General features: G+C 40.8%; 3 protein-coding genes and 1 long non-coding RNA gene across 8 annotated transcripts; 1 reads left to right on the forward strand and 3 right to left on the reverse strand.

Annotated features, from left to right (window-relative positions):
- Positions 1-73,580: 73,580 nt before the first annotated feature.
- On the reverse strand, positions 73,581-73,918 carry LOC117062852 (translation machinery-associated protein 7-like). The gene has a single exon (XM_033176738.1). The coding sequence runs from the start codon at positions 73,916-73,918 to the stop codon at positions 73,721-73,723; it is 198 nt and encodes a 65-aa protein (XP_033032629.1). The 3' UTR covers positions 73,581-73,720.
- A 24,188-nt stretch (positions 73,919-98,106) lies between these two features.
- Positions 98,107-226,192, reverse strand: LOC117062373 (calmodulin-lysine N-methyltransferase). 5 transcript variants are annotated; one of them, XM_033175831.1, is made up of 10 exons: positions 225,749-226,192; positions 217,570-217,573; positions 164,053-164,113; positions 162,059-162,113; positions 160,943-161,006; positions 152,764-152,830; positions 127,043-127,117; positions 116,556-116,619; positions 104,079-104,210; positions 98,107-98,675 (listed from the first exon to the last, which is right to left on the reverse strand). In XM_033175831.1, the coding sequence occupies exons 1-10, from the start codon at positions 226,136-226,138 to the stop codon at positions 98,598-98,600; spliced, it is 990 nt and encodes a 329-aa protein (XP_033031722.1). In that variant the 5' UTR covers positions 226,139-226,192; the 3' UTR covers positions 98,107-98,597. The 5 variants fall into 5 exon arrangements, with proteins under 5 accessions (XP_033031722.1, XP_033031724.1, XP_033031723.1 ...); XM_033175833.1 differs by lacking the exon at positions 104,079-104,210; XM_033175832.1 differs by lacking the exon at positions 217,570-217,573 and having other exon boundaries at positions 225,745-226,192.
- On the reverse strand, positions 108,142-109,504 carry LOC117062378. Its single transcript, XR_004428338.1, has 2 exons — positions 108,875-109,504; positions 108,142-108,552 (listed from the first exon to the last, which is right to left on the reverse strand). It is a non-coding gene; the product is annotated as an uncharacterized LOC117062378 (long non-coding RNA).
- A 54,790-nt stretch (positions 226,193-280,982) lies between the features above and the next one.
- LOC117062377 (histone H3.3A-like) lies at positions 280,983-282,052 on the forward strand. Its single transcript, XM_033175839.1, has one exon. The coding sequence runs from the start codon at positions 281,116-281,118 to the stop codon at positions 281,524-281,526; it is 411 nt and encodes a 136-aa protein (XP_033031730.1). The 5' UTR covers positions 280,983-281,115; the 3' UTR covers positions 281,527-282,052.
- Positions 282,053-288,358: the final 6,306 nt, after the last annotated feature.

Consider the following 288,358-nt stretch of genomic DNA (forward strand, 5'->3'; position numbering starts at 1 on the left):
GATATCTTTCATTAGAGTTTTGTAGTTTTCATGATGGTATTTTTAAAACTCTCAAAAAACTAAGAATAGAGGAGAACTTTCTCAAGTTTATGAAGAACATGACCAAAAACCCTACAGTTAAAATCATACTTAATAGTGAGAAACTTGAAGCTTTCCTGCTAAGATCAGGAACAAGACAAGGATGTTCCCCTAATTAAGTGGACCAATTCCTTAAAACACATAGTCTGCCAAAAATGCACACAAGAGCATAGACAATCTGAATAGGCCTATTTCTATTAAATAAATTGAATCAATAACTAATAACCTTGTAAAGCAGAAAGCATCATACCCACATGTGTTCACTGGTGAATTCTACCAAAAATATAAAGGATAAATTATACTTTGTTCATATTTTAATAAGTATGTCATTTTGAGGGATACTAATATAAATCATAATGCATTTTTAATTTTAAATTTCTCTTGTTTATTGCTGGTATATAAGAAAGTGATTGACTTTCATATATTAATTTTGCATCCTGAAACCTTGCTATCATCTCTTATTAGTTGTAGAAGTTTTTATTTTATTTTATTTTATTTTTTGAGACGGAGTCTTGCTCTGTCGCCCGGGCTGGAGTGCAGTGGCCGGATCTCAGCTCACTGCAAGCTCCGCCTCCTGGGTTTACGCCATTCTCCTGCCTCAGCCTCCCCAATAGCTGGGACTACAGGCACCCGCCATCTCGCCCGGCTAGCTTTTTGTATTTTTTTAGTAGAGACGGGGTTTCACCGGGTTAGCCAGGATGGTCTCAATCTCCTGACCTTGTGATCCGCCCGTCTCGGCCTCCCAAATTCCTCCCTGCTGGAATTACAGGCTTGAGCCACCGCGCCCAGCCTAGAGGAATGTTTTAAGTCTCCAGTTATAATAGTGAATTCATCTACTTCTTGCAATTTTATCAAGTTTTTGTCTCATGTATTTTGATGCTCTGCTGTTAGGTGTATACACATTAAGGATTATTATGTCTTCATGGAGTACTGACTCCTTTATTATTACATACTGTTCCTCTTTATCCCTGATAAATTTCCTTGCTCTGAAATCCTCTCTGTCTGAAATTAACATACCCACACCTACTTTTTTTCATTGATGTTAGCCTGGTATATCTTTCTCCATTCATTTATTTTAAATCTATATGTGTCTTTATATTTAAAGTGGATTTCTTATAGACAACATACAGTTGGGTCTTGTTTTTTGATCCACTGACAATCTCTACCTTTTAATTGGTATATTTAGACCCTTGATATTTAAGGGGATTATTAATATAGTTGAATTAATATCTACCAGATTTGTTGCTGTTTTGTATTTGTTTTCCTTGTTCTTATTTTTGTCTTTTACACTTTTTCTGCCTTTTGTGGTTTTAACTGAGCATTTTATATAATTTCTTTTTATCTTCTTTCTTAGCACATCAATTGTATTTCCTTTTTCACTTTCTAATTCATTGTCCTAGAGTTTGCAACATACATTTACAACTAAGTTCACTTTCAAATAACAGTACACTGTTTTCAGGTAGTGCAAGTACCTTATAAAAACAAAATAATTCTAATTCTTTCTTCCCCTCTTTTGTTATCATTGCTGTCATTCATTTCACTTATACATAAGCATACATAAGTATGTATGTATACATGAGTATAATCAAAGACACTGTTGTTATCATTATTTTGAACAAACTGTTATCTGTTAGATTAATTAAGAATGACAAAATATTTTTATTATACCTTCACTTATTCTTTCTCTGATGCTCTTCCTTTCTTTATGTAGATCTGAGTTTCTGACCTATATCATTTTCCTTCTCTCTGAAGAAGTTACTTTAACATTTCTTGCAAGGCAGGTCTACTGGCAACAAATTTCCTCAACTTTTGCTTGTATGAGAAAGTCTTTTATTTTTCTTTAACTTTTAAAGGATGATTTTTATGGGTACAGAATTCTAGGTTGGTGATTTTTTAATCTCAATACTTTAACTATTTCACCCTGCTCTATTCTTGTTTACCTGGTTTCTAAGGAGAAGTTGGATTTAATTCTTTTCTCTTCTTTTTTTTTTTTTTTTTTTTTTTTGAGACGGAGTCTCACTCTGTCACCCAGGGTGGAGTGCAGTGGCGCTATCTCGACTCACTGCAAGCTCCGCCTCCCGGGTTCACGTCATTCTCCCCCCTCAGCCTCCCGAGTAGCTGGGACTAGAGGCGCCCGCCACCGCGCCTGGCTAACTTTTTGTATTTTTAGTAGAGATGGGGTTTCACCGTGTTAGCCAGGATGGTCTCGATCTCCTGACCTCATGATCCGCCCATCTCGGCCTCCCAAAGTGCTGGGATTACAGGCTTGAGCCACCACGCCCGGCCAATTATTTTCTCTTCTATAAGTAAGTGGCTTTTTTACTTCTTTCAAGATTGTTTATCTTTGATTTTCTTAAGTTTGAATATTGTCTTGCATTGCTATAAAGAAATACCTGAGACTGGGTAATTTATAAAGAAAAGAGGTTTAATTGGCTCATGGTTCTGCAGGCTTTACAGGAAGTATGGTACTGGCATCTGCTTGGCTTCTGGGGAGGCTTCAGGAAGTTTATAATCATGGTGGAAGGCAAAGGGAGAGCAGGCATCTCACATGGTAAGAATGGGAGCAAGAAAGAGATTGGGAAAGGAGGTGCCACACTTTACAACAACCAGATCTCGCAAGAACTCACTCACTATCATGAGGACAGCACCAAGAGGATCATGGTAAATCATTCATGAGAAATCCCCCCTCTCCTTGAGCCAATTACCTCCCACCAGGCCCTGCCTCGAACATTGGGGATTACCATTCAACCTGAGATTTAGAGGGGACACATATCCAAACTATATGAAATGTGATATGCCTATGTGTAGTTTTTGGTTTTGTTTGTTGATTTGTTTGCATTTACTCTACTTGGTGTTCTCTGAGCTTCCTGAATCTGTGGTTTGATGTCTGACAGTAGTTGGAGAAACTCTCAATCATTATTGCTTGGAATATTGCTTCTGTTCCTTTCTCTCTTTCTCCTTCTTCTGAGATTCTCATCATGCATACATTACACCTTTTGTAGTTTTCCCACAGTTCTTGGATAGACTTTTCTGTTTTTATTCAGTCATTGTTCTCTTAACTTTTCAGTTTTGGGAATTTCTATTGTCATATCATCAACTCTATCCAATCTACTAATAAGTCCATCAAAGGCTTTCTTCATTTCTGTTACAGTGTTTGGGATTGCTAGCATTTCTCTTTAATCTTTCTTAGAATTTCCATTTCTCTGCTTACATTATCCATCTGTCTTTGCATGTTGACTATTTTTTCCAGTAGAGCCCTTAACATAGTAATCATAAATTGTTATAATTCCTGGTCTGAAAAATACAGCATTGCTGCCATATCTGACTCTGATGCTTGTTAAGTCTCTTCAAGCGTGTTTTTGCCTTTTAATATGCCTGTAATTTTTTTTTTGAAAGGCAGACAGGATATACTGGGTAGAAAGAACATTAGTAAGCAGACTTTTAGTAATGAAATGGTAAGGTATTAGGGAAGAAAAAGTGTTTTATATGTGTATAATTAGGTCCCAGTCTTTTGGTGAGCCTATGCCCCTGGACTGCCAACTTCACTAGTGTTCCTCAGTACTCCCTACTTAGATGGGACAGATAGCAGAAGGGGACTAGAGTTGTGTACTCTCCTCCCCTACGTGGAAGTCTAGAGGGAGCTAGAGTTGGGGATTTCTCTTGCACCATGTGAAAGGCTAGAGTCACCTGGATTTGTGTATCTTCCTTTCCCAGCAGGTTAGGTTCTTTTAAAATAATTTCTCTTGAGGGCAGGTCTTGTTACAAAGAACAGAATATGCTGGCATGTTTCAAAATGATTCCTTTTCCTCTCCCCACTGCCAGAAGCACAAAGGGTTTTTCTCTGGTATTTACTTATGAGGACCTGGGAGAGCTCTTGCAAGCAAAACTCAATAGTGCGAGGCCTCCCCTGTGACTGGGTCCACCTGGAATTTTTCTCTCTTAAGCTTGTCCACACTGAGCCTCCAGCAATTTGTCAATTACAATTAATGTGTTTCTATCCCTGTACTGGTTCCCTCAGAAGTTCCCACTCATAAATTTTGGCTCAAGTAAGTTGTGATTTTCTGTATTCACCTGTCTGTCTTTCCAATTTTGGGAGCAGTGGTTTCCCTGTGATGTCACTTCTCTGACAGATCTAAAAAGATTTGTTGATATTTCATTAAGTTTTTACTTTATGTTAGGATAAAGTAAAGACTACTAGGCTCTTTATAGACTAGGCTATAAACTGGAAGTCTAGTTTTATTTTTAACAGTTAGCTTTTTAATAAATCTAGAGCTTAATTTTATGTCTAATGTAATAAAGATATAAAATTTTATTTTATTTTTTATATGGTTAGCCAAGTGGTACAACACCAATTATTGAATAGTCTATTCTTTCCCCACTTACTGTTTAATGCTATCTTGTTAATAGATCAAGATCCTACACATACTTGAGTCTGTTTCTGAGCTTTCTTTTCTACCCTATTGTTCTTTTCATCTACTCCTGTACAAACATCACACTGTCTTAATTACTATATTTTTGTAATAATAGTCCTAGGTTAATATGCTAGCAATGAATTTACTAAAAGCCAATTCTTCCCTTCTTAACAGCTTTATTGAGTTATACTTTACACACCATAAAATTCATCCATTGCATGTGTGCAATTCAATGATTTTAGTAAATTTATAGAGTTTTGCTATTGCTACAATTCAGTTTTAGAACATTTCCATCACCCCATAAAGTTCCTCCATGCCCTTTTGCAGTTAATCTCCACTCCTCTCACCCCTCCCCCAGCCCTAAGCAACAATTCATCTCTATAAATTGGCCTTTTTTAGACAAATCGTATAAATGGAATCGCACACTATGTGGTCTTCTGCATCTGTGAAAAGTCAGTTTTAAGTCACTCTGTATAATGTTCAATTTGCTAAAGTTATTAAATTTACTAACATATCAAAAATTTTAAAACACAGCCTTCTCAAATATATTAGAAGTATGATAATATTCTTAAGACCATATTCACAAATAGGTTATATATATTCTAACTTGCATTTTTCTTAGCAGCACTGAACAAATAATTTATCAAAGGTTGAGTTATGAAGAATATGTTTCAGAATATATCTAATGTAGTCTTGAATATATTCATGTATATATTTGATCATGCATATTGCTTATAAAAATATGTTAATAAAGACTATCTTATAGCCAGGCGCGGTGGCTCAAGCTTGTAATCCCAGCACTTTGGGAGGCCAAGGCGGGTGGATCATGAGGTCAGGAGATCGAGACTATCCTGGCTAACACGGTGAAACCCTATCTGTACTAAAAAATACAAAAAAACTAGCCGGGCGAGGTGGCGGGTGCCTGTAGTCCCAGCTATTGGGGAGGCTGAGGCAGGAGAATGGTGTAAACCTGGGAGGTGGAGCTTGCAGTGAGCCGGGATCCGGCCACTGCATTCCAGCCTGGGTGATAGAGCGAGACTCTGTCTCAAAAAAAAAAAAAAAAAAGTCTATCTTATTATGAAGTCATTGGTTATACAGCCATGTGTTGCTTAATGATGAGGATAAGTTCTGAGAAATGAATCAGTAAATTTCATCCTTGTGCAAACCCATAGAGTATACTTACCCAAACCTAGGTGGTATAGCCTACTACATACCTGGGCTATGGGGAATAGCAAACTGTTCCTAGGCTACAAACCAGTACAGCATGCTACTGCTCTGCATACTGTAAGCAATTGTAACCCAGTGCTAAGTATTTCTGTATCTAACATATCTAAACAATAAAAGGTACAATAAAAATATGGTATTGTGATTTTATGTGGTCCATCATTGACTGAAATGTCATTATATGACACATTACTGTATTCACGAAGAATATATTTTGAAGTATACAGTCTTGAATAGATCCTTGACTGTCTACTATGTTGAATATATTCTTTCTTAGAATTTTAACCAAAGAATAACTAGAAGTCAATAATATTTCTTAAAACACATTTGTAGCTATACAGTACATCTTATAAATTCTGTGAATCAGTCATTTGTGAAGTCAATTCATTAGCAAATTGACTTTTGGGAAATTGGCCTTTGTCAAACTGGCCATTCATTGAGCTGGCCATTTGATAAATTGGTGTTTGGCGAATTGGTCAACTTCATGATATGTCTTGATAGTTTATAGAGTGAATCCTTTATCTTTCCTCTTTTTCAGATTTATCTTGGTTACTTATGCCCTTATACTTTTATGTTTTGATCAGATTAAGTTCTGTAAAACATCCTTTTGAACTTTGAAATTACATTGAATATCAAGTATTGGCTAATAGGTTATTATTTGTGTCTAGAATTTTTGTATATTGGTGCTGTATCCAGCAGCCTTGCCAAATGCTCTGATTAGTTTTAAGAGTTCGGTTTTTGGATTTTCTTTTTGTTCTCTTTTTGTGGGGAAAGGGGTCTTTTTTTTTTTATTATTATTATTTTTTATTTTTATTTTTTTTTTGAGACGGAGTCTTGCTCTGCCACCCAGGCTGGAGTGCAGTGGCCGGATCTCAGCTCACTGCAAGCTCCGCCTCCCGGGTTCACGCCATTCTCCTGCCTCAGCCTCCCGAGTAGCTGGGACTACAGGCGCCCGCCTCGTCGCCCGGCTAGTTTTTTGTATTTTTAAGTAGAGACAGGGTTTCACCGTGTTAGCCAGGATGGTCTCGATCTCCTGACCTCGTGATCCGCCCGTCTCGGCCTCCCAAAGTGCTGGGATTACAGGCTTGAGCCACCGCGCCCGGCCATGGGAAAGGGGTCTTTATTCACATGGAAGGCTATATGTGATGCCTGGGAAAAGCTCTCAGTGTGGTCTGTGCTTCTGGGTGGCTTGAGCTCCAAACTCTGCTTTCCAGTTTGTCATGGGCTGTTAGCTGTACACACCCTGTGCTCTGCTGGATGTCACCTTCTTTTTTTTTTTTTTTTTTTTTTGAACATGGAGTCTCACTCTATCTCCCAAGCTGGAGTGCAGTGGCACGATCTTGACTCACTGCAACCTCGGCCACTCAGGTTCAAGCGATTTTCCTGCCTCAGCCTCCTGAGTAGCTGGTATTACAGGCACATGCCACCATACTCGGATATGTTTTTGGATTTTCTATGTAGATAATTATGTTTTCTGCAAATAATAATTTTTTTCTTTCCTTCCATCTACTTTTTCCTTGTGTTATTGCGTACTCTAGGACCTGTAGTATAATCTTGTGTAAGAGGAGTAATAATGGGCATTCATGTCTTGCTCTTGACTTTAAAGGAAATCTTGCTAAAATTTAAACATTAACGGTCAGGCATGGTGGCTCATGCTTGTAATCTCAGCACTTTGGAAGGCCGAGGTGGGCAGATCACTTGAGGCCAGGAGTTCCAGACGATGCTGGCCAACATGATGAAACCCCGTCTCTACTAAAAATACGAAAAATTAGCTGGGCATGTGTGGTGGTGGGTGCCTGTAATCCAAGCTGCTCGGGAGGCTGAGGCATGAGAATCTCTTGGGAGGTGGAGGGTGCAATGAGCCAAGATTGCACCACTATACTCCAGCCTGGGCAACAGAGTAAGACTTTGTGTCAAAAAAAAAAAAAAATTAAGAAAGACATTATTGTAGATTTTTAGATCCTACTTTTTATCAAATTAAAAGAAGTCCCTTCTACTTCCAGTTGAATAAGCATTTCTCTTTCTTTTCTTTTAGTTATGGAAGAGTAATGCATTTTATCAAATATTTTCTGCATCTACTGAGATGATCATATGTCTTTTCTCCTTTAATCTGATAAATGGTCAATTACATTGATTTATTTTCTGCTAATGAGTGATACTTCGATTCCTGGGAAGAATCCTACTTGGTCAGGACATGTTATTAGCTTTAAACAATTCTGAGTTTAATTTAATTCAGTGTTTTACATCTATGTTCATAAGTAACATTAGCATATGATTTTTCTATTAACCTACTATCCTTGTCCAGGTTTAGCACCAAGGTGAAACTAACTTTATTCAATGAGTTAGCTTTTCCTAATTTTCTGTTTTCTTGTATAGTTTGTTTTGATAATGGACCTAGGTACTGCTTTAATTTATTTAACAATGATTATGATTACAGGGCCTCAAAATGATCAATTTTTCCTAAGTCAGTTTTGATAATTTTTTTTTTTTTAAGATGGAGTTTTGGTCTGTCACCCAGGCCGAAGTGCAAGTGGCACCATCTGGGCTCACTGCAACCTCCACCTCCTGGGTTCAAGCAATTCTCCTACCTCAGCTCCTGAATAGCTGGGACTACAGGCAAGCGCCACCATGCCCAGCTAATTTTTTTATGTTTTTAATCAGACGGGGTTTTACCATGTTAGCCAGGCTGGTTGCGAACTCCTGACCTCAGATGACCCACCCACCTCAGCCTCCCAAAGTGCTGGGATTACAGGTGTGAGCCACCATGCTTAGCCCAGTTCCAATAATTTTTTATTTATCTGAGTTTTCAAATTTAATGGCATAATTTGCCAATAGATTATGATTTTAACATTTCCACTGCATCTGTAGTTATGTCCTCTTTTACCACCAAATATTATTATTTAAATACTCTATTTTCTGCTTAATCTATTCATCTGACAGAGGTATACTAAAATTTCCCACTGCAATTTTGGATTTATTTTTCATTGTAATTACGTCTGTTTTTTTTTTACTTTATATATTTTGAGGTTTTTTCTCTTTTATTGATATATAATAATTTACATATTTATGTGAGGCTATCTTATGCACATACATTCTATGATAATCGTATCCTTTTAAAATTTATTTTTTATTATACTTTAAGTTCTAGGGTACATGTGCACAACATGCAGGTTTGTTACATATGTATACATGTGCCATGTTGGTGGGCTGCACCCATTAACTCGTCATTTACATTAGGTATATCTCCTAATGCTACCCCTCTCCCCCACCCTACCCCATGACAGGCCCTGGTGTGTGATGTTCCCCTTTCTGTGTCCAAGTGTTCTCATTGTTCAATTCCCACCTATGAGTGAGAACATGCGGTGTTTGGTTTTCTGTTCTTGCGATAGTTTGCTGAGAATGATGGTTTCCAGCTGCATCCATGTCCCTACAAAGGACATGGACTCATCTTTTTATGGCTGCGTAGTATTCCATGGTATATATATGCCACATTTTCTTAATCCAGTCTGTCATTGATGGACATTTGGGTTGGTTCCAAGTCTTTGCTATTGTGAATAGTGCTGCAATAAACATACGTGTGCATGTGTCTTTATAGAAGCATCATTTATACTCCTTTGGGTATATACCCAGTAATGGGATGGCTGGGTCAAGTGGTATTTGTAGTTCTAGATCCTTGAGGAAGCCACACTGTCTTCCATAATGGTTGACCTTGTTTACAGTCCCACCAACAGTGTAAAAGTGTTCCTCTTTCTCCACATCCTCTCCAGCACCTGTTGTTTCCTGACTTTTTAATTATTGCCATTCTAACTAGTGTGAGATGGTATCTCATTGTGGTTTTGATTTGCATTCCTCTGATGGCCAGTGATGATGAGCATTTTTTCATGTGTCTGTTGGCTGCATAAATGTCTTCTTTTGAGAAGTGTCTGTTCATATCCTTTGCCCACTTTTTGATGGGATTTTTTTTTTCTTGTAAATTTGTTTGAGTTCTTTGTAGGTTCTGGACATTAGCCCTTTGTCAGATGAATAGATTGCAAAATTTTCTCCCATTCTGTAGGCTGCCTGTTCACTCTGATGGTAGTTTCTTTTGCTGTGCAGAAGCTCTTTAGTTTAATTAGATCCCATTTGTCAATTTTGGCTTTTGTTGCCATTGCTTTTGGTGTCTTAGACATGAAGTCCTTGCCCATGCCTATGTCCTGAATGGTATTGCCTAGGTTTTCTTCTAGGGTTTTTATGGTTTTAGGTCTAACATTTAAGTCTCTAATCCATCTTGAATTAATTTTCATATAAGGTGTACAGAAAGGATCCAGTTTCAGCTTTCTACATATGGCTAGCCAGTTTTCTCAGCACTATTTATTTAATAGGGAATCCTTTCCCCATTTCTTGTTTTTGTCAGGTTTGTAAAAGATTAGATGGTTGTAAATGTGTGGTATTGTTTCTGAGGGCTCTGTTCTGTGTCATTGGTCTACATCTCTGTTTTGGTACCAGTACCATGCTGTTTTGGTTACTGTAGCCTTGTAGTATAGTTTAAAGTCAGGTAGTGTGATGCCTCCAGCTTTGTTCTTTTGACTTAGGATTGTCTTGGCAAAGTGGGCTCTTTTTTGGTTCCATATGAACTTTAAAGTAGTTTTTTCCAATTCTGTGAAGAAAGTCATTGGTAGCTTAATGGGGATGGCACTGAATCTATAAATTACCTTGGGCAGTATGGCCATTTTCACGATATTGATTCTTCCTATCCATGAGCATGGAACGTTCTTCCATTTGTTTGTGTCCTCTTTTATTTCATTGAGCAGTGGTTTGTAGTTCTCCTTGAAGAGGTCCTTCACATCCCTTGTAAGTTGGATTCCTAGGTATTTTATTCTGTTTAAAGCAGTTGTGAATGGGAATTCACTCAGGATTTGGCTCTCTGTCTATTATTGGTGTATAAGAATGCTTGCGATTTTTGCACATTGATTTTGTATCCTGAGACTTTGCTAAAGTTGCTTATCAGCTTAAGGAGATTTTGGGCTGAGACGATGGGGTTTTCTAAATATACAATCATGTCATCTGCAAACAGGGACAGTTTGACTTCCTGTTTTCCTATTGAATACCCTTTATTTCTTTCTCCTGCCTGATTGCCCTGGCCAGAACTTGCAACACTATGTTGAATAGGAGTGGTGAGAGAGGGCAGCCCTGTCTTGTGCCAGTTTTCAAGGGGAATGCTTCCAGTTTTTACCCATTCGTATGATATTGGCTGTGGGTTTGTCATAAATAGCTCTTATTATTTTGAGATACGTTCCATCAATACCGAATTTATTGAGAGTTTTTAGCATGAAGGGCTGTTGAATTTTGTCAAAGGCCTTTTCTGCATCTGTTGAGATAATCATGTGGTTTTTGTCTTTGGTTCTGTTTATATGCTGGATTACGTTTATTGATTTGTGTATGTTGAACTAGCCTTGCATCCCAGGGATGAAGCCCACTTGATCATGGTGGATAAGCTTTTTGATGTGCTGCTGGATTCGGTTTGCCAGTGTTTTATTGAGAATTTTTGCATCGATGTTCATCAGGGATATTGGTCTAAAATTCTCTTTTTTTATTGTGTCTCTGCCAGGCTTTGGTATCAGGATGATGTTTGCCTCATCAAATGAGTTAGGGAGGATTCCCTTTTTTTCTATTGATTGGAATAGTTTCAGAAGGAATGGTACCAACTCCTCCTTGTACCTCTGGTAGAATTCAGCTGTGAATCCGTCTGGTCCTGGACTTTTTTTGGTTGGTAGGCTATTAATTATTGCCTCAATTTCAGAGCCTGCTATTGGTCTATTCAGGGATTCAACTTCTTCCTGGTTTAGTGTTGGGAGAGTGTATGTGTCCAGGAATTGATCCATTTCTTCTAGGTTTTCTAATTTATTTGCATAGAGGTGTTTATAGTATTCTCTGATGGTAGTTTGTATTTCTGTGGGGTCGGTGGTGATATCCCCATTATCATTTTGTATTGCATCTATTTGATTCTTCTCTCTTTTCTTCTTTATTAGTCTTGCTAGTGGTCTATCAATTTTGTTGATCTTTTAAAAAACCAGCTCCTGGATTCACTGATTTTTTGAAGGTTTTTTTGTGTCTCTATCTCCTTCAGTTCTGCTCTTAGTTATTTCTTGCCTTCTGCTAGCTTTTGAATGTGTTTGCTCTTGCTTCTCTAGTTCTTTTAATTGTGATGTTAGGGTGTCAATTTTAGATCTTTCCTGCTTTCTCTTGTGGCCATTTAGTGCTATAAATTTCCCTCTACACACTGCTTTAAATGTGTCCCAGAGATTCTGGTATGTTGTATCTTTGTTCTCATTGATTTCAAAGAACATGTTTATTTCTGCCTTCATTTCATTATGTACCCAGTAGTCATTCAGGAGCAGGTTGTTCAGTTTCCATGTAGTTGAGCGGTTTTGAGTGAGTTTCTTAGTCCTGAGTTCTAGTTTGATTGCACTATGGTCTGAGAGACAGTTTGTTATAATTTCTGTTCTTGTACATTTGCTGAGGAGTGCTTTACTTCCAACTATATGGTCAATTTTGGAATAAATGCGATGTGGTGCTGAGAAGAATGTATATTCTGTTGATTTGGGGTGGAGAGTTCTGTAGATGTCTATTAGGTCTGCTTGGTGCAGAGCTGAGTTCAATTCCTGGATATCCTTGTTAACTTTCTGTCTCGTTGATCTGTCTAATGTTGACAGTGGGGTGTTAAAGACTCCCATTATTATTGTGTGGGAGTCTAAGTCTCTTTGTAAGTCTCTAAGGACTTGCTTTATGAATCTGGGTGCTCCTGTATTGGGTGCATATATAGTTAGGATAGTTAGCTCTTCTTGTTGAATTGATCCCTTTGCCATTATGTAATGGCCTTCTTTGTCTCTTTTGATCTTTGTTGGTTTAAAGTCTGTTTTATCAGAGACTAGGATTGCAACCCCTGCCTTTTTTTGTTTTCCATTTGCTTGGTAGATCTTCCTCCATCCCTTTATTTTGAGCCTATGTGTGTCTCTGCATGTGAGATGGGTCTCCTGAATACAGCACACTGATGGGTCTTGACTCTATCCAATTTGCCAGTCTGTGTCTTTTAATTGGAGTATTTAGCCCATGTACATTTAAGGTTAATATTGTTATGTGTGAATTTGATCCTGTCATTATGATGTTAACTCGTTATTTTGCTTGTTAGTTGATGCAGTTTCTTCCTAGCATTGATGGTCTTTACATTTTGGCATATTTTTGCAGTGGCTGGTACCGGTTATTCCTTTCCATGTTTAGTGCTTCCTTCAGGAGCTCTTGTAGGGCAGGCCTGGTGTTGACAAAATCTCTCAGCATTTGCTTGTCTGTAAAGGATTTTATTTCTCCTTCACTTATGAAACTTAGTTTGGCTGGATATGAAATTCTGGGTTGAAAATTCTTTTCTTTAAGAATGTTGAATGTTGGCCCCCACTCCCTTCTGGCTTGTAGAGTTTCTGCCAAGAGATCTGCTGTTAGTCTGATGGGCTTCCTTTTGTGTGTAACCTGACCTTTCTCTCTGGCTGCCCTTAACATTTTTTCCTTCATTTCAACTTCGGTGAATCTGACAATTATGTGTCTTGGAGTTGCTCTTCTCGAGGAGTATCTTTGTGGCATTCTCTGTAGTTCCTAAATTTGAATGTTGGTCTGCCTTGCTAGGTTGGGGAAGTTCTCCTGGATAATATCCTGCAGAGTGTTTTCCAACTTGGTTCCATTTTCCCCATCACTTTCAGGTATACCAATCAGACGTAGATTTGGTCTTTTCACATAGTCCCATATTTCTTGGAGGTTTTTTTCATTTCTTTTTACTCTTTTTTCTCTAAACTTCTCTTCTCACTACATTTCATGCATTTGATCTTCAATCACTGATACTCTTTCTTCCAGTTGATGGAATCAGTTACTGAAACTTGTGCATTTGTCATGTAGTTCTCGTGCCATGGTTTTCAGCTCTATCAGGTCATTTAAGGACTTCTCTACATTGGTTATTCTAGTTAGCCATTCATTTAATCTTTTTTCAAGGTTTTTAGCTTCTTTGCGATGGGTTTGAACTTCCTCCTTTAGCTCGGAGAAGTTTGATCCTCTGAAGCCTTCTTCTCTCAACTTGTCAAAGTCATTCTCCATCCAGCTTTGTTCTGTTGCTGGCAAGGAGCTGCATTCCTTTGGAGGGGGAGAGGTGCCCTGATTTTTAGAATTTTCAGCTTTTCTGCTGTTTTTTCCCCATCTTTGTGGTTTTATTTACCTTTGGTCTTTGATGATGGTGATGTACAGATGGGGTTTTGGTGTGGATGTCCTTTTTGTTTGTTATTTTTCCTTCTAACAGTCAGGACCCTCTGCTGCAGGTCTGTTGGAGTTTGCTGGAGGTCCACTCCAGTCCCTGTTTGCTTGGGTATCAGCTGCAGAAGAGTGAATGTTGCTGAACAGCAAATGTTGCTGCCTGATTGTTCCTCTGGAAGCTTCGTCTCAGAGGGGTACCAGGCTGTGTCAGGTGTCAGTCTGCCCCTACTGGGGTGTGCCTCCTGGTTAGGCCACTCGGGGTTCAGGGACCCACTTGAGGAGGCAGTCTGTCTGTTCTCAGATCTCAGACTCTGTGCTGTGAGAACCACTAGTCTGTTCAAAGCTGTCAGACAGGGACATTTAAATCTGCAGAGGTTTCTGCGGCCTTTTGTTTGGCTATGCCCTGTCCCCGGACGTGGAGTCTACAGAGGCAGGCAGGCCTCCTTGAGCTGTGGTGGGCTCCACCCAGTTCGAGCTTCTCAACCGCTTCGGTTACCTACTCAAGCCTCAGCAATGGCGGGCGCCCGTCCCCTAGCCTGACTGCTGCCTTGCAGTTAGATCTCAGACTGCTGTGCTAGCAAGGAGGCAGGCCCTGTGGGCATGGGACCCTCCGAGCCAGGTGGGAGATATAATCTCCTGGTGTGCCATTTGCTAAGACCCTTGGAAAAGCTTAGTATTAGGGTGGGAGTGACCTGATTTTCCAGGTGCTGTGTGTCACAGTTTCCCTTGGCTAGGAAAGGGAATTCCCTTACCCCTTGCACTTCCCGGGTGAGGTGATGCCTCACCCTGCTTCAGCTCTAGCTTGGTGGTGGGCTGCACCCACTGTCCTGCACCCACTGTCCAACACGTTCCAGTGAGATGAACCCGATACCTCAGTTGGAAATGCAGAAATCCCCCATCTTCTGTGTCACTCACGCTGGGAGCTGTAGCCTGGGGCTGTTCCTGTTTGGACATCTTGGAACCACCCCGATAACTGTATCTTATTTGTGAATTGTTCTTTCCATTATGCAATGTCCCACTTCATCATATTTATGCTTCTCACCTTAAATTATATTTTGTCTGATATGGTTATTTTGATTAGTATTTGTCTTGTATACCTTTTGCTGTCCATTTGGTTTCAATATTTCTATCATTTTGGTTTGGGTTGCACCTGCTAGCTAACACAGTTTTGGAGGCATTTGTCTTCTGCAGCAGCATTATTGGGGTCCCAGGGTCTGGTCATTTGTCTTCAGGGCACAGGGAATCCATTTGGCTGATGTAAACCAAAGGGGCAGCTTCCTGATCATGATGGCTTCAGATCATGTAAGAGGCAGCAGCTATCTTGGTGGCCCAATTTAGGGTGACTTTGGGGACTGTTTCTGAAAGCTCAACCTCGAGTCTGTTTCTTTAGTGCAATGATTCTGTGAGCTATTTAATACCCTCCAAGAAACTCCTTTCTATTGAACTTGCTACAGTGAATTCCGTTCCCTACAATGCCCTAACCAATAGACGAAGTTGTTTTTATGGCTATTTCCCTAGAATCAGGGTACATTATATTTTTAGTTCCCTTTCTGTAAAAGTCCACTTAAAAATGTTTACCTATCTTTAGTATGGATCATCTTAAAGTTTATTCAGTGCTTTTAAAATTGTTTTTGAAAAGGTAATAGATGCACCTGTTAAGCATTCAAAAGGCACTAACAGGTACACAATGGAAAGTAGGTTTCCCTGCTTTCTATAGAAAGATCTCTGTCCTCAAGTAGCTCAGTTCCCCAGAAGCAAATTCTGCTATCAGTTGTGTGTCTGTCTTTCAGAGTTATTTTAAAGCATAGGTAAGCAAATATGTTTATCTTATTTTAGAAAATGAATGATATAATACAATATACATAGTTCTGCACCTTCTTTTTGTGACAAAAGTTATTGGGGAAAATAATGCACACATAAAATGCAAAAAATATATATGTAGAGTTTAGTTAATAACTAAAAAGTGTACACCTATGTAGCTAGCACCCAGATTAAGAAGCAGAACATTGTCAGCACTCCACAAGCTTCCTGTTTGCCCTTCCTTCTCATCGGTTCCTTCCTTGCAGATAAAGCTTTATCTTGACTTTCGTGATATTAATTTCCTTGCTTTTCTCTACAGTTTTGCCTCCTCTGAATGTATCTCTAAACAATAAAGTTTAGCCATACCTGTTTTAGAAGTTTATATTAATGGAATCATATTTATGTACTCTTTTTGGTCTTATTTTTAAAATTTTTGCAGAATATTATATTCTTAGGATTCATTTATGTTGAATAGAATGCACTTCACTCTTTTTCACTTACAAATACAGTCTGGAGATTGTTTCACAGCCCTGCATGAAAGAACAATAATTTATTCAACCAATGTCAGGGATGAGCATTTAGGTTATTTCCCATTTTTGCTGTTACAAATATACTTCAATAAATATTCTTAAATGTACTTGTGCAAAGAATCAATAGAATAAATTCCTAGATACTAAATTCCTGAGTCAAATAGAATGTCCAATTTGTACTTTTTATAGACATTTCCAACTTGCTCTTCATAAGGATTATATTAATTTTTACTCCCATCAGCAGAGTTTCTATTTCCCTAAACTTTTTCCAATACATTTTCAATTTTTTTCCTGTTTGATAAGTGAAAAATCATAATTTGTGGTTGTTTTATTTCGTATCTCTTCTATTATGAGAGCCATTAGGCCTCTTTTCACTTTTAAAAATTATTTATATTTTATTTTTTGTTAGTTGGTGTTCTGCTCTCTGACTTATGGAAACTTTTCATATTAAGGTAATTAGTTGGTGGAACCTGGTGGCACATGCCTGTTATCCCAGCACTTTGAAAGGCCAAGGTGGGAGGATCACTTGAAGCCAGGAGTTCAAGACCAGCCTGGGCAACATAGCAAGGCCCCCATCTCTAAAAACAAATAACAATAAGAACAAAAAAGGTAATTTGTCCTTTGTTTAGAAGATATGAGTTGCAAATCTTTTTTTTCCAGCTTTCTGTTTGTTTTTGACATTGTTTGTGGTGTTTCTTCCCATGCATAAACTTCAATTTTTATACAATTGCATTTATCAATTTTTTTCTTTTTATAGTGTCTGGGTCTTATGGCATACCTGAAGATGCTTTCCTCACTCCAGGGTCATTAAAAAACTTGCTCTTGTTTCCTTCTTGCTCCTTTAAATTTTATTTGTAAGATCTTTGACCTATCTGGATATCTGGATCTTTAAGTCTAAGATCTAAGACAGGAGTACAAATTAATTTTTATACATAGTTTCATTGATCTGTCTATGTGCCAGTACCTGACTGCTTTAATTTTGCAGTTTTATAATATATTTTAATATCTGGCTGGGCCATTTCCCCTCATCACTTTTATAATTTTTTTCTGGCTATTTTTACTTGATTATTTTTCCATGTGAAATTTAGTGTCTGCTTGTCTGATAACTTTCCTTGCCCTAGCCAAAAACAAACAAACAAACAAACAAAACTCATTGGGATTTAGAGATTAATTTAGGGACTATTAACATCTTTATGATGTTGAATCTTTCCTTACAAGAATATGGGGTTTGTCTCTTCACATCTTTTTTGATTTATGTTGCCATTCTTTAGCGTTTTAAATGATCCAGCTCTTGAACCTTCCTTGGTTTATTCATAGTATCATTTCTTGCATTATCTCTAACTTTTATTTAGAAATGCCATAAATTTCTTTACAATTAACTTTATAACCAGCCATATTACTGAATTGTAGCAGTTTTTTAGTTGATTGTCTTATTGGTTTAGTCCCTCTTGTAAAAAAAAATAACATCATAAGTAAAACAAATGATAATTTCATTTATTTCTTGTCTCATTGTGCTGGACAGTTCTTCCGGGACAGGATTAACTAATAGCAATCAAAAAGACCATCCCTGACTTGTGTGTGTGTGTTTGTTTGTTTGTTACAGAGGTCTCACACTGTTGCCCAGGCTAGAGTGCAGTGGCACCATCTTGGCTCACCGCAATCTCCACCTCCCAGGTTCAAGCGATTCTCCTGCCTCAGCCTTGCAAGTAGCTGAGACTACAGGTGTGCACCAGCATTACCAGGTAATTTTTGTATTTTTAGTAGAGACGGGATTTCACCATGTTGACCAGGCTAGTCTTGAATTCCTGACCTCAAGTGATCTGCCCGCCTTGGCCTCCCAAAGTGCTGGGATTACAGGCATGAGCTGTCACACCCGGCCTCTGATTTGTTTTTGACTTTAAAGGAGGTTGCTCCTACTGCTTCATCCAACCACTTGAGGTTTTGCTCCAATAAGTTGGAGGAAACTGAGGCTAAGAGGAAAAGATGGTGGCAAAGTCCATGACCCTCATCAACACTCCATAACTTTGTCCCATTGGCCAGGCTGGGTTGCAGGCATGCCTCTGCTTTGCTCTGTTGCCCATCTTAGCCCTTCCTCCAGACAGGGGCAGAGAGAATCCTGGGAGTGATGGAGACCAGGTGAGAGGAGCAGTGGATGGAGGACTTCAGAGAATCCGAAGACTTCCTCTTAATGGCCAAAGCTGCCCATGGACAGTTCCAGCTGCAGAGGCACTGGCTATTACTCTTTCTTTAGTATCTCATCGGCTGTGTGTCTCCTTTCCACTCTAAGGGTTGGCTGGGAAGCTGCTTAGCTAATGGAGACAGGCAAGAATAAGAGGGGAAGGAACATTCACTTGCCTTTCCTTATAGTGCACTGTAAGTTGAATATTTTTGTTTCTTTGCTGTTAATAACATAACAACCTATTTATATTTATCATCACTTCTCCCACATTACAGAATCTCCAGCCCCTCCCCCAGGTCATCACGAGAACATTAGAGTAATACTCTTTCCTCTGTTAACCTTTCCTTCCAGGATAGTTTATTTTCGAGAGGAAACATTTGATAAAGCTTAGAGTAATTTTAAATACATGATTTGCCATGTTAACACTTGTCACTTATCATATGCACTTCAGTCTGACCTCCCTGCCATTCTGTTAACCTTCCGAGGCACCGTTAAAGCAAGCCATTTGCAGCTGCCCTGTGAAAACTCAACATTTAAATTGCTTTTCCTCCCTTCCCCAAAGTTTTCATAACTATAAATAAATTTAATTACCATTCCAAGAAGTGTAAGCAAATCTTCTATTACATTTTTAATCTTTTATCTCCTTCTTGTCCCTCCACCAAATATACACTTTATCAGGCGGCCACCCTGCATCTAGTGGCACTTGCCCCTCTTGGCTTCCCTCCTACTCATAAAATCTGAGTTTGCTTTCCCTTCTGTACAACTGAGTTTCCCAAGAGTTACAGCCCAACGCGGCACTCCAGAGCCTACTCTGCAGACAAGAGTGTTTCTGTGGAGGAGATAGGGAAAATTCAGCATGTAGGTCTCCTAAGATGCCTTTTTATGCCTCCCTCCACTGGCAGCTAAATGTGGCACAAACAAGGTGGTGTCCTCACCACATCAAAATGCAGATTTCCTTCCATCACCATGGGGTTAGGTCCAGATGACGTCTTTTAAAGCCCTTGTTCTTTGCAAAGCACCTTTTTCTTTCTGATACAGGGCCTTGCTCTGTCACCCAGGCTGGAGTGCAATGGTACAATCTCAGCTCACTGCAGCCTCGACCTTCTGGGCTCAAGCAATCCTCTTGCCTCAGCCTCCCAAGTAGCTGGGACCACAGGCATGCATCACTACACTGGGGTAATTTTTTAAATTTTTAGTAGAGATGAGATCTCGTTATATTGCCCAGGCTGGTCTCAAATTTCTAGATTCAAGTGATCCTCCCACGTCGGCCTCCCAAAGTGCTGGAATTACAGGTATGAGCCACTGCACCTGGTCTGCAAAGCACTTTCTAATGCATGAATTTGTTCTTGGCAAAATCCTCCTAATATAAGAAAGGCAGCCATTTTTTTTATCCCCTTGATGCAGATGGATAAATTGAGACACATTTCTCTCTCTTTCTCTCTCTCTCTCCCCCCCAACCCAACACACACACACCCCTCTCTCTACCTCTAGAGTTGCTTCTTTAACTCCTACCCTCTAGTCTTTAAGGCAATTTTCTTATCCTCTCCTCCTACCTTAGTCACATCTGTAGCGCCACTGTGACAACAGTGGGCTCTTTAGACCAGAGCTGCTGGAGGCAAAGCAAGTGTGTCTGGGCCTACACCCCAGTCTCTGGAGCTTTCTGTGCCTGCTGATCCTCCCTTAGTTCACCCACCAGATTCTTGCTGCATCTCATCTCCTCAGATTCCCAGACACGCGGGCAAGGGGCCACGCTCACTCTGCTCTTTCCCATCCATGCACCCGCGTCCAACACCATGACTCCAGTACCTCCCTCCTTGATCCCACCCAGCCTTCTGTCCCCAGCACCAGCCACCTCTAGGCTTCTGGGACCTGAGACCTCTGGGCTGGTCCTTCCAGAACTGAATGGGGAACAGGAGGAAGCTGGACATGTTGCTCAGATGGGAGCAGAAAGACTCAAGTAAGAGAAAGACTGAGAAGGCCCAGAATCTTCACTCCAGGCAGAGCAACAATGGATGACAGCAGAGGTGAGCCATTCCAGACCCTCCATATGCTAAAGGTAGGCTGGGTGTAGGACAAACTCATGCAGGCCATTCAGGGAAAGCTGCTAAAATGGCTTGCCTGCTCATAGCAAAGGAAAAGAAAGGAGACAAAGGAGAAGAAGGGGGAAAAGGAGAAGGGGAAGAAGGACGAGAACAGGAAGGAGAAGGAAGAAGAAGGAGAACAGGAAGAAGGAAGAAGGAGAATAGGAAGGAGAAGGAAGAAGAAGGAGGAGGAGGGGAAGAAGAAGCCAAAGAAGAAGGGGAAGGGGAAGAAGAAGGAACAGGAGGAAGAAGGAAGAGGATGAGGAAAAAGGAGGAGGAGAAAAAAAAGAGAGGAGGAACTATGTGCCAGCCACCACCCACTTGGTTGTTTGTATGTAATAACTCAGTTCTCCAGTAACCCTATGTCACAATAAATATTATTGTTCACATTTTACAGTTAGGAAAGCTGGCGCACAGAGAGGTAAACACATTATCTGAGTTCACACAGCTAGTAAGTGGTAGAGTGAGGATGTAAGCCTAGGGGTTTGGGCTCCAGAGTCCATGCTCTTAGCCATTACACTTGAGAGTCAGTGATGGTGAAACCAAATTTAAACCTTGATTTGATGGGTTTATGACTTGTGATGCCTTCAGCTGCAAGTAACAGAAAACCCATCTCAAAGTGACTTACACGTCCTACAATATGGATGAAGCTGGAAGACGTGACGCTAAATGAAAGAAGCCAGTCAAAGGAACAAATACTGTAAGATTCCTTTTATCTGGGGGACCTAGAGTAGTCAAATTCACAGTGTGAGAAAGTAGAATGGTGGTTTCCAGGAGCTGGTGCAAGGTGGAATAGGAAGTTAGTGTTTAATGGGTACAGAATTACAGTTTTCGAAGGTGGAGGTTCTGAAGATGGATGGTGGTAATGGTTGTACAGCAATGTGAATGTACTTACTAAAGCACTGAACTATACACTTAAAAATGGTTTAAATAGTAAAATTTATGTTATGTGTATATTTTACTATAATTTTTAAAAAACATGACTTACCAGGGAAATTTAAAATAATCACACCTCACACAAGGTCCACAGGTAGGCCAACTGCATAGTTTATGCTTGGTGGCTACCTCATCGACAACTCGGGCCATTTCATCTTTCTGCTCTGCCTTTGCTGAGTGTGTATCTTGCTCCACTTGTGATCATAGGATGGACACTGCATTTGTAGATATCACACCCAAACATGACACTATTATAGAAGTAAAAGAGACCCTTTCCTCCTGGGGAAAGAGGATGCTATGATCTGAATTTTATTCCCCCCCTCCCCACATTCTTATGATGAAACCTAACCCCCTATGCCATGGCTTACACCTGTCAATCCCAACACTTTGGAGGATCACTTAAGACCATGAGTTCGAGACCAGCCTAGGCAACAGAGTGAGACCCTATCTCTAAAAAAATTTTAATTTTTTGAGAAGGAGTCTCACTCTATTGCCCATGTTGGAGTGCAGTTGGCGTGACCTCGACTCATTACAACCTCTGCCTCCCGGGTTTAAGCGACTCTCCTGCCTCAGCCTCCCGAGTAGCTGGGACTATAGGTGCACACCACCATGCCCGGCTAATTTTTTAGTATTTTTAGTAGAGACAGGGTTTCGGCATGTTGGCCAGGCTGCTCTCAAAACTCCTGACCTCAGGTGATCTGCCAGCCTTGGTCTCCAAAAGTGCTGAGATTACAGGTGTGAGCCACTGCGCCCAGCCAATTTTTTTGTTTTAATTTAGCCAGGCATGGTGGCATGCATCTGTATTTCCAGCTACTCAGAAGGCTGAATGAAGCAGGAGGACTGCTTGAGCCTAGGAGTTTGAGGCTTCAGTGAGCTGTGACTGTACCACTGCATTCCAGACTCCATCTCCAAAAAAAGAAGGAAAGAAAGAAACCTAACCCCCAACGTGATGGTATTAGGGGAGGCCTTGGGGAGGTGATCAGGTCATGGGGCATCCTCATGAATAGAATGAGTGCTCTTTTGCCCTTCCACCATGTGAGGACACATAGAAGGCACCATCTATGAGGAATGGGCCGAATCTGCTGGTACCTTGGTCTTCGACTTCCCAGCCTCCAGAACTATCAGCCATACATTTCTATTGTTAATAAGTTACCCAGTCTAAGGTATTTTTAAATAGTAGCTCAAATGGACTGAGACAGAGGTATTTCCTCAGGAGACAGGGAACATTTCCCAGAAGGCTTCCAGCATATCTATCCATGTTTTATTGACCATTTCATTACATCACCCACCCAGGCCCAGGGGACCATATGACTAACTTGAACCAGTCAAGATTTGCCCTTTGAGGCTAAGACCAGAGCCAGCTTCCCCAGAAGCAGAAGGCCACACTGAGTCAGGCAGACACCTCAACCAAATCATCTCTGTTAGGGAGATGGAAGGTAGTAGAGAGGATGCTGAAAAGACCCCCAAGCATGTCTGCTATGACTTTGTAAGAGTAAATTCAATAGGGTCATTTACAAGTCAAGCTCACCATGGCAGGAGTACATTCAGCTATTTTAAGTTTCTTTTCTAATATGTTACAACACAGTCTCTTCTGTGGTCCATTTGGCAATATCACCTTCTCATAACAGCTTTTAACTATAAAAGTAGCTGGGGTTGCCACTGCAGTTTTGATAATATGCCACCCAACTTCTTTTTCAGTGTTGAAAGTTTAGGGAAAGGGAAGAAAGAAGGAGGCACATGAAAGGGCAGGAGGACATGGATTAAAGGAGTTATTTGCCGCCCCCCAAACACACACACACACACACACCACACACACAGACACACACACACACACACACACAGACACACACAACACACCACACACACAGACACACACACACCAGACACACACACACAGACACACACACACAGACACACACACACACAGACACACACACACAAGACACACACACACACAACACACACACACACACCACACACAGACACACAACACACACACACAGACACACACACACCACACACAGACACACAACACACACACACAGACACCACACACACACACACACACACACACAAGACACACACACACACACACACACACACACACACAGACACACACACACACAGACACACACACACACACACACAACACACACAGACACACCACACACACACAGACCACACACACACACCACAGACACACACACACACACACAGACACACACACAACACACCACACACACACACACACACAGACACACACACACACACACACACACACACACACACAGACACACACACACACACACACACACACAACACACACACAGACACACACACACACACACACAGACACACACACACACACACACACACACACACAGAAGAGCATAGTGGGCAAGAACCAGCCTTGGCTACAAAGCTAGAGGCTTGGTTAAAAACCTGACTTGGAGAAAAGACAAGTTACTTGACTTTGAGCAATTGACTCAACATTTTTGAACCTCAATTTCTTTAGCATAAAAAAAGAGGTGAAAGTAGCTTCCACTGAATGACACATAAGGGGCTGAGTCATCCTGGACTCCTCCCTTTCCCTCCCCACTGCATCCGGTCAGCTGCCAAGCTCTCCTGGCCCCTCTCTAACACACTGAGCCTCCGTCGCTGCCTTCCATCATCGTCCTGCTCACCACCTGCAGTGGTACTGGCTGCAACTGCCCCCCAACTGGCTTCTGGTCTCCAGTCCTCAGTCCCTCCAATTTATTTGCCCTGCAACCCTCAAAGAACCCTTTTAGAAACATGCTTCTGACCATGCTGTCCTTCTGTTGCTGACAGAATTAAGCCAATGGTCCCACGACTGGGTCTGACTACCTCCCTGGCTTGCTGATCACACACCTGCCTATTTGAACCCCCAACGGTTCCTGTACTTCCTGGGACATGCCTCCAACTCTTACCTGCACTCCTCCCTTCACCTCAAATGCTGTCCCTCTTGCACAACAGGCAAACACATTGTCCTTTTTAGTGGAGTTTAGATCCAACGGGATCCAATTGTAATCTTAGCTCCACTGCTTACCAGCTATGACATCTGGAGCAAGTAGCTTTACCTCCCTGGAGCCTCAGCTTCCTGATTGGTCCAATGCTGCTTGCGGGATTGTTGTGAGAATCAGACAAGACACAAGGAACGTGCCTAGGACAGTCCCCTGCTCCTAGCAAGTTCTCCAAAAAGATGGTTATTATTATCAGTTCAGGCATGCCAGCTCAAGTATCATCTCCTCTAGGGAAATTTTCCAAGCCCTGTGGTTAGAACAATCCTTTCTTCTTTTCTACATGGACCCTTTGGATAGGCCTCTTCCACCATCTGACCATCTGACACATGTTTTTTACACTCATTTATGTTCAAGGCTTTCCTGCATCCTCACCCCTGTACATTGTAATTTCCTGGGGCACTGGAAGCAGGTTTATTTAATTTTGAGTCCTCAGTACCTGCTCCAGGGCGTTTCAGAGGGCAAGTATTTACCTAAATGTGTGCATCCGGGGCCAGTCACCAAACCAGCAACGGCTTTCATGGAACATCTCCTTGTGCCCAGTCCCGTGCCAGGCTCTAGCATGAACTTTGTGGAAAGACCACAAAATCAGGGCTAGATATGGGGTAAAAGCCCATTAGGCACAACAACCCTGACTTCCAAGAGTCCGTGTCCCCTGGGCAGCCTCACTGGGTCCCCCCAACATGCCTGGGTGACCCCAATGTCCTCCCTCACCACCCACATCCACAACTGGAGGGGGACTTATTTAAATACACACACACACACCCAAATTGCTTTCCCCTCTCTCCTTGTCTCTGGTGAACAGAAAGTAGCATTCCAGGGCCATTGTGTGTACGAGATATCTCCCAAGTCAATTTGTCAGTCTCATTTTCAGATGAGGCAAGTACTTAAACACATGACTAGGCCTACAGAAAGGTCTCTGGCAAGGTGGGGTGAGAGGATCCGGCCGCAGTGAGCCGGGGTCAGTTTGTTGCATGGATTTCTGAAAATAGACTTCGTGTCCAGAACTTTTTTTTCTGAGCCTGTGAACAAGGCTAGCCTGAAAGTCTGGCCTACCTCCACACCTCCCCCCAAGCCCACTCCATTTTTATATTGCTCCAAGGTTAATAGCCATGTCGTGTGGGGTCATAGAAGACATCTGTGTCTCAGATAATATGCTTACGGTGATTACCACACATAATTGACTGACCTCTCCTCATTCTTTCCCTGCTGCAGGCCGCGGCTGATAGGATGAAGCAAGCCACAAGAGTTTATTTTCCATCAGACACCATTGTGCTGCTGAGCAAATATTTTAGCAAGCTTTGAATGAACCACCTTTTCAAGCTCTAGGTTTTCGGAGTTAAAATAGGAAGCCATGACCAACCTAAGAATATTAGATTTTAAATCAGCTTTGGGCCACCCTACTTAGAGCACTATTGTGGGCATCCCAGGGAACCAGGCTTGGGGCATGAACATCACGGGATGTTCCCTTCAACTTCATCTTTCACTTTGCTTTGCAGGGGGTGGTGGAGGGTAGAGGGGATTTTTGATACTACTCATTGCAGCATCTGGGTGTTTACAGGGAGGGAATAATTAGCCCTTGGTGGCCAGGCAATACCCTCAAAGGGTAACTAGAGTCCAGGCTTTTACAGCCAGCTCATCCCGTCACGTCACTGGCCGCACGACATCCAGCTCCCAGCTCCTACATCCACCTGCCCTCACAGGGCCACCTGGCCTTCATAAAGGACATACTAAGCTCCCAACAAATGGACCCCTCCTCCTGCAAAGACAACTAAGACTCCTGATCCCAGAGAGAATGGAAAAGTAGGAGACTGAGTTGAAAAATAATCCCCAAAGCAAACTTCAAAATGTTACATTAAGATTTTAAAACTTTTTAATAATGTTTTACCTTAGCTCTATTCCATCTATCTAGCAATTAATCCATCAGTCTTCACATAATACACACCTACAGAAAACGCAATTACACATCTCTGGGCTGGATTCCATTGTGAATTACTAATGTGTTAACACTAGGGAATTCCAAGCTCCCTTGACTTTCAGCATCCCCTCTCCCCATCCCATTCCTCCCAAATAAGCTCTTGTGTGTCACAGAGGACAAGCTGGGGTTTGGTGACTCTACCGGGGTTTTGGCCCAGCTGCAGAGGACCAACCAGGTTCCAACTCAGTGAGATCACCTCACCCAGGTCTAAAACCTCAATGCTGGCACTCTAAAACTCACATCAACATCCCAAACCTCTATAGTGCTACATCTCAGGAAGATTAGCTGCAAGGCAAGTGTCAAGGAGAAAGTTTTCTGCTATAGTTTTCACATGAGTGCTGCTTCAGACTCATTTTAGTTTGTGCAATAAACTAAATTGGGTTCTATTTGCCACTTAGAGAGATCCACCTAGAATTGTCAATTCACCAGTGTTGCATGTAAGTCATCCATGTCGTCCGTTGCTGGGGGAGGGACCAAGGAAAAAGGGGTGGAGGGGAGGTTGCCACTGCTTAACAGAAAAATTATACATATTCTAAACATATGGGTGATCTTTAGAAAATCTCAGCATCACTTCATAATTATATACTACAAGTTTTAATTAACTAAAGCTCTGCAAATCATAATGCCTTATTAAAATGCAATTAATCCTTTGATTAAAAAACAAAAAGCACAAGTATTTACAACAAAAACACAAGTAGAATAATTACAAATATCATGTACCCATTTCTTTTATTTGGGTGTCACTTATGATGTTGCCTGCTCCCTTCATTAATTCAAACACACACATTATCTCACATCCACAGCAGCGTGAGTGACAGTGGCCACCAAACACACAGCACTATATCCTATTGATTTCGGCAAATCCTGAACAATGCCATTTGCATGCTTGTTTCTGTAATAATAAAGATATGCCATTCAGAATTAAAGCCCGGCCAGGCTAGTGGCAACTAATTGTGTTGTATGTAATGAGTGCAATTTCAATTTGATATCACCCTCAGCTTTTCTTGCCGCACTCGCTAAGTACTTTCAAGTCTTTGTGGGGAAATAATTGATTTTTTTGTGCTGTGGGCACAAGAAAATTATTATGATCTTTTGAATAACGCCAAAGAAAAGACCATGAATGATTTAAATTGGTATATGAAGAAGGCTTTGCTGTGGACTACGGCTTGACTGACATCCTGCTAATGCAGTATCTAGATTAGCAGTTCTTAAGGAGGTAGCTAATATGAAACTGGTAAAACAGAAAAGGTCGCTACCAGCATTGGGTGGTGGTGGGATACTGGTGGTGGGGATTGCTGCTCCATTTTATTTGTTATCCAGGGAGGACCAACAATCTGGGGATTTAAGGCATGACACGATTATATAATTGCCTGGCCCTCACCACCGAGGGTATGTTTCAACTGATAAATTACACATTTGAAATGGGCAGATAGGAGAGGGTTGAACCAGGATTGTTAGCACGACTGCAGGCTGCAGCTCAACCGGGTAGACCCACCTGCGGTGGGCATATCCCTATGTCTGGAACATGAAAGTTAGTTAGCGTCTCTTTTCCTGGACATTCAACTCCAGGAAGAAATTGGGAGTAAGGGAGCTACTTTATTTATTCCTTAATCTTCCCATTAGGAACAACGGCTCAGTCCCACTGTAGGCACGGTTTGGGTCTTGCAGAAGAGCTGACGTCCCCTTTTCACCTGGGATGATAACAAGGAAGGAAATCTGAACCCAAGACAGGTTTCTTTTGTGCCCATAAAATCTTGTGTCTACAAATCCAGCCAGGACAACTGGTCTCCCTCCTGTTCTACTTACCTTCCCACTCCCCGGCTGAGCCTTCCATGCCCAGTGTGGCAGCCTGAACTTTAAGGATGAGGACATAAACACCTTAGAAGGATGGATCACCAATTCAAAACACAATTCCACCTTAAAATGCATCCACCTTCCAAATCTCATTTTTCAGAGGAGGGAGTGTTGTTAATTTAGTTGGTCATAACTAAATAGTTTCTAATCTGGAGCAGGAGGCTGCTGGGAATATTGGACAGTTTAAAGGTTAATCACCATCGCCTGGTTACACAAGTGAGGCAGAACTAATTCCTCCAAAGGCAAATGGCTTGCAGTTTTATCAGCAGTGCAGATTAGAAGTGTTAATATACAGAACAGAATGGACGCTTAAGGGCCGGTTTTCCCCTTATCGGCAAACTTTGCAACAGAACTCAGCTCCTGCACAACCTCTGCACTTCTATCATAAGGCCCCTTATTTTGCCTCTCGAGCAGAACTATCAAACAATCCTGTCCAAACCACTGCCACCAAAATCAGGGTATTACAGACCACGGCTAATTGGAAGATCACTATAATGAAGGAAAAGATAAAATACTCTGGCTGTTGGCCTAAAATGTGGATCAACACAACATAGGAAGCTATCTTGCTATGTCACATTCTGAGAGATTTACATAAACAATAAACTCAATCCAACTGCCCCCCCCCCCACCAAAATACATCTTTGTTTACAGTAAATGCAACCTAAAGCCAGACTTGTGGAGGCAGGAGAGGTTCTTTACATAAGCAATATGATTAGGCCAGCAGTTTTGCAACTGTGCGGGAGAGCAGGACTGTGTGTATTTCTTCTCTTGCAATCAGCAGGGAGAAAATGGTTTTTAATGTTCTCCACGCTTCCTATATCATAGATATTTAAATATTTGGACCACTCAATATGCTAAAACGCTTGCACCAGCCGCACAAATTGACTTCCATGTTTTTGCTAGGGCTGCAGGTGCCTTTCCAGGGGAGGAGAAAATGGAGGGCGTGGAAGAGAAGAGCTAAAAGGCTACCAGAGGCTGGCACCCAAGCGCCTCAGTGGGTATTCCTTTGGAGACTGGGGGGAGGAGGGCAGTCGCAGGTGGAGAGGGTAGTGTTTGAAGAGAGGAAATTAGAGACAACCAACCTCATCCAGCAGGGACTGAAATGTTTCTTTGGTGGGAAATCTGCTGTTATAACCACAACTAAACATTCCAAACACAAGAGGAAAACGCATTTTAGGGGAATGCGCCCAAAGCAGGCCCATCCAGGTGATATATTCTGGGGTCAGATTTATTGTATTTCCAAGATATACCAGGCAGCCTGATGACCCATCTCCCAAGCACTGTTCAGTGATTTTTCACTGAAGGCTGCTGATTCTCCCCAGAGCCCCAAATATCTGTTTTTCCTGAGCCCTGGGGTAGGTCAAAAGGTGGGCTCCTCATCATCCTCAGCAAACTATTACGGGAACGGAAAACCAAATACCGCATGTTCTCGCTCATAAGTGGGAGCTGAACAATGAGAACACATGGACACAGGGAGGGGAACGTCACACACCGAGGCCTGTCAGGTAAGGGGAAGGAGAGGGAGAGCATCAGGACAAATAGCTAATGCATGTGAGGCTTAAAACCTAGATGATGAGTTGAGAGGTGCAGCAAACCACCATTGCATGCATATACCTATGTAACAAACCTGCACGTTCTACACACGTATCTTGGAACTTCAAGTAAAATAAAAATTATATAAAAAAAAAAAGGTGGGCTCATATGAGGCAACAATAGGCCTCTGTCCTCTGTCATTCTTTATCCAACCCCTCATTCTTTTATTGTGCAAACTCCTACAAGAAATAGCCATGTCTTTTGTTGGATTGGGCCACTGTACCTGGAAACGTGTACCAATTAGAATACTTCACAATTTATACCAGTGGACGGATGCATTCCGCCATTCCACATATATTTATTGACTGCTGTCGTTGCCGTGGAAGGCACAGGCTGCCTACAAGGCACTAGCGAGCTTTATGCAGGAAGGCTAAACCTGGCGCCTGCGAGTTAGTATACTGTTGGAGATAAACAGCCACATAGGAATAGGGAAAATGTGAAACGGAAGTGTGGCTAAGTGTCACCTACTGAGCCAGGGCAAGAAGTGCTCCAGAAGTTCAGAGGAGGGCAAGGCCTATGTGGCCAAAGTGGTCACTTTGAACTGGGCCTGAAATTTATCCGTGTGTTTGGTCATGTACTCGGCAGATACCGATTGTGCTCCTACTATGTCTCTGGCAATATCCTAGACAAAGGGCATGCAGAGATGAGCAGAGCAAGGCCCTGCAGCAAGGAGTTCATAGTCGGAGGTGAAAAGGACTGAGCCCAAGTCATCAGGCCCCTGGCACCTCCAGCTGTAATATGGGAAGCACTAGTTCACATTAGGAGTCAGCGTTAAGGCCCATGACATCCAGCTCGCAGTGCTGACGCTGGAGGCCAGGAAGCCAGTATGTAGAGAAAGTAGGACCTGGCCAACTGCTAGTTTAGCTCTAAAGACAAGCAGAGAGATGGAGCAGGAGCTGAAGGGAAAGTGGGGCCTAGGAAGGATTTTCATTTTTGTTTTTGAGACTGGCACCTCACTCTGTTGCCCAGGCTGGAGTCCAGTGGCCTGATCATGGCTCACTGCACCCTCGACCTCCCAGGCTCAGGCAATCCTCCCACCTCATCCTCCCGAGTAGCTGGGACTACAGGTGCACACCACCATGCCTGACTAACTTCTGTATTTTTTGTAGAGTTGGGGGTCTCCCTATGTTGCCCCGGCTGGTCTCAAACTCCTGGACTCAAGTGATTCTCCCGAGATTTCCAAAAATGGGTAAATCCATGGCATGTCTATGTGCTAATGAGACTCATTCAGACAAGAAAGAAAAAATGGTGGTGTGGGAAAGAGAAGACACAATTACAGGAGCCGAGCACCCGATTACATGATGAGGTGGAATCGAGCGCACGGGGGAAGGTAGGGTGACCAACTCATCCCCATTTGTCCAGGACTTGCCCATTCTTTGTACTGAAAATCTCACCTCCCAGACAGTCCCTCAGACCCAAGCAAACTGAAAGATTGGTCGCCGTAGTGGAGGCTCAGCCTTAGAGACCCGGGATGCAGGGACAGGGGAGGCCGAGCAGATGATGCAGATGTGGGTGGGTTGGCTGATTGGTGACAGGATGAAAGGTGGTTCCCTTCTGATGCTTCTACTTTTTTCAGTGAAATAAACAATATCATACTAGCTGAGACTAATGAGCAAGGGGAAAGGATCTAAGGTTTGAGGAGAGCAGAGAAGGTAGGGGGCACTCGTTTGGAAGAAGGGAGAGGAACTCCCGTGGAGAAATGTGTGAGGACTTCTAGACAGTGCTGAGTGCCTACCTGAGACTAATGGTGAGGAGTTGAAAGTGAGGCCAGTCAGTGTGGCTGTGTGCTTTGCTCCAGCCAGATTCACAGGACCATGGAAGAGAGGATTGCATTTCTCCAGAGCAGACAACCCTTGGTGGAGAAACTGAGGCCCCACAGATAAGTAAATTTCAGAGCTGAAGCAAAACCTAGGGCCTTGCCTCCCAATTCAGTGCTTTCTGTCTGTCTAGAATCAGTATCCAGGCCTCAGTGGCACCTCGGCCAAAGGTATTTCCATGATCTTCAGAGGCCCAGCCTGGGTGAGCTGACAGGCTACTCTGAGCAGCAGAGAGGAGGTGACCAGGAGGTGATAGAGAAGGAATTCAAGGAACAGGAATGTCCAACTGGCAAGTGTCAACCACAAAGCAGAAGGACCTCAGGAACTTCTCCCTGTGGATAGGAACAGTGGTCTGCCAAGGAATTTCATCTCATGCACCTATGAAAGCTTTCAAACATATAATTATGTAATTTACTTCCTCAAACTGGTGCAGGGACGATGAGATGGCAGCCTGCTCCATCTCCGCTGTGCCCCACAGCTTTCCTGGAATTCTTTTTCTGAACTCTCTAGCACAGGGTTGGCCATTTCTTGTACATCTTCTCAGCAAAAAGGGCCCAGAGACCCTAGGAACATCAAAAGAGGGACCTTAGACAAGATAATTTTATGCTTTATCACAGGGAGCTGTGCAGCCACCACTGAAAATGTGATCATTCAATCAACATTGATTGGCACTGTGCTGGGGGCTGTGGAAAATACAGGAAAAACCAAAGATCACAGCCCACCATGCCAAGGGTAGGGACAGCTGAGGAGGATCGTGTGGATCTATTGAGAACAAAGCACTGGAGAGAGGCTGAAAGTCACCTTACCCAGGCTGGGTGAGTCATGGGCAAAAACCTAAGTAGCATCTTCACTTATCTACACTATTGTCATGAGCCACAGCTGAATTCAGACGTCGATTTCAGTTTTTCTCAAACTAGGCTGGGTGAGTCATGGGCAAAAACCCAAGTAGCATCTTTACATATCTACGCCACTGTCATGAACCACTGGTGAATTCAGATGTCGATTTCAGTTTTTCTCAACCCAAGGTTTCTGAAGAGGCCCATGACACTCTTAGTAATGAGTAATAGGGAAGTTATTTCAATTTTTTTTTTTTTTTTGAGACAGGGTCTCACTCTGTTGCCCAGGCTGGAGTGCAGTGGTGCCATCTCAGCTCACTGCAGCCTCTATTTCCTGCACTCAAGCAATCCTCCCACCTCAGCCTCCCGAGAAGCTGAAACTACAGTTTCATGCCGCCACTCCAGACTAATTTTAGCTTTTTTTTTTTTTTTTTTTGTAGAGATGGGGTTTCACCACATTGCTAAGGCTGGTCTCAAACTCCTGGGCTCAAGCGATCTGCCTGCCTCGACCTCCCAAAGTGTATTTCAATTTTTTTTGAGACGGAGTCTCGCTGTGTTGCCCAGGCTGGAGTGCAGTGGTGTGATCTCGGCTCACTGCAAGCTCCGCCTCCCGGGTTCACGCCATTCTCCTGCCTCAGCCTCCCGAGTAGCTGGGACTACAGGTGCCCACCACCACGCCCAGCTAATTTTTTTTTATTTTTAGTAGAGATGGGGTTTCACCATGTTAGCCAGGATGGTCTCGATCTCCTGACCTCGTGATCCACCCGCCTCGGCCTCCCAAAGTGCTGGGATTACAGGCGTGAGCCACCACGCCCCACCGTATTTCAATATTTTAAAAGCCAGGTAGAAATAATATATTTAAGCACCTTAAGAAGAGCAAATAGCAAGCTTCTTTGCTTTTGGCTGGAATAGAGCAACTCCAAGTGGCATTTCTTGGTGGTCAGAAGCTTGATTGGCAGTTCTGTATCTCTAATAATAATGGAAAAGGAGTTACTAAAAATGCCACTTCTCTGGCGGACGATAGTATCTTTTAAAATATAGAGGTCAGGGGGTAAATTAATAAAAGGAGGGAGACACAAAGTTAGGAAAGCAATGATCTGTACATATGGCTTTTTGTATAACTTATTTATTTGACCCAGCGTGACAACTAGCAGTGTTAGTAGCACAGTAATGAAGCAAATGATTTCTCAGTACTTTCATGTAAGTAAGTGCAATTGCATAATACATATATCTCTTTTTATTTCCAGCTGCGACATCTCCTTGATCCCTCCACTAATTCAGCCTGATCCTCCAAGGCCTAGAACTGTGAGTGCACACGAGCGCTCCTCCAACTGAAAGCTAATGGTGGCCTGTACTCACCTGTCTGCAATGATGAATGCTCCCAGGTCCTACCTGGTGTCGACTCCTCTCTTCTCAGCTGGATCCCTTCCTGCAAGCTCAGCGTCTGATAGGACCAAGTCTCATCAGCAGGTAAGCTCACTGAGAATCAGATACAGTTCCCATTACTATTAGCCCAGCACAGACTCTCGAAACTGGGCTTCCTCCCTGCCTGGATGATTCTTTCGTCAGATATTTATTGCGTGACTCTTAGGAGCCAGGTGCTGTGCTAGGCACTATGGCTACAAGAACTAATAATTAATAATGCTCTCTTCCCCGAAAGGACTCTGATTCTTTTGGGGATGAACACGTTTGTAAGGAATTATACCACTAGCATGGTAAGTGTTCTAATGCTAATACAGAAACAGATAGTGAGGGAGAACCACTGACTCTCTGGATTTTCAGCAAAAGCTTCACTGAGGAGGTAGTGTTGGAGGCAAGGCTGGAAAATGAGTAGATGTTCACCAGCTCTCAGGGTATTAGGGGGCAGGGCAAGTTGTAGAAAGAGTGTGGGGAGGGAGGATTGGAAAAGATACTCAGAGAAGCAGCAATAACATGTAGCAAGGCTCAGAAGCATAGGAGAGTACAAGAAATTGGCAGGAGTCCTCAATGTTCAGTTGGGCTGTTTAGTGGGGTCTTCTAGAGAAAATACATTTATTGGATGAACTGTTCAGGTGAGTTATTGCATTGTTGGCTGTGAATTCACTGTTAATGAGGCAACAATATATACTAAATAAGACATCTTGAAGCAAAACACACACAAAATAAGGTTATGTATAGACCTGTTGGTGAAAATGTGACCAGAGGCCTGCAGGAACCTAACCCTATATTTCTCCTGGAAGCAATGGTTTAGTGTTTGCTAATTCAGCATTGGAGGCAACTTTATAGAATATAGCTACTGCAAATAATGACAATAAACTAAAAGAGTATAAAGTATTTGTGGAGTGAGATAGAGGCCCCAGGCACTTTGCAGTTAGAGTTCAAGTCCTCCAAAGCTTGCAGGAAATGACTTGGCATTAGCTACCACTTTAAATAAAGACACCAACTGTGTGGTGCCTTTAGAGACACTTACAAAGATGTTATTTATTTTTTTTAAGAGATTTTTTTCCCCCTATAAGAGTCTTTAAAAGATAAGGCCCAAGCTCATCATGCCCCCGGTTCTGGTTATGGGATCCATTTGGGTGAATCCCTACCCAGCATGTCCAGAACTAGAACCCAGCTTTGACTTGACCAGTTCTCTTCTCCCTTCCTGCCCTTTCTTGTCTCTCAGCCCGGGACCCAGTTCTCTGACAATCTCTTTTCAGATGCCGATTGCTCATCTGTCCAGATTTCCATATGAAAACTGCCCCTGATTTTGTTTAGTCCCTGCAACTGGCTGTGTCCCTCCAGTGCCTGTTCCACTTGACAGAGCATGTCCAGTGGCAGATTCCAACTCTCTCAAGTTGCCCCATCCTGCTACAATGGCTAAGATCATAGTTTGAGTCAGAGCTCAATGGTTGTGAGAAACAGAAACTTAAAGAAACAGATGATTACTAAAAGGATATGGAATCATGTTACAGAAATAGAAATAAAGACACACCTTTCAGAAACTGAAGCTGGTAATGGAGATGCCAGAAGAAGCCAGAAAGATTTATTTCCCTCCGCCACCACCTCCCATGTCTCTCTCTGTCTCTTTGCATTTCTCTTTCCTTCTTTCCATCCTCTTTCCCCCTTCTCCCCGCTTCCCATTTTTCCTCATCCTTGGATTTTCTTGCCTGGTCTGCTTTATTCTCTTTGCAAACCATCTTGTTCCACTTCCTCTGGCCACCTTCTTCCCTCCAATTTTGTCTTGCATGTGGCTTGGATTTTCCCTGGCATTAACTCCAACTTCCATTCTGTGAGGACTTTCTCAAATGCCCACCACCAAATACTCTTAGTTTGTATATGCAAGCGAGAATTTGATTGACTGAACTCACCAACTTACATAAGCTTCTCTGAAATCAGGTGACCACCCCTGGTTCAATCAACTACAGCTGGAGGGGAGGGGAAAATAACCTAAGACGAGTCATGGCCATCTAAACCTGCCCCTGCTAAGGGGCTATGAGCAGAACTTAGTTCCCAGAAAAGGAGGCCGGCCCTCCAAATATGTTATCTATGGTTATTTCATAACTAAGGCCATTTTCTGAAATAGGAGGCAGTCCTCTGGTTAGTTATTAGGGATCTGTATTTAATCATCTATGTTGCTTATTGTCTAAAGGAGAGAGTGGGCAGGTCATTTATGAAACTTGACTTTGGAATTAGTTCTGTGTCCTGGGGACAAAATTTTTTTTTTTTTGGAGATGGAGTCTCGCTCTGTCACCCAGGCTGGAGTGCAGTGGCACAATCTTGGCTCACTGCAAGCTCCGCCTCCTGGGTTCACGCCATTCTCTTGCCTCAGCCTCCTGAGTAGCTGGGACTACAGGCGCCTGCCCCCACACCCAGCTATTTTTTTTGTATTTTTAGTAGAGACGAGGTTTCACCGTGTTAGTCAAGATGGTCTTGATCTCCTGACCTCATAATCCGCCTCTCTAGGCCTCCCAAACTGCTGGGATTACAGACTTGAGTCACTGTGCCTGGCCTTTTTCTTTCTTTTTTTTTTTTTTTTTTGAGATGGAGTCTGGCTCTGTTGCCCAGGCTAGAGTGCAGTGACATGATCTTGGCTCACTGCAAACTCTGCCTCCTGGGTTCAAGTGATACTTGTGCCTCAGCCTCCTGAGTAGCTGGGATTACAGGCACGTGCCAGCAAGCCTGATTTCTTTTTTTTTTTTTTTTAAGTGTAGACGGGGTTTTGCCATGTTGGCCAGGCTGGTCTTGAGCTCTTGGTCTCAAGTTGCCCGCCTACCTTGGCCTCCCGAAGTGCTGGGATTACAGGTGTGAGCCACCACGCCTGGGCCCTCACTGTCTTTCATCAGCACTTCAGGATGTGTGACAAGATTGGCAACCAAGGACCACTGTCTCCTGAGCAGGTTGAGGGCTTCCCAGGGAGTGGCTGCAGAGTCCCTGCTGCACAGACAGGTCAACCTAGGGAGATGGAGAGACAAGGCCAAGCAGGTCTACAGGCAGGAAGAAGATATTGGGAAGATCTCTCCAAGTCAAGGCAGGTCAATTAGAACAGCAGAGATTAGGGATGGTCTGGACACAAGGTGGGATGAATGAGGGTGTCTCAAGGCTGACCTTCAGTCCTTTTCTTTCCATCAAGTGTGGTATTGCTATTGAGAGAGGAAGCTTCTCCCTCTCCTCCCCATGTTTCTGCCTTTGTCTGTATGGAAGACAGAACTCTCGGCCCTCTTCCCCCATGGGGTGAGTATTGGGAAACCATTCATGTTCCCTTGTCTGGGGTCTCTCCCTACAGGGGGAGGAAAGGCTGCCAGAGATGAACTGTCACTGTACATGAAAGGTTCTTGACCACTTTGCTCCTTCCTGTTTCACTCCCTGCCTTGCATCTGCCTGGCCATGGGGTTTGGGTAGCCCAGCTGGCTTATCTGCTCCACTTTGGAGGCATAGACGTGTTTACTGTCTTGCCTTGCTCTTTTTTCTCTAGCAAGTGTGCTTCAAATTGGCCTTTCCTAGCACCACATCCTTGGGTTCTACGGATAGAATAGGCAGAGGTTTGGGGAAAAGGAATAGCAGCTGCCACTTTGACGGGAAGTCTAAGGCCATGTTCTCCAGCCTTGCTTTTGTTAGAGCCCTGTTTTGGGGGAAGCCAGTACTGGCCCAGAGACTCTTTTTCTTTTCTTTCTTTCCTTTTTTTTTTTTTTTTTTTTTTGAGATGGAGTCTTGCTCTGTCACCCAGGTTGACAATCTTGGCTCACTGCAACCTCCACCTCCTGGGTTCAAGTGATCCTTCTGCACAGGCCACCATGCCTCGCTAACTTTTGTATTTTTGGTAGAGACAGGGTTTCACCACATTGGCCAGGCTCGTCTCGAACTCCCGACGTCAAGTGATCTGCCCGCCTCAGCCTCCTACAGGCATGAGCCACCGCGCCTGGCCCCGCCTAGTGACTCTTAAAGCCACACTTAGTTTCACAATTGGTCACTAGTCCTTGGGCTACTTTTCAGTCTATCAGAACCTCAGAAAGGAGGCATTTACTCTAATATGCTTGGGAGGCCCAGCATCTAAAGATTCAATACATGTGGAAAGGAACTATACATTTGTTCACCAATGATTTTATCCTGCATGATCCCTAAATTATCACAAGTGAAAAGGTGAGATGCCTTAGAGACTTCTGTCTTGGTTATTCCTTGGTGGATGAAAGAAAAGGTTAACAGAGGCACTGGGATCAAAATATTTTGTTGTTGTATGCAAAAACTTTTTTTTAATGCTTGTCAGTTTCATCACACGATTTTCTCTGCTGGAACATCAGACAAATTTAGTTTATGCCATTTATTCTCTATTTCCCTCCTGCTGTTCCCACATTCCCTACCCATGACCTGGGCAGCATGGTGAGAGCCTCGGAGGGCTTCCTGGCTTCCCCTGAAGGCAGGGGGACAAGTGATTCAGGACCTCTGCCCTGGTGGACTTTTTCCATCTCTAGAGGAAAGGGGAGGATGGCTCAGAGCCCCCGAGGATTTTCTGGAATTGGGTTGGTCCCCCTACCAGAGCTGCCTGCACTATGTAATGAGACTGTGTCTCCTGATGGTCTTTCGGGAAGGTGGATTGAGCCCTGCCTTGCTGTGCTCAACAATGAGGAACAGCAGAGCTAGGACCTGACCAGCAGTAGACCTAGGTTTTCCCCACCTTACCCTTTAAACACTGCACAAGTAAATATATACTCATTGTATAGAATGGGCTTGCAAAAAGAAAAACAACCATCTGAAACCCTAGCATGTTGAATGACCACTGTCAGCAGGTCATATGTATCCTTCAGACTGTTTTCGTGTATATCTGTGATATTTATTTGTTTAAAACAAGAGGAATTACATCATGCAATGCTGTTTTGTAACTGGCTGTTTAAAATCCAATATGTTGTAAATATGTGTCCGTGTTGACACATGTGGAACCACAGCATCATCCTGAATGGTGATCTACTACTCCAAGGCATGGTTACACCCTCAGTTACTAACCAACGCTTTGGTGGATGTCCAGAGCTTTCCCAGTGTTCTGATGCTGTTATAATGAACAATACAAAACACCCTCGTACATTCACTTTCAAATGCTGTTTGATTATTTCCTGTGAATATATTTTTGGGAATGCAGTTGTTGGGGCAAAGCGTTGCCTGTTTAAGGCTTTTGTCATATATTGCCATATTAACCCCCACCGGAGTTTACCAATTCAAACTTTTGCAGCAGTGTAAGAAGGCCTGTATTCTCATACCAGAGGCAATGTTTCATCTCTGCTCCCATGTAACAGTGGTTGAAGAATCACACACATCTAAGAGGAGGTGAGTGTGGACAGGGAATCGACTCCAGTCCTAGCAAGTCATGGCTCTCCTCTGGGCCCGACTCTATCTTGCCGAAGAATCAGATGTGTCCAATAACAAGTGAGTCCTCCTGCAACCTAGGCCCATGACCGTGGGCCTCCCCCCAGAGGCCTGGCCCCACTCTGAGGGTTTGGGATCCTACAATGATCAAGGTTGGTCTCACCCCAGTTGCACCCCTGTCTCCCTCCCTGACTCTCCTGGTCAAAGTCCCTGTCACCCTCTGGGGTAAGCCAAGGCTGGCCAGCCTGCAGCAAGAAGCAGTCAGAGAGAGAATTACTAACACCTGCATCTCAGCAGCTTCCCCAGAGAGCCAGGCGTTTTTAAACACCCTTGTGGCTCTCTCCTTGGGTCCCAGCTGGCTTCCATGGCAGGTTTATTGGAAGTTTGGAGCTTCCTTGTCAGTAAGTCAGAAAAAAAATCTGTTAAATCACCCAGCAAGCCACAGAGCTAATCAGAAACCCCAGAACCTAGAGCAGATGGAACGAAGTGGAAAAGCAAATGGCCCCCACTGTTCCGTTGATCTGTTTCTCTCTTTATGCCGCTCTTTCTTATCTAGTGCCACAAAAAACACTGTCTCTCTCCAGCTTGCAAGGAGGATAGCTTTCCCGCCAATCTACATATTATTGTCCACACAGCCTTGAGCCTCCGCAGAGAAGGCAGTTGATTTATGGGAAATGGATTTTCAATCAGCCTCATTCCAGCCTTCTGAGGCTCTCCATCCACTCTCATTTGCTGCCTAATTCATTAATCTCCCCCCTCCACTTGCTTGATCCGATTATTCTTGGATATAATGTATTATTTTGCTCCTTTATGTACCACTGACTACTCATTTGATCATAGGTGCTCCTGTACCTTGTACCAGGAGATGTGAAGGTGCCGCTATGGAGCCTTCTCCACTCCTGGGGTCTTGCCTGACTCTCGGGGATGCAGGGATGAAGCAGCAGAAAGAGAAACAACAGTGGTGGGGAGGCATATGGTCTCACCGGGGTAAGGAAGCATCTTGTTTTCTGGTTCTTTTTTCATTACAGAGAAGTTTTCAAGCTTCCCCCAGTCATATCTTCAGAAAGCGCTGTAACTGTTAGCAGTATCTGTGGGGTCTCTGTTCTTTTGTTAGGATCATGCAGTGGAAAATCCGCAGAGGGAAGCTGCTTTGTCTACAGAACATACATCAAGCACTTCTCTTAGGACACGATGACCAAGAACTTTTCCAGAAAACTGGGCCAGCATTCAGCACAAGTGAAATGAGATTTGCTAAACTCCAGAGCTGGCAAGGACTTGAAGATTATTCTTGTCCAACTGTCTCATTTTATATTCCCTCCCTCCCTTCCTCCCTCCTTCCTTTTCTTTTTTCCCTTTTTTTTTTTGTGTTTTTTTGAGACAGGGTCTCACTTGGTCACCCAGTCTGAAGTGCAGTAATGTGATCTCCGCTCACTGCAACCTCTGCCTCCCAGACTAAAGTGATCCTCCCACCTCAGCCTCCTGACCATAGACATGTGCCACCATGCCCAGCTAATTTTTGTATTTTTTGTAGAGATGGGTTTTCACTATGTTGCCAGACTTGTCTCCAGCTCCTGAGCTCAAACGAGCTGCCCACCTTGGCCACCCAAAGTAGTGGGATTACAGGCGTGAGCCATGCAGTGAAAAGAATAATGGCCTTAAGGCCAGGCACAGTGGCTCATGCCTGTAATCCTAGCACTTTGGGAGGCTGAGGTCGACGGATCCTTTGAGGTCAGGAGTTCAAGAGCAGCCTGGCCAACATGGTGAAACCCCGTGTCTACCAAAAATACAAAAAACTAGCTGGGTGTGGTGGCACACATCTGTAATCCCAGCTACTCAGGAGGCTGAGGCAGGAGAATCGCTTAAACCCGGGAGGCGGAGGCTGCAGTGAGCCAAGCGTGTGCCACTACTGCACTCCAGCCTGGGTGAAAAACCAGGACTCCATCTCAAAAAAAAAATATTGGCCTTAGATTCAGAAACCGGGAGCTTGAGTACTGGCCATGTGAGTTTAGATGGGTCACTTGATCTCTAGTCTCAATTTCAGTATCTATAAAATAATGGTATTAAAACAGATGATCAATGACCCAAGCAAAAAGGGCAAAATCAAATTCTAGGAATGGACAGCATGATCATTTCCATTTTATACGTGGGAAACTGAGTAATGTAGGTTGGCGGATGAGGTGCTGGGACCAGTCAACGTCGGTTCTCAATTGGTCCTGCTACCGATTGGTCCAAGAACTCAGGCAAAACACACATCTTCCAGTCTGGTGCTGTCCTGAGTCTTCTCCCTTCATAGCATATGGAGAGGGTCCCAACAGGGCCATCTCTGTGCTTCACTGGAGGTGCTACAGAATCCTAGCCACCACTGTTACTTCTCAGGCTACATAAAGCTGGCACCTGGACAATGGTTCAAATCTCCCGTTTCTCAGCCTTCAGCCTCCCCGTCTGAGATTCTCCAACGGCCCAGCAGTCTAGGATGCCAACCAGGGTTAGAGAAAGAATAAAATGGAAGGAAGCTACAAAGTTAGAAGAAACTTTTGGAATCTTAGAAGGGTGGAAGAGTTATTTCCAGAATTCACTAGAACGGCAGTTCTCAAAGTGTGGTTTGGAGACTCCTGGGTCGGGGTGGGGGCCTGAGATCAAAATTATTTTCATAATAATACTAAGATATTATTTGTTTTTTTCACTTTCATTATCTCAGGAGTATACACTGGTGTTTTCCAGAAGCTACCCAATGTGCAGTATGACAAAAGACCGACTGCAGAAGCAGGTAGAAGAATCCAGCTGTCTTCTATTAAGCCAGACACTGAAGAGATTTGCAAAAGTGCAAAACAATGCCACTCTTCTCACTGATTTTTTTTTTTTTTGCTGCGGAAAATGTAGTCATTTTTCATAAATATATGCTATTTGTGCTAACATGTAACGGGCTTATTTAGCTATTCTTAGTGTAGATAAATACATATTTTAAATATTCTCAGTTTTACTTTCTAATGCAGTAAATATCAACAGATATAGCCCATAAAAACAAAGTTCTTTATTTTATTGGGTTCTCAATAATTTTTGAGAGTGAAAAGGTGTTCTCAAACCTAAAAGTTTGAGAATCTTTTCATGGGAATATAATATTTGCTCGCCAGGAGTCAGTACCCCTTCACCCTACCCGCCCATTTTTCATCTGTCTGTTATTCCTGGGTCCTGTATTCGTGAATTTTGGGATTACTCTCAGCTCCAGATAATCCATAAAGTGGCTCCCAGCGGCCCTCAGCACCGGCATGCTAATGCGGGCAAACCAGCTGTGTGCGGAAAGGAGCTTAGCGAGGGTCCCTGGGCATCCTCCCCGCAATGTCCAGCAGCCCTTTCATTTTTTTAACTTTGAGGAGGCCCATAAGTCTCTCTTATCACCTCAGAAATTACTTGTCTCATTCCACACAACTTGGCCAATCCAGCAACCAGACCTTCTCAGCTCACAGACCCTTTTCCCAAAGAAAGAGCTGAGGGAAGTTTTCTTCAGGATTAGCTGAATCCCGATTTTCACTCTCCCTTGGAGATGGTGGGGAGAGTGGGAGAGAAGGAGGGAGGGAAAAGGGGATGCCCTTGTCAGAAAGCCGCCATGGGGCTAAGGGGCCTGGCGCTGCCAACCCCCACTCCACCTCCGCTAAGTGACACAAACCCCAGAACCCCAGAGACCATCTGACCCAGGAAACTGTCTTCAGGCCCAGACTGAAGCATGGTTTGTCTGAGCTGTTGTTGCCGTGAAGAGGTGGAATGACATGCTGCCAGTATCAAATCAAGGAAAGCATTTCAAGGCCTGGAGGGTCGAGTCACAAAGGAATTGAGATTTGTCTGGAGGGCGGAGGGCAGAAGGAAGAACTCGATGGTAGAAATGCTACCACCCACATAAATAATAATAACAGTAAATGTTTATGATTAGCACAAGCCCACTCACGCACTTTCCACAACAACCTAGGGAAGCAAGTACATGATTATCTCCCCTTTACAGATAAGGATGCTGAAGCTCAGCAAGTTGAAGTAATTTGCCACCTAGGAAGTGGCGGGGCTGGATTCCGGCTCCAGAACCCTGGCTCTGCAGAGCAGCTATTTAGAGAATAAGTGTTCCGGGCGAGGCCTCAATAGGCAGTTGTTTCTCTTTGTTAATTATTGCCACAGGGAAAGGAAATAGAGCAACTCTTCTGAAAGCCACATAAACCGATTCTCAAACGTCAGCTTCACACCTCATGCTGTCACAGTGGAGTTCATTTCCCAAGCAGTGCACCCAGCGGACACACCAGGAAGAGTGGGGCATCTGGGCAAACATTCTCAAATTCTTTTTTGGCAGAATTGGTGGGGGTGGGGGTGGATATCTGGTTACGCCTGCCTGAAACATTTTTCAGGCTAGACTGTCCTGGAGTAGACCCCAGGTGCCTCCATCACCGTGTGTTTGTGGGATAGAGCCAACTCCACATGCTTCCCAAAGACAAACCTGGTAGAGTTGTGAGTACCCCTGGGCTCCTCTTGAGAGGCAGTGGGATGGCAGTCTAGAAAGGCAGGTCCCCAATCTCCTGAGCTTTCACAAGGGTGCAGCCAAGCCTGCTCCCAACTTGGCTGTCTTATCTTAGAAGGGGAAGAAGATATTGGTTACCTCCCAGGTGCCTGCCAGGCAGCAACCCCCTCCCCCCCAGCTTACCACTCCCCTGCCTCTGTGGCAGGCTCAGCCAAAAGGAGGGATATCTTGTTTGTATTTGCTTTAAGGATGCATGTCCTCTTTACTCTTTCAGGGGCTCAAAAGGCCTCCCTTGGGCCAAGCTAGCTCAGCAGAGAGCTGGGGGGTCTGCCCTACAGCAGTCAGGCTTTAGGGATTGAGCCTTGCTGGATACCGTTTAAATAAACTGGTCGGTGGCAAGGCTATCAAGGGGAGGCTGTTCATGACGTCACACAGCAGCAGAACCAAGGGTGGCCCTCACCTGAGCCTTTCTTACAAAGAAGTTTAGGTGAAGAGATACACAAATGCAGATTCCTAACACACAGCCCCGTCCTCCATGCACACATACTCCTGAATGCCCAGCAGTTGGCTTCACACCTTCCTGTGTGGACATTCTAGAGCTGCCACTGCTTCTGGGGTTCTTAGTACCAGGATAGCTAGGCTCCCAAAGCCTGGATCTGTTTCCACACTGAAGGCACGCATGACCTGACCCTGGGAATTATATAACCGACCCGGTTCCTTCCTTTATATTGACTGTTAGATAGCTTAGAGACAGGGCCAGGCACAGTGGCTCATGCCTGTAATCCTAGCACTTTGGGAGACTGAAGCAGGCAGATCACTTGAGCCCAGGAGTTCAAGACTAGCCTGGGCAGCATGGCAAAACCCCGTCTCTACCAAAAATACAAAAAATTAGCCAGGCTTGGTGGCGTGTGACTGTAGTTCCAGCTACTCAGGAGGCCGAGGCAGGAGGATAGCTTGAGCCCAGGAGGTGGAGGTTGAAGTGAGCCGACACTGTGCCATGGCACTCAGCCTGGGCGACAGAGTGAGACTCTGTCTCAAAAAAGCAAAACAAACAAACAGAAAAACAGCTTAGAGACAAATGAGTGACTCCCTAGGGCAGATAAATACAGCTTTGAGATATTTGTTCAAATCTTTTTCTACTTCTTTCCCTTTTTTTTCAAACTGGAGAAACTTTTCAAATTCCAATATACAAAATAATACTATACTTGATTGCTGCCATACAAAATGGACAACTGTTACTATTTGATTTGCTTCAAACCCATAAAACATTACATGAACACCATCTGTCTCCCTCTAAAACTATTCCACCACACCCCTACCACCCCAGCAGCAACCACTATAAAGTTTGGTTCTAATGTTTCCTTTTAAAGTCACAAACATTTCTATGTGCTTATAGAGATCTGTGTTTACATTTTTTTCTATGAGTTGTATACGTGATCACACAGTGTACATTATTTTGCAATGTGCTTTTTATTAATGTAACAATATGTTTTGTTTTGTTTCTTTCCCACTCTTTATACTTATTCTCTGTTGTATTTTGTGGTTTCTTTTTTTTTTTTTTTTTTTTGAGACAGAGTGCCGCTCTTGTTGCCCAGGCTGGAGTGCAATGGCACGATCTCGGTTCACTGCAACCTCCACCTCTCCACCTCCCAAGTTCAAGCAATTCTCCTGCCTCAGCCTTCCAAGTAGCTGAGATTACAGACATATGCCACCATGCCCGGCTAATTTTTACATTTTTAGTAGAGCTGGGGGTTTTACCATGTTGGCCAGGCTGGTCTCAAACTCCTGACCTCAGGTGATCCACCCGCCTCAGCCTCCCAAAGTGCTGGGATTACAGGTGTAAGCCACCATGCTCGGCCTATGGTTTCTTATTAGCCATGCTGTACCCTTTTTGGAACAAGGCAGAGTTCAAAAGGAATTAATAAAATAATAGTTTTTGGATGTGATAGCTGTCATAAGAAAGATCTATTCATCTGCTATCCATCTTCATGAAAGCCTAAAATAAACAAAAACAAGTCAATGTTGCAGCAGGAGAGACTTGAGCTAGATTTCAGGAAGCCTCCCCTATAATGGATGGCTTTGCTTCTATTTTACCTGGAGTCAAGGGAATGCGTGAAGTCAACTGATTCATTAGATTTTAAATCAAAGAACAAATACTGGCCTGGAGCTGACAGACCAGCTATGAGGCTAAATACCAGGGAAGATAAAAGTGGTAGAGCCTTCTGGGGACTCTACCATCTTGTTAGGGAGATACGGCTGATTATGGGTAAGAGTGCAGAAGCAGGTGGGCAATGTGCTTGAGAGGTTAAGGGCACAGAGCCCCGTTGCCCAGGTTTGAATCTTTACTCTCCACTTCCCAGCTTTATGAGTTTACTTATGCTTTTTGGGCCTCTATTTCTTTATCCATAAAATGGGAATACAAGGTTATATGAAAATTAAATGTACAAATATATGTACTAAATGAATTGTACTAATAAATGTACTAATACTAAAGCTCTGAATAGTGTCTTGCACTTGGTAAGCACTATGTGATATGTCTTTTAAGTAAAAATAAGTATTATTTGAATGGCAGATATCATAAGCTGGAATGATCTAGAAAGAGCTTTGAGCTGGAGATGATTAGAAATGGCTTCACAGAGCAGGTGTCAGATACAGCATGATCAAAGGCCTGCACAATGTGGATCTCTTGGCCCAGGAGAACTTCACCAACACTTGCCCAAAAAGTTATGTGTGGGGCACAGTGAGGAAACAAGTCAATCAAGACAAAGAGAACTGCAGGATCCAAGATGAACGGGTGCAGGGAGTAGGGCTTGATACCAAGGCCAAGAGTTCAGGATTTATCCTGTAAGAAACAGGGAGCCGATGAAGGTTCTATGCCGCAGTGTCATGTCACAAGGAAATGTATCAATCAGGATAGGTTGGGGAGCAAACACTCCTCCCCCATTTCTCAGTACTAAACCAGCAAAATTTATTTCTTGCTCAAGTTACAGGTCCTCTGTCTGTTGGCTGAGCCTTTGCCCCATTTAGTTTCAGTCTGGGAAATCTATCTAGAACAGGGTTGTCCAATCTTTTGGCTTCCCTGGGTCACATTGGAAGAAGAAGAATTGTCTTGGGCCACACAAATACACTAACACTAATGATAGCTGATGAGCAGAAAGAAAAAAAATCGTAAAAAAAAAAAAAATCTCATAATGTGTTAAGAAAGTTTATGAATTTGTGTTGGGCTACGTTCAAAGCTGGTCACAGGCAGCCAGCCAGTCGCGGGTTGGACAAGTTGGATCTAGAATATTGCTGTGCTGTTGTTGCAAAGGGACAACAAAAAGCATATGGCAAATCATGCAGGGAGCCCCTGGCTCTTAACACTTCCGCCTGGAAGGGACATGCACTGCATTGGCCAAAGCACGTCAGAGAGCCAAGCGGGCTGTCAGTGGGGCTGGGATGTATGTCTTCCCCAGGCAGGGGCAGCAAATATTTGTGAACAATAATGTAACCTACCCTAGGGCGTTTTAGGACCCTGCCTAAGATTATCACACAGCTTTCTGCTATGATATCCCCTCAGCCCAGTAACGAACGTTGTTTATCACTCATTATTACAAATTTTTCTTTAGACCTTGAGGCTTTAGAATTTGCCTTGAAATCAACATGGATCTCACCCCCACCTCAGGAAGTCTCCATTAGCTGATTAAAAGGAAAGGGTTCTTCTAAGACCTGTTTTTCTCCCCAAGCTTGAGAAATGAATATAATGTTTCTGTTTTTGAGTTACTCAGGCATCTTGGTTGAGGTGAGCCTCTGTGGTTCTCCAGTTTGCCTAGTTTTATAATTTTGTAGCCTGCTGCGATTTCTGGCCTATTGATTAATGGGTCTCTCTCTCTCTCCACCACCAGCGACCTTAATCTTTTCTTAATTGCTTTAATGGCTGTTCGGCTTCCCTCTCGTGCCTTCCCCCACAATGTTGTTGTTGCTAAGCTTTTGTGTCTTAACTTCATTCTCCAACGGAGGACTTTGCAGGCGAGTGAAAGGTGAATTCTCTCTTTGTTTACCCTCTTTTCCTTGTTTTTCTCTTTTGCTTTATTTCTTCTTCAGCTGTTTTCACATATCTTAGCCTGTGTGGGGGCATTGTCTGAGGTAATTGGGCAAAAACAGAAAAATAAACAAAAATATAATGAGGGGAGGTCAATGCCAAGGTCTCCCCTCAACCCCCCAAAGTGACCCCTGCACCTACTCCATCTGCATCCAGTCTGGTCACTGCGCCTCCCTCTCTCTCTCTCTCTCTCTCCTGCCCCTCCAAAGGCCAGCAGCTCCTCCCCCAGACAGAGGGTGTCCAAGGTCTTCCTGGAAGCCAGACTGGGGTGGGCTGACTTTCACCTGACCTAGTTTGGGGCTGTCTCCTTCATTAGGAATAAATTCCCAGAGTTTCTTCAAATATGCTTTATTCTTTTCTTCCTTCATCGGTTTATTTGCAAAGACTTACTGAATGCTACGGTGTGCTCAGCACTGTGCCAAGTACCATGGGAAAGAACAAATGAAGCCCAGGCCTTGAGCTGCAGTCACGCACAGGTCAAACTAGCAGAGGGGAAAGAGTACAGAACCCAGCAATGCATCAGGAGCTTTGAGAGCTCTGAATAACAAATATTGTGGGAGTTCTGAGGTGAGAGGCCACTGTGGGCTGAAGATCTGGGCAGACTTCCTAGAGGAGGTGGGCTTTTAAATAGGCCTTAAAAGATGGATAGAACAGACAAAGGAGACAAAAGAGAAGGCATTTCTGGAAGTGAGAGGCATGTGAGTGCTGGAGAGAGTAAGGGCTTAGGGGCAGGAACACTGACTCCCATCTGCCCTGGGCCTCACTGTCATGGCCCTTGAGGTGAGGTGTGGTAGGAGGAGGGCTTTGTATGCACACCATGCCCAGGGTCTGTGTGCACTAGCAGGAGCCCTGTTTCCCATTTGGTTCCCCACTCTTCTAAGGGGAGACAAGGAGGGGAAAATACTCTCTTTCAACGAGGACTCAGAAAACAAAATTTCTGGAAGCTTCTTGGGTGGCTCCACAAAGTCTAAAAGGACCCATATGGAGCCCATGCCTCCACATGACCCAAGGCCATTGTCTTCACACCAGGCCTGCTGAGATGTCAAGGTCACGTTTAGGCATCTTATCATATTCTGTTTGCCAGGCATCTTACGTTGCCTTTTTTTTTTTCCCTCAAGACAAGAGTTTCACTCTTGTTACCCAGACTGAAGTGCAGTGGCACAATCTCGGCTCACTGCAACCTCCACCTCCTGGATTCAAGCAATCCTCCTGCTTCAGCCTCCTAAGTAGCTGGGATTACTGGTGCCCACCATCACGCCCAGCTAATTTTTGTATTTTTAGTAGAGATGGGGTTTCACCATGTTGGCCAGGCTGGTCTCGACCTCCTGACCTCAGGTGATCCACTTGCCTCGGCCTTCCAAAGTGCTGGAATTACAGGCATGAGCCACCGCACCTGGCTGTTGCAGTGTCATCTGATGGACTCTATGGTGTCAGTGAACCCTGGGGGCAGTCCTTAGTCCTCTTCTGTACATGAATGGACAGAACCCAGGAAACTGCTGAGGACTGGCTGAGCGAAACTGCCTGACACCAGCAGGGCCTGTGGGGAACACTGGGTCCCAGGGACTCCCTTCTACTCTTGCTTATAAACTCTCAGATGAGACACAAAGAGAAAGACCATTAATTGAATACTTATGTCAATAAATTAAGGGAGACATAAGGTGTGTGGTTTTGAGTTTATCTCTGGGGTTTGATGGACTTGAGTTCAAATCCAACCTTTTGAAATCTGCCTCTTCCCAGCTGGGTGACTTTAAGAGGTTATTTAATCTCTTTTTTCTTAAAATGTCTCAGTGTATTGACAAAATATTTCAGAGAACTATATACCAAGTATTTATATATAATCTTTACATTTATATATGAGGTACTCATGTATTTTCCACCAGCATTAAAGACATAAACATTTCGGGCCGGGCGCGGTGGCTCAAGCCTGTAATCCCAGCACTTTGGGAGGCCGAGACAGGCGGATCACGAGGTCAGGAGATCGAGACCATCCTGGCTAACACGGTGAAACCCTGTCTCTACTAAAAACTACAAAAAACTAGCCCGGCGAGGTGGCGGTGCCTGTAGTCCCAGCTACCCGGGAGGCTGAGGCAGGAGAATGGCGTGAACCCGGGAGGCGGAGCTTGCAGTGAGCTGAGATCCGGCCACAGCACTCCAGCCTGGGTGACAGAGCGAGACTCCGTCTCAAAAAAAAAAAAGACATACACATTTCATTATAGTTACTTCCTATCACCCTTTTTTGAAAGAAGAAATGAAAGGTTAACAATTAGCTAAAATAATCCTCTTCTCTTCCCCTTCCTTCCTCTCCAAAGGTAACCAGTTTCTTGAAGTTGGTGTTTATTATTCCAGTGCATTTTGAAAAACATTTACTGCATATGTGAGTATCTATAAAACCAGGGGTCCCCAACCCCCAGACCACAGACCAGTATCAGTCCATGGCCTGTTAGGAACTGGAGTGCACAGTTCATACATGAGTATCATACATGCAAGAGGTAAGTGGCTGGTGAGTAAGCAAAGCTTCATCTGTATTTACAGCCACTCCCCATTGCTCACATTACCACCTGAGCTCTGCCTCCTGTCAAATCAGTGTCAGCATTAAATTCTCATAGAAGTGTGAACCCTGTTGTGAACTGTGCATGCAAGGGATCTAGGTTGTGCACTCCTTATGAGAATCTAATGCCTGATGATCTGTCACTGTCTCCCACCACCCCCAGATGGGACCATTTAGTTGCAGGAAAACAAGTTCAGGGCTCCCACCGATTCTACATCATGGCAAGTTGTATAATTATTTCATTATATATTACAGTGTAATAATAATAGAAATAAAGTGTGAAATAAATGTAATGTGCTTGTATCATCCCCCCACCCCCTGGTCCATGGAAAAACTGTCTTCCACGAAACCAATTCCTGGTGCCAAAAAGGTTGGGGGAAACTCTGCATAAAAATACATGCTGCTTTCACAGGCTTAAAGTTTTATATGATGGGTACCATATTTTATAGATCCTTTTGAAAATTCCTTTTCTATTGGATTGTAGATCATTTCCTTGTTGATTTGTAGGGGTTCTTTTAAGCCTCAGTTTCCTCATCTATGAATGGAAGTACTAACAATCCATGCATCTCAGAGTTGCTCTAAGGGTTAACGTAAATGAGTATCCTACATGCAAGTGTTTTGGGCCCTATCACACAGAGTAAGGAAAAGCCGAAAATCAAGTTCCACAGAATTCCTCTCAGTGAGAGTCTTGTGCCTGCTTGGAGGAAATCTGCTAGATGACATCAAAAGGCTACATGACATCAAGAGGAGGGTGAGGCAGGAAAGGAAAACTCAAGAGCAAAAGCTGCCTGCGAACTGGCTGCAGAGCGTGAAGCGCTAGATTTGCATCACCACCGCGAGAGAGCGGGAGAGAGAGGCTGCCCACCGCATGCGGAAAGGGGAAGAGTTAACAAAGAGAGAAAAAGCAATAAAGAAACCTCAAAGAGTGACATTAGAGGGGACATAAGTCTCCTCGAGTTTTGAGGTTGGTTGCAAAGTAAGTGGTATCACTGTTTCTCATCATGCAGTCTCCACTACTCACAAACGGTGCTAGGAAAAGCCTCTTTGGGGACTATGAGAGGTGCCAGGGTATGCACTTGGGTTGGGATAAAAACAGACAGTGCCTGTGCACATAAATTCCTGAGTTTGAGAAGAGAGCTGTCAGCTCAAAAGCTGTTTGCTGGTTTAATGACATCAACCCCCATAACTGGCCTTTTTCTTTTTATATTACCTCACTTAATCCTAGCAGTGGCCTCACGAGGCCTTACTATCATTTCCATATTACTTAAGGGACATGAAGCTCAAGTAAGTAAAGTTACTTTTCTAGGATCATGCAGGCGGTAAATAGGGAGGCAAAGATTGCGTCTGGGTGTGTCAGACTCTAAAACTTCCGTTCTTGGAGAGAGAGATTGGGGAAAGGGAAAGAAAGGAAGAAAAAGACAGGAGGCAGGGAAAGGAGCAGGAAATGGAGGGGTGACGGGCAGGGATAGAAACCATTGCTTATCTTTATGGAAGCGCCATCTTGAAGGAAAGGAAGGCCGAGCAGGGCCCTGGAATTCCAAGCTGCTCACAGCTAGAGTTGCCAAATTCAGCAAATGCCAATACAGGATACCCACTTAAATGCAAATTTTTGATAAACAATAATAATGATGTTCCATGCAATATGTGGGACATACTTATACTAGAAACTCACTTGCTGTTGATCTGAGATTCAAGTGTCATGGCGCATCTTGTATTTAATCTGGCAAACCTACTCACAGGGCATCCTGGGCCAAGCTCGGGAAGAGACGAGCAGCAGCATCTGGAATGAGGCACCAGAGCAGATCCTTCCTAATGCTTGGGATGTTGCAGCTCACACATCCTGGGTAGCAACAGCCTCCTTTCAGAGCAGCCTCCTCTCCACCTCCTGAGCGAACAAGCCAAACATGGCAGAAAAGAGAAGTGTCCGGGAATTGTAGGCAATGCCATGCACACAGCATCTGTACTGCCCACCAATGCCTTGAGGGACAGATGGACAAATTAGGAGAATGGAAAAGTTTGCCTTTGTAAAGTTTCACTTCCTATTTCTTCATCCTTCTCCCTTCTTCCAGCACATGCTCTCCAAGCCAGGGTCCCTGAGAGTCCAGGCTGCTCTGGTCCTGCCAAAGTATTTGATAAACTAGTCCACAAGAGGTTGCAGTGATTCAATGTGGGGCTCCTCCTGGAGAGCCTGCAATGGAAAGGAAGAGCCTCAGGAAGGGTATGTTTCAGCCAAAGGCATACAACTCAGATGGTAACATTGATGAGTGTTGGAGGGAAATTTGGGAACAGAAGGGCTCTTTTGGTACCCCCCTCCCCTCAAATATCAACTATGAACCACCTAGAGTCCATCTGCCCTATAAAGCCAGCCCTGCCTGAATGAATCAATAAATCAACACAATGATGTAGCATCAACTCAACATGCTATTCCAGCCTGATTCAAACCTGCTGGGGTTGTCCTGCTTCGGGCTGCTTCCTTCTGTCCTGGGGAGCTCTTGAGGGGCTGAAAAGCTTTCTTTGTACAGACATTGCCAGCCCTGAACACCTGAGAGGGTCTCGAGTCCCTCTTGTTCTTACTTCTGCTCTTCTCCTGTCCTTGAGTGGTTTCCCACGCTGAGAGCAGACTCAGAGGCCAGCTCCCAGAGAAGGGGGCACCAGACCAGTGTCTCCACATGCACCCCTGTCCTTGGCTTGCTGTGGATACCCCAGAAAGAGTGTCAGGCTGGCCACCCGACCCTCCCACATCTCAACAACCTCCATGTGCTGTTTCCATGACAACTGAAGGCATCGCTGTCCTTCCACACCTATAACACAAATCCCCACACACAATGTTTTACCCCCACGCCCAGGATTCTTACTAAGACCCTCTTATGGTCCCATGGAGCATATGCACGCTCTACCTAACAGACCCCCTTTCTGTCAGCTTCTAAGAATTTTATTGCCAGGAATGGTGGCTCACACCTGTGATCCCAGCACTTAGGGAGGCCGAGGTGGGTAGTTCCCCTGAGGTTAGGAGTTTGAGACCAGCCTGGCCAACATGGTGAAACCCCATCTCTACTAATAAAAAATTAGCCAGGCAGGGTGGCGCACACCTGCAATCCCAGCTACTCAGGAGGCTGAAGCAGGAGAATCACTGGAACCCAGGAGGCAGAGGTTGCAGTGAGCCAAGATCATGCCACTGCACTCCAGCCTGGGTGACAGAATGAGACTCCATCTCAAAAAAAAAAAAAAGAATTTTATTAATACTCCCATGTTTACTCAAAGACATCCATGGAGGGGATGGATGTCTTTGAGTAATTCTCTTTGAAGATTATTTCTTTAAAAATGTGTGGTAAAAGTTAAAAATGTAACAGGGTGTGGGCAATTACAAAAATCCTGGGTAGTGTTGAAGCTGTGATAGGAACTTCAGAGACGTGAGGGAGAACTTGGCCCAAAGGCCTGTATGTGGAGATGTGATCATTCTTCTAGTAAGAGTTAATGGGGAGGCAGATCTCCAAATATTTCATACACAGATTATGGCCAATTATCAGGTTATACAAGAGGCCAGCACACTGGCTCCCCTCTGGCCATCTCCACATCATCAATGCACAAGTGGCAAGGAATAAGGGGACCCGGGAGAGAGGCCTGGGCTGAGGGGAATGAGGAGTGGAGACCTCAGGGAGGGATCTGCTCCCTTCCTCAGCCCCCTGCCTCCTCTCCAGTTCCACTCACAGTGGCATCCTGAGGGGCCACACCCCACCTCACACAGGTGGCCCCCCAGCCACAAATGTGGCTTGCTCACAGCCCCCCTCCATACCAGCCAGACCTTCTGTCCCATAGGCCACCAGCAAACCCACTCCTGATACTAATTTGGAATGACCACCAAGGGAAGAGAATGGAACAGTTGGGATTATAAAACCTCATCTTCTGATTTCTTAGACCTGTGTAAAACAATCACATTTTGTTGATCTGGTCAGAGAGGGTCCCGGCTGGGAAGGGACCCTGAAGTCCAGGAAGACGACAGTGTTTGTCTTTTGGATTCAGGCTTCTGGAGGACTGAGACCTGGTCCATTCTTTGGCCCTTCCTGAGGGTTCCGAAGTCTCTCGATGGTTCCTGTGTGTCCACCAGGAGGCCCCTCCTGATGGGGCAAGGGCTGTGGGGCTTAACAGTCCCCAGAGACCCTACCCTGCCATCTCTCCTCTTACTGATCTTCCCTCTTCCTCTCTGCCCCTGCCTTGTTGACTGGGTAACCAGGGGGCAGCTCACATGTCAGGTCTTCTATGTAATCCCATAAGTGGTTGTCATCAGGGGGTGAAATCTCCATGGACCTCCTTTTTTGGTCTCTCGTGATAGCAAAATTAGTTTTTTCAGTCATAGATTCTAAAACCAGCCCAGGGCTATTTTACCCCAGATGACTCTCCCCTCCAGAGATGGGATGGAATGGGGCATCGGGTGATGAGTTCCCCATGGGGTGCTCTGTTTCAGCCTCAGCCCTGCTGTTTGGGACATTTAGGGATTTTGTGACAAGTCCCATAGAGCAAGCTAATTTCTCTGGACTGCCTTGCCCCACATCAGCCAGGTCCCACCAGGTCCCCTCAAATGAGTGACAGCCCAAGTATAGCTGGGATTTTAAGTTATGAGGCAAATTCCATTTCCTGGTTCCAGAGGGGAGCAGAGCCCTCACAGAATAACTCAACCTTCACAGCACCACTGTACATTCTGGCCTTCCCCACCCCATGCATGGCTCTGGAAGGGCATTCTCCACCTTGTTCACTTTGGACCTGCTCCAACTCTACTTTGGATGATACCTGTCTTGCTAAATATGCAAAATGCCAGAGCCTCTTGCAGTCCCTGCCATGCCCCTCACCCTGGCCAGATGACAATGGAAGACTGTCCTCTACACTCGGGGCACAAAGGAAACTGAGGCCCTGGAAGCTCAATCCCTTAGCTCAATCCCTTAGCCCAGGAACTTCCTAAGATCAAGACATCAAGCTTGGATATTCAATAACAGGGACATCCCCAGGTTGTGTGACCTCTCTGCCCTGTCCCCACCCCACCACTCTCAGGGTGGAACCCCAGACTTCTGAAAGTGCCTTTGAGTTGCAGAGCAGCTGCAGTGTCTGCTGGATCCATGCTCTTGGCCACTCCCTTCACCTGGCTGCTGTTCACAAGGCCCTGGGTGAGCCACCGCGACCTTCTTTCCACCACTCCCCCACCCCAAATGTGTGACTTGTCACTAGCCCAGCTGCTTCTAAGTCTGACAAGCTAATGTTTAAAACATAAAGTCCCCAAATCAACAGATGCATAGTAATTGCCTCCTGGCAATATTAAATTGGACGAGTTAGAAAAGCAGCAGGGAAGAATGATCATTCACTACTTAGGAGGATACTCCCTGAGTAAACACCAATCCAAGAGTCTCATTTCCTCCCTTGGGTCATCCTGACAACCCTTTCTGCCATCACCCTGAGTCTCAGCCCCTTAGATCCCCAGCCCCCAAAGACACCAACCTGGTCAAAGCAACAGTGACTGTGCACCTCACCTGGATCCCTTCACTTCCTTCCTTCCCAGATGTCTGAGACACATCCGGTGAGAAGAACTGATCCCAAGGGTCTCAGGTGAACTTGAGAGGACCCTCAGGGACATTAGGCGGCGTCTCCAGCCAGTGCCACAATTTGAAACAGGCTTATGGGGAAACCGAGTCAGGTTTCTAATTAAGTCTTGGTCAGGAAGTTCTGGATTATAGAACAGACAAGCCCAAAAGATCTGGCAGAAATTGGAGTGTAATAAATTCTACACATCAGAATAGTAGTGAGTGGAGCGGGATCCCTGTGTGCCAGCCTTCAGGGAATGTCCCAAATAGCCATAGGCAGGTACCTCCCCAGAGTGAATGGCTTGGGTGCCAGAATTAGCCAAAGCATGGCAGACACTATTTTGCCACCAGAGCAGAGCTATCTGGGAGGCAGCAGAAACTGCCATTTCAAATGGGAATTAAATCACTGCAGGTGTAGAATTACTTTCCATTTAGGAGAAAATACCCGCCCCCCCCACCATTTGCATTTTGTAAATTAAAAAGTAGTTAGCAACTCAGTTTTAGAAAGCCAGTTTCCTATTCCTCCTCAGCAGTTCTAAGGATTTTGGTGATGTGACAGTAAGTAATCAGTACCTAGTGATTAGGGCTGCCAGTATAGCAAATAAAAATACAGGATGCCCAGTTAAAGTTGAATTTCAGGTAAACAATGAATACATTTTTTATATAAGCATATATTATACTAAAGAAAATTATTCATCGGTTATCTGAAATTCAAGTTTAACGGGGAGCCCTGTATTCTCTCTGACAACCTTCCCACTGGTGGTGGAGGTCACTGCGGGTGCAGAGAGCAGTTCCACCTCTGTGTCTGGGGTGGAACAGAAAGGTGCCATGAAGCCTTCTGGGGGCATTCCTCCCTCTTTTCGCCTCCCTCTCCATCAAGAACCCACTCATTCACTTATTCATTCAACTGACATTTATTGGGAGCCCATTATGTATCAGCCCTTGCACAGTATGGGAGAGACAAATAATCATGACACACAGCCCCTGTCCTTGAGGTTGACAGCCTGGCAAGGGAGTCAAGACACGTTCATAATCATGGTGACTAACGGGTCACTCTAGCATTGGGATAAAGCAATGAGGGAACACTATACGGTAGCATGCAGCCTTGGAAAGCTTATGGCAGCACAGTCACATGATTTTACTTTGAGGAAAAGTCCCCATCAATGTGTTTTGTGACTCTGATCAAGTCACTGAACCTCTCTGAGCCTCACTTTCTTCACCTGAGTAAAGGTGATGTTAATGACAGTACTTGTCAAACAGGCTTGTTCTGAGAAGCCAATGGACCAGCCAGCACTTGGTAAACCATAAGGTGCCATGTGAATGTGAACTATCGTTCACTCTCAAAATGATTATTGTTTGGAAGCTCCTCAAAAAGTTAAATATCGAATTACCATATGATGGAGCAATTCCACTCCTAGGTATATACCCAAAAGAAGAGAAAACAGGGATTCAAATTTGTGTACCAATGTTAATAGTAGCATTACTCACAACAGCCAAAAGGTGGGAACAACCCAAATGTCCAGCACATATGAATGAATATACAATAGGTAGTACATATATACAAAGGAATACTATTCAGCCTTAAAAAAGAATGAAACTCTGACATACGCTACATGATAAACCTTGAAGACATTATACTAAGTGAAATACATGGCCAGATGTGGTGGCTTACACCTGTAATTCCAGCACTCAGGTAGGCCAAGGTGGAAGGAATGCTTGAGCCCAGGAGTTCGAGACGAGCCCAGGCAACATAGTGAGGCCCCATCGCTACAAAATATTTAAAAATTAGCTGGGCAGGATGGTGTGAGCCTGCAGTCTCAGCCACTCAGGAGGCTGAGATGGGAGGATCACTTGAGCCTGGAAGGTCGAGGCTGCAGTGAGCCATTAGCACACCACTATACTCCAGTCTGTGCAATAGAGTGAGACCCTGTCTCAATTTGTTTTAAAAAAAGAATATGCTAGACACAAAAGGACAAATATTTTGATTCCACTTATATAAGATCCCTAGAATAGGCAAATTTATAGAGACAGAGAGCAGATTAGAGGGGACTAGGGGCTTGGGGGAGGGGATGTAAGTGTTTAATGGGTACAGGGTTTCTGAATGGTAAATTTTGTGTTATGTATTTTTACCGCAATTTCGGAAAAATGATTGTTATCCAGAGAAGGCTGGAAAGGTCAAATAAGGCATCACGGAGGAGGTGTGACTTGAGTAGGATTTGGCTGGGAGAGATGGAGGAAGAACTTTAAGCAGAATAGGCTAAGAGCAGGAAGGGCAGGGCTCCAGGAGCCTCACAGGCACAGTAGCTCCGCAGGAGACGCAAGGGAGCAAGGGACGTGTGGGCCTGAGGCTGAGTGGCTGCATGGCCACCTGCTGTGGAGCTGTCCTGCAGGCCAGGAAGAAAGTGCGGACGCTGCACAGAGTAACATGGGGCTTGAGTGGGAAGTGGGTGGAGAGTGTCCCATCATGGAGCCACCACCCCAAGAAGCAATGGGCTGGGAGGGGAAGTGCAAATCACAGGAGGAAGTGAATCCAGTAGAGTCAGAAGAGCAGCCCACCTGGGGGCGGGAGGGGGCGCTGCTTCAACCAAGGTGGTAGGGAGTGTGGCCAACAGGAGAGGGAGGGAAGGTGCAGTGTAGTGGAGACATCCTCCAAGTTCTGGAAGAGTCACAAGGGAAGGGTCCTTGGACAGAGTAACCGAGGCAGAATGGACTGCATCCAATCTAAGATGACGGTCACACCAAGCAGGGACCCTTGTAATTATTCCAAATCTCTTCCCACATCTCTTTCTGGATCACTTCAAGGGAGACTGCTCCTGTGCCCAGCCATCCCCTGGGCCAGAAAGCAGAGATAGTATCACTTCCTCAAGGGCAAAGTTTCAGCTGGGTGCGGTTGCTCACACCTGTAATCCCAGCACTTTGGGAGGCCAAGGCGGGTGGATCACCTGAGGTTGGGAGTTCAAGACCAGCCTGACCAACATGGAGAAACAACATCTCTACAAAAAAAAAATACAAAATTAGCTGGGCATGGTGGTGCATGCCTGTTATCCCAGCTACTCACGTGGCTGAGGCAGGAGAATCGCTTGAACCTGGGAGGCGAAGGTTGCGGTGAGGCAGTGTCACAGCACTGCACTCGAGCCTGAGCAACAAGAGCGAAACTCCGTCTCAAAAAAAAAAAAAAAACCAAAGGCAAAGTTTCAGTGCCCTTTGCTCCTCACTCACACACCTACCCACCAACACACACAGAGGAAATCTAGTTTTCCTCTGATTCAGGTCCATTTCAGCCAATTATAAATTCTGCAGATAGACTTCTTCCAATTTTGTAACCCTCAAACCTCTCAACCTCATTCCCAGAATAGGGGTTGGTATTGGGCACCTTACATCCTTTTGCAAATTCAAACTTTGGTGTCCCTTTTTCCAAAAATATTTGCATTTCAGTCAACTCTATTGTTAAAAGATTTTGAACATAAGGGAGCAGGCTGGGGAGGATTTGAGAGCCAGGGTGGTCTTTCCGGCTCCCACGCAGCAGTCACTCCTCCTCCAACCTATAAGAGACACTCTCCTGATGAAAGGGTCACCTCTGCCTTAAGTTAGTGTCAGGCATTGGCTAAACAGCAAGGTTTCCGTTTAATAATAAAACATCTTAACATCAAACAGAAAATTCTCTGTAAATAGAGATCATTTAAGATGACAGTGGATTAACATTTTAATTAAACATGGCAATTCCAATCATTTTTATCATTATAGAAATACCCAACATTTTGACACATTTCAGGTATAAATTGATGGTTCCAGTCTGATGGCAAATTGATGTAATTTTTCAGGTGGTATTTGTAAGCTTTCAGTGGCAGCAAGAGATGGTATTCAACAGAGGTACAGATTCTAACATTCCCATTCAAAATACTAATTCTGAAGGCTCCGTGCCTCCATTCATAGTCATATACACTATGAGAAATTAATTTGATGTTTTATGATTTGCAAAACTCACACCAAAGGGTACTTTGTCTTGGTGGAATGTCCTACTTTGTTCTGTGGTTGAAAGGCATGGCAAGCAAAACCTGCTGTGTGTATTTGTTTCAGCAATTACTGATTTATTGAGAACGGAGGATGTACTTAGCATCATACTACCGCTGATCCTCATAGGGGACCATGCAAAGCAGCCATTACTGTCCCTCCAGATGAAGAAATCGAGGCTGAGAGCAGATAAGTAATTTGCCAAAAAGTACCCAACTAGAAAGTGGCAGAACTAGGATTGGAGTCCCCAAAACCAAGCTCTTTTCACTACTGTGCTTATTCCCCCAAATGAAGCTACGCACGGTTTTTCCTGAAAGACGACTCAATTAATATTTGTCCATTTGTTATTTTCTTCCTATATTAGAGGCCAAAGAAGATCCTTCACTAACCGATCACACAGAGTTGTATCAACTAGCCTGAATGAGATGAGGTCTTTGTCACGTTTCCTTTGTGCCAGCCAACTCCCTTACCTCAGGACCAGCACCCCTACCACTATCATCATCATCATCATCAAAATTCAGATTCGACTTGAAGGACAGATACTTTCAAGGAAAACATAAATGCTTGAACAGATACAGTATTTTTTTTTAACATTAAACAATTTCAGTCTTTAAAAACTAGTTGTGACTAAACACATTCTTGGGTTCATTACCTATATTACTATCCTTCTAGTGTGCTGAACCATTTGCCTTAGAGTCCCTGGAGAAACATGCATGGCTTTTCCAGCAAAGTTAAGTGACTTATATCCTTTTGGAGCCTCCCGCTACCCTCTTCCAGCCATATAAGCTGGAATTTGACAAAAAAACTACACAGAAAATTTCACTTTGAATAATAGACCTACCCAAACAAAGTCAATGCCCATCAAAGCAAACATACTGAACCAAGTCCAACTTACATATTATAAGTTTTGAAAACTCTGGAATGTATCAGACAAAATAAAATCACTCTGAGAAATATAGTACAGTAAATATTCTCAACCCTTTGTAGGTAGTTTAATTATATTGGCTACTGTTGCTGAGAAATATTTAGCAATATTGTGATGTTTTAGAATGATAAGACTCTGTGGGGCTGAATAATATTTATTAACAAATTCAATAAATATTCCCAGACTAAAGTTGTTGATGCCTTTAGTACAACCTCTCATAGATTTAAAAAAAAATTATTAAGGATATGATAGTCCTTTTTCATTTTTATAACCCCCACAGGGCTTAGCCTAGTGGCACTCTTGTAACAATTTGCTCAATAAATGTTTGTTGAATGAATATTAATATTTAATAACAATTCTACAAATACTTGTTGGTGATTCTGTAACTAAAATTATAACTAAACTACAGATACAACATTGTGAATGTACTAAATAACACTGAATTGTACACTTTGAAATGTTTAATTTGATGTTCTGTAAATTTCACCTCCATTTTTAAAAGAACTGCACAGACTAGCAAATAGCAACCTTTCATTAAATTCAACAAGGTATATTTTCATTTTTTCATATCCACTGTAAAGTACAAAAGAGCCCATAAACATTTTTATGTTTTTTATTTAAAAATTTAAAAAAACATAAAGTAGGAAGTTTTTAATTTAAAAACGAAAACCAGTATTTAATAGATACAATTTAAAAGTTACAACAGAATTTCCAGAAATTGTGATGCAAATAATAGCCTGAAATATGTAAAGCACTCATGGCTTAGTGAGAGGTGTTTACAGGGCTTTGCAGACCCCTCCCTGGCTGTTCCAGTTTGTGCCCCTGCCACGTCTCCATCATATTGTAAAGGGAAGGAAGAGAAAGAAGTCTCCGGGTTTCTTCCCCATCCGAGAAATGTTCCAAGTGCCAGGAGACAGGCGTGCGGTTCCTCCACTCCCATCCTTTCACTAACTTTAATCACAGTTCCAGATTCAAGGTGGTATTTCTGAGGACGTCCAACTTGTAAATAATTTCCAAAACGAGACTTCCCTCCTTTTATGACAATGTGATGACAGATTTTTTTTTAATGCAGTAAAGAAAAAGCCTCTTAACAATCTCAATTCAGTAGAGTTGAAAATATAAATGTTGTTTCTTCCAGTTTAGAGAGCAATCTTTTCATTTCCGATTATTGGCAAAACAGGTTTTCTTTTCTGTTAAAGGGCTGTTTATGGAGATAAATGTTTCCTTGCACACAAACATTCTGAGGACATTGTACAAGGTTTTCAAGCTTTATTTTTAGTCATTAAAGGCCAGTGATTACACACTTGTTCTCAAAAAGTTAATACATTCCGAGTAACCTGCAGCCTGGAATCTGGTCTGTATGAAATTTTCCTTTCTGCTTTCTGATAAATCACAATGTGACAGCCGAGGAGCCTGCCTCCCTCCTTAGGTCTTTAAAAGAAAATGCAAATCCTCATCTCTTCATTAACCCATCTTAGAAAATAACTCAGATGTTCCTAATTTCTCGTCTGATTTATCAGACTGGTCTCTGATAACTTTTGTAAGAAGTCTATTCAACATTCTCAAGGACAAAGGACGCTTTATAGAAATAAATAAAAAGAACTCCTGATATCAACACAAGAGGAGAAAAACATTGGTAAATGTTGCTTGCTTGCTTGAGAATTACTTCAAGTTCTACTCAAAGCCACAGATACATACTACTGCAAATGTTTCATTCAAAAACTTCTCTGATATAATCTATGAAAATAACCAAAGGATTCTCCGCATCACTCTACAATATGGATGCCTGGTGGGCTCAAGGAAATCAACAATCTTTCCGTTCAGAGAAAATAACAGCAGCAACAAGTAGAGAGAGATCATAGAATCTGAATGAATGAAAATATGTTTATTCTTAACTCCTGAAAGTCTTCTCACTATGTGATTGTATCTACATATATTTTTTTAAAACCTCTCTGAAATTAAGTCTTTTTTTTTTTTTTTTTTAACACAGCACTAACTAAATCCTAGGGTCTTCTCAGAATGTCTCCCCATGATCAGATGGCTTTAAAAAGAATTCTATTTACCAAAATCATTATGCCACTGTTTATTTTCCTCACAGGGGGCCTGGAGGAGGGGAAGGAGGGGAAAGAGAGGACAGCAGGTGAGTTTTTGTGTAATAGGTGACCGTATCACGCAAATAAACATGTGTATTTCTTTCGGGATATCTGTTATCAAAGACATCTCCAACCCTTGACTGTGTTTCTCAGTTCCTCACCAGAAACAGAAAAAATAAGTGGAGGCACCAGAGATGATGAACTAGTGACCCCACCAAAAGTAAATGCGGATCTTTCTCCTCTTGCCCAAGACACAGCAAAAGTAAGAGTGCTTGTGAAGAAATAATTTTCTTGAACACTGCACCGGGCACATTCTCAGCCACTTGGGCACAATCTGGGCACCTCTCTCTCCACCTTCTCCCTCCCTTGGGACAGATCGCAAGGACGGACCCCCATGCTCCCCAAAATTCCACCGTCCAGCCCATAATTTTTTTTGTGAGTTTGTTTTACTAAAGTTCTCAGTATTTATAGGTCTCCAAGTTGGGAAGGGGGCACGGTGGAGCTTTTCCCAACAAAGCCAAACTCCAGTTTTCAATAACAAAGCAGGATGGATCTGTGCACGTGGGACAGATAGGGCAGGGAGGGGGAATGATGTTTGGTTTATTTTTCCTAGAAGAATGAAATGGAAGATAGGCAGCCCAGATTCCCGAAGTCAGATTCTGAGGTCAGTAACACTGGGGAAGAAAGCGTTTGACAAGCTCCCTGATGGAAAATCAGGGTATCTCCCTCCTATCAGAGGGAGAAAAGAGAGCGTGAGGTCTTCTTTAAGGGCATCCAGTGGGCGCTTCTGCACAACTGTTTCCTGTCAGAAAGATTTAAAGACACCCCTCAGGTGGGAGAGCACTGTCTCCTCTCCTTAGCTAGAGGGGCGTTGGTCCTCTCCGGTGGCAGGGGAACAGGGTGTTGGAGGGAGAAGAAAGGCCAGTCTTCCCCAAGGGCCCACAGGACTGTATCTTTGCTCGCTGGACTGTTTTGCCTTCTCTTCCACCTGGTTCCCGGCAGGGAGTCCTGGCCCTCCTTTGGGGGGGGCCCGTTGACTAATGCAACAGTGAAAGCATAGGTCAGCCATCAGGCAAATAATAAACATATTTGCCTCGCACGTCTGTTAAGCCTGTTTAATGGGTTGTCCCTACATGTAAATGGGCTTCCTACCCCAGCCCCCATCACTCCACCTGTATCAACAACAATGCCTCCGCACAATTATCTTACCTTAATGAACTTAATCTTTAATTTCCCAGCTTGGCCCTGGTACTCAGCCTCCTAACAAAGGAAGTGGAACTGTTTGAGTCCCAGTGAGCCGCCTTCCTCCAACAGCTAGGGAAACTTTAGCCACGACAAGGATTTTTGCCCCTTGTGGAACTGTCAAAAGCAATAAATATTTTTCTTTTTATTCCATCATTAGACCCTCCTAAGAATGCCTCCCCATTGTCCACTGTAATTCCCAGAGCTCTCTGGGCAGGGGCGTTATTGTGGAAAATGAATCCTGAAGTGTTAACAATCCTGCCAAAGCAGCTACACTTTTTTTTTTTTTTTTTCCCTGAGGGCGTAACCGTTAGGAATGTGTCGCCTCACCATAGCCTGCTCGGCGAAAAGAGCACTTGTGTTTTTTAACACTGGTCTTTGAGAAGGATGCTCAAGTTAAAGCATTGTGGCCACTGTAAATAGATGCACTCAGCAGAATAGAGCTTCTTCATTCCTAATTAGGGAAGTAACTCTAGAAAGACAGAATGTCACTTGCTAGGCTGTGCATATTGTTGAGTTTGTGCTCGCCTCCACAATGTGAGGTAATTGGAGTTGTACCTTTTAGAAAGCTGCTAATTTCACATAGGAAGTGCTAACAAGACCTTTCTGGGCCATGTTTTCCTTCTTCCTTTTTAAGGAAGTTACAGACCTTCAGTAGTGGGAATGGCTGAGCCCTGGCCTGGCGGAGGAAACAGCAGTAATGAACCACTTCAGCCCGCAGTTAGAAAAAGAAGGCCTCATTTTGGAGTCCTGAGAATACTAGGCACAACAAAAGGTTCTGTTTAAGCTTGTTATCCAGGACATTCTTACAGGCTACACAGCTCTCCCTGCAATGACCCTCTTCAAACAAGTGCATCAAGTTTGAGCAAATAGAAACACGCAACTTTCAAGGTTTGGAGTTATAGTTTTCTTTACAAAGCCATTTATATAATGTAAGCTGCAATTAGCATGGGACAGAGCGAGGAGATTTAGGCTGGAAAGTTCTTTTAACAAAAGATAGAAATTAGTGGAATAAGTAACAGTTAAATATCAGCTTCAGATAACTAGCTGAAAAGACCTTTTAAGTCATTTACTAATAAAAAAATGATTTTGCCTCAGACCTTGTTCCAACCAAAGTGTGGTCTTTTAAATCACTGAACTGATTAATCTTACTAATTTTAAATTATCCAGCAAGAATGGATCGGAGCAAAAAAAAAAAAAAAAAAGTCCACATATCCCCAAATGAAAAGCACTACAGCTTTTAAGCCTGACAATTTCATCAGAATGTCCATAGGAATTACATAAAAAATTCAGACCGTAATGAAATAAATTGCTACTTACATTATGAAAAGTCTGCAAAAGCTTTTTATAGACTTGAAATGCAGAAGTTATATAAACTGCACAGTAAAAAGAATTAGAAATTGACCTTTACAGATCAAGGGCTAAAATTAACAGTCTTCAGGGGAAAAAAAATTCCCAGTTCACAATGGCTTTTAATGCCATTTTTTCCCCTACACTCATTTATCTAATAACCATGGCAAGGTTAGGATAAACAATGAACAGTATGTTTTCACATTTTCCACCTTTTGTGTCCTCCCTATGAATTTCTAAAACACTTAAGAGAATAGATACATAAACCTGTGACCTTCAAATGAGCTTTTTGATACTCTCAACATTTTGAATAAAAAGATCAGAAAATGGAGCCACTTTTACACAGTAATGAATTCCATTCTGTTGGGTAAACAAAGCTAAATTTTAAAACAGAGACCTGACATTTGTATAGCTCAAGAAGCTATTCTGTTCTTTTGGGGGTGGGCAGACGGAGGGAGGGGACATTGTCAGTACTTTATGTGGGCTAGATAATGACCAAATCTACAATCCACGTCAGAACAGACAATCCCTTTGGCTGCGTTCAACAGAGAGCCACCGTTTCCAAAACAAGGACAACAAAAATGCCCAATTTTTATGACACTTCCCCCCACCCCATGAACAATTGATCCATCACACACACACACACACACACACACACACACACAAAAGTGTGTGTTGGGGGGGCGGAATTGGTGGCAGAGGCCCAGCCGCCATTATGGGGCTGACGCTTATTGACGGCAGCTACAAGGGCCTCCAAAAGTTACTCCAATTTCCGTCGAGCTTTTGTGCATCCGTTGTCCTGTCTGAAAGGCTCAGTTAGGTATTGTTGCAAAAAAAGTCTGCATCCACATTTGTTCCCCTCTAATTCATACTCGGCATTGTGAAGTTTTGCTATTCAGGGGCTGATTGGACAACAGCCCTGACAATGGCCCAGCGATTAGTCTCTCAGCATGGGCTGAGGTTGCGGGTATAAACCTAGGGATGGGGCTGGAATGCACTGGGGCATTCAGCTTCCTCTCGGGGCCTTCCTGAGAGGCCGCGCCTCCTTTGCTGCAGGTAATGCATTCCTTCAGAGCGGGGAAACCGAATCCCTGTAATTAGCGGGTCCCGGACGGGGCAACCGCCCCCTCCCCGCAAGGCGGCCCTCGGGGGCCCCCGAAGCTTTCTAAGGAGCTCAGCCCCTGAGACGCTGCAGCCTCGTCGAATTGAAAACTTTCTCGGGCGGCTCGGTGGGCCTGAAAATCAGCACGCAGGGGAGGGGAGCCAGGAGGGCTGCGAGCCGCGCCGCTTAACCCTTGGTACGCCGCGGCGCCGCAGCAGGGCCTCCCCCGGCCCCGGCCCGCGAGTCTGCGGAGGGACCGCGCGGGCCCCGCCACCGCGGCTGAGCGAGTCGCTAAGTGTACAGATGTCAGTCTGGCGTTTTACATGTCAGTAACTTGAATTCATTTACATTTATTTTCCTATTGTTTTATATCACTTTATGACAATGTGCTGCATAATATAATTTAAATCTTTAATGTACAACTAATTCTCTACCATTAATTTGTCAACATGATTACTGGATACGCCACCCAGAAAAGCAGGCTGACTTGAAGTCTGTGTAAGACGTTCCTGTGTTGTTTCCTGAAGGTTTACAGAGGAAATGACAAAGACGTACCGAGCTGTTTTTCTTGGACTGTCTGTAATCTTAGGAAAACTACAATTTCAGTGGGAGTCCCCCTTACACTGAAATTCCAGACATCAGTTGGGAAGGAGACGCACACACAGCCCCCTTAGAGGAGAAATTAAGCAGCGCCCGTCCTCGCAGCAGTAGCCGGAGACGGGCGGTGGCCCAGCCCTTGGGCCCCGAGGGATGTCCCAGGACTGGGCCCGGGCGGCGCGGGCGCTCGCAGGGGAAGAGGAGGAGAGTCGGCGCCGGGTCGCACCGACGGCTTTGGGGAAACTTACAAAGGAAAGGGCGGTGGCTGTGGGCAAAGCGTTTCTGGGCCGCCCCGACTACAGGGTCCCCCTAACTGCCCCCAGACGTTGGCCTCGCTCTCGCTCCGGCGGCCAGAGCCGGTCTTGGAAACGCTGGTCCTTCCCTCCGCGCCCCAGGAGGACGGGCCCCCTGCAGCTCCAGCCAAGGGATCACGCCCAAGCGGCCGCACCGTCACAATTAAAGGGAAGCTGCAGTACCCCAAACCTTATTAAACATTCAAATAGAAAAATTAAGATATTCTGGGCAAAAGAAGTGTTTAGACAAAGGCTGTCTGCTTCAATTTCCCCGTTAAGCGGGGAGCTGGCTGCTCGGAGAGAGAGTGACGGTGGATTCCATAAATTAACTGAAAATCCCTCTTCTCCGGAGCCTAAGTTATCTCTCCTTTGCCTGCAGCTCTGATTTAGAATGGGAGCCGGCTTGTTTACCGGTTTAATTAATGCTCCTTTTCAAGCAGGGAGGAGGGGAAGGGAAATGAAGCGACTTGGTGATAAACAGGTGTAGCCGGGCCTAGAGCGGGGCTCACGAGGGCCGCGGCCGCCTCCTCAGGCTTGACTGGGCCTGACCCGGCGGAAAAGGTAGATGGCCCAGTTGGAAGCGCAGTAGGTGAGCATTATTTTAACTGCGAGCCTGTGATTGAAATGGCTTAAAGGGACAATCAGCGCTTGTGGGTTTTTTTTTTTTTTCCTTCTTCGTCCAGAATGCATTCTGATTCTTTCACGTTGCTGAGCGGAGAAGAAACAGATCTTGGCGATATAGGGCACAGGACTTTTTCCTTTTCTGTCGCCTCCTCTTCCTCAGCCTTCACCTCCAAATGTAAGGGAAGAGCCACTTGAGATGGGAACCTGGCTTCCGCGTCACGCTGGGGACCGGCTTTCTGCTCTGAAAAATCCCTGGGCGTTCTCTCTTTATTTACTTATTTCAGCTTTTAATTCCGGGAGCCTAATATCTGGGATTGGACTGTCCGCGGCCTACGTGTTTCTGTGACCTTACAGATAACAGGGAAACTTGGATGGAAAATGAAATTCAAGCGCCAGCTAATTTTAAAAACATAACGAAAAACTCATTCCCGAGGGGGGAAATGGCAGTTTCTGTAAGCACAAGCTGAAGATGTTTTTAAATTAATAACTAGCCCTGGTATTTGCCAAATGATGGCTGTATCAGGGGAAAAAAATTAGTCATTAAAAACAGCAGGTACCCAAGGTGAGAATATATGTTTCAGGACTGAAAGTCACCTGTCTGCGTTGCCTGCTGCCTTTCTGTGCGCCAGCATCTCCAAGGGCAGAAGTGAGGACACATGCTGGTCTGTCAGCCATACCGGCCTTTTGGAGAAAGGAGTTTTGTTGTTGTTTTTAAACTACCATTTATTGAACGCCTCCTTGATGCCTACTGTGTGTCATTGCTAATTCTTTCAGCTTCCCGACAAAGTGGTTGTGCCCGTCCACATTTCTCAGAGAGTTTAGACAGCTCTCATGATTTGCCCAAGGCCACAAAGCTTATCAAGTGCCAGCGCAGGGATGAGAACAGGGGTGTCTCTGAGCCCAGGGCCTTTTCCACTTTTTTTCCACCCTTTGTGATGTAACAGTGACCCTAGGTACCTACAATCTGTAGAAAAGGGGATTCCATGCTAGATAAAGACTGGTTAAATCCGTGGTTACAGGAGAGGAGCTCTTTTTGCCACGGATGAATTCCTACCCACGTTCTGGTTCAGGTCTATGGGGACCCAACAGACAAGCGCAAAGTACCTTGCAGAACACCCGGATATTTCTTTCTGGAGGGATCTCTAGACTGGAAATTAGGATTTTTCAGCATCAAGGCTGGTTCAGCTGCCCATTAATGTGGGACCTCGAGCAAGTCACCTACTACATCTGACTGAAGGCTTCCTCGTTCCTGAGTGGGCACATTGCCTATCCTGCCTGCCTCATAGTGTGGGGTGGGGCCAAAGTGAATGGAAGTGGTTCACATGCATCAGTCACTGTGAAGAGCTGCACAAATGTACAGCTTTATTGCTGACTTACCAGAATTATGAGGTCCTAATGTAAGATTATATGTGCATGTGTTTTGAAGGGAGTGACTTACTGTGTAAGTGGGAGGATTTTTCTTATTATTAAAGACAAAAGCCTTTAACTCCTGATTTCTAAACCTGAAAACTCTGGCTACATTAACAATGTGCTAAAAGTTCGAATGCAGGCCGGGTGCAGTGGCTTATGCTTGTCATCCCAGCACTTCGGGAGGTCGAGGTGGGTGGATCACCTGAGGTCAGGAGTTTGAGACCAGCCTGGCCAACACAGTGAAACCCCATCCCTACTAAAAATACAAAAATTAGCTGGGCGTGGTGGCAGGCATCCATAATCCCAGCTACTCGGGAGACTGAAGCAGGAGAATTGCTAGAACCCGGGAGGAGGTGGTTGCAGTGAGCTGAGATCACACCACTGCACTCCAGCCTGGGTGACACAGCAGGACTCCATCTCAAAAAAAAAAAAAAAGAAAACTTCGAATGCATCCTAAAATCATAGAATTTTAATGGAAGAGACCATTCGTTATAATAATAATGATGTTAATGGTGGCTGTATGCTGGGCACTGCTCTACTGGATATGCACCAATTAGTTCTCACCATGCTATGCCATAGGTACTGTTACCATACCCATTTCACAGATGAGGAAACTGAGACACAAGGCAATTTGGTCACATAATTCATGAACAGGAGAACTACCATTTGAACCCAGACAACCTAGCACTGGAATCCACATGCTTAATCATTGTGTTACACTGCATCCCACGAGGGAATATCTGTTATCCCTGCTTCTCCAATGCACATTTTGAAGATGAAAAAAAGTGACGCTCAGAATGATTAAATGATTTGCCCACATCTGTTTCATGGTAGAGGTGAGAGTAGAGTTTGGATCTCCTTATGTCCATGGGTGGTTCTATTTATGATGTAATTGCTACTCACTTTACTCAGCCTTCAGGCCCTCTCTGGAGATCAACTGCCTGGGTTTAAACCTTGGTTCTGCAAGCTCCTTACCCTCTCTAAGCCTAAGATAATAGTATCTTCGGATGTCTTGGAGGAAATTTAATTTAAAAACCTCATTGTTTGGCAGATTACACGAAATAATGTACAAAAGTATTTAGCACATTTCCTAGTATATAGCAAATGCCCAACAAATCCACCTCAAATTTAAAACCCTGGTTCCAGGAAAAGAAACATGAACAGTGGAAAGGCCTTGAATTGGATGTGACTGTCCCTACTTAGTGAGCTGGCTCAAGCTAAGTTGAAGGAAGAGACAAAGGACAAGCTAACAAGCTGGTACATGGCAGGAAGAGGGCCAGAGCCTGCCACTTGTGGAGGACTCGGAGGCCAGCCCCCTCAGCTATGAGAGGGTCTTCCAGAGTGAGCCCTGAGGCGACAGGGCAGTGAAGTCATTGGCCAGTCTGAGGGACAGAAGGGAGGTACTGACCGAGGAAGACAGAGGGAAGGGAAGGGAACAGTATGCGGTGCTGGAGGAAAGCAGGCTGAGGAAGCCAGAGTAGGAACAATGGCTATCTAAGCACCACCCATCATGGGGTCTCTTCATGACATGCTCCCTGGAGACGTCAGCCATGGCTGTTTCAGTCCCATGGGGAGGAGAAGGAGGGTGGCACAGTGTTGAGTGCTGAGGAGGAACCACAAAATGCCTGGCTGACAGGAGGCTGTCCAAGGAAGAGAGACAGCTGGAGAGGCCTGTGTTTACGGGATGGAGGAGGAGCAACCTAGCTGAGGTAAGAAATCCTCCAGCAACCCAGGGTTGCAGTGGCGGGGTGGCCGCCTGTCAGGTGCCTAGGGGCCAGGTCCTAGAGTGCTTGTTGCCCTCGGGCGGTGGGGTACTGCCACATGGAAGACAGCAGCAGACCTAGGGGGTGCTCACGTTCTGCTTTGGGGCCTCCAGTGAAGGTCATGGGGAAGATGTTCTTGTCCCAAGCATAGGTTCCTCCCTGCCCTGCTGGGTCTCTCCCCAGAGGGAAGGACAGGAATTCCAGGAGTCAGAATCAAGGGGGCCTGCCCTGTGATTTGATATCTAGGAATGAGCTAAGGCTCTTGGGTATGGGTTGGGGCTAGGGCTGTGGTTTCTATCTCTCTAGGGAGTTTCTAGTTAAAGGGTCTTCAGATTTGGGGCAAAATATCCCATCTGATTTTAGAAAAATATCTGAAGAACTGGAAGTAGGAAAAATGTCTGGTATCGTATCTCTGCCACCCTGGAAAGTGTGACCAACAGCAGATGCTCAACAGCTATATGTTGAATAAAGAAACAGGCCGGGCGCGGTGGCTCAAGCCTGTAATCCCAGCACTTTGGGAGGCCGAGACGGGTGGATCACGAGGTCAGGAGATCGAGACCATCCTGGCTAACACGGTGAAACCCCGTCTCTACTAAAAATACAAAAAAAAAAAAAAAAACAACTAGCCGGGCGAGGTGGCGGGCGCCTGTAGTCCCAGCTACTCCGGAGGCTGAGGCAGGAGAATGGCGTGAACCCGGGACGCGGAGCTTGCAGTGAGCTGAGATCCGGCCACTGCACTCCAGCCCGGGCGACAGAGCCAGACTCCGTCTCAAAAAAAAAAAAAAAGAAAGAAACAAAGCGGTGCCAGAAGTACTTATTATTGAGCACTCAGAAAGGTAAAATATTTTGTAAGCCATGGAGGTATTTCCTGCCACCTCAACTCCTGAGAGAGGAGGGAGAACCTCTCTCCAAGCTCTCCAAGTCAGGCCCTTTGTGTGCCTTTGTCTTTTTTTTTTTTTTTTTTTTTGAGACGGAGTCTCGCTGTGTCGCCCAGGCTGGAGTGCAGTGGCACAATCTCGGCTCACTGCAAGCTCCGCCTCCCGGGTTCCCGCCATTCTCCCGCCTCAGCCTCCCAAGTAGCTGGGACTACAGGCGCCCGCCACCGCGCCCAGCTAGTTTTTTGTATTTTTAGTAGAGACGGGGTTTCACCGTGTTAGCCAGGAGGGTCTCGATCTCCTGACCTCGTGATCCGCCCGTCTCAGCCTCCCAAAGTGCTGGGATTACAGGCTTGAGCCACCGCGCCCGGCTGCCTTTGTCTTTCTGTTTCCTCATCAGTAAAAACTTCCTAACTGCCCAACTGGAGTATTCCAGGGATCACGAGGGTAATTTGATGTCAATGTAAACCGTACATGATAAGCAAGTCTAAGATACTGTTACCTATAGAGAGAGCAAGGACTATTAAGTGAGGAATTTTATTACTGACAATTTTAAACACATACTAAAAGTATAAGAATTTATAGCCAATAATTTTAACACACAACCCCCTGCAACAAGACAGCATTGGATTATACTAAATTAATTCTCAAATATTTAGGTATAAGTATTTCAGAATATTTAAAGTCTCCTTTAAAAACACAACCATAGTTCATTACTTTAAAAAATTGACAGTAGTTTCTCAATCCCACCAATATTGAGGCAATGTTCAAATTTCCTCAGTTGGCTTAGAAATGAACTTTGGCAGATAGTGTTTCAATTCAGGATTCAAACAAGGTCAACATCTCGCACTGAGTTGATCAGGGAAGGGACTTTTCCCTAGGGGTTAGGCTCGTCCTCTCAGCCCACCAGGCCTGGGAGACCTCTAGCCAGGGTTTGCTCAGACCCAGCCAAAGCAGTGGTTTCCCATCACCTTTTGACCATTGATTCATCACTTTGGAAGGGCTCTTAGACATCCACTGGCTGAGTAGCCTTTTGAAGGTTTAGAGACCCACAAAAAGTGGGTGCTTGTTGGGGTGTATTTGGGAGAGGTTGGGGGCAGGCAGACAGCTAATCCTTTGCTAAGGTGTTTTTTTTTTGTTTTATTTATTTATTTTTTTAACAAAAGTTATTCTTAAGTGTACAACAGCTCCAAGACAACACTTAATTCCAGCTTTAGGTGACAAAAGATGTTATGGCAGGGAATATAGATGTTTAAATAAGGATGAAATAAAGGGTCACCATCTCCTCAGGTACAAGGAACAGCTTACTTTTTGTCAGATTTCTTAATTCCACCTGTGGCCAAGGGCCCCTTCCCTGCGGCCTTCGCTTTTAGCTCCTTGAGTTTCTTCTGCTCCTCTTTTTGTTTCTGCTTGAAAGCCTTATCTTCCTCGTCCATCTCCTTGGGCTGCTTCTTAGGCTGTTTCAGTGGCTTCTTCTTGCCACCTTCGTGGAGGCTGGACATGGCACCTGCCGCCCCTTCCCCAGACCCTGCCACCGGAAACGGCGCCTGTTTTTTTTTTTTTTGAGATGGCTCACTCTGTCACCCAGGCTGCAATGCAGTGGCATGATCTTGACTCACTGCAACCTCTGCATCCTGGCCTCAAGGGATTCTCCTGCCTTAGCCTCCCAAGTAGCTGGGATTACAGGTGAGTGTCACCATGTCCGGCTAATTTTTTGTATTTTAGTAGAGACAGGGTTTCACCATGTTGTCCAGGGTGGTCTCGAACTCCTGAACTCAGGCAATCCACCTGCCTCGACCTCCCAGAGTGCTGGGATTACAGGCATGAGCCACCACGCCCAGCCCTAAGGTGTGGTTTAAATCAGAGTCTTTAAAAGCAGGCACTGGAGTTCCTCCCTCTTTTCCAAACCCTCCTCCTCTTCCTCTTAAGTCTCATCTTCATCACCAACCCTTTCTGCTTTTCTCCTGTTCCCTCAGCTCAGCCCCTGTAGCACTTAGCAGTCACCACCTTTACCACCATTTTCCCCCAATCATCTGACTTCAAGTAATAGAAGCCAACCTCCCTTAAAGAGTTAGCTGTTCTGTACACAATATATATCTTGCCTCTTCATCTACATTTCAAGTTCCTAGACTCAGCCACCTCTCACAGCATCTGGCACATACTTGACCAAAGTACCTAAGTCTTGTGGGTGCCTGACAGGCTTACAAATGGAATCCCTGCAAACTAATATTATTTAAATATTTGCTTAAAATGTATTAAGTGGGGCAGGGCAAGGCTGATTTAATAAATATGACTCTTCCTATATATTTAAAATAAGGGATTGATTTCCTACATGCACTGAACACATCTGAAATTTTTTATTCTTATCAAAATAACGCAAACCTACAGTTACAGATCAAGTAGTATATACATACTTTTTTTTTTTTTTTTTTTTTGAGACGGAGTTTCGCTCTTGTTGCCCAAGCTGGAGTGCAATGGCGCGATCTCGCCTCACCGCAACCTCCGCATCCCAAGTTCAAGTGATTCTCCTGCCTCAGCCTCCCTAGTAGCTGGGATTACAGGCATGTGCCACCCTGCCCGGCTAATTTTGTATTTTTAGTAGAGACGGGGTTTCTCCATGTTGGTCAGGCTGGTCTCAAACTCCCGACCTCAGGTGATCCACCCTCCTTGGCCTTCCAAAGTGCTGGGATTATAGGCGTGAGCCACCACGCCCAGCCTGCATACTTTTGATTTTTAGTTCCTCTAGTGGATCTAGGGTTGCCAGACTTAGGAGGAAAAAAAAAAAAATACAGGATGCCCTGTCAAATTCAAATTTCAGATAAACAATGAATAGATATGTCCCAAATACTGCATAATATTGTATTTTATCTTGCCCTAGGTGGATTTCCCCATATAACATATAGAGTTACGCACATTATATTTGTGATATACTTTTATCTCTACTTCTTCATTTACCAATTTTTCAGGTATCTGTGGAATTCTGAGTGTGAATTTCAATGTTCAATATTTAGATATTCCCTTCTTCTATGGTTTGCCTTTGTAACTTTAATAAAATATTTAAACCTATATTTATGGATCCATCAACTTTCCCCAGTGCCTCTTGACTATCTGCTTTGCAAGTTGAGGATATTATTACAAATATCCTCTCTAACCTTTCTTTTCCTTTTTACATCCCACCTTCTGCCACTATAGTTGTACTTTCACATTATTAAGGTTGTTAAAAGTTTCTATTCTCTCCTGCCACACATCCTAGTTTTCTTTTTTAATTTTTTTTATTATACTTTAAGTTCTAGGGTATATGTGCACAATGTGCAGGTTTGTAACATATGTATACATGTGCTATGTTGGTGTGCTGCACCCATTAACTCGTCATTTACATTAGGTATGTCTCCTAATACTATCCCTCCCCCATCCCCCCACCCCACGACAGGCCCCAGTATGTGATGTTCCCCACCCTGTGTCCAAGTGTTCTCGTTCAATTCCCACCTGTGAGTGAGAACACATGGTGTTTGGTTTCCTGTCCTTGTGATAGTTTGCTCAGAATGATGGATTCTAGCTTCATCCATGTCCCTACAAAGGACTTGAACTCATCCTTTTTTATGGCTGCATAGTATTCCATGGTATATATGCACCACAATTTCTTAATCCAGTCTATCATTGATGGACATTTGGGTTGGTTCCAAATCTCTGCTATTGTGAATAGTGCCGCAATAAACATATGTGTGCATGTGTCTTTATAGCAACATGATTTATAATCCTTTGGGTAGATGCCCAGTAATGGGATGGCTGAGTCAAATGGTATTTCTAGTTCTAGATCCTTGAGGAATCGCCACACTGTCTTCCACAATGGTTGAACTAGTTTACAATCCCACCAACAGTGTAAAAGTGTTCCTATTTCTCCACATCCTCTCCAGCACCTGTTGTTTCCTGACTTTTTAATGATCGTTATTCTAACTTGTGTGAGATAGTATGTCATTGTGGTTTTGATTTGCATTTCTCTGATGGCCAGTGATGATGAGTATTTTTTTATGTGTCTGTTGACTGCAATAAATGTCTTCTTTTGAGAAGTGTTGGTTCATATCCTTTGCCTACTTTTTGATGGGGTTGATTTTTTCTTGTAAATTTGTTTAAGTTCTTTGTAGATTCTGGATATTAGCCCTTTGTCAGATGCACACACCCTAGTTTTCTAAGCTTTGTCTAAAGGCTGAGTCTTAAAATGGGAAACTGATCACATTGGCTTCATTGTATTATTATGTAATTCTTACTTATTAATAGTAATGTTAGGATTATACTTCCTGCTCTTCAAATTCAGTGTCATGATCCCTGGACCTCTAAAAAGGGTGTATTTCCAGCACCAAGTCAAATGGATTCTTATTCCTTATACTTTATCAATTGCTTCATATCATGTCTCCTAGTTTGCTTCATATTCAGAGCTTGTTTTTAACCCAATTTTTCTCCATAGGGTTTCCAGATGCCTTTATTCTTGCTTGCATTATTTGCTATTATGTTTGTTTTGTTTTCTTTTCTTTTCCTTTTTTAGAGGCAGGGTCTTGCTATGTTGCCTAGGCTGAGCTTGAACTCCTGAGCTCAAACTATCATCCCACCTTAGCCTCCTGAGTAGCTGAGACTACAAGCACATGCCACCATGCTCGGCTCTGTGTTATTTTAAATCTGAATTTTAAGTGAATTGTGTTCTCTGATCTACTGAGAATTGCCTTTCCCCTCTTCCTCTAAGTCTTCTGTGATCCCACTGCAGTATGGCTGGCTGCCCTCCAGGGTGCTGCACAGCTGTCCCCTTGAGATTCTTTATGGCTTTCCTAGGTTCAATCTCAGATTTTCAGTGTTTTAGACATGAAGTCCTTGCCCATGCCTATGTCCTGAATGGTATTGCCTAGGTTTTCTTCTAGGGTTTTTATGGTTTTAGGTCTAACATTTAAGTCTTTAATCCATCTTGAATTAATTTTTGTATAAGGTGTAAGGAAGGGATCCAGTTTCAGCTTTCTACATATGGCTAGCCAGTTTTCCCAGCACCATTTATTAAATAGGGAATTCTTTCCCCATTTCTTGTTTTTGTCAGGTTTGTCAAAGATCAGGTGGTTGTAGATGTGTGGCATTATTTCTGAGGGCTCTGTTCTGTTTCATTGGTCTATATCTCTGTTTTGGTACCAGTACTATGCTGTTTTAGTTACTGTGGCCTTGTAGTATAGTTTGAAGTCAGGTAGCATGATGCCTCCAGCTTTGTTCTTTTGACTTAGGATTGTCTTGGCAATGCGGGCTCTTTTTTGGTTCCATATGAACTTTAAAGTAGTTTTTTCCAATTCTGTGAAGAAAGTCATTGGTAGCTTGATGGAGATGGCATTAAATCTATAAATTATCTTGGCTAGTATGGCCATTTTCACGATATTGATCTCAGATTTTCTTCTCTCTCCCATCTATGTCCTGCTTTTGCTGGAGTAACTTGCTCCTGTTTGTCTGAAAACTCTTCTGTTGTCCTCTACTTGGTGGATAGTTTGTGTATAGGATTCTAGACTGAAAACCATTTTCCCTCGGCACCCATTATCTTCCAGCATCTAGTGTTGCCGAGGAGAAGTCTGATGCCATTCTGACTGCTGCTCATTTGTAGGTGTCCTGCTCTTTTGCTTTGGAGACTTTTACAATCTATTATTTTTACTTTATGTTTTGAAATTTTACGAGGATTATGTCTAGTTGTGGATCTTTTTCATAGGACTATTCTTTTTCAGCCCTAGGAAATGTTCTTCTGTGCTTTCTTTGAGAATTCTCTCCCCTTTAATTACTTCTTTTCTTTCTAGAATGCTCTTTAGATTTTGGACTATTCCATATGTCTTTTATTATTTTCCCCCTCGTATTTTCCAATTTTGTTTTTCTGCTCTATGCTTTGTGATATTTCAACTTTTTAGTCCTTCTACTATTTTATTCCACCAGTTGCATTTTAAATTTCCAAGAGCTCATTTTGTTCTCAAGATCCCATTTTTAGAATGTATTATCTTCCCAATTCTGTTTGAGAATTCTAAAAAAAATTTTGAGTAATCTATTCTTTAAGTTCTGTTTCCCCAGGAGTGATATTTTTCTGCCTTTTTTTTTTTTTTTTTTAAGAGATAGGGTCTTGCTACATTGCTCAAGCTGTCCTCAAACTTCCAGGCTCAATTGATTCTCCTGCCTCAGCCTCCAGAATAGCTAAGACTACAGGTACATGCCACTGCACTGGGTAACTGCTTGTTTATTTTCATATATTTCATCATGCAAATGGTTCTCCTCATTTCTCCATATATGCCTCCTCAATCATCACAGTAAATCCAAATTTTAGAATATAAAAGCACTATAGATGGTGTGGATTTACTGTGCAATTGTGTACATACCTTCCCTGAATCTTTCTGAGGTTTCCTGGGTGAACTGGCTCCCATCTTCTCTGTTGCCCCACCATAGGGCATTTTATGTGGCTGTCATCAGCTGTTTCCTCTAATAACATCTCTCATACACTTCACATATTCCAGAATCTGCTTACATCTCTTATCTGTGGGTGACCTCCTCCTCCTCTCCTTAGTATTATGGGTTTATGTCTTTTTGTAATTCTAAAACTATTTCAGCAAGATTTCTGGAAAGATGGGAGGCAAATGTGTGTACTGGGTTTCCATCTTGAACAATAAGGAGATTCAGAAAACTATTTTTTTGAACTTTTTTTTTTTTCATTTTTAATTGCTTCATCTTTCAGCAGCTTGGTGCCCAGGTCCAGGAGGTTCACCTGAGATTTAGGGTTTCCGCAGGAATTGTTTACAGATTCTCAGCATCCCGTGGCCCTCTTACAAATGATACACATAAACTAGGAATACCTCCTGGGTTCAAGCGATTCTCCTTCCTCAGTTTCCCGAATAGATGAGATTACAGGCACACACCACCATGCCCACCTAATTTTTGTATTTTTAATTTTTCCCAGATTCCCTGCTTTTCCCACATTTCTTATTGTGCAGGCTTGTGATCCACAGGAGTCAGAATGAAGGAGGTCAGCTTCCTTGTATACAACTTATATACATCTTGTTGAGACACTCTACCATACTAGTGGGCTTCCCTTCACCCTGCATTCCCTTCTGCTCCCATCATCAGCCCTTCAGTACCCTTCAGATCTCTGCTGCTGTTCATTTCCTTAGAAAAGTCCTCCCTGTTCCCCTTGACTCAGTGAAGTCTCTCTATTGTACGGGCTCATGGGATAATTATTCTCTCCTTTGCAGCACTTAGCTCAGTTTGTGGTCCTTGTGAAGTAAGATCATGTCTATTTTCTGTTTCACCTTAATGTCCTGAGTCTTTGAACACAGTGCCTGGCACATAGCAGGTACTTGATAAATAGCTGCTCAGTGAAGAATGATCATTGATATGGTTTGGCTGTGTCCCCACCCAAATCTCATTTTGAATTGTAGCTCCCATAATTCCCATGTGTTATGGGAGGGACCCAGTGGGAGATAATTGAATCATGGGGGCGGTTTCCCCCATACTGTTCTCATGGTAGTTAATAAGTCTCATGAGATCTGATGGATTTATAAGGGGTTTCACTTTTGCTTGGCTCCCATTCTCTCTTGCCACCGCCATGTAAGAAGTGCCTTTTGCCTTCCATCATGATTGTGAGGCCTCCTCAGCCACATGGGACTGTGAGTCCATTACACCTCTTTTTCTTTATAAATTACCCAGTCTTGGGTATGTTTTCATTGGCAGTGTGAAGATGGACTAATACAATCACGAAGATGGCCACAAGAAACATTCCTTCAGCTCATTATAATTTCAGAAATAACTCACACCTACCCCACCTACCCCACACCTTACAGGCCTGAAATTCAACAGGGCACAAACATCTGGGCTCTCAGCAGCTTTGACCAAGGGCTGGATCACAGACTTCCCAGGACTCTTTCCTGAAGCCTCAGCTACATCCATGATGAGCCCACAGGTCAGGGAGGCAGATTCTGGTGCAGCCCACAGGGCTGGCAGCTCATATGGCCTTCTGACCACCCAAGCCTTCTGCAGGGACTTTATTCAGGCAAAGTTGTGACTTGTCTCTGGACAAGGCCAGTGAAGCCTGGCAGGAAGGAAAACAACAGACTCCCCCAAGGGGCCAGGAGGTATTTTCTTAGCTGAGGCCACAGACCCCCCAGGGGGGTGGGCCCAGAGGCTGCTCAGACAACCAATGGCGACATCCCTGGCTGAGAACAATAGAGCCCCACACCTCAGCTACCTTTTGGGCTCTGGCTTCCCAGTGGTGAAGCCTTATTAAATTTGGGATTACCATGTGTAAAGCACAGTCTGAATTTTGTTTGCTCTGCCATGTAACTTGCCTTTCTAAACACTCAGTCAGAGCTGCAGTTAATCTACTGACCATGGGCTTAACTGGCAGGTGGCCAGGAGGCCCCCACCAAATTCCTCCTGACCCTTTGTTACCTGGCCTGGAAGGGGGAGACTTCTTGTTTGGGAAGTGTTTCTCCTCCCCCCGAACATTTTCAGTATTAAGAGTCTTTTGTCACCATAAATCTGGAGCGGGGATTATGACGGGCAGGCTGTCACCCAGATTGTTTCCTCCAGAGGATAATGGGAAAAGTTTGCGGGCTGGCCTAATGAAACCTTTCTTCCAGGGACAATGCCATTTCCATTAAATTAAAGCTCAAGCCTTAACAATGCCCCAGAACAAACCCAATTTGAATATTTAATTTGGGATGGAAGGAGCTGGGTAAACACCTCACTCCCATCAGCCCCTTTCTGGGGACCTCTTGCAGCAAACTCAAGGAAGAGTCCTGGGTCACTGATGTCAGGTTAGCCCCCGTCGCTGCCAGTATTAAAGGTGGAAAATTCCAAATCGTTAATATTCAATTGACAATAAAGAATGTTATTCCTAACTGAAAAAAAAAAAAAAAATCTAGGAAGTGAATACTGATCAGATAAGCAATGAACTAAAATCTGTTTGTTCTGAGCCTTGCAAGCTACAAAGTCTTTAGGATGGGAGGGAGCTCTCTCCCCAGCCCACTGCTCACGATGCACGGGCAGCCCAGAGGTCCTCTGAGAATTGTATGCTGCCTCACACCGCACCCAAATTCCTCCCTCTTTGCTTCTTCAAAGAGAATGTCTAAAAGGAAGAAATGTCTAAATGTGCTTGATTTAAAAAAAAAAAATTACTGTAGTGACGTCAAGTGCACTGTAAGGGAACAGAATTTTTTGTATCTTCCTTCTCTACTTGGCAACCAGGCAGCCAGGCAACCAGCACCTGTGAGACAGAGTTCTGTGTGGGCTCCTCTGCATCAAGAGTCAGAATTACCCAGGAATAATTTATCTGCAGATTTTCTGTGCAGTTTTCTTGTCCCTACTCACAGCACATCAGTTAATTGTTGGGCTTCTTTTTGTCCCTTGCTTCCTGGTGAAGACCTATCTTTTGTTCTGTCCTCCCGAAGATGGAAATCAGTCCTAACATGTTGATGTGCTGGCCTATTTCCTTAACACTTCTGTTTTCCTGAGTTTTCATAGTCTTTACATCTAGTGCAGATGATCAAAAGCAGCTTAATCACACTGTAAGGGGGTGAATCACTGACACATCTAATTTCTCTGTCAAAAATTTGGTTTCTCCCTTGCCAATGAGGCATGGAAGGAAATATGGGAAAGGAATATCTTTTGGCATTGCTGTCCTGGAGATTCTAGAGCCTCACCTTGGTCCTACTGTGCAGGCCGCAAGTGACCCCACGTGGGTGGGTACAGCTGCTGGGGCAATGCTGATGTCACAGGAAAAATTCTGACTTGCTCCCAACACCTATTTCAGGGGCTGGCAATCAAGTTCCAAGACAAAGGGGACATTTAAGGTGATTTTAGAGATGGCCACCAGGATCACCTAGCCATTGGCTACTGCCTGCGGTCTTGGGAGGCCAGAGCCTAAAGTCCAGGGAAAGCTCCTTTTCAGGCAGGGTGTGGGTGTGGGGGTGTGTGTGTGCATGAGCACCATGTGTAAGGCAGGGAATGAAGGCTTGGCACGCCACTTTAGATGGTGGCTGAGACCCAGATGTACCTGCATCTGGTGGGATAGACTGTCTCACATCTGCCCAACTCATACACATCACAGCCCCAGCTCTAAGGGTTCATTGCTCAGACACAGTTTTCAACTCTTCGTTTGCTTTAACAGCGCTACCAGGCTGAGAAACAAGCATGGGTGATGCTGCCCTTCTTTTCCTTTGTATTTGAATTCACCTGGAAGCCTTCTTTTTAGGTGGGCATTTCCTCTGGGCAAGAAGGTCACAGGCAGAGTGGCCAGGGTTCATCTGGGCAGAGGTGGTCAGGCAGCCAACCGGCCTCTCCTTGGGAAGGTCGCCTCGCCTCTCTGAGCTTCATTTTCCTGATTTAATACAGTTAGGTGCCAATGAATCTGAGCTCCTATTTCCCTTGGGGTCCTTCCAATCCTCAGCCAGCGTTTTCTGTCCTTTAAATAGTCCCATGATTATAAAAAATGTGACTTCCGAAGACAACTTTTAGAGTTGCTCTTAGCAGGCTTGTGACATTTCACCAACTCCAGAATGCAGCTCAGAAGAGTGTAGAGATGGAGCCGGAGATATGTCTTGAGTGGGCACTTGTCCAGCCTCCTCCCTCTGGCCTTCCCGTCAGTCAGCCATGCTGTACGGACTGCTCACCAGGTGCCAGGTGCTGCCACACCTCAGCGAGTGAGGCACTGCCCCCGCCCTCAGGGGCAGCACATCGGCCCTGGGCTCTCTAGATCCAACAGAGAGCCCTAGGAAAGTCCCTCACTCGTGCATTCAGCGCGCACACCAAAGACAGACCTAGAACTCTGCTTCCACATCTGCACCCACCAGTGCAGGAGCATCGTCACTCCAGGTCCCTGGATGGGTCACATCAGGTTAGCAGCCCCCAGGGCCCCCACCGTTCCCAAATGAAGTCCAGCCCTCTCACTCTCCTTTCTCACTCCCCAGCCCTCAGCTGGCTCTGTGGGTCCTCCTGTCCCCACCGCTACCTGCTAGAATGGCTGGAACAGCTTCTCACTGGGCCTTCTTCCTCAGCCATTCTCCTCACAGCAGCCAGAGTGAGCTTCTAAATGTAAGAATCAGGCCGGGCCATGTAAAAATGCACAATCAGCTGGGCGTGGTGGCATGTGCCTATAATCTCAGCTACTCAGGAGGCTGAGGCAGGAGAATCACTTGAACCAAGAGGTGGAGGTTGTAATGAGCCAAGATCTCACCACTGCACTCCAGCCTGGGCAATAGAGTGAGACTCTGTCTCAAAAAAATAAAAAACAGGCCAGGTGCGGTGGCTCACGCCTGTAATCCCAGCACTTTGGGAGGTCGAGGTGGGTGGATCACGAGGTCAGGAGTTCAAGACCAGCCTGGCCAAATGGTGAAACCCTGTCTCTACTAAAAATACAAAAATTAGCTGGGCGCAGTGGCGGGTGCCTGTAATCCCAGCTACTCGGAAGGCTGAGGCAGGAGAATCGCTTGAACCCAGGAGGCGGAGGTTGCCGTATGCGGAGATCTTGCCACTGCACTCTATCCTGGGTGACAGAGCAAGACTCCATCTCAAAAAATAAAATAAAAAGTAAACGTAAGAATCAGACCATGCCACTCCCCTTCTTAGGATCTTCCAGTGGCTTCCCATTGAAATGAAGTCCAGCTTCCCCTCCATGGCCTACAAGGTCCTACACCACTGGGCCTCCACACTCCCTGGCAGCTGCCTTGCTCTGCTGCCTGCGTTTCTGCAGGTTTGCTCCTGCCTCAGGGCCTTTGCACTTGCCACTGCCTCTGCCTGGAATGCCCTTCCCCTCAATCTTGAAAGGTTGACTTCATTGTCATTTAGGTGTCAACTCAAATGCTGCTGCCTTAGAGAGAGCTTCCTTGACCTCGGATCCAAAGGAAGCCCAATCACTTTCTAAAATATCACCTCGTTTTATTGTCCTCGCTGCCTCTATCCCAATTTGAACCAGTCTTATTTGTTTACATTTCTATTGCCTTTCTCCCCCTACTGGAATGTTGGCTTCTTGAGATCAGGAACTTTGTCCATCTTGTTCGCTGCTCTCCCCTGACTGTCTGATACCTCAGGCATTCAGGGAGTATCTGTGAGATGAGTGAATGGATTCATCTTTACCCCATTGAACTTCACCTTCCTGCCAAGTTGAACATTTCCTAAAATCTTCCCGTGAGCCTCAGCTCATGAGCTCCGTGCCCCTTTCTTTCCACTTCCACAACTTTCGAAGGCTAATACCAATTCTGCCTCTTCTCCCATAAGGTAGTTGCTCCTTCTTCTGATCTCTAACAACCCTCGGCCAGTCCCCTCCTTTTCCATTGATCTGGCATATTTGAGGACATGCTCTGTCTCCCCTAATAGATTATAAGCACCACATGGGCAGGGCCTTCCACCTGCTTTGTTCTCACATTCCTGTGTGCAAGAAGGACTTGCAGAAGGTATGTGCAGGGTTGAACCCTCCTGGGTTCAAGCAGTTCCCCTGCCTCAGCCCTCCCGAATAGCTGAGATTACAGGCATGCACCACCACACCCAGCTAATTTTGTATTTTTAGTAGAGACAGGGTTTCTCCATGTTGGTCAGGCTGGTCTGAACTCCCAACCTCAGGTGATCCACCTGCCTCGGCCTCCCAAAGTGCTGAGATTACAGGTATGAGCCACACGCTTGGCCAGTAGTGGTTTTTTGACACTAGAATTCTCCCATTTCTGTTCCTCTGCCAGTTCTTGGGGTCCCTTTACTTCATCTGGGTTCCCAGTGTCCTCTGCTCCCCTCCCCCGCAGTGAGGCCTATTCTCAGCTCGTGTGCACCAAGGACCACGACAGTATTACCTCTCCTGAGGAGAGCCTAGTTCACAGCAACCCCTCGCTAGAGCTAAGGGGCAGATGTTCTCTTGGTGGAATTTTCACATCAATGACACATTCTTCCCACAAGAGCTTTCCTGTGCTCCTGAAATCTTGACACATCAGCAAATACTTGCTCTGCATCTCTCCAGCTCTGTGGGGTACCACGACCTGGACAGAGGCCGGCTCTGACCTCCGTGGGTCTTTCCTTGAGAAACCCCAAGAGCAGACATTTCCACTGCAGTGCTGGATGCCCAGAAAAACAATGTGAATCAAAGCCTAGGGTTTCTATCTATGGGAAGAGCAGAAATGGACTTCTTATCCTATGGCCCCAACCTGTTTAGCCACTGCCACCTTCCTCTCTGAGAGTATAAGAGGATGTTAGACAGGGCCTGTCTGGGGGGTCAAGAAGGCAATAGGATACGAAGACCCCCCACACTCCATGTTCCCAAGTGCTATGAACTTGCAGCTTGCGCAGCAGGAAGTGGAAGCATGTGGAGGGTCCATCCCCTCTCCAGGGCCCATCCTCTCACATCTCTGCCTATCCCAGGCCTTAAGGTGGGGCGGGGTGGGGTGGGGTGAGGCAGATCACAGGCAAAGGGACTTAAATTCCTACAGCATTAGGTGCAGACAAGGCTGACCAACCTTATCTTCACCTGAAACTTTATGAGGAACCGCCAGCAACTCCTGTTACTTTGGGGTCAAACACACACTTGGAAATGGTTTGCACCCCTTCTCCCATTGTCACTCACGTCGCCAGTCCAAGCTGCAATTTTCTCTCACCAAGACTACATTATAGGAGCCTCCTAACTGGACTCTCCACTTCTAGCCCACTCTCCATCCAGCAGAGTGACCTCTAAAAAAATGTGCACCTCATTATGTCATTCTCATGACTATGAACCCTTCCATGGCTGCTTGGCCTTCAAATAAAATCCAAACTCACTAAATCCTGCACATTCTGGCCCTTGCCCATCTCAAGTCCCTCCGCATGGGGCCCCTACCACCCTGGCCGGCTTCCCATGCCTCAGAGGCAGCAGACTCAGTTCCCCCAGGGTCTCTACCACCCACTCCGTCTGTCTGGGCTCTTCCCCCTGCCACCATCTCTTCACAGGACTGGCTCCTTCTCACCAGTTGAGACCTTCCTCAGGGAGGCTTTCTCTGACCATCCTGTCTGAAGTAGGCTCCACTATTATTCTCTACCAATAGGACCTTACCTGTTTTTCATAGAATTTATCATGTAATTTACTAATGTAATAATTATTATGTTTTGAGATAGAGTCTCACTCTGTCACTCAGGCTGGAGTACAGTGGCTTAATCTTGGCTCACTGCAATCTCTGCCTCCTGGGTTCAAGCGATTCTCCCAGTTCAGCCTTTGGAGTAGCTAGGACATAGGCGTGCGCCACCACAGCCAGAACATTTTTTTACTTTTCATAAATACAGGATTTTGCCATGTTGCCCAGGCTGGTCTCAAATGCCTGGGCTCAAGTGATCCACCTGTCTTGGCCTCCCAAAGTGCTGGGATTACAGGCGTGAGCCACCACACCTGGCTGATACTTTATAATTATTTTATAAATGCACTGGCACATTCATTTATTGCTTCAAATGTAAGCTATGTATGGGCGGTCATTCTACCTTTCTCACTTGGCTGTAACATGTAATAGGGTTTTTTGTGTTCAGTATTAGGTTCCCCCCAGGGTGCCTAGCACACAACAGATAGAGGCATACCTCAGAGATATTGTGAGCTTGATTCCAGGTCACCACAGTAAAGTCAATGTCACAATAAAGTGAGTCACATGAATGTTTTGGTTTCCCAGCACACATAAAACTTATGTTTACACTATACTGTAGTCTTTTAAGTTTACAATAGTATTGTCTTCAAAATGTACATACTATAATTAAAAATGGTTTATTGCTAAAAAATGCTAACATTCATCTGAGCCTTCAGTGAGTCACAGTCTTTTTGCTGGAGGGTCTTGCCTCGATGTTGATGGCTGCCGATCAGGTGGTTGCTGAAGGTTGGGGACGCTGTGGCAACTTCTTAAAATAAGACAGTAAAGTTTGCTGTATCAGTTGACTGTTACTTTCAGGAAAGATTTCTCTGTAGCATGCAATGCTGTCTGATAGCATTTTACCCACGGTAAAATTTCTTTCAAAATTGGAGACAATCCTTTGAAACCCTGCCCCTGTTTTATCAACTCAGTTTATGTAATATTCTTCATTCTTTGTCATTATTCAACAGCATCTTCACCAGAAGTAGATTCCCTCTCAAGAAATGACTTTTGTTCATCTCTAAGAAGCGACTCCTCATCCACTCAAGTTTCATCATGTGATTGTAGCAATTCAGTCACATCTTCATTCTAGTTTTCTTGCTATTTCCACTACATCTGCAGTGACTTCCTCCACTGAAGTCTTGCACTCCTCAAAGTCATCCATAAATGCTAAAACCAATCTCTTCCAAATTCCTATTAATGTTTATATTTTTATCTCCTCTCATGACTCAAAAATGTTCTTAATGGCATCTAGAATGATGAATCCTTTCCAAAAAGTTATCAATTGACTTTGCCCATATCCATGAGGAATCACTATCTATGGCAGCTATAGCCTTACTTAAGGTATTTCTGAAATAAGACTTGAAAGTCAAATTACTCCTTGATCCATGGGCTACCAAATGGATGTTGTGTTAGCAGGCATGAAAACATTAATCTCCATCAGAGCCCTGCGGTGACCAGGTGCATTGTCAATGAACAGTAGTATTTTGAAAGGGATCTTCATTTTGAGCAGTAGGTCTCAACAGTGGGCTTAAAATAGTTAGTAAACCATGCTGTAAACAGATGTTCTGTCATCCAGGCTCTATTGTTCCATTGACAGAACACAGGTGGAGTAGACATAATTCCTAAGGGCCATAGGGTTTACAGAATGGTAAATGAGCACTGGCTTCAGCTTAAAGTCACCAAAAGCTGCATTCACCCCTAAAAAAAAAGAGTCAGCTTGTCCTGTGAAGCCAGGCATTGGCTTCTTCTCTCTAGCTATGAAATTTCTAGATGGTATCTTCTTTCAATAGAAGGCTGTTTCATCTACATGGAAAATCTGTCCTTTAGTGTAGGCACCTTCATCAGTGATCTTAGCTAGATCTTCTGGAAAACTTGCTGCAGCTTCTACATCAGAACTTGCTGCTTTACTTGCACTCTTATGTTCTGGAAATGACTTCTTTCCTTAAACCTCATGAACCAACCTCCACTAGCTTCAAACTTTTCTTCTGAAGATTCCACACCTCTCAGCCTTCATAGAACTGAAGAGAGTTGGGGCATTGCTCTGGATTAGCCTTTAGCTTAAGGGAATACTGTGGTTGGTTTGATCTTCTATCCAGACCACTCAAACTTTCTCCCTATCAGCAATAAGGCTATTTTGCTTTCTTATCATTCCTGTGTTCACTGGAGTATCACTTTTAATTTCCTTCAAGAACTTTTCCTTTGCATTCACACCTTGGCTACCTGGTACAAGAGGCCTAGCTTTCAGCCTATCTCAGCATTTGGCACGTCTTCCTCATGAAGCTTAACCATTTCCAGCTTTGATTTAAAGTGAGAGACATGCAACTCTTCCTTTCACTTGAACAGCTAAATGCCATTGCAGGGTTATTAACTGGCCTAATTTCAATATTGTTGTGTCTCAGAGAACAGGGAGGCCCCAGGAGAGGGAGGGAGACAGGGAACAGCCTTCCACTGGAGCAGTTAGAGTACCCAGAACATTTATTAAGTTTGCCATCTTATCTGGCTATAGTTTGTGGTGCCCCAAAACAATTACAATAATATCATCAAAGATTACTGATCACAGATCACTGTAACAGATTTAACAGTGAAAAAGTAAATATTGTGAGAATTACAAAAATGTGAGAAACATTTAGTGAGCACATGCTGTTGGAAAAATGGAGCCGATAGACTTGCTTAAATTGTCACAGACCTTCAATTTGTAAAAAAAAAAAAAAAAGAAAGAAAAAAATGCAATTATCTCCTAAGTGTGATAAAATGAGGTATGTCTGTATTGATTAGGTCAGTGAATAAAAATGGAGGAGTTTGGGCCCCCACTGCTCCTCCCTTCCCCCACAGTGGTACCTGAGGTAGCCCTGCAATGTTTAGTCTGGAACAGAGGAAGGTGAAACATTGGGATCCACCCCAGAACCTCATGGGAGAAAGACCCCTGTGACGTGTTACATATTCTCTAGGGCCAAGCTAATGTCTGACAACTCTCTGACAGTACCAGAGAATTCTAACTCCCTGAGGTGGCCAATATCTCTGGTCCTCATAATAGATTGTTTTTTAATCTCAAATACTTTAGAAGTTAGCATGAACTGGGAAATCAAATTATGTCGTTCAGCTCTCCTATGTTACAGAAGAGGAAACTGATGCCCAGAGAGATTAAGCAGCTTGCCTACAATCACCAGCTTGGTACTGGTAGAGTCCAGGCTGGACTAGGTATTCTGATTCAAGGTTCATTGTTCTTTCCCCTGTAGCCCACTTTCTCTGGTGTCCTCTCCCAATAGCCTGAGAGTGATGTGCCTCTGTAATAGGCTGAATTTCTGAAGGGTAAATGAGGCCTGTGGTACCTGCATCCTATTTTTGTGTTTTTGAAATGTTAGTCACTATGTAACTCACCACATTTTAGGCAAAACATTATATCAGAAGTTACACTTAAGGCCACAGAAAAGTACCTCCAGAGAACAGATCTAGGACTGCATGAGTTATCGATTTCTCATCACTTAGTTAACAGACTGCCCCAAATGTCATTGCTTAAAAACACCACCATTTTTAGCTCATATTCTGTGAGTAGGCAATTTGGGCTGAGCTCAGCTGGGCAGTTCTTCTGCTGGCTCACCTGGCCCACTCACACAGGTGCAGCCAGAGCTGCATCTCCCAGGGGCTGTTTGGTCCTAGATACCTGTTTTTGGCATCTCCCAGGGCCTGTTTGGTCCTGGTTTTCTGTTCACTCCCAGGAAAAGAGTTTAGCCTGCAATACTTTATCTGTTAGGACAAGTCTGTGACTGAGACTACCAAGTGGGCCAACCCTCGCCATTCCTGGGAGAGCCACTGCCATTCAGTGGCTCATGGCTGAATATTGGGGGTGACTGGGCCACATGTCTCCACTGTCTAGCAGCACAGCCTGGGCTTTTTCACATGGTAGTTAGGTTCCAAAAGCATCAAGACAGGGCAAACCTCAATGCACAAGTGATTTCCAAACCTCCACTTGTACTCATGTTTACTAATGTCTCCTTGGCCAAAGCAAGCCAAGCCAAGTTCAGAATCAAGGAGTGAAGAAAGATTCCATTTCTTGATGGGAGGAGCTGGAAAGCACTGTTACTATTCCCCCACCCCCACCCCGCAAATCTACCATAAGGGTAAAGCTGGATAAACACCTACAGTATCATATTCATATTGAGATTACTGTAACCACTGATGGTTTATCTAGTCTCTAGTCTGTGTGTGAGAGGACCCAGAAACAGCACCTGGCTGTGAGATGAGGGAAAGTCACTAACAGCTGGCAGAAAGGCAAGCTGGAGACTCGAAACCTCTGTCACCCAGCCCAGAGCCGAGGTTCTCATCTTATGGGGCAGGAGGTGGGCCAATCAGGAGTACCCCTGGAGAGAGGAAAGATCTCTGGACACTCAGGGGCTGTAAGCGGCTTCATTCTCCTCCGAGCTGCTTCATACTTGGCATCATGAGATGCAGTTTGAGAGAGAGACAGGGAAAGCGAGAGATCCACTCAAAATGTAGGCTGGATCAGGGATGTGGCCTCTGCTCCTAAAAATAAAGCCTGTGGAGGAAAATGAAGGCTAATGTACCTGGAGGTGGAACCATAGGTCAGGTGGGCAAAGCTTTTAAATGTACTGCCTTCTGGGTTGGGAACAGCATGGTGACATTCCCTCAAGCTCAAGGAGAGCTGGGCCATCAGAAGGCAGACTGCAGATCAAGACAGTGATGGCCTGAGCTCACTTTCCGACCTAGTCTGACAGTCACATCGTGTTCAACTTCCACCTTTCTCACATTGGTAGGCTGCAAACCATCAAAAAATAGAATTTCATATACAAAGCCGAGTCCTTATTCTAGATTGCACAGGTGATGCCCAGACAACAAGCCAACATTTTCAGATCCCACCGCCCAGCTTTCACCGTGGACCTGCCCTGGGATGGTGCGGCGTCGGTGCCCACTGGGAAGGCAGAGTGGCCCAGCGTGGGCGGCAGAGGTGAGGGAGGGAATGCTGCTCTGAGGCCTTTTTCTTGTAGCTCCAGACAAATTAAAAACCTCCTTACCGGCCATTCATTCTGAGGAGGCCTCTTCCTTCCTCCACAGGGGGGCTGCTGTGTTGGAAGCCGATCGGATTCAGGGAGGCTGGGCCTCCCGGAGCTCTCAAGGAGGGGGAGAGGCAAGAATGGAAAGAGAGAGGCCCTAACCCTGAAGAGATTGGCAGGCAGGGAGTGGGGGCAAAGTGTAGCCCAGGTCACTGGGAAAAAAGAAATCTCAAAGTAAGGGAGTGGGGGAAAGTTCCACTTTCAGCCTAATTATGAAAGAGGCCTGGGTAGAGAGGGGCGGGAGAGCCCAAAGAAGAGAGAAAAGGGAAGTGAGATGTTGCAGAGAGCAGAAAGATATTTTCAGGGCGCACAGGCTATTTAAGGAGCGCGGGCAGGGAAAGGTGCTGCCTCTTCAAACGTAGGTCTGTTATAACTGATTTTGAGACCTGGAAGCACGTTTTCCTGGGACTCCCCAAAGAGGGAGGGCAAAATGCCCTATTAAGGGTGGGACGAATTGATTTCCCAAAGAAGCACAGCACCATTTCCTCCAAATGCCCTCTGCAGTCCTCCTTAATCTGCCCTGGAGGCAGCAGGTGACCTCTGCACAGGCCCCTGGAGGCGCCTTTGTTCCGGGGCATTCTGCGGCCCGCCCCGCCCCCTCCCCTTGCACCTGGGCAGCAGCCTCAAAATGCACTTGTCCACCCTTGGCCGGCTCCCGTGGTGGGATGGCGGATGCCTTTGTATGTGAAAAGCCATGAGCCCTCCAACTCCTGTTTTCCTTTCGGCTTGACACATTCACTAATGTATTTCCTGTTCACTCCCAGGAAAAAAAGAGTTTAGCCTGCACTACTTTATCTGGTAAGACAAGTCTGTGACTGAGACTACCAAGCGGGCCGACCCTCGCTGTTCCTGGGCGAGCCGCTGCCATTCAGAAAGCTTGGCTCTGCCCTCGAATCCCCAAGTGTTCCCTGCCGGGTTCTAATCCAAGCCCTCTGAGGTTTGCTAATTTAATTGTGTAATGGTCCACACCTGAGACATTCCCTGAACTATCTTTAGGATACTACTTAGCCTAAAAGAAAGACAAATAAGAGTATTAAGACAGGGACTTAGACATTGAAAGCTTTTACCATCTCCAAAACATCTGAGTCAAGCAGAAGAAAACGAGGTGGGAGGATGGGGGGTGGCCTCCAAGTCAGAATAAGCAACAAGAAGTAATTAAAGTTCCTGCTAAGTGAGTCTGAAATATGTATTTAGCCCTTAATAACCCTGGGTTTTTAAAGAGCGATTCTCCAAACATCTATTATTCACATCAGTAGGACAGACGGTAAGCCACTGTAAGATTTATAGAAACTAAAAGACTTCCCATGCTAAAGGTTAATGAAAGTGTAATTTGAATCATGAAATCTTTATGTGTCGGCTCAATTTACACGGAGGGCTCATTAAGGATGCGTTTGGTACAGCAGGCGGCAGGTGACGTCACATGAGTATTTAAATGGGCGGGGCCAGGCTGCTCTGCATGTAATCCTTTAAAAATATAACAGCCTCTCTCTTTCCTTCTCTGTCTCTCCAGCTGTAACAACTTCACCAACTGTCTGGGTTCCACCCCGAGGATTTCACTGAGAGAACACGTTAGAGGGAATCAGGGAGCAGAAAAAAGGTCACAAATAAGCACCTCAGGAACAATGAAAGCTTTTCTCTATGCAGCAGTGGGAGAGTTGCTAGAAAAACTGGAAAGGTATTAATCAGAAGTGGCTATAAATCCTCTGGAGTTTTGCTCTTATAAAACTCCTCAGAGAAAGTCTTGAAGGAAATGCAGGTCAAAGCCCAAAAAAGCTCTTGATCAGAGATTGCTGGAGGAAAATCTTCCCAGACGCCGTTTAATAGGCAGCAATCACCCCAGGAGTGGGGAAGCCAAGTACGCTTGAAACATGGTTGCAATTCCTAATAGGTCTTGTCACACTTAAGGCACTGCAAGCTCCATCCAACGAACAGCTGAAGCTAGCTGGCGATTCATAAAGCCAACAGTTTAAAGTTTATTATGATGAAAGCACTTAATGACAGCCATCGCTAGGGGCCCATCATTTATAAAGCTGTGCTGAGTATTAGACATGTAGCATGACCACCAATTTTATGTCACAATTGCTACCATAAAATGACCTTTGGTGATTTTTGCTGCATGTGGTGGACAGCTCTTCCTTCACATTAGTGCTCTGTGGCTTTCTTTGCAGACTATTATGCTGTCTAAAGCTTATTTGGCACTGTCGTGAGCCTCAACCCTTGTTATTACCCCGAAGGCCTGTCTAAAAAAAAAAAAAAAACTCATGTTCTATTACGCCACTCCAATAATTTACAGTTCTTACCAGCCTTGGTTAGCGTAATATTTTAATGCAAATATGCTTTACCATTGGATTTTAAGCACACACACACAAAATTTCCCATGCTTCTGGCTAGCAAAATATCCATTTTATGGGAGTTCACTGAAATCAGCCTCTTATTCCCTGGTCAGGTCTCATTGAATGAGCAGTTTCCTCTGGGTCAGTTAAAACATCACCAGAAAAAAAAAAGTTACTTAAACTTCTCTTGAGAGAGATTTTTTTTTTTTTTAAGATACTATACATGTTAAACCTACCTAAGGCAGAAACACCAGTTCTTATTTCCCTGTATCCAGTCGCAATGCAAATTTACATTTGAGTAACATTATTTAATTAGGCTTTCATTTTTCCACCTTCTCTGTGTAGTTAGCAAATGTTTGAATACATGGCCACTTTACTGTTCCAATGTAAACTGCTGCTAAGAAAGTGGTCTGTCCACGCTACACCACCTTTAAATTGTGTATATAATTTTATAAATGATATAAAATCTGCTTCTAGCCCTGAGGAAAAAAAAACCATAAGCATGGCACACTGCAATTTTGGAAGGATTTAAAATATGTGATTTCTGCTGGTACCTACTGTATTGGGTTTTATATAAAGCTTTTTCAATAAGGTAAATTGTTACATGACAAACTCATCTTCCACCATTATCATCTGCTGTTTGTGTTTAACAACAGGAGTCCCGCTCTAACAAAACTGTTGTAATGGCTGTACAAATTACTCAGCTGAAAGCTTTTCACCAAACAAAACAGTATTAATCAGCAGTTCTTATGAAGGTGCTAATTAAAAACAATTTTCTTCCTCAGTTTGCAATACTAAAGCCATCTTCACTTGCACAGTTTCCAATATACAGCTACTGTATTTGCTCACACTTCAGGCCCTCTATTAACTATTGAATTTCCTATTAGCCATTTTATTACATTTCTGTTTACGAGCTTGTTGACATTTTTTAAAAGTCACAGTATGATGTTTTATCTATTAAAAAATGTATTAATTGAAAAGTCAGGGGGACAAAAAAGGCAAAATACAGACTCCAAATGCACAGACTTTCAGGGCAGAGAACACTGTGAGCATTTAGCCACAGCCTGGAAGGTAAGCTCTCTGGGTAAAATGAAATCTGAGAATTAAAAGTGGCATTTCAGGCTTAATGGTGTGATAAACACTAACAGGCTCCTTCCTAATTTGGAAATAGTCCACTCAGGAAAACATATTTACCCTGCCTAAAATCAGCCTGACTTTCAAATCCATTTCTTCTCTATGGCATACACTCAACATAATTATGTTTCATACAGCCTGAACTCAGGGGATTTTGATCTGGGATGGGGATGTACCTGGAATCTGGGGGCTGGAGCCCACATCTCGGATCTAAATAGCTTAATGTTTCCTGTGAGTGTGTGTGTGTGTATGTTTGTACATATACTTTGACTCTCTCCCCTATGTGGGCATTCTGCCCCACCCCCAGAGTCCAATGAAAGGTTCTTGCCACACAATGCGAATGAACTGTCTGGCATAGATTGGAAACAAGTCAAATGCTGATTAAGCACAAAGACAAAAATCCATGGAAGCTGGGTTCCTATTAAAAAACAAAAACCACCTAACCCTCATGAGAAAGTATGTCCCACTTTGGTAGTGGAGAGATGGAAAAAAACACCACCACCTCCTGCCTCTGGTATTAAAACCAGGTTCTTCAGCTGTCAAAAGCAGTTAACTAGTTTAGGACAGACACCTGGCTGTTGAAATAGGGCTCCGGAGGGCAACTAATCCTTCCATTCACTCAGTTAACTGCTGGATCCCCCAATTTGATTCAACAGGTATGCAGTGGTAAATTCAGCCCATACTGAAGCCAAAGGGAAAATCAGCAAGGGGCGGGCAGCTCTTCTCTGAAAACACCCGAGGAACTAGCCAGAAAAACTTTTATGGCCCTGACAAGTTTTCTGCTGAATACTGAGCACCTAAATTACCCTTCCCTAATGGAACTTACATTTTCATGCTCAGTCAAAAAGCCAACAAAATACACAATTTATACAAAACAGCATCAACCTCTTAGGTAGTCTTTTCTAGCACTTTTATCCGAATTCACAGCAGATGTCTTGCTATAAAGTAAAATATATTTCTTATAACCAACTTGTATGTAGCTATTCATCTCACAGCATTAGAACTGACCATCGCCAATATTAGAAACATTCATTCATCCAACCAAATCTACTTAGTATGACAAAGGAAAATCATGAGTTTTATCAGAAGATAAAGGTACACAAAGAAGAGAAATATCATTATTCTTAGGATTTCCTAAGCAGACAGGCTTCCTTTCTGAAACAAACACATGCATAATTACATAGGCAATTATGGAATGGGCCATTTCAATTGCAATTGACACAGAGAAATATAAAGTTCAAAAGAAATGTAAATGGATAAACTTTTAAAGCTGGTCTATTTCACTTTTCAATATCGGCATTCCATTAAACTTTGGGAAAATAAAAACTGTAAAATTATTCAATAATATAGAACATTTCTTACAAACTTTCAAAGAACCTGGTCTAGAGATATTTCCAGGTAAGGATCCCATGAAGAGCAGATCTATGAAACCCTTTACATCGTATGAGATTCTCTAGGTTTCAATTACATAATAAGTGAATTTCCTTACTAGGTATCTCTTGGTAGCAACAGTTCAATTCTGAAACACTGTTCTCAGATATCTTAAAAAACGCATTCCTAGTTTACTTTTTAAAATATAGTATCTCCCAGAGACATAAACACTGGATTTCTCCACCCACAACACACAAATGCAAATTGAATTCTTGCCAATTCATGTATTTTCTTGAGAGAAAAAGAAAATATTCTCATAATCCTGCTGTTCCATATTTAAAAAGAAAAAAGAATAGACCATCTTAGGTGCTACTACAGGGATGCGTTTTCTTTGTCTGGCAGATTTAGTTGCAGGTTTTACAGAGGAAATGTTTTTGCTGTATTTTCACCAGTATAAATGGAATGGCTTGTGTTGCCTTTTAAAACACGCCAAATTCTAATTTTTAAACAAGAAAATATGAAGCCAGTGTGCAACCTATGCAGTCGCCAAAGGAGAGCTGCCACTAGCTGAACTACTCAGCTAAATGGCTGGTTTGCATTGCCCTGGTCTTTATCTAGCACTGAGAATAGACTGCTGTTTTATCCAAAGAGGAATAAATTGCTGTTATTGTGATGTTAGCCCATCACTTGGCATTGCAATTCAAGTTTTTGTGAGAAAGAAATGTATGATCTAACTGCGACTTGACCTATGCCTTCTGAGATCCATCTAGGTGCTCTAATGGAGCAGAAAAAGTGGTGAATACAAGGACATGCAAACTGATGGTGAAAAATTTGTTTGATGATAGAAGTGAGCAGAGAATACATTTGAGAGTTGCTGCTTTTATGACAGCTAAGTTTGTTTAACATGCAAAAGGATGGACCCCCAGTCTCTCACCTATCACTTTAACTGTATCACACTGAATACATGTTTTTGCCTCTTCTAAAGATATGAGGATATATAGCTAACCTACTAATGACATTACTGCTAAAGTGGGCACAGATGATTCCTTACAGATAAACATCTGAATTTCCACAAAAGGCATTACAGCATCTCATGGATGCACTAGGCAAGGATAAGCTTGGGTTCCCTGCAGAAAAGTCATTCTCTCTTAATCCTAGGTAGCACCTATTAAATGTTTACCATACACTTGAATCACAGCATATAACAATATATACTTACTTTAAATAAGATAATTGTGTGATTGAGTTTTTAAAAAACTCCCCCTGGTTGCAATCTAGTTTATCAACCATTTATTCAAAATTTCTCGGGGAAGGACCTATTTTGAAAGAGGCCTGGAGAACAGCAGCAGTTAGATTTAAGCCCTGATAAAGGCTCACTTTTCATTCATAGTCAGAGCCTAAATGTGCTCTTCTTGTACCTAAACAGATAATAAGCACTCAGCACACTCCCCCTCCTTGACACAGCACACTGAGACTAATCACACATAATTGGGGAGGAGGAGCAGAGGGCTGGCCACGCTATTGTGTCCAGAGGACAAACGGTCAGTTTATGAGGCTTTGGGCTGATGTAGTCATTTCTTATACATCTATAGGGAAAAAAAATACTGTTTAAAAGGAAAAAAAGAAGGAGAGAGAGGGATAGAGAACGGGATGGCAGATTTAATACAATTAATTGGAGGGAGATAAAACGATATGCTTTATTTTTTTAACCAGGAAAGAATCATGATATTTGCTGGGTTTACTGATTAAAAACTACCACCACCAAAACAGAACAAAGACCAAAAAAAAAAAAAAAAAAAAAAAAAAAGATATTTAAGGAGGGATGGGTATCATCAAAAGAAATTCTCTCTCAATTAGAGGGAAAAATATTTAGGTCGTTCACCAGTCAAATTCAAGTCACAGATAGGCAGCTTATACATATTTAAAGACAAACGAAGGTTTAGGGCAGGAAGAGCAACAAGCAGAGTGTAAAAAGAGGCAGGGAGGGAGCTGGAGAGGGCAGCTGGGGAATAACGTGGGTGAGGACAGGTGGAGTCCATAGCCCACACGTGAAACGCTGCAAAGGGGACAGGCAGGCGATTATACCCATTACGGATTTCTGTTTTTGTAAAAATATTCCCTGTGCACTTGACATTTTTCTTCGTCTTTGAGAAGCTTAATCTTCTATCCGTGTTTGGTTAAAATAAGCAGAAGCGGGTAATGAAGGTTTTCTTCATATATGTCCGGGTTTTCCCTTTTCAACTGAAAACAATAATAGAAAAAAAAAGGTAAGGGGACTCCAATTAGGGATCTTTACCAGTCATTATTAATGTTGAGTATCATGACTTTTACACCAAAATATATAGTTCTGGAAAAATAAATCACAGAAAAGCAACTCAAAGTAGTTCTCAGTGGCACTAGTGTCACAATTCTATACATTAATATGGGGATTGTTTTTGGTGGGGGTGGGTAGGGCGTTTTTTCATAAATACCCCAGCTGCATTTTGACCTCTATAAACTGTGAGGCACTTGACTGAAGGCAGAGCTGGGGCTCATTCATCGTCACCTGACTGGTCATTTGACATAGAAGTTTCTGCTCTCTGTACCCTCTGCCTCTGACCAATGCCACACTATTCAGGCAGGTGGGCACTTCAGATCACTGCCTGGAGTCCGTGGCAACATCTGGGCACAGGCAAAGGCTTGTGGGGCCCAAGACACTGCAAAGGCTCTCCAGGTGCTTCTTAGGGGTTTTAACATTAATAATAAGTCACTCAAAAATTCTTTTCTCTGAGGAGAACATATTCCAACAATTAGACTAGTGATATTCCTGTCGATACTGCGCAGGGAAGTTCTGAGGATCTTGCTGTGATAAGATTTTAAAATCCAGTCAGGTTTCTCACGTCTAAAGTACACTTTTTCTTCATTCAGCTGAAATAGTTTTAAAGTTATATTTACATTTATCCTAGCAACTAATAATTTGCGATTTATAAAGACAAAATTAATATTTTTGAAGTTGGAATTCATGAGCCAATTGTTAACTCCTTTTTAGATTATAATAATACAAAAAATTTCTTTTAATTATACATGGAGCCAAGTCCTTTATTGTTTAAATTAGTCAAACACCACCCGCCCCACCCACCCTAAAGCAAAATGAATGGCCTCAACATCACACTCTCCCAGGGTGGTCCCTCTGGGGCATGTTAACTTGAATCTTTTCGAAGTGCATGTTCCTTCTGAATCATATTCCCAAACCGTGACATGGACAGACTGTCACTATTAAGGACAGGAGTCATGAGCCCACTTCCCCTTTTCCGCTGGGGAACGTAAAGCTAATTCAGCCTTTACTTTCTAATCCACTTTTCCAAGAACTGACGGTGGTACACAGTCACTGAGGTGACTTCCTTCTGTTTTCTTAGATGGAGTTTGTTCTGTGTACAGATGATTTGTTGTCTATTTAGAAAGATCCTTGTGGATTTTTGCTGCTACCAAAGTAGTGAGAGTGTTAAACACAGGTCCTCCAACCTTACTATTTAGTCTAATTTTAGAAAATGCCGAGAAAATGGCTTCACCAACTTCCCCGTCTATACCCACTGACCGGGACTTACCAACTGTAAATACCTTTGTTGCCAGTTGCCCTAGTGATAGAGGGAGCTCACTGAAGTATTTTATAGAGGGAAGAGAGGGCCAAGCTAGCTCAATTCTTTCCTCAGGGATTGGGGATAAGGGAAAGTTGATTACTCAGTGGCAGTCAGCTGACCTACTCACTCACAATGCACTAATATACAGAGACTCAAATGAGCTCTTTATAAAGTCCCTGAGGTAATATGTGGGATAAATAATTCTTCTGTAAATATGGGTTAGAAATCACTTTTAACTTGGATTCTATGCTGACCTCTGGAGGCCAAAGCAGAGGCTTCGTTGCTGAAAGGGGCCAGGGGCCAGCCCCGTCTTGCCTGTGAGACCTCTCCACAATGGGGAAGAGCTGACAACCCTCAAAGGCAACACTATAACCCAGCCCCGGATCATTTCTGAATCAAGCAGGTCTGTTATGTGAGGGTACTTGAACACACACAAAGCGCTTAGCCGATACTTGCTTCGATGGGGGAATGTTATGAGCTTTAAGAATAATTCCATTTACCCAGGCTGTACTTCCTTGCCCAATTAATAATTACAATTTTAACAAATATCAAAAGGCACCTTGAAAGAAAATGAACAAAAAGCAAATCATGAATAAAACAATTTTTCAATTTCATAGGTTAAAACAGGGTCTTTGAGGACTAAACTAAATTATATAGCTACTATTAGTAGCATTATGCTTTACTTCATAATTGGATGTAACACGCTCAGCCTTACTACAGCGTGAACAGCAGCAGCAGGAGTGGAGTTCAGACTGTTTACCCTTTACAGTATCCACAATTATCAACAGCACACCACACAGATTATAAGCACCAGCCACTTGTAATGTGGCATTTTGAATAGATAAGGAGAAGTGCAATATGGCCGTGTTTTTAACACAATGTACTGACTTCACAGCCCAGCCCAAGCCTATTTTCAGAGCAATGTACAAAAATACAGAAAAATAAACACTTCAGGGTGGTTTTGTGAAAGTTTAAAAAAAAACCCATGGCATGTAAAATTATATTTCAAAGAACATTTGCATGAATGAGAGTATTTTTACCAACTAGTGTCAAGCCAGTTGTAATCTCGAAGTCATATCTCTGCCTTACAAAACGATTTGCTATCTAACTATCCGAAAGGTTTTGAACCACACTATGAGGGCAATGAATTTCATTCTCAGCCTTGAGGAGATCCAAAGGCTGGGGAGGAGAGGGAAGTGTTTTATTTTTCTCCCCTTGCAAGGATGGACTGAAAAGCAATATTTTTAAAACATACTACACCTTTGGCTGCCTGGTTCCCGAGCACACTGGCTGCATGGTGTGGGCACAGTTTAACAAAAGCACTGGCAGAAAAGTGCAGAATGGCACCGTTTTGATTACAGGCTTGCTTTTTAACGGAAATAAAATTTCACAGTTAACAATGAGAGGTGAAAAGTTTAAGAGGCAAAGCTGTTCCTCCTGATCACTGACTGTTAATCAGCTTCATGGGTGGTTGCCTAAATCTGTAGTTTTTTTTTTTTTTTTTTACCTTGCACTACTGCCAAGTAACTAATTTTTTCCCCTGTTGTAAGAGGAGGAGTGAAAAACTCGGCTTCGAAGGCAGCTGTGTATGAGTGACGCGAGGCACTAATGCAGAGGGCAAAATTAAAATTCATGAATCTCTTCACGACCATTTGTGTAACAAGATTAAGACGGGACAGCGGAAAAGAGCGGCATTATCAGGCGTCTTACAGTCCTCCAGCTGGTTACGCTCTATTCCAACACAGTAGGGCTAAGAGGATAACACGCAGCCTGAAGGAAAACGCCGCTCCTCCATTGGGGAGCAGCGCGTCCCAGGGACGAGGGGGCTTTGGCCAGAGATGGAAAGGAAGAAAGCTGATTGCCGCTCAAGATGGAAAACTTTTAAGCCCTGGCTATTAGCACGCGGCCAACAAAAGCCGCCAGGGTGGAGGCTCCTGGCGGCCGCGTCCCGGAGCCCCGGGCGGGCGGGCAGGGCTGGAGGGGGCAGGGGTGCTGCCTTGGGCCTCCGCCTTCGCGCCCTGCTGCAGGGCATGGGGCTGGGCGAGGAGCAGCGACGCTGACCGCTCCCTCCAGCGTGGCCCGCGGCTCACTGCTCCGGCCTCTGGGCGAGCTCCTTCTCCTGCAAAGGAGCACAACTGCACGTGCCAGCCCGGTCAGCACACAGTATCCCTGCTGTTGAAGCAGGCACAGGAGGGACCAGAGGCATTCTTTTGCTAGAAGCAGAATACCACACCAGCTGAAACAGCTCTCATTATTAAAAATATATATATCATGGGCGCCCGTTTATACCTTTTATCCAAGATGTGCCAACTCTGCAGAGTTTTCTCCTAGGGTTCTACACTCTCCCCACCCCCAACAATGAAGAGAACTATTTCTTAGTCCGATATACCAATGTCAGCAAATTGTGAATTTGACTTTTAGCAATTATGACCAGATTTATGTGCTTCGCTTAGCAGGGTAGTGTACAACGTTGGAAATAAAAAGAGGAGGTGTGCTGGCCACCAGGTGCTAACACTCTAAAGTTCTAGACAAAGGAGAGGTGGGCTTGCCTGGCATGTCCCAACACTTCTCAGATCTTTCAGGGAGGAGACAGAGGGTATCAGGCACAATGCTGAACATCTTTGCTGGTGGAGAAACCCACGCCTTTGCTCTCCTGAGCTGTCACTGGGAAACTAAAAGCATTTGTTGTTCTAGGGGGAAAGTGAATGGCACGACATTGAAGCAGCTGTCAGCTGATCCTTGTAGTTCCAGCCCGACCCTGGAGAGAAAGCCACATTATTCCTTTGGGTGGAGGAGTCCAGGGAGGCAGGAGGGACCCTTTTCCTACCAGGTAAAGCCCCGCTTTTTTTAGGGGGAGGGGTTGAAAAGGGTTAAACATCATTCTAGGCCGGTAAGATCTGAATCACATACCATTCTGTTTTCATTTTCTGATTGTGAGCAACGGGGCCTGACTCCACCAGCGAGAGGACGTGATTTAACTCTTTCAGTTCACAAAGCACCATTTTTCCCCAGAGACTAAATGGAACCTTAAAGATTCAAATAAATAAGTTCATTTCCAGAAAGTGAGAATTTCTTTCTCTTGCTTGGAAGATCAGATTAATTTTGCATATATTTTTCCAAAAGCCAACACACTTCTACATTATATTATAGTCCTGGGCAATAAAGGATGCTGTTCACATTGTCCCAGGAGAAAATTAAGGTCAGGCCTTTATTTTTCTGCAGTTACAACTTATGAAATCATGACAAGTTAAAGTCTCTTGCCAAGGTCAGACTAGCTCAGTGAAGGGAGATATCCGTAAGGCACAAAATTACTGAAATAATACATGTTATACTAGTCACTGTGACATGTATTAGCAAACATGAGAATCCTGAAAAGTTTTCAGTGAAATACTTGCCTCTCAGTGTCCCATATTGCTCTATACCTATAAATAATAAAAAGGCTGATAACATTGCTTTATGTAAGCAGGCTTAGAAATCACTCTCAGATAAGTGCTTTTGACCTAAATCTTGTAGCGCCTCGATCTGACATATAACCCCACAACTGTGAAATTCTGTATGAGATTTAACAGTCTCAAACTGCCAACTGACCCAGCTATAAAGCAAACAGAGATAAAGATTTACAGTCCAACATGATACCATTAGACATTCACCTTCTATTTATTTCAGTGCAGCTAAGCATGTAACCTACTTAAAAGCTGAAGGTTTTTCATTAAAATATAAATGCATGTTTATCATTCATTCTATGCCACCTCCCCTGGCATCCTACAAATTAGTCTATTATGAATGAAAAGATTAGTTTGTTTCAGAGAAAGGAGTAAACAGGAACGGTTTCTGTAAAATCCTTCTAGACATGCAAAGATAAAAGATGGCTTTACCACACAAAATAATCAGATACAAATAGCTGTTCAGAAGCAACACACCTAAGGAGTACTTTAATCAAATATTTAGGTTACCTGCCAAAAAGACCATGATCTCTTCAAAATGCAATGTGGATTAAAGTGTTATCTAACACAAGCAGAAAACTAACCTTGGAGTGGAAGTTTGAAATGTGTTCATCATAATTTTCATGTCTTTGGATAGAGAAACCAGCTTTTTCAGCTAGATTGCAAAACTGGTTTAAAGTATTCCCTCGGCGTGGGGCAAATACCATTGCTTTCCCCTAGAACAGTAAAAAGGAAATTCACACATTTTAAAACTGGAAGGTAACCAAACATAACAGACATTGGTCAAAGCATTTAATGTACTGCCCTCAAGTAGAAAAACTCGATTGTTCTTGAGATGTCTACGCAGGATGGGCATTCACAATGAGAAAAATTTCCAGGAGAGATATATATCAAATAAGAAAAAAAAAATAGATTTCACATCCAAATGGCCAGTTGCTGTGTTTTATCTTTCTCAAATAATGCTTATAAAAAACAAAATGTGGTTGAAAGCTGGTGTTCCGAACAATATGCATTGTCTCAGGTCCAATGGGTTAAGCCATTGACTAGATTTGAGAATAACTGGTCCAGGGCAATGCCACTCACCTTGTGACTCCTTAGCACATGCCAACACTTCCCCAACACAGTCCCGGGGCATGTGACAACAGATGCTTACATCTGCTAGTTTATTGTGCCCTGAAAATTCAGTACCAAGAAATCCTTCATAGAGACAAGTAACCACAATTTCTCTTGGAGAGTTTTCACATTTCAATCCTGCCCCTAGCCTTTTCTGTGACCACGCTGTCAGAGAGAGGCTCCAGGATCTTGGTTTCCAACTTTATTGAATCCTTCATAATGGTCATCACTATAGCAAAGCAGTTCCTCACAGTATTCACATGATTGCTTTTCAAAGAAAGTGGTATAATGAGGGTAAACAGGCTTTTCTAAATAATCCACACAATCTTATGTGATTGTTGCAGTGGGGAGAATGGGAGGACCTGAATAAAGTATGTACTGGATTTCAGAAGACCATCTGATATGAAACTTCACAATGACCATTTGCTAACTATTGGACGCACGTGGATTTTTCCTCCCTCTCAGATGTGTACAGAATGGCCAAACTTCAGAATCTTCTTTCTTTTTCTTTTTTTGTAAATAAAGATGGCTATATGCTTCTGTTACTCTCAAGGTTACACTTCACCTCTGTGAAATGCCTTTTTAGGTTTTGAGGGAATCATGAAACTATATCTGAGTTTCTTATGAAGGGTGGTTTATCATTCACACCAGCCAGCCATTTCTTGAGCACCTGGTAGTCAGACACTGGGCATTCACATAAATATCCTCTCCTTTAGTCTTTAAGCTACCCTATGTTGTAGGTATAGTGTAGTCAGACACTGGGCTAGGCATTCATATAAACATCATGTCCTTTAGAGTTTTTTTTTTTTTTTTTGGAGACAGAGTCCCACTCTGCCACCCAGGCTGGAGTGCAGTGACGCAATCTTGGCTCACTGGAACCTCTGCCTCCCGGGTTCAAGTGATTCTCTTGACTCATCCTCCTGAGTAGCTGGAATTACAGGCACAGTCCACCATGCCTGGCTAATTTTTTTTTTTGTATTTTTAGTAGAGATGGGGTTTCGCCATGTTGGTCAGGCTGGTGTCGAACTCCTGACCTCAGGTGGTCTGCCCACCTCGGCCTCCCAAAGTGCTGGGATTACAGGTGTGGGCCACCACGCCCAACCCTCCTTTAGTCTTTAAACCACCTTGTGTTGTAGGTATTATCAACTCTGTCAGTGAATGATCAGAAGCCCCAGCACCAATGCTCTCTCCACTACACTACATGTCTCCTTATTAGTAACAGTGACGACAATGATACTGATAGCTACCACTGTGTTAGGTGCTTCACAAGTCCTCCCTTTAATCCCCTCAACGATCTTCTCAACAACCCTGTACAGTAGACATTGCATTTTACAGATGACTTAACATGCAGTGAAGGGTTTGAAGAATATAAGGAGGAACTGTGGCAGAAAGGACTTTGGACTTAAGGGGAGTCTCCACCATTAAACATCTGTGTCACCTCAGGACAATCCGAAAATCATCACAGAACTTTTGAGTTAGAGGGAACCTTGGAGATAATGTAGTCCAATCTCTCCATTTTGTAGATAAGAACCTTAACCCATCCTTGCCGATCCACTGAGTTTTCTCATCCATCAAATGGGAAGAACAAAGCCTGCTCTGCCATTTTCCCCCCAACAAATTGTGAGGATCAAATGCAGAATGTGAAAATAATCAGAAAGATTATACTGATGTAAGATTAGAAAGCTCTACACCACCTAACAGTGCTCTAAAAATTCTATCAATCCTCTCTCCCTCTCTCCTTCGCCCTCACTTACCTGTAAGAAAATATGCGGCTACACTGTCCTGGGCATCAAGTGTGTTTTTATACTGTGTTTACATCGGCCTGTACACACGCAGGCACATAATTATAGCAGCACTAATCATGCCACTACACTTAAGGTTCTGTCAGCTTTTTCAATATTAATTGCTATTTTCAGGCAGTTTTCAAACTTAGCAGCAAAAATTGATTTTTATGTGAAACTAGATATAATACACGGTCTCAGCAGGACAGCAGAAGTCTCCATTAGAAAAAAAAACAACAACAACAGGGAATGCTGGTAGGTCATTTTAGTCATTTCTAAGAGCTGGTTGCCATTCTGGATTTTTGAATAATGGAACTGTTTTATTTAAAAGTCACCTGCAAAAAATTGTCTCACAGTAACACCCGAAGAGTCGGTTTTTAACAGCTATTGTCTAAGCTGCATATCATCATGTTCCAAAGGCTATAGGGTTCTAGGTTGGGCTGATCCTTGCATTGACAAAGCAATTCATCTCCACATGCCTTGGTTGGGGTGAGCTGTAAGGGACAGCAGCTAAGCATGTGACAGCACTCTCTGCCTAAATATCCCTTTCCTCCTTCAGCTCTCAGTTTACCTGTCCTTCCCTAGCCACCCTGTCCAGAACGCAGCCCCTGTCCCATCACTCTCCATTCCCTCGCTGGACTTTATTTTTGTTCTTAGCACTTATCACCAGGGACACACATTGTATCCTTGTTTGCTATTGCCCTGTCTTCTCTGGCTGGAATGCGTACTCCATGACCACAGGATCTTCTAATGTTTTATTCACTACATTTTTCTCAGTGCCTAGCACATAGTAAGCACTCAGTCAATATTTGATGAGACAATAAACTAAATCCAGAAGTTGAGTAATCTAAAAAATTTGAGATTTTGGGAATTCAAAAGCCATGTTCTGTTGCTTATTCATTTGAAAAGATTTTCTCAAGAAGCTTTTACAGAGTCAGCTGCTAAGATGGGGTTTTAGAGAGCAGCATTCTGTGCACAACACTGTACCCATGAGAAAGAGAAAGACTGGGCAGTAGTTTTAATCTCTTAACTACTCAGGAGTTTGTTTTCTTTTTCAGTTCATTGAATACAGACACCTTTAAGATGTGGATTAATAGTTAGGATGGAAAATAGCCCATCATCCATTCATTCACTGAGCCGTACCGAGTGCCAGCATCTCCCCTCCCCATAATGAATGGTTTTAGAAGATCCCAGTATCCCCAGGGGAGAGAACACGTCACAGGTGGAACAGTACAATCAGAGGAATATGCTTTACAATTTCAGCCACACAAATCAAAACAAGAAAAGGAATATGGATTTCAAATTAGCCCATCACTTTAGAAAAATTATTTTCAATTTGCCAAAGCACAACTTTCTAAGCATTCCATTGCAGAATTATTTTAAACTCAGAATGAATACTCAATTGAATGTAACACTTTGACTGATGAGCAGAAATTTCAGAGAATTCATTTATTCCTGGAGAGAAGAGGGAGAAGTTCCACTAAACAACAGTGATACTGTTTAACTTGTGAGCTCAGTTGTTGTTATTTTGCTAGACTAATCTATACTTATATATTAAAGGGATTGTACTTCTGGACAAAAATCGGTATGCTGCAGATTTTTTATAAAAGGAATATGCTATGCCAACAAAATGCATTAGGGGAGGGAGACCAAGGCAGAGGAAGCACTATTCTCACATTTAGTTTATTCCTTTTTCATTTCCAGGCAACCAATAATAATACCAATTCCATGTTTAAGCGTATGCTTAGTTTCTATTTCTTTGCTGTTGTTTATAAAGACGAGGTCTTGTTATGCTGCCCAAGGCTGCTCTTGAACTCTTGGTCTCAAGCGATCCTCCCACCTTGGTCCCCCAAAGTGTTGGGTTTACAGTTGTGAGCCACTGTGTCCAGCCTATTTTCTATTTCTTTACCTGGTTTCTGAAATTCTGCCTTCACTTGCTTCCTCTCCTGGCATCTCTCTCAGTCTCTCTCAGTCTCCTTTTGTAGCTTCTCTTCTCTGACCTGTCTTTTAATTGTCAGTGGTCCTCAGGGCTCTGCCTACTTTTTCATCATGTTCCATCTAATTCTAGGCAATTGTACTGATGTCCATGGCTTCAGCTATCACCTATACACCAATAACTTCTAAGTCTGTAACTATAGCTTTCACCACTGCCCAGGGCTCACACCTACATTTTCTTTTTTCTTTTTTTTTTTTTTGAGATGGACTCTCGCTGTGTCGCCCAGGCTGGAGTGCAGTGGCCGGATCTCAGCTCACTGCAAGCTCCGCCTCCCGGGTTTACGCCATTCTCCTGCCTCAGCCTCCCGAGTAGCTGGGACTACAGGCGCCCGCCACCTCGCCCGGCTAGTTTTTTGTATTTTTTTTAGTAGAGACGGGGTTTCACCGTGTTAGCCAGGATGGTCTCGATCTCCTGACCTCGTGATCCGCCCGTCTCGGCCTCCCAAAGTGCTGGGATTACAGGCTTGAGCCACCGCGCCCGGCCAACACACCTACATTTTCAAGTGCCTACTACATCTCTGCATGTGGGTATTCTGAAAATACCTTTAATCAATTTTGTCCAAAATAAAACTCAATATTCTTGACTGCTAACCCCTGCCCTTCCCAGGGCAGTACCCATCAAATGCAGCACACACATACACATACACTCAGATATGCAAGCTGAGTACCTCTTAGGTACCAAGCACTTCCGTATCTGTCACTTTCGAAATAAAGCTGGAAGCTTGGGAACCACGGCATTGCCCTTCGAGACCTCTCAGTGCCACATCCCCCTACCTGCATCACTGTCATTTGCTTCACTTGCTGCAGGTAGTTCTCAAACTGTGTTCTGCATTGCTTCAGGGGTGGCCTAGAGGGATGAGGAAGACCAAGACAGAGGAAGTACCAGTCTCACATTTAGTTTAAAGCTGTATCATTTTTATCTGTTTTGTAATTGGGGTGCTGGCTAAAAAGTGTTGACCAAAGCATTCTGCCATTTAAACAGGGTTTGAAAATCTTGACTTGGCCGAGCGCGATGGCTCAAGCCTGTAATCCCAGCACTTTGGGAGGCCGAGACGGGCGGATCACGAGGTCAGGAGATAGAGACCATCCTGGCTAACACGGTGAAACCCCGTCTCTACTAAAAAAAAAAAAAAAATGCAAAAAACTAGCCGGGCGAGGTGGCGGGCGCCTGTGGTCCCAGCTGCTCGGGAGGCTGAGGCAGGAGAATGGCGTGAACCTGGGAGGCGGAGCTTGCAGTGAGCTGAGATCCGGCCACTGCACTCCAGGCTGGGCGACAGAGCGAGACTCCGTCTCAAAAAAAAGAAAAAAGAAAACTTAACTTAGGTCCCACCTTCTTGGGATGGCAGGCAAAGCCCCGCGTGACCTACCCCATGCCTTTATCGCAGCCTCATGTCCTGCCACTCCCTCATACACATCTTGGGCTCTAGTCTGGCCGCCAACCTCATCACAGCCCCCACCTGTTCTTTTATGTATCCTGTGTGTTCAAACATGCACATGCTCCCCTGGTGGAATGCCTCTCTCACCTCCACTTCTCTGTCTGCCTGGTTAGTCTTCCTCATCCCTCAGCACCCAGGTTAGACTCCCTGCCCTTGTGATGCCTTTGCTGACTTCTCTGGCCTCCATACTGTGCCTCCTCCCCAGTTAGCCGCCTGGACTCCCTGTCCCCAAGGGTTGCCCACACCTCTGCTGTGCCAATCACACACCACCAGGTGATCGTCCCTTGCTTGTCTCTAGACTGTGAGCCCCTCCAGGGCAGGGTTAGGTCATATCTCAGTCTATGCCTGGCACAGTGACTGGCATCTGAGAGGCACTCAATAAATGTTTGCTGAATGGAACTCTCAAGGAATATCCATTCAATGTCCTCTTCTCCATTTTCAGGTCTTCACTAACTCCTAAATGGATGATTCCAAGTGGATATTGATCCACACTGGACCTCTGAGGAGCTTCATTGCTTTCAAGCTCTCCTTTACTCCAATCTACCCTTTATGCTACGGGCAGAGTGATCTTTCTAGAAGGTACACCTGACCACATCACTGCTCAAAAACTTTCAATGGCTCTCCATTGCCATACAGTAGAGCCTGGTCTCTTCATCACAGTATTCTTGGCCATTCATAACTCTTTTTTTTTTTTTTTGAGATGGAGTCTCGTTCTGTCACCCAGGCTGGAGTGCAGTGGTGAGATCTCCGCTCACTGCAAGCTCTGCCTTCTGGGTTCACGCCGTTCTCCTGTCTCAGCCTCCCGAGTAGCTGGGACTACAGGCGTCTGCCACCACATCTGACTAATTTTCTGTATTTTTTAGTAGAGATGGTGTTTCACCATGTTAACTAGGATGGTCTCGATGGCCATTCATAACTCTTTAACTTCATCTTCCTGCCCTTCCCCAACCCTAACCGCAAAACCACAGACACTCTTACACTCCAGCCAGAGCAAACTTCTTGTTGATCCCAAAATACATCATGATTTTTCTTACTCCACAGACTCAAAGTGCCCTTATTACTATTTAAGACCAAAGTCAGACACCACTGCCTCTAGGGAAACCTTCCTCAGGCAGTCACTCTTGGTGCTTTCTCCTGGTGCCTCTTTCCTGGCACCCACCATATTGTATAATAATTCCTGGGAGTTCAGTGCTTCAATAGAATGAGTATCTCTCATTCTATTGAAGGCGTAAATTTGAAAGATTCACAAAACAAATAAAAATAGCACCGGGCTGTATTATACATTGTCTGCTATAGTTCTACCTGTGTTTTTGTTACATCTCCACAACCAGACTGCAATGTCTTTGGGGGCAGAGATTCTACCTCATGTCTTGGTATTCTCTGCTAAGCACACAGTACTGTATATGCTGAACAGCATCTGGGTAGATATTAGAAAAGGACTTATCAGGGCTGGGCCCCTGCACTGAGGGTCTTAAAACCATCTGAGGACTCTCTATAAACTACAATCCTTGTGTCAAGGGCAATTCTACAACTGTAGGAGCTAACTTCTCACCAAGAACTGATGAGGAGTTGCTGGGTCTCTGACTCAGTAAGCAGATAAGAACCCAAGTGTCTCAGCACCATTTCAGTTCACAGTACTGATCCCATATATACAAGGCAACTTCCTTGAAATAAGCAAACAAAGAGGTTTGTACAGAGATGGGCAGAGATGTTAGTTTTTTTTAAAAAAAAGATGAGAAAGTCTCTCAGCAAAAAGAACTTGGCTGGGCATAGTGGCTTATGCCTGTCATCCCAGCACTTTGGGAGGCCAAGGAGGATTGCTTGAGCCCAGGAGTTCAAGACCAGCCTGGGCAACATAACAAAAGTCCATCTCTAAAACAGTACAAAAATTAGCCAGACATGGTGGTGCATGCCTGTAGTCCTAGCTATTTGAGAGGCTGAGGCAGGAGGATCACCTGAGTCTGGGAGTTCGTGGCTGCAGTAAGTGGTGATGGTGCCACTGCACTCCAGCCTGGGTGACCGAGTAAGACCCTGTCCCCCCACAAAAAATTGCTTTTCTAATATGAGAGTTTATGATTTACATTTATAGCACACCTTGGATATAGGCAGGACTCTGGGAATCTGGTGGTCGGTTAGGGCCAATTTCTGAAGAAGGTTAAGTGAATTCTACAGTGATATTTCTGAATTCTTGACAGTTGGTTAGCAGTGGTAACAAGCTGGATTACTGTCAATATTCTGTCCTCTGGTTCTGAGTAAACTCACCCTGTCTGGTTGGCTTGGCTCCCCTCCCTGTACCCAAAGCCATTTCAGAGGAATATTAGTAGATACCATTTGTTGGTTGTCATTTCTGGATGAAAGTTCAACTTGCAGGCTGCTGTGCCTGTATTTTAAATTACATTTGGGTCCTCTGATACTGGACACTGCTGTTGTCATGGACTTTTAAGGAATACAATGACAGTGAGTCACCCTATCAATCATCAGTAACAAGAAGCCACTCACCAGAGGGAAAAGTGGGTTGGGGGGGTGTTGGGGATTGCTTCTTGGAATGGATAAAATGTGCTGATTTCATTCCTTTTTCACACCTATTCTATTGTTTTCATCTATTAAGTTTGCTGGAGAGTCCCTTGTAGTGTTATGACAGGAGTTAACTATCTTTACAGTTTATGTAGACCAGCAGCTTGAGGAAAGCCTGCATTTCAGGTGGTAACAAACATTCCCTGCTAAAATTTGGGGCCTCCTGTAAAGACTTTTCAGGCACAGGTGGCTGTTTGGTTGAGGATCTAAGCTCAGCCTGGGATGTGACATCACCCCTGGGCCAAGCGAGGAGCCCACCCAGGTGGCTAAGCTCTCTCTGGGGACCTCTTTTCATTCAGAGCTCCAGTATAGAAAATGAAAGGCAGGGAAACTCTCCCTCTCCATCTGCTTTCTTTGCTTCTGGACCCTCTGACCCCAGACAACTGATTTGCTCAAGGTAGAAATCAACCATACTCCCCTAAATGGCAGAATTCATTTGTTCCCACAGCTTGACACTTGAACCTTCATTTTGCCGTTACTTCTGTCTTGCCAATGTAGAGTACTCTCCCCCACTTGGTGGGGACTCTCTGTAGTAAAGTGTCATCTTCGTCCAGGTAGACAATCCTCCCAGAACCAGTACAGGGCCTGCTACAGGTGTTCAGGATATATGTGCAGGGGAGACGCTGTGTGCCAATTATGTGCAGAAAGTCTCAAAGTCCAAGTCAAGAGAATCATGTCTTCCCCTCCCACCAGCATTTCTCCAGGAAAATGCTTGGAAAAAGGCCTCCATAAGGCCGGGCGTGGTGGCTTATGCCTGTAATCCCAGCACTTTGGGAGGCCAAGGCGGGGCAGATCATGAGGTCAGGAGTTTGAGACCAGCCTGATCAACATGGTGAAACCGTTTCTACCAAAAATATAAAAATTAGCTAGGCGTGGTGGCACATGTTTGTAATCCCAGCCACTCAGAAGGCTGAGGCAGGAGAATCGCTTGAACCCGCGAGGCGGAGGTTGCAATGAGCCGAGACTGCACCACTGCACTCCAACCTGGGCAACAGAGCGAGACTCCATCTAAACAAACAATAAAAGGCCCCCATAGTCTGTATTTACCAAAGTAACCAGAGCTAACCTTGGATAGATACTCGGAGCCAATCATGTGCATTACAATGCATCGGCTTTTTCACTCCCCATTTTACAGATGGGAAACTGAGACTTCCAGACATTAATTCAGTCAATGGCAGAGACCAGATTTGGGCCTAAGCTTTCTGCCTCCAGATTTGGGCCTAAGCTTTCTGCCTCCACAGCCCATGTATACCTTCTCTCTGCGAGGAGAATGTAGGATTTCAGAGCTGATAGAACTCTATGAGAGCACGGGTGAACTCCCTCATTTTCCCTCTTTGGGGAGAAAGGAGCAAGAGGTGATTCCAGGGCCTGTTAGGGCCACACTGGGCCTGGAACTCACGTGTCCCATCAGCCAAGCCAGCGTCCCCCTGGATAAACATCTCATGTGGATTAACCTTGATAAGTTCTACAGCAATAAAAGAGAAGCAGCTCCCCTTAAGGAGCACCTCCTGTAAGCCAGGCACAGACCAAGGATTTACATATGTAAATATTTCACACCAGCCCACAAAGTGGGCATTAGTCTTGCCTCTTGACAGGTGAGGAAACTCAGGCTCAGAGAGGCAAGGTAGTTAATGTAGACTTGGGGTTTGTATGCAGATTTTTCTGACTCTTTCCACCCGCTACACTAGACCTTCAGAAACCGGGGCCACGCTATGAACTTGAAGCATTTGCTGGAAGTGCAGTGTTTGCATTTGCTGGAAGTGCACAGAGAACTTGCTGTATCTTGCATTGAATCATCAAGAATTCAGGGTCCACTATGTAGCCCCCCATGTTGTTTCTCTGTGGGCTTCTTGTGACACCTTCAGCCTCTGGGCCACAAAACCATGGTAGAGTTGTCTGGGCTCAAGAGAACACTAAAACCAGCTCTAATTGTAATGGAATAAAACCTTGACCATTTTCTTAGTCTTGGACTATATACTCAGCAGCGGGAGGTCCTCCAGAAGCCAAACAGCCAGCCCTGAAAGCTAAAAAGAAAAGTCCAGTTGTCCTCTGGTTACTCCCATGCTCCTATCCTCCTAGCCCATCAGCACAGGATGTGGGACTGGGCTCTTCACTGGCAAGCCCACATGATCCTTCTGTGGTCCACCTGGGTGGAGGCTCAGGAAGGACAAGTGCTCACCTCCCCAGACCTCTTGATGGGGATGAGGTTCCTGGGTGGTAATTTTGGTAAGTCCATGTGCCATCCACAACTGGGATTTCCCCTCTGATGGTGGGCTCCTTACATTTTAGGCTAGAATACCTGGCAGTCTTGGGTATCAGCCATTCCAAGAGGGGCCTAAGAGACCCCCCACTGCCATTCTAATGCTACAGGTTAGTGTGAGCCCCTCTGACTTGGCCTCATTATTCCTCACATAGCAGGAATAAGTGCCACCTCCCCTAGGGCCCTGCCCCAACCTTCTCGAGGCTAAGGGTATCAGCTGTCAGTAGGAGGGCTGCTGTCCTTGCTCAGAGGGGGCTGCCGCCTGTGGCCACACTTCAGACAGAGGGAGTGTGTTCAGGGTTTATTAGAGGGTACAGAAGAGCTGCTGGATTCCAGTCCAATCTGCGTTTAGATCTATTCATAGCTTAGGCACTTTTCTATTGTAAATCATGCGAATGATTTACAGTGGATCCTAGGTAAATCATGCAAATCTGCTGCAAAATGGAGTATTTGCCACAAATGGGCTTTGAAGGGGTATTGGTGATGAGCGAAGTACTGTTTGTGCAGTGTGAGATCCGGAGTCCTTGAAAGCATTATATTTATGTATGATACATTTTCATAGAGGCCTTCATATTCAAGAACCTTGAGCCGTCCCTGAAAATCCTGGTCTTGCAAATGCCCACAAGAATCACCCAAGGCCAACAGGGGTGGGGGGATGCAGACACCCAAAATTCCTTCTTTGGTCCTCAACTTGGGTGGCCATGCAGTGGCCATCAATAGCTTGGAACACGCCCCTTCCTTGCCTCAAGATCTGCTGCCCATTTCACAGGGGGAACTGAGGAAGCCAATTGAATTGGACTGACTACCACTTAGGAAGCTATGGCTACTCCTCCAAGAGACCTATTTTAAGTTTCTGAGGTACATAGAGATAGCAAAATAAAAAGCAACAGTGTACGGCAAAGGATGATTATCAGATTGCTCTGGGAACCACTGAAGGTTACGATAAAAATATAAAAGAAAGGTTGATAGGTATTGGTCTGTAAGTCTCACTGAGTCAGAAGACTAGAGCGGACCTTTAAAAAAAAAATACTTTAGAAACACACACACACTTCAGTGTTCTCAGATAAATATGCATTCCTATCTTCGACTATATTAATACTGTTAACTTATTTTAAATTCCTATAGCACAGCAAGAGTCTTACATAGTTATAAGGTTTTGTTTTTTTTTTTTAATGCATGAGCTTTAAACTCGTTTTCTTACTTTATATAGATGTATATTAACTCTCCGTTTAGGCTGCAGGACCTCCCAGCTTAGTTTAACAGTCCAACAAAATAAGAGTGGATACAAACTCTGTAATTTACTCACAGGCATAAATGGATATATAAATGTAAAAATGTGCACAATCTTTTATGCCATGCTTGGTTTCATTGTGACCTAATGTTTATAATATGTAAATAATGGCTTCCTTTTAAAGCAAAGAACTATTAATATACAGACTCATCTGAAGTCCTTTTCTTTAATATAAACAGAAATAAAAAGAAAAAAGTATTCTTTTGCAATAAATAAATAACCAATGAGAAAGGTTTCCATTGAAGGAATTAAAAATGACAGAAGTCAACAGAAAACTTTCAATATCATACTTCAACTTTAATATGAAGATATTGTTATCAAAGGAAAAGACTCAAGAAATTCTTTGATAAAAATAATCTCACGCTATCTTTGAAGCAGTTGCATTTATTTTACTACCCACTGTGTTTCTTATCAGAAGGCCAAGGGTACGAAGTTTCCTAGTTATGATTAGGAAAGAATCTAATAGATCAGAAGACCCAATTGAAGTTGGACATAATAAGTATTAAAGTATTACATGACATTAATCCTGCCATTCCATTACTCTCTCCATCTTTGTGCACAGACTAATTATTCTGTAGCCAGTGTTCAGGAGAAAATAGAAACATACTTACCCTGGGCTGGAGTAATCTCTTTATTGCATCAACAAGGCTGGCTCTGTACTGGTCCAGAAACAGGCTGACATTGAGAAGAGAGCAGAATCCAGATTAAACTGGGTTTTCAAGTCTAATGATACTAATGGAGATAAGTACAAGGCTAATTACACATGTTTACCCAACGCTAAAAAAGAGAAATTGTTTCCTACCATTCAAGGGTCTCACTGGAGGGGGTGGGAGGGGAGAAGATATTGTGGTCAGTGTTATCCAACTAAAGCCAAGTTGTCAACAGCAATGGGCCAGGATTCACACATGATTGGGCCATGTGTTAATGTTACAGGTACAATTTCCAAACTGCTGTTTGGGATAGCCATCTGGTTGAGATGAAGCACTCTGGCCACTTACTGTCATTAGAGCCTAGTCTCCCTTAGACCTGGGCCCTCTGCCCACCAAGGGTGCTGTGTGGCTGCCCTCAGACAACAAACCACCAGCCCTATGACACCCAAACCATGAAATATATCTCAGGAGGTAACAGAGTTTAGTGACTAGAAACAGCACTGAGGTTAGACTCAACCTCTGACTTAGGAGTGAACAGCTACAAAAACAAAGAATAAACTCAGACAGTATATCACAGAGACCATGGCAAGTCTGGATTTTCCTCTCTGGGCCTCCACATTGATTTTTTGTTTTTTTTCTTTTCTTTCTTTCTTTTTTCTTTTTCTTTGAGACAGGATTTTGCACTGTCATCCAGTTACTGCAGCCTTGAACACCAGGGCTCAAGCAATCCTCCCATCCCAGCCTCCCAAGTAGCTGGGACTACAGGTGTGCACCACCGTGCCCGGCTAGGTCTTTTTTTTTTTTTTTTGTAGAGACAGGGTCTCACTCTGTTGCCAGGGCTGGTCTTGAACTACTGGGCTCAAGCAATCTTCCTGCCTCAACCTCCCAAAGTGCGGGGATTACAGGCACGTGCCACTGTACCCAACCCAGGTTAATGTTTTTATAGTTCACTTTGATTTTTCATTTTCCATCTCTGATCTTTAGAGAATTTCTGTTCACGCAGATCTGCCTGTCACCCCTTTGCTTGGGTCAGTCTGACTTTGTCTTCACCAGTTATCTTGGAAGCTTGGGACACAGTTTCCTTATCTGAAATTGCATGTCCCAGACCTTTGAGTTTGGGTTGCTTGGTTAAGTAACTTGGTATGGCCAAGTTACTTAACTTGGCCATACCTGATGCTATGGTCTGAATGTTTCCCCCAGATTCATGTGCTGGAAACTTAATCCCTAATGCAACAGTATTGAGAGGTGGGGAGTTTGGCTCCTTTTCCCCCTCCTGCCTTCTGCCATGTGAGGACACTTGTTCCTCTTCTCCAGAGGATGCAGCATTCTAGGTGCCATCTTGGCAGAAGAGACCAGATGCTCACCAGACACCAAACCTGCCAGTGCCTTGATCTTGGATTTACCAGCCTTCAGAACTGTGAGAAGTACATTTCTGTTCTTTATCAATTACCCCATCTGTGGTATTCTGTTATAGCAGCAGACAATGGATGAAGACAGCTGGATGTTTATTAAAATCAAGGAAAGGATTCTGTGGGTGGGGTTGGGGTGGGCACAGGTGAAAGCATTTAGTGCCGAAGGCACGCAGAACAGAGCTGGCTGCCAAACACCAGGGGAGTTGTCCAGCCTCTGCAGAAGGGCTCCTGGGTATTGCTAGAGCACTCTGTCAAGAGAAAGCAAAGCTGCTAGAGGCTGCCAATGATAGCTATTGATAGGGACTTTTTTTCTGAACCCCATATTGGGATATATGATCTGATATTATGTGGGTGCAAAAGTAATTGCGGTTTTTGCCATACCTTTAATGGCAAAAACCGTAATTACTTTTACACCAACATAGTAACTATGAACTGAGGTCATAATAACCAAGATTAGAAAGTACAGCTGAATCTTTGAAATCTGAACAGTACTGGAATATCCAGGATGCCGAAACCATGGGGCCCGAATTGTATATACAACACCGAAAAGCAGTGATACTGTTTGGATGTTTGTCCCCTCCAAATCTCGAGTTGAAATGTGATCCCCAATGTTGGAGGTGGGGCCTAGTGGGAGGTATTGGGTCATGGGGGTGGATCCTTCATCCATGTCTTAGTGAACTCCCCGTGGTAATGAGCTCACGTGAGATCTGGTTGGTTGAAAGAGCCTCTCCTGTTTCTCTCTAGTGCTCCTTCTCTCTCACCATGTGACTGCTTGCTTCCCCTGTGCCTTCTGCCATAAGGAAACTTCCTGAAGCAGAAGCAGATGCCAGCAATATGCTTCCTGTACAGACTGCAGAACCATGAGCCAATTAAATCTCATTTCTTTATAAATTACCTAGCCTCAGGTGTACCTTTGTAGCAGTGCAAAATGGACTAATACAAGCCGTAAAGAGGTAAGGAAGAAGGGGGCACTATGCCTGTCCTTGTGGAGGTTACAGTATAAAAGGGAGTTGAGCCAGGCACAAGGACATGCGTTAAATACAAATGGCAGAAACACACACGTTTTAATAACAAAACAGTTAATACTCACTGAGCTGAGTACTAGGTAACAGATATCTTCTAAGAGCTTTTCATAGTTCATTTAATCCTCACATCAATCCTATGAGGTAGTTTTTACTGTTAGCATTATTATTATTGTCCACATTTTACAGCTAAGGAAACAGCGGCATAGACAGGTTTGGAGTCACACAGCTACTAATCGGCAGGGCTGGGATTCACCTCTATACCATATTGACTTCAGAGTCTATGCTCTGAGCCACTGCTCAGTACCACCTCTCACATCTAATTGTAATTACTCTTGAGCATGAAATAATGCACAGAAGAGAGCACTGACCAGTTTAGGCAAAAGGGGGAGGTCATCAGATGACTAGAGTTAGGCAGGATTGGTCAAGAAAGCCATCCCTGTTTATTTGCATCCATAGTGATCTCTACTTTTTCCAAGCTCAGTATAAGGAGAGCATTTGGAAGTTCTCCCAGGTTCCTGCATTTCATTGTTGTCCTCTCATCCAGCTGCTGTGCTTCTTGAATGCAGACAGCATCTGTGTTTCTTTCTTGTTTTTTCTTTTTTTTGGAGACCGAGTCTCACTCTGTTGCCCAGGCTGGAGTGTGCAGTGCCGTGATCTCAACTCACTGCAACCTCTACCTCCTGGGTTCAAGTGATTCTCCTGCCTTAGCCTCCCACGTAGCTGGGATTACAGACATGTGCCACCACCCCCAGCTAATTTTTGTTTTTTAGTAGAGACAGGATTTCACCATGTCGGCCAGGTTGGTCTCAAACTCCTGACCTCAGGTGATTCGCCGACCTTGGTCTCCCAAATTGTTGGGAGTACAGGCGTGAGCCACTGCACCCGGCCTCATCTCTGCATTTCTTTGCCTCTATCACAACATTTGGAAAAGAGCTGAGGACATAGTAGATGACAAGGTTGATTCCTGGGGAAGAATAGCCGTGCTGTAGAGGTAGTCACTATGGTGACAGTGTATGGCTTGAGAAGTGTATGAGATATACATCTCCAGCTTTAGAGCCATCAGTTCTAGGCTGTGTCTTTTGCAATACAATAAATAAATAAAAGGACTGTTTTCTACTTAATAAAAATGGACAATTATGTCTTTTTAAAAAGCAGGGACAGCAGGCCGGCCATGGTGGCTCACACCTGTAATCCCAGCACTTTGAGAGACTGAGGTGGGCGGATCATCTGAGGTCAGGAGGTCAAGACCAGCCTGACCAACATAGTGAAATCCCGTCTCTACTAAAAATACAAAAATTAGCTGGGCATGGTGGCATGTGCCTGTAATCCCAGCTACTTGGGTGGCTGAGGCAGGAGAGTCACTTGAACCTGGGAGGCAGAGGAGGAGGCTTCTGTGAGCCGAGATCGCACCATTGCACTCTAGCCTGGGCGACAGAGTGAGACTTTGTCTCAAGAGAGACCAAAAAAAAAAAAAAAAAAAAAAAAGGCAGGGAAAGCAAAACTACGTTTGAAACCTCTGAACTCAGAACACCATTTCAAATGCATTTGTTTGGAAAGTAATACGGACAACTGTTCCATTCACAACTTGAATTTCTTCTCTAACAGTGGGTCCCTTACCTTAAGCTAGAACACTCAGCAACCTTGTGCATCAGCCATCTCCATGAGGGGCCTAAGCAAGGCCCCCTACTCCCATTTCTAATGCTGCAGGGCAGTCCCCTGATTTGGCCTCCTGTCTCTTCACACAGCAGCAGTAAGTACCATCTACTCTAGGGCCCTGCATCATTCTTTTTAACTAAGGGTGAGTATCAGCTGTCAGTGGGAGGCCTGCTGTCCTCAATCAGAGGGGGCTGCTGTGTGGAGCTATACTTCAGACAAGGGAGGAGCTTGGTTCAGGGTTTTAAAGAGCTCTGGCTTTGATATTACTGCCATGTGACTTTGGGCAGGTCACTTCATGTGAAGCCTGTTTCCTTGTCAGTAAGCACCCACCTATATGACTATGTGGACATGAAATTAATAAGATATGTTAGTTGATAAATATTTGTTGAGCATCTACTATATACTAAGGGCAAATTTAGGCACTGGGGATTAGCTACGAATAAGACAAAGTTCCCATCCTCAAGGAGCTTCCATTCTGTCTTCATTTTGCTTTACTATTAATAGTTCCAGCACAGCATACACACAGAAGGTGCTCAATACATGGTTACTTGTGGACTGACTGGCAGATCATCACAGTCCTTGGAATCGAGGAGCTTATGTAGGGTGTTAGTTTCAATGTCCCTAAAGTGGGTGGCACATACTCCTTTGAACTGATATTGTCAAGGATGAATCCACTTTCAGGTAGGATGTTTCACCAGACTAGGTTCTCTTCCAATTTGATGATTTTCTCCTCTGAGGAGAGCAGCTTATAAGAAGTTTCCAAAAAGTCATTGCTTGAGTTTCTTTGGTTACCACAGGTTCCATGGAAGGTTCTTCTATGGAAGGTCGCTTTGAGCAATGGAAAAATAATCCTCAGATGGGCTAGAAACCATGTCCAGAATGGAACCTCATCCCATTCCATCCATCACTCAGGATGACCTGAGTATCACCCATGGAAAGACTTTACCTTTCCTAAAACCACATTCTTAAATCTTGGAGCACAGAATGTATGTAAATTAAGTGCTACACAAATTTGCCATTAAGTCATATTAAACAGTGATTAATAACCATTAAGAATTAATGAGAAATGAATCAAACTATAAGTAAGTCTTTAAAATGTTCATTCTTCAGGACTCTCTATTTTATTCCTTAGTGAGGTAATAATATCTTGAGGTTGCTTTTTTTTTTTTGAGACGTAGTCTCGCTTTGCCGCCCAGGCTGGAGTGCAGTGGTGCAATCTCAGCTCACTGCAAGCTCCACCTCCCCGATTCTGTAGGAAATATCTCTGTAGGATTATGGCTGTAGGAAAATATCTCTGTAGGAAAATACCCAGGCCTACGGGAAACCTGGCTGATTGGGACATGCGGCATTTAAGCAAAGGACCACACTCGGTTTATATCTGTGCATCCTAAAACTGGTAAGATTGTTAGAAAAAAAATAAAATAAACAGCACCTTAAGAATTTAGCTTCAAACATACCCTTATAAAGTGCTATTTCTCCTTAAAGTTGGTCAGGGTGACAAAGATGTTAACATCACAGCTTAACACACGGCACACATTCCAAACACAGTTATTTGAAAGGTAATGCTGTCTACTCCAACTCTCCAAATCAAATTTCTCAAATTAATTCTTTGTAGTTCCCTAATAGATCTTTATTCCAAGTAAGCTCACTTGCTACTTAGCTCTGATGCAGAATTTATAACACTTTGTAGAGTATGTCATCTGAACAATTTCAATGTGTTTTAGTGCGAATGATATATAATCTCCTGAAAATTCACCCCTCAAATAAGTCCTAATGGGCTGAGAGAACAGCAGTAGCTTAAGTGGATCTATTAAAAAAGGCTGAGTGGGTCAGTGATGGGGACGGAGATACCATTTTAACTCTCCCTTTAGTTACTGATCAAAATACATTGGCAGTCTAGTTTGACCATTGAAGGGCACACACACACCCACACACACAGACACACACACACATGCACACACACACAGACACACACACACACAGACACACACACACACAGACACACACACAGACACACACACATGCACACACACACACAGACACACACACACAGACACACACACACACAGACACACACACATGCACACACACACACACAGACACACACACACACAGACACACACAGACACAGACACACACATGCACACACAGACACACCTCTATATAATTCACTTGTGGATCAACACTTGCTTTCTTCCATTGATCTGAATCACAGATTTTCCAACAAAGGAAAGGTGCCAGACCATTTTTGTCACCTCCCTTAGAATTAGAGTTTTATGCAGACTGCAGAGCATCTGTAATTCCTCTCATAGGGAAGTTAATTAGTGCAGAGAACACGGAGACATTTTTCTCTGTCAATAGCCACAGAAAGGAAGACCCCTATGTAATTTTCAAGATGAAATGTGCTGAGTTAAAGTCACTGTTTTAGATTTAACTTCAGCAAAGGAATGACCTTTCAGTATTTACCAACTGATTTTTATGAGAGCTCAGAATGATGCCATATTCTAATTTTACTTGGCTCTACCCCTTTAGTTGAGCAATCGTGGGCGATGCATGTATTTTCTCTGGGACTGAGTCTTTTCGGGTGTCAGGTGAAAGGGCTGACTATATTTGGGCTAAATATATTTTCAGATGTAAACGTCTATGGGTTGTGATTTGGAGCTATCCATGATCACAGCATCTGAAAGAAAACAAATTCAAGAGCCTACAGTGTTTCCATTTTGAGGGAAAAAAATTTCACAAAATCAGCTTAAAAATCAAACATTTTTCATCATTTAGAGTAAAGCAAAAAGGACTGAAAAAAGAGAAACAATTTAGAGTATATAGCAAGCGCAAAACTGCTGAGAGAGCAAGCGGGGTGGGTTGCTAAAGGCCAGTGTACTTTCCGCCATTTCTTTCCAAAGTCTCGGGCTGCAGGCACACAGATGTGCTGATCGCCCTGCATGCCCAGTTCAATGGGCCGGTCAGGGTATGGGTGGCATCTCAGATATGCTCTCTAAGCCTTTTGAGAATTCAAATGCACAGAGTTATTTCTATTTTTGCAGAGCTACAATAAACTGGAGGGCCGTCAAACACTGAATGAAAGCGTTCATTGGATAAAAAACATCTTACTTCCAGACTCTTAGATTATATTGTGATTGAACAGGAGTCTGGAAAGGCAGGCTTAAAATTAACAATCACTCACTATTCTAACTCAGCAAGGACCAGGCTGGACTGCATTCCAGCAGAAAGGAATCCTTATATTAAACTCAACATTAAACAAGTCAACTGAGGAACTTAATAGGCAGGTTTTTTTCTATACCTGTGGTTAAATATTCTAATATTTTGATATTTGTCAACAGCATCCTTTTGCGGGTATGGCTGCACCTCAATTTTTCCTTCTGTTTATTTCAAAGTTGACATTTTACAAGTTATTTAGGAACTGTTGAACCATGAAACTATTTTTCATTGTCAAAAATGCTGAATGGTGAAATAATGACTAGCTTTCACAGTTTGCCTCTTTATTTTATAATCTAGTTGAGCTACTAAATTTAGTTGTGAACTAACAGACTGTCTCTTCTGGGAAATAAGTTATTTCCCCCACTGCCTACAGGTTTTTGAATGTTTGAATGTAAATATCTGAATATATGAATGATTTAAGAACATAAACATATCACCGTTTGTTGTAATCATGTGCATTTTACTTGAACCACAATGTGGGTTTGGAATAGGTTTGTGAATAGAGCTTGTTTTCATGTAAATGGGATCAAGCAGTACCACTGGTTAGCTATTCAGGGAATCAGACAATGCCACCCTTGCTGGAAATGCTTCAATAAGATTTTAATCCATGTACCTAATATTTGAACTCCGACTCTTGCTTCATATTCCTGTGGCCTAATCCAGATCTCATTGCTGATAATGACCAAAGGATGGTGTGAGACTTAATGTGATCTATTTATGTGTGGCACCTCTTTCTGACACTGAGGATTTCAGGTTTCGTCTTGGAGGTGGTGTCTACAGAGAGCTTTCTTTTTTCTCCTGTGACATTCTTTAAAAAAGGTAGCACAGTTTGCCTGCCTGCCTGCCTGCCTGCCTGCCCCTACGAGCAGCATCCATGCAATAACTCTTACAGAGAAACACCACACCAACAGGACATAAAGAACTCATGGAATCCTGTGCTTCACTGCTACATGCACAACGTGCATATTAGAAATATTACTGTACTTTCTAAGTTTCTAAGCAACTTACCCATCCCCACGAAAATGAAGAGAGATCATTACCAAAGCATTTCTTTTGGAAATACTATCAGCATCGCAGTGAGAGTAGCTTAATGTTTCACATTTACAAATGGGAAATTATAAACAGGCTGACATTCTGGCATTTACAACACCCAGAGGAAAGAAAAAAAAAAACAATTCATGCATGGAAAAGCCATTTATAAATGAAGCTTGGTGTATTTAGTTCATTTGAAGCCATAAATTCTCACACAGCTACTAGATATGTATCTATGTGTGTGTGTGTATACATATAATATTGTATTATGTTATGTGTGTATAATGTAAGTCTTAAACTGAATATGCATTATGTATATCAGTGTACATGACCCTGTTGTCGGCTAGGGAAAAAAGACTGTTTTTCAAACATGTTGTATGGCTATTTTTAACCTGAGAACATTAATCAGAAAAGAGCTTAAATCTTACTTCCTCTGCTTTTCCCTCTGGTACAAATAGGATGACATGGTGATGACATGGTGAGAGTGTCCATAACACAAGGTATGACAAAGCCAGGCTGTTTTGATATTTGTGTAAGGGACAAATTTAACTCTAAATCTCTTGGCCAGACCTGCCTTCCCCATATAATCAGAGCCTATCCGCGTGTGACCCTCTTCTAAAGCTTCAGGAAGATGCTCCCCCTTCCCACTTGCCGCTGCTCTCTGATCTGACTTTCATGCTTAATCTGATCTAATCCTGCCAGCATTATCTTCATCTGTGCAATGAAACCTGGAGGATTCTTTCTCATATTTGGTGAGGAAAGGCATTTACTAAATTACTTGCTCGAATCATACCGTGAGGTTTTAGCTCCTTATTTTTGATAAGATGATGGCTGCAGCATTGAGGCACATTATCAATGATTAGTCAGAAATCGAGGTTTCTCCCATTTTTGGAACAAGATTTTCTGAAACTGGGTGCAAAAAGACTAAAAGGGCTCTGAAAAACTAGAAACTCTCAGCTAACAATAGAACAAAATATTTATTTTTCATGGAGAAGTATTTTTTTTCCGAAGAAAAAAAAAAGCAAACCTAATTCCAATGACTTTTGTAGAAAAGTTATCCATTGAAAATCTTAAAATAATAATAATAATAACGAAACCCACTTCCTGAAAATTTCATTCAACTCTCCTCTAGGGAAAGTCTTCTCTGAGTTCTGGATCTCATGATTGGCCCTATCAATATAACAGAAGTTCTTCAGAATCTGAACTTAATGTGTTTTAAAATCTAAAGTGTCCTGATAAACATCATGATAAAACTACAAACAAGATCTTACTCTTAACAGGGAAAATACTTGTGAATTGTCAATGTTTCCCATAAGCTGAAATAATTATTATTCAAATTGCATGAAGAAATACATAAGATTAGTTGAAATAATTATTAAGGTCTGATGCATGTTTATCCTTTAACTTATGATCAGACTTTCATTAACAAGTAAGTAGACTGGGCTAAAATAGAGGGCAAAATACCTAATGTAAATTATTTTCAAAATGCAGGCATCTGACAGAGATTGTCGTGTTATTATTTGCATAAGAATAAAATGAAATTTTATAATTTTTGTTTTATGTATAATTAAATATTATAATTGAATACACTGAAAACATTAGATAGCAAACATATATTTTAAGAAGAGCTATTTCCCCAAAGATATTCCACAGATATGTTTATTTGCTAGAGAGTATGTGTGTGTACACACACATATATATTCCCTTATATCAATAGTCAGATCTCTCCTAAGAAGTAAGCTAATTGAGCTGTTTGTGTTGATAAACTCCTTTTTCTCCAGACTATTCCTCTCCGAGCCATAATTATTTGCAATTTGCCTAAGTCGTCCATTTACTGATACGTCAAGCATGAAACAGAGGCAATTCCAGAAAATGGAAATGCTTCTCAAAATCAATCTTTGGGAAATAATGTGGTAGAAGTTACTGTGTGATAGAAGACTACCTTATAACTGTCACATGGAGATGAATATTAATTTGTTGAGGTTAAGGTGGCTTTGTGCTTCATTTGTTGACTTTGCTTAGCCGTCAGCAAAGCAGCACAGCCCAATTACTCCAGCAAAGCTATTTTTTTCTAACAGGAGTTTTATGATTTTTATGTACTTACCAGTCAGCACACATAACAATGTCAAAATGTCCTTCCAGTTGAGAGACATCTGTCTCATTATCCCATCGTAAAACGCTTGAGGAGAAAAAGATTTTAAAAATTATACATAGGGTTTTTTTTTTAACTTTTGATTTTGAGCTATTAACATTATTTTTTGTGGCACTTGAAATTATTTAAAAGGTATATACAAATTATTTCAAAAGGTATGATAAAAAATAGGATGTAACCGTCTTCTGTGTTTTATTTAGTATTCAAATCTAGAAGAAGAATTCTCTACTTAAATACAATAGTTAACCTTTTTGCTAGTTTTTATAGGTTTTTGTAGACAAACTAGAGAAAAATATGTTATCTTTACCATAGTCATTATAATGATTCTAGACCCTTAACATCAATGAGGTACATACTGAAACCAAAGTATTCCACATTTGACTGGAATACAAATTTATACAAATAAATGATGTAAGACAGTTTATATCTATACTGCCTGGCATGTCAGTTGCTTTTCGTATTGATGAAATGAGCAATTTGGTAAGATGGAAGAGAAGAAGAGTCAAACTTCATTTGGTAGTTGTTGGTTTTTAGGCATAGTGAAAAATTCACCCACACTGACACTTAGTCTCCCAAAGGGGATCAGGTTTAAAACTTCACATTAATAACAGTAATTAGTAACATGCATTTGAAAACTTTAGTATTTAATGCTTATGAGGCCAACCAGAGGTTTTTAGTTACTCTCAATTAATAACTGTGATGATTAGCATTTTACCATATTCAAGTTTTTTAATGATTCATCTTACCACAGCACCAAAACTGTGATTTACAGTACTATTTTTCAAAGTAAAATTCTGTTCCTATTTTCTATTTTGATTCTTTAGACCTAACTGGAGTGAACATGTCCTACCCTGCCCAGTTACATTTGCTTGTTTTGGTGGATTCATTTCTTCTACATCTTCCCTAGGTGAAAAGTCATGTGTCTGAATATAATAATAAGTCTTATACTAGTCAGCTCAAAAGATCTTTTCATATACAATACATTACTATACATTAATGCCAGTTAATTTCTCAAGGTAGAAAAGATTAAAGACATCACCACAAAAATACCTACACAGGCTGCGCAGCAGTTGTTCATTGACTTGCCCAGCTCGTTCTTACTGAGCCACTCCTCACTGTGCGTCAGGTCCTGTACTGTGCCATAGACCATGCCTTCACAGGGGCAGCCTGATGGGCCCTATAGACACATAAACCCCCAATTCTTATGCTGTGTCCTATGCATTGGGTGAGTATACAGACTTGGAGCATGGGACGGCTTTCCAGAAGCTGTGGGTTACCTCAGTGTTCACAGGTCCAGTAACACCCAGATAAGCTTTACAAATTAACTTTAGTGTTGCTGTACTTGCTGAGGCCTACTGGATAGGCAAGAGATGAAGGAAATTAGGAAATCCCTAAGAGATCAATGCTTACTTTGTTTACGAATTTCTCAGAAACTCCATGCACCTGGGGAGAGCTGGAAGCAACCAACACCAACTTCTCTGGAAATGCTGAGGCTCCCAGTGTACCTGGGACTCAGGCTCAGTGAGAGATGGGGCCCGCTCAGCCCTCATCAGAGCCCTGAGTCTTAGAGTCTAAGACCCGAACCATGAGCAAGATGGTTTAAAGTATACATCTATACTAGACGTTCTCAGATCAGAAAAGTAATGTATCCATCCATCACATGAATTTTGAAAAAAAAGATTAAAGTATTAAAATTATTCATAATCTTACCATTCCACAAATGTCTCTTTAGAATTTGCTTTTAATACATATGCAATTACTAAAGCACAAGAGCAGACTGCAAGAAATCCTGCGGTGATGGTGGATGTTGTATTCCTAAGGTGCTTCAGCCCCTTGGTTCAACAAAGACAAACTGGAGAGATAGGGATCTAAGCAGCCACTGGGTATGGATTCCCACAGCAGCTGTAACAAGTCGTGACTCTAAAATAAATTGAAATGCCCGGCTTGGTCACATGGACCATAACACATTCCCAAAAGGCATTTTTCCCCAGTTCTCATGAGGCTTATGGCTGTGCTATAAGCATGTGACAGAGAGAGAGTGGTACTGTGGACAGAGTTCAGCTTTAGCACAACAGACAGACCTAGGTTCAAATCTTGGCTCCTCCCCTTAGTAGCTGTATGAGTTTGGGCAATTATTTAACCTTTCTGAGCTTGTTTTCTGATCTGTAAAATGGGGATAACACTAGCTGTCTCCTTGAACATTCTAAGAGCACCATTCATACAGTACCTGGAGTTGTATTGTTCATGTAACATACAATGAGAATGGTGCTTCCTGGAGCTGTGCAGTCAGGCAGCCTGCTATCTTGGAAGACTAGAGATGATGGGGAGTTCACCGTTCACTCCTCTCCTCCATGACCTTGTCCTCCACCTTTGGAGATACACTCCCATGCATGCTCGTGAGAGCATGTGCTTCCACTATGGGGAAGGACCAGACTTTGTTTGTATCTAATCTGTTGCAGACCAATGCTTTTGTAAAATATAGTCACAAAGGAATAGACAAATGAGATTAAAAACACAAAGGCATTCCCAATACAAGTCCACTGATCATATGCTTGGATGTTGCAGCAGTGTTTCTAAACATTTATTTTCAATTTCTGAACTTATCTCCTTGCAGATCAGTAACATAGAGTTCATAGACTGGCACCAGTTCATGGCCTACTCATTGAGTAGCACTCCTCCAAACCTATCTTTACCAGTTACCGCAACTCTAGCCACTCTCCGACCAACCCCTCCTATCTTTCACAGCTCATCCCTTCCAGAAGGTACTCTTTAGTCCCACTGGCCCACACTGATCCTATCATCCTGTCACTGTCCTACTGATCCTATCATCGTGTCACTGTCCTACTTCCCTATGTTTATCTTTCTTTCTTGTTCAGCTTAAATTCCATGGCCTATCACTGTAACTACTCCCTTGCATACACCCTCAACTTCCTCATCCCTCTCTTACTTCCTCATATTTGTTAAATCCAGCTCTCTGCCTGGCCCGTGACTGCATCTGTGCACCTGAATGTGGCTAGAGACAGTACACAAGCATCCTCACTGGCTTTGCTTTGAATTCATGACCATGAGCCTCAAGTGGACTCTTAATGACATCTGGCAGTTACACTTACATTTCCTTTGCCCATTTAGCCTCCCACTATCCTAGGTCATTATTTTGCACTTTCTACTCTCTCTTCAAAATTCTGACACTATTCCCCTCCTCCTCACTTTCAGATGATGACCCTGCTTCTTACTTTACTGTCAAAATTGCAGCAATCAGGCTGGGCACGGTGGCTCATGCCTGTAATCCTAGCACTTTGGGAGGCGGAAGCAGGTGGACTGCTTAAGCCCAGAAGCTTGAGACTAGCCTGGGCAACATGGCAATACCCCCCTCTGCTAAAAATACAAAAAATTAGCTGGGTGTGGTGGCGCACACCTGTGGTCTCAGCTACTCCGGAGGCTAAGGTGGGAGGATCATCTGAGCCAGGAAGTCAAGGCTGCAGTGAGCCATGATCTAGCTACTGCACTCCAGCCTGGGTGACAAAAATGAGACCCTTTCTCAAAAAAAAAAAAAAAAAAAAGGCAGCAATCAGTTAGGAACTTCCATAAACTCCTACCACCACACTTATGTTCCTAATAGCATCTGCACCTACATATGCTGCCTTCCTGCCTATTACCATAGATGAACTATCTATACTCCTATCTATAGACAGTACCTTCTCTTATGCCACCTAGACCCAGCCCCTTTGATCTATTCTAGGACATGCTCTAGCAATTTCCTTTCTCTTTCCTATATCAGCTCTCTTCTTTCTCTCGATTATTTCCATCAGTATCCAAACATGGAGTTATTTCCCCCCTTGTAAAATATCCTCTCCTGGCAGTTACTGCACCATTTCTATATTCCTCCTTTGCAACAAAACTCTCTGAGAAAATTGTTTGACACTCTGTTGCCAATTCCTCTCCTCTCATTCTCTTAAAATTCACTCTAGCCAGGTTTTTGTCCCCACCGTTCCACCAAAAATGCTGCTGTCAAACTCACCAAAGATCCCCACATTGCTAAATTTAGGTCAGTTCTTAGTCTTTATCTTACTTGATCTATCAGCCTGAACCTCTCCCATGAACTCTAGATTCATATATCCAACTTCCTATTTTAATATTTCCACTTAGACATGTACTAGACATCTCAAACTTAACACGTCCAAATTTGAATTCCCAATCATTTTCCCCAAAACTCACTTCATTCAGTCTTTTTTAAATCTCGTGAATGGTAATTCCATCTTTCCAGTTGCTCAGGCCAAAAACCTTGAATATATCCTTGACTCTTCCTTTCATAGTCCACATTGAATACGCCACAAGTGCAGTTCATTCTACCTTTGAAATATATCAAAATCTAACCACTTCTCTCTATCTCTACTGCCCTCCCCAGTCTAAACTACGATCATCTCTCATCTCAATTATTGGATAGGCCCCTAATTGGTCTCCCTGCTTCCATCCGTCACCCAAAAATCCCTGCTCAAGAGACCAGCCAGAGTGATTCTTTTAAAACATGTATCAGATCATGAGCCTTTTCTCTCTTCACTCAGAGCAAAAGCCAAAGTCTTTACAATGACCTGAAAACCCTTATACAATTGGGCCTGGTTACCACTCTGTCCTCATCTCCTATTACTCTCCTCCTTGGTCTCTTTGCTCTAGTAACACTGGCCTCCTTATGCTTTCCTGAATACACTGGCATGGTTCTGTTCTAGGGTCTTAATACTGGCTGCTTGAGCAGCCAAAATGCTCTTCCTCCAGATACTCTATAGCTACAGCTCACTCTGTCACCTCCTTCAGGTCTTTCTGTATATGTCTTACCTTCTCAGGGAGGCCTCCCCGACCATCCTCTTTAAAACTGCAATCATTTATTTTCAGTCCAGCACTTCTAAAACCCCCTTATCTTGCTCTTTATTTTTCTATAGTAGCTATTACCCTTTAATGTGCTATATAACTAGATTATTGATTTTGTTTCTTCTCTCTTTCCCCACTAGAATATAAGCGCCACAGCGATATAGATTTTTAAAATCTGTTTTGTACAGTGATGTATTTCCAGTGCCTAGAATAGTCCCTAGCACCTAATAGCTGCTCAGTAAATATGCCATATGGATGAATTGTGTGTGAATGTACCTAGCACAGTGCCTGGCACGCAGAAGGCCCTCAAGAAATAGAGGTTTCTATTGTTAAATTGCTCTCTGAATAGAATGTGTGGATTAGCTAGACATGAAGGCCACTTAAAATGTTTCCAAAGATTTCTGCTTCCAGCAAATTTGGCAAAACAAGGCTCCATTTAGCTTTTTGTCTGAAACAACAACAGAAAACCTAGACAAAACATATAAAACAATAGTTTTCAAGACACTGACCATCAGTAACACAGGACAGTAATCCTTAAGAAGAGAGAAAGAAATGAAATGAACCCTACCTTTACCCCAGCTTACTGCCTTGAGAGTTTCCAGGCCATAGCATAAAATACTGAATAGGAGAGCACTGGAGAGAGAGACAGAGAGAGAGAGCACTCTGGAGATCTGTGGATGGTCCCCCTAGAATATTCTGTGGATGACTGATTCATGCATGTGTGTGAGGAAACTATTTGAAGTTGGGGAAAGATCATGTCAAAAAATTGAAGGGGAGTGGGTCAGTGCTCACACAGGGCCAGGAATAGTGCCTGTTCAACCAGCCAGATTAGAAAACCGCAGAATTTACAAGCATTGTATAGAGTCCTCAGAAGGGTCTTGTCTCAGTAGCAGGGAATAATTAGCCCTAGACTAAACGCTGCTCTGGTTCTGCCTAACAAATCTTTTTTTTTTTTTTTTTTTTTGAGACAGAGTCTCACTCTGTCGCCCAGGCTGGAGTGCAGTGGCCGGATCTCAGCTCACTGCAAGCTCCGCCTCCCGGGTTTACGCCATTCTCCTGCCTCAGCCTCCCGAGTAGCTGGGACTACAGGTGCCCGCCACCTCGCCCGGCTAGTTTTTTGTATTTTTTAGTAGAGACGGGGTTTCACCGTGTTAGCCAGGATGGTCTCGATCTCCTGACCTCGTGATCCGCCTGTCTCAGCCTCCCAAAGTGCTGGGATTACAGGCTTGAGCCACCGCGCCCTGCCTGCCTAACAAATCTTAAAAGCAAGACCCAAACATATCAAACTATTTCAAAATAACTTAACTGTATCCCAGAACAAAACTCAAGAACACACTTTGGGCGGTCAAGGTGGGAGGACTGCTTGAGGTCAGGAGTTCAAAAACAGCATGGGAAACATGGCAAGATCCCATCTCTACAGAATGTACAAAAATTAGATGAGCATGGGCATGCTTGTGGTCCCAGCTACCTGGGGGGCTGAGAAGGGAGGACCACTTGAGCCCAGGAAGTTGAAGCTGCAGTAAGGTGTGATTGTGCCACTCTACTCCAGCCTGCATGACTGAGTGAGACTCTGTCTCAAACACAAACAAACACAAAATCTCAAAAACATTTACAGAAATATAAAAACATTCAGATCCCAACAAAGTAAAATTCAAAATATCTGGTATACAATCCAAGATGGCCAGACATATTCAAAGTTGAAATAATAAAAACCATAATGAGAAGACAAATCAAACAGTGGAACTCAATCGAAAACTGACAGAGATGTCAGAATTAGCAGACACAGGCATTACAATAGTTACCATAATGGTCTTTAATATATTCTAAGAATCAAGTAGAGACATGGGAGATAGCTTTTAAAGCCCCAAATCAAACTTCTAGAGATGAAAACTACAATGCCTGAGAAGAACAATACATTGGATAAGATTAACAGCAGATAAGACACTGCAGAGAAGACTAGTGAACTTGAAAACATAGAGATAGAAACTATCCAACATGAAATATATGTAGAAAAAAAAGGAATAAAGAGTGAGCTGTGGGACAAATTTAAGTGGTCAACACATGTGAAACTGGACTTCTCAAAAAATAGGAGAGAGGAGATAACAGAAAAAATATTTGAAGAAATAATGGCTGAAAAATGTCCTAATTTAAGGAAAACTGTTAACTCAGAGATCAAGAAATTGCAACAAGCACAAACACAAGAAACATGAAGAAAACTAGCAGGCACATAATAATAATCAAATTGCCCAAAAGTAGTGATAAAGAGAAAATCTGAAAAGCACCCAGAGGAAAAAGATGTTTTATATACAAATAAAGATAAGGATGACAGCATATTTTTTTTTTTGTGAGGAATATGCAAGTTAGAAGACAGTGGAGCAGCATCTTTAAAGTACTGCAAGGAATAAAAAACAACTGTCAACCTAGAATTGTATAGCCAGTGAAAATGTATTTCAAAACAAGGTGAAACAGATGTTTTCGGACATACGAAAAGCTGAAGGAATTAATCACCAGCAGACCTACACTGCAAGAAATGTTAAAAGAAATCCTTAAGGCAGAAGAAAAATGATATCAGATGGAAATGTACATGAAGGAATCAGAAATAGTAATTAGATAGGTAAATATATATATGACTGTTTCTTATTATTTAAACCTCTAAATATAATTGGTTAAACAAACAAGTATTGTGGGGTGATAATATATGTATAGATAAAAAGTAGGACAATAGTAGCATAAAGACTTACAGGAGAGAAATGGCAGTATACTACTGTAAGGTTTTATTTTGTTTTGTTTGAGACAGAGTCTCACTCTGTTGCCCAGGCATGCATGCAGTAGCACAATCTCAGCTCACTGCAACCTCAGCCTCCCAGGTTGAAGCGATTCTCCTGTCTCAGCCTCCCGAGTAGCTGGAATTACAGGCACCAACCACCATGATTGGCTAATTTTTGTTTTTTTTTTTTTTAGTAGAGATGGGGTTTCATCATGATAGCCAGGCTGGTTTCAAACACTTGGCCTTAAGTGATCCACCTACCTTGGCCTCCCCAAGTGCTGGGATTATAGGCGTGAGCCATCATGCCCAGCCATAGGTTTTAATAACATACATGAAATGGTATATCATTTGAGGATAGTCTGTGATAAGTTAAAAATATATACTATAAAATCTAAAGCAACCACTAAAATAAAAAAACGAGGAGTTACAGCTAATAAGCAAACAAAGGAGATAAAATAGAATAAGAAAATCAACTCATTTAATCCAAAAGCAAGCAGAACAAGATGAAAAGGGGAACAAAGAATAGATGAAATACAAAACAAATAGTAAAATGACAGATTTAAATCTAACCCATCAGTAATTGTACTAAACAAAAACGGTCTGAACACTCCAATTAAAAGGCAGAGTACGTCAGACTGGACAAAAAGCTAGATCCAAGTACACGTGGCTTACAATAAATGCATTTTAAATATAAAAACGCAAATAGGTTAAAAGTAAAACGATGGACAAAGATATACCAAGCAACATTAGTCGAAAGAAACCTGGAGTGTCTGTATTAATATCAGACACAGTAGATTTCAGAGCAAAGAATGTACTAGGAATAAGGAAGATCACTTTACAATGTTAAAGGGTCAGTTCAAGAAGCAGACATAACAATTCTAAATATTCATGCATTGAATAACAGAGCTTCAAATTTATGAAGCTGAAATGGATAGAAGTACAACTGCAAAAAAACACAAACAAAACCAAATTATTGCCAGAGTTTTCAATACTCCCCTCTCAGTAACTGATGGAACAAGTAGACAGAAAATAAGCAAAGCTATAGATGACTTAAACAACACTATCAATAACTTGACTTAATTGATATTTATAGAATACACTCAACAATAGCAGAATAGACGTTCTTTTCAAATAGACAATTTACCAATATATACCTATTCTGGGTCATAGTGTAAGTCTCAATAAATTTAAAATGATTCTAGTCATACAAAAAATATGTTCCCTGGCTGGGCATGATGGCTCATGCCTATAATCCAGCACTTTGGGAGGCTGAGGGTGGTGGAACACTTGTGGTCAGAAGTTTGAGACCAGCCTGGCCAATATGGTAAAAACCCTCTCTACTAAAAATACAAAAATTAGCCTGGCATGGTGGCATGTGCCTGTAGTCCCAGCCACTCAAGAGGCTGGAGCAGGAGAATAGCTTAAACCCAGGAGGTGGAGGTTGCAGTGAGCTGAGATCGCACCATTGCACTCCACCCTGGGCGTCGCAGCGAGACTCTGTCTCAAAAAAAAGAAAAAAAAGATATCAATAATCTCTGTAAAATCCTCAAATATTTGGAAAATAAATAATATACTTCTAAATAACCTGGGGTTCAAAGAATAAATGAAAACATAAATTGACAATTATTTTGCATTGAATGAAAATACATCAAAATTTACGGGATGCCACTAACGCAGTACTTAGAGGAAATTAATATCACTAAATACCTTTATTAGGAAAGAAAGGTCTCAATTGTTGAACTCAGTTTCTAGCTAAATATACAAGAAAAAGAAGAGTAAGTTAAACTTAACCAGAAAAAAATAAGTAATAGAGATTAGAGCACAAGTGAATAAAACAGAAAAATAATAAAGAAAAATCAATGAAACCAAACACTGATTCTTTGAGATCAGTAAAATTGATAAACCTGTAGCCTGACTTATCAGGAAAAAAGGGAGAAGATACAAATCACCAATATGATTAACAAGAGACGTGCTATCACTACAGATTCCATAAATATTAAGAGGATAATATTTATGGAATACTAATACAACGTATCCAAAGTTGTCCATAATATACATATGAACATATATATGGCAATGCATCATGACCAAGTGGGGTTTATCTTAAGAATATAAGAAGGTTGGCTGGGCACGGTGGCTCAAGCCTGTAATCTCAGCACTTTGGGAGGCCGAGACGGGCGGATCACGAGGTCAGGAGATCGAGACCATCCTGGCTAACATGGTGAAACCCCATCTCTACTAAAAAACACAAAAAACTAGCCAGGCAAGGTAGTGGGCGCCTGTAGTCCCAGCTACTCGGGAGGCTGAGGCAGGAGAATGGCATAAACCTGGGAGGTGGACTTGCAGTGAGCTGAGATCCGGCCACAGCACTCCAGCCTGGGCGACAGAGCGAGACTCTGTCTCAAAAAAAAAAAAAAAAAAAAAAAAAAAAAAAAAATTATATATATATATATATATATATAAGAAGGTTGGTTTAACATTTGAAAATTGATCAGTATAATCTACTATATTAGCAAGCCACAAAAGAAAAAACATATGGTCATCTCAATAAAGGCAGAAAATGCTTCTGACAAAGTTTAATGTCTATTCCTGCTAAAAACTTTCAGTAACCTAAAAATAGAAAGGAAATTCTTTGGCCTGAAAAAAGTCATCTATGAAAAACCTATAGTTAACATCATACATAATGGTGAAAGACCTGATGCTTTCTGCCTAACATCAGGCATAAGAAAAGTATGTTTTCTTTCATTCTTCAACACTGCACTGGAGATTACAGTCCCTTTTTGTATAAAGAGATATACAAAAATAAGCTTCTAGAACTAATAAGTGAGTTTAATAGGATTGTGGGATACCTGATCAATGTACAAGAATCAGTTGTACTTCTTCATAAAATCAATAAATAATTGGAAGTTGGAATTTCCAATTTTATACCATTTACAACAGCATTAAGAAACCATTCTGTTTATAATAGCATAAAAATATGAAACACTTAAGATAATTCTGACAATGGATGAGAGAAATTAAATAAGACCCAAGTAAATAGAGGCAATTTGGTGAGCAAAGGATGAAATGATGTTTTAACAGTTGAATCTCCATTTTTTTAAACAGAACCTCAAACTGTATCTCAGACCATATGCAAATATTGATGCTAAATGAGTCATGAACCTAAATGTAAGACCTCAAACTATAAAACTTGTAGATAAAAATGCAGGAGAAAATCTTTGTAACCTTGAGTTAGGCAAAGATTTCTTAGACACACATAAGAGTCATGATCCTTAAAAGAACAAATTGGTAAATTAGACTTTATTAAAATTAAAAACATTTGCACTTTGAAAGATCCTGTGAAGAGAATGAAAAGACAAGCTATCAGCTGGGAGAAAATGGCAAATCATATACAGTATCTGATATAGAGCTTATATCCAGAACATATAAAGAACTCTCAGAGTATGCCAATGATAAGAAAAATAAGCAACCCATTTTTTTTATTTAATGCGAAAAGCATTTGAACAGACACTTCACCAGAGAAGATATGTGAATGGCAAATAAGTACATGAAAATATATTCAACATCATTAGTCACTAGGGAAATTCAAATTAAAACTCTAGGCTGGGCATGGTGACATGTTCCTATAGTCCCAGCTACACAACTGTTTCTTAAACAAACTAAACAGAAAATGCTTTCTGAAAAAGAGCAGGGCACATATAAGTAGGACCCTTACCTATGTAAGTTTTACCATCTAAGGCATAACATTCATGTGTGAAGACAGGTAAAGGATGGTTCTACCAGACATCAAATCACGTCAACAGGTTGCTTGTAATTAAACTGACACCAAAGTAAAATTTATATTCTCTCCATTTTATTTCATCATAATATTAAAATCTTATTTCCATTCAAAATTCATTACAAAGTGAAATACAATTTTGTAGGCAGAAATATTACAAAATCAATAATCATTATAGAATTCTCCATGTTTTAGAAAAATCTTGGCTGGGCACTATGGCTCATGCCTGTAATCCCAGCACTTTGAGAGGCCAAGGTGGGAGGATTGCTTGAGGCCAAGAGTTTGAGACCAGCCTAAGCAAAATAGTGAGACTTCTCTGTCTACAAAAAAATTTAAAAATTAGCCAGTTGTGGTGGTATGTACCTTTAATCCTAGCTACTCAGGAGTCTGAGACAGGAGGATCACTTGTGCCCAGGAATTTGAGGTTACAGTGAGCTATGATCTTGCCACTGTACTCCAGCCTGGATGACAAGGCAAGATCCTGTCTCTAATTTTAAAAATAAAGAAAAATCGTAACAGCTATGGACATGCCAAACCTGCAAAGTTTAACAGGTATAGTATAGCAGAAAGAATACATGGACTTTGTAGCTAGATAGCTCTGAGTTCAAACACAAGCCAGTGAAGATGAGAGATGCTGAGTATCATTGCCCTCATCTGTAAAAAATAGACAGTAAGAGTTGCATCACAGGTCTCATTAAGAATTGAATGAGATAGAGTAAATGAAACCACATTATAGGTGCTCAAGAAATATTAGTTTCCCTTCCCTTATTCTTGTACTAACTTATATCATTTCATTCTGGCTTTGAGTTTGGGGTTTCAATCTGAAAAACAAAACCAAGTCAATTTCTGATAGGATGTTACCTGTGATGCAAAACTCACACTAAAAGAATTTCTCAAACAGATAGTCTCTGTTTCAAGTTTGTAATAAAACCTAATGTCAAACAGATTCACCCTAATTTGTATTTCATTGCAGTGATCACAGATAACTCTCCCTATAGAGATTTAAAGAATTTATTTTCTCATATTCTCATGTTTAGTATTCTTTGTTTACCTTTATATTTTCAGACTCCTGGTTGTAGGGGAGTGAGTCCCGTTTTTCATTTGTTTGTTTGTTTGTTTTCTGAGACAGGGTTTCGCTTCGTCGCCCAGGGTGGAGTGCAGTGGTGCAATCTCAGCTTACTGCAACCTCTGTCCCCTGGGTTCAAGCAATTCTCCTGCCTCAGCCTCCCTAGTAGCTGGAATTACAAGTATGTGCTACCATGCCCAGCTAATTTTTGTACTTTTAGTAGAGACGGGGTTTTGCCATGTTGGCCAGCCTGGTCTCAAACTCCTGGCCTCAAGTGATCCGCCCGCCTCAGCCTCCCAAAGTGCTGGGATTACAGGTGTGGGCCACGGTGCCTGGCTGAGTCCTGGTTTTAAACTCTGCTATTAAAAAGGTAGTTTCTTGTGTATTTGTGAAAGAATTCTTGATCATGCTTGCTAAATGTAATGAACCTCGAAAACAAGCTATCTTACCAGCAGTAGGGAAGGCAGGCAGCCATGTTCTTTGCATGGATATTATAGGCATTCTTTACAGAGGATTCCAGTATACTTTCCCACAGTTTCTTTTATGTTACTTCTCAAAGTCTATGCTGGCACAGCTCACTCTTGTAGAGGGTCATTTACAGTGTTTACCCAAACCAGTGAATCACTTCTCTTCTTTCAAATGATTTCCTATTTGCCACTTTCTCCTCTGCTTTTCCTTCTTTTATAGAGTTTTAAACTTCCATATCGTAGAAGCCTCTCTAAGAAAGTGTTTTAAACACTTAGAGAAAAGGACACCATCTAAATCTGGAATTGAAAACTCAGAATGACAGGGGATATTGATCTGTTGACTTTCTAATTTGGGAGTCATTTATCTATAAATGTTATTGAAACCTCAGTGGATGCTATGAGCAGCAGTACAATGAGGACATGTTCCTCGAGTAGCAAAATTATAATAGTCAAAAGGAACATACAATCATATTCAGAAGACAAGACATTCAAATGAAACAAAAGAATTACAGATGGCCCTGTGTAAGTAAGGTACTACCAAAGGAGTAATCACTGTGGACTGGACAAGTTGGGGAAGGTGTTCTGAAGAAGGTAGAACTGCATGTGATCTTACAGGCAGGATCTGGATGGGGAATGAAGAAGCAAGAGAACATATTAGACAAAGCCTAAAGAAGAGGCCAGGGTTTGGAGGCTGGAATGAACACATTCACACTTTAAGCTCCCCAAATATCCCAAGTCTTTGTTCTCAGCAGGTGCCCTTACAGAAAGCCTGAGGCTATCTATCTGATACCATCTTTCTCCTCTTCTTCTTTTTCTCCTTTCCTCTGGTCTAAAAGGAAGTCGGGTCACTCTTCTCATTAAGGAGAGCTTCTCCATCTGTGTGCTGGATAAAACCATCCCTTCCTCTTCCCTAGTGGTTTTCAAACTTCGGCATACATCATAATTCCTAGACAGTCTGTTGAAATACAAATTCCTGAGCTTCAACCCCAGAGTTTCTGATTGAGTAGGTCTGGGGTGGGGCCTTGGAATATGCATTTCCAACAAGTATACAACTGATGCTGACGGTGCTGGTTGGGGGCCACACTTTGAGAAGCCCTGATCTAGATCCTTGCCTCATCAAACATCTCCCTTTCTTGTCTCCACTTCTTTCTTCTTTCTTGGCTGTACTGGCTTTGCCTGGTCACATGCTCAACTCTTCCACCCCAGCTTCCCCTTAGCACACACACAACTTCTCTCCCTTTGCCACCAATATTCTTATGGGAGTGGACGCTCCCATTGCTTCACCTGTCCTTGTGATCTGACCTTTCTTCCGACAGTCATTGGACTGCTTTGCAATCTGCCTGACCTACCTTCAGTAATCTGCAGCAGCCGATCACACTCTCCTTGAAATGCTTTCTTGGACTTCTTCCATTAAGAAGTGGTATTGGACGGGCACGGTGGCTCACACCTGTAATCCCAGTACTTTGGGAGGCCAAGGCGGATGGATCACGAGGTCAGGAGATCAAGACTGTCCTGGCTAACACAGCGAAACCCCATCTCTACTAAAAATACAAAAAATTAGCTGGACGTGGTGGCGGGCACCTGTAGTCGCAGCTACTCGGGAGGCTGAGGCAGGAGAATGGCGTGAACCCGGGAGGCGGAGCTTGCAGTGAGCTGAGATTGCGCCACTGCACTCCAGCCTGGGCGACAGAGCGAGACTCCGTCTCAAAAAAAAAAAAAAAAAGAAGAAGAAGTGATATTATCCCATACCACCCCAAGCCATCAACCTCGCTCTCCAGTCCCGTCTTAGTATCCCTTTCTGGCCCTTTTTACTGCTCGTGACACACAGACACTTTTTAAGATTCTGTCCTTGGCCATCTTCTCTTCTGACTTTCCAATTCCCATAGTTATGTTCTGATCACTTGCTTTTGATCTCCAAATCTTCTAGCACAATATTTTTCTGAGATTTGAACTTTTATTTCTAACCTCTAGTAGTTACCGTCACATATCTGTTCTACTGCCACCTCAAATGTAAATTTCCAAATGGCTATCTCTTAATCTGTCTCTATTTTACATTCTACATACAGTCACTTCCCTGGAATGACCCCATATTTGCTCACCATTTTCCACTCTCATTCAGGTCAGGGCTACCTCTTTTTCTCTCTCTGAAACTACTGAAATGGCTTTTTTTAAAAAAACAAAAGACATGTTGTATTGTGAAATAAGACACAATAAACCACATGGAATAAATACATGCCTTAATTATTATCAGGCAAACACCCTTGTAACCACCACCCAGATTAAGAAATAGAAAATCCATACAAAAGATCAATGAAATCAAGAGTTGGTTCTCAAAAAAAAAAAAAATTTGATAGACCCCCTAGCTATCTTAACAAAGAAAAATAAATAAAAGATTCAAATAAGCATAATCAGAAACGACAAAGGTGACATTACAACTGATCCCACAGAAATATAAAAGATTTTCAGAGACTACTGTGAACAACCCTATGCATACAAATTAGAAAATCTAGAGGAAATGGATACATTCCTGGAAGCACACAGTCTCCCAAGATCGAATCAGGAAGAGATGGAAACCCTGAACAGACCAATATCAACTTCTGAAATTAAGTCAGTAATAACCTACAACCAAAAAAAGCCCTAGACCAGATGAATTCACAGCTGAATTCTACCAGACATGCAAAGAAGAACTGATACCAATCCAACTGAAACTATTCCAAAAAATTGAGGAGGAGGGGCTCCTCCCTAACTTATTCTATGAAGCCAGCATCAGCCTGATACCAATCTCTGGCGAAGACACAATGATCAAAGGAAACTTCAGACCAATATCCCTCATGACCATAGACACAGAAATCCTCAACAAAATACTAGCAAATTGAATCTAGCAGCACATCAAAAAGTTAATACCCCATGATTGAGTAGGCTTTATTCCTGGGATGCAAGGCTGGTGCAACATACACAAAACAGCGTGGTGCACTGGGTCACACCTGTAATCCCAGCACTTTGGGAGGCCGAGGCAGGAGAATTTCTTGAGTCCATGAGTTCAAGACCAGCCTGGGCAGCAAAATTAGACCCTGTCTCTACAAAAAATAAAATAAAATAAAAAAATAGCCTGGTGTGGTGGCACACACCTATAGTCCCATCTACTTGGGAGGCTGAGGAAGGAGGATTGCTTGACTCCAAGAGGTTGAGGCTGCTGTGAGCCATGGTCACACCACTGCACTCCAGCCTGGGTGACAGAGTGAAACCCTGTCTCTAAAAAACAAACGAACATATGTAAATCAATAAATGTGGTTCACCACATAAACAGAATCAAAAGCAAAAACCATATGACCATCTCAATAGATGCAGAGAAAGTTTTTCATAAACTCCAACATCCCTTCATGATAAAAAATCTCAACAGACCAAGCATAGAAGGAACATACCTCAAAATAACAAAAGCCATCTCTGACAAACCCACAGCCAACATCATCCTGAATGGGCAAAAGCTCAAACCATTTCCCTTGAGAACTGGAACAAGACAAGGATGCCCAGTCTCACCACTCCTATTCAATACAGTACTAGAAGTCTTAAGCAGAACTATCAGCAAAGAGAAAGAAATAAAAGGTATCCAAATAAAAAGTCAAACTATCTCTCTTTGCTGTTGATATGTTTCTATACTTAGAAAATCCTAAAGACTCTGCCAAAAGGCTCCTAGAATTGATAAATGACTTTAGTAAAGTTTCAAGATACAAAATCAATGTACAACAATCAGTAGCATTTCTTTACACAATGTCCAGGCTGAGAGTGAAATCAGGAACACAATCCCACTTCAATTAGCTACAAAGAAAATGAAATACCTAGGAATACAGCTAACCAAGGAGGTAAAAGATCTCTGGATCTTTTACAAAGATGACATTACAAAGGTCACCTTTTACAAAGGTGGCATTACAACTGATCCCACAGAAATATAAAAGATCATCAGAGACTACTGTGAACAACCCTATGCATACAAATTAGAAAATCTAGAGGAAATGGATACATTCCTGGAAGCACACAGTCTCCCAAGATCGAATCAGGAAGAGATGGAAATGCTGATCTGAGAGCTGACTTTAAGTCAGGTCCTTTCCTTTCTTTGTAAGTGCATAACATCTAATAAAATAAGCAAGAAAATACAGTGAATGGAAGTGGCTTTACTGAATGGAAATCTGAACAACTTTATTTTTTATTTATTTATTTATTTTATTTATTTATTTTGAGATGGAGTCTTGCTCTGTCACCCAGGCTGGAGTGCAGTGGTGCGATCTCAGCTCACTGCAACCTCCACCTCCCGGGTTCAAGCAATTCTCCTGCCTCAGCCTCCCAAGTAGCTGGGATTACAGGCGCCCACCACCACGCCCGGCTAATTTTTCTATTTTTAGTGGAGGCGGGGTTTCACCATTTGGCCAGGCTGGTCTCGAACTCCTGACCTTGTGATCCACCCACCTCGGCCTCCCAAAGTGCTGGGATTACAGGCATGAGCTACCATGCCCGGCAAGAAAATCTGAACAACTTTAAATCTATGGAACACTACAGAATTGAATGAGAAAATATCAGAGAGAACTCTAGTTTGGTGGTTCCCATGTGAGGGCTCCAGACCAGACATCAGAGTTACCTGTTAGAAATGCAAAACCCCAGGCCCGCCTCAGTCTCTCAGGGTGTGGGGCTCAAGAATGTGTGTCATAAGAAGCTATACAAATGATTCTGTGAACAAAGTTTGAGAACTGTTATTACAGCGTATCACTTATATTTTTCTGGACTGACTTTAAAACTGATCCCAGCTCTGTGTTTTCGTTTGGAATTTAGCAGCAATGAACTTATTTCAGAGTCCAAAAGAGGGATAGTTTCCTAACATTCAGACCCCCTTCATGTTGGGGACCAGTATATTCTACACTGGTTAAAGAGGACTAGAAAGGGTTTCAAGACCTTGAAATGAAAGGTACTAATTATTTTACTAACTGTATTTTCCATTTCTAGTATCTCTGATCCTATGACAGCTGATTAACTTACATAGTTGCAAAACAAAGTGGCAACAAAATATTAGAATGAATGGACTAGAAATTACCATTATATATGTCTCAGATGAAATCACAAAATTATTTATTGCTTTTTGGTGTTTTCATTTTTCTTCCTTTTTTATGTTTCAAACTTACATACTTTCAAGTGCAGTGCATTTTTTAATGTAATTTTATTCTTTCTTGCCACTATATCTCCAAATATCACACACAAAATAATGAGGTAAAAATTGTTCTGATCTAGAATTATGATCTAGTGTAGGGCAACCCACTAAGAGGTGGTTCAAAAGATAAGAAAAACTTCCAAATTATTTTAAATAGCTATCACGTCAATGCTATTTAAAATCGGACAAGTTTGCACAATAAAGAAAATTCTGGACCAATTTTACTGATGAATATCAATGCAAACAGCTCAGAAAACATCACATACTTTTTGGTAGAAAATTTAAAGTGGTTCAGCCACTTTGAAAAATAGTCTGGCAGGTCCTCAAAAGGTTAAATATAGAGTTACCACGTGACCATATAAACCCAAGAGAAATGAAACTTGTCACAAAAATGTGTACACAAATGTTCAGAGCAGCATTATCCAGAATAGAAAAAAAAAAAAAAAAAGAAAGAAAGAAAAAGAAAAAGGAAACATCTCAAATGTCCATCAGCTGATGAATGGATAAAGTGTGGTCTATCCATACAATGGAACAGTACTAAAAATGACAAATGTCCTGATACATGCTATACATGAATAACCTTAAAAATACTATTTTAAGCGATAGATTCCAGATGTGAAAGACCATATATTATACAGTTCCATTTATGTGAAATGTCCAGAATAAGCAAAGGCATAACAACAGAACATAGATTAGTGGTTGCCTAACCCTGGAAGGGAGGAGGAGTGAGAAAGGGGGATGAGTATGAGGCCCTCCCCTCCCCTCCTCTCCCCTCCCCTCTCCTCTCCTCTTCTTTTCTTTTCAATAGATGGGGTTTCACTATGTTACCCAGGCTGATCTCAAACTCCTGGGCTCAAGCAATTCTCCCACATTGGCAACCCAAAGTGCTAAGATTATAGGTGTGAGCCAGCACATCTGGCCAAGTATGAGTTTTCTTTTGGGGGTGATGAAAATACCCTAAAATGATTGTGATGCTTGCACAACTCTGTGAATATACTAAAAGCCATTTAATTATATATGCTTTCAGTGGGTGACTTGTATAGTAAGTGAATTATATCTCAATAAAGTTGTAATTTTAAAAAATCTCAGATAATTTGTTGTTAGAACACAGAAGCATATTAAAAGAAGAATTAAAACACTGTGACCAAGTAACTACTAGAAATGCAGAGATGTTTTAATATTAGGAAACCTGTTGATATAATTTGTCATAGCTATAAATAAAATAGGGAAAGCAATTTGAACATCTCCATAGATGCTGAAAAGATATCTGCTAAAGTTCCATATTTACTTATGATAACATCTCTTAAGAAATTTTAAGAAGATAAAAAATATCATATATATCTCAGCTCAAAAGCTAATGCGTACTTAATGGGGTGAAAATTTAGTAGATTCCCAACAAAGTCAGACTCAAAGATGCCTAACATTTAATAATCATTGTGGAAATTTTTATCCAATAAAATTATACAAGAGACAGAAAAAGGAGGTATGAGAATTAGAAAGCAGTTACAGTTGTCATCATGTGCAGATGATGTGATCGTTTGCTTGGAAAACTCAAGAGGATAAACCTGCAAAATATTCAAAACAATAACCCACTGAGGTGACTAAACATTTATTATACCAAACCCCATAGTAAAACATAACGGAAGTAGAAAATATAATGGAAGAAAAAATCTTATTTGTAAGACCAATAAAAAGTCTCTAAAAATAAACTTAAGAGAAATAAAAATGCTGGTGAAACACTTTAAAAAACTTAAAAAGAGAACACCTGTTCTTGCATAGAGAGAGTCCAAGTTTGTTAAATATTGTCTTAGTAAATATGAAATATGAAAATATATTACAAAGTTATACTGACAAAAATTATGCAGTTTGGTAGGGTTGAACAAATCGACACAATCCACTTCTGAAAATTTGTTGTATAGACACACTTGCAAATGTATAATTTATGTAAAGATGTGTCTCACTGCAGCATTGTTTATAATAGCAAAATATCAAAAACAAACTAATGTCCATTATTAAGGTAAAAGATAAATGATTGTTTAATAATGATTTATCATGTGACCATTCTCTAAAAAATTTTTTTAAATGGCTCTATTTTTTAGTGAAGAACTCCTTTGAAGATAAAAATATTTTTATTGATATGTAACTTCTGTGATATACAATTCTGGGAAGGGAGAAGGATTTCTCTCTTAAAACCAGAAGACATTTTCACAGAGAATACAGTAGTCTGACTTGCATACAGAACCTGGCCTATTTTTGGTAGTGAGATTTTGACCTTGGTAAAAAATAGAAGTGGGCAAATCCAAAGAATCAATACAATGTTATTCTAAAATAAAAGGCCTTAATTTTTAATTGACTGTAGTTTAAGAGGGTCCCTAAAAATACAGCATCCTCCTATTTTAAAATCTGGCTCATTTTAATACAAAAAGGATAACTCTATCAAAATAGCTGAAACTGGCTAATCTTATGGGAGTTGGTGTCTTCAGTGCAAAACACTAAATAGTAGGGATATGAGCCCGTCTATAAACTTGTTAAGCAAATCAACAGTGTTATGTTAGTAACAGAAAGTACACATGATAATTTCATTTTGTCATAGCCAAGATAGCAACAGAAGGAAACAGGAGTGTGGCATCTCTAGAATTCTCAGCGGTCTTCAGGATTCTGTTACTATAATTCTAGCAAAATTCACTAACAGGTATATTTTATCAGAAAGTTTCTTAAAGAGAGCCCTCAGCTTCCTTATCTCAGTTACCTTCTACTAACCTTCCTCTTCAACCTGACAAAGAACAGATAAATGCCTACTCACACTGTCAGTTTGTCTACAGACACTATATGTGCATGCCTGAGAAGAGGCCAACACTGAAATGAAAGTCAGCTATCTGATGTAGAAACGGATGTCTGATTCTCTAGAGCTTGACTTTCCTCTACTAAAAATGGTTTGGTTCCATAAGCCTTATGGATTCATGTCTTTCAAAATGTTCTCTAAATACCAATTTTAAAAGCTTTCATATACAAGGATGAAGTGTACTAATTGCTTCAGAGAGTACAAAAACATACTAAGCAGAATTCTTGCCTTCAAGAAAACGATCTGTTTCCCTTCCTAGGACATAAACTCCAAGAAGGCATGGCCTTTTCCATCTTGTTTACCACTCCATCTCTAGCATCTATAATGGGACTTGGCAAACAGAAGGTGATCAAAATATTTGTCAACAAGTTGATAAACCAGTGAATATGGAAACAAAGCCAATATGTTTTGAACAATAAGAGACTATGCCATAATCAACTGTGTTCAATGTTCTAAGGGCAGCAGAAATTAAAAAGATTAGGGTAGGCTGAGATAGTCTGAGAAGGCAGGGGGAAAATGGTAGTGGAGCCATCCTAGAAGGAAGGATTTAGATGGAGAAGAGGAGGGAAACAAGAATGGCAAAGACGAGAGATGGAGAGATCATATCTGTCAGAGGCAAGCGAGGAGGCCTGGGTGACCAAAAGAGGAGGCGGCAGCTAGATGAGATGTGGATACAAGGGCAGACTGCAGAAGGCCCAGGAAAATCAGCCACTGGATTCCACTTGGTTGGAACATACCTTTCAAAAATCATTTTCCACATCCCCATTTTAACCTCTAAAGGAAACTGAGTCTCAGAGGAGGTATAAATCTTTAAAAAGCAATAGGGCAATGCGACCAAAAACCAATCTTGAGGGCCTACATAAAGGTAAAGTTTGGGTTATAAAAAAAGTCTTAACATAAGTTCCATAGTTTACTAAAATTCACGGTTTATCAAAGAATAATAAAGGTCATAAACCTGAATTCACTAGCAACTTTCACACAAAGATACATACACTCTTTTTTTTTTTTTTTTTTTTTTTTTTGAGACGGAGTCTTGCTCTGTCACCCGGGCTGGAGTGCAGTGGCCGGATCTCAGCTCACTGCAAGCTCCGCCTCCCGGGTTCACGCCATTCTCCTGCCTCAGCCTCCGGAGTAGCTGGGACTACAGGCGCCCGCCACCTCGCCCGGCTAGTTTTTTTTTTGTATTTTCAGTAGAGACGGGGTTTCACCGTGTTAGCCAGGATGGTCTCGATCTCCTGACCTCGTGATCCACCCGTCTCAGCCTGATACATACACTCTTAAGTGAAACTTACTTTCATCATCACAGCAGGGTAAATTTAATATACTTTTTAGTAACTCTCAACTAATATTAACCAGAGAATGACGCTATTCACTAATTCTGGAAGAACTAGAAATACGTAGACGTCAAAAGCTCCAAATGGTTCTTTGTTAAACAGTCACAATTTTGAAGACGGCTTTAGATAAACCCAACAATTGAGATACTGTAAATATCCGTGCTCTTTCACCAATCTCTAGCTATATTTAGTAGCATGGTTTCCTTTGTTCAAGAATTATTTTTGATAACTGCATATTTATATTCTCAAAAGCAGAGTACTTTGGGCATATTTGTTAAGTGAATGGATGGCTGCATGGATGGACAACAAATAAACCAAATAACTGTATTAAGCTGAAAAGTAATGAATATAATGCTTCATATAAGTGGATCTTAGATTCAGCCAGGGCTAAGGCTTCCAGACTTTCACCAACACATCTTTCACATTTAGCTACCATCAGACTATGATTAAAATAGATAGAGGGAGCAGGAAAGTTTGGTAGCTAAGAGAAGAGTTACTCTAGGCAAGGATGGTGGTGCTTATGAGAGCAGAGGTGGATTGACGGTGAAGCTAATGAAGGTTCAGCGCCAGGGCCTCTTGCAAGGCCCCTTCCAAGGCCCTTGGAGAAGCCCTAGTAATGTGTTCACATGGTCATATATTTCTGTAAAATGTATCAAAGTAAGATATAATAGAATTCATTCTTCTTAAGTGGGCCCTCAAAATAAGTTTCAGGCCCCACACAACCTGGGTCTGCCCCTGTGTAAGAGGTAGGAAGAGGTCAGTAGTAGGAGAAATGCTGTTAGTTATGGAGAACATCATCCGAGTAGTGGGAACAGGAGCTTGGATGCCAGTCAAATTTCTGGGCAGCTTTTTTTTTTTTTTTTTTTTTATATACCATTTCTTAGGCTCATAGTTCTCATATCACGACTTTCCTTTCAGCTTATACATCTTTGCAAATGAAGTCATAAGAGACATTCAGCTGTTACAAACTTCATGTCAAGCTTTGGAGTGCTTTTTAATAGCAGAAATATTTGGCTCACGTGTGGGCTTTATCGCTATCGTAAATACCTCTTAGTTATCTGTCGCTACTGTTATTCCATACCTCCAATTTGGAGGAGAAATTCTGCATATGCATTGAGGCACTAAAAAAGAGTATTGAACTCTATCTTAGCGCTTTTGTGAATGGCTTCCTTTTATTTCTTCTCTCATGGAACGAATACTTTCATCACGTTGTACTGGTTATGGGTGGGAAGGCAGTGGATGGAGGGAGAATACTGACTATTACATCAGTGGCTGGCCATTTCTCTTAGTTTCTTGACAGTTAACTGATCAAGTTGCTCCTTAATATAAGATCAAGGCATTTCAAGGACTAACTCAATCTATCTGTTCTCTAGAAAGTGCTTTGGTAGACTTTGAACAAAATGCTTGCAGGGGTCAAAAGAAAAGAAACTGACCACAACTAGTATGAGATAAAGATGGGGAAAAAAACCCCACCCTCATCTTGGAAGTTTCTATATGACTATTATTGTCATATAGTCTATATGTCCAGGTACATATCAGAACAATATATCTACAAATAGCAGTTTTGAGAACAGAAAAATAGAAACAAAGGCCATGTATTAAGCATTTGGGATATGTCCTTTGTTGAACAACGACATTTTGCTTCTTTATGTAACTTAATTATTTTATGAAGAGATGACAGAAAATACTATTGCACTCCATAACTTTAACACTTGACATTTTTATTCCTCAAAATGCAACATTTTAGAAGTCTAGATATGTTTATTAATTAGTGATTATTAACACCCAGTAAACAACATTATGTCTTGTAAAAACACAATCTCTCTTCACAGCATGAAGCTGAAATCTATTATTCCCTGATTCCATATGCTGAAATACACTCAAATGGTCACAAATGACCTTAAACATTAAATAAATGTAAATGAGGACAACACAGAAAATGCACTTTTGATTGATAACTAAAAGACCAGGTTGAAAATCATGTCCAAAAATGAAGTCCTCTCCAGAAGGATAAGGCCGTCTGCACTGTGAAGGAAAGGCTGTCCTAACAACGGGGACCCCACAGGTAATGGCAGACCCGTTCTCTTTCTCTCAACCTACCCCAGGTTTTCTGGGAAACAGAAGTGGTTTGTTCATTTATATGAGAAACACAGAATATGCTGTCCCCTGTGCCACCAGCCTACTCCCAACATTCTAAGCAGGATTTTAAAATACATATATGGACACTTCATTACATTCACCAATTAATATAAGAGAAAAAAATTATTGCTATTCCATAGCCTCACACCAATATGTGTCGTCACTTTGGTTTTTAAGCATTGTAGCTATTTTCGTGTCCGAGGCCAGCACATCTAGACCACTGGCCGCCAGGGCTGTACCGTGGGTGTGTCCAAGAGAAAAAAGTCTGTAGGCCTTGTCTGTTAATGAATAGTTTATATAACCAATAAAAAAAATCAAACTGGGAAGTTGGGGTGGGAAAGTGTCTTCACAATAGGGAAAATTCAAACTACCAAAGGATGACAAGCTTCACAGTAATAAAGAAAACAATTAATTTAACATGGAGTTATTCTAATAAAGTCTGCGGTTAAATGAATGAGAAAAAAGTACACAAATACAGATATTTCATGTGAAAACTATGAAATGATTACTCACTTCTCTAGATCCATGACCAACAGGGCAAAAATAAAATGTAGCATCACAGTACACACCATTGCTTTGGTTAAGAGCAAGCATTCCCCCTAGTTTGTATAAGAATTAACAGAACGTAAAAGGGAATGGACACCTAGACTATTTTAAAATCATGGAACAGAGCAGGGTTTCTCAGTGTTGGCACTATGGACATTCTGGGCCAGATGTTTCTTTGTTGTATGGGGGCGTCCTATGCAACATAGGATGTTCAGTGGAATCCCTGGTCTCTACCACTAGATGCCAGTAGCAACACTCCCCGCTCTCCTACCAAGTCATGACAACAAAAAAAAAAAGTCTCCAGGGAATACCAAAAGTCCCCTTGGGGACAAAACTGCTCCTAGGCTGAGACTCACTGGAAGAGAGCCATTTAAGGAGTTCCCGGGCCTGGCTTCTCCCAACCTCATCCTGTCTAATCATAAATCATCCCCTACCCAGTGTTTAATATACTTATCTTGTTTTCTCATCTCTTAATTGGAGATAATGAGAGTGTTTGTCTGCCTCATAGTATTCCAGCGAGCATTAAATGAGATATTACTTGTAAAGTGCTTAAAACAGTGCCTGACACACAGTAAGTGCTCAATAAATGTTAGCTGTTATTATTTTTTAATAATCATCCATAGTATCAAGAAAAACAATTTCAATGAGAGTTTTTTTAATGCAGAAAGGTATCTTACCAGCTTGATATTTTCTGGGTCTTAAAAACACCAGCCTTCTGATTCCTTGTGATGATGTCTTGCACATCTACAGGACACAGTTAAGAAAATGTCTGCAGTGATTGTGAACTGACCGGAAAAAAAAAAAAAAAAAAAGTCCAGAAACTGTTATCTCGCTCTGTTGCCCAGGCTGGAGTGTAGTGGCGTGATCTTGGCTCACTGCACCCTCTACTTCCTGGGTTCAAGTGATCCTCCCACTTCAGCCTCCCTAGTAGCTGGAATTACAGGCATGAGCCACCACACCCAGCTACTTTTTCTATTTTTAGAGAGACGGGGCTTCACCATGTTGGCCAGGCTGGTCTCAAACTCCTGACCTCAGGTAATCCACCTGTCTCAGCTTCCCAAAATACTGAGATTGCAAGCGTGAGCCACTGCGCCTGGCCGCTGTTTTTATCATGCATGGGATGAGTACCGTGAAAGGAGAAGAGCTGCATGTGGGGTGGGAAGCAGGATGCTGACTTGCCACAGGCAAGCTCTTTCGCTTCCCTGGGCTGCATTTTATCACCTGAGATGGATCATCATGGCAAGCCCCAGAGTTATGAGTGCTGATGGGAAATGACTGTCCCATAGGTGCCATGTCCTACTTGCTTAAAAGGGCAAGGAGTCCAAAGGCAAGCCTCTCTGTCAGCAGGGAGGGCAATGTCAGTCTCCCGAGACTTTCCAGTGTGAAGTATTTCCAATCTCCTAAATGCTACAAGGGAGGGGTGGAGAGGAGCAGCAGAATGAGACTTGGGAGGACGTGAGAAGAAAAAGATGGAGAAGATCTTGGAGAATCTTTGAGAGAAAATGAATTACTGGAGAAAGTCAGTTCAGTGAAAAGTCCCCTGAAGAACTGTACAGACTTACGCTGTGGCCTTTGGCATGGAAGGACTTGTACAAAAGAGCCATATTTATGGAAGACATGTTTTCAGGAGCTGGTTCATTACATCACCCAGCGCCATATTTACAAGGGCTCATCGGAAAAAATTGTCAGGTTTCAGCACCAGCAAAAGCTGGTCTGCAGATCAAGGGATGTTGCTTCCACTTCCCGGCACTATAACTCTTAGAGTTGATCCTCTCTTTCTCTTTGCTCCAGCACCTGTGCAACTCAGAGCCAAATGTGTGGCCTAACTCTAACAACCACAAGAGACCCTGTTACATATACTTTCTCTACTGACCCCTATTCCTGGCTTCATCATATTTTCCTGGCTTTCCAATTTCCAACTGCCCTCACTTTCCTATTCATTTTATATGGTATATTCTATGTGCCACGATAAGAAGCCTCAAAATCCCTCTTTTGGAATAAGGCAGGTTTAAATAGTCAAGAAATAAAATAATTCCAGTGAAGGCTGCAAGCTGAACTAAATTGGGCCCATGGGGAGGACACCAAGCAGACAAGCGATGTTCTCCTATTGCTCAGAAAAACAGGTTTCCCGAATGCTCAAAGCAAGCATTGACCAAGATCTCCCTGCAAAAACAGAGCCACAGGACTTTTTAACCCAAATCTCTGCTTGAACCACCAGGCACACCCATTTCTTCTCTGAGTGAATAAGCAGGTACTGTGATAGCTTTCTACCCCCAGGGGTGGGTAGGAAAAGTCAATTAGGTCTCCTAATGAAGGGCTTTGTTGAGGTTTACAAAAGTGCTATAATGCAGACTTTTTTTTTCCTGGGTGAACTTTCCTGTATGCAAATTAAATACCGTTAAATTACATTCATTAAAAAAATAAAAGAGACTAATTTGCCTACTTGTTTTGATTAACTAAAATGACACATCGGCCTACAGTTCTGTCTATTTCAGGAAAAAAGTATTTCAGGAAAGTCTTCTAAATGAAATGTCTTGCAGAAAAGGACAGCTGACATCTTTATTCTGAGAAGAACAAAATTAGTAAAGAGTCAGCTGACAACTGTTTTTGATTAAGTTCCCCCACACTCTGGCCACACCCTCCTTAGAGTTTCCATGGCATCCAACCGCATGCCATAATGTGCCCAGTACACCTGTAGAGTCGTATGAGTACATGACTAATCTATCAAGCAAAACATATTATTTTGTTAGTGGAGGTAATACTTTTTATAAAATAGTCTCAGGGAAGTTAAATTATATAACTCAGAAAACCTATTAATAATTTTTAGTAAACATCTTAACATTATATTCTTTTATACAATTTATAAACCTGTGACTCCAGGTGGTCAGGCTGAAGCAAACATATGTATTTATATTCTAGAAGCAATTTTTTAAATAAAAAAAATCCACAGCAGTATTTAGGCAGCTTTATTTTTAGAACTGGACAGGAAATATGTTTTGTGGTTTAAGAGGTTTTTTTAAATATTAAAATGAGCATGAGAAGAAAAAATGTCAACAGTGTTTTAAAATATTACCTTAAGAGATAAATTCAGATCTCCTGCTCCCCACCCTTTACTTTAGGTCAGATTTTGATGGTTCTTCTGGATGGCACTGTGTCCAATAATAGATTTTATCATTCTTCTGTGTCACCTCAGGGTAATAAAGGAAATCCAATCACATTGAGTCAATATGTCCAGGATAGTGTTCAACACAATGGGCCAAATCGTGTTCTCTGAACCGCACCCACCTTCTGGAGGACTTCAGTGGGAGGGACTGGGTGCAAAGAAAGCCTCAATGTGATTTCTGATTAAATGAATACAGAGTAATTGCCTCCAATCCCCTTGTCTAGGCAACTGGACTTCCATAGCTACAGGATATATGTTTGTGGTTAAAAGGAAACCAGAATTCTATCTCTAGGTTTTCTTCTCAAATAAAGCCCTGTTCAGAGGTAGGGCTCCATTTCAATTTTGTTTCAGTTGATTTTTATTCTTAAAAAAATAGTTTTATATAATAGTAATTTAAACAAATTATATACATGTTATATGTATGTATCATATTGTTAAAAATATCAGCCTCCTCCTGCAATTAGCAATTATTTACCAGTAGTTATAGCTACATGTTGAGAGTTGTCATGTTCTTTAAGCAAGAAAATATTTTAAAAATAATAACACTGTGATTCACAAAGCACCACTTTCTTGGTTTATGTTATCTTTATTTTCGTTGGAATACCAAAATACCAAAAATGAGGGTAGGAAACTATGAGATTATAATATAAACCCTATTCATTTTGATCTCTCAAGGTTTTTCTTTTTAATGCTTAACGTGGCAATATTTGCTAATTTAAGGCTGCAAAATATTCTTACATGTGCTTATTACTCACATGAATTGAAGAAGATGCCATAGAGTACTATAAACTCTGTTAGCAATGCCAATTGTTATGTTTGTGGATGAGAGGCCTTTATTTCCAGAGCATGGTAAGAAAATGCAAGATGAGGTTCACCAAATCATTTTAGCTTTTGGTGACCCAGAATGGTTTAAGTGGAAAAAACATAAGCTTTGAAGTCAAATGAACCTGGCTTCTAGTGCTGGATCTGATACTTGGTGGCTGTGTGTCCTTGGGTAAATTAATCTCTCTGAACTCCATCTCTAAAACAGAAATAATTATACCTATTTGTTAGGCTTAATGGAGTATCACATATGATGGGCCTGGCACATAGTAGGTGCCCAATTCATGTCAATTCATTACCTTAGTGTATAATTCAGGCAAAACCTTTGGTAGGATGAAGAGGCTGGTAAAGTAACTAATATGAGGTTTGGCAGTTACACTTTATTTTCTTTCCCTGCTGCTTAGAATTAATTACCTGAACTGGGCACAGTGGCTCACACCTGTAATCCCAACACTTAGGGAGGTGGAGGCAGGAGGATAGCTTGAGCCCAGAAGTTCAAGACTGCCTGAGACCCCATTCTCCGCAAAAAGGAGAAAAAAGAAAAAAAAACAAGTTAGAATTAATTATGTAAACATTTATACTGTAGAATTTAAATAACCAAAGTTATCAAAGGACTTCTGCCCTTCATGTGTATAAATGTATTCTAGCCAAGGCAAAATCTGTGTCCCACAAGGATAGGTACTAGACCTATCTTGTTCACTATTGTATCTTTAGCACCTGTAATGACATGCCATTAATATTGGTTGAATTAATTTTAATTTAATTCCAAAAATAGATATTTGTTGAGTTGCTACCCAATGTGAGGCACATAGAGTTTACTTATGACTCATCAGTAGATGGACGTACAGCCGGCATTGGAAGAAGAAGCCTGGACACAGGAAGATGGCCCGGGATTTCCACGTTGTCAACCATCTATAGTACAGGCTGCACAGTCCACACGAAGCTTCACTCATTAGTTACTCAAGTCAGGGATTCTATTAAATAAAAATAATGTTAAACCAGGGGTGTCTCCTTTAAAAAGCACAGGAGATTTACCCATTTTTGGAGAATCCTAAGTTCAAGATCTGTGACCCACACTGTGCATACTATGGGGATAAGATGCTTACCAAGAAATGGGTCACCAAACATTGGAATCTTCTGCATAGAACTGCTAGATGTTTATTAAGGCAGGGCGCCTGTGCTGGGCACATTAGTGATTGTAGCCAGAGAGGGCTGCTCACCTTCAGGAGTTCTACTTTTATTCATCAAAATTTAGCAGAGGCTTAGTATCAATAATAGCTCAGTATACCATGTGTCTCTCCTATTCCTAGGTCATTGTCATCACAAGCTACAAACCTTATGGAGTAATTATTTTATGTGGGCTGTTGAAGATTTCTTTCTTGACACTAAGGGGGCATTACCAAAAAAAAAAAAAAAAAAGAAAGAAAGAAAGAAAAGAAAAGGAACACGTTTCACACTGTTTTGGAATAAATTTCATAACTGGACAAACGAAATGATCCCGTTTCTAATTTATCCTTTGTTCTCTTGGGGTACAGATAAAATGGCATCTGTAGGGAAGAGCAGCTCTCAGGTGTGGGAGCTTTGGGTTCATAGACCCAGCAATGCAGTTTAAAGAGACCAAGAAGACCTTAGGGAAAACTACCCATGAATCTAAGAAAATATTTGTGACTTAAAAAATTCAGTTTTACCTCGTCTTAATATCTTTCCAGACATCTCCGTTTCATAAATCTCAGATCAACATCTAGCTTTTCAGAATCAAGATGGAAAACTCAAGAAGACATAGGCAATCCATTTGATACATTTTAGGGAAATAATAAATAACCTCAAAACTGGTTGACATGCTTCTGTGATATAAAGATTCAGAACCAATCCATTCATTGCCTCACATACTAAAACAAATAGAAATAATATGAAATTAAAAGGAAATATCACGAAATGCTATTTTTAAGAGGTAAAAATCAGAATCTTAGAAGCTTAAAAGACTAAGAATATTCATTTGGATTCATTAAATACAGAAGCCAAGAACAACAAAAACAATTTTTAAAATGATAAGAATAATATACAGGCCAATACTCAGATGTGATATGCCATTGCCAGGTCAATTTTCAATTACATTTCACTGATGTATTCATTTGTTTCTTAATGTGCTCATCTTGCCCATTAAGAATAATTAGCAGCTTTACTAAGAGATTTTCTGGCTTCTGGCAATGTTTCTCCCCCTTTTTTTGTTGACATCCACTTTTACTTTTTAGAAAGTAATTTTTGAATAATATCCTACAACTGCTATATAATTTAGGCTTCCTAAAATTTTAAAGGAAAGATATAAACAGTAATTTTTAAATAAGTTTGTTTCAATCTATATGCATCAATAGTATGTGATTCAGTGAATTAGTTATTCTTACAGAAAGTGGGCACGGAAATAGAAAAAAAAAATCATTCATATTAACCTCAGTCAGTGAAATAGATGACAACGAATACCAATTGTAAGCTCTGTTAGCAAATCAAGAATAGCATTAGTATTAAAAGCAGGAAAAACACATTGCCAATTTTAAGGCTTTATGCATGCTTTTTCTCTTAATTAAAAAAAAATTAGATCTAGTTACAACAGAAAAAGGCACACAAACATAGTGTTCTATGTTCTAACAACTGCATGGTAAAAACTGAACTCCTTTGGGAGGCCGAGATGGGCGGATCACGAGGTCAGGAGATCGAGACCATCCTGGCTAACACGGTGAAACCCCGTCTCTACTAAAAAAATACAAAAAATTAGCCGGGCGAGATGGCGGGCGCCTGTAATCCTAGCTACTCGGGAGGCTGAGGCGAGAGAATGGCGTAAACCCAGGAGGCGGAGCTTGCAGTGAGCTGAGATCCGGCCACTGCACTCCAGCCTGGGCGACAGAGCGAGACTCCGTCTCAAAAAAAAAAAAAAAAACTGAACTCCATCAGGAAAGTCCTAAGAGATGAAATAAAACACACTACCGATTTTGGTCTGCATCCTGAAAAGACCTACTTTATCTACTTTGTAAAGTTCTTCCCCTCCTGCCCTTTGGCACCCCGCTATATTAAACCCATTGTAAAACCCAGCACAATAAAGCACTCTCAGGGCTGAGCTTCTGAGGACCAAATGTTCAAAATCCATTTTCTTGGGAGGGGGCTGTACCAGTCATTTCTTTGAAAGGCCGGCAGAATGAATACAGAATCTGAGATTTCCTCTCTGATTTCAAAAGCTGGCATGGCATCTTTGTTGTTTAAAGCAAAGGTGTGTTAATTAATGACATTAGCATTGCTTCCTTTCTTTGGAAGCTCTGTAGTTTAGCTCAATAATAATTTTAGAACAAATAGATTTACATACTGACTACAGATGTTTCCCATAGTTTGATAAAAGTTCTAATTGGTTTCTGATGCTATTAAATAAGACACCTGCTGACTTGAAAAAAACCTTAGGTTACTGGGCCCAAGCTGAAAGTTTCTGTGGCTAAAATAATCTTCTCTTGTCCAATAATCATGCTCCCCCTACCCTCTAAAAATGCGCTGGGGCTGAGCTGGCATACCTGAGCTTCCTCTTGCTCTGTATTCCCTGACATAAGGAGGAGGAGCACAGTGAAATGATACATGGATACGTGCATGAAATAACTCAGAATAAAGCAGAGTGAATGAAACAACATCCGCTCATCTTCAGGAATATTTTGAAAAACTTAAGACAGTCTCAAGAACGTGATTAAAATCCTGCATTTTAAAAAAGGAAGCACCTTTTGTGATCTCTTTCCCTTGTGTGAAAGGCCAAGATTGTGATTGGCTGTTTTTCCTTCCTGAATTTTTTTTTAAGTCTGTCAGGCAATTAGCTGGGTGGGGCTCGGTAGAGCATACAAGTGTTACTGAACAATATTAGCTACTGTGCTTCTCGTACCTCCTTTCTCCTATTTGAGCAGCTTGATGAAGCTGCTGCATATTTTCAAAAAATCATATGGCAGAAGTCGAAAAAGAAAATCCGAAATAGATTGTATGTAAGATGCCACAGAAATCAAAACTGCTTTGGCAGTTTAGGAGCTTAAAATTCAAATAAGTAGATTGTCTCCCTCATAATGTAAATGTAAGGCACACCAAAAAAAAAAAAAAAAAAATCCAAAGCAAACATATCTTCCACTTTTCCTCTCAGTTTCTAGCGGCTGTTAACTGCCCCTGAACAAATCAGCTCAACTGCTAGAGTAGCCACAAATTATGCTTACTTTCTTAAAGTACAGTTCAATTTTCATGAACTCTGTGTACATATTAGCAAAGCATAATCTAATGGAGTTTGAACTGTAATAGCATAGCAGAAAAATAGAGATAGCATATATAATCCTAAATAAAATTCTAAATAAAAGGAAATAATGAAGAACTGACAGCTGTTTCCAGTGGGGGATATAGGTAACCCCTCAGCAATTAGAGCAGGCACAATATTACACAGTACATACAATATCAAGTGCATAAATGTAATAACAAATATGAAGCTGGAAGTTAATATTTGCCAGCAATATCCAAATACAATAAATACCAAATAATTTATTTTACACTGGCAAATTCCAATGGAAATAAAAGAACAAGAGTGCTTGGAAATTATTATGAAACAAATTTTCTTCTTGCCTCGGGAGGTCCACAAAACATAGGCCCCTTTAATGAGAGATGTCTATAAAAATCCATGGAAAGAAAAAACCCACAGAGTCGTATGCAAGGAATTCATATATTTCTACTTTTTCTTAATTACTTATCATGTATGTGGGGGAGGAAGCTCTCTTTTAATACCCCATGCTGTCTTTCTTTATATCAATTGTTACTCAGCCGGGAAAAAGGAATGAGCACAACAAACCCGTTTTCTATCTGAATAAGGATACTTCTGATGGCCTTTTCATTCCCATCAGTTAACAGAACTTCTTTGACATCTGCAGAAATAGCAACCTGAAAAAAAAAAGGGAGCACAGCAAACAATGAGCAAATATGCTTGTCTGTGTGGAAGTGAAGACAGGAGTGACAAGCCTTCAGTATCATGCTTCCTCACCTATTTCTCTGTAACAATCTTCAATCTTTTTTCATTTTATGTCTGCATTATTTTAATCATTCAATCAAATCAGTCAATACTTTTATCATTCCATTTGCGGGAGCCTCTATCTTGCTATCATTCTGTTCGGTAATTGCATTGTGACAGCGGATGATGGTATTCTGAGAGGCTTTCATTTGTGGGCTTCTGTTTATCTAGTAGAGCCATCATACAAGGCTGTCACTCTGCCTTTCAGCTTGCTTCTGTCTGACTGCCTGATGCCCTTCATATAACTTTGCATTGCAGGCAGATGGCTTTGTGAGGGTAATTTTTTTGTGAGCTTTGACATGCTCGCACATTGGGCTGTAACCTCGACACATTGTATAAGAGCGACAGGTTTGTCAAATGCCAATCAGTGTAACAATATGCTTTTATTTGTAGAGACATAAAAACTTGTCTAATGCACTGTGCTGCTACATAATATCTCCTGAATACATGACTCAGAACCCAGAGAATGGGGAACAACGTTCCTGAATGGCCAATCTAATTCAAAAGAATCTAATTACTGAGCGCTCTGGATCATGTTTGTTGGTGTAATAATGCAGGCAAAACATTAGCAGCTATATCATGGTGCTCCAACTGTGATTCGCCGGGCTATTCCTGTATCTTAGCAAATGGGACTATAATCTGAAAAAAAAAAATGCTTTCGCTATGGCAAAGAAAGACTGTGCGAGGCCTGGAATGTCACAACAAGCAATATTGACTACACTGAGGTAAAATGTTTCTGCTCATCGAGGCAACCATAAAATCAATATGATCCGAAAGTAAGTCAATCTAGAAGGTCTCTCAAGACCCGGCAGCTTGACCGCAGCTGATGCTGTTGACGGTTCTCTGACCCAGCAGTTGGAGGCCCTGGAACATTTTTCCTTTTGTTCCTCCCTCTGAATGGGATTGGAATGGAGAAAAGACCTACCATGAGCCCAGCCAAGCATGTCATGCCACCCCCTAGCTCACACACAGCAAGGGCCCTGAAAGAGAGAAAAGAAATGGTAGAACCCATACAAATTAGATGAAAATGGTCAGAGAGAGATATATGTTACAAGAACAAATTGCCATCTGCAGTAAGAACGGCGCTACCAGGAAGTTGTAGAGACATGACTAGGCTACCTCATGTCGTTTTGCGTTTTAAAAATAATTATGAAATAGAAAAGTCACAAAGCAGGCAAATCAGTGGGGGTTCCCTCATTAGTGTTCACTGCAACATTACCACCGCTGAGCTGAAAAATCTGAGAAGGTTCCCTTTTTTTCCCTTGTCAATGGCGCTGTCTTTTAGAACTAAACTAGCTAGAGTAGCGAAAGATAATTGTTAGGAAAGGATAACACTGTTAATCCACATTCATTCCTTCAAAAACAGTTAGACAAGTAAATGAAGAATATATATGAGTGTGTGTATACCTATATTATAGACACGTACACACAACACACACAAAATAAATAGATGCACTCCTGAATTTAAAAAAAAATTCTAAAACAAACTGAAACATTTTGGAAAGCTGAACAGTCTCCATAAAGAACAATTACACAAAGAGCATTTAGCAATTAACACTTAAATTACAATTGACCCCAACACAACACAGTGAATAAACAATGCAGGGACATAATATGGTTAAGCCAGCAAACCCACGCTAAAGTAATGACTGGGCTCTGACTTCACAGCTCAAAAGTAGAGCGGCTCAGAGTTAAAGCTGACAGTCTAGGGGGGCACTCTGCACTTACCTTCCCCTTTGTGCCTAAATATCAACCCTCAACGTGTGACATTCTCACCCTGGCCCACTGCTCGCTGATTGGAGCTCCAGTCAAGCTTAAGCACAGCGAGATGAGCAAATGCCAGACTTCCAGGGCCCCACATTCAAAATTGCCCTGTTCTTATTTATATGCTTAGACTCTTAGGATTGTTTCCTCTTCCCAGTTTGGGAAGTTTATTACCTCAAGAGGAGAAAAAAAGCAAAATTAAAAGGGAGGGAGAGGTGGGAGGAGGGGGAAAGGGAGGAGAAGGAGCCAAGCAAGGACATTAATATTTCAGAACACACTTAATGAGTGTTTGGTTGTTCAAAGCAATTATAGACTGGTTGGTAAATATGGACCCATAGAGCTTAAAAAAATACATATTACTGACCCAATCTTGTCAGTACATACTGTTAAAACACCCGCTATGATCACTAGTGGCTTATCTGGAATCATAATGGGCTATTCAGGAAGTATATATTGAATGACTTCTATAAAATGATAATTAAAATGAAAAACCTATATTTTCTGGGTCTACCAAACATCTTCAGAATTTTCAAATGATTTTTTTTTTTTCCTGAATTCTATCCATGGGTTTGGTCTGTAATGCACACACTAACAGTTGAGAACACTTATTTCTGTAGCATGAATCCATAATGCTAATTTATAGTTCACAAATACATATTGTTAGATATATAAAAATACTTTTAAAACCAGGGGTGGGATGGCATCTTTAAATAATAGCTGTGAGGTATTTATTTATCAGACATTCTGTAGTGACTTCCCTGGCAGAAGTTTAAAGAATGTCTTTGTTGGTTTTTTTTTTTTTTTTTTGACCTTCACAATCAGTAAGGATTGATTGGAGCTTCACTTTTGTTTCCCCCAAATCAAAGTGAAATAAAATGCCTTGAGTGGAAATCAAAAGCCTTTGACACATAGCAAAAATCTTGCTGTGCAATATTAGTACCCAAGGCGATTCAGATTTCATTTGAGAAGCAACATGTGTTCACTGTGAACTTTTCCCCCTTTCTTTCTGTTTTCCTTTTCTTCCTTTCTGTTTTCCTTTTTTCTTTTGCTTATTTTTTTCTAACAATTTAATTTGAAGAATGTAATCATGGCAATTTTTAATATGTTGATTCAATATCTGTGATGGGCTAAAAAATATCAAGTGCAGCTCTGTACCTGAATATATTATTGTGCTTGAGGCAGTAGTAAGCCAACACCTCTTCAGATGGCCAGATACCTAGAAAACACAAGAGGATAAACCTTTTGATTATAGAAGTTATTCTTTTAAGAAATGGCTTTTAAAAATAATGTTCAGTACAAGCTATTTCAACTTGAATCAAACAACATAGTTATTACTTACAATAATGTCATGAGTGTCTTTTATTATTGTTATTTTTATAGTGGTGAGATTTATAACTCTTTCCCCTAGGATAATAGAAAAATATCCTAAATAAATTACACTAAATTTTGATCACAAGACAGCCAAAACAGTAACAACCAAAATCACAAATATCAAAAGTTAAATTTTGATGGTACTTCAAATAGATCTTCATCTTGTGCACATAAAATTAATTAGTATCAGTTGAAAACTTACTTATATATGCAGCCCATATTAGGCAAAAATAAATGGGACGATCACACACAGGAGCAAATAAAACCACTGAAGTCACTATATTTCTTTGTTTGATTCCATGCTAATATTTTTAAACATGCACAATTCTGTCTTTTTTTTTTTTTTTTTTTTTTTTGAGACAGAGTCTTGCTCTATCATCAGGCTGGAGTGCAATGGCAAGATCTCGGCTCACTGTAACCTCCGCCTCCTGGATTCCAGCAATTCTCCTTCCTCAGCCTCCTGAGTAGCTGAGATTACGGGTGCACGCCACCAGGCCCTGCTAATTTTTGTATTTTCAGTAGAGACTGGGTTTCCCCATGTTGGTCAGGCTCGTCTTGAACTCCTGACCTCATGCTCTGTCCACTTTGGCCTCCCAAAGTGCTGGGATTACAGGTGTGAGCTACCACGCCTGGCCACAATTATGTCTTTCTTCAGTTAAATAAAATCAAACTGGAGTATAAGATTAAGAAATTTTAATTTCACCAACTTTGGTACATCTTTAAATTTAACAATAATTCTACCTGCTAAATTGCATGGATGGACATTTTCTAAAATTAGCATCCATAAATCACTGATTTCCAATACTTAGTCTTCATGAATGGATATGAATTGCTTAAAGAGAAGACAAACGTGCTTGGAAATTATAGTTTCTAGTTGTTATCACAGGATGGTAGGATTATAAGTGTTTTTAATTTTTTTCTTTATGCTTTTTTGTATCTTCCAAAATTTTACAATGAGCATATATTACCCTTATACTTAGAATAAATTGTAACCTTATAAAAATTATGTTTTCCCCCAATTAATCAGACCCAAAGATCAGGCAGAGCGCCAGGCATCTTGCACTTCCTGAGGCTGAGAGCACCACGCAGTCCTGGGAACAGGTAGCAAATGTTCTCTGACTCAGCACCAAGCACTCTGCTGATGGGTCTTAGTGCAAGATTGAAATATCAAAAAAAAGGCCTAATTCTTTCCCCCTAGATGATCCTCCAACTTTGAGGAGTAAGAAATCCAAACATTTCAGAGAAGAGGATGTCAAAGAAATGTTAAGTACACTCCTAAGAAATTCAGGGGGTATGGCCAGGCGCGGTGGCTCAAGCCTGTAATCCCAGCACTTTGGGAGGCCGAGACGGGCGGATCACGAGGTCAGGAGATAGAGACCATCCTGGCTAACATGGTGACACCCCGTCTCTACTAAAAAATACAAAAAACTAGCCGGGCGAGGTGGCGGGCGCCTGTAGTCCCAGCTACTCGGGAGGTTGAGGCAGGAGAATGGCGTGAACCCGGGAGGCGGAGCTTGCAGTGAGCTGAGATCCGGCCACTGCACTCCAGCCTGGGTGACAGAGCGAGACTCCGTCTCAAAAAAAAAAAAAAGAAATTCAGTGGGTAAATATATAAACAGCAAAGAGGTGTCTCCATAGAGCATTTGTTGCAGGAAAGCCCAGTCAGGTGTACACACTACCTCAGCCTCTCTGGCATTTCTGGTAGGAATGACAGCTTGGGGGAGAAACAAGGAAAACCCCCAAGAAGTGTTTGGAGTCATATTTAGGAGCAAAGTCAGAGAGGCAGTGGAGTGTGGCAGTTTAGATCACAGATATTTTGGAACCAGACTTATTGGGCTCCAGTGCCAGCTCTGCCATTCCCTTGTGGAGTGACCTTGGACAGGTTACTTAACCTCTCTATCCCTCACGCTCCTCGTTTGTAAAATATCACTGCAGTATTGTCAACCTCACAGGATTGGCCTGAGAGTTAGATGAGTAAAATACATGCCTATGTTTAGAATGGTTCCTAACACATAATAAGCTCAAAGAAAAATTTCGAGAGCTGTTGTTAATGTTATTCTCCAGCAAAGAGGGATGGAAGAGTGGAAGAGAGAATATGTGAATCCAAAATGATTATCCCAATAACCAGAAAGATGGAAAACCATTTTGACCTGTTCCTATTCTTGGAACCCCAAATCCTAATACCTGTCATATCTCTACATAAATATAACTCTATAAAGACCAAAGTATAAATAAAAGTTTCTGAAGGAAGAGCATAAGACAATGCTCTACACCAAGTGAATATAATCACTACTATAGTGAATTTCTTTATGCCTTTAGCGTGAGGTTTAAAAGTGATAGGGAAAGAGTATCTAACTAAAATTTAAGCCTTAAGTACAAAAATGTGACTTCTAAAATGCAGTCTTTTGTAATAGTTTTATAATTGTCTCAAAAAATTATAGAGGCTGATTTTTAACAAAATTAAATACAAAGAACAAAGTAAAAAAAAATCATGTAAAATTTGACCACTAGGATATAATCACTGTTAAAATTTTGGACATCATCTCAAAAGATCTTTCTAGACAAACAGGTATTTTACACCAATGGGATCTTTTCATGAAGATATTCAATAACCTGATTTTCCCTCATTCAATATGTGGTAGATAGCTTTACATGAAAATAAAATATACTTTACTTGCATCATTATTTATAATGATTGCTTAGATATTCTATGTGTGCATCATAATTCATTTAACCAGTTTTCTCTAGATAGACATTTAAGTTAGTTTCAAAGTTGTTGATATAATGAGATTATTGTGTTGGTGCAAAAGTAATTGTGGTTTTTGCCATTAACATCAACAGTAGAACAATATGACAATACGTGTTTTCCCAGCATACGGTTTTCTCCTTAGGTCAAATACTAGGAAATGGGATATCTGGTCAGAGGTTACATATATTTCACATTTTAATATATCAAACTGACCTCCATAAAATGGGTACCAAGTTACACTCCTAGTCAGAGTGCTTGTTTCCTCAAAGTCTTGCCCAGATAGGGTTTTTTTCAACATACTAATTTTTGCTAATCTAAGTTTTTAAAAGTTATCTCAGTGAAAATCAAAACCTAAATGAGATACCACTTCACACCCACTAGGATGGCTACAATCTAATAGTCAGATTATAACGAATGTTGGGTTGGTGAGGATGTGGAGAAATTGGAACCCTCATGTGCTGCTTGTGGGAATGTAAAATTATGTAGCCACTTTGGAAAATTGTCTAGCAGTTCCTTAAAAGGTTAAATGTAGATTATAATATGACCCAGCAATTCCACTGCTACGCAAGAAAAATCAAAATGTGTCCAACAAAAACTTGTACACGAATGCTCATAGCTGCATTGTTCTTAATAGCCCAAAAGTGGAAACAAGTCCATCAACTGATGAACGGATAAATCGAATGTGGTACGTCCATACAATGGATTATTATTTGACAATACAAGAAGAACTGATACATGCTACAACATAAATGGAACTTGAAAACATCATACAGGCAATACCCCATTTTATTGCAGCTTTTTTTTTTTTTTGAGACGGAGTCTGGCTCTGTCACCCAGGCTGGAGTGCTGTGGCCGGATCTCAGCTCACTGCAAGCTCCGCCTCCCGGGTTCACGCCATTCTCCTGCCTCAGCCTCCCCAGTAGCTGGGACTACAGGCGCCGTCACCTCGCCCGGCTAGTTTTTTTTGTATTTTTAGTAGAGACGGGGTTTCACCATGTTAGCCAGGATTGTCTCTATCTCCTGACCTCGTGATCCGCCCGTCTCGGCCTCCCAAAGTGCTGGGATTACAGGCTTGAGCCACCGCGCCCGGCCTATTGCAGCTTTCTTTATTCTGCTTTGTTGATGACGCATATCTACAGTTTTACAAATTGAAGGTTTGTGGCAACCCTGCACTGAGCAAGTCCTTTGGTGCCATTTTGCCAACAGCATGTGCTCAATTAGTGTCTCTGTGACAGATTTCAGTCATTCTCACAATATCTCAAAATTTTTCATTATTATTATATCTGTTATGGTGATCTGTGATCAATGACCTTTGATGTTACTATAGTAATTACTTTGGGGCAGCATGAATTGCATCCATATAAGACAGCTAGCAAACTTAATCAATAAATCTTGTGTGTGTTCTGACTGCTCCACCAGTTGGCATTCCCCTATCTCTCTCCCTCTTCCCAGGCCTCCCTATTATTAGGCTAATTAATAAACCTACAATAGTCTCTAAGTGTTCAAGTGAAAATAATAGTTGCATGTCTCTCACTTTAAATCAAAAGCTAGAAATGATTCCACTTAATGGAGAAGGCATGTTAAAAGCTGAGATAGGCTGAAAGCTAGGCCTCTTGCACTAAACAGACAAGTTGTGAATGTAAAAGAAAAGTTCTTGAAGGAAGTTAAAAGTGTTACTCCAGTGAACACATGAATGATAAGAACATGAAACAGCCTTATTGCTGATATGGAGAAAGTTTAAGTGGTCTGGATAGAAGATCAAACCAGCCACAACATTCCCTTAAGCCAAAGCCCAATCCAGAGCAAGGCCCTAATTCTTCAATTCTATGAAGGCTGAAGGTGAGGAATCTGCAGAAGAAAAGTTTGAAGGTAGTGGAGGTTGGTTCAAAATGTTTAAAGAAGCCATTTCTGTAAAATAAAAGTGCAGGGCAAAGCAGTAAGTGCTGATGTAGAAACTGTAGTAAGTTATGCAGAAGATGTAGCTAAGATCACTGATGAAGGTGACTACACTAAACAACAGATTTTCAATGCAGACAAACAATGGAAGCCTTCCATTGGAAGAAGATGCCATCTAGGACTTTGGTAGCTAGAGAGAATTCACTGCCTGGCTTCAAAGATCCAAAGGACAGGCTGACTCTCTTGTTAGGGGCTAGTGTGGCTGGTGACTAAGTTGATGCCAATGCTCATTCACCATTCTGAAAATCATAGCACCCTTAAGAATTATGCTAAATCTAACCAGGCTCAGTGGCAGGTGCCTATTGGGCTACTCAGGAGGGTGAGGAAGGAGGATTGCTTGAGTAAGCCCAGGAGTTTGAGGCTGTAGTGGGCTATGATTGAATATGTGAATAGTCACTGCACTCCACCCTGGACAACATAGTGAGACCCTGTCTCTTAAAAAAAAAAAAAAAAAAGAGAGAAAAGGAATTATGCTAAATCTACTCTGCTTGTGCTCTATAAATAGAACAATAAAGCCTGGATGATAGTACATCTGTTTATAGCATGGTTTACTGAACATTCTAAGCTCACTGCTAAGACCTACTATACAGAAAAAAGCAATTTCCTTCAAAATATTATATACTGCTCATTGACAATGCACCTGGTCACCAAAGGGCTCTGATGGAGATATACAAGGAGATTAATGTTGTTTCCATGCCTGCTAACACAGCATCCATTCTGTAGTCCCTGGATCAAGGAGTAGTTTTGACTTTCAAATCTTATTATTTCAGAAATACATTTCATAAGGATATAGCTGCCAACTACAGTGATTCTTCTGATGCATCCAAGCAAAGTCCATTGAAAACCTTCTGGAAAGGACTCACTATTCTAGATGCCATTAAGAACATTTGTGAGTCATGGGAGGAGGTCAAAATATCAGTGTTAACAGGAGTTGGAAGAAGTTGATTTTAGCATTCATGGATGATTTTGAGAGGTGGAAAGAGCAAGAGAACTAGAATAAGAAATGGAGCCTGAAGACATGACTGAATTGCTGCAATCTCATGATCAAACCTGAAAGGATGAGGTGTTCTTTCTTATGCATAGGTAAAGAAGGTAGTTTCTTGAGATGGAATCAATTCCTGGTGAAGATGCTGTGAACACTGTCGAAATTACAACAAAGGATTTAGAATATTACATAAACTGAGTTGATAAAGCAGTGGCAGGGTTTGAGAGGATTGACTCCAACTTTGAAAGAAGTTCTACTGTGGGTCAAATGCTGTCAAATAGCATCGCATGCTACAGAGAAATCTTCCCTGAAAGGAAGAGTCAACCAATGTGACAAACTGCATTGTTGTCTTATTTTAAGAAATTGCCACAGCCACCCAACCTTCAGCAACCATCACCCTGATCAGTTAGTAGCCATCATCAAGGCGAGACTTCTACCAGCAAAAAGATTACAACTCACAGAAAGCTCAGATGATCATTAGTATTTTTTAGCAATAAAGTATTTTTAGTAAGGTATGTGCATTTTTTTAGACATAATGCTATTGTACACTTATTGCTACAGTATAGTGCAAACATAACTTTTATATGCACGAGGAAAGCAAAGAATTTGTGTGACTTACTTTATTGTGATATTCACTTAATTGCAGTGGTCTGGAACCAAACCCTCAATATCTCCAAGGTATGCCTATACCAAGTGAAAGAAACCAATTACAAAGGACCGCATGTTGTATGTTTTTATTTATATGAAATATTCAGAATAGGTATATTCATAAAGATGGAGTGTAGCATGGTAACTGCCTAGGTTAATGATGGTTAGGTGTAAATGGAGCATGACTGCCAATGGGTATAAGGTTTCTTTTGGAGGTGACAAAAATGTTCTAAAATTGTGGTGACAGTTGCACAACTCTGTGAATACACTAAATACCACTGGATGAATTGTATGGTATGTGAATTATATCTCAATAAAGCGGCTACTTTTGTTTTTGTTTTTTTTGAGGTGGAGTCTCGCTCTGTTGCCCAGGATGGAGTGCAGTGGCGAGATCTCGGCTCACTGCAAGCTCTGCCTCCTGGGTTCACGCCATTCTCCTGCCTCAGCCTCCCAAGTAGCTGGGTCTACAGGCGCCTACCACCACGCCTGGCTAATTTTTTGTATTTTTAGTAGAGATGGGGTTTCACTGTGTTAGCCAGGATGGTCTAGATCTCCTGACCTTGTGATCTGCCCACCTCGGCCTCCCAAAGTGCTAGGATTACAAGCATGAGCCACCGCACCCAGCTAAGCTGCTACTTTTTAAAGTTTTCTCATTGTTGCTTGTGGGAATAAAATGGCCTTTCAAAAACATTTTCTTTTCAAATTAGTTATACAGACACATGGTTTAAAGAGCCATTGGGATCTTTTAGAATGGTTAAGACAAACAGTACCTAGCCCCTTTCCCCAGTATTTCTGCTTCCACAGAAACTATTACTTTCAACTTCTTTAGCTAACTCTTCTGGTAATTGTGTCTATAATTCCATATAATATGTTTGTATTGTAGCTTCTTGATTTCTCAGTTTCAGGCAATATCTATTGAACCCCACTGTGCAAAATTAGCATTTTTTTGCTTTTATCACTATTCCTCTTCCCACATCATACATGTGTGCCCCTTATCTACCCCACATCATCTGCTTAATATTGTATTTTAATATTGCAATAATAGTTATAATGTTAAAATTTTGGTAAGATCACTCCCCAGTTGATTTTATTATGATGATGAAATATGAGCTATGTAGTAAACTATGATTGTTTTTTCTTTCATGCACAAATTTTTGTTTTCTCTGGAGTTTATAAAGGTCTTTCCCCCTCTCATTTGCTAAGATTTGTATGCAACCTCAAACAAAAACTCAAATGTGTCCATTTCTCCTCTCAATACATTGATTCACAATGGGTGTTCTATCAGCTTTGTGAGGAAATATCTCCTGGTATCTTCTGACCTGCCTTGGTCTGGACTGAATGCCCTCTATGCTTGGTACACAGGTGACAGCCTAATCTTCACTACCATCCCAAGCTCCTTTTGCCTTTCTCCTGGGTTCCATCTCTTGTTTCCTCTACCCATTGTCTTCCTCTTTCTTGGTTCATTCCCTCATTTTAGTGTAACACATCCTCCAGTAGTTTCTTGAAAAAGGGGGTATGAGAGGTGAATGTTTAAGCACTTGCATGATTCAGTGGGTAATTTCAATCCAGAAACTCCATGTTCTTCAGTTCTTGGGAAGTTTCTTATGAAGTATCATTGATTATTTCCTTATCTCCATATTTTCCTGTTCTGTTCTTCTAGAACTGTTATTATTTGGATGCTGAATCTCCCAAACTCATCCTTTTATTTTAAAAAAATCTTTTCTTTCTTGCTTTGCATCTCTTATTGTTTTCTACTTTCTTGGAAATGTCCTCAACTTCATCTTCCAATCTTTTTATTGTTCTTCTAATTTATGCTATTGTTATTGATGGTTATTCTTTGAATATTTCTTTTATATAGCATCCTATTCCTGTTTCAGAAATGCAATGTCTTAATTATTTGAAAATATTAATTATAGTTTCTTTTAAGTTTTCTCGTCTTCATAAAGTCTGTTTTCTTCAAGTTGTTTTTTTCTGTTTGTTTTTGGTATCTGTCACATTAAAAGCTTTCCTCAGGTATCTGGTAATTCTGGAAGTAAAGAAGGCTGAGTGTAGGTGAGTGGGGTGAGGGTGTGGGGCTCAGCATTCAGTCTGCATATGTTCACTTAGTCACTCCACCTGGCTTTTCGTATTCTCTGCTTTCAACTGTGCCTGGTGTCTCCCAACCCCAAAACTCCCAGTTTAACCCTCTCCAAAGAATAAACCTCTAGTTTTCTGTCAGAGTAGAGGGGGAATAGTTGTCCAGTGGCCTGAAATGGGGATATAACTGCTTCTTAAACAACTCTTAATCAATTCTCCTTAGTTTCATCCCCTTCAACTCCTTCTTTTAGAAGTATAGTTGCCCCTCAGTATTTGTGGGGAATTAGTTCCAGGACTCCCCCACTCCATACCAAAATCTGCAGATATTCAAGTCCCTTATATAACATGATGTAGTATTTGCATGCACATCCAATGTAAGTGCTATGTAAATATTTGCTATAACGGTTTTTTTTTTTAAATTTTGGCTAGGCGCAGTGGCTCACGCCTGCAATCCCAGCACTTTGGGAGGCTGAGGCAGGCAGATCACTTAAGGTCAGAAGTTCAAGACCACCCTGGCCAACACAGTGAAACCCCATTTCTACTAAAAACACAAAAATTAGACACGTGCGGTGGTGCATGCCTGTAATTCCAGTTACTCGGGAGGCTGAGACAGGAAAATCGCTTGAACCTGGAAGATGGAGGTTGCAGTGAGCCGAGATCGTGCCACTCCACTCCAGCCTGGGTGACAGAGCGAGACCCTGTCTCAAAAAATAAAATAAAATAAAAACTTTTGTGTTACTTTTAGTATTCATTTTTTTTCAGAATATTTTGCATCTGAGGTTGGCTGAATCCTCAGATGCGGAACCCATGGATATGGAGAACCGGCTACATCTGATTCCACCAATTTTTGAGCGTTTCAAGGCTTCAGAAGTTTGAATTGGGTTGATTCGCAGCTTTTCCAACTGCTGGCTTTCTCATATCTGCTAAGTAAATGACTTCTCATGCATTTGCCTTCCAGCTTCTGAAATTTTATTGCTTTTGCATGCTGCCCCTTAAAACGGCCATTCTGTCATTCATGTGGCTTTATACCTTAAAAATATCCCTATAGAGAGGTTTAGTGAAGGTTCTTAAAGGAATGCATTGATCAGTCTCCAAGTTTACCTGAAATCCAGAAATGTATGGTCTTTTGAAGATAGCTTTGTAGGACAGTTCTGGAATCCAAGATATATCCTGGAATCCAAGAGATATTCTTATCTCTTCCAGAGTACATTTTAGCATCAACGCTTTAAGCTCAGAGTGGTGGGATTTCATTACTCATTCTGGAAGAACAGTGAGTAGGGGGACTTTCTAGACTAGAGAGAAATTCATGGAAAGGTGGTGAGAATAATTTTTAGAAGAAGGACGTACAAGACGAGAACACTAATGGTGAGATCCCAAGGTTCTTAAGTTCCCTTAATAATATTATAGTACTATGGTTATTAACTGGGTGATGAAATAATCTGTACCCCAGACCCCCGTGACATGCAGTTTTTCTATATAACAAACCTGCAATGGACCCCTGAACTTAAAAGTTTAAAAAATGGATTATAATGCTTTATCCGAAAATTATAGCACTTCTGCTACATTGTTGACATCACTCAATGAAGCATTGCAGAATGCCCAAAGTGGCATTTATAGTAGCTAAAGTGTTAATCTAAAAAAAGCATCCCCAAACTTTTAAATTAATAGTTTGTTCTAGAAAAGTATTCTCTAAATACATGCTATAAAAGTTGTTAAGAAGCATATCATTTCCTATTCTTTAGTGCTTTCTGTATAAATCAAATGAGTTTATTTCACAGGAGGAAAGGCCTCCTTCATCTTTTAGGCCTCCATAAAAGCACTGGCTAGGTAAGAGTTCTGTCTGGAAACGGAAGAGTACTACACTATACTTGCATATCTATGGTCATTTTGTTTCATCACATTTTCTTTTGAACAAAGGCTTGCTTTCCTGCAGATGCTTCTGTCAGAACTGGGCCTATTGAACTCGTCAGACTCCAGAAAGCCTATAGCCAGTCAACACGAAAACAGGAAAAGTTAGCTGTCTGTGTAGCAAGAGTAAGGTGGAAAACTGGCAATGTGATCTACTTAATGTACGCAACCACTTTGTTGTTTTTATTGTTAGTGAAGTAGCAAGTTTAGAATTATTTTATTTTTGGAGATAGGATCTCACTCTGTCACCCAGGCTGGAGTAGAGTGGCACCGTCATGGCTCACTGCAGCCTCGACTTCCTAGGCTCAGGTGATTCTCTCCTGAGTAGCTGGGACTACAGGTGTGCACCACCACACCCAGCTAATTTTTCTATATTTGGTAGAGATAGAGTTTCACTATGTTACTCAGGCTGGTCTCGAACTCCTGGGCTCAAGTGATCCTCCTGCCTCAGCCTCACAAAGTGCTGGGATTACGGCATGAGCCACTGCACCTGGCCTAGAATTATTTTAAATGTCAAGTTTCTTTTTTTTTTTTTTTTTTTGAGACGGAGTCTGGCTCTGTCGCCCGGGCTGGAGTGCAGTGGCCGGATCTCAGCTCACTGCAAGCTCCGCCTCCCGGGTTCACGCCATTCTCCTGCCTCAGCCTCCCGAGTAGCTGGGACTACAGGCGCCCGCCACCTCGCCCGGCTAGTTTTCTGTATTTTTTAGTAGAGACGGGGTTTCACCATGTTAGCCAGGATGGTCTCGATCTCCTGACCTCGTGATCCGCCCGTCTCGGCCTCCCAAAGTGCTGGGATTACAGGCTTGAGCCACCGCGCCCGGCGAAATGTCAAGTTTCATAGTTAATCTGGAAACAAAACACAACTATGATTAATCTAAAGACTGAGCAAATCCTAAAATTCAGTAACCTAAGGATCCAGCTAAGCATGGGGCCTTCTAGATCAGTTCCATTTGTGAGCTACTCACTTCTCATAGCTTGTCCTGGAGGGCAGTGCTAAGGCTTTGATCAACAGCATCCTACAAGCAGCACCCCTGGCTCCCTCCTCCCCACGAACTGCTTGTACTTGTTGCATGATGACAACACACTCAGCTCTCACAGCAGACATATGGCTTTTCTGTGATCAGCTGATGTCCATCGAAGCAGCACCTTTCTCTAGCTCCCTCAAAGTAAGTGATCAAGCCTGTCACACAGAAGTCAGGAAAAAAAAAAAGAAAAAAGGCCTCTCTCAAATCTGAGACTCAAGTGGAGAGGCCAACACACACTTAGCTAAGCCATCAAACCTTCTGGAAGAAGAAATGCACTGGTAGATGTTACTCAAAAGAAAAGCTGCTCATGTTGGAATGAGTATGGAAGCTTCCTGGGCTTGTTTCAGTGTTTGTACCCTGTCTCTTCTTTCAGTCCAACTCATATTTGTGCCTTGTCACTGATGTGTCAACCCAGTGCAGAAATATACAAGAGGACTACAGAACGCTCCACAAATATTTATTTGGCATCTACAATGTTTCTGACCCTTGGATTAACAGGGATGGAGATAGCGTGGTCACTGGGGCTTCAGTCTAGTTTGAGACCCAGAGGGGGAAGAGCCCAATAGAGAAGGAAGAGGAGGACAGAGTGGAAGAAGTGGTCCATAGAAGAAGAGCTCCATGAAACAAAGTTTTATGAAAAGGGATTAATTTTGTAGGAATGGAAATAAGGTCAGTGGAGCTCTAGAATAAAAGAAAAAGGAAGAGAGTAATACAAGATAAGACTGGAGGAGGGGTGGTTAGGGGCCAGACTCCCTAGGCCCAGAGGCCATGTTAAGAATTTTAAGTCACACCTTAGAATAAATGATATGTTTTAAGCAGCATAGTGGTATGACCAGATTTATAATACAGTTTAGAAGATAATTCTGGCTACTCTAAGAAATTAGAGGAGGCAGGGAGAAGCTAGGCAGGAGGCTACTACTAATACCCAGATGAGAGCTGGTGGTGGCTTGGGTGATGGTTAGCAGAGATGAAGAAAAGTGGAAAGATTTGAGATATATTTAGAAGGTACACTGACAAGTCTTACTAGTTAATTAGATGAAGGGGGTGGTAAGGGAGAGGGAAGTGTCAAGTATGACTTAGGTTTATGGCATGAATAAGTGGGCGGATGATGTACAGCAGACGCATATAGGATTTTCCTTCAATTTTATGTGAAATGAAGAGGCTGAATTCATGGTGCAAAAAAACACTACCTAAGGATCTGGGGTCTGATTCTGGCTCTGCCACTAACAAACTATGAGATGTTAGGAAATAATTTATCCTTCCTGAGCTTCAGTAACCTCATCTGCAAAATGATAGCATTGGGTTAGATTATGTCTAGGGGGTCTTCAACTATAAAAAGCTACAGTAGAAAACCAGCTCTCGTCCTCCAGAGTTACAGTGCAGCTTGAATACTGGCTCTATGGTTCTGTGATCTTGAGCAAGGTATTTAAACTTTTTAAGCCTCATTGATTCATGCAACATACAATTATCAAGGCAGCCAGGCCTGTTCTAGAAGCTGGGGATACAGCAGTGATTAAAACAAGGTCTTTGCCTAAATAACTTTCATAGGGAAAATAGACACAAATAAGATAATTTCAGACAGTGATTAGTGCTGTGAAGGAAATAAAACATGTTAATGAAATAGAGAATAATTATGGGAGTGGGAGGTGGCTACTTTGGCCAGATTGTTGGGTAATGCCTCAGTTCTCTCATTTGTTAAGTACAAGCAATAAAGGTACCTTCTCATGGTGTGTTTTGGGGATTAAATGAGATAATGCATGTAAGACATTCAGAAGTGTGCCTAACACAGAGTAATTTTTTTTTAACTATTAAAAATAGAAATGCTGCTGCTGCTATTACTATTATTACTGTGACAAGTTTCTATTCAGGGAATTTTATCAACCTGAATTACATTTTTATGGTACTTTGAGGGATATTATTATTCCTCATTGATAACCCACAAAATCAAAACAAAAATGAACTTTGGATAAATGTGCCCTTGTTATGGGAGCTTTGAAAATCGATCCAAAACAATCATTACATGTGTATGAACAATACATGTTCTATACTTGTCCTCCCACTTTGACCCATGAGCAGACTCACTCTGTACAATATATGATTAAATGCAGGCCTCCCTGTGTTTGTGGAGCCAGGTCACAAAGAACATCTGAGTAGGAGAGAAGGTCTGAATATTCCAGAATGGTGGGCAGATGGAGGCCTGCCCTGTGACACTCTACCATTTATGGAACGTTGATGCTGCCCAGGGACTATGAGGCTGAGAAGGGAATCAAAGCACAGGGAGGTGTGGAAACCTCCCCAGTCATACAGATACTGGGTCACAGAACTAGAATTTGAGCCCAGGCAATATGATTCTAGACCTGCTATTCTTAACCTCTGGGCTCTGCTGCCTCTCACTAGATTACAAGAACAAGGGTCCAAATGAGTTGTTTTTCAATGCCGTTTCTTCCCCTGCTCCTGGAGAAGCCAACTGACCTGAGCTGAGAGAAGGGCAGATAAGAAGCATGTGGAAGCAGAAGAAATGAAGGGACATAAAAAATTACTCAAGTATTCCAACAATAAATTCTTCTAGGACTATAGGATGGCCTGTTTATTATGGGTGTGATTTGATTTGATTAAAATGCATTAAAATTTAAAATATCCATTTAAATTCAGACTATTAATGTGACGATTAGGAGGTAAAGAGAAGATGGACAAGGTCCCAGCCGTGTCCTGACACTGAAGCAGGGAGGGGAAGACAGCCTTCAGGCAACATTCCCCAGAGGTCCTGGCTGTAGAACTGATGGTCAGGTTTCCAGCAGATGCTGGGAAAGCAGCTGAGTGACAGATGAGAAGTGGAGACAGGACCAGAAGATATGGAAGTACCGCTGAGAAAAAGGAATGCACGGCAGCCATAGCCATCGCCGCAGTGGCTTAGAGGGTGAAGACATGAACTTGGAAGACACCTCTCACACTTATTATCTTTGTGACCTCAGCAAGTCATTGAACTTCTCCTTCCCCAATTCCTCATCTGAAAGTAATAATACTACCTACTCCATACTATAGACTAAGGATTAATCAGGATAGGAGCTAGTAAGTGCTCAGTTAGTGTTTGCTAGTATTTTTGAAATTATTATTATTATTGAGATGGAGTCTCACTTCGTTGCCCAGGCTGGAGTGCAGTGGGGCGATCTCGGCTCACTGCAACCTCTGCCTCCTGGGTTCAAGTGATTCTCGTGTCTCAGCCTCCCAAGTACCACACCCAGCTAATTTTTATATTTTTAGTAGAGACGGGTTTTCGCCATGTTAGTCAGGCATCAGGCTGGTCTCAAACTCCTGACCTCAGGTGATTCACCCGCCTCAGCCTCCCAAAGTGCTGGGATTACAGGCGTGAGCCACTGCGCCCGGCTATTATTATTGGCAGTGGCAGCATCACTTGTTGAACCCTTACTACTTGTCCAACACTGGGCTGTGTACTTTACATGGACGATCACATTTAATCCTTAAAACAACCCTATAAGATATGCATTATCCTTATGACCAGCTAAAAGGCACAACGAAACACCGCATAAACAGAACAGTGAGCTGAAGTGGCACAGCCAGGGTTTAGGCCCACACACTCTAACTTTAGAGCCCAGTCTCTCATCATTACATTCTCTGCCCCAACCCTGATGGCTGGTCCTAGAATCAAGAGAACTAGTTGCTAGTTCTCATAGCTCTGTCAATAACTAATTTGGGGACTTTGAACAAATCATATTTGGGCTCTCACTTCAAGAATAAAAATGGAAGAGTTGAATTGATTTCTGAGGCCTCTTTCAACTCTAAATCTAATGACTAGAGATCATTACATGTGTATACTTCCAAATGAAAACTATAAAATTACAAGTGGGCTCCAGCCTGAGACATTTTAAAGAAATTAGATTGGTTAAAATATTTTATTTTCACTATAATCTCAAATTTAAACCTATATTTTAGATGGGTTTCAAAATGGTCCTAGAAGTTAAATCTTCATTACATGTCTATTTCGATGGAATTAGAACTACATTTGTTAATGAAATCTCAGAGCTTCAGAAATTAACTGCTCTACATCTATATACACTAGATGTGAATGCTTATTTAATCAAGCATATGAATAACAGAAAACATCTTCAAGTATGATTTTCCCTCTCCAATACTGAGCATAGCTCTCTGCTATATTTTTTTCCTCAGAAGAATTTCCTTCTCCTCAGTGTAACAAGACTACATAAGGGCAGAAGAAATGTTCCTGAGGTCTCAAAGCACAGGTAGAAGAACATCTCCCGATATGAGCTATCTGGGCCTATGTGAGAACATGCTCCATCTCCGTTGGTCAGAGAGGATGCCAGAAAGTGAGAAGAAACATGTCCAGGACAGGTGGACCCAGGAAATCAGACCAGAGAGTTCCTAGCAGGAGGGAAAACATGACATGGATTTCCCCAGAAACACCGCATGTCCTTCCCACAGTGGAAAAACAAAAAAGAGAAGAAGAAGAAGAAGAAAAAGGAAGACTTTCATGGTCAGTTTTATTCCTTTACTTGGTGGAAGTAATGCCTTCCCTCAAGGCCCTGCTGTGCTTGAGTGTCTTCAGGGTGAGAAGGTCAGGCCATCATTCTGATGAGATCACCTTTTTCCCTTTTAAAATTGTGCTGTGTTACAGGAGGCTGAGGCAGGAGAATCGCTTGAACCTGGGAGGCGGAGGTTGCAGTGAGTCGAGATGGCGCCACTGCACTCCAGCCTGGGCAACAGAGCGAGACTCTGTCTCTAAATAAATAAATAAATAAAATAGCACTGTGTCCTGTCTTGAAAAGTCATGTAAGAGCAGCAATGTGCCAAATGGATCGGAAGAAAGAAAGTATCAGGAATAATCGTTATTGTTCCCTGTCTTAGGTGTTAAGCCACGTCCTGAACACAGACACATATTTGTTACAGGGCATACCAAAATAGCAAAAGTGAGCTTCTTCCCTGGCATTACCTGTGATTCATGAATTTGATTTCTAAAGCATTTTCCTGCCTTGGAGTCCAGCTTTATCTCATTTGCAGGTAAACACTATGGTTAAATTCCAAACAAATGGAAAGCCACGTGTTCCATGTGAAATGCATGCTCTACACATTTATACAAGCTTTCCGGGAGAGTTAATAGTATTTAGGAGGTGCATGTTCCAGGTGCAAGAACAGAACACATTTATTAAACAGTCCTGGTATCAGTCTTGTTAGGTGGCATAACTTATTTTAGCAACGTTGTTTGGAAAGTGCGCATCCCAGCATATCACACTGCCTTTATTCCAAGTTCCCTCTCTTAGGTCTTGAGGAAAGAATCATTTCTGTGTGGGGAAGAGGGAAGGAGGAGAACTGCCTCCCCTCCTTACAGCAGGAATTGCCATTAGCAAGTTCCAAAAGATAAAACACTACTCAGCAAATTGACATGGTAAGTAGGGCAACATCTCATTGAGGTTCAGTCTAAACCTACTTTAAACAAACCTCACTTTGCCATGCCATCTGAAAGTAAATGTATGACATTCAGATTGCTAATATATATATGTGTGTGTGTGTGGTGTGTGTGTGTGTGTACACATATATATGTATGAGAGCTGGCTGAGAATCTCAGCTGTGCAAAATGGCCAGGACTCTGTCTTTCCTGTATCTCCACTCATCATTATTCATTGGTATGAAGGAAACATGATGGTCTGCTCTCCAGAAATTTCTGCTGCTGCACTAACTTGGACGGCTCACTGCAACTAATGTGGAAATGCAGTGCTAAGCACGTCCCGGCTGTAAACACAGCGGTCTTGCTCTGTTGGGGCCATCTACAAATGTCTCCAACCAACTTGTATGATTGTCTTTAACACCTTTTTTTTTTTTTTTAAAGAAATGAATTTGATTTCATTTGCCTTCCCCAGTTTTCAAATAGTCATTAAAAATTAAACAACACCGGGAAAAGCCTTTTGTGATTATAGCCTTCATTCTCCTGCAACAAACTGGATCTATAAATTTACGTACCATTGTAGATGTAAATTACAAAATTTATATTCAACTATATTAAAACATCTATTCCAAAAATGATTACCAGTTGTGAAAAGCAGACAGGCTTATCACTTGCTGTCAGTTGTTCATGTCTAGTTAAGCAATAATGTGCTAAAACTGCTCTTTTGTTTTGTGTAAGAATTTTGGCAATAGAAGAAATGAACACTCGGTTAATAAAAACTCAGGCTGCTTTTTGCTTTGATGGAGGAAGCAGCTGCCTGTTTTCATTTGCTGCAGAGCAGCAAAACCCATCAATATAATAAGCAGCTTAGATGCATCCATCCACAGCATCTGTAAGGATATAGGGCTATTCGCTCAAAACCAATCCCTGGTTTAATTTTAACAAAGATGTGTCTGACATATTTGAAAATGCATTATAATAGGTTTTGAAACATGAACAATTTCTCTTTTTCTTAAATACTTTTTACAGATTTGAAAGGTTAGTATATGTAGCTGAATGATAGCAATGATAAAAACCAGTCCAAACTGTGAGGCCACCCTAAAACAAGGGCAGTGAAGACAGCAAATTGACTGGCACCTATTTGGTTCCCTTCAAAGGAGAAATAATGCAATTGAATGTGATTTCATTCATTTATTCATCCAAACAAATATTTACTGAATCCTTACTATATATTGCACTGGGTGAGATACTAAGACCACAGCCCTTACTCTCAAGGAGTTCACTCTTTAAGGGAAAAGATGAACACAAAAAAAATCAGTAAAACAATATGGTAAGCACAGTGATACAGACACACATTTTTATATTTGTCTTTTATTGTAAAAACTCAAATGGGCATACAACAGTGGAAACCATTTAACATAAAAATTAAAAATCAAATACTGTCTCCTCTATTCTACAGTCACACACTTCATTAGACATACCTTTAAGAAAAGACGATCTGATAAAAAAATTGAATTATGTTTAAACACATGTCAAACTGTTTACTAGTGTAGCCAAGAAATATCATACATTGGAGAGAAAGTTTTAGGATTTTAAGTTTTGTTTGGACAGCCTCTAATTTTACAGTAACCATTAGACACTTTTACATGATCAGGAACACACCACACAGTAAGCTTAATAGAAAATGCAAACTTTAAAGCAACTTACAATGTGATACAGTACATTTTGGCTAGTAAGCATACTAAGGGATTATTTTTTTATTTTTTTATTTTTTTTTTTTGAGACGGAGTCTCGCTCTGTCACCCAGGCTGGAGTGCTGTGGCCGGATCTCAGCTCACTGCAAGCTCCACCTCCCGGGTTCAAGCCATTCTCCTGCCTCAGCCTCCCGAGTAGCTGGGACTACAGGCGCCGCCACCTCACCCGGCTAGTTTTTTGTAGTTTTTAGTAGAGACGGGGTTTCACCATGTTAGCCAGGATGGTCTCGATCTCCTGACCTCGTGATCCGCCCGTCTCGGCCTCCCAAAGTGCTGGGATTACAGGCTTGAGCCACCGCGCCCGGCCTAAGGGATTATTTTATTTTAATGCTGGGTACCAGTCCAAGAAGTCAGCTAATTTTAACTTCTCCTCTCTTTCTGACTTAACATCGGATAAGTGAGCATTTCAGCCTGATCAACTAGTGACCTGTCTGGTGGTATACATGAGCATAGGGTTAGTCATCAGCTTCTCGGGATATCAAATTTAAATGAGCATTCATTTCCAGAAAGATTAAGAAAATGCTCCCATAAATGTAGCACCGAGGGCTCTCTTATTCAAACATGTTCATGGCAAAGCCCATATACATGGTTGGGTTTTTTTCTTTAAATAAGCTTTTTATTCTGGAATAATTTTAGATTTACAGAAAAGTTGCAAAGATAGTAGAGCGTTCCTAGCATTTGCTCAGTTTCTCCCATTGTTAACATCTTACACTTCTCAAAACTAAGAAACTGACATTGGTTCATTACTATGAACTAAACTAAAGGGTTTGTTTTTAATAGAAGAGTCACTATTCAGATGAGAGCTGATGAAGGTGTCTGTCAGAAAGTCATATTTCGAACTTAAAGGACAATACTATCGTCCATCATATATTGCCTTCCCTTAATTTTATTCCATCTTCTTAAGTTACTCTAAAGAAATTCACATCAGATTCAAGAGTTAAAACAGGACACAAAATATATATACCTCAGAGTTAAAAAAAAATCTGACCTTATCAAAAGAACTGTGTAGCCAGGTGAAGCCTTGGTTCCCCATTCCATTATTGAACTGGGCAGAATATTATTTCTAAGTCATTATTCACATAGAAATCCTGATTGCCCCTATTCAATTAATACTTTCATATCACAGTGTGATATGGACCTTATAACCAATCTTGTGGCAGCATGAGTTAAGAACCACAAAGAAGTCAGAGGTCATTATTTCCCCCCATTTAGAGTGTTTATAAAGCATTCACTATGTTCCCTCTCCTCTCTGTGCCTGCTTTCTTCCCTTGTCTGCCGCACTGTTTTAATGGCTGAGCACAATGCTTCCAGAATCCTGCAGAGATTCATGGGCTTTGTACTGGTTAATGGTGGTCTCTCCAAGAGCAAGTTAGAAAAGACTCCTTTGGGAAGATTCCCCCTAGCTACAACTGGTGGTCAAACCTTGGTGCCTGAAGTCTGGGTGAATACTCCCTCTCCAGCCCCAATGTATTCTAAGCTGAAAGAACTCCCTCCCTTCACTTTGCCCATTGCTTTCTCCCTCCCTTGATTCCTTCAGCTTCCCCTCTGTCGATCTCATTCTCTCTCCTTTTCACTTTCACCACCCGCCCCCGTTTTAGTGCCCACTTTTTCTATTTGAAAGAATTCATAACAGAAGAGCAAACCTTTCTTTTAAAATGCAAAAATCAATCATACTTTGATAAAGAAAATTTGCTGATCCCACATTCAAGGTTTCATTAAAATACTTTGATCTCTTTCTTTATGTTGTTTTTGAACATAAACTGCTTGAGGACAGGGACTTCATTGTTTTCTTCTCGGAGGCATGTTTACACGACGCACATGAAGTCATGCTGCATTCATGGAGAACAGCAACAAATTGTTCTACGCCTAGAACTCACAGCAATAAAAAATGAATCCCTCTTCTTTGGCAAGATCTATTTGCTGAGCTTTATATGCTGTCTCTACTCCAGACCTGATTCTACCTATAAATGCAATCACAGGTCAATTCTTGTGTGGATAAGTTTCTAATTGCACTCAATCCACTTTCACTGGCTTTCTTATCTATATCCACAATCTGTAGACCTGGCAGGACAATTATCACCAGTAGACAGGATAGATCCTCTGGGGAGTAGGATTGTCCTGGGCCTGAAAGGTGCATGCCTACCAGTTTCCAGGCCAGCAACATGGAAGAATTCACATTCAATAGGCCATCTTTCTCTAAATCAATCCTTTTGCTTCATTCAGCAGAGCCCATGTCATGGGTGCTCATATCTGTGGCTTATCTGGGGATATCTACAAACATGCAGGTCTCTAATCATAGGAGCCTGGAATGAGTCCCAGAATGGTCACTTTAAGTGACTTGTGAGAGAGAAATGATTCTGTCTGGCTTTTTTTTTTTTTTTTTTTGGTCCCCTTCTCTTTGCTATGATAAAATTTGTAACCTTAACCCATATAGAAAATTGTTTTCTCTTAGAATCACAACTCCTCGAGAAAGGTTTTCAAAATACACTATTTAAACCGAACTATTGCTCTGAACTTGACACCACAATTATCTTTCTGTTGGGAAAAATACAAAAATTCTAGAGCTGTTATATTGTTATCAGTCCCTTCACACCAGGACACACGAGTGTTCTTAAGTTGAGATCAAAGTGCACAGGCTGAGTTGTTGAGAATGGAGAAGTCATCACGGTCTCTATGGACTCATGCTGGACTTCTCAGGACAGAAAACAGATTTCCTTCTCTCTCCAGCAGTAAAGGGTTCATGTTATTGTGAACTCCATCATTTCTCCTCCTTGGCCCCACCCTCAACAAATGATTGAAACAATGGCTTCAAACCCAGAATGTTGTATTTAGGCTAGAATATGTTTCTCATCTGTTTATGCTGCCCAGCAGCACTGAAGAGATTTTGGCTGAGCAAATACTATGGTGGAAGTCTACATTCATACCATTAGTGACATGAAAAACAATAACCTTTTGGAAGAATATGAAATCGTGTTTACTCATCAGGAAACTAATTCGTTACTATTTTTCATAGGTGCTTTAGAGACACTGCAATTTATGAAGTGAGGTCTAAATGATCCAGCGGCTTGCTTAGCACACAGAGGCTAGCTAGTTAATGGCCGAGTTTGGGCTAGAACCTCAGTCCCCTAATACCTCACTATGGTTCTCTTTTCAGAGTATGAGACTTGAACTATAGGGTGGGAAGGACATGATTTGAATTTGCGTCTTGTGGAGAGATTTTACCTTGCAGGTGGAAATCAGCGTTTGAAGAAATGAATCGTACTCATTCCAATTTCAACATATTCACAGATGCTTAGCAATTAAATATAAATCTTTTTTAAAAATTTCTATTTCTCAATAAACAGTTTTATAGAAACCGTGCCTCCTTTCCAAGCTCCAATACACTGGCTGGTGGAAGAGGCTACAGATACATTCAACCGCAGCTTACCTAATATCAGAATCTCTGAATCGAGGCCAGGAAGCAACATACAATATTTAGAAATAGTGACCCCCTTCTCTAGAATTATAATGGTTGTGTGCCTTGCTTTATATAATTGGGCTTCTGTTTGTTTTCAGGAAATTTATCATCTACACGGTCATTAGTCTTACTTATTCAAATGTCTACATGTAATTTGTCTTGCAATTAAGAGTTTGTAGCAGATTCCAACAATTCTTTTGATCACCAGCATTCTAATCATAATAAAAGAGTAATTTTATTTTACATTGTTGTGTCTAGGGAGGGAGAATCATGTAATACATACAATTTTCACATACAACAGTGTTGAGAAATGTAATTTTCTGTGTATTCTCTTCTGAGAATATTTTCAACGTTTCTGGATTGTCTCTGCACTCAGGAACAGGATTGAAATCTCCACTTTGGTATTTATCTGAGGCTGTGATAGCTTGGTCGTCTGCCGCCAAATGCCAAGATAGGGGGAATCTCATCATCCAGAGACCAGCTGCATGATGGGCAGTTAATAGATATATCAAACCTTAGGATATATGCTAAGCTGAAGAGATGATTGGTTGGTTGATACACTGATTGATTAGCATAGGGAGAATGGGTTTCTTCTTGACAACCTAAGATTATGCTTCAGCTAAGCTCAAATTGCTTACACCTCTTCTATTGGGTTTAAAATTACAGTCCTGTCATCTAAAATCTCTCTTCAATGAAATTTTTACCATATATAAAAATTAAAGGGAAAAAGAAAGTAAGAGCACTGGATAAGAGTAAATGGAGTAGATACATTTCATGCTACTGTTGTTGATTCCACTAGGAAAAGCTGATATGTAAATCCCCTTGAAAAATGTTACACATTTCATAAATGATTACTGAATATTACACAATAATTCAGGGGAAAAAGTTCAGTGTATTTAAGTCAGTGAACACGTATTTTCAAATACATTACAGTTAGATCTCCTCTATGTAAAAAAGGGAATTAAAGGAAAGCCCTCTATTAATCAGGTTTACTCTCTAAGGCACATCGACCCCATCTTTGGACTTTTAATATTTTTAACTGCTGGCATGCCTTTCAGGGGCAGAGAAAAAAAGGGCAGACTTATTGAGACTGAGGATTAGCTTTGTATTTGAAGCTGCTTAACACAAGTAGTAACTTCTTTAATTAGCAGTAACGATTCTAAAGACAGTCACATGTACATCTTGAAATATTTTAATATTGTGCCCGTTTCCCACGCATGCAGAATCAGATATTCTTTAAAATGAAACAAAAACCAGATAATCAGATAAATGAAGGAAACATAACCCTGTTCTATCAAACTCTAAACTGATACTTAAGTGGTATTGAATAAAATCATCAAGACTTTGCACAAAGGGCCAACATTTAGGGCTCTACAAACATCTGATCGTCTTAGTTTACAACAAATTCATTAAACATAAGCTTGGTTTCTGATGTCCTGTTTAAAGATTCAATCTCATTGTATTCCAAATGATCAGAGACTGGCTAAAGAAAGGACCTTGCTCTTGCTTCTTCCTCCCCATTCCCCTCCCCCTCCAAAAAAAAAAAGCTGGTAAAAGCTTTAATTCAACACTTTAAGAACACCCCCTCCTCTGCCTGAGCAAATAAGGATTTGGTTGCCGAATCACACTGGATAAGTGGTTCATTGAGAATGTTAAAATCTGCATTAATAAATAGGACTGGGCTTCTCGGATTTTCCCCCTTCCTATCAGCTATGAGCGGTAGGGGATCAGCTGCGACTAAAATCCCCAGCTGAACAACCCACATACAACTCAGTGAGCAGACTTAAAACAAGGCCATTTATTGGTGACTGTTATGCAAACAAAGCGTCCAAGTCTTAGAAACAGATGTCAACTGAAGCATATGCTTACTGTAAACTGGAATTTGATTCTCTTTATAAAAATAGACATAAATGGGCCTTCAGAAAGTAGACTGCCTCTTGTTGTCTACCACTGCCTAACTTGATTCAGCCTAAAGCTTTTAAAGAGATGAATAGACTGATATGTGAGGGCAAAAGAATAAGAGTTTAAAAAAAATTAAATTGGAAATAAATGATAACATGTTGGAGCAGTTCCCAGAAGCAATTTTACAGATTTTTCTCTAAAAACACAAGACAGGAAGTTAAAAGCTTAGTGCAGGTCACCCATGGCATGTCGAGTTATCATTTCCTACCACTTAGGGTGGAAAAGAAACTGCACATTCGGGTGGCAAGTTTAGTAGCGCATACTTTTTACCCTCCTCTCTCTTTCTCTCTCCCTTACCTCTTCTCACATCTTGATGTCTTTTAAATGTCACTTATTTTACATGAGGCAGTTGGTGGAGACATGAGTCAACAGCAATCAGAACCATTATCCCCTGCAGCGAGTCCTGGTCTTAATGCATTGTGACACCTTTGCTGGCCAGCCACCGATTTACCTTTCTGCTTCTTAGGGAATTAAGTGGCATCATGTGAAAATGGTTGTGATATGAACAGCATGGGCATAACTGGTATTAAATTTACCTCTCAGCCTAAGTGAATTTTCCTCACATGTGACTAATCAAAATGAAAGCCTGTGGACCCAGGCTGCGCTGACCGGCACTTCCCCACCCCTGGGACCAGGGCTATTTTGTTTTATCTCTTTGTACAAGCTGGCAGAAGTTTAAAGTGAAGGGGATAATCCAGTACTGGTGTCTTTATGAAATAACATCCTTACATGAAGAGGCTTTTAACTGTCTGTCGCTGTCCTCTCAAAAAAAAGTGTGACAATCTCATTTTGCTGAGCACACTCCCATGAAAAGGGAAAATAATAGCCATGGCCGCCATGGCTAGCACTGACCTTACATGATCTATTATCCACTAAACACCTTAAAAGTCAGTTTTACATACACTGCGGGGGGAAATGAGGGAACTATCACAATCATTTTCACTTTAGTGAATTTGCCATCTATTTGAAGTCCGTCACATGATATCCCAACACATCCAGCCAGTGTCACAGTATCATGCAAAAGAAAACACCGCTGATTAAAAGATGCCAAGCACAGACACGCTGGCACCCTGCTATTTCAGACATTTGCAAGGAGTAACGGCAGCCGTGGAATGGCTTGGCGTGAACTTTCTTCAAACTTAAACATAAGAAAAAGAACAATCACAAACGAAGTCCTTCAAATTTTTAGAAGTGCTTGACATTCCTTCAAAAATATGTTTTACTAACCACTTAGCAGAGATCAGTAGGTGCCAAAGGAAGTGCTGGCAGAGCAATTATCATCCTGCACAGTCAGCCTGATGCTTATTCACAGACAAGAGTGGCTTGCATTCTGCCATGAACCAACTGTGCATGTTGCTGATAATAGAGCAGAGGTATTGCTAAATTGGTACTGAAATAGCACACCTCGTTTACTTCCAGCAACTTATTTGTGGAAGGCAATGAAGGCTGGAATATTTTCTCATAACTACAAGAATACTCAACTCATTGTTAACATTAAAATTAGTTTTCTGACATGGCACAGGCTATGCATTTACTTTTCCTTAAATAGGAACTTCCGTGCCGAGGGTATAACATTAATGGCATTTCTTTCCCCTTGTGGAGAATGCACTGTTTCATTAATAAACCATCTAGAAGCCTGACTAGTAATCAAATTCTTGGTCACTTCACAGTTCTCCACTCAGAAGTTCAAAGACTGTTTCCCTTCTTTTTGGTAATGCATTTATTCTTGAACCCTTCACTCGGAGGCAAGTACTCAGAGTGGAAAAAAATGAGGGCAGAGATGCCTGAGAGGATGGCTGCAGTCCAATATCAAATATAATAATTGTCAAATTTTGAGCCACATTTATAAAATTTAATATCACTATGTTGAGGTGCTGGGCAGGGACAAAAGAGAATAGGCAAATAAATGGTCACAATATTCTTCAAGAATTGATTCACCCACAGCCCCCAAAACACTGGAGTTTGACTTTCTGAGTTAATACGTTCACCCTGAACTCCACGACCCAACTCTAACAGTCAGCTGAGAGGAAACCGGGATGGTTTATTCAAAAGAGTTTGGGGAATTTGATTCATAAGAGTAGAAAGAGGATTTTGTTAAGGTTCTTTTGGGACCAAACCAACTTAACAACCAGTCTGCTACTGGGTTCCTGGGGACTTTGAACTCAATGTAGAGAGAAGAGAACCAAAATTCTCAATTAGAATGGGAGAAAAATAGGATTTGGGCCAAGATAGTTAATTATGAATAAAGGAAAGTGAGTAGCAGAGTCTGCCATTTTCACAAAACACGTACATAGAATACCAGGGGCTCCTATTTACAGGACTCATAAGAGATAGACTGAGAAAAGATGAGAAGGAAGGCTATCAGGAGAAGAGAACACTCAGAAGACAATATGCAAACATTCATAATTACAGTCTTACTCATGAGATAAAAATACAACAAGCACAAAACATAATATGGCTTGTGAACTGCTAAGTTATCCATTGAGTAGTATTGTCCATTTTTTGCTGAGTAAAACCTGCTGTAGAAAAAAAATATGAATATCAAGCAATCGGTCTTTAGAATTTGATTATGCACTTCAGGAATGAGGCAGGAGTAATGAATTCAACCCAAGTGTTTGGAGAGATTGGTCATTTTAGTTTGCCCGAACCATTAGCTTGAAGCTGGAGTGTGTACCAAGGGTGGTCATGCTGTTCACTGATGAGTAAGCAGCCTCATGATCTCAGGTAGACTCAGCAGCAATCTCAGTGAATACACACGTCAAGTTTAGAGAAGTACAGACATGGCTAGACCTGGATGTCTAACACAAGATGAAGAACTAGCACCATCCCCATTTTCACTACCTATTTACTTAACATTTCAAAATGTTAACAGAAAGAATTAATCTGAAGTGTACCATCACAAGTCTACTTTTTTCATGCATTATAAAATTTTTTTCCAAGCTACTTATAAACGTTGTTTGGGGTTTTATTGTTATTGTTTTTGCTGCTAATGGGTTTTCGGAAACACAGCAACCCAGCTAGGTAAGGAACACAGTTAGTTTAGGATCCATACATGGAATTCCTATCTCCAATGTGGCTGGATGTGGCCTGGCTACTCTGGACAGCTCCCCCAAGTACAGATTGCTGATGAGGAAGTTGGGATTTAATTGCTTGCATGCCCTTACTCCATGAACTGAAGGCAATCTTCTACCCAGATGTCCCTTCTGCTGAAAAATGTGTAAGTTTGCCTGTCTTCTTGCAAAATAATACGGGGGACAGGGAAGAGATGTTTGGTGACTCCACTTATCCCAGTTAAAACTCCTGGCGCACTCAAAGTTAGGAATAAGCTCATGCTGCCTCTCCGTTAATCCCTCCAACTGCTCTTAATCATGGAAATGCTATTCCACTGACTTTATAGCTGTCCTTTAAAAAATGAGGTTGGGCTCAATAAATTTTGCAGGTCACAATTGTTGTTTATAAAACAATATTGATAAAGCAGTTCAGGAGATGAAAATTCCCTTCAAGATAGTTGAAACACAAATATAAAGGGTCAACACAGTCACTGTCCTCTGATTCGTACACAGAATCAAGGGCATTGTAATATAAAACATAATGCTAAAACACAGTGGTTTGTTTCCTGCAAAGAATTCTGAGAGAGAGAAAAAATCCTTATGAAAGAAGAAGGCTAGTGAATTAGAAGCAGGAAGACAGAATTTTTTTAAAAAGAAGAAAGAATTACCATTTACTTAGCATCTACTAAATGCTGGGCACTGTGCTGAACTATTCATACATACTATTTCATTTAATGATCAGTATACCTTGTTCATTAGGTTCTCTCCCTCAGATGAGGAAGCTGAGCCTGAGTGAGGTCAGGTGACTAGCCAAACACTTTCTGTCCTCTCCATGCCAGTGAGTGGCTAGGCTGGGACTTAAACCCAGCCCAAGCTCTTAGACCCACTAGACTGTAGGACCGCTTCTGCAGGCACAGCAAGGTTGGAATGGGCAAGAAGATGATTAGGGAGACCCAACTGACAGGACTGACTTTAGGATTTATGGAATTTAGGAGATGTGGAGAAAGAGGCTCAAGGATGACTCAGAGGTTTAGGGTCCAGATGACTGGGAAATTTGTGGTGCCATTAACAACAACAGGGGTGTGAGAAAGTCAAGCCTGTTTTGAGGATCAGATGATGATGCACTTGGGTTTTACACATAGTGAGTTGAAAGCAACAGGGGAATCTTCTTGTTGGATCTACTGGAAATATGGAACTAGATTCAGTACCAAGGATATATTTGAGATATGTACTTAAGAAACACCCACATGGATGGAGATTAAAATTAAAAATATGGGAGCAGATCAGCAAAGAGAGGGAAAAGAGAGAGGGAAAGAGAGGGGAAGAGGAAATAAGACTAAGGATAGAATTTAGAAGAATCCTTCTCCATAAGGAAAAGCTGTGCAATCTCAATGAGTTTACTGCACTAGTCTGAGCCACAGTTTCGCCATTTATATGGGGATGATTGTAAGTTGAGTGGATAAACAAAATGTGGTATGTGTATGCGATGGAATATTATTCGGCCTTAAAAAGGAAAGAAATTCTGGCACATGTTACAACATGGATGAACCTTGGGGGACATCATGCTAAATAAAACAAGCTAGTCACAAAAAGACAAATACTGTACAATTTTACTTATTTGCGGTACCTGGAGTGGTCAAATTCACAAAGAAAGAAAGTAGAATGGCGGTGGCCAGAGGCTGGAGGAGGAAAGAATGGAGAGCTATTGTTTCATGGAGACAGAGTTTCAGTTTGGGAAAATGAAAAGAGATCTGGAAATTGATGGTGGTAATGGTTGCACAATGATGTGAATGTACTTAATACCATTGAACTGTACACTTAAAATGATGCATATGGTAAATGTTACATTATGTGTAGTTTACCACTATTAAAAATATTTTTCAAAATGGAGATAAGAATATCTATATCCTAGGGTTGATATGAGAATAAAAGACGTTTGAAAACTTGGCACAATATCTGACATATAATTTGTCTTGCATATCAATAAATATTAGTTTCTTTTCCTCTCTTACCAGAAAGGAAGAAGGAGAAGAAAGAAGGAGAACAGGGAGGGTGAAAAGAGTAATAAGAGAAGGAAGAAGAAAATCAGAAAGGTAAAATGTCATGGAAGTCACAAAAGGGCGTAGTTCTACTAAAGGGGCAGGTCAACCATGTGAAAGATTGCAGAGATGGAGGCAAATAAAGATTCTGGAATCTGACAATTAAGAATTATTTATAGCTTCTGAAAGAGCTTCATTAGAGTGGAGAAACCAGGAGAAGTGTTTAAGGGAATAAAAAGCAATCAGTCATCAAGTTGAGGAGGCAAGGAACACAGATTCCTTTTCCAAGAAGTTAGGGGATACAGAGGAGAAAGATGGGAGAGAATTAAGGGAATGTAGAGTAAGGGAAGATTCTCCTACTATCATTTGCTGGCTTGCCTTTTTTTTTCTTAAGGTTAGTAAATCCTGAGCATGTTTGTAAACAGAAAAGAAATTCATGGAGAGGGAGAGGTAAAAGATGTAATAGATAGAAGAGAGAGAAAAGGATCAAGACCACAGGGAGAGGATTTAGCTTAAGAAAGGGAGTCACACCTTATTCAGGATGGGAGACAGGAGGAGAAGATTGATGTGTGTGTGTATGTGTGTGTGTGTGTGTGTGTGTGTGTGTGTGTGTGTTTCCCTTGTGGGGAAGAAATCATTACATGCCAAGAATAAGAGGCTATTAGCAGGGTAGAGAAACAACAAAGCTGTATAATCAACTCTTAATTATCAGCATTTTGGTTTATCAGCTTCAAATCTTGCTTTCAAGCAAGTTAGCACTTACTCAGCTTAATTACTTGCTTTGTTAGCATTTCAAACTCAATGTAATATAACTTTGTATGTGGCCTGCAGCCCAGCAGGGTAGCATTTTGACACCTGAACACTTAACCACTTCCGTTATTCTGGGAAAAGATTTACAGTAGGACACTTTGGTTGAGGTTGGGGGCTTCACAGCAGTCTGAGAGACAAGCAGTTAAGCTTTCCAGGTGTTACTGATTGTTTTCATTGTGTGGAGGCATTATTTTGTTTGCAGTGATTTCTCAGATCAGATACATCTTTTTGTTCAATCGTTTATCTAACATTTTTCAAACCCCAGCTATGTGCCAGAGACTGGACTCTAGGTTTTGGATACTAAGATGGTCCCTGCTGTCAAGATGCTGATAGTCTAGTGTAGGAGACTGATGGGTAAACAGATTGTTATAATACAAAGGAGAGCCGGGCGCGGTGGCTCACGCCTGTAATCCCAGCTCTCCGGGAGGCAGAGGCAGGAGGATAGCTTGAGCCCAGAAGTTCGAGACCTGCCTGGGTAATATAGCGAGACCCTGTTCTCCACAAAAAGGAAGAAAAAAAAAAAAGACAAAAAAAATAATAGTAATACAAAGGAGAAAGTTTATAGTATCAAAATACAAATGTAAATAACCAAGTAGAAATCACAGGGGGTTGCATACCCTTTTGGATTATCAACCTTTCCTTTTTACATCATTCAAACAATAATGAGTTGACTGTATTCTAGTTGACTCTTACATATAGTATGATGAAGTAATGAGGTATCCTGATAAATCAGGGACAGGAATGTCAAATTTAGTGAGCCCTGTCAGACAGTCAGTGATTCCACACAGACTTTCATTACAGGGAAAATTAAGCAAACTTCTTTTTTTCTTTAGGTAATTTTGGAGGTTTGAGTGATGAAAATAGCAAACATGATTCAAACTTTTCTTCATCGAGAAGGAGATTTGCTATGAAGAGCAGTTACTGGGTATGAACTGGTATGATGTGAGGTGTCTAGAGCTCTGAGGGCTGGGTGTCCTAAAAGACTGTTCCGTTATGTTGGCCTGTTCCCACCCTGAAGAAGTATTTAATTTTTCCCAATTTCTTTGTAACTTATGCTGTCACTTTCTCACATCAGTGTTGAAATCTTCACTTCTCTTTCCAATCATCTCCCTTCTTTGTCTTCCAGTCTTCATATTTTCTTCTTCCCCCTTTCCTTAATGCTGATTTTGCTTGGCTCCTTTATTTGTCATTTCCCCAGGTTTCTAGGTTTTGCAGCAAGTGCCTTGGTTTAGATAGCTACCGCCACCAAATGAGAACCCCTCTTCTCCTTTTGATAAGCAAGGTGGTCACACTCATCAGGGATAATGTTTAGGTCTTTGGGTGTATAGATTTCTTTCTTTCTTTCTTTCTTTCTTTCTTTCTTTCTTTCTTTCTTTCTTTTTCTTCTTTCTTTCTTTCTCTCTCTCTTTCTTTCTTTCCTTTTCTTTCTCTCTTTCTCTCTTTCTCTCTCTTCCTTCCTTTCTTCCCTTCCTTCCTTCCTCCCTCCCTCCCTCCCTCCCTCTCTTCCTTCCTTCCTTCTCTCTCTCTCTCTCTTTCTTTTTTCTTTCCTTTTTTCTTTTTTTTTAAGCAGGGTCTCATTCTGTCCCCCAGGCTGGAATGCAGTGGCATGCAATCATTGCTCACTGTAGCCTTGACCTCTGAAGCTCAAGTGATCCTCCCACCTCAGCCTCCCAAGTAGCTGGACCCACAGGTACACGCCACCATACCCAGCTAATTTTTTGAAATTTTTGTAGAGATGGGGTCTCCTTATATTGACCAGGGCGATTTCCAACTCCTGGCCTCCAGCAATCCTCCCATCTCAGCCCCCCAAAATGCTGGGATTACAGGCATGAGCCACTTCACCCAGCCTATGTTTTAAAAACCATTCATTGCCCCAAAGTTTCTTCCTTTGCCCATAGTGCCAATTTAAAAAATCAAACAAAATCATATATATGGAGGAATTCTGTCATTTACCAAGAAATACACAATTAAAATCATTACTCCTTATTTCAGTGCTATTCCAGTGTCTAAAGTTGTAGTAAGAGAAAATTACAGATAACCAAGGCATTGACTTATTTTGATTAGTGGTTATGAAATGTCTATTTATAAGAACTGCTACCTAGGAAAATATAGCTGCAAATAGAATTCATCTAACCCTCAAACTAATACAAAACATTGTTATTGCTTAGGCTTTTTTTTTTTTTTGGATAATTAATAAGGTACTTGTACATCTTACAGTACTTCAGGGTAGTTGGTATTTATCTCAGCTAAGACAAAACTAGAAATGTACAAAAGTGCCTGGTACCCAGAGCTTGGTTGATATCTGGTAAATAAGCAACTCTGAGTTTCTGAAATTAGGAAGCAGACACAAAGCTCCTTACACTCCTGAGGCATAGTCTCCGGCTGTGTCATGGTGTTCCCTTTGAATGAATAGGTGCTCTGCTCATGTAGAAAGAGACTGAATTGAAGAAGGTCCCTAAATGCAACTAAAAAGGAGCAGTGGCCTAATGGTCCAAATGGTTGGGGTACAAATAGTCTTGTTCTGCAAAAGTAAATTCAAGAAGTGCTCAGCAAATGTCAAACTAAGAGCAGCTGGAAAAAAAAAAAAAAAACCCACAAAATTATTTACTATTTTAGCCACAAAAACTAGAAAAGTGGCATTTCAAATTGAAATTGTAAAAAGCTCTGCCCACTCCACTTGTGAGCTGCATTCAGTTTGGGCAGGTTGTTCTGAGAGTGGAATGCACTCTTCCCGAGTACGTCTGTATTGCTGCCATTCACCAGACCTCCTTGCTAGTCTGCAAGCAGCTATCTCCCCATTATACATCCAAAGAGTAATGAGGGTGAAAAGGACAGTCAGTGTAAGAGGAAATAATTGCAGCTTAAACTACTCTTACTCATTAAGAAGCAAGACTATTTGGGGAGTGAGGCGGGTGGGGAGGGTCAGGGAGAATGGTATTGAGTTTTCATCATCCTGTCAGGGCAGGTCAAGTTTTAGCTCTGGCAATTTTGGCATGATTTTCTATAATCGCATTACAGTTAAAAGTATATTAATCACAGTAACTACCACCATCCTATGGTGAGAGTAATACTTGCAGGAAGGGCAGGAAAAGAATCTGAAGTGTGTCCCGGGGTCTGCTTCCGTGTGTTTGGTGGGAGCTGCCCTTTGTCTTGGAGAAATGTGATTGAGAATCAGTTTTTAAAAAGATCATGAAAATACAATGCCCTCTTTTAGCCAGAAACAAAGAGAAATATATGATAAAAAAGTGATGGAGGAGAAGATTAAAAGGGCTTGGGGAGTTGAAATTTTAAAAGGCCCAAACCAGCTGACAATATTTCACACCAAAAAAAAAACCCTGAAAATTCAAGTAAGGCATGAGATGTCTCTAAATAAGTGGTTCTCAACCAGAGGAGGTTTTTGTCCTCAAAGGACATTTGGGATGGCCACACGGGGTGAGGTGGAGTGCCACTGGCATGGTGAGTAGAGGCCACTGCTGCTGCTGAACACCCTCAGTGCACCGGGCAGGCCCAGACAACAAAGAGTCATCCACCCAGAAGGCCAACAGTGTCACTGCTGGGAAACCTGGCTCTAAATAAACTACAAGGAAGGCTTAAATATTGTAATTTAATTTTTACCGTGTATTCCTGTTACCCATCTGAGGCTTTATTATTAAGATGTTTGAGGTTGTTATTCATGTCCCAGAAAAATACATGGGTATCACAAATAGGACTGGGGATGTAGGGGACTAACTGATGACAGGAAAGGATGCAGATCTGAAGTGCAATTTTGAAGGAAAAAAGGGGGTAGGGTTTTGGGGAAGGAGACTAGGTACTGGAGCATGGCAGGACAATGAGTTTGATTCATGACTTAACGTTGTATCAGAATAACTTCAGCATACTTATACTCCTAAGGGAGACTACAAAGTCAGCTAATCAATAATACTAGGCCATTTTAAAAGCTACCTATTAACTTTGAACAAAAAGGTAGCATTTATTAATATTGCAAGCATTCCTTAGGCAGCTAGCTATCTGTACCCAGGACTGAGAAGACCTGGTAAAAAGTCAGTTAAGGTGACCCGGGGTCCAAAAATTGATAGGTCAAGAGCAGAAGAGGTGGATTATGTTTTAGGCAATAGAGTGTAATCTCTAAGGAACCATGCAGACAGGATTGGCAAAGACGTTCAGAAGACAGACCTGGTTGAGGCAGCGTTTCTTAAAGTGTGGTCGTGGATCAGCAGCATAACCTAGGGACTTTCTAGAAATGCAAATTTTAAGGCTCTATCCCAGACCTACCAAGTCAGAAACTCTGGAGGTGGGGTCCAGCAATTTGTGTTCTTAAATTTTTATTATTTATTTATTTATTAGAGACAGGGTCTCACTGCCACCCAGGCTGCAGTGCAGTGACATGATCATAGGATGATCATGACATGATCATAGGATGATCATAGCATGATCATAGCTCACTGTAGCCTCGAACACTGGGGCTCAAGTGATCGTCCTACCTCAGCCTCCTGAGTGGCTAGGATCATAGGTATGCACCAGCATGCCCAGCCAATTATTATTATTATTATTTTTAGAGACAAGGTCTTGCTCTGCTGCCCAGTGTGGAGTACAGTGATTGCACCACTGCACTCCAGTGATTTTTGTAGAGATGGGGGGGTCTCCCTATGTTGACCAGGCTGGTCTTGAACTCCTGGCATCCAGTGATGCTCCTGCCTCAGCTTCCAAAAGTATTGGGATTATAGGTGTGAGCCACCAGCCCCAGCCCCGTCTGTGTTTTAATGAGCTCTCCAGAAACCACATGGAATAATCTGTGTAAGTCAAAATGATCACATATAAGCAATTTCTTATAGTTCGAGAAATTTCTGTTCATTAAGGCACCATAACAACAGTAAACAGACAAGCTAAAAACTGGGAGAAGATAACTGTAACATATATAACTGATCAAGGATTAGTATTCAGAATATATAAGAAATTCTTACAAATAAATAAGGAAAAGACAATTAACCCAATAGAAAAATGGGCCAAAAATACAAATAGGCATTTCACAAGAGAGAAAAACATGTAAGCCTATAATTATTGAAAAGTAGCTGATTAGTAAATAGGGAAATACAGATTAAAACCATAATAAGCCAGGCGCAGTGACTCACACCTGTATTCCTGGCACTTTGGGAGGCTGAGGTGAGCAGATCACTTGAGTCCAGGAATTAGAGACCAGCCTGGGCAACATGGTGAAACCTCGCCTCTACAAAAAATACAAAAATTAGCCAGATGTGGGGGAACACATCTGTAGTACTAGCTACTTGGGAGGCTGAGGTGGGAGGATCACCTAAGCCCAGGAGGTTGAGGCTGCAGTGAGCCAGGATTGTGCCACTTCACTCCAGCCTGGGTGACAGAGCGAGACCCTGTCTGAAGAAAAAGAAAACAACAACGGCAACAATAAAAACTCATAATGAGATGCCATTAATTAACTAACAGACTAGCAAAATTTTAAAAAGTCAGATAGCACCAAGTTTTGACAAACATATGGTGGAATGAGAACTTTCACCTAGTGCTTATATTAGTATAAATTGATACAACACTTCAGAGAATAATTAGGTAACATCAAGTAAAGGCAACCCACTAATTCCACTCCTCAGTATATGCCCTATAGAAATTATTGCACACATGTGCTAGGAGCCAAGTACGAGGATGTCCATAGTAGCTTTGTCTGTAATGGCAAAAAATCCAGAAGTGACCCAAGTGTCCATCAACAATACAATGGAAAAATAAACTGTAATATCATACAGCAGAAGACTATATTGCAGTGAAAATGAATTATACACAATATGAATTTTTTAAAAATCTAAAGGTAAGCAACAGAAGCAAGTCATAGAAGAATATATAATAAGATTCCAGGATGTTAGGGGGCGGAGCAAGATGGCCGAATAGGAACAGCTCCAGTCTCCAACTCCCAGCGCGAGCGACACAGAAGACCGGTGATTTCTGCATTTTCAACTGAGGTACTGGGGTCATCTCTCTAGGGAGTGCCGGACAATCGGTGCTGGTCAGCTGCTGCAGCCTGACCAGCGTGAGCTGAAGCAGGGCGAGGCATCGCCTCACCTGGAAGCGCAAGGGGGAAGGAAATCCCTTTTCCTAGCCAGGGGAACTGAGACACACAACACCTGGAAAATCGGGTAACTCCACCCCAATACTGCGCTTTAAGGAAACAGGCACACCAGGAGAATATATCCCACACCTGGCCGGGAGGGTCCCACGCCCACGGAGCCTCCCTCACTGCTAACACAGCCGTCTGCGGCGATCTATCCGCAAGGCAGCAGCGAGGCTGGGGGAGGGGCGCCCGCCATTGCTGAGGCTTAAGTAGGTAAACAAAGCCGCTGGGAAGCTCGAACTGGGTGGAGCTCACAGCAGCTCAAGGAAGCCTGCCTGTCTCTGTAGACTCTACCGCTGCGGACAGCGCACAGCTGCAGTCCATTAGGGGAAAGAGCGGGCCGCTGCAGACCAGAACGACTCTGTCTGACAGCTTTGGGGAGAGCCGTGGATCTCCTAACGCGGAGGTTGAGATCTGAGAACGGACAGACTGCCTGCTCAGTGGGTCCCTGACCCCTGAGCAGCCTAGCTGGGAGACATCCCCCACTAGGGGCAGTCTGATACCCCACACCTCAGGGTGGCGTCACCCCTGAGAGGAAACTTCCAAAGAAAGAATCAGACAGGTACACTCGCTGTTCAGCAATATTCTATCTTCGGCAACCTCTGCTGCTGATACCCAGGCAAACAGGGTCTGGAGTGGACCTCAAGCAATCTCTAACAGACCAACAGACAGTCCTTCTGACTGTCAGACGGAAAACTATCAAACAGGAAGGACACCTATACCAAAACCCCATCAGTACGTCACCATCATCAAAGTCCAGAGACAGATAAAACCACAAAGATGGGGAAGAAGCAGGGCAGAAAAGCTGGAAATTCAAAAAATAAGAGCGCATCTCCCCCTGCAAAGGAGCGCAGCCCATCGCCAGCAACGGATCAAAGCTGGTCAGAGAATGACTTTGACGAGATGAGAGAAGAAGGCTTCAGTCCATCAAACCTCTCAGAGCTAAAGGAGGAATTACGTACCCAGCGCAAAGAAACTAAAAATCTTGAAAAAAAAGTGGAAGAATTGACAGCTAGACTAATTAATGCAGAGAAGATCATAAACGAAATGACAGAGATGAAAACCATGACACGAGAAATACGTGACAAATGCACAAGCTTCGGTAACCGACTCGATCAACTGGAAGAAAGAGTATCAGCGATTGAGGATCAAATGAATGAAATGAAGCGAGAAGAGAAACCAAAAGAAAAAAGAAGAAAAAGAAATGAACAAAGCCTGCAAGAAGTATGGGATTATGTAAAAAGACCAAATCTACGTCTGATTGGGGTGCCTGAAAGTGAGGGGGAAATGGAACCAAGTTGGAAAACACTCTTCAGGATATCATCCAGGAGAACTTCCCCAACCTAGTAGGGCAGGCCAACATTCAAATTCAGGAAATACAGAGAACGCCACAAAGATACTCCTCCAGAAGAGCAACTCCAAGACACATAATTGCCAGATTCACCAAAGTTGAAATGAAGGAAAAAATCTTAAGGGCAGCCAGAGAGAAAGGTCGGGTTACCCACAAAGGGAAGCCCATCAGATAACAGCAGACCTCTCGGCAGAAACTCTACAAGCCAGAAGAGAGTGGGGGCCAATATTCAACGTTCTTAAAGAAAAGAATTTTAACCCAGAATTTCATATCCAGCCAAACTAAGCTTCATCAGTGAAGGAGAAATAAAATCCTTTACAGATAAGCAAATGCTTAGAGATTTTGTCACCACCAGGCCTGCCTTACAAGAGACCCTGAAGGAAGCCCTAAACATGGAAAGGAACAACCGGTACCAGCCATTGCAAAAACATGCCAAAATGTAAAGACCATCGAGGCTAGGAAGAAACTGCATCAACTAACGAGCAAAATAACCAGTTAATATCATAATGACAGGATCAAGTTCACACATAACAATATTAACCTTAAATGTCAATGGACTAAATGCTCCAATTAAAAGACACAGACTGGCAAACTGGATAAAGAGTCAAGACCCATCAGTCTGCTGTATTCAGGAGACCCATCTCACATGCAGAGACATACATAGGCTCAAAATAAAGGGATGGAGGAAGATCTACCAAGCAAATGGAGAACAAAAAAAAGCAGGGGTTGCAATCCTAGTCTCTGATAAAACAGACTTTAAACCATCAAAGATCAAAAGAGACAAAGAAGGCCATTACATAATGGTAAAGGGATCAATTCAACAGGAAGAGCTAACTCTCCTAAATATCTATGCACCCAATACAGGAGCACCCAGATTCATAAAGCAAGTCCTTAGAGACCTACAAAGAGACTTAGACTCCCATACAATAATAATGGGAGACTTCAACACTCCACTGTCAACATTAGACAGATCAACCAGACAGAAAGTTAACAAGGATATCCAGGAATTGAACTCATCTCTGCACCAAGCGGACCTAATAGACATCTATAGAACTCTCCACCCCAAATCAACAGAATATACATTCTTCTCAGCACCACATCGCACTTATTCCAAAATTGACCACATAATTGGAAGTAAAGCACTCCTCAGCAAATGTACAAGAACTGAAATTATAACAAACTGTCTCTCAGACCACAGTGCAATCAAACTAGAACTCAGGACTAAGAAACTCAATCAAAACCGCTCAACTACATGGAAACTGAACAACCTGCTCCTGAATGACTACTGGGTACATAACGAAATGAAAGCAGAAATAAAGATGTTCTTTGAAACCAATGAGAACAAAGATACAACATACCAGAATCTTGGGACACATTTAAAGCAGTGTGTAGAGGGAAATTTATAGCACTAAATGCCCACAAGAGAAAGCAGGAGAGATCTAAAATTGACACTCTAACATCACAATAAAAGAACTAGAGAGGCAAGAGCAAACACATTCAAAAGCTAGCAGAAGGCAAGAAATAACTAAGATCAGAGCAGAACTGAAGGAGATAGAGACACAAAAAACCCTCCAAAAAATCAATGAATCCAGGAGTTGGTTTTTTGAAAAGATCAACAAAATTGACAGACCGCTAGCTAGACTAATAAAGAAGAAAAGAGAGAAGAATCAAATAGACGCAATAAAAAATGATAAAGGGGATATCACCACCGACCCCACAGAAATACAAACAACCATCAGAGAATACTATAAATGCCTCTACGCAAATCAACTAGAAAATCTAGAAGAAATGGATAATTTCCTGGACACTTACACTCTCCCAAGACAACCAGGAAGAAGTTGAATCCCTGAATAGACCAATAGCAGGCTCTGAAATTGAGGCAACAATTAATAGCCTACCCACCAAAAAAAGTCCAGGACCAGATGGATTCACAGCTGAATTCTACCAGAGGTACAAGGAGGAGCTGGTACCATTCCTTCTGGAACTATTTCAATCAATAGAAAAAGAGGGAATCCTCCCTAACTCTTTTTATGAGGCCAACATCATCCTGATACCAAAGCCTGGCAGAGACACAACAAAAAAACAGAATTTTAGACCAATATCCCTGATGAACATCGATGCAAAAATCCTCAATAAAATACTGGCAAACCGGATTCAGCAGCACATCAAAAAGCTTATCCACCATGATCAAGTGGGCTTCATCCCTGGGATGCAAGGCTGGTTCAACATTCGCAAATCAATAAACGTAATCCAGCATATAAACAGAACCAAAGACAAGAACCACATAATTATCTCAATAGATGCAGAAAAGGCTTTTGACAAAATTCAACAGCCCTTTATGCTAAAAACGCTCAATAAATTTGGTATTGATGGAACGTACCTCAAAATAATAAGAGCTATTTATGACAAACCCACAGCTAATATCATACTGAATGGGCAAAAACTGGAAAAATTCCCTTTGAAAACTGGCACAAGACAGGGATGCCCTCTCTCACCACTCCTATTCAACATAGTGTTGGAAGTTCTGGCTAGGGCAATCAGGCAAGAGAAAGAAATCAAGGGTATCCAGTTAGGAAAAGAAGAAGTCAAATTGTCCCTGTTTGCAGATGACATGATTGTATATTTAGAAAAACCCCATCGTCTCAGCCCAAAATCTCCTTAAGCTGATAAGCAACTTCAGCAAAGTCTCAGGATACAAAATTAATGTGCAAAAATCACAAGCATTCTTATACACCAGTAACAGACAAGCAGAGAGCCAAATCAGGAATGAACTTCCATTCACAATTGCTTCAAAGAGAATAAAATACCTAGGAATCCAGCTTACAAGGGATGTAAAGGACCTCTTCAAGGAGAACTACAAACCACCTCAGTGAAATCAAAGAGGACACAAACAAATGGAAGAACATACCATGCTCATGGATAGGAAGAATCAATATCGTGAAAATGGCCATACTGCCCAAGGTTATTTATAGATTAATGCCATCCCCATCAAGCTACCAATGACTTTCTTCACAGAATTGGAAAAAACGGCTTTAAAGTTCATATGGAACCAAAAAAGAGCCCACATTGCCAAGACAATCCTAAGTCAAAAGGACAAAGCTGGAGGCGTCACGCTACCTGACTTCAAACTATACTACAAGGCTACAGTAACCAAAACAGCATGGTACTGGTACCACAACAGAGATATAGACCAATGGAACAGAACAGAGTCCTCAGAAATAATACCACACATCTACAGCCATCTGATCTTTGACAAACCTGAGAGAAACAAGAAATGGGGAAAGGATTCCCTATTTAATAAATGGTGCTGGGAAAATTGGCTAGCCATAAGTAGAAAGCTGAAACTGGATCCTTTCCTTACCCCTTATACGAAAATTAATTCAAGATGGATTAGAGACTTAAATGTTAGACCTAATACCATAAAAACCCTAGAAGAAAATCTAGGTAGTACCATTAGGACATAGGCATGGGCAAGGACTTCATGTCTAAAACACCAAAAGCAACGGCAGCAAAAGCAAAAATTGACACATGGGATCTCATTAAACTAAAGAGCTTTTGCACAGCTAAAGAAACTACCATCAGAGTGAACAGGCAACCTACAGAATGGGAAAAAATTTTTGCAACCTACTCATCTGACAAAGGGCTAATATCCAGAATCTACAAAGAACTCAAACAAATATACAAGAAAAAAACAAACAACCCCATCAAAAAGTGGGGTAAGGATATGAACAGACATTTCTCAAAAGAAGACATCCATACAGCCAACAGACACATGAAAAAATGCTCGTCATCACTCGCCATCAGAGAAATGCAAATCAAAACAATGAGATACCATCTCACACCAGTTAGAATGGCAATCATTAAGAAGTCAGGAAACAACAGGTGTTGGAGAGGATGTGGAGAAATAGGAACACTTTTACACTGTTGGTGGGATTGTAAACTAGTTCAACCATTATGGAAAACAGTATGGCGTTTCCTCAAGGATCTAGAACTAGATGTACCATATGACCCAGCCATCCCACTACTGGGTATATACCCAAAGGATTATAAATTACTCTACTACAAAGACACATGCACACGTATGTTTATTGCGGCACTATTCACAATAGCAAAGACTTGGAATCAACCCAAATGTCCATCTGTGACAGACTGGATTAAGAAAATGTGGCACATATACACCATGGAATACTATGCAGCCATAAAAAAGGATGAGTTTGCATCCTTTGTAGGGACATGGATGCAGCTGGAAACCATCATTCTTAGCAAACTATCACAAGAAGAGAAACCAAACACCGCATGTTCTCACTCATAGGTGGGAACTGAACAATGAGATCACTTGGACTCGGGAAGGGGAACATCACACACTGGGGCCTATCATGGGGAGGGGGGAGGAGGGAGGGATTGCATGGGGGAGTTATACATGATATAAACGTCATGCACATGTACCCTAGAACTTAAAGTATAATTAAAAAAAAAAAAAAAAAAAAAAAGATTCCATATAGTTAAGTCCAAAACATGCAAAACAAAAATGTATTATTTAGGGATACATACATATATTGTAAAATTACTAAAAAAAAAAAAAAAAAAAGCAAGTGGGGGTCAGGCACAGTGGTTCATGCCTGTAAATCTAGCACTTTGGGAGGCCAAGTGGGTGGATTGCCTGAACTCCAGAGTTCAAGACCAGCCTGGCCAACATGGTGAAACCCCGCCTCCACTAAAATACAAAAAGATTAGCCAGGCATGGTGGTGGGCACCTGTAGTCCCAGCTACTTGGGAGGCTGAGGCACAAGAATTGCTTCAACCTGGGAGGCAGAGGTTGCAGTGAGCCAAGATCACACCACTGTACTCCATCCTGGGCAACAGAGCAAGACTCTGTCTCAAAAAAGAAAAAGAAAGAAAAGACAAGCAAGTCAATGATGGCACAAATTCAAGAGAGTCGTTACTTAAGCAGTGGAGGCAGGGGCACACTATTGGGAAAGGATGCACAAGGTGTTAAAAACATTGGTAATATTCTATGAATTATATATGCTGTCTTGTATGTGTATTTCAAGAAAAGTGAAGAAAAATAAGAGTGAACTGGAGGTGAGGCAATAGAACACTATAGACAACTGGAAGTGCTTTGCTGTGAAAAAGAACAGAGAAACAAGATAGCTAGAGGGCACTGTGGCGTCAAGAGGGGTCTTGTCTTTCCTTTTCTGAAGATGAGTGATATTGCCACATGATTTTATGGTGATAGGAGTCAATCAGCAGAGAAAGGAATTTGGTAATGAGGGAAAGAGAGAATAATTTTGGGAGCAAAATACTTAAACTGGCGAGGAGAGCTGGGGTCTGAAGCATAAGCAGAATGCCTAGCCTTAGAGAGGAGCAAGGGTGGTCCATTCATAAACTGTTACCAAAGGAAAGGAGGAGACACGACACAGACACAGGTGGACAGGTGGCTTTAGTGATGAGAAATGAAGTAGTTCTAGTGTAATTGCTTCTGTTTCCTCAATGCAATATCAGCCAGGTCATCAGCTGAGAATAATAGAAGAGGAGATATTGGAGGAGTTTGAAGAACAAATTTACCAGGGAAATGTAGCAGGATTTCTCAAATGCTGATTTGAGACCTGTGGTCATTATTCAAACCAAAGCCAGTCAGTGTGGTTGACTGCCACAGTCAGCTGCTCAGGGACAGGCTCAGAGTTTAATTAGAGTTGGACTGTTGAAGTGAGAGAGGAAAGGGCATAGAGGCTGAGTGTTGAGGATGAAATACCTAGTCATGGGCATGGAACATAAATAGGGAAGAAGAGAAATGAGAACCTGAGGTGGGTAGGGAGGAGGGAGTGATGGGCAATGAAAAACATACAGGGTGTTGGAGTGGAGGTCCAAAATTAAACACTGGTAGAGTGGAGCTATCCCAGTATCTGAGTTGTAGAAAAAGAAGGTGGGGATCAGAGAATGGGATGCTTGACCTGGAGATTTTAGAGGTGGTGTGGTTGTTGGTGATGACAAGGTCTAAGGTAGGACTATGGGGGTAGGTAGCTAAGAGGGTGTGCAGGGAAAGAACTATGGAGATAAAGTGGAGGAATAATCAACTACAGACAGATGATCTACCTACGTGGATGTTGAAGACTTTGAGAATAATGACAAAGAGGAAGATAGTGAGCCAAGTCCTAAAATCTTCAGCAAATGAGAGGGAGTGTCTTAAACATTAGTGGATAATAGCAACTTGTGCTTTAAAGGGTCTACAGTTCTTGAGACAGGAGAAATGTGTGAAGGTGGCAATGTGGAGCCACAGTAGGAAGGATGAAAGAAACCTCTTCAGCTGCTGAGAGGGCTGTGGGAGAAGCAGGGTCCTCAGGAGAGAGCTGGATGGGGATATCATCTGCTGGTGATAGAGGTAAATACGGGGTGGATGGAATGAGTCAACACAGTCCCTTATGGGAAGATAGGAAATCAATCCCTTTAGTCAGGAGACTTTAGCTAGAAGCTAAGACCCCTTAGGGAACTGTTGGATCCTAAAGCTCCCAGCGATGGGTGGTCTGAATTGGAGGCTCTCTTTCCAAGAACACAAGCTGATGCAAAGGTCTCTGGGGTTTTGCCTCCCTGCAGCTAAAACGTCCATTTCAGAACATTTTATCAAATCCCTAGATGAGTATGGCTATATCTTTAGATTCAATATATGACCAGACTGCTGTACAATGATTTAAGGTTTATAAGTACAGAAGGTTTGGGGGTAGGCAAATTGGTTACTTCTCCTTCTCTAAGGATTCTTAACAAATTAAGAACATGGCCAGGTGTGGTAGCTCACGCTTGTAATCCCAGCACTTTGGGAAGCCGAGTCGGGCAGATCACATAGTCAGGAGATCAAGGCCATCCTGGCCAACATGGAGAAATCCCATCTTTACTAAAGATACAAAAATTAGCCGGGTATGGCAGCGCACACCTGTACTCCCAGCTACTCGGAGGCTGAGGCAGGAGAATAGCCTGAACCCAGGAGGTGGAGGCTCAGTGAGCCGAGATCATGCCACTGCATTCCAGCTTGGATGACAGAGCCAGACTCTGTCTTAAAAAAAAAAAAAAAAGATTCCAGGAGCCAAAAGGAAATCAAAATAGAAGTTCAGTTTTATTACTAAAAAATTTGGACTGGAGAATGTGGTGGCTTCTCCTTCCTGAACTTAGATCTTGGGGTCTATCTGTTCACCCTGTTTGCAGGAGGAGAAGTTAAGGACACCAGGCTGGGCTTAGGCTGCTTATCACATTCTGGGGGCCAAAGGGCTCAGGGAGGTCCCGGAATTTTTCACCAAGCTGTGAATAGATAGTGCAGTGGGAAAATGTTGATAAAGAAAAAGCAGAATTTAGTTATATTTCAGGTAAAGAACAATAGAAAGCCCCAAATTATTACAGTATTGTTTTTAAGAAAATCAATGACTTGATGAAACTGTCTGAAATTCTGCTCAGAACCACTACTTTCCATCTCCCTATTCAGGTCGAACAATTTCTCCCCTCACATTTCATTTTTTCCTTATCTATGCTTAAGTTATAAATGTAAATCTCTTAACCTCTTTCCAAAGATCAAACCTACATTTCCATCTGCCTGAGAAACAGCTCAATCTGGATGTATCTCTGAAGTTTCAATGCAAACAATTTAAAATCTATCTTCTCCTAAATTCACATGGCTTGCCTATTTCTTTCATTATCTCCATGTTTTTCCTAGTCCGCTTTAACTCTGAGTCAGTTTGACGGGTGAGTGATTTGGCCACCTTTAAAGGACAAAATAGAACCACTTCTTCTGCAGTAGGTATTACGGGTGTCTTCTCCCCAGCCCTGATGCCAGTGTTCTTACTCAGGTGCTCACATTGCAACAGTCTCCCGATTTGAGGTATGGACCCCAAATCAAATTGCAGCTCTGATCCTTGACTAATTCATTCACTCATTCAACAAACACTTATAGGGTATATAAATGTAAGATGATGTTAGGTACTGAAGAAGACGGAAAGATGAGTACAACCCCCTTTTCACCTTTGGTATGCTTATAGGGCATATAAGAAATGTACCCAAATCACAGTAATACAATGAAGACAGGAGCATTGAGGGACAAATGCCTTAAAAGTCTGATCAACCATCCAGGAAGCTCAGAAGTGGTCCAGCTATCATTCCCTGATTCAAGGGCAATGACTTTCTAAATTAAAATCAAATTCCTTAATCTGAAACAAGGCCTCTACAATATGGCCTCAGTGTATAGTTCTTGGCTGATCTTGAACCTCTCCCCTATACTATACTCTGGCCCAGGAGGTCTCAGCCCATGGCTGCACATTAAAACCTCTTTGAGGCCCGACACGGTGGATCATGCCTGTAATCCCAGCACTTTGGGAGGCCGAGGCGGGCGGATCACCTGAGGTCAGGAGTTCAAGACCAACATGGCCAACATGGTGAAACCCCGTCTCTACCACAAATACAAAAATTAGCCAGGCATGATGGTAGGTGCCTGTAATCCCAGCTACTCAGGAGGCTGAGGCAGGATAATTGCTTGAATCTGGGAGGTGGAGGTTGCAGTGAGCCGAGATCACGCCACTGCACTCCAGCCTGGGCGACAGAGCAAGACTCGGTCTCAAAACCAACCAACCAACCAACAAAAACCTCTTTGAGAACTACTTCTTCTTCTTTTTTTTTTTTAAATCGACAATATTTAAGTCCCATCCTAGACCAACTATATCAGAATTCCTGGGGGGTAGTAATGAATAGCAGTATCTTTTAAAGGGCCTCCAGTATCTACTCTACAGCCAGAGACGAGAATCACTGTGACCCACACTGAACCACCTGCCAGTCTCTTGAGTTCTGAAGGCTATTTTCCATCCACTAGTTTCTGCTCATTTTCTGTCTGCTCTTCTTTTTTTTTTTTTTTTTGAAATCTCCTTTAAAACCCTTTCAGAAATTTAGGACACAGTTCCAATGTCACCTGTTCTTAAAACTTTCTCTCCACTGAGGAGGCAATCTCATGTGAATACCACCAATATCACTTTGTGCCTGCCTCTTATTGTATTTGTCTTTACTTTTATCTTTACATTCTAGCTTAATTTATGTATTTGTTTTATTTCCTCTATTAAATTATAAACACCTTAGGGTTGTATTAATATTCATAGCACCTTATATACAGAAAGTGCTTAGTAAATGTCATGTGAATAAATTAATGAAATAAAAGCTGAGCCAATAATAGGACACTGATTACTGAACATGTCTATCACACATCTATTCTATGCCCAGCACTGAACTAGCTCCTGTGGGTGACACCAAGAGGAGACAATAGGATTCCACATAGAGGAGACAATAGGATTTCTAACATTTGTTAAATTTCTAACATTTATTCCAAGCAATGTTAGATGCTACATTTTTGCTATTTCATTTAATCCTCTTAACAAACCTATAAGGCATCATTAGCCTCATTTTATAGCTCATAAAAGTATAGTCTTAGAGAGGTTATATATTTTATCCAAGTTTACATGGCAACTAAATCTATATTCAAACTTATGTCTAATTTCAGAACCCGAGTGCTTTCCACTCTGCTTTTAATAAACAGATTATCATGAAACAATTATCACCCAATTGTTTAATTGAGATTAACTACTTACAGGCTGAAGAATTTAGAGAAATCAGACTTCAGAGGCTTTGCTGCAGTAATGACTTATGCAACCTTCCCTGGCCACCCTACTTAAACTGTACCTCCCCCATGACTCCTTGTCTCCCTTGACTATTTTTTTTTCTCCTCAGACTTATTACCATCTCACTTACCATACGTTTTATTTATCTTATTTATCTTTCCCCACAAGAATGTAAGCGTTATAAGGCAAGACTATTTGTGGTTTGCTCACTGCTGTACTCCCAGCACCTAAGAACAATGTTACCACTTAGAAGGTGACCATTTGTTATATGAATGAATGGAAAGATTCATGAACAAGATGGTACCTTGAGAAATAAATAGAGTTTAGGAGGCTGAAGAGGGTGAACAATAAAATGTTATAGGCAATTAAAACCCCATGAGAATAGGCATCGGGGCATAACTGATATGGGAGCCTCAGGGCAAAAGGACAATCTAACAGCCATGCCACATCTGCAGGAAGGAGAAGAAAGGCTAACTGAATGCAAAGCTTCTGAAAATGAACTTGAGTGGAGAGTAATGAACCTTTTAAAAGTTATTGTTCTCTGATGTCCACATTGAAATGTCCATAGTCAAGATACTAAACAAGATTTCACAGAAGGGGAAGCTCAAAGATGAACAGATTGATTTATTTGTTTTTGTTTTGCTTGAAGATGGTAGTTGAATGTTTGCAAATCAATGATGTAGAAGCTATGGACAAAGGACTGGGTAATCCCCACAGCTACTATCCAATTTTTGAAAGATAAGAACATCTCTTCTCAGGTGGAGAAATTAGCAGGTATATGAATGAAATGCATGATCCTAGATTGGATTCTGGACGTGTCACTTCCAAAAACACTATAAAGGACCTTAGTGGGATAATTGGTGAGACTTGAGTATGCATCGTGGATTAGATAATGGTATCATACCAATGTTAAATTTCCTGATTTTATAATTACACCGTGACTGTTTAAGAAAATGTACTTATTCTTGGTAAAAACAAACTGAAATATTTAAAAGGGCATGATAATCTGCAATTTACTCTCAAATTATCCAGAAAAAAACTTATATGTAACTATTTATATGTGTATCTAATCTATATTTATTCATTTAGAGAATGATAAAGCAAATGACATATAAGAATCTTTCAAACTATTCTTGAAACCTTTCTGTAAATTTAAAATTACAGCAAAATAAAAAGTTAGGCCAGGAACAATAGCTCACACCTGTAATGCCAGCACTTTGGGAGGCTGAGGTAGGAAGGTCGCTTGAGCCTAGGAGTTCAAGACCAGCCTGGGCAATATGGCAAAATCCCATCTCTACAAAAAATTTAAAATTTAACCTGGCATGGTGATGCATACCTGTTGTCCCAGCTACTCAGGACGCTGAGGTGAGATGATCACCTGAGCAGTGAGCTATGATGGCACCACTGCACTCCATCTTGGGTGACAAAGTGAGACCCCCATATCTAAAAAAATTAAATAAAATGTTATTTCCATTGACAAAAACAGAAAACAAAAAAGAACACCTTCTTGTGAAACTTCAATGGATTCAGTCTTGAATGTGCATGTTCAATTGCACAAATGCAGAATGAGGAAAATATAGCTTAATAGTTTGATGTGACTAAGACACAATTTCCATTGCCAGTAAACAGTATAAGTCCCTGTGATACAACTGCCAAAGAAGCCAGATCTTCAGCTTCATTAGCAGACAATGGCGGTAAGGAAGCAGTTGGCCCCACTCTCCTCTATGATGGCCGTTCAACATCAGAAGCACTGAGTGTCATTCTAGCCATCATACTTTTAAGATGGACACTGAAAACTGGAGCAGGACAACAGGAGAGAGAACAAGGGTAGGAAAGGGACTGGCAACATTTTCATATGAAGAATAGAGCTGAGGCTGGAGACGAGAAGGCTCATGTAGATACAAGAGTAAAACATGAGAACTGTCTTCAAACATTTTAGGTACTAGTGTGGACAACAGTATCTGTTAGTCTCTGATTAAGTTGGGAAAAAAGCTTTCCCAATAATTGCATCTGTCCCAAATCATGAGGGTTGCATACAGTGATAGATATAGACTCATATGGGCAAGCTATTTTTTAGGTGAAGGCATAATCTAATCTTCCATGAAAAGTCTGATGTGATATAAAGGAGATTTGCAGGGCCCAGCAAGGACTCATGTTGTCATTGGAGACAGTTGTTGACACTTCTTGATCTTGTCTGTTTTACCACCACCTGTCTGAAACCCAAAGAAATTTAGGTTTCTATCAAGACTACTTAATACCTCTGCCACTTTAAAATATCCTAAACCTAACTCTAATGCCACTGTTGGGCAAGTGATCCATTTTCTCCTGGGGAAGTGCTTGATAGTTTAAGACTGTTCTTTCATGGAAAGAGAAACAGAAAACACAAGTAATTAACAAAACCAGCAAAATCACACTGTAACGGAGATTCTGTCACACTGAAAGTAGAGCTGCCATCCTTAGTCTTATAGCAATACCAAGGCTTAAAGGCTGCTCACCTGAGGTCAGGAGTTCAAGACCAGCCCGGTCAACATGGTGAAACCCTGTCTCTAACAAAATACAAAAATTAGCCAGGCATAATGACGAGTGCCTGTAATCCCAGCTGCTAGGGAAGCTGAGACGGGAGAATCGCTTGAACCCGGGAGATGGTGGTAGCAGTGAGCTGAGATCACGCCACTGCACTCCAGCCTCGGCGGGTAAGTGAGATTCCGTCTCAAAATAAAATAAAATAAAATAAAATAAATGCTACTCACAACCATTATTGTTATTATTTAAATAAAGAAATATAAAATAGAGCAAAATAAAATGTGTTATTCTTCTGTACTAACTCATTCTGAACCTAATGCCACTCTGTAAATTAGGCAAGCCATCTACCTTTCATTGTGAACCATCTCACGGCAGGAATAAGAGAAATCAATTTGTTCTACTCTCATTATTGAATGGTATAAAGATGATATAACAAGCAACACACACAAATAAAAATAATGGTTTAATAAAGCTAGCTTTACCACTATAGATTGGAAGGGTAAAAAAGCTAAGTTTTCTTATATACCACAAGTAAAAGGATCATCCCTGTTCAATACATATATTTTTTAAAAAACTATTCCCAAAAACATAACATTGATGCCATATATTGCTAGTACCTTTCAAAATACATTGGCCTGGCCAGGTGTGGTGGCTCATGCCTGTAATCTCAGCACTCTGGGAGGCCAAGATGGGAGGATCACTTGAAACCAGGAGTTCGAGACCAGCCTGGGCAACATAGTGAGACCCTGTCTCTACAAAATATACATAACATTTGCCAGGCATGGTAGTGTATGCCCATGGTCCCAGCTGCTCAGGAAGCTGAGGTGAGAGGATCACCTGAGCCCGGAGAGCTGAGGCTGCAGTGAGCCATGATTGTGCCACTGTACTCCAGCCTAGGCATCAGTGTGAGACCCTGTCTCCAAACAAACAAACAAATAAAACCAAAATATATTGGCCAGATCTTCAAGGAAAAAAATCTAAACATTCCTGTCAACCATAGTTCGACCTTAATGTTTCTATAGACTTTGGAAGAAGGATTAAGAGGCATTTTTTTTAAACTTTGTAGTTCATTGAAACCACTAAAAATTAAAATGTGAGCAAAGTATTATTTCCATTTCTTATGTTGCAATATGTATTGGCTATCTTCTATAATACAGCAGCATTCTCAAAGTGTAGTCCAGACCCTGGACCATCCCCTTGACACTTCCAGGATATCTATAAGGTCTAAGCTATGTTAACAGTATTAATAATAACAATAATAATAATAATACATATTTGCCTTTTTCACTCTCATTCTCACATGAGGTCACATAACATACGTTATGGCAACAGACTAAATGCAGAAGCAGATATGACAGTCCAGCTGTCTTCCACTGAGACAGACATTAAAGAGGTTTGTAAAAATGATGACTCTCTTCTATAAGAATGTCTTCCCTTTATTGTTGTTTTGGAAAATATAATTACTTTTCATAAAAATATGTTATTTATGTTAACATATAATGAGTTTAATGTTATTTTGAATGAGTTTGTAAGTATTTTTAAAATTCTCAGTTTTAATTTCTAATACAATATATATTGATAGCTATAATTCATATAAACAAAAGTTTTTTGGGTCTTCGATAATTTTTAAAAGTGCAAAGAGGTGTCCAGGGATCAAAAATCTTGAGAATTACTGTTCTATAATAATAGGATGAGAGAGAGCAATGTGTGCTATTCTTCAGATTTTTGCTAGAAAATAGAAATAAATAATTTATGTTGAAATAACTCTGTAGATGAGTATTTTAGGTAAAATATCATCTTAGTGTTATTGTCATATTTCCCCAAGTAAGTGATATAGTAAAGATCTAATACTACCATGAATAGACAGTATAAATTAAGGAAAAAAAGTAACTTTGCCACCTACAGAAATAAATACTATAAAGTACCATAAAGAGAATGGAGCTTTATTCTTTCCTTCTTATTTTACTTATTTAATTTCCATCTAATTGTTCTTCTTTTTTTTTTTTTTTTCTTTTTTTTGTAGAGATGGGGTTTCCTTATGTTGCCCAGGTTGGTCTAGAACTCCTGGGCTCAGAGGATCCTCCCACCTCAGCCTCCCAAAGTGCTGGGATTATAGGCATGACCCACTGAACTCTGCCCTCCGCCACTTTTTCTTTCTTGAAACTGGGTCTTATTCTGTTGCTCAGGCTGGAATGTTATAATCATGGCTCACTGTTGCCTCAACCTCCTGGGCTCAAGCTATCCTTCCACTTCAGCCTCCCAAGTAGCTGGGCTTACAGGTGTGTAGCCACCAAACCCGGCTAATTTTTTAATTTTTAATTTTGTAAAGATAAGATCTTACTATGTTGCCCAAGCTGATCTTGAACTCCTGGACTCAAGCAATCCTCTTGCCTTGGCCTTGAAAATGTTGGGATTATAGGTGTGAGCCACTGTGCCCAGCCTCACCTACTTTTTCTAAATGATTTGAGATAATCATTTGACCAAAAAAAAAAAAAAAAACAACAACACACACACACACACACACACACACACACAAAAGCGGTTTTATAATAAAACCACAGGATCACCAGGACCAACAGCTAACAACATGGGATGAAAGACCAAAATTTAGCAGTAAGGGGGAAATGGAGTGAGGGCAAACTACAGTATTGAAACCCTACTTGAGGAAAGCCACAGCAATTAAGCTTGAGTACTTAGCTCCATGTTTGCTAGCAGTCCAAGTGAAGAGTAGAGCGGCATAAATGAAATGGCTCCCACTGGAAGGAAACAGACTAGCTTTTAGAAGGCATAATTCTTGGGGACCTGAACTCTGAAGACAATTAGAGTTACCTGTTACAAGACTCTCTTCATTAAGAGTGGTGAGGAGAATAAACGCAACAGTAACCTTCTGGAAGGCATTTCACAAGTTATCCTATCTTATAATTGAGGATATGGGGTTACAGCTGTAAGTATAAAAGCCAAGATGCGAACTGGAGTCTGTCTGACTCCAGAGTATGCATCTCAACCACTTTGCTAATTCTGTCAAGGTCTTCACATGACATCATATTTTTGTAAAAAAATTCTTCAGAGGGTCAACATGCAACTGTGCAAAGAGTCAGCTCTACTCTACAGCCAACTAGCCCACTGTGTACGGCAGTGGTGAGCCACTCTAGCACACCCCGTGCCCCCTTTTCATAACAACTATCTCGTATTTTTCTTTGCTCTCCTGAAATAAAATTCATAAGTAATATCAACTCCCTACAAAGATATTTTTAGTGCCCTAAACGAACATTGTTCAGGAAAGTACTTGATAATAAATAACGTGTATCTTAATATGTAAATTCTCAGCAGCACTAGAAGACATGGAAGGAGTTGCATGCTCACTCCTATATGTAGAATCACTCTGAATACAGTGATGACAACTACAGAATGACATCGGTGCTTTACACAGGAGGCTCAGTGACCACAAGTGGCTTTGCTGTCAATTGACATGATTTTCTGGAATATGAAAGTTCTGAACAAAACAAAATACCATCTTCCTTTGATTTAAAAGTATCTACATTTCTGGAAAATTCAGGACAGTAAATCTGCATGAAAAATAATTTGAGGAGAGAGAGACACCATTATTTTCTATAAAAACAGAGTATGGAGGAAAATGAGACATTTATATGAATTTTAAAACGAACACCTAAGATGTTAGATAAATGTTGAGTATGCCATACTATTTTGGACTCCAACTCTAAAGTGTACAATCTCATTTTCCTTCTTTGGTTAGCAGAAATGCTTGAGAATCCATCATTGTCAGTTATTCTGTTACCAAAATAAGCTTTTTTTGTGTGTCCTACAAATCTACAAAGTAGTAAGCATGTACCTGGCAAAGATGTAGTTTGAAAAACAGAATTGCCTTGCTTTTGCTATTTTAGTGAAGTGGTAAGCTGCTTCCAGAAGTGGCCTCAGGAACACTTGTAGTCAGGACATAATTGTTCAGAAAAAAGCTCCATGTTCATCTATTTGTGAACTTAAAGACTTAGTTTAATTCCAAACTTACATACCATAAAGCATGGAAGGCATCACCTTGGCCAGAAATATCTTGATGGTACATGTAACCAAATTTCTGATCTGCCAATCCTTTCATAGGGAGGGTGGAAGAGTCATTTTGGACTTCGGGTTCACAATATTCATGGGAATCCTCAATGCTAAGACTTTTAAAGCCCTCTCCAAATGAGTCAGGTTAGACACTGACATATGTAAACACTGAAAATCAATTAACTTGTGCAACACTCTTCTGGCATTTCTTTAGTTCTTCAATATACCAGGAACACCTCAAATTGAAGAAGTTGTCTGAATCTTCTAAAATTCAACTCTGAGAGGTCCTGACCTCTCCACAGGATGGCCTTCATATGGCTCTCACACAAATTGGATTTCAAGTGGGGCTGCACTCTGACCAACACATTAGAACAAATTAGCAACTGCCTGTATCCTCAGATATCTGAAGGATATTTGAAACAACCTGTTAAACACATTAATGTCACCCAGTCTGGATGTCAGAATGTCCCTGTCAAAAATCAATCATTTTAGTTTTGTGGTTCTTTCTGATAGTAGGTGCTTCTTGAGAGCACTTGTGGCCCTGGTGAATAAGGGGATGCTTATCTTCCTGCTCGCAGTGTCAGAAAAACATTTATCCAGTGTATTTGACAGCGATCACATTGTTTGAATATAAGTTTAAGTGTGCTACCTCATTTAAAATAGGAACTTTTTTTTCTGTCAGAAGGTCATCTCTGCCCATCTGACTCTTGCCATAAGTTTTTTTTTCTTATTTTGGGAGTAATAATGAAGGATTTGTTAGTGACCAATTTAAAAAAGGTGGGGTGGGGGGACCTTTTCCAGAGGCCTTTAGTGTCATAATTAGAGGGCACAATGGGTTTCAGCGTGCTCAGTGAAACAGAGCGACTGTCATAGTGGAATGGAGAAGGGAGAAATAACTCACCTAGAATGTCAACAGCTATTTGTATTTATATAATGTGCCTCACTGCAGTCATGCAGCCATGGCCCAGAATTTACATTTATTATCCACACTCTTATAATTAAATTCTTTTTGAGGAAAAGCTGTAATGTACCTGAGTTTAAATTGCTTATCCACTCTTTTTTTTTTTTTTTTTTTTTTGAGACGGAGTCTCGCTCTGTCGCCCAGGCTGGAGTGCAGTGGCCGGATCTCAGCTCACTACAAGCTCCGCCTCCCGGGTTCACGCCATTCTCCTGCCTCAGCCTCCCGAGTAGCTGGGACTACAGGCGCCCGCCACCTCGCCCGGCTAGTTTTTGGTATTTTTTAGTAGAGACGGGGTTTCACCATGTTAGCCAGGATGGTCTCGATCTCCTGACCTCGTGATCCGCCCGTCTCGGCCTCCCAAAGTGCTGGGATTACAGGCTTGAGCCACCGCGCCCGGCCTGCTTATCCACTCTTATTGAGAAGCCAGGGCCTTCTAAACATACTTTCAGAAGTACCATTATTTTTGTTCATCTTTTTTTTTTTTAAAAAAAGAAAAACATAATTCCTTTTGAGAAAAGTTTCTCATAGGATTTAAATGTACTGTCTTATGAATGAAGAAATGATTTGGTAAAACACACATTCACCTCTTCCATCACAGCCTTACATAAAGATAATTAAAATATTACCAATAAATAACGTTCCCTTACTTTCTTCAAGCAAAAACTACTTGTAGATAACTTGAAATTATTTGGGGAATTATGCTTCTCTGATGCTTCAGAAACAGCTCTTTTCACAAAACATAATCTTTACTCTTCTCATAGTGCTGCAATCTCTTTTTACTTATTAATAGATTATTTTCTCCATAATACCACTTAAAAGAAACTAATGTTTTGCCTACCCTCCCCACTGCCCCACTTAAATCAACAAAACTGGAACGGAAAGCCTTCTGACCTATTTTTAATTTCATGTCTCTTTTAGGTAGCATAAAATATTGTACCAGAAGAGGTTGATGTTTGCTACATGGTAAATGAGGTCCTACTGGCTTCTCCAGATTCCAAGGCCATTAAATTGAATATAAAAAGATAAAGGTTATTGCAGACTTTATCATGAAAACCATAACGTCATCAAGTTGAACAAGCTCGGTAAGCATGGCCTCATTCCCCGCCTACCTTGTCTCCTTTCCTAATTGGGTAGCCCTGCTCTTACATCCTATTGCCTGCAAAACTGGAGATGACTCTCTGCTCCTTGCTTTAAATGCTCTTCTAGAGTGGCCTTGCCTGAATAACCATATTCTCATTTGGGTATAGATAATGCAAGGCCTATTTAGGAGATAAGTTCAGATAGTTGAAAAGCACCTGTAATGAGTCACTTTCACTTAATTAAAAAGACAACACATTATTGTTTATATAATCAGCCTAGAAATGGGTAAAATGGGGAGGGGGAAGGGAGATTAGTGCATGGTCCAATGACATTTTGCCTCCAGCAAGAAACTGTCTCATGTCAACTAGCCAAACAAAGCACCCAGGCTTTGAAAATAATGAGGAAACTGATCAGCATAATTTATCATTATTATTACTAGAAGAATACCACCATTTAAAGTATTTAAATGTTTCAAAACCATCTAAAACAATGCATTTGGGAGCTTATCATTTATTAAATACAATTGTATTAATGCATAATAAAAATGTGTTTATTATTGCCATGAAGAGCCAAAATTAAGTACTAAGTCTCTAAAAGCCTGCAATTCAAAGTCTACATGAAAGTGATCTCTTTGACACCTAAAAATTCCTATTTTCCACTCTTAATACTGGGTATATTTTAAATTCAGCAATTGTACTCTTCAGAATGCATTCTAAGAATATCACTGAACACGTGAGTCAAGATGTATAATAAGAAAGTTCATCACAGCAGCATTTATAATAGTAAAAAATGGAAAATAACCTAAATATCCAAAAGCAAGGGGTTAGACAAATTATGGTACATGTACGTAACAGGATACTCTGCAACCATTAAGAATGGTTCCTAGAAATATTTATTGACACTGAGAAATATTCCTAAGACATGAAAAAAGTCGTTTTAAAATGGCATGTAGGCCGGGCACAGTGGCTGACACCTGTAATTCCAACACTTTGGGAGGCTGAAGCAGGCGGATCAGTCGAGGCCAGGAGTTCGAGACCAGTCTGGCCAACATGGCGAAACACCGTTTCTACCAAAAATTACAAAAAATTTGCTGGGCGTGGTGGCGCATATCTGTAGTCCCAGCTAGTCGGGAGGCCGAGACATGAGAGTTGCTTGAACCCAGGAGGTGGAGGTTGCGGTGAGCCGAGATAGTGCCAATGTACTCCAGCCTGGCTGACACAGCGAGACTCTGTTTCACAAAAAAACAAAAACTAAAAATGATGTGTAGCATATGACCCCATGAATATGCGTAGAAAAAGGTCTAAAGTTTACACAACTAATTCTTAACAGTTAATCTTTGGCTCCTAGGATTAACAGTGGTTTTTTTCTTCTTTACGATTACCTATATTTTCTAATTTTTCTCTACCATGAATATGTATAATTTGAGTAATGTAAAAAACTTAAAGAAAACAATAGAATTCAATTTTGCCTTCATATAAAGGTTCATGAATTACAGAATTCTAAACCTAAATTCTATGTAAGTTACATAGAATTACATTTCCCCACAACCGGAATTGGAAATGTTATCTGATGTTTGAGATTTGCCTTGGAAATTTACATGAATCCTATTTGAAATGTTCTGGCTAAGATCATAAAATGTTCAATGGACATTTCATTGGTAAGTGACAAGGCATTAGCTTTCTCTGGTAATTTACAGCATCCACAAACAGGTATTTATAAGTTCATGGTAATTAATGGCTGAATTATTTGTCCAGAGTCAGTTAAAATACATGGCAAACTAAGAAATTTTTCATTCAAAGAAAGACTCTAATGGTTTTCATAAATGGGTTTGATTATACTGGAACTGAACAATACTCCTAGTCTTTAGGCTAAATGTGACAGTTCTGGTATCATCCCTTCACTCAACAAATATTAACTGATGCCTACTACGTGTCAGTTTTGTTCTAGGCACTCCATGAGATCTTTTCAATTTTTGTTTTAGATCAGTCATTAAAATGAATAAAAATAACTCCAAATTATTGCTATCATATCTATAACCCCAAAAGATTAATTTACTTAAAAGGGGGATACAATTTTTCATTAATTTTGGTTAGTCACCTGTCACTAATATAGACTCCTCCTCCTGGGAACCTAACCTAAGCAACTCCTTTTCTGCATACCTTCTGCATAACTCCATTTCTGTATAATCCTTGGATGACTGGAGTATGAGAGAAATGCGCTCTAAAGAGGTGAATTCTAGTCCTAGCTCTGCTACAAATGCTCTGGGTGACCAAGGACAAGTTACTTCACTCCAACGAGATAAAACTATATCTAATGTTCCTTCCAATTCTAAAAGTCTGCGATTCTCTTTTGGTTGATTTTTACAGCAAATGGCACTTCAGCTTACTGCTCCTCTCTGTTGTGACTTTCTCATTCCTTATCTGTTTGAAATGACAATGAATAGTACTTAGCCAACAACACTTGTCCCCTACCTGCCTTGTGAAGAGGAGCTCTCTGGGCCAGCTGAAGAGGATATTAAAAGCAGAGGAGATGTCCCTTGCTTTAAAAGAGCTCACTAGCTAGTGAAGTGATACATAATAATAATAAAAAAGACTCTTACAAAGCCAGGATCAACAAGCTCAAGACTGTATGTTAGAAACTAACCAATGTGTCCTGGGAGGAATCAGAATATGCCAAGTGACCAGATTTGACCAGGATGTGCACAGAATAAGCTTAAAGGGAGGGCTGATAGAGGTAATAGAAAAGGTTTGGCAGAAATGGACTGAGGTATTTTGACTATTTTCCATGTTAATAAGAAGGGAAGCAGGCAACTGGCCAGATGGCAAAGGAAGAGAAGCATATGGCCTGGATAATCCACACTTTAGATGATCGGTCTCTGAATAACTGAGGGCAGGCTGCATTTCACTAGGGAGTCAGTAGATGTCAATTGTCCAGCACTGCTTTGCATTGCTCCTCATTGTCTAGCCTTTATTTTGGAGACACGGATTAACTCCTTTCCATCATCACTCCCACTCCCATAGTCCTCTCACTAGACACTGCCTTTTCTCTTAAAATGTGATTGTTTCACATTAAACCTGTGTGCAAGAGCGTGTGTCTGTATGCACGTGCGTGCATGCGCTTGCTCCTTTGGAGAGGGAGAGGCAGTGGTGGTGAGATGCACTACCACCCAACCTTAATATTCAGATAGTAAATTCAGACCAGTGAATTCAAAGCCTAGTCAACCATAGAGGCATAATCAAGCCTTACCAGTGGAGAGCCCAGAGGGGTTGTGATCCCTGGTTACTTCTCACACCCCCAAAGAGAGTCAGCACCTGTGTTCCCTTGGGGATGCTGAGCAGTTCAGCAAGCCTAGGGAACATCCTAGGGGTGCCCCACCAGGAACAAGGAACAGGGCTAATGATTATGTTTTTACAGTTCTTATAAACTCTGCCTCCAAGAAGCAAGGGGAAGTCCTCTTTATAAGAACATAAGTAAAAGAGATTGCTAAAATAGTATCAACTACATTGATCACCTACCATTAAATCCACACTATTAAGTCATAACTAGAAAGTCAGAAGAGATAATTTGTTGTGGTGAAAGTAAAACAATTTCTCTCCAGCCTATGGGTAGAGTTATTTTCTTTATAAACATAGCTTTAAAATCTCAACCACAAAACCAAAACTAAAGTGAATGATGAGACAGGATTAAAATAATTACAAACAAAAACATCACCATTAATCATATAATGCACATATATGGTATTAAAAAGCTTTCTTCAAATGTCACTTTTTCACATTAGAATAATCCCACTACTTAGTACAAGACTTTTTTATGACAGAAAAACATCTGGTGTGATTTACAATACTACTGTGAGCAAAATTATTTTTTTTTTCCCAGAAAGCTCATTAAATTCTTCTTTCCTTCTAATGGTTTCATTAACATGCAAAAAGTACAGGAGGATTTTAAACTCATTGTAAGTTGAATACATTTAAATATTTTTAAAATTATACGAAAGTTGGGAAAAGGATTCGTAATCATTCAACTTAACACAACTCCAGGCTCCCTAATACCTTCTACTTACTTCACTATCTCATTGTTGCTGACTTTTTCCATATGCATACTTTTAAATTTACCATAATTGCAATCATAGATGCCACTTTTTAAAAATACGCAACTTTATGTATTTATTTAAGACAAAGTTTTACTCTGTCGCCCAAGCTAGAGTGCCTTTTTTTTGTATCTTTAGTAGAAACAGCATTTCACCAAGTTGGCCAGGCTGGTCTTAAACTCCTGACCTCAGGTGATCCACCTGCCTCGGCCAAGCAAAGTGCTGGGATTACAGGCATGTGCCACGGTGCCTGGCTAAAAAACATGCAACTTTAAAACACAGGTATTCCTTCATGTTGCCACAGGTCGTTACAAGATCTTTTGATGTCTGCATATTCCAACAAAAGGATGCATAAGTCAGTTGACTATTCTACTTTCAGATAACTAGATTGCTCCCAAGTTTTTACTTTATTACAAATGATTCTGCAATTAACAGCTTCGTAAACACAGCTTTTTTCTTCTTTGGCCTATTTAGTTAGGGTAAGTTCCCAGAAACATCAATTGAATGAACATTTTATAGTTCTATTTTATAGCTCTGCATGTATTTGCCAATGCTTTTCAGAAGGATTATATCCATTTATATCACCATCAGCAATATAATAATTTATCAGTCACACTGCACTTTTAAACTATTACTGAACATTTTCCCATATGCTTGCTTAACAAACATGGTGTTTTTAGATTGGTCACATTCTTTGACCATCTAGCTATTGGGGTCTTAACAATTGTATGAATTGTTCATGTCTATTGTCTGAATTATTCATCGTAATGTTCCCAGTCTGTCATTTCCCCACTGTTTTTTTTTTTTCTTGTGCAATAAGTTTTATATCTTTATATAGTTAGGACTTAGGAATCTTTTATAATCTCTACTGATTCTTATAACTACACAAATATTCAAAAGACCAATTCCTGCAATTCTATAAAATATTTAACTCTTTAACACATTTTTTTGATCTACATAATTTTAATTGAAAATATATTAAACCTTAAAAATGTACAAATAAAATCATGTCCTGAGACAATATGTTCATGCCATTAAATTCACATTTAATGTAGTTAGTCAAGCCATTTTTTTGCCAAAATTCTAAAAATTGTTAGCAGGGTAAATTATTCATTGGTGAAGCAATGTAGCTTTTTTAATTTTTTTTTTTTTTTTTGAGACAAAGTCTGTCTCTGTCATCCAGTCTGGAGTACAGTGACGCAATCTTAGCTCACTGCAACCTCCGGCTCCTGGGTTCAAGAGATTCTCCTGCCTCAGCCTCTCGAGTAGCTGAGACTACAGGCACCAGCCACCATGCCTGGCTAATTTTTATATTTTTAGTAGAGATGGAGTTTCACCATGTTGGCCAGGCTGGTCTCGAACTCCTGACCTCAGGTGATCCACCCACCTCGGCCTCCCAAAGTGCTGAGATTACAGGCGCGAGCCACTGCACCCAGTCTTTGCATTATTTTTAAAACATGTTTGCTGGTGAGACTTCAGATATAGTTCACAGAAATCATCCAAGTACCTGGATGCATCAGATACTGAGATATTTATCCAAATTTAACATGCAGTAGTTTCTTCAACATGTGTAGAAAGAATGTTTCATTCCTTTGTACTTCAAAGTTGATAAATCATTTGGGAATTGAAATGCAGGACAGCACATAATAGGAACTTAAAAAACACTTGTTGAGATTGCTCTTTCTGTTCCAATAAATATTTAAAACTTCTCCAGTAGCTCTACTTTCGATTTCAATTTTTAAATGCATTTCACAATTTTAACTCAAATGAGTATGTTTCAAAAATACGCTTTCTTGAAGGTACTGGAAACATTTCCTGTATTGTCAAAGCTGGTAAGGACATCTTCAACATTCAAGGATCCGCTATTATGCCTTATGGAGATACTGTATTCAGGACAGAAGATGCTTGTATATTGGACCCATGCACCAACCTCCTTTTCAGTTTCCCTTTCTTTGACTTCTGTTACTGAAAACAGATTAAATGATTCAAATCTTCTTACAGATACATGTCGCAGGCAATCATCCAGGTGTTTTTGCTTCAGAACCTGCCGCAGGAGCTTCCACCGGGCGGCTCCCAGGGGCGCCGAGACTACGGGCCCCCGAGTGGTGCAGCCAACTGCCGGACCGCCGCCCACTGCTCGCGCAGTCTCACCAGCCCCAGCGTCCGCGACTCGCGACTCCATCTCACTGGAGCCTTCCATACCCGGAGGTGCCGCCAGCGCACCTCGTCTCCTGCCAGGACCTGCCAACTTCTTCTCTTTAACACATTTGTACATTTTTTTTTGGCATACAGTATAGTCTGGATTTTTAAACTTTCTTGTAAATTTGTAAGCAGTTATTTGAAAATGGTTTATCAAGTAATCTTTTATATTGCCACAGTTTTGTGGTTAAAATAATTGTTTCTCAAACTAGGAATAAAAATAAGGCTTTTAAAAGTTCATTACTAATCCTGGGTATAAAGAAGCATCACTTGGAAATAGAGCATTTCTTATTTACACACTAAGCGCAAAGCCATGATATTATGGATTGATCTCCTTCCCTCCACCTAACCCACAATACCTCAAAATGTGACCTTATTTGGAAACAGGGTCACTACAGATATCATTAGTTAGGTTAAGATGAGGTGACACTGGAGTACAGTGGGCCCCTCGTCCAATATGACTGGCCATGTGAAGACAGAGAGACACCCAGGGAGAGTACCAGGTGACGACAAAGGTGGTGACTGCAGTGATGCAGCTGCAAGCCCAGGAACGCCAAAGATTGACGGCAGAAGCTACAAGGAGGCAGTGATGGACTCCTCTAGGGGTTTCAGATGGAGCATGGCTCTGCACCTTGATTTTGGACTTCTAGCCTCCAGAACTGTGAAAGAATCGTTTTGTGGTTTTAGGCAACTTAGTGTGTGGCACTTTGTTACAAAAACCCCAGGGAACTAAAACAAATGGTTACAACTATAAAAATAAGACCAAACCAGCTAGGAATGATGGAGAAGTTGTATTTCTTGCTCTGGCAGGAACTGTAGTTTTCTAGATTAATTTTCAGCCTCCCTCATAACTTATGGTGACTGGGTGACACCATTCTGTCTAATGAGACATAAGTGGAAGATTTGGGGGAAAGACTTTCCTTCCCGATAAAATTACAAAGCTTCACAGGGAGAAGGTCTTGGCTAAAGGTATAGTGACCCACTTGATACTAAGAATGAAAGCCACAGGGTAAGGACAGGAGAGCAGAAATGGGTGAGTTTGTGCCATCACATCTCTAACATATCTGAATAATTACTTGTTTGGTTTTCCATAAGTACAGCCAAATGTTGAGAAAAAGAGAAGCCCAAATTTACTGTCATTTCAGCTTTACGAACAGTCATGGAAAATCTCACAACCCACATCAAGCAGTATCTGCATACATCCCACGACAGAGGATTTCTACTCAGCAGATGCCTATCTTCCCTTTGAGCTCCAGTTCAGACGTTTCTTCCTTTAGGATGCTTTCTCTGGCTCCCTCAGACTGACCTCAGTATGTTTTTCTGCTTGCTCCATTAATATCATTTACAGACCTTTATTTTTAACCCAGATCACATCATATTGCAATTATCCAACTTCCTTCTCTTTCTGACTGGAGCAATCTGAGCACAGAGTCCCTGTTTTTTCATCTTGGTACTGCCAGCACCTAGGACTGAACCTGGAACTCAGTAGGTACTCAATAAATGGTGGCTGAATTAACAAAAGAATGAGAAAAGTCACTGAACCTCAAGGGCAGGAAAACTGAAAGGAAACAGGATCCAAGAGCAACAAGAGTGTACTAGGCTTTTAATTATCAAACCATTTTCCCCCTACTCACTGAAAGGAAAACCTGTTCAATATACCCCTGGTTAAAATGTCATCTCACATGATTTAGTGGGTGTACGTGTATGTGTGATTTCTGTTTCATTAGTATTTACTGTGTGCTAGGCATCACACTAGAAGTCTTATATTAATTATCTCATTTAATCCTCTCAACACCTTCTGAGGCAGTGGCAGCTCTAGATGACTTTTTATAAAGAAAGGGTTTACAGTAGTAATTTGATTAGAAGTGGATGACTATAGTACTTGTCTGGAAGCTGTGTTCACCTAGCTGGCCCATGTTTTTGTTTTTGTTTTTTACTTAGCTTGTATATTTATTTGGGGGTAGTCTAGGGGAGAAAGCTGATGGAGATCATAGAAGGGTTATGAAGCAACATTAACTCCACCTTGAAGATATCACTGCTCTCAAAGGTAGCATTAGTTTGATTACTCATTTCACAGATATAAAAGCTGAGACCTAGAAAGGTTAAGAAATATACCCAAGGTTAGTAAGTGATGGTGAAGGAGTTAAGACTCAGGCAGTCTGACTGAAAGCCCTGTGTATGGTCTTTATAAGGATTTTACATTTCTTATAGTTTAAGAAATGAGTTTATTACATCCATTGGTCCCATTTCAGCTGTTCAATATCTTTCAGAACAAATGTAATGTTTCTTCCAATGACGGCCCTTCAAATGTTTGAAGAATGACATCATGTTCTCCATGACAGGCAAAATATCTTAAATGCTTCCTCATATGAGATTTTAAATTTTTGTACATTTTTTGAAAAATCAACAAATAATCATGCATTTATTGAGGAAAAAATTATTAAAAAGTGTGAGAATACAATGTGAAAGTCTGCCCACCACCAAACTCCAGTCCTCAATTTTTACTCTTCAGGAGTAAGTGTTGCTGACAATTAGGTGGGCCTTCCAGAGCTTTTTCTATGAAATCCAAATATAAAAATAAACAAATATACATAAATATTTCTTTTTTATATACGTGGTATTATACTATACATAATGTTCTACAACAAGCTTTTTTCATTTCATGACACATCATCGGATACCATTCCCTGTCAATACATATAAGATTGACCTCATTCTTTTTAACAATTGCATAGTGTAGATGTGCTAACTTTTACTTAGCCATTTCTTCACTCAGGTTTTTAATCTCCACTTTTTGCTAATACAAAGAATGGTGTAGTGAACATCCTTATACAAGCAATCCTTGCCGTTCATGGTTTCAATATTCACAAATTTCAGTTATCACAGTTGTTCCCCCAGCAATACAGTTCAAGTTTCAGTTACCACAGTATGTTAATATGAGCAACTGCATAAAGTACAAACTTCACTGCTTGGTCTCCACAAATTGCTATGTAAATAACACATGCACATCATGATCAGCAACCAATCACATCACTTCCTTCAAAGTCTGTTGGTGATTGTTCACTGCACATCTGTTATTCAGTCCATGCACAAACAGCAAAGAATGTAGTTGTGCTGTTCCCTGTCTCCCAGTGATAAACCAACGTGACACTTTACAAAAAGGGGTAACTGAAAAAGAAAAACTGACCAGCAAAAAGGAAGGTACAACAAAGAAACTAAAAGTGATAACAGTAGAATTAAAATTTGAATTGAATGTCAATGGAGTTATTGTAGTTGACCAAAGGAATGCTGACAACTGCTGCCACTGAGGAGACTCTAGCTAGCTATGTAGCTAAAGGAACTTAGTAAAGGCAAACTTATTAACATAAAAGAGGAAAGTGATTGTGATAGAAAGGATGAAGAGGTCCCAGAGGAAGTAACACCAGTGAAAAACTTCGCATTAAAAGAATTCTTGAAGATACAACATCGAAAGTGCAAAGTATAAAATGTTAGAAACTGATAGAAACTTAGACAGGAGTATGATAATTCATTAAGGCACAGAAAAGATGCTTCCTTTATATGGTAAGCTATATGATGAGACTCTAAAGGCAAGCATTGCTCAAACTACTCTTTTTTAATTTTTAGATTTTTTTGTACTCTTTATGGATATATCATAGTTTTACATATTTTGGGGGTTCATGTGATATTTTGATATATGTATACAACATATAATGATCAAAACAGGGTAACTGGGATATTATCACCTCATTCATCTTTGTGTTAGGATCATTACCATTCTTCTCTTCTGGCTATTTTGAAATACATAATAAATTATTGTCAACTGTAATTTCCCTACTGTACTCTCAAATACTAGAATTTATTCCATCTAATTATTTTTGTACCCATTAGCCAACTTGTCTTCACCCTTCTGCTTCCCCCTTCCCTTCCTGTTTAAACTGCTCTTGATAACTCTTTTGCAAAGAGATAAAATACTTTCATTTTCAATGTTCCTAATATTTTAAATTTCAGCAAACCAAATATTAGTTTTACTATTTTCCCCACTTTCCTATACATTTATAACCAATAGTAAGAAAGTTTTAAATGTTTTTGACAAAAATGTTTAAAGATCATAAAACAATCCTAATTTTTCCACTGATTATTAAGATTGCTTTGCACAGTTTCAGTTGGCACTGTCATTTTTACAGTCCCACACTACCGTGGAAAATGAAGACAGCCTGTACTTACATTCATGGACATTTAATGTGAAAATTTCTGTTGGATAGATTCTTAGAAGTGGCATGTTAGGTCAAAGGGTGTGTGCATTTTTAATTTTGATAGGTACTGTCAGATTGTCCTCTAAGTAGTATTCTCATCCAGGGGTGCATTAGTCCATTCTCACACTGCTATAAAGAAATATCTGAGACTGGGTAATTTATAAAGAAAAGAGGCTCGGCTGGGTGCGGTGGCTCACACCCGTAATCCTAGCACTCTGGGAGGCGGAGGTGGGTGGATCATTTGAGGTCAGGAGTTCAAGCCTAGACAACATGGTGAAACCTTGTCTCTACTAAAAATACAAAAATTAGCCAAGAGTGGTGGCGTGTGCCTATAGTCCCAGCTACCTAGGAGGGTGAGGGAGGAGAATCGCTTGAACTCAGGAGGCAGAGGCTAGAGTGAGCCAAGATAATGCCACTGCACTCCAGCCTGGGTGACAGAGTGAGACTCCATCTCAAAACCAAAAAAAAAAAAAGAAAAAAGACAAGAGGCTTAATTGGCTCACAGTTCTGCAGGCTGTACAGGAAGTATAGTGGCTTCTGCTTCCAGGGAGGCCTCAGGAAGCTACCAATCATGGTGGAAGGCAGAGGGGAAGCAAGGGACTTCACATGGCTGGAACAGGAGGAAGAGAGAGAGAGTAGGGAGGTGCCACACACTTTTAAACAACCAGATCCAATGAGAACTCACTGTTGCAATCACAACACCAAAGAAGATGGTATTAAACTATGAGAAACCACTTCCATGATCCAATCATCTCCCATCAGGCCCCACCTCCAATACTAGGGATTACAATTCTACATGAGATTTGGGAAGGCACACAGATCCAAACTATATAAACGGGGTATCACAGTCTCCTTTTGTCCATATCCTTAAAAACTGTAGCTCAAGGAATTTAATATTGCTTGCCAAGTGACATGGAATTGAGTCCTTTTACTGCCCTAGTCAAGAAACTTTGAAAGTGGTTATCCATCTCTCTCGTAAGGTATGGCCCTCAGAACTGAAGACCATACTCTTAAGTAAGAGCTAACTAAGGACAAAATAGCAAAGAAAGATTCTGAGACTAATACTTTGATTAATATAGCCACAACGCTGTTATCTTTTGACATGTTACCTCAAACCCTTCAATATTTTACCCACGCTGTTATAAAACTACATATTTATCTTGTACTAAAATAGTCAGTTCTAGGGGCCCTAGTTTCAGGCCTTACATTTATGGCTTTTAAAATTTAATCTTATTATGTTTAGTCCTTTGCTCCAGTGTCTAATCTGGGATTCAGGTTCTGCCCACCAATGCGTTTTCTCATTATCTGTATGTTAGGTGAGAAGACCTATATATTTTTAAATCATCATTAATAAAATTTTAAATTAGAACAGGACGGAAGATATAGTAAAACATAATGCAAGAATCCTCTCTTCAGCACTCCCAGGTACAGTAATTAGTTGATAATACAAAAATAGCTAATAATGTAATATTCACTGTGGGTACCATTTCTCAACACTTAAAACATATGCCAAGTATTGTGCTAATGGTTTTCAGGTTATGTATGATTTAATCTTTACAACAATTCTATGAAACAGATACTTTTACTATTTCTGTTTTACAAATGAGAAAACTAAAGCTCACAGATATTAAGTGACCTTCATTAAAATCCTACAACAGCCAGGCCCACTGGCTCACACCTGCAATCCCAGCACTTTGGGAAGCTGAGGAGGGGGAATTGCTTGAGGCCAGGAGTTCAAGACCAACTGGGCAACACAGCGAGACCTGGTCTCTAAAAACAAAACAAAAAAATTAGCCGAACATGATGGTACATGCCTACAGCCCTAGTTACAGGAAGGCTGAGGCAGAAAGATCAAAGATTGTTTCAGCCCAGGAGTTAGCAGTTACATTGAGCCACTGCACTCCAGCCTGGATGACAGAATAAGACCCTGTCTCAATCAATCAATCAAATAAAAATCCTAGAGCAAGAAAGAGGTTGAATCTAGATTTGAACCGAGGTCTACTTTTGGGACTGCATCTTTGAGCCACAGTACTAAGCAGTTATGGATCTAATTCTCTTAGATAGAGACTAGACTCTTCATTAAGCTCTTGAGGCTTAAGCTTCATGGACCTTCACATGCATGGGCCCCTTCTAAGAGCCTGGAAGAGGCCATGCTTAAGCTTTCCATTAGCTGTCAAAAATTGAGAAGACATTTGCCCATTTTTAGTGTTGGGGCACCTCTTCCAGTCTCAGTGATTTCGTAAAGACTTTATAAAAGATGAGTCATGTTAGATCAGTTATCACATTGCTGCCTGCACTTCCTCATTCACTCAAAGGAATGCTTTCTACCTTCACCTCTGCATTAAACACTAAGATCATCAATGACCTCCCAAAGGCCAAATCTAATGACCGTTTTTCAGTCTTCTTTCTACTTTGAATTATTTGCAGCACCTGATGTTGTTCTATACACCTTGTAGGTTCAAATTCTCTCCCTTCTTTATTTCTGAGAGAATTTTCCTGCTTCTCCTCTTCACATGGTTGTTACCATGCTCCGTCTTCTTATTCTCTCTTCGCTCTTCTCTCTCTCTCTCTCTTTTCTGTCTTGGCCAGGTCATCTCTTTGTGCTCTACTGGCTTCCAGCTGCGAAGCGTGCTTCCCAGGACCCCATCTTTCTCACTCAATATGTGTTCCCCGAATAAAGACATCCTTTCCAAAGATTTGACTATGATTTCTTTTTTTCTTTTTTTTTTGAGACGGAGTCTTGCTCTGTCACCCAGGCTGGAGTGCAGTGGCGCAATCTCGGCTCACTGCAAGCTTATGCCATTCTCCTACCTCAGCCTCCCGAGTAGCTGGGACTACAGGCGCCCGCCACTGCGCCCGGCTAATTTTTTTGTATTTTTAGTAGAGACGGGGTTTCACCGTGTTAGCCAGGATGGTCTCGATCTCCTGACCTCATGATCCGCCCGCCTTGGCCTCCCAAAGTGCTGGGATTACAGGCGTGAGCCACCGCGCCCGGCTGATTTCTTTTTTAAAATTTTTATGGGCATATAGGTGTATATATTTATGGAGTACATGAAATATTTTGATATAGGCATATAGTGTGTAATAATCACATCTGACTGTGATTTCTGCATCAGTGAGGGCCAAGGCTTTAACTCTAGTCCAGAACAAAAGCTTCCAAGTGCTTATAAGACATCTCCACCAAAGTATCCTAAACTCCTCAAATTTAACTAGTCCAGAATGAATGCATCTTCCCTTCATAGTCTCCCATATTCTCTTTATAAACAAATGGCATCACTATCCACCAAGCTGCTGTCATCTGTGACTCCCATCCCCTTCTAACCAGCCACCAAGCTCTAGAGGCTCCGTCTCTGAGACCCTCTCATCTCATTCCCTTTGCCCTGCCTCAGGTCAGGCCTCAGCCTCTGCTCTGGGCTAGGGAGACAGCCTCCTCACCAGACTCCTCCCTGCTAGGCTTCCTTGTCATTTGTCCTCCATATGTTCAATGGAGGGAGATTTCCAAGTCTGGATTTGATGAAGTAATTTCACTGTTTGAAAATCCATGGCATCCCAGGACCAAACATCACTTCTCAGACTTCTGTTCTGCTACTCCTCTACCCAAACTGTATGCTTCAACTCCCACAGAACTGGCCCTTTCTAAGTCGATGTCTTTGCCTGGAATGCCTTTCTAACTTTTCCCACCTGCTCACCCCTTTAAACCCACAGCCTGAGTGTCACCTCTTTATAGTGTCTCCCAGTTTTCCCAGGCCAAGGAAACTGCGTCCTCCTTTGTGCTCACATGGCCTTTTGGATAACGCTCAGTTGTAGCACTTTTCACACTGTGAGTTCCTAAGAGGCTGGATTATGTGCTCCTTCCCATGTCTGGTATCCAGTACAGTGTCCAGTGCTAAGCAGATGCTTAATAATATCCGTGAAATTAATGAAAAAAAGAAAAAAAATACTATTGAGTTAGGCACTGTGTTAGATGTGTACATATATATCATTTAGTTTTAAACTCTAAACATTTTAAGTTAGTATTACTTTCTCCTTTTGATGGATAAGGAATGTCAGGCTCTCAGGCATTAAGTGCTCAAGGTCAGATTTTGCTTAAAAATGCGCTCTAAGACCCAAACTCAGGTCTATTTGACCCCAAAGCTCAGGTTTGTTCTATCAAGGCAAAAGCTGTGGTAATCCTCCTGAACCAAAATCCAATGGTGGATAGCATTTACTTTCACAGTAAGAGGCATGAAGCAGTAATATGATATGTATAGATGAGCTATTCATTGCAATTAAGTATAAGAGAACTTGAGGAATACTTTTAAAATATACCATTGATAAGAAAAGTAAGCAGAAAAATATACTTTCCCTAATAGCCTTTTCATGTCACTTTCACCTTCCAACTGGAGAAGAACACAGACCCATTGGCTCTCAGCCTTCTCTCATCTAAGACATTAACCATAGTTTACTAACCAGAGACAATGTCCTCTTTAAAAAGCACTAATATACCTTCCTAGAGAATCTAGTGTCTCTAAAGTCTTTGGCTTCTCACTAAGGAAACTGGGGGACCTGGTAGTGGTTTTCTTTGAAGCAATTTGAATGAAGTGTTTCCAAATTATAATCAACATAAGATTATTGAGATTCATGGTTTTGGGGGAAAAAGATAGAAAGTTTCTTGTGGGAAGATGTTCCAGGCTAGCTTAAAGAACAGGCTGGGCAAATGTTCACCTTAGTATAAAGTGTACAGATTGGTGAAGAGATTCTGACAGGACTTCGCACATCTAGGCAGAGAAGATTTGAAATAATCTACTAGGTTTTATTGCAGTCAGTACTAATTCAGAATCACTGGATGGAATTGTAAGAAGTTTGTTGAACTTTCTCTTTCCCTCAGGCTCATATTTTTCTGTAACGTTATGAGACAGGTAAAGTCGCCCTCCTATTAAGGTGACCTTCAGAACCAGTATAGAATTCAGTATTGTTTTTGAAAAAAACAAAAGATTTCTAGCAATGCCTAACAGCCAACCTGAGTTGAAGTATTCTTCTGGTAGCTGGAATCCATATTCTCACACAAACTAGAAAGGCTAAACTGTTAATAGCTTCCCCTTGATTTGTTTTTTGCCTTGATGCCTCCAGAGATTTCATCATAATTTAGGCAGACTACTGTATCACTGTTAATGTTCACCAGCACGAAGCTCTCTGACTGTTCTACAATCAGTTTTCTTCTCAGTCTAGTTCTCAATTTTTTTTACGTAGAGAAATTATTAAACATGGAATGGGAATACATGTAGGATTATAATGGTCATAAGTGTTGCTATAATGTGTACAATGCTTTATAACAGAATAGTTCAACACTGAGCAAAGATAATTTCTTTTTCTGGCCCTTCAGTAGGACACTATCTTCCAATCACAGTCAGTCTTAATATCCCGTGGACGAGAGTATTTGGGGTCCAACATTTTTCCGCTTTTTAAATGATTATCTTAGACTTAGACTTTGGCTCCTCTTAGTTTAGTTTTTTTTTTTTTTTTTTTGAGACGGAGTCTCGTTCTGTTGCCCAGGCCAGAGTGCAGTGGTGCGATCTCAGCTCACTGCAGCCTCCGCCTCCCGGGTTTAAGTGATTCTCCTGCCTCAGCCTCCCGAGTAGCTTGGATTACAGGCACCCGCCACCATGACCAGCTGATTTTTGTATTTTTACTAGAGACGGGGTTTCACCATGTTGGCCAGGCTGGTCTTGAACTCCTGACCTCAAGTGATCCACCTGCCTCGGCTTCCCAAAGTGCTGGAATTGTAGGTGTGAGCCATTGTGCCCGGTCTAGATTCTTTTTGCTAATGGATTTCAATAAGGACCTTTTGGTTTTGTTTGACACTACTTTTCATTCTGCCATTTTAAAACCTCTCCAAAACTTCCTAGAGCCCAGGGCTGTGCTACTTTCCCCTTCTCCTTGGGCTCACCCTCACACTAACCCTTGCCCTAGCCTCTCCGCTGTGGGGTGTATGTGGCCTGAAAGTGCTGCCGGGTGGCATTCTGAGAAAAGGTGAAGCTAGAACAAATATGCTGTCTTAAAGCTCTCCATGTTATGTGATGCCACGAAGGTAGGACCAGGGGTAAAACTTCATGTTTCGCTAATGGTTACATTATTCTCATTTCTTTCTGCTTTTACCCCTGGCCTCCTACTCATCACAACCTTCCATATTCCTTTCCCAGCCTTCTAGTTTCTCCCAAATCAAATCTGGACTAAGCTTGGGTTTTCTGCTTGTACTCCTACTAGAACAGTGTGATGCTGGGATTGTACAAGATGTAAAAATAACATAGACATGAACCACTTTTATCGAAGGGGAAAGAATGTTAGAATAAAGCAAGCTTTTTTACATCTTTCAATACAAGTCTGTTTGAGAGAACGACAGAACTCTTGCTTCTCCAACTCAGGGTGAGTTGGTAATTATATATTTCAGAAGAATACCACATACAATTAAAAAAATCATAAAAAACCACTAGCATAAAAATGTGACATGACATGAAGCTCAATATAAAGTTGTTCAATGCACATACAGTAATTGCACCAATTACATTTAAAATATTTATTTGCTTACCAAAAACCCCAAGATATAAAAGGCCAATTATAAAAAATGACACCAGTGAACAGTTTTTACCCAAGCTAACCAAAAACAGAATAATATTAACAGTGCAAAGAAATGAAAAGAAACTTCAGTTTACATTTTGAATTAAGATGTCAACGAAATAAAACAGCAAATTCATCAGCCTTGTTCACACACATGGCTTTAACATTTGAAGAAAATACAAAAAGCCTTTTCAGCTTTGATAATCACTTTTGACTCTTCGGAGTTGATTCAGAAAGGAAACTACGTCAAAATTTCCATATGTTAATACAGGTTAAATGCATAATTTGAAAACATGTGATAATTTTTTAGAGAACACACAAGCCAAGTTACCATTGCATCTGGGTACTTTGATAAAACAACGTATAGACTTACTTGTTGTAGGGTCCATTTTCATTTCTAAGCATGGCATAAAATGTTTTAAATGGGACAGTTCTTTTGGTACATTTTACACGAAATTTCTTTCATAGTTTTTTAGGCCTAAAATTAAACAATTATACAGGATGACACTAAGGGGGCAATTTACTGAAATGACTGACATTCTCCACTGACAGCTCAAGACTGGATTCAGATTCCTCGGCACTTGTACAGTTTGATTTCTGTGAGCAATTAGATAATGGCACATAGACGATCATAGTCATGTTAGTTAAAAACACCTCTGCCTACATTTATGCTTTGACTTAAAATGAAGAAATATGAAGATATTGTCTTTTGTCACAAGGGGTAATCACTCTATGAGTGGATTGCTGCAACTCTCCTGCAATGGGCAGTGATATTTCATCAATATCACCATCTCAACAGTTTGCCGCTAACTCTAATTAGTCTATTTTATTATAATGTATTAATATCAATCATATCTACACACTATAAAAATGTTAATTGGTCTCAGGTATGATACCAGCATATTATCTTTTTTTTTATTATTATTATACTTTATGTTCTAGGGTACATGTGCACAACGTGCAGGTTTGTTACATATGTATACATGTGCCATGTTGGTGTGCTGCACCCATTAACTCGTCATTTACATTAGGTATATCTCTTAATGTTATCCCTTCCCCTTCCCCCCACCCCACAACAGCCCCCGGCGTGTGATGTTCCCCTTCTTGTGTCCAAGTGTTCTCATGGTTCAATTCCCACCTATGAGTGAGAACATCAGCATCTTATCTTTCCAGGCTCACAGGGAAAAGATGTAACTAAAGTTGCAATGGTATTTAAATACAGAAACGTTTCTGATTCACACCAGAAAGGCTGAAGGTCACTTTTAAATAGAATATTTAAATTTTTTCTGAGAAAAATACAGAATATTTCTACAATATTTTCAAACACCCAAATTCTTTTGGAAATATTTTATTCTTTCCCAACAAGTAATAAGTAAGAATGAGTATGGCTTTTACTATTAAAATTTTAAAAACAATTTTACAGGTTAGCTATTTCCTTTAGCTAGAAAATTCATCTCATCTTTACCCATCTAGCTCCTACCTGTCTTTTAAGAGCTGTTCAAGCCCTTTTTCCTCCATCTAGACCTCTCTCACTTTTCCAACCTATCACAATATTCCATTCATTTGGATAACTTCAATATAGTCCATTCATTATACTTGCATAGACTTATATATCTTTTCATATTATTTGTTAGTTGTTCCATACTGTTTCTTTAATGTTTTGATAAATTAATTTGAGTTCCCTCATCTCTCACCCTCTCCATGCCTTACACAGTGCCCCTGAATTTACTTGACTAATTGGAAAACCTTATTTTCATTAATGTTTTCGAAGGAATATTAAATAGCCAAACTCTTACAAATAAAATAGAAGAATTTTCAATATACTCATAGAAAATAATGTAATTGGGAGTTTTTAAAAAAGTATAATGTGTGCTAAACAAAAGTAATGTAGTGAGACATGTCACTGACTGATATTATAATACTGATTTATAGGGTTCTATGTATGTGTTTCCTGTCAGTCTGCCTCCCCCCTCCCCTATTTTACTATCTTTGCCTTCAGAGTGAGGATTAGGTGTTCTTAATTATCCATTAGGCTTACAACTATGCCATAAACACAGCGGACACTCAATATGAGACTTTGCCTGAGAATCATCCATGGGTAATTGTATGTTCTATCTTTATTCAGACAAAGAAAAATTAACTGTTTCATACCCTGGAAGAAGTCCTTTACCAAGCCCTCCCCGAGCCTCAGAGTGGCTGGATCCCAGGGGCACCCCCTCCCCACCCTCACAATTCTCTCCCCCAGAGTAGTTCACACATGTCCACCGGGCTTGCCAACACCCCAGCCAGGGCACACCTTATCTCACAAGCAGGAGGATTTGTGTAGAGAGAAGGTTGGATACTACTCTTAAAGTCACACACATAATCACAGACACACAATCCAGAGAAGCAGAAGGAACGCTTCCTGACAACCAGTCTTCTTTTCAAATACCTGGACCGTGTTCGCTCCCTAAATTACAATAAATGTGTATGATAGACCTGTGCCCTTTTCAGCTGCAGGAAGTAGTGGAAATCAGGAAGATATTCAGCTGGACTCAACCCAGCTGCCTATGGCACCAGTGCCACTAGGAAGCACTTGAGACACTTTCAGAGGGCACTTTACTTCTTTCTACCAGATGAGCCTCTGTTTTCTCTGCACCCTTATCCTCTCTCCACCCATTCTTTGCTTATCTTTTAGGTTTGTTCCCATCTATGCCCCAGGCCTGCTTATACCATCCATGGCACTATTCAGACTGGCAATCAAGATAACTTTTAGCCAACAAAAGTAAATGTATCTTCCTTTACAAATAGTTTCCACTAATTATTTTTATATAGGAGGAAAAAATATAAAGTAGCATATTCATTACCATTTTACTATGTCTGTATGATAAAATGCAAACAAATAAGGTAAGGGGTCTGGAAACAACCCAAGCCTTTCAGAATAGTAAGCCAGAGAAGACTTTCACCCAAATGTCAGGATGTCAGGTGGCAAGATGGGTGAAGACAGCTCAGTAGATGCTGGGAAATGTGATAGTTAATATCGGTGCAAGGACGGCATGTCTCTTCTGAAGTCCTGGTTCATGCTGGGGATCAGATAAAAATATATCACAGCTGGGTGCAGTGCCTCACGCCTATAATCCCAGCACTTTGGGAGGCTAAGCCGGGCAGATCACTTGAGCTTAGGAGTTCAAGACCAGCCTGGGCAACAAGGCGAAACCCCATCTCTACAAAAATACAAAAGTTATTTTGGTTTGGTGGTGTGCGCCTGTAGTCCCAGCTACTCAGGAGGCTGAGGTGGGAGGATTGCTTGAGCCCAGAAGATGAAGGTTACAGTGAGCCAAGTTTACACCACTGCACTCTAGCCTGGGTGACAGAGTGAGACCCTGTCTCAAAATTATATATATATATATATAATATCATAGACATTCTGAACAATGGAACTTGGCTCTATAACAGCAACAACAAATGACTGTCACATGCATGTGTTTGAGTCTACTGCCTTAGGTCTGGGGTTGGGTTTTTGCAAGACTAGGACTGTGTTATCATCTCAGCTGGGAAAACTGCTGTTCCTAATACATAGAAGGCATGTTTGCCCAAGTCAGGGGCAGACTGAATGGGTGCATAAGACCATCTTTCTCTATAATTATTTGAAAGGAGCTTGTAAAGATGTACATTAGAAAAAGAATAGGCAACTATGGGTTATCTATGCTAGAATCTAGAAAAATTAGAAATGACGATAAACAACCACTGTCTTACTCTTGAATGTCATTTTACTGGGGGAAAAGTTGCCATTTAAGAAGATATTTATATATTTATAACATTACCTGAAAGATTCTTTAGGCTTAGAAGGTAATGTGTGGGATAAAAGGGGGGGGGCAATAGGGATTTATAAAAAATCACTCTCAGTGTGTTTGAAGGAGATCAAAAGTGATATGTTCACCAAGTCTGTAACATAAAAAGGAGGGAGGCACCACTTCATGATGCTGGAACCAAGTGGCCTTGGTCACTCTATGTCAATTTCTGTATAGCCCAGGAAGATCTTGGAACTCATGATTTCAAGAGGCAGCACTAGCTGGACATGTTCAGATGTTCAAAAAGGCTTTGGGAAAATCATGGCTGGTGGATTAACATTGAGATATTAAAGGAAGCTTGAGAATATCTCTCATCTTTTCAATAGCAACATTACAGGGGGCATGCTCTCCACACAGTACTTCTTGGTGATTTTGTTAGGGAAAGAAAGCTGGGTTGAATAATGACATTATTATTAGTAGTAATAGTAACAGCAAAGCACCAATAATAGTAATAGTAAAGTAGCAGTAGCAGCAACTAACTTTTACTAACAATTAGGCGGTGTGTGATGTGCTTCATTTATACTGTTAATTGATTTCATTCTCACAACCCTGTGATTCATGAGGAAACTGAGGACTACAGAGGTTAGGTAACTTGGCCAAACCATACAGCCAGAGAATGGCAAAGCAAGGATATGAGGACAGGCAGCATAACTCCAAAGCCCATGCTGTTAAATTATGTGCAACCCAGCGTGTATTCACAGACATTCCTATGTTTTGCACCTGGAGGTTATCCAGGCAGAAGAGCTCAGTCTCTCAAATACTCAAAATGGGGCGTTTCAAAATAACACTCTACATAAAAGGGGAACAAAATCATAGGCGATATTTCTTTGTGTTGTATTGTTAAAACCGGTGTTTTTTAAGTATTAAGAACCACTGTTCATTTTTCTAATGCTGCTTCTATTTAAAGCACTCCTTCTATTCCATTTTACCAAAAGTCATATTATTGATAGTCATCTTCATATTTGATGACACATCAATAGTAAAATAACTCAAATTGTCTGTTAATGTGAATATTCAGAACCCAGGTATTAAGTGCAAGGATATGTGTTCCACAAGAAAAGCTGTTTTCAAGCAGGAGGGAAATGAGTATTTGCTGGGTACTTGATAGATGCTTCCCGCCGGGCAAAAACCCAAGACTGCTATAAATTCACATGCATGCACTGGGTCAACCAAGTTGGGGTCAAGGGTAGCTGTTCCGACAATCCAAAACATAAACCAATCCCAAATATTTACAAATGCATTATGTGCTTTTAAGTTACCCTGATGTCCTTATATAATTCATAAAATTAGCTTGTATTTCCAAAGCACCAAATCAACTTTTATTAAATAAGGCACCCCGAAAAATAGGTTGAATAGAATAAAAGAAACCGGGCTTGACATACTCCCCAAATGTCCTCAAAATATCCAATATCCAACCACAAAAGATAAGAGCTGGTGCTAAAAGTTGTTGCAACGACATGTATGTCATATATAAACCACCCACTGCTACCACTCCACTTGTATACTGCTTTCCCGATATCAGGCACTATGCTAAAGTGCTTTCACACCTAGCAAGTCACTGATTATAACTCACTACAACCTTAGGAAGTAGGTACCACAATTATCCCCATTTTAAAGATAAGGAAACTGAAGCACATAGATTAAGTAATTTGCCCAAATTTACCAGAAAGTGGCAGAGTTGCGATTGAATCTCACGCAGTCTGACTCCAGCATCTGTGCTCTTAACTGCTATGCTAAGCTGTCCATAAGAACTGAATATAACTCCCCAGGAAATCTGAAAGATGGCATTTGCTGTTTGTGCAACAGGCAAACCATAATCTGGTTATATTCACTACCTTGATATAAGCTCATTGGAAGTTCAGATGAACACAATAAATTAATTCCTTGCCCACTGATGAGTCATTTCTGTCAGGTATCCTGACCTGAATTAACTTTGTTAATATTCCAAGCTAGCTTTGTCAATATACCCAGACTATTTCATTTTGACTGGAATAGTTCTTAAATACTAAAGAACTGGTCTTGGTTCATTTTCTTGTGTCTTGTTTTCCCCATGTCAAAAAGCCAAAGGAAATCAATGTAACTCAGGATGTAATGAAAAGATCAAACCTGCTGTGGCACAAACCATTTGGGGAGCTAACTTGGCAGTTCAGACAACCCAGAAATAATCTTCTTCCCCACTTGAAGGCTTAGTCTTGCCAGTGGCTACAAAAGTGTCGGTTCTACCCCTCTGCCAGTGAAGATAGCAAAACTGGCAGTCCAAGGCCTCTGTCACTGACCACACGTGCTGGAGCAGACAAAGGTCAGGGAATGTCAGAGGCAATTAATCAGATGGTATCTGAAAGAGTGGTGCATGCCTCCTACTTGTCTATTTTTCTTCTGGACCCAACAATATTCCTCATGCGAGGACCCACACAGTTATAAACAGGTGGCAAAAATACCATGCAATTTTACTTATAAAAGAAAACAAATCACAAATTGTGTTGCACCCTACAATTTTAGAGTATTTCCTTTCCCTTGAGAGGCCTTGGCCCCATTTGAAAGACAATAGATACTCGGAGGAATTATTATAGAAGAAACACTGTTTTTGCTTTGGTTTCCCACTAGGAGAGTTTTCACGTAAAGCAGGTGGCAGGATTTTAGACTTCTTGGTAATTTTTTATGACACTCTAAGGTAACTTCAGTTTCTTTCCTTCTGTTTTTAACCTGCAATAATGCCTGCAACAAAGGGAAGGTAGCTTTTAGATTTTGTGAGGGGGAATCTCTGTGTATTCTCTTCAGATTTTGGGGAAAAAATCTGAACACCCTATTTCAAATAGAAACTGAGCAATATTAACTGATAGTCTAACTTTCTTAACACTTCCCTGAATGTTGAATGAAACAAGAGAAATAGTTGCCAAAGACATGGTTTCTCCCTTCCAGAAGATGAAACCACAGTTGAAAAGAAAGCATATGTAGTTTGATAGGCAAAACATAAATATCCACGTAAATTTAAGAACACTTTAATTTGGGGTTTTTTCTTCTTTCTTTCTCTCTCTTTCTCCCTCTCTCTCTCTCTTTCTTTTTTTTTTTTTTTTTTTTGATGGAGTCTTGCTCGGTCGCCCAGGCTGGAGTGCAGTGGCACGATCTCAGCTCACTGCAAGCTCCGCCTCCCGGGTTCAAGTGATTCTCCTGCCTCAGCCTCCTGAGTAGCTGGGACTACAGGCGCATGCCACCATGCCCGGCTAATTTTTGTATTTGTAGTGGAGACGGGGTTTCACCATGTTGGCCAGGATGGTCTCAATCTCTTGATCTGTGATCCGCCCGCCTCAACCTCCTCAAGTGCTGGGATTACAGGCGTGAGCCACCGGGCCCGCCTGGTGGCTTTTCTTTTTTTTTTTTTTCTCTTTTTTTTTTATTTTTATTTTTATTTTTTTATTATACTTTAAGTTCTAGGGTACATGTGCATGACGTTTATATCATGTATAACTCCCCAGTGCAATCCCTCCCTCCTCCCCCCTCCCCATGATAGGCCCCAGTGTGTGATGTTCCCCTTCCCGAGTCCAAGTGATCTCATTGTTCAGTTCCCACCTATGAGTGAGAACATGCGGTGTTTGGTTTTCTCTTCTTGTGATAATTTGCTAAGAATGATGGATTCCAGCTGCATCCATGTTTCTACAAAGGACGCAAACTCATCCTTTTTTATGGCTGCATAGTGTTCCATGGTGTATATGTGCCACATTTTCTTAATCCAGTCTGTCACAGATGGACATTTGGGTTGATTCCAAGTCTTTGCTATTGTGAATAGTGCCGCAATAAACATACGTGTGCATGTGTCTTTGTAGTAGAGTAATTTATAATCCTTTGGGTATATACCCAGTAGTGGGATGGCTGGGTCATATGGTACATCTAGTTCTAGATCCTTGAGGAATCGCCATACTGTTTTCCATAATGGTTGAACTAGTTTACAATCCCACCAACAGTGTAAAAGTGTTCCTATTTCTCCACATCCTCTCCAACACCTGTTGTTTCCTGACTTCTTAATGATTGCCATTCTAACTGGTGTGAGATGGTATCTCATTGTGGTTTTGATTTGCATTTCTCTGATGGCGAGTGATGATGAGCATTTTTTCATGTGTCTGTTGGCTGTATGGATAATACCAAGGAAACTCTGCAAACACATGGGAAACTTACTATGATTTTAAACAATCACTGTCATACTGGGTTTAGGATTATTGATAGGCTTCTTAACAATGCAGTCACATCTGACATAGGAAGAGGTTCACCTTTTCTAATACAGCTTGTAGTACAGAAGCCATTGGGTAGCCCAGAGAAAAAAATTAAAATTATACATATTTTTAAAATTTTAAAGGGAAATTTGCTATTTTAGGCTGAAGTTAATGGTGGCAGTGACGTGAAGTAAAGACTAGTTTCCTAGTAAAAATGTAGACTGATTAATTTCTTTAAAACTAAACTAACATTGGGAAAAGTCTGACTTTAAAAAAAAATGGATAATAAACTAAAAAGCATTCAGTGCAAAAAAATTCTTCTGACAGACTAATAAGAACTTTAATATGATAATCTAGTGTTTATCTGCACTTTGCTTGTGCAATTGCAGTTTTCTAGGCTATTATTCAAGAGCTGTAAAATGAGGAATACCTAATTGCCTCCTGTAGAAAAGCATTACTACTAAAATGACTTAAGCAAACATGTTCGAACTAACAAAGTATTCTAAAATAATTTGAACTGGAAAATGAATGAAAGCTAAATGACTGTCATTAACTATTCTACAGGTGCCTCTAGCCATGGCCCACTTTGGTGTTAGCGAACACCCACTAGCCTTAGGACAGCTTTCAACAGCAGTGTGTCAAATTGGTAACGCATTTTTTTTTCCCTCTTACCTGCTACAATGGCTGTCAAGTTGGAGTACTGTTCTATCTACTGCCAAGTGAACTCAGAATGAGAATGTTCTTGGTTTGTGATGTGATGTTACCTCAGTTGTTTGAGAGAGGTGAGGTAAAGTGGGGCAAGAGAAAAGTGCATGTGCTACAAAGCAATTACAGTATTTAGGCAGGGAACAAAATTAAAGCTAGGGGGAAACCAACAAAAACAAACCGAACCCTCTCCTACCTAAGTTTTCTTGTCATAGTTTTCCAATTGGTAAAATGAGTTTATGTATTATTGCTCTTAAACTGCACAGAAAATGTATATATAAAGATACAGTTAATACATTCTCATATAATTTAGGAAGAACACTTCCCTTTATTCTATGAGAGAATATTTTTAAAACCATAAAAGAACTGTTGGAAGTTCAGAAATAAGTAATATAAATGTTTCATTAGGAAGATGAATTTGGGGCACACTGACTACTTGCAAACCATCTTTCTTTCAGCCTTTTTGTGTCCCATTCCAGTCAGGTTCTCAGCTGCACCTAAGTTACCCTGGTAACCGCCTTAGTGTTTGCACAGAGACCTGCTGAACTGAAGCAAGCCGCCTCTTCAGTCATTGAGGTTTTCCTTGGGGCTGATTTTTTACATGCATTCTCCAAACTCTTGCACATCTGGGTCCTAACTCTGGTAATTGTGTCTTCCTGATTTGGAAGTAACTGGTCCTAATTCTTTCTTCCCAGTTACTAGCCTTCTAAACAACCTGGCATCTCATCTGCCTTATGTCTTCAGCTGCCCTACTGCAGCTTGCCTGCTACCCTGTACCACGGATTTCTGGAACCTCTAAAACTGCCCAGTTCTGCTCCCTTAGTCCAGCTTTTTGGATACTGTGCCCCACCTTTATTTCTCCACTTCTAGGTATAATATGGATGAATCAAAAAGTAATTTGCCAAAGTTTATTTAGGAAAAAAAATATTCCAATCAGATTTATTACTTCCATTTAAGAAGCACGGCCTTATACAAATCAACTTCTTCGGTTTTTTTTTTTTTTTTTTTGAGACAGAGTCTCACTCTGTCACCCAGGTTGGAGTGCAGTGGCGCCATCTCAGCTCACTGCAAGCTCCGCCTCCCAGGTTCACGCCATTCTTCTGCCTCAGCCTCCTGAGTAGCTGGGACTACAGGCACCCTCCACCACGTCTGGCTAATTTTTTGTTTTTTTTTAGTAGAGACGGGGTTTCACCATGTTAACCAAGATGGTCTCAATCTCCTGACCTCGTGATCCACCTGCCTCGGCCTCCCAAAGTGCTGGGATTACAGGTGTGAGCCACTGCGCCCGGCCGGTTTTGTGTTTTTTTTTTTTTTAAATAAAAAAAGTATAGCATATCTATGAAAACTGAGACCTATCCCACTGAAATATCTATATAGGAAACCAGTTGGATTGTTTGCTGTGACTCATTTATTTATAAAGTGGTGGCTTGCAAGTAACAAAGTCAGTTTCACTGCAGGGAATACCAACTCCATACTGGAGAGTCTATTTTAAGTCACTTGGTTAGTCTAGTGTATTGTATCTTAATAACACAACTAATCAACAACACTAGGTTAGATTGCTAACCTCTTCTAAGGAGTACACCGAGCTATAAAACTCTGGAACTGGAAGGAATCATGTGAGCCTAGCTTCTCCTATGCTTTTAAAAACATTATTCAGCACAACTAAAATAAAAGTCATATTCAGAATCTTTATGAATCAGAATTCTGATCAAATCCTTTTGCTGCATAAGAAGCTTGAATGCTTCCCATTTCCTACTAGTTTACAAAGTAAGGTGTGTGAACCCAGGATGTGCAAGATGGTGCACGGAATGCAGGAAGAGAATACTAGCGTGTCTATTTACATTTAAATTATCCCATTTATATTTATTTTTTGTATATTTTACAGTGTATATATCAGCACAGTAGTATACATTATAGAGTTTATTAATAAATATATACATATGTTGGGGTAAATATGTGAAATTTGTATGGAGGCCAGTAGATTTCAGAACAATAGCTAGCCCCTTAGGGCAGTATTTAAGGTAGCTTACAATCTGCCTTAAACTGGCCATTCCTGCCACCTTGTCCATAAATACTATCCTTATCTAGGCACCTTATGCTCCATTCACACTAAACAGTAGACTGTATGCTCTATGAAGGCAGAAGTCATGAACATCTTACTCCCCCTTTGGATGCCCAACATTTAACACATTGCACAGCATCTAATATTTATTGTTTTATTTATCGTTTTTGAAACAGTGTCCCACTCTGTCATCCAAACTGGAATGTAGTGGTGCAAGTATAGTTCACTGTAACCTCAAACTCCCAGGCTCAAATGATCCTCCACCTTGGCCTCCCAAAGCGCTGGGATTATAGGCATGAGCCACCACACCCAGACTTTTACAGACACATTTATTAAATGAATGATTAAAGAAACTAGCTCTATAAACACACTGTGCTATTTTATAACTCTGTACCTTTCCATTTATTGCTCTGTCTGACTGGAATGCCTTTTTTTTTTTTTTTTTTGCCAGCCCTCAACCTGGAGAACACCTATAACACCAGACTAATTGCTTCATAAATACCTCTACCCCACACCATATAGTTACTTATGACCTCATTTGAGCTCCCAAACACCTTTCTAACTATTTATATTACATGTTTGTCCTCTCTAATAGACCGTGAGCTTCCTTGAAGATAGAAAGAGTTATTCCTTTGTATCCCCAAATCCTGGCATGGTACCTAGCACATCGTAGGTACTCAATAAATCACTGCGGTATGATGTATAAGTAAATTTCTAAACAATAAACTATTATACTTAAAAGGCATTAAAATGCTTCTGCTTCTAGTGATGACTGAAAGCTGGTACTAGAGTTGACCTTCAATTATAAACAATTAGAAAATTGGACAAAATGTATGGAACCATTGTTTTCAGCTATTGGACAACAGGCAGCAAAGGACTGTGATCTCTGATAAAAGGGAAACAAGTGAAGTGAGCCTTAAGATCACTCCAAGCAGAAAGTGGATGACTCATTAAGTTGATGAGGTAGAGATGAAATTAGGGGAGGCTGAGGTGGCTGAAATTTTCAGGGCACAATACCAGAGAGGAGGGAGCTATGCATAAGTAGAGTTTCAGAAACTGGTGCAGAGTCCTCCTTGAATCTTTGCCTGAGCACTAAGCTGTGTGTTGCAGTGTGAGACTCCATGAGACCCGGCAGAAAAACAATAGCTTGTAAGATGTTCCAGTTCCTTCTAGCTGTAGTGGAGAGATATTATTAAATAACAGCGGCATTCAGTGAAATCACCAAAAGGTAAGGTTTTAATAGTAGGGTTAAACTAGCATAAAGTAAAGGTCACACTAGACATGTCCCCCAAAAGCGTAAAAAAACCCCAAAAAACAAAACCAAAACTAAGCCTTGAAAGAACCAAACTGATCCGCAAGTAGCTTAACTGACTACCAAAACAAAAAATAAATTCAGACCCTCCACAATGTAATGTTCAAAATATCCTGCATCCTCAAAAACTTACTAGACTTTTAAAGAAGAAAAAAAGTATGATAAAAGAAATTCAAGAAAATTTAACCATAGAAGCGGACTCAGAAGTGACAAAGATGATGGATTTAGCAGAACAACAAGTATATAAAAGGATAATACAAACATATTCAAAAATTAAAGAAAAATACAAACATAATGAAAAGAGAAGTGAAAAACAAAAGGAAAGAAAACAAATGAACTCTTAGAGTAAAAAATATATAATAACTGAAATGAAAAGTTTGTTGGATAGGCTTAACATCAGATTAGTTAGTTCAGAAGAAAATATTGGTAAGAGTGATAGAAACTAACCAAACTGAAAGAGAGAGAAAGGGGTAAAAAACGAAGAACAACAGAGCCTTGGTGACACATTAGATAACATCTGCCTAACGTATACATAATTGATGCCCCACAAGAATGGGGAAAGAAATGGCACAGAAATATATTCAAAGGAATAAGCCCAAAACTTGGTGAAAATCATAAAACCAAAGATACATAAGGCCAGCAAACCCAAAGCAGAGTAAATACAAAGAAAATAACATTAAGGCACATCATAATCAAATTACTGAAAACTAGTGATAAAGAGAAAATTTTACAATCACCACTCCCCAAAGACAGTACATTCAAAATAACAAAAATGAGTGTACTTTTGATTTCTCGTCAGAAATAATAGAAGCCAGGGGACAATGGAATGAAAATTTTCAAGTATTAAAGAAAAAAAACAAAGTAAATTCCTTATCCAGTTAATAAAATTGTACTTGTATTGGTCAGGGTTCTCTAGAGCAAAATAACTAATAGGCTAGATATATATAGAAAGGGGAATTTATTAATTATTAACTCACATGATCACAAGGTCCCACAATAGGCCATCTGCAAGCTGAGGAGCAAGGAGAGCCAGTCTGAGACCCAAAACTAAGGAACTTGGAGTCCGTTGTTCGAGGGCAGGAAGCATTTGGCATAGGAGAAAGATGTAAGCTGGGAGGCTAGGCCAGTCTAGTCTTTTTGTTTTTTTTTGCCTGCCTTATATTCTAGCCACACTGGCAGCTGAGTAGATTGTGCCCACCAGATTAAGCCGGGGGCGGGGGGGGGGGGGGGGTCCTGCCTTTCCCAGCCCACTAACTCAAATGTTAATCTCTTTTGACAATACCCTCAGAGACACACCCAGGATCAATACTTTGCATCCTTCAATCCAACCAAGTTGACACTCAGTATTAACCATTACTGTACTGTATTAGGAATTTTTGTTAGATACGTAGAATTTCAGTTGCTCTTGTCACGCACAAAAAAGTGACTATATGAAATTATAGACATGTTAATCTGTTTCACTATTGTCGCCACTTTACTATCTGTGTATCTATAACATCATGTTGTAAACCTCAAATACATACAATAAAATTTATTTTGAAAAATAAACTTACTAACACCTCAAAAAATAAAAAATAATTTATCCAGAGAAAAGGGTTTAAAAAATGACATCAACTCAGTATTATGTTCATTGAAAAGATACTACAATGATAAAGGAAAAAACAAAACTTTTCTTGCCAAAAAAAGATGATATTACGACTCGCACAGTGAGAAATAATTAAAGAAGGTCTTCAAGTGAAAGGAAAATGATATTAATACTACATAGAAACTCAGGTATATATATAAATCAATGAAGAGCGCTGAAAATGGTAAATACATGGGTAAATACAAACATTTTTCTTTTTTTAAGTTGCTTTCAAGGAAAATTAAAGAAAGAATAATGCCAGTGTATTGTGAGGTTTATGATATCTGTAGAAGTAAAATGTATGATAACAGCATAAAGGAGAGGGTGGGGAAGTGGAAGTACATTCTTAAAGCTTCTAATATTATATGTGAAATGGTATCATATTATGTGAAGGTGAATATGAGTTAAAGTTATATAGTTTAAACCTTAGGGAACCCCTAAATTCTAAACAAAGAGTTATAGCCACTAAGCCAAAAGTAGAGAAAACTGAAATTAAAAATAATACAAAAGAAGACAGATAAGAGGAAAAAAGAACAATGAACAAATAAGACAAATAGAAAACAAATAGCAAGACAGAAAACTTAAACATAACCATATCAATAATTCAATTCAATTCAATTAAGCAGTACAATTAAAAAGAAAAATTTGTCAGATGGGCTCAAAATCCAAGACCCAACTATACAACTGTCCACAAGAAATGCATACACGGCTGGGAGCAGTGGCTCATGCCACTAACCACAATTTGGGAGGCTGAGGCAGGAGGATTGCTTGAACCCAGGAGGTCAAGACCAGCCTGGGCAACAAAGTGAGACCTCATCTCTACAAAAAAATAAAATAAAATAAAATTCTTAATTAGCCGGGCATGGTGGTGTGCACCTGTAGTCCCTGCTACCTGGGAGGTCAAGGTGGGAGTATTGCTTAAGCCAAGATTGTGGAGGTGGAGGTTGCAGTGAATCCAGATTAGGCCACTGCACTATAATCTGGGTGACAGAGTGACACCCTGTCTCAAAAACAAAACAAAACAAATCAAAAAAAGAAAGAAATGCATACACAATATGATGAGATAGGTAGGTAAAACATAAATGAATGGGAAGAGATATGCCATGGGCACACTAATCATGAGGTTAGTGTAGCTGTGTTGATATCAGACACAGTGGACTTCAAAGAATGAATATTACCAAAGATAAAGAGAGACGTTTCATAAAGACATAGGAGTCAAATCATCAAAAAGACAACATAACAATCATAAATATGTATGCAACAAATATGAGTTTCAAAATACATGAAGCAGAAGCTGACAGAAATAAACAGAAATATAGACACATACATATATGTTATATAGATTTCACCACTCCTCTCTCAGTAATTGGCAGAGCAAGTAGACATAAAATGAGCAAGGATGTAGAATACGACAATAACACTATTAACCAACTTGTTTTAACTGATATTTACAAAACAGTACCTCAAACAAGGGCACAATATATATTTTTTTCAAGTGTACATGAAACATTTACCCAGATAAACCATATGATGGGCTATATAACAATTCTCCAATAACTTAAAGATTAAAATTATCCAGACTCTATTCTCTGACCAAACTAAAATTAAGTTGAAAATCAATAACAAAAAAGATGTCTTGAAAACTCTCAAATATTTGGCAGTTAAACAACATACTGCTTTAAAAATGTATAGGTCAAATAAATCATAAGAAACATTAAGAATATGTTGAACCAAATTAAAATATAGCATATCAAAATTAGTTGGATGAGTAGGGCTTACGGGGTCAATTTGCAGCTTTGAATGCTTACATCAGAAAAAAGATTTGACGGCTGGGCGCGGTGGCTCCCAGCACTTTGGGAGGCTAAGGTGGGCAGATCATGAGGTCAGGAGATTGAGACCATCCTGGCTAACATGGTGAAACCCCGTCTCTGCTAAAAATACAAAAAATTAGCCAGGCGTGGTGGCGGGCGCCTATAGTACCAGCCACTTGGGAGCCTGAGGCAGGAGAATGGTGTGAACCCGGGAGGTGGAGCTTGCAGGGAGCAAAGATCACACCACTGCACTCCAGCCTGGGCAACAGAGCGAGACTCCGTCTCAAAAAAAAAAAAAAAGAAAAAAGATTTGACTGAGGCAGGCGGATCACTTGAACCCAGGAGCTCAAGACCAGCCTGGACAACAGTGAGACCTTGCATCTTAGAAAAAAAGGTTTGGAATCAATGACCTAAGCTTTCACTTTCAGAAGCTAGAAAAATTTACATTAAGCCCCAAATAATTAGCTTTTGGAAGCTAGAAAAGTCTACATTAAACTCCAAGTAATTAGAAATAAGGAATTGAAAAACATAAAAGAAAAGAAAGAAAAGGTATAGAAAACAAACAACAGAGAAAAACAATGAAATAAAAAGCCAGTTCTCTGAAGAAATTAATAAAATTGATAAACCTTAAGCTAGACTGCTCAAGAAGAAAAAGAGAGATGAAACACAAATTAATGATGGGCACGGTGGCTCCTGCCTGTAATCTCAGCACTCTGGGACCCCAAAGTGGGAGGATTGCTTGAGCTCCAGAGTTTGAGACTAGCCTGGGTAACATACTGAGATGCCATCTCTACAAAAAATTATAAAAATTAGCCATACATGGTGGCATGTGTCTGTAGTCTCAGCTACTTGCACTGTTGGGACTGAAATAGGGAACAGCACTGTTGGGACTGAAATAGGGAACATTGCTACAGTTCCTATAGACATTAAAAGAATAAAAAGGGGCTAGGCATGGTGGCTCATGTCTGTAATCCCAGCACTTTGGGAGGCCGAGAAGGTGGGTGGATCACCTGAGGTCGGGAGTTAAGAGACCAGCCTGGCCAATACGGTGAAACTCTGTCTCTGCTAAAAATACAAAAATTAGCCAGGTGTGGTGGCACGCACCTGTAGACCCAGCTACTCGGGAGGCTGAGGAATGAGAATCGCTTGAACCCAGGAGGCAGAGTTTGCAGCAGGCTGAGACTGCACCATTGCACTCCAGCCTGGGTGACAGAGTGAGACTCCATCTAAAATAAAAAAGGACAAAAAGGGAACATTATAAATAAGTTTATGCTAATAAGTTTGAAAAATTGCATGAAATAGACAAATTCCTTGAAAGAGATAAATTGTCAAAACTGACACAAGAAGAAGTCAAAAATCTGAAGAGGTCTATGTCTATTTAATTGAATTTGTCAATGAAATTTTTTTCCCAAACTCACTCCAGGTTCAGATGGCTTCACTGATTAATTCTATCAAGCATTTAGGGAAGAATTACTAGAAATCTTCTGTAAATTTTTCCAGAAAAGATAAGAAGGGAGAACATTTGCCAATGTATTTTATGAGTCCAGCAATACCCTGATACCAAAACCAGACAAAAAGAAACTATAATAACTTTTTTAAAAAAAGATTGCAACTAGTATGAACATAGATGACATCATCCTTAACAAAATAATATAATCCTAAACAAAATAGCAAATCAAATCCAGTAATATCTATAAAGGATAATACCTTTATGATAAAACAGTATTTAATCCCTATTCTGTAAGGTTGAATTAACATTAGAAAATCATGTAATTTACCACATTAACAAAGTAAAGGAGAAAAGCTATACAATCGTCTCAAAAGAGGCTGGAAAATAATTTCAGAAAGTTTAACATACATTTATGAAAAAATTTCTCAACAAACTAGAAATAGAAGGACATTCTCTCATAAAGGACATTTACCAAAAAAATCTATACTTAACATCTTAATTAATGGTGAAACACTAAATCCCTATCCTAAGATCAGAAACAAGGCAAGGATATCCACTGTAAACATTTCTATTCAGTGCTGCACTGAACCTCCTAGCCAGTGCAATAGAGCAAGAAAAAGAAATCAAGACATACAGTCTAGAAAGGGTGAAGTAAAATTGTCTTTATTTATAAAGGACATGGTCTCGTCTGAATGTTGTGTCCCCCCAAAATTCATATGCTGAAATCACAACCCCCAAAATGATGAATTTAGGAGGTGTGGCCTTTAGGAGGTGATTAAGTCATGAGGGTGAAGCTCTCATGAATGGAATTAGTGCCCTTATAAAGAAAACCCCAAAGAGCTAGGTAGCCCCTTCTACCATGTGAGGATACAGTTGAGAAGGAATGGGCCCTCATCAGACACCTAATCTGCTGGTGCCTTGAGGACCTCCCAGCTTCCAAAACTGAGAAATAAATTTCTGTTGTTTATAAGCTACGCAGTTTATGGTATTTTGACATAATAGCACAACTGGACTACATCACTGTTATACATAAAATATTCTATAAAGTCCTTTAAAAAGCTATTAGAATTAATAAGTGAATTCAGCAATGTCACAGCGTTAAAGGTTAGTATAAAAATCAATTGTATTTCTATATACTAGCACTAAACAATTGGAAAATGAAATAAAAATACAATACCATTCACAATAGCATTTAAAAAGTAAACAAAATAATAGGAATAATTATGCACATCGGAGTGGGTGTACAAGACCTGTTCACTGAAAACTACAGAACACGACTAATAGAAATTAAAGAAGGCCTAAATAAATGGAGTGAGATATCATTATTATGGCTCAAAAGACTCAATATTATTAAGATGTGAATTATCTTCTCTTTAAATTCATCCATGAATTCAATGCAATCCCAATTAAAATCACAATAGCCTTCTTCTTTTGATTTTTTAGAGGTTGCCAAGCTGATTCTAACATTTATATGAAATACAAAGGACCTAAAATATCCAAAACCAATGTGGAAAAAATAGAACAAAATTAGATGACTTACGGTACCTGATTTCAAGACTTGGAAATCTACAGTAATCAAAACAGTATGGTATTGGCATAAGGGTAGACATACAGATTAAGGGAATAGAAAAGAGATTCCAGTGAGAGATCTGGACATTTATGATCAATTAATTTTCAACAATATGTAAAAGTAATTCAATGGGGAAAAGATGGTCTTTTCACCAAATAATGCTAGAACAACTGGTATCAGTGTGGAAAAAAATGAACCTTGACACTGACGTCACACTATATTAAAAATAATATTCAAATATATCACATTCCTAAACATAAATGCTAAAGCTTTAAAATATCCAGATTAAAACATAGGAGAAAAATCTTCATGATGTTTGTGTGAGCAAAAAATTTTAGAACACAAAATGCACTAGCCATAAAAGAAAAAAAAGACAACTTATATTTTATAAAAACTAAAATCTTCTGCTCTTAAAAAGACAGTATTAATAAAATAAAAAGACAAGCCAAAGACTGGAAAAAAAATCTGCAATACATACATTTAACAACTGAATTGTTAAATGTATATATTTATTAAATGTATTTGTACAGGTTATTTAAAGAATTATTGCAATTTAATAAAAAGAAGGCATCCAATTCAACTAAAAATGTACAAAAGACTTGAACGTATCCCAAAAAATATATACAAATGGTCAATAAACACATGAAAAAAATTCAACATCAGCAATCATTAGGGAAATGCAAATTAAAATCACAATAAGATACTATTACATAGCCATTGGAATGGCTAAATTTAAAAAGACTAACCATATCAAGTGTTAGTAAAGATGTGAAGCAACTGAAACTCTCATACACTGCTAGGGGGATGTAAAATGGTCCAATCACTTTAAAGAACAGTCTGGCAGTTTCTTACAAAGTCAAACATATACCATACATACCATAAAACCCAGTCATTCCATTCCTAGATATTTGCCCAAGAATAATGAAAATTTATATTCACAAAAACTCTTGTGCACAAATGTGCCTAACAGCTTTATTCACAATAGCTTCCAGCTGGAAACAACCCAACTCTTTATCAACAGTAGTTTTTATTTTTCTCCCATTCTGTAGGCTGCTTACTCTGTTGATGGTGTTTCTCTTGCTGTGCAGAAGCTCTTCAGTTTACTTAGGTCCCACTTGCCAATTTTTGTTTTATCAACAGTTGGGTTGAACGGATGAACAAATCTGTGGTGGTAAATTCATACAATGGAATACTACTCCAAAATTCAAAAAGACTAAACTACTAATAGAAAACAAACAACATGAATGGATCTCAAAAATTGATGATTTGAGGGGAAAAAGGCATCCACAAAATATTATATACTGTATAATTCCATTTATATGTAATTCTACAACAGTCTCAACTACAGTGATAGTACATGGATCTGTAGTTTCCTGGGGGTGGAGTTGGGGATTGCCTGAAAAGGGACATGAGGGAACTTTTCAGTGTAATACAGCAGAAACAATAACTTGATTGGAGTAGTGTTTACACTGGTATATACATTTGTTAAAACTCATTAAAATGCACACTTAAGACCAATAGAACAGAATAAAGAACACAGAGATAAAGCCACACACTTACAACCATCTGATTTTCAACAAAGTTGACAAAAATAAGCAACAAGGAAAAGATTCCCTATTCAATAAATGGTGCTGGGGTAACAGGCTAATCATATATGCTGAAAAATGAAACTGGCCCCCTAGCTATCACCATATAAAAAAATTAACTCAAGATGGATTACAGACTTAAACATAAGACCTCAAGCTATAAAAATCTCAGAAGAAAAGCTAGGAAATACCCTCCTCTATATCAGCCTTGGCAAATAATTTATGGCTAAGTCCTCAAAAGCAATTGCACCAAAACCAAAAATTGGCAAATGGGACTTCAGTAAACTAAAGAGCTTCTGCACAGCAAGAGAAACACCATCAACAGAGTAAGCAGACAGCCTACAGAATGGAGAAAAATATCTGTAAGCTATACCAACAAAGGCCTCATACCTAGAATCTATAAGGAGCTTAATTCAACAAGCAAAAAACAACCCTATTAAGAAGAAGGCAAATGACATGAACAGATACTTCTCAAAAGAAGACACATATAAATGGCCAATAAACACATGAAAAAATGCTCATCACCACAAATCATCAGAGAAATGCAAATCAGAACCACAATGACATACCATCTCACACTGGTCAGAACAGCTTTTGTTAAAAAGTCAAGAAATAACAGATGTTGGTGGGGGCTGCATAGAAAAGGGAATGCTTATACACTGTTGGTGGGAAGGCAAATTAGTTCAATGATCATGGAAAGCAGTTTGGAGATTTCTGAAAGAACTGAAAATTGAACTACCATTTGACCCAGCGATCCCATTACTGGACATATCCTCAAAGGAAAATAATCATTCTACCAAAAAGACACATGTACTTCTATGTTCACTGCAGCACTATTCACAATAGCAAAGACATGGAATCAAACCAGCCCGTCAACAATGGACTGGATAAAGAAAATATGGTACATATATACCATGGAATACTATGCAACCACAAAAAATAAATCATGTCCTTTGCAGCAATATGGATGCGGCTGGAGGCCATTATCCTAAGCAAATTAATGCAGGAACAGACAACCAAATACTGCATGTTCTCACTTATAAGTGGGAGCTAAACATTGAGCACACACAGATTCAAAGATGGGAACAACAGACATTGGGGAATAGAAGAGGAAGGAGGGAAGAAGGTTGACAGGAGTTGAAAAACTGCCTATTAGGTACTATGCTTACTTTCTGGGTGATGGGTTCAAGTGTACTTCAAACCTCAGCATCATGCAATATACGTTTGTAACAAACCTGCACATATACTCCCCAGAATCTCAAATAAAAAAGTAAATAAAAAATAAAAAAATAAAATGGGTGCATTGATTATATGCAAATTGTACCTCTATGGAGTTGATTTTTTAAAAGCTAAAAAGACACTAGACATAAATAAGTGGAAGTTTTCCTCAAGATTTACCAATCTGTGAGGAAGGAGAAACTAAGGCCATTTTGAAACCAAAATGAGTAACTTTGTAGTTGACCTTGTGTTATTCCTTACCACTACCTTTGGGTGCCTGGACATTGTTGACTCTCCTAGAGAATGATTTATGTAAATTAAACCACTATTAGCCTTATTGTTCAAACCAATAATTTATAAGTTATACTTGATTCTTATCTTTCCTTCAACATCCCTCACATCTAATCCATCACCATGTCCTACCTTTTACTTCCAAATTATATCTTGAATTCATCTGTGTCAATCCATTACTATTGCCACCACCACAATCCAAATCTACTATCATCTCTCGTTTAGAATAATGCAGTAGTCTTTTATCAACTTTTCCCCATTTTACTCTTGTCCTAAAAATCTATTTTCCATGGAGCAAAAAGAATAATCTTCACAAGATATCAATTAGATCATGCTATTCCTTTGGTTAAAACTCCCCAGTAGCTTTCCATTGCACTAAGAATAAAATCCATACACTTTACTCTGCCCTACAAGGCCATATATGATCTGGACCCAGCTAATTTCCCCAACTTCATCTTGAACCATTCTCACCCTTCCTGCTACACTTCAGCCATAACTAGTTTCCTTTCATTTCCTCAAACATACTAAATAAATTCCTTCTTTCAGGGCCTTTGCATTTGTTTCCTCTGCCTAGAATATGTTCTCCCAGCTTTCCCCTTGACTGGTCTATTCTCATCCTTTAGATCTCAGTTCAAATGTCACTTCCTCAGAGAAGCCTGCCAGGTCATCCAATGTAAAGCAGCCTCCCCCATCCCTTTGTTGTATGCTACTTTTCACAATTAGAACACAGGTAGAGCCTTGGAAAGACCCTGAGTCAGAAACATCAGTAGAGTTTTGGAAATATAACTGTAACAACAACTGTTACATGGGTTGTGCTTTTTTACATTCCAGGGTCTGTTCTAAGAACTTCACATATATTGCCACTTTATCTTCTTAGCAATCCTAAAGACAAGAACTGGAATAACTGTCATTTTACATATGAGAAAACTGAAGCACAAAGGAGTTGAATAACTTGCCCAATGACACATAGCTAAGAAGGGGTGGAGCCTGAATTCTAAACAGGCAATCTGGCACCAGAATCCATGGTATTAAACATTAACTTTTTTGGAAGAAAGAATATGTTTGTTTTGAAACAGAGGGTAGGAATTAAAGATAAATAAATATAGAGGAAGGAAGAAATTTGAAATAACTCACAACTATTGTCCTTTCTCATAGAATAGAAGTTCAAGTCATCTATGATGCCTGATGAAATTGGCTAGAGGCCAGGTTGAGGAATTAAAGAGGTATGGATTTGAAATAGTTCCTGTGGGGAATGGGTAAAATGACCACCAGGTGGTACAAAGGGGCCACCGGAGGCTGAAAACCATAAATGTGTAATGGTGCCATCAATAGTTATGCATTTTTCTTCAATAGCATTTGGCAGCCCAGACGCAGAGAAAACCAATTTTAGCTTTATATAGGGTTGATGATAGGATGAGTAAGCATAAAAGAGGGTCAAGGGGTGAAAGAATTAAAGGTAGTGATAAGAGTGTGGTTGAAATGCCCAACAATGGGGTCCTGTCTGGGCAAGATGAAAAGTCGTTAAAAAAAAAAAAGTATCAAAGGACAATAGGATAACAGATTTGGAAGGAAAAATAGGTGTGTTTAGAAAAAAATCTATCAAAATCTTAACCATTGGTAATTCTGAATAACAATAAGTAACATCTGAATACTAATTCTACCTTAATTAGTCTTTTTAGATGTGTTAATGGTATTGTGGTTACGTTATCTTTTAGAGATAGACAATGAAATATTTATGGAAAAAATGATATGATTATCTTGGGTTTCCTCCAAAACAATATAAAACAAGTACTGAATGGGATTTTCAATGGGCAAGATTGGCCATGGGTTGTTGCTTGTTGGGACTGGGTGATGATTACATGGGGTTATGGCCAAATGTGGCTATCTTAAAAAGCATCTAGAAGAATCCACTTTGAAAACATGATTCTAATGTTGAAATATTTATTTCCTACATATCATCATTGCTATCCACAACATTGTATAGGTATGAAACCATAGGGTCAGAATTCTAAATCCAATGTTAAGTGCACACACCAAGAATGCCCTGTTTATAAATCAAGCTCTTCAAAAAGGACATAACCACTGTAGGTTGCCAAGGAACTAGCTATAACATTTCAAGTCTAGTTTAGCAAAAAGTACTCTCTAGTAGCCTGAAAGAATTTATACATGTAAAATATTTTCATTTTCATGCCTTTTGAAGGGTCAGCAATTGCCAAGTGATAGCACCAGCATGTAACTGTAGAAAATATAGAACTTTGTTACAAAACATGAATCATTTATATATACACACCTATGTGTTTGCAGATGCATATATATACACATAATCAGCTAAAATTATTCTCACTTATAAAAATATACAAGAGGAGGTGCAGTGAATTACACATTACTATAGATAAGTTATATACCAGGTAACCCTGCTAAATACCAAAAACTTTAAATTTGAGAATTTAAAATCTCAATTATTTACATAATATAGAAGTACACTCATAACAATTTCCTGATATTAGTAGATGTTAAGACTATTCAGTAATCTTTAAGTTCAAATGCAGACTTGAGTGTTTTCAATACCTCAAATAAGTATCCTGTAGAACTTTTTCAAGGCCAAAAATGAAGCTTCTCAAAGATACCCTGTTTCCATCATTTAAGGCAATCTTATGTGTATTTGTACTACATCTATGTTTCCATCCTTCTGTTTATATCCCTTCCATGAAAATCTGCCTCAGTCTTCTTGGACCAAAGGTCACAGAATAAAAACAATAGTGCCCTTCCTAATCCCCAGTGATTCCCAAACTATTTATGAGTAGATCTGAATTTACAGTAGTCTGGGAGAAATGCATGTCAGAAAGGCTTTTTAAGTTTATCATAAATGAAGTTATTAATAATTACATGAAACATTGTCATCAATTATACATGAAATAGAATAAAAGGTAGTTGTACAAAATAACTGCTTAGAGAAGCAAAAAATAAAAAATAAAAAGTAGGTAGAAGCACTGAGAGCCTTACTGCTGAACTCTGCAGAAGGCGCCTTCAAATAAATATTTCAAACCTTCATATGAATATTTTAAGCATGACAACTACACATAAACACACAGCCAAAGTGCTCAAATCCACTCAAGAAAGACTATTAAGTCATCAACTTGCTCCTGACAGGATCCACTGAATATGGCAACAGTGAGAAGTCAGGAGACAGTTGGAATCATTTCAAGACTGCTAATTTAACTTGTCTTAAAACCAACCAATGCTCAACGTGTCATCATCAATGTCATCTCATCGCAGTCTGAAAAGCCTTCGACCTAAAGCAAAAAGGTCCCCAAGTGCCACCCTTCTTGTCTACTGGTTGAAAATCTAATTGGTTCTGCTGACAGGCTTGGGAATTGGTAGGAAGGCTGTTCAGTTAATCTCCAAGGGCCAGCAAAGAGCTCAGTATCCATCTCTGAGCTTTGCTCCCTGGCTGTCGTAAAATGACTCTGATGGCAGTGCAAGCTCTTATGCTTCAGCTGTCTCCTGACTTCTGTTAAGTCAAATTCAATAAAGTTTGTCACTCAATAATCTGAGAGCTACCCAACAAAACCTCTTTGATCAATAACAGCTTGCCTGCTTGCACTTGGGAAGGTGACCTATTAAAGATTAAAAACACACCTGCTGCTTGAAGCAGAGAACATCTTTTTTTACTTTTAAATGAAAATTCATCCATTAAAATTAGTTTGACTATTAGAAGTGTATATAAAGAAACAGGAAGGAGATGAAAAAATAGCTCAGATATGATGCTTTCTTGATGTCTGAATAAAGTTTGATAGTTGTATGCTTCTGCTATATTTGGCTCTTATATAAGCCATCTATATCCTATTTTTTTCATTTCAGTATCACACACTCATTTATTTGTTGCCTGTGAACAGACAAAGCATTTGTATTGTAATATTAATTCAATCTTCAACCAAAACAAAGTAATCTGTTGTCCAATGTCATGTACCTTCCTGCAGAAAGTCATGAATGCTCATTCAGAGAAAATACACTATATTTTTTAAAGCCACACTCTTCATTTAAGTGTTTTTCCTTGCTCACTCACATACACCAGGCAAGGCTGTGACCAGGCAGAACTCCAGGTAACTTCAAAGTGAGGAAATAAAGCTCAATGAGCCCATCGTGCAGTATAAACTATTGGATAAAATTAGAGAAACATCTGTGCTTACATTCCCACATTCAAGCCTGCCATCTTGAAGATTAGAGCTTTTATAGTTTGAATTATTCCAAAATAATTTACAATTGAATCAATATCATCAAGATCTTGTGACTGTTTTTAAGAAAAAGATGATTGGATAACTCTTTTTCACTTGTTTCCAATAGCAGAGAACAGCATACATGGGGTCTCTTCCCTTACCTAAGGAGTGTGTGTTTAGGATGCATTTTGTTGGCAATTCAACAATAATACTTTTGAAATGTGTTATCATATTACAAAAGACACTATATAAATACAATGAGATTGAAAACTCCTGTAGCGCCCCAATTACGGGTCTATATTAATAAAAGTTTCTGCTAGCATGTGACTTTGAGTTTCCTGATTATCAGCTGCTCTCACCACATAGCAGATGAATTTCCCTGTAGGGACAAATGTGTCCACCTCTGAATGTATGTATATCAGTCTCTTGTGTGGGTATTTTTCACAAAGTTTAAACATGTTTATTTTGTAAGGCACTAATTTTCTCCCATGACATTCATGGCACTATCACATAGGACACATGTGACAAGGAGATATGGATTACATCTCCAACAGCCCCTAATAATTTCATCATAGTCTCTTTGAACTCTGCAGCTTTTTCTCCTGATCTGAATTAATCACTTCTCCCCTTCATTGGCTATTATCTCCTCAGTTTTGTGCTTTTGGTTTTCTGGTTTCTATTTGAAATGTCTTCATCAAAGAAGCCGCATATAGAAACATGAGTTCATTTCTGCTTTCATTTGTTTTCTCCTGATTTGTGTGATATATGTAGATCAAGGTTTTTAACTCCTGTATGTAGCAACACATAAAGTTCAGAAAGGCCAACCTAATCTAATTAAGGTTTTCTGACTAAAATAAGGTAATTCCTCATGTCAGTTGAACCCTGGAATGAGGTGACTCATTTCAGAGGATATCTTAGTTTGTTCAAATATATAGTTATAATGAGGTTGAGCTGAGGACAAGAAACCTTACTGCTTGTGATCAAGAAATGATCACCTTTTCTGGTGAATAAAAAAAAATGTTGTTAAAGGTTGTTCTATTAGTATATATATGGCTTGTAATAAAAAGCTTTTAACTCATCTAAAGCAAATGACAATTGTAAAAAAAAAATGTGGGTTTTGGAATATTAAAATTAGAGACAACAAAGGAACAAAGTAGTCACTAGAGCTCTTCTTCCATGGGGAACAATTGCTTGGCAGATAAATGCAATTTTTAAAGGTCTAAAAGTTGGTACGTGACTATCTTAGGATATGTTTGCAAAAATACATTGCCACAGGGAATGACAGGAGCAAACTTGTGTTTTTCAAACATCACTCAGCTGAATATGGAGATTGGGTTGGAAGTGCACAAGAATGAAAGCAGGGCACCAGCAGGGGGCTGCTGCACAGTTCAAGAGACAGAAGATGGCAGCTAGGACAGGATGGAGGCAGAGTGACAGTCAGATTTCAAGGACAATCCACAGGACTTATGACTGGAGGTCAGGGGAGAAGAGGTGTCCAGGCTCTGGGTTTTTGAAGTGCACGGTTGGTTAGATGGAGGGTTTCCACCCTGATCTAGGGAAACTAGAGGGAGAGCAAGGGACACAGAATAGGCTGTAAATTCAGTTTTCAGCATTTGCTGAAAATATACTGGATGTTTTGGTGACATGGGATGAGTGCCTGCACGCCTGCTGTGCCCCTGCCTGGAGTCTTCCCTAAGTGCACAGTTGGCACCTCTCATCTTTCAGATCCCACCAAAAGGCTACTGCCTTTGAGAGGCCATCTCTGAATGGGTCCCCCCTATTATTCTCATTCTCAAGATCCTATTGTTACTTAAATTATAGGGTGTGGTTAAAAAAACACATTACAATACTTAAAAAATATTGACAAGAAATTAATCTGTATGGTATACCAACCCAAATCATGCCCAATGCCCCTCAAATGTAATATTCCCCAAACCACATTCATCATCTCACCTAAATGCCTCCAAAATTGTATCCTTCTCAGTGAACTGCATCATCATCTAGCCAGCTAACCAAGGCAGAAACCCGGGAATTACCTTGCGTCTCCATTCTCCTTTGGTTACCATATCCAAGCAGTCACCAAGTTCTAGTAATTTTTTTTCTTCTAAATCTCTCAATCTGTCTACTTTTCTTGATTCCCTTAGTCATAGCCATAATTCAGTTGCTAATCATCATTTACCTTGATTATTGCTCTTCCCCGACCCCAAATGGTTTCTCTGACTTTGGACTTACATCTTTCTAATTCATTCTCTATTTTACCAGCCAAATGCAAACTCCCTGATGTGAAAGTCATCTGGCGTGTTCATAGAATAGCAAGGAAACCAGGCAGAGCACAGTAATTCAACCTGTAATCCCAGTGCCTTGGGAGGCTGAGGTCGGGGGATCACTTGGGGCCAGAAGTTTGCCACCAGCCTGGGCAACATAGCAAGACCCTATCTCTAAAACAATTTTAAAAAATTAGCCAGATGGGTGTGGTGGTGCACCTGTAGTCCCAACTACTCAGGTGGCTGAGATGGCAGGATTGCTTGAGCCCAGGTGAGCTATGATCTCACCACTGCACTCTAGCCTGAATGCAGGCAACAGAGCAAGACCCTGTCTCAAAAAAAAAAAAAGCAAGGAGACCAAATTGCTGGTTAGAGTGAATACAAGCCAGTAGTAGCAGACTGGGTGGTATATGGGACAGTAGTAGCAGACTGATGATGCAAAAGAAAAAGGAGCAACTTGCTGGTGTGTGTGAAGCATACTGAGACAAGACTCTGGAGGGGACACAGCTTTCCGCCTGGAACATCTTTCACTCTAGAGTCACAGGACTTGCTACCTCTTTGTGGATTTCAGCATTTTATTCAAATGTCTCCTCAATGAGGCTTTTCTTGACCTCCATATTTAAAATTGCAACTCATTTCTCCCAACTCCAGCAGATTTTATCCCCTTCCTTGACTTGTTTTTCTCCAATGCACTTATCACCATCTGTTATACTCTATATTTTATTTATTTATGTTCTGCTTATCTTGCTCATGAGCGTATAGGCTTCATGAAGGCAGAGATTTTGGTCTGTTTTGTTCTCTGGTATATCTCTAGCATCTTCCATGTGCCTGGAAAACAGGCACATTCAACAAACATGTGCCTTCAACAAATATGAAGAATGCAATGCAACTTTTCCCCAGTCACAGTATCGTTACTGTTGGCTTACTTCTCTGTCATTCTCACCAGACAGGGAACTGTATTTCAGTCAGTTTTGTGTTCCTTGCACTTAACACAGTCCCTGGCACAGGGAAGACACTCAAGTTTCCATAAACCCATCTCTCTCTTCCACTGTGAAACACTTACTGGTTCATGCTATCCTCTTTGCCCAAAATGCCTTTCTTCTGTTTTTCGCTTTCAATATCTAGTCCAAATGCGATCTTTTAAAAGAAACTATATGTGATTTTTTTCTAAGAATTATTTTAATTGAAAAGGAGAAATGGGAGAAAGAAAAGCATTATAGGTTTTCTGGAAACAAATTATGTATAGCTCCTTCTACATATGTATTTATCTATTTTATAGGGCTTTTCATATTCTGCCTTGAGTTATGCTTATGATTTCTGCCCTTAATTAATATTTGTCTTATCACTGTTATGGAATCATAGGTTTTTAAGACTGTTAGACATCATGTAATTGAACCTCTTCATTCCATAGAGGATGGATGTGAAAATCAAGGGGATCACATGACTAGTGACAAATTAGAACTCCACGTGCTTCCTCCAATACTCTTTAAGGAGTCAGACTGGCTGATATGGACTTAATCTCTCTATACCTAAGATTTCCCCTCTGTAAAAGATAAAATAAACTCCTAAGGATATCACGAGGGTTAATGAGATGATATATGAAAAGTACTTAGAACAATGCTGCTAGTAAGTGCTCAGTAAATGTCAGCCGTTGGTATAATTATTACTACTGATTCATCTGTGAGCTCCTTGAGAGCAGGGGATGTGACTTATTCACCTTTTTATTCCCTGATGAGTTAAGCACAGTGCTTTGCATATAGCCAAAGGTAATATTAAATATTAAATATTTTAACAACTGGCACAGCACAGAGTCCTGACCAATCAGAATGACGTTGCCCTGGCACTAGATGAGGGTCCTGAAGCCCCACTGCTGTGCTGTTCATTTTCCTTTTATTTTCTGGGTCATAGGGAGATCTGGAGGTATTCTGGAGGAGAATCTAGGACTTCCAGAGAATGAGAGATGGGGTATGGCATTCAAGAAAGTGCTATTTCTCTACCAGTATAGAAATATTTCAGTATTTTAACAACTGGTATCCTTGTTCTGCTGTATACCAGCTGACTGCTGCATATAGTAGACACTCAAATGCTAATTCCATACATAAAAAACAAACATAAGAGTTAAAATTGTCTGTCATTGACATGTCCATGTTATCAAAATAATGTCAAATACAGAAATCTTTTACTGCTTCCCAAAAGACTCATTGAAATCTCATGTAAATTTAAGAGAATACCACAGATTCTTTATATTCTTATACCCATTCATCGTTTCCTTTCACCATTACCCATATTGCCAGACAATGTATCTGGAAGAAATGTGTATGCAGACAACAGAAATTGTAGACTGGCAAACACCTATTCAAGTCTAGAGAAAATCTTGACCTAGGCTTTAAAAGTCAGTGACATCAATGAGTGAGAGAGAAAAAGAGGAAGGAAAGGGAGGGGATTGAAAAGTAAGCTTAACAATAATTAAAATAGTCTTACTAGTTATTAGTTCAGTGAGTTTTTATATCACTTTTGAGTCCCTGTTACAATTTAATAAACATGTTACTTAATAAACTTTGCATTTTAAACTCCAGAATTAACCTTTCATCTGCATTTGGCCAATGTTATAACTGATTTTTTTGGTGGGCTGGTCCAAATCCAAGTAAGCCATTTTCTATTCATGGACCTTTTAATGATAGGAACTAATAAAGCATTGTGCTATATTTCCAAAGCGATATAATGACTAAATAAGTATTTAGTCCTAAGAGTAGGTAAATATCCATAACTGTAATATGATTCAGAGTGAGAGGAAATTACTACTACTAAAATTCCGTAATTACTACTTCCTCAAAGTTAACTCTCCCTTTTGCCATTTCAAAGTGTTGCATTTAGTCAATAAATACATCATTTCTGACAACTAAAGCTATGGTGATGAGTGTGATGCTATCTTTATTGATTGGCAGGGAGATACTGAAAATTTTTTGGAAACCTTTATTGGTAACACATGTTGACAGCTACTCCTCTTTAAGACAGCAATATATGCTGGTTATTCTATTTCCTGAGGGATTATTCCCATAAATTAACTTTCTCTTTTGTTTAATATTATCAGGTTTTGATCATTCTAATGATAACAGCTTCCTGTTAGGTTTAAAACACAATTCCAGTGCATAAAAGTTAAGTAAAAGGCTTTTAAAATTACATATGGTAATTACATAGGACATCGCATACATGGTTTATTAGAAAGTTATCCAGATGATACAGTTTGGATGTTTCCCCACTGAAATCTCATGTTGAATCATAATCCACAATACTGGAGGTGGGGCCTGGTGGGAGGTGTGTGAATCACGGGGAGCAGATTCCTCACAAATGGTGTGGATCATCTCCTTGGTGATAAGTGAGCTCTTGCTCTGAGTTCACACAAGAGCTGGTCATTTAAATGTGTGTGGCACCTCCCCCCACCTCATTTGCTCCTCTTTCACCATGCGATGTGCCTGCTCTCCTTCGCCTTCCACCATAATTGGAAGCTTCCTGAGGCCTCTCTAGGAGCCAAGCAGATGCTGGCACCATGCTTCCTGTAAAGCCTGCACAATCATGAGCCAATTAAACCTCTTTTCTTTAGAAATTACCCACTCTTAGGTATTTCTTTATAGAAGTGCAAAAATGGCCTAATACACCATGCTTAAAGGGCTGAAGAAAATATTATTTAAACTCCCTTTTGTGGGTGCTCCAGAACATAAGTTCTTAAATTAAAACTGCTAGGAATGGTGTGACTTACTTTGTAATTTCTTCATTTTTTCACTATTAATTGTAGTCAAAATTGTTCTATATTCTCCTTAAAGTATCTGAATAGATACTCTTTCTTTTTGAGACGAAGTGTTGCTTTTGTCCCCCAGTCTGGAGTGCAATGGTGCAATCTCGGCTCACTGCAACCTCTGCCTCCTGGTTCAAGTGATTATCCTGCCTCAGCCTCCGGAGTAGGGGGGATTACAGGTCCGTACCACCACACCCAGCTAATGTTTTGTATTTTAAGTAGAAATGGGGTTTCACCATGTTGGCCAGGCTGGTGTCAAACTCCTGACCTCAGGTGATCTGCCCGCCTTGGCCTCCCAAAGTGCTGGGATTACAGGCGTGAGCCACCGCGCCCGGCCCTGAGTAGAAACTCTTTAAATGGACTCAGCCTAATCATAAAATATGCCTTCAGGAGCAAATTGGGAATAAGAAAACCCAATCTCAGATACTATCTTGAGACTATTATCTTCCCAGGACCACTCCTGCTTTTGCTCTGATGAGCCCTTCTGTACCCACTTCTCTTTATTCTGCCCACTAACACTGTTTCTTGGGCCCAATTTGTTAAACGTCTGTAGCTTTAAGCCCTTCCGTTCTCACCACTTGAGGGAGATTAGAAAGTTTGGTTCTGTTTTATTCTTATATGTCAAAATTCTCAAAAATTGAGTAAATGGATCAGTTTTTAAAGGGTCCATGAATCCCTGAAATATGTACAATGTTCTGTACGTAAATATAAGTATTTTTCAGGAGAAGAGTTCTATATCTTTCATTAATTCTCTATAGACTCAACACAAAAAGTTTAAGAACTCACATATTTTTAGCTTCACTTAAATAATGACACAGTTGGGGCTTACTGCTGATACTTATTTTTATTTTGAAATATTTCATTTATTTTTAGCAAATATGTTGCAAATGTAGCTTGTCAGTTTAACTGAAAGGGTTACATTATTTTGGTCATACTGACAGTTTTTGTCCATTGAAACTTTAGATTTTGATAATATTCTAGTATGAATCACAAATATGGAGGAAACTTAGAGGTTTTGGACAGGGCCATCCATTTCACTTCACATGATAAAAGTGCCACCTCCCAAATAGGAGAGACCTCAGACTTCTTCAGAAATCCTCTATGGTCCTTATTCTTCCCTTTATTTTGCTTCCTTAAGACTTTATCATCCCAAATTCTAATGCTTAATCTAATCGTATCTTTCCTTTTTATTTAACTCTTTTAACTCTATATGCCTTTCTCTTCAACTATGAATAGACTATAAGCTCTCGTGGAACCAAGAGACACTTTATACTTTTATTTCCTTTTTTCCTCAGAGACTTACACAATGCAATTAATAGATGCTCAAGAAATCCCTTCTCAATGAACACATTTCTATATTCAGAAATGTAGCCTCTTCCCTAATAATCTAGGAATATAATATAAATCTGCTTCCTTAGTGGGGAAAAATAGTTCATTATGTTCTGTGACCTTTTTATTTTCTTAACAGTCAATGTCTTAGGCTAAGATGCTTTTGAAAGTCAACTAGGTGTATTACAACTTTATACAGCAACTTTCTCATGAAAGTCTTACATAGACTGTTGACAGTGGTTTTCAACTGTTTTTCCACCCCAGCACATCTGAAAGATGTTTTATAATTCCATTAGTAGCAGTGGGTCACTCCAACAGTAATCATCAATTCAGCAGGAGGTGTTAAGAGCCCTAGGAGTGATTCCAATCCACCCTTCTGGAAATGAGCCATTTTTCCTCCATCCCTCCCCAGCAAGCAGAAAAACACTAAATTAGAAGTTATGAAGAGGAGAGAATGAGTTCATCAGAACAAAGTTCGTAATTTCAGAAAACAAATCCTATAAAATTACAATGGTCAAGAAGCACTTAGTAATGAAGAATTTATGACCACATTAGGAGTCAGTTTTGAAGACTTTTACTCACAGGGATTAAAATGGCCTTTGTATTCCTTGTAGCAGTCTATGCCACTCACATGTAGCATAACTTAACAAACTCAAATTTTTATTGATTAAACTCCTATTTTTTCTGTTAAAAAGTGTTTTTTAAAAAAAACTGACAGAAAATTGTGTATATACACCTTATGAGATGGTTAGCTAATTAACAAATGGATTACCTCATATTGTTACCATTTTTGTGATAACAGCACTTAACATCCACTCTGCATTTTTCAAGAATACAATATATCATCATTAACTATGGTAACCACATTGTACAGTATGTCTCTTGAATGTATTCCTCCTATCTAACTGTAATTATGTGTTCTTTGACCAACATCTTCCCATTCTCCCTCCACATTAACCACCCCAGTCTCTGGCAATCCCCATTCTACTCTCTACTTCTGTGAGATCAACTTTCTTAGGATATGAGGGAGATCATACAGTATATGTCTTTCAATTAATCTCTTTGAGGTCTAGGAACAAGTGGAAAAGCAATCTTTTCATATGCAATCTTCTTTTAAAATACTGCAAATGTGATTGACTGGTATGGCAAGAAAAAGGTAGATTTTGGATTGGACTTGAATAGAGATTTAAATTACTTGAATAGAAAAATGAAGACATGTTGAGATTTACATTCAAAGTAAAAATTGGAAAATAATCTTAAAATACTGAAACTAACAGCTTAGAGGCACCTATTAGCAATACCCACAAGGGAATATAATCAGCAAAATCCAAAATATGGGAATTTTATAGGGCAAATGATCCTGTTTTCTTAAAAAACGACTGGTAAGAAAATAAAAGAGGGAGGAGGAGGAAACCTAAGTTTAAGGATTCAGGAGAAATATAAGCCAAATACAATAGATTCTGATTGGATCTAGATTCAAATAAATTGTTGAAAAGAGAAAGAGAGAGAGACAGATAATCAAGAGGGAGGAAAACTTAACTCTTTGAATATTTGATGGTATGAAGAAAATATATTTCATAATACATTATATAGTTTCAAATAGCTAGAAAGGGATACTAAATGTTCCCAACACAAGAAAACGATAAATGTTTGAGATGATGGATATGCTAATACCTCATCTGATTACTATACATTACAGATATTGAAATGTCAATAGGTGGTACCCTGTAAATAAGTACAATTATTATTTGTCAATTTTTTAAAATAAAACTTAAAAGTACAAAAAAGGAAAATCTATTTTAAATATCTGTTGGTATACAGTTTATGTATGAAAGTATTTAAGGATACAGTGATACCCGGTATGTGATTTTACACAATCTAGTGGTGGGAGAAGGGTGGTGAATGGAGATGTAAGTGGAATAACATCAGCCATGCTAATGGGTATATTGGGTGATGGGTACATTGCTCTCACTATACTATTTTCTTTACTTTTTTGAATCATTTACATTTCATAATTAAAAGTTTTTAAAAATAAAGTGCTGAGCATATATAAGACTATAACTTGGAAAAAAAGCAGAGGACAAAAAATCAGAATATATTCAAATTATAATTACATATGCACAAATACAGACTTCATTTAAAATGCCAATAAAGCACCTAATTGCATCAATTACACATTTCTGCACTTAAATCACTGTAACCAAGTGTTTACCTATTTTGATTTTCATTATGGTACATAAAACACCGTATTTCACTAAAAAAGGTATCAATAATTCATAGTATTTCCTCGTCTACAGTATAGGTAGAATTGAAAATATCTTTTTTTGAGTAAATCACTGGAGCTTTTATGTTCACTACTAGAACCCATAGTATATGCAAATGTGATACATGCAAGAGCAATTTAGTGTTCAGTTAAATAATAAACACCGGTACGGATAATTTAAAAAATACTTTTTAGACATTCATATACCAACCTTCCTTCCCCAAATTAGCTTCCCAAAGAGAAAAACAGATTTCTCTACCATTTCCACTGTGATAAACATTTTAATGTTATTGGAGATGACAGAAAACATGAGGAAAATGTTCTTAAGAGTTAGAGTGATCTCATCAGCATTACTGGGGCATTCTGAATGTAATCAAAGAGGTAAATGAGAATAAAAAATATTCTTTGACAGATGAGCCTGCCCTGTCATGGGAATTTGCAGCCTGTCTGCACAGAATGCATTTCCTATTATAGCAAAATATTCCTTCTGATCATAAAGGAACTGCTATCAAAATAACTTCTTGAAACAACAGAATAGTGCAGTAAGAGGTGCTACGTGACAAATCACAATGTTAATTATGAGCTACTAATACTGACAAAACAATTCAGACTCTATATAAGCAGCCTAAGCTTCAATGAAAGGTTCAGGATGGTCATGAAAATGGAAGGGGAGTAGGGAATCATTGCTTAGAACCAGCTGCAGTAAACTTTTAAAGATAAACTATAGATAAACCGAACTCTCACAGTAATCTTGGTGGGCGGGTGTCACATTAAGAAACTTGTAAGTCATTTATTCTACTTTTATAAAATAACTCAAATTCTGTAGCAGGCACTTTGTTTATATTCTGAAAGGGTAGAACATTGTATTGGATGACTTTTTAATTTGGGGATTCAACTTTGCTAAGGTAAGAACATGATAAAAACAAACAACAAAAAACATCTATTATCACTACCATTTCAAAAATGATATTTCAATAATAAAAAGCTGGATATATTTAGTTTTCTAATAAGCTCACCATATCATCTTCTTTTTCCTCATTTCACTACCGATAGGCTAAAATGCTGTCAGAGATGCCTTGTCATAGGCTAATACCAGTCTATGGACCTGGTGTTTGAATGCCATTACTCCAGCCTCTTCCAACATTGATTGGGAATCATAAGGTCTAAAAGACCTTTGACTCTCTAAATGTTAGACTGACTAGGTTATTTATATGGAAAAAGATATTTGTCATTTTGAGAGGTAATTGTTTCAGCCAATCCATTTCTCTGAATGATCATATATTATCATTTAATTTCCTCACGAGCTGTTTTCTTTTCCAAACAAAATAGGTATTTTAGATACATAGTTTATGAGAGCAATGGGGATCACTTTTGGCTAATACTTTAGTGGCTATTTTAGAAATCCAGTTTGGGGAAAGTAGTACACAGCTGATTTTGTAAAAGAAATATGCTTGCAAACACAGCTACAAACATTCACAAAACACAAAAACATTTAACTGACGTTCCTGGAGTAGTTAATTTTGAACAATACTCATGAATTATTAGGTGCAGGCTCAGATTACTCAAATGGTTCATGAACTATACAGAATTCTTACTTTCTTTAATATTTTTCTGATTAAAAGGAAATTTTGCCTATAGATTATTATAATTCTATCAATAAAATTTGGAGCTTTTAAAATATTTTAAAGAACCTCTAGGTATAAGTGGTTTTATTTCTTCTATGCCAACATAATAATTTCTTAGGAATCCCTACATGCAAGACTCTAATCTGTATTCCCTCAGAACTCACTCTCAAAGGAATTAGGACAAGCAAGATATGTGATCATCAACAAAGAAACCGAAATCTAAGGAGTTCTCCATCACTGCCCGTGAGACTTTGACAAGTCATTTTCCTGTTCTCTGTCTTAGTTTCCTTGGGGTATTGAAACAAATGACCTCCAAGGCTGTTTCAGTTATTTTTGATTCTTAAAAATAAAAAATGTTGTCCCCAAACACTTAGAAAATGACACTTTTTCAATGATAGACAAACTCTGAGTTATTCTCATTACTTTATATGTGTGATGATACGCCTGTGCGTATATGAATGTGTATATGTGTAGACATATTATGCAGCATGATTCCAACTGCCGAAATCACCAATTTTGATAGTAAATAACTTGTTTACAAAACAAAACTCACCCTCAAGAAAGACGTGCCACCACCAAGTATGTTCAAAAAAACTGTGCTACAGTTTGTAAAGGCCATAACAAAAACATACTTTGAGCAACAGCAGCAGAGTTGGGCTAAGATAAAAAATGTGAAGAGGGCAACACTCATTTGTATGGAGAAGTGCCATTATATAATAATAATTTCTTGACCTTGATTTCCCCTTAGTGAAATTCACTTTTATTTGTGGCTTCTTCATCCTCAAGAGTTTTTGTCTCCCTATTACACAAATAATTAAGAAAAAGAAAAGGGAAATAAAGGAGAAGAGAACAGAATTACTACCACAAATTTTTGGAAGAGAGACAGAAGGCGAGAAGAAGTATATGAGGGTTTTGTAATTGCATGTCCTCAACTTTTTAGCTCAGGTCATCAGGGACTGATGGCACTCCATTTGGAACTAAGGCAAAATAACACATTGAAATGGGGAGAAAGAAATACTTGTTCAATGGTTAAAGACAGTGAGCCACAAATAGCTTATTTGTTCAGTTTTCTTTGTCTCTGAGACCACGGTGGGAATCAGATAATGGAAGTCAACAACTCTGTGTCATAAAATTTTCTGGAGGATTGACAATTACATTCAGGAAAAAAAGCAAAAACCTTTAGTATAAGCACCCTCAACAAAAAAGCAACCTGAACTTCTAAGCGCAGAGTGGAAATCAAGGAAGATAGACAGCCTGAAAGTTTACAGTGAAAAAATAGTAAATGTATAGTAATGGTTCAGAATCTCATTGTAACTATTTTACTATGTGTATTTAGGGTGCCCAAATTGATATTTTACTTTAAAAAATGTAAAAAAAAAAAATTAGATTGGCTTTCATAGGTTTGCTTATACCCATAACCCTCCCTTAACTATTTCCTCTAATATGTTGAAAATCTTCCTACTACATGGAGTTTTCAGATAAGGGTTTCTGAATTTGTTTGAGAAAATGGGTTGTTTCCCTTCTAGTCACACCTTGTATGATAAAGGATGGTCAGAAATTAAAACATGGTAGTGAATCAAGCACTTTGGCAATCCTAGTTATGGACCCAGTAGGGAAATATTTAGCAGATAGTCTTGTGTTTATAGTAAACAAACAAGAAAAGTAATTTCTAGCCATGCACACAAAATAAAACAGATTTAAAGTAAATGATTACTAAATCTGTATGCCTTTCCTTGTTCTAATTCTAAATTGTACCTCTAATTCAAGGGCCATATCAAGGCCCACCTCTTTAACAAAATCCCTCATATCTAGAGGACTTTAACTCAGAGCTTCTCTTAAATTCAGTGATAAACACTAAGCAATTATTTACTGAATACTTATTAGATGTCAAGTAATTAATATAGCCTGTCCTGTGAGAAGACGAGAAAGAGGTCAGCAATTTGACAACTGTACCAGGTCTTATAATTCGATTTGACTATCTTATTAGTGTTGGTGTTATCTACACAACTAGATTGTAAATTCCTGAAGAACAGACAATATCTTGTATTGCTTTCTCTTGTATCCTTCTCAATACCTAGCCAAGAGATACTCAATATATTCATTAAAATGAATCCAGCCAGTATCTCGAAAAATTACTGACTTTGAATGGAAAGAATGCAAATAGAATCTGGGGTAGGGGAAAACATTTTAATTAATTAAAGAGGGCAATTTGACTATGTGTATGTATACCTTTTTATTAAGTAACTCCAATTCCAGGAATTTATCAAGTGAGACCATCTTTCTCCATCCAGCCTTAGTGAAACAGCCAGATGACTATTATTAAAAACTCTAGTGAGGCCAGCAGAAAAATCACTCAGCTGACCTTAGCCTATGTTGCTGACCCACAGAATCAAAAGCAAATACAGTATTTGTTTGTTTTAAGCCACTAAATTTTGGGGTATTTTGCTGTGTGGCAATATATAGCTGATCCAGTTATATTAATAAATAAATATAATTAATAAATGTAAAAGAATCCTTTAAAATATAGGTTGGGGGTCCAGTTGGTAGCTCATGCCTGTAATCTCAGCACTTTGGGAGGCCGAGGTGGGTGGATCACTTGAGATCAGGAGTTCAAGACCAGCCTGGCCAACATGGCGAAACCCTGTCTCTAGTAAAAAAAAAATACAAAATATTAGCCACGTGTGGTGGCACATATCTGTAATCCCAGCTACTCAGGAGGCTGAGGCACGAGAATTGCTTGAAGCCAGGAGGCAGAGGCTGCAGTGAGCCAAGATCATGCTGCTGCACTCCAGCCTGGGTGACAAAGCAAGTCTCTGTCTCAACAAACAAACATATATATACATATATATATGTAGATATGTGTATATATGTATATATGTATACATATGTGTATATATATGTGTGTATATATGTGTATATATATAGGTTCAGTACATAAGCAAATACTGAAGTCTGATTAATGACGCTTAAATACTTGGGTGGGGGGAGTATATTAATGTCTACACCTTACTTGGCAATACATAAAAAATAATGGAGACATAGCTAGTTTGACTGATATGTGATAAAACAGGTAATATGATTTGGCTCTGTGTCCCCACCCAAATCTCATGTCGAATTATAATCCCCAGGTGTCAGGGGAGGGACCTGGTGGGAGGTGACTGGATCGTGAAGGCAAATTTCCCTCACGCTATTTTCATGTTAGTGAGGGAGTTCTGAGATCTGATAGTTTAAAGTGTGGCACTTCCTCCCTTGTTCTCTCTCTCTCCTGCTCTGCCATAGTAAGATGCGCTTGCTTCCCCTTCACCTTCCACCATGATTGTAAGTTTCCTGAGGCCTCCCAGTCATGCTTCCTGTTAAGCCTGTGGAACTGTGAGTCAATTAAACCTTTTTCCTTCATAAATTACCCGGTCTCAGGTAGTTCTTTATAGCAGTGTGAGAATAGACTAATAGCAAGTATAATAAGATGCTAGTTGTAAAATCTAAATGGTGGATATATGTGTGTTTACTATAAAATTATTTTAACATTTTTATTGTTCTCTTAAAAAAAATGTTGGAAAACAGGTTGAGTAAATTATGGTGCATTCACACTATAGAATACTAGGTAGTCATTAAAAATAATGAGTGGAGGAATGTTTATTAACAAAATTGGTTAATAAATTTTTCTAAAAGCAGGGCCAGGCATGGTGGCTCACACTCGTAATACCAGCACTTTGGGAGGCTGAGGTGGGCAGATCACTTGAGCTCAGGAGTTCGAGACCAGCCTGGACACTATGGCGAAACCCCATCTCTATAAAAAACACAAAAATTATCCAGGTGTCGGGGTGTGCACCTGTAGTCCTAGCTACTAGAGAGGCTGAGGTGGAAGGATCGCGTGAGCCTGGAAGGTGGAGGTTACAGTGAACTGAGATGGCACCACTACACTCCAGCCTGGGTAACAGAGTGAGACCCTGTCTCAATAAATAAATAAATAGGCCGGGAGCGGTGGCTCAAGCCTGTAATCCCAGCACTTTGGGAGGCCGAGACGGGCGGATCACGAGGTCAGGAGATTGAGACCATCCTGGCTAACACGGTGAAACCCTGTCTCTACTAAAAAATACAAAAAACTAGCCAGGCGAGGTGGCGGGCGCCTGTAGTCCCAGCTACTCGGGAGGTTGAGGCAGGAGAATGGCGTAAACTCAGGAGGCGGAGCTTGCAGTGAGCTGAGATCTGGCCACTGCACTCCAGCCTGGGCGACAGAGCGAGACTCCGTCTCAAAAAAAAATAAAATAAAAATAAAAAAATAAATAAAATGTTAAAAAGCAAACTACAATATAGTATATGCAATGTGGTATCATTTTTGTAAAACACAACTTAAACAGTACAGATATAGAGAAAAAAGAACCAAAGGACATAGGCTAAGCTATTACCTCTAGACATGGAATTACGATTACTTTTCCTTCTAGCTTTGTGTTTTCCAAACTGTCCTTCTTAATAGGAAAAATTAAAAAGTAATTAAGAGAATTGAGAGGAAATGTTTAATAGTAAGTTTAAATCCTCTGGTTTTAAAAATAACTTTAAAGAAAAGCAAAGGTATTCAATGCTTTAGAGCAAGAAAAAAATAAAATAATGAGTGGAATTTAGAGAATAGTAAGAAAGAGTTTATTTACATATATGGAATTATTTGATAACAAAAGTCACTACAAGCATTCCTCTTTCCAGAAACATCGTATCTCCAAGAAAATTATACTAGCGACCTCTTTAGGTTTCTTCCAATTGTGTGATTTTTTAAAATTTTGTTATTATTTATTTATCAATTATTATTATTTTTTGAGACAGAGTTTCACTCTTGTTGCCCAGGCTGGAGTGCAATGGCATGATCTTGGCTCGCTGCAACCTCTGCCTCCGGGGTTCAAGTGATTCTCCTGCCTCAGCTTCCCAAGTAGCTAGAATTACACGCATGTGCCACCATGCCTGGCTAATTTTGTATTTTTAGTAGAGACGGAGTGTCTCCATGTTGGTCAGGCTGGTCTCAAACTCCTGACCTCACGTGATCCGCCCACCTCGGCCTCCCAAAGTACTGGGATTACAAGTGTGTGCCACCATATGACTTTTTTTTTTTTTTAAGAGTAATGGCATACCTTTATATATATTAAGTATAACATCTGGCTATATTTTGGTACTTTTAAACTGATACCAGTTACATATTTCAATTAAAAAGTACCAGAATATAGCCAGATGTTATACTTAATTTGAAGATGAATATTATTCCCTGCCTAAATTTAGGATATGACAGAAACCTGGTAATTGGAAGAAGAAAAGACAATGTCAAAGAAGGCTCATTGTCTTAACACACTCTAATGTACAGTTATCGAAATTGTTAGCCACATCTTACACAAATTCCTGAGTCTACTCAACATTCTACTCTAATTACAGTAGTTTTAATCTCCATCTGATAGAAAAGGGAAAACATTTTCTAAAAGTCACCATAAAACTCTCTAAAGAAATTTTTAAAATTAATTTTGATACCAAAAAACTATGGGGATGACAAATTAATTTCATCCAACAATCTAGGGACAGTTTGTGCACAGACACATATGTGTGTGTGTCTATATCTGTGTATGTTAACTGAACAACCTTGCCCAAGATGAAGCACCTAAATAAGATAGTGCAAAACATTTACAGAGAAAAGGTTTCTGTCAAAAACTTGATCTTGGCCAGGCACCATGGCTTACATCTGTAATCCCAGCACTTGGGAGGCTGAGGTCAGAGAATGGCTTGAACCCAGGAGTTTGAGACCGGCCTTAGCAACATAGCAAAACCCTGTCTCTCTATCAAAAAGACAAAAATTAGCTGGGCATGCTGGCATGCTCCTGTAGTCCCAGCTACTAGGAAGGCTGAGGTGGGAGGATCACCTGGGCCCAGGAGTTCGAGGGTGTAGGGAGCTATGATGGTGCCACTGGACTCCAGACTGGGCAACAGAGTGACACCCTGTCTCAAAAATCAAAAATAAAAAAAAAATCTTGGTCTCATGATAGTGGTGGTGTGTAGTGGAATGGTGAAGTTGAGGAGAATCTCTTTTATCATTTGCATTATGAGCAGAGTTTTAAACTCTGAATCTGAAAAAAAAATCAATATCTTTTCCCATTTCAATTCAATGATAAATGTAAATTTCAGAATGTAGAAATAACTAACAGCCTTTCTAAGAAAATTCTTCAGCCAACACGGGTTTTTATGAAGTAAAGATAGGTTAGAATGAGAACATTGGAAACTTTCCACAACTTTTATTCATTAACTACAAAATAAAGTATTTTAAAATCATTACTTATTCAAAGTCCATAGAGTACCAAATTGTTTTGAAGAAAAATTCATAAAAAATCCCACATTGGAATGAATTGCTTCCTAGTTTCTTAAAGCAAACAACAAGAGAAACATACAAGTTTTTTCGTTTTTTTTTTTAACCTTGCTGAGGTGTCAACTCCACTGTTAACATAAACTCCTCTCAGAAATAGCCCAATCCAGGCTTGGTTATTAGACCAAACACGTTAGAACTCAGATTAGAAAATAATACCTAACAGTGTGTGTGGAATCTAAGCCCTAAGTTCCCATTTCTGAGACTCTTAATGATTATGTTTGAGGTTCTTTTTTAAAAAAAACTATGGTGTCTTTTATTTAAGAAAAATTTACATAGATTGATCTTTAAATTTTAAAAAACGATTCTGACAAATTACTTTTCATTCTCAACAGAAGATAATAGCCCTATTAAACAAAATAATAACAGGGCATGGATTAAATGGGTTCTAAAGGAACATAATATTGATGTATCTACATTTTTTCCAGCTCATTCACTGAAAGGATTAGCTGTAGCTATAAAATGTTGACAGAGAATTGTGTTCGCAGCCGCCGCCGCGCCGCCGTCGCTCTCTAACGCCAGCGCCGCCTTTCGCTCGCCGAGCTCCAGCCGAAGAAGAAGGGGGGTAAGTAAGGAGGTCTCTGTACCATGGCTCGTACAAAGCAGACTGCCCGCAAATCGACCGGTGGTAAAGCACCCAGGAAGCAACTGGCTACAAAAGCCGCTCGCAAGAGTGCGCCCTCTACTGGAGGGGTGAAGAAACCTCATGGCTACAGGCCTGGTACTGTGGCGCTTCGTGAAATTAGACGTTATCAGAAGTCCACTGAACTTCTGATTCGCAAACTTCCCTTCCAGCGTCTGGTGCGAGAAATTGCTCAGGACTTTAAAACAGATCTGCGCTTCCAGAGCGCAGCTATCGGTGCTTTGCAGGAGGCAAGTGAGGCCTATCTGGTTGGCCTTTTTGAAGACACCAACCTGTGTGCTATCCATGCCAAACGTGTAACAATTATGCCAAAAGACATCCAGCTAGCACGCCGCATACGTGGAGAACGTGCTTAAGAATCCACTATGATGGGAAACATTTCATTCTCAAAAAAAAAAAAAAAAATTCTCTTCTTCCTGTTATTGGTAGTTCTGAATGTTAGATATTTTTTTTCCATGGGGTCAAAAGGTACCTAAGTATATGATTGCGAGTGGAAAAATAGGGGACAGAAATCAGGTATTGGCAGTTTTTCCATTTTCATTTGTGTGTGAATTTTTAATATAAATGCAGAGGCGTAAAGCATTAATGCAAGTTAAAATGTTTCAGTGAACAAGTTTCAGCGGTTCAACTTTATACTAATTATAAATAAACCTGTTAAATTTTTCTGGACGATGCCAGCATTTGGATTTTTTTAAAACAAGTAAATTTCTTATTGACGGCAACTAAATGGTGTTTGTAGCATTTTTATCATACAGTAGATTCCATCCATTCACTATACTTTTCTAACTGAGTTGTCCTACATGCAAGTACATGTTTTTAATGTTGTCTGTCTTCTGTGCTGTTCCTGTAAGTTTGCTATTAAAATACATTAAACTATAAAAAAAAAAAAAATGTTGACAGAGGTTGGTTCCTAAGAACTGCCAGATGGTCAGAAGAAAATATTGTACAATAGTGTTACTGGAGCTCTTCAGGCAAAGACAGATATAATCTAGTTTTGAAAGCTGCCAGATATTATGAAGTGTTACTTTCCATTTATAAATAAACTATGAGTTACGGTCACAGTATTTGAGAAATAGAAAACAGAAATTTCTAACAAAGTTCTAAGGCTTCTCATACCTAGGCAATTCACACTAGGTTTAAATATTTTTCCCATTTCATCTTACATGTTAAAGCTAATTGTTTAGTAAATAATGATTAGGAACTTACATGTGTCAAGATCCACAGAAAATACAGGATTTTACTCTCTACCTTGCTAACAGATTTATAATTGGTCAAAGTTTTAAAGATATACAAAATAGGTGAGCCCTACACAGACAAAAATGCATATATTTTTCTTAGGTAATCACAGCTTTTTACCGACACGTGCAATTACTCAATCTAATCATTCAATTCCAGTTAGCAACTTGTAAATATAAGGTTTGCTACATGTATTGAACACCTGTGACAGCATATAGCCTTTTTGAACTTCACATTGTAAAATCCATGACTTTATTTATTCCTTCTTCTCATTTTCTTGTATCTCCTCACAACCACCTCCCCACCCACAGCCTTTAACAAGTAAGTTGCTAAGACAAGACCCAAAGGACTTCTGATTTTAAAGGTCCTAAGCTTGCTGCCAATCAGGTTCTTCTGAGCTAAGATTTCATTATAGTATATAAGTCTCTCCTTATATCATTATATTTCTACTTTGTGCTAACATTCTGAGTAGGTTTCATAGATTAAAAGTGCTGTATGATTAAGTCATACTTGTCAGGCTGTTCATTAGTGACTCATTGAAGAGGACAATGCTAATTCCAGCAGGAAGTAATGGAATGTAAAAAAAAAAAAAAAGCACAGTGTATATATCTTAATGTTGAATAAAGTCTTTCAACCAATTCCACGAGAAAACTGGAACTTCATTTTTTTCTCCCATATTCCTTCATAATCTACTTTTATAACTTGGTTTTTGTGACTAAAATCTAAATTTTCATTAAAAATTAACAGAAGGAAGACAGAGGTTCTTAGGATTCACAGAACGAATTCAGGGGGTTCGGGAACTTGCAAGGAAAAAATATTCTTATTTTTACTAAACTAACCAAATTTAGCATTTCTTTACGTTACAACTATAGGCTATGAACAGTAATATTTTCATCTAACATTATAGTTTTTGCCATTGTTTGTTTGGAAATGATATTTAGTAGCTCTTTCTTAATGAAAAATTATTGGCCGGGCACGGTGGCTCAAGCCTGTAATCCCAGCACTTTGGGAGGCCGAGATGGGCGGATCACAAGGTCAGGAGATCGAGACCATCCTGGCTAACATGGTGAAACCCCGTCTCTACTAAAAAATACAAAAAAAAAAACTAGCCGGGTGGGGTGGCGGGCGCCTGTAGTCCCAGCTACTCGGGAGGCTGACGCAGGAGAATGGCGTAAACCCGGGAGGCAGAGCTTGCAGTGAGCTGGGATCCGGCCACTGCACTCCAGCCTGGGTGACAGAGCGAGACTCCGTCTCAAAAAAAAAAAAAAAATTATAATAATTATTAGAGCTACAACTAGATCTTATTATTTTATGGCATTAATAAGGAAGCATGGGCTGGGTGCAGTGGCTTACACCTGTAATCCCAGCACTTTGGGAGGCCGAGGCGGGTGTATCAAAAGGTCAGGAGTTCGAGACCAGCCTGACCAACATGGTGAAACCCTGTCTCTACTAAAAACACAAAAATTAGCCCGGCATGGTGGTGCATGCCTGTAATCCCAGCTACTCAGGAGGCTGAGGCAGGAGAATCGCTTGAACCTGGGAGGCGAAGTTTGCAATGAGCCGAGATCGTGCCACTGCACTCCAGCCTGGGTGAAGAATAAGACTCTGTCTCAAAACAAACAAACAAAAAATAATAAGGAAGCATATATGTTACCATATCACAGTTGTATTTTAAACATATTTTGATAACTGTATTTCAATGTAATTGGTTTTGTGTATTTTATTTAACACACTTGTAACATCATTTTGAGAAAGGATCCATAAGCAGAATCACAAGATACCAAAGGGGCTTGTGACACAGCAAGGGTTAAGAACTTCTGAGCTAAAGGGATTATAATATGCATACTTACACACCATCTACCACATAATATTATGTTTTGATTTTTACTGGAATGTAAAATAGGATTAACAAAGAGTTCAGAAAGTGACATGCTCCCTATGTAAGTTGGTATATCACTGGCTGATGTTATTATTGATTGTGGATTCACTGCAAATAATTATGGACAGATTTCTTAAATGATTCTATGTAAACCAAAATGGAGGTATGGAGGTAGCTAAGGGAAATTCATTATTCACAAAATAATCCATCTGCCAAGAATGGGACGGAACTTAGTTATACAGAGAGTTAACTAGTCTATGTGGAAATTAGACCTGTGTAAAGACAGTCAAATCACAGTTCATCAAATCTCTCGTGGCTACATCAACCCAACAACCAACATGCACTTAGGGGATTACCACTACTGACACCCCTAGACAGAAAGTTGTTCCCAAGAAGAGAACGTGACAAACTTGAAACTACACTGCATAATCAACTTCTAGGGTGACTTAATCAAAGGAAATTTTGCAATTATTGAAAAGGATTTTAATCATTCCAAAATTTAAAGCTAAGATCTAATTGGTAACATGGAACAACTCATTTTCCTTATAAAAAGATCATTTTTCTCTAAAAGTTTTGATTTCATGAAGGTTGAAGCAAATGTTCAATTTTCTGTTGGTAGTGAAAATAGAAAGGAATCTATTATATATGCATAATTTTAATGACTTGAGTAAACCTTAGAATTTTTACAACCAGTAGTCTCCTGACAGAGTTTTTTGCATGAGATTTTCTTGGGGTGAGATTTCCACGGTTCACTGGTGTAGGTCTATGATGATACAAGCACAATTCAGAGTTGAAACTGAGAGACTGATCATGACCTCATTGTCTCTTGAGAAATGCCACTGCCCTGGCTGCTTGATGAATTGGACTGGACTTCAAGAGATCACATTTGATCAAATCAGTCGTTCTAAAATGTTTCTACTGCAGAATCAGATGGGGTGCTTGTTACAGATTTCTGGATTCATCCATAGACTGAGTTTCAATAGGTCTGTGATGGACTTAAGAATTTGTCTCTCTCTTTCTCTCTGTCTCTCTCTCTTTCTTTCTTTTTTTATTTTTGAGACAGAGTCTCGCTCTGCTACCCAGCCTGGAGTGCAGTGGCACATTTTCAGTTCAATGCAACTTCTGCCTCCAGGGTTTAAGTGATTCTCCCATCTCAGCCTCCCAAGTAGCTGGGACTACAGGCACATACCACCATGCCAGCTAATTTTTGTATTTTTTGGTAGAGACAGGTTTCACCATGTTGGCCAGGCTGGTCTTGAACTCCTGACCTGAAGTGATCCACCCACCTTGGCCTCCCAACGTGCTGGGATAACAGGTGTGAGCCACTGCGTCCAGCTAAGAATTTGTCTTTTTCTTTCTTTTCTTTTTTTAAAAAATTATACCAGTTCTGGGGTACATGTGCAGAACATACAGGTTTGTTACATAGGTATACACGTGCCATGGTGGTTTGCTGCACCCATTAACCCATCATCCACATTAGGTATTTCTCCTCCCCCAGTCCCCCACCCCCCAACAGGCCCCAGTGTGTGATGCCCCCCACAATGTCCATGTGTTCTCTTTGTTCAGCTGCCACTTGTGAGTGAGAACATGTGGTGTTTGTTTTTCTGTTCTTGTGTTAGTTTGCTGAGAATGATGGTTTACAGCTTCATCCATGTCCCTGCAAAGGACATGAACTCATCCTTTATATGGCTGCATAGTATTCCATGGTGTATATGTGCCTCATTTTCTTTATCCAGTCTATCATTCATGGGCATTTAGGTTGGTTCCGAGTCTTTGCTGTTGTGAACAGTGCCACAATAAACACACATGTGCATGTGCCTTTATAGTAGTTTTTTAAACTTTAAAGTAGCTTTTTCCAGTTCTGTGAAGAAAGTCAATGGCAGCTTGATGGGGATAGCATTGAATCTACAAACTACTTTGGCAGTGTGGCCATTTTTACAATATTGATTCTTCCTATCCATGAGCATGGAATGTTTTTCCATTTGTTTGTGTCCTTTCTTATTTCCTTGAGCAGTGGTTTGTAGTTCTCCTTGAAGAGGTCCTTGTAAGTTGTATTCCTAGGTATTTTATTATCTTTGTAGCAATTGCTGGGCACAGTGGCTCAAACCTGTAATCCCAGCACTTTGGATGCTGAGGCGGGCAGATCACCTGCGGTCGGGAGTTCATTTAAAATCCTTTGGGTATATGCCCAGTAATGGGACTACTGGGTCAAATAGTATTTCTAGTTCCAGATCCTTGGGCAATTGCCACACTATCTTACACAATGGTTAAACTAATTTACACTCCCACCAACAGTGTAAAAGTGTTCCTATTTCTCCACATCCTCTCCAGCATATGTTGTTTCCTGACTTTTTAATGATCGCTATTTTAACTGGTGTGAGATGGTATCTCATTGCAGTTTTGATTTGTGTTTCTCTAATGACCGCCGATGATGAGCATTTTTTCATGTTTGTTGGCCACATAAATGTCTTCTTTTGAGAAGTGTCTGTTCATATCCTTCGCCCACTTTTTGATGGGGTTGTTTTTTTCTTGTAAATTTAAGTTCTTTGTAGATTCTGGATATTATCCCTTTGTCAGATGGATAGATTGCAAAAATTTTCTCCCATTCTGTAGGTTGCCTGTTCACTCTGATGATAGTTTATTTTGCTGTGCAGAAGCTCTTTCATTTAATTAGATCCCATTTGTCAATTTTGGCTTTTGTTGCCATTGCTTTTGGTGTTTTAGTCATGAAGTCTTTGCCCATGCCTATGTCCTGAATGGTATTGCCTAGGTTTTCTTCTACGGTTTTTATGGTTTTAGGTCTTACATTTAAGTCTTTAATTCATCTTGAGTTAATTTTTGTATAAGGTGTAAGGAAGGGATCCAGTCTCAGCTTCCTGCATATGGCTAGCCAGTTTTCCCAACACCATTTATTAAATAGGGAATCCTTTCCTCAGTGCTTGTTTTTGTCAGGTTTATCAAATATCAGATGGTTGCAGATGTGTGGTGTTATTTCTGAGGCCTCTGTTCTGTTCCATTGGTCTATATATCTGTTTTGGTACCAGTACCATGCTGTTTTGGTTACTGTAGCCTTGTAGTATAGTTTGAAGTCAGGTAAAGTGATGCCTCCAGCTTTGTTCTTTTTGCTTAGGATTGTCTTTGCTATATGGGCTCTTTTTTGGTTCCATATGAAATTTATAGTAGTTTTCTCCAATTCTGTGAAGAAAGTCAGTGGTAGCTTGATGGGTATAGCATTGAATCTATAAATTACTTTGGGCAGTATGGCCATTTTCACAATACTGATTCTTCCTATCCATGAGCATGGAATGTTTTTCCATTTGTTTGTGTCCTCTCTTATTTCCTTGAGCAGTGGTTTGTAGTTCTCCTTGAAGAGGTCCTTCACATCCCTTATAAGTTATATTCCTAGGTATTTTATTCTCTTTGCAGGAATTGCCGGGCACAGTGGCTCATGCCTGTAATCCCAGCACTTTGGGAGGCTGAAGCAGGCGGATCACCTGAGGTCGGGATCTCGAGACCAGCCTGACCAACACAGAGAAACTCCGTCTCTACTAAAAACACAAAATTAGCCAGGTGTGGTGGTACATGCCTATAATCCCAGCTACTCGGGAGGCTGAGGCAGGAGAATTGCTTGAACCCAGGAGGCAGAGGATGCGGTGAGCCGAGATAGCGCCATTGCACTCCAGCCTGGGCAACAAGATCGAAACTCCATCTCAAAAAAAAGAATTTGTCTTTTTCAAAAGTTCCCCAGGGAGACTTCTACTTTTAACCAAGATAGAGCAACAGGGACCAGATTTACTCCCTCACCTAAAACAACTACAAATCAAACATAATAAATGAAACTATGGTATTCAAGACAGTGGGCAGCAGGCATGAAGGACAGTTATCCCTGGGAGACAGAATACAAATAAGATGTGTGAGCCCAACAATTGTCTCAAGTTTAAGAGAGATTCTGGGCTGTGGCACTGGGACAGGGAACCCAAGTGGAGCCTTGCAGAGTACCAGAGTTGAAAGTCTGGAAAAAACAATATGGCTAGAGTTCAAAGGACAGAGTATCAGAGAGTAGAGAGCTGCAA

The sequence above is a fragment of the Trachypithecus francoisi genome, unplaced genomic scaffold (genome assembly GCF_009764315.1).
Source record: "Trachypithecus francoisi isolate TF-2019V2 unplaced genomic scaffold, Tfra_2.0 Lachesis_group17, whole genome shotgun sequence".
Classification (NCBI taxonomy): Eukaryota; Metazoa; Chordata; class Mammalia; order Primates; family Cercopithecidae; genus Trachypithecus; species Trachypithecus francoisi.

Bases quoted from the DNA above. Each gene is read 5' to 3' on its own strand.
- LOC117062852 (XM_033176738.1), bottom strand. From the start codon at position 73,918: ATGTCCAGCCTCCACGAAGGTGGCAAGAAGAAGCCACTGAAACAGCCT.
- LOC117062373 (XM_033175831.1), bottom strand. From the start codon at position 226,138: ATGGAAGGCTCCAGTGAGATGGAGTCGCGAGTCGCGGACGCTGGGGCT. The intron at 161,007-162,058 runs GTAGGTCTTTTC...TTTTTTTTTCAG, and splicing joins CATGCTTGGCTGGGCTCATG to GTTGCTATTTCTGCAGATGT. The intron at 98,676-104,078 runs GTTAGTTTTCTG...TATTGTTTTCAG, and splicing joins TTTCAAACTTCCACTCCAAG to TTGAAAAGGGAAAACCCGGA.
- LOC117062377 (XM_033175839.1), top strand. From the start codon at position 281,116: ATGGCTCGTACAAAGCAGACTGCCCGCAAATCGACCGGTGGTAAAGCA.